The 281,771-nt window shown below is 45.8% G+C and overlaps 13 protein-coding genes, 1 long non-coding RNA gene, 1 other non-coding gene and 3 pseudogenes across 31 annotated transcripts; 11 read left to right on the top strand and 7 right to left on the bottom strand.

Moving 5' to 3' along the window:
- The first annotated feature begins 12,700 nt into the window (after positions 1–12,700).
- LOC143658364 (interferon lambda-3-like) lies at positions 12,701–13,991 on the top strand. The gene is made up of 6 exons (XM_077130473.1): positions 12,701–12,710; positions 12,814–12,995; positions 13,257–13,334; positions 13,495–13,638; positions 13,724–13,807; positions 13,893–13,991. The coding sequence occupies exons 1-6, from the start codon at positions 12,701–12,703 to the stop codon at positions 13,989–13,991; spliced, it is 597 nt and encodes a 198-aa protein (XP_076986588.1).
- A 51,447-nt stretch (positions 13,992–65,438) lies between these two features.
- On the top strand, positions 65,439–67,620 carry LOC143658363 (homeobox protein NANOG-like; annotated as a pseudogene).
- A 21,445-nt stretch (positions 67,621–89,065) lies between these two features.
- Positions 89,066–90,917, top strand: IFNL1 (interferon lambda 1). The gene is made up of 5 exons (XM_077133617.1): positions 89,066–89,236; positions 89,376–89,453; positions 90,422–90,565; positions 90,651–90,734; positions 90,819–90,917. Exons 1-5 carry the CDS (start codon positions 89,066–89,068, stop codon positions 90,915–90,917), a joined length of 576 nt encoding a protein of 191 aa, XP_076989732.1.
- A 6,280-nt stretch (positions 90,918–97,197) lies between these two features.
- Positions 97,198–109,102, bottom strand: LRFN1 (leucine rich repeat and fibronectin type III domain containing 1). Its single transcript, XM_077133616.1, has 5 exons — positions 109,047–109,102; positions 106,602–106,634; positions 104,593–104,647; positions 102,810–104,252; positions 97,198–99,101 (listed from the first exon to the last, which is right to left on the bottom strand). The coding sequence occupies exons 4-5, from the start codon at positions 104,213–104,215 to the stop codon at positions 98,195–98,197; spliced, it is 2,313 nt and encodes a 770-aa protein (XP_076989731.1). The 5' UTR covers positions 104,216–104,252; positions 104,593–104,647; positions 106,602–106,634; positions 109,047–109,102; the 3' UTR covers positions 97,198–98,194.
- Positions 109,103–114,508: 5,406 nt separating this feature from the next.
- Positions 114,509–120,415, bottom strand: GMFG (glia maturation factor gamma). 2 transcript variants are annotated; one of them, XM_077131909.1, is made up of 8 exons: positions 119,981–120,415; positions 118,622–118,689; positions 118,062–118,158; positions 117,896–117,945; positions 117,057–117,106; positions 115,597–115,679; positions 114,860–114,933; positions 114,509–114,674 (listed from the first exon to the last, which is right to left on the bottom strand). In XM_077131909.1, exons 2-8 carry the CDS (start codon positions 118,622–118,624, stop codon positions 114,603–114,605), a joined length of 429 nt encoding a protein of 142 aa, XP_076988024.1. In that variant the 5' UTR covers positions 118,625–118,689; positions 119,981–120,415; the 3' UTR covers positions 114,509–114,602. The 2 variants fall into 2 exon arrangements, with proteins under 2 accessions (XP_076988024.1, XP_076988022.1); XM_077131907.1 differs by lacking the exon at positions 119,981–120,415 and having other exon boundaries at positions 118,622–118,760.
- Positions 120,416–123,012: 2,597 nt separating this feature from the next.
- On the top strand, positions 123,013–165,078 carry SAMD4B (sterile alpha motif domain containing 4B). 4 transcript variants are annotated; one of them, XM_077131900.1, is made up of 13 exons: positions 123,016–123,164; positions 134,947–135,349; positions 145,143–145,610; positions 156,747–156,986; positions 157,492–157,601; positions 157,762–157,848; positions 158,562–158,901; positions 159,755–159,840; positions 160,295–160,413; positions 160,994–161,192; positions 161,419–161,542; positions 163,438–163,521; positions 163,729–165,078. In XM_077131900.1, exons 2-13 carry the CDS (start codon positions 135,154–135,156, stop codon positions 163,755–163,757), a joined length of 2,082 nt encoding a protein of 693 aa, XP_076988015.1. In that variant the 5' UTR covers positions 123,016–123,164; positions 134,947–135,153; the 3' UTR covers positions 163,758–165,078. The 4 variants fall into 4 exon arrangements, with proteins under 4 accessions (XP_076988017.1, XP_076988015.1, XP_076988018.1 ...); XM_077131903.1 differs by having other exon boundaries at positions 123,017–123,164; positions 134,947–135,171; XM_077131901.1 differs by lacking the exon at positions 123,016–123,164 and adding an exon at positions 127,230–127,260.
- LOC143659202 (UPF0711 protein C18orf21 homolog pseudogene) lies at positions 148,956–149,581 on the bottom strand (annotated as a pseudogene).
- Positions 165,079–166,099: 1,021 nt separating the features above from the next.
- Positions 166,100–170,455, bottom strand: PAF1 (PAF1 component of Paf1/RNA polymerase II complex). Its single transcript, XM_077131904.1, has 14 exons — positions 170,099–170,455; positions 169,473–169,502; positions 169,283–169,375; positions 168,850–168,971; positions 168,690–168,756; positions 168,493–168,594; positions 168,306–168,411; positions 168,142–168,210; positions 167,940–168,043; positions 167,738–167,854; positions 167,518–167,646; positions 166,924–167,029; positions 166,724–166,811; positions 166,100–166,641 (listed from the first exon to the last, which is right to left on the bottom strand). Exons 1-14 carry the CDS (start codon positions 170,143–170,145, stop codon positions 166,238–166,240), a joined length of 1,584 nt encoding a protein of 527 aa, XP_076988019.1. The 5' UTR covers positions 170,146–170,455; the 3' UTR covers positions 166,100–166,237.
- Positions 170,322–174,095, top strand: MED29 (mediator complex subunit 29). Of its 2 annotated transcripts, none has more exons than XM_077131906.1 (4): positions 170,322–170,923; positions 171,427–171,485; positions 171,713–171,797; positions 173,850–174,095. In XM_077131906.1, exons 1-4 carry the CDS (start codon positions 170,705–170,707, stop codon positions 174,075–174,077), a joined length of 591 nt encoding a protein of 196 aa, XP_076988021.1. In that variant the 5' UTR covers positions 170,322–170,704; the 3' UTR covers positions 174,078–174,095. The 2 variants fall into 2 exon arrangements, with proteins under 2 accessions (XP_076988021.1, XP_076988020.1); XM_077131905.1 differs by having other exon boundaries at positions 170,661–170,923; positions 173,780–174,095.
- Positions 174,096–180,273: 6,178 nt separating this feature from the next.
- On the top strand, positions 180,274–182,815 carry ZFP36 (ZFP36 ring finger protein). Its single transcript, XM_077131897.1, has 2 exons — positions 180,274–180,377; positions 181,159–182,815. The coding sequence occupies exons 1-2, from the start codon at positions 180,354–180,356 to the stop codon at positions 182,113–182,115; spliced, it is 981 nt and encodes a 326-aa protein (XP_076988012.1). The 5' UTR covers positions 180,274–180,353; the 3' UTR covers positions 182,116–182,815.
- A 1,236-nt stretch (positions 182,816–184,051) lies between these two features.
- Positions 184,052–197,664, top strand: PLEKHG2 (pleckstrin homology and RhoGEF domain containing G2). Of its 7 annotated transcripts, none has more exons than XM_077131893.1 (19): positions 184,052–185,862; positions 187,444–187,576; positions 188,300–188,571; positions 188,644–188,744; positions 189,485–189,551; positions 189,682–189,728; positions 189,970–190,120; positions 190,487–190,624; positions 190,835–191,035; positions 191,439–191,531; positions 191,614–191,700; positions 192,052–192,085; positions 192,190–192,291; positions 192,399–192,446; positions 192,563–192,601; positions 192,766–192,782; positions 193,023–193,199; positions 193,306–194,233; positions 194,316–197,664. In XM_077131893.1, the coding sequence occupies exons 2-19, from the start codon at positions 187,468–187,470 to the stop codon at positions 195,758–195,760; spliced, it is 4,056 nt and encodes a 1,351-aa protein (XP_076988008.1). In that variant the 5' UTR covers positions 184,052–185,862; positions 187,444–187,467; the 3' UTR covers positions 195,761–197,664. The 7 variants fall into 7 exon arrangements, with proteins under 7 accessions (XP_076988008.1, XP_076988006.1, XP_076988009.1 ...); XM_077131891.1 differs by lacking the exon at positions 184,052–185,862 and adding an exon at positions 185,886–186,772; XM_077131894.1 differs by lacking the exon at positions 184,052–185,862 and adding an exon at positions 186,845–186,897.
- On the bottom strand, positions 185,533–185,625 carry TRNAI-UAU (transfer RNA isoleucine (anticodon UAU)). Its single transcript is given in 2 exon segments — positions 185,533–185,568; positions 185,588–185,625. It is a non-coding gene; the product is annotated as a tRNA-Ile (tRNA).
- Positions 197,665–199,577: 1,913 nt separating the features above from the next.
- On the bottom strand, positions 199,578–201,968 carry RPS16 (ribosomal protein S16). Its single transcript, XM_077131899.1, has 5 exons — positions 201,834–201,968; positions 201,601–201,702; positions 200,079–200,175; positions 199,920–199,967; positions 199,578–199,783 (listed from the first exon to the last, which is right to left on the bottom strand). Exons 1-5 carry the CDS (start codon positions 201,879–201,881, stop codon positions 199,638–199,640), a joined length of 441 nt encoding a protein of 146 aa, XP_076988014.1. The 5' UTR covers positions 201,882–201,968; the 3' UTR covers positions 199,578–199,637.
- A 1,018-nt stretch (positions 201,969–202,986) lies between these two features.
- LOC143659199 (F-box only protein 6-like) lies at positions 202,987–204,465 on the top strand (annotated as a pseudogene). Its single transcript, XR_013163477.1, has 3 exons — positions 202,987–203,127; positions 203,302–203,685; positions 203,723–204,465. The product of XR_013163477.1 is annotated as an F-box only protein 6-like (transcript).
- A 6,214-nt stretch (positions 204,466–210,679) lies between these two features.
- SUPT5H (SPT5 homolog, DSIF elongation factor subunit) lies at positions 210,680–242,177 on the top strand. Of its 2 annotated transcripts, XM_077131883.1 has the most exons (30): positions 210,680–210,844; positions 211,018–211,100; positions 216,141–216,306; positions 223,481–223,546; positions 224,111–224,122; positions 224,622–224,691; positions 224,827–224,895; positions 225,010–225,075; positions 225,362–225,392; positions 225,703–225,771; positions 228,699–228,950; positions 230,264–230,353; positions 230,464–230,534; positions 232,083–232,188; positions 232,419–232,512; positions 232,602–232,738; positions 233,698–233,853; positions 233,945–234,091; positions 234,912–235,058; positions 235,151–235,276; positions 236,704–236,788; positions 237,158–237,277; positions 237,360–237,462; positions 237,548–237,675; positions 237,771–237,876; positions 238,280–238,438; positions 238,555–238,723; positions 238,855–239,058; positions 241,611–241,706; positions 241,783–242,177. In XM_077131883.1, exons 1-30 carry the CDS (start codon positions 210,682–210,684, stop codon positions 241,924–241,926), a joined length of 3,435 nt encoding a protein of 1,144 aa, XP_076987998.1. In that variant the 5' UTR covers positions 210,680–210,681; the 3' UTR covers positions 241,927–242,177. The 2 variants fall into 2 exon arrangements, with proteins under 2 accessions (XP_076987998.1, XP_076988000.1); XM_077131885.1 differs by lacking the exon at positions 224,111–224,122.
- On the bottom strand, positions 239,121–243,607 carry LOC143659193 (uncharacterized). Its single transcript, XR_013163476.1, has 3 exons — positions 243,309–243,607; positions 242,405–242,557; positions 239,121–240,324 (listed from the first exon to the last, which is right to left on the bottom strand). It is a non-coding gene; the product is annotated as an uncharacterized LOC143659193 (long non-coding RNA).
- TIMM50 (translocase of inner mitochondrial membrane 50) lies at positions 243,574–251,506 on the top strand. 4 transcript variants are annotated; one of them, XM_077131886.1, is made up of 11 exons: positions 243,574–243,712; positions 244,626–244,776; positions 245,300–245,331; positions 245,546–245,567; positions 246,570–246,628; positions 246,721–246,840; positions 247,264–247,368; positions 247,461–247,559; positions 249,555–249,711; positions 250,046–250,152; positions 251,291–251,506. In XM_077131886.1, exons 1-11 carry the CDS (start codon positions 243,605–243,607, stop codon positions 251,390–251,392), a joined length of 1,062 nt encoding a protein of 353 aa, XP_076988001.1. In that variant the 5' UTR covers positions 243,574–243,604; the 3' UTR covers positions 251,393–251,506. The 4 variants fall into 4 exon arrangements, with proteins under 4 accessions (XP_076988001.1, XP_076988004.1, XP_076988003.1 ...); XM_077131889.1 differs by lacking the exon at positions 243,574–243,712 and adding an exon at positions 243,806–243,969; XM_077131888.1 differs by lacking the exons at positions 243,574–243,712; positions 246,570–246,628 and adding exons at positions 243,806–243,969; positions 244,106–244,167.
- A 3,580-nt stretch (positions 251,507–255,086) lies between these two features.
- DLL3 (delta like canonical Notch ligand 3) lies at positions 255,087–263,590 on the top strand. Its single transcript, XM_077131882.1, has 8 exons — positions 255,087–255,816; positions 255,942–256,223; positions 257,063–257,120; positions 258,197–258,439; positions 259,383–259,600; positions 260,512–260,734; positions 262,185–262,776; positions 263,026–263,590. The coding sequence occupies exons 1-8, from the start codon at positions 255,748–255,750 to the stop codon at positions 263,153–263,155; spliced, it is 1,815 nt and encodes a 604-aa protein (XP_076987997.1). The 5' UTR covers positions 255,087–255,747; the 3' UTR covers positions 263,156–263,590.
- The last annotated feature ends 18,181 nt before the right edge of the window (positions 263,591–281,771 follow it).

Genomic DNA, 281,771 nt, shown 5'->3' with positions numbered 1-281,771 from the left:
GAATAAAGTAATATTGAGTAAAACTGCCTTATTAAGACGGGTATTTTTCGTCATACAGGATGGGAAGTTGTGCTGGTTTCAATCTGTGGTGGACCCCAGAAAAGCCATGTCCTTTAATCCTCATTCATAATGCTGGCTGGGAGCTGTTGGATTGTTCCCATGGAGATGTGACCCACCCAATTGTGGGTATTAACTTTTTTTTTTAATTTTTTATTAATTAAAAAAAATTACAAGAAACAAACATTCCCAACACATACACTCAGCAATTCACAATATCATCACATAGTTGCATATTCATCATCATGATCATTTCCCAGAACATTAGCATCAATTCAGAAAAAGAAATAAAAAGACAACAGAAAAATATAACAAACAGAAAAAAAAATTTTACAGGCCATACCCCTTACTGATCCCTTTCACTGATCACTAGCATTTCAAACTAAATTTATTTTAGCATTTGTTTCCCCTATTATTTATTTTTATTCCATATGTTCTACTCCTTTGTTGACAAGGTAGATAAAAGGAGCATCAGACACAAGGTTTTCACACTCACACAGTCACATTGTGAAAGCTATATCATTATACAATCATCTTCAAGAAACATGGCTACTGGAACCCAGCTCTACATTTTCAGGCAGTTCCCTCCAGCCTCTCCATTACATCTTGGATAACAAGGTGATATCTACTTAATGCATAAGAATAACCTCCAGGATAACCTCTCGACTCTGTTTGGAATCTCTCAGCCATTGACACTTTGTCTCAATTCACTCTTCTCCCTTTGGGTCGAGAAGGTTTTTTCAATCCCTTGATGCTGGGTCTCAGCTCATTCTAGCGTTTTTCTCAATCTCTTGATGCTGAATCTCAGCTCATTCTGGGATTTCTGTCCCACGCTGCCAGGAAGATCCACACCCCTGGTAGTCATGTCCCACGTAGATGGGGGAGGGTGGTGAGTCTGCTTGCTATGTTGGCTGGAGAGAGAGGCCACATCTGAGCAACAAAAGAGGTTCTCTTGGTGTAACTCTAAGGCTTAATTTTAAGTAGGCTTGACCTATCCCCTGTGGGGTTAAGTTTCATATGAACAAACCCCAAGACTCGGGGCACAGCCTATAGCTTTGGTTGTCCACACTGCTTGTGAGAATATCAAGAATTCAACTTGGGGAAGTTGAATTTTCCCCCGTTCTCACCATTGGTCTCTGTTACCAAGGAAATATTCCAAGTTTATTCACTAATGTCAGTTCATATCAGTGAAACCATACAGTATTTGTCCTTTTGTTTCTGGCTAATCACACTCAGCCTAATGTCCTTAAGGTCCATTCATGTTGTTACATACTTCATAACTTTATTCTGTCTTACAGCTGCATAATATTCCATTGTATGTAAATGTCACAGTTTGTTCAGCCAACTGTCTGTTGATGGACATTTTGGCTGTTTCCATCTCTTGGTAATTGTTAATAATGCTGCTATAAACATTGGTGTATAAATGTCCATTTGTGTCCTTGGCCTCGTGACCTTTGAGTAGAGACAGCATATAGATGGGTCCTATTTTTTAATCCATTCTGCCAGACTATGTCTTTTGATTGGAGAGTTTAATCCATTAACATTCAGAGTTATTACTGCATGGGTACTACTTTCTTCTACTATTTTGCCTTCTGGATTTTATATGTCATATCTAATTTTCCTTCTTTTTACCTTTACTCATAATCTTCCTTTCTACACTCTTCTCCACACCACTCTCTTCTGTCTTCGTATCTGTCTCTAGTGTTTCCTTTAGTATTTCTTGCAGAGCTGGTCTCTTGGTCACAAATTGTCTCAGTGATTTTTTGTCTGAAAATGTTTTAATTTCTCCCTCATTTTTGAAGGACAATTTTGCTGGATATAGAATTCTTGGTTGGCAGTTTTTCCTCTTTTAATAATTAGATATATCATCCCACTGTCTTCTCGCCTCCATGGTTTCTGCTGAGAGATCTGCGCATAGTCTGATTGGGCTTCCCTTGTATGTGATGGATTACTTTTCTCTTGCTGCTTTCAAGATCCTCTCTTTCTCTTTGACCTCTGACATTCTGATTATTAAATGTCTTGGAGTATGTCTATTTGGATCTATTCTCTTTGGGGTACACTGCACTTCTTGGATCTGTAATTTTAAGTCTTTCATAAGAGTTGGGAAATTTTCAGTGATAATTTCCTCCATTAGTTTTTCTCCTCCTTTTCCCTTCTCTTCTGTGGGTATTAACTTTTGATTAGAGGGAGATGGGATTCCTCCCATTCCGTGTCGGTCTTGATTAGTTTACTGAAATCCTTTATGAGAGGAAACATTTTGGAGAGAGCAACCAATCAGACACCTTTTGAGATGAAGAAGGAAAACACCCCTGGGGGATCTTCATGAATCAAGAAGCCCGGAGAGAAAGCTAGCAGAGATTGCCATGTTCACCAGGCAACTTTCCGCTTGTGAGAGAAACCCTGAACGTCACTGGCCTATTTTGAGCGAAGGTAACCTCTTCTTGGTGCCTTAATTTGGACATTTTATAGACTTGCTTTAATTGGGACATTTCCATTGCCTTCGAACTGTAAACTTGCAACTTAATAAAATTCCCCTTTTTTTTTTTTTTTTTTAAAGGAAAGACAGAGAGAAGGAAGGAAGGATAGAAGGAAGGAAGGAAGGAAGAAAGGGAAACATCTCCAAACATTTTCTTGCTTTATTGTATTTTGTTTTTCCGTTTTTGTTACATGGGCTGGGGCCGGGAATCGAACCGAGGTCCTCCGGCATAGCAGGCAAGCACTTTGCCCGCTGAGCCACCGCGGCCCTAAAATTCCCCTTTTTAAAAGCTGTTCTGTTTCTGGTACATTGCGTTCTGGCAGCTAGCAAACTAGAACAGAAGTCTAGAGGCAAAACATGGTGGAATCCATTTGAAGCCACCCTGCCCGGGATGGTAGCCACGGGCCACGTGTAGCTGTTAAGAAAGCGAGATGTGGCTTTCACAAAATAAAGCTGGGCTGTGAATATAAAATACACTATGAATTTTGAAGCTTTGCTGTGAAAAGCAAAATTAAAATAACTCGAATAATTTCTATATTGATCACATTGAAATGATAATATTTTTAGTATATTAGGTTAAGTAAAATATATAAATTAGTATTATGTGTTTCTTTTTACTTCTTTTTTTTTTTTTTTTTCTTTTTTTTTTTTTTAATTAATTAAAAAAAGAATTAACAAAACAATTAGACATCATTTCAATGTACATGTACAATCAGTAATTCTTAATAACATCACATAGTTGCATATTCATCATTTCTTAGTACATTTGCATCGATTTAGAAAAAGAAATAAAAAGACAACAGAATAAGAATTAAAACAATAATAGAAAGAAAAAAACAAAAACAAAAAACCTATACCTCACATGCAGCTTCATTCAGTGTTTTAACATAATTGCATTACAATTGGGTAGTATTGTGCTGTCCATTTCTGAGTTTTTATATCCAGTCCCGTTGTACAGTCTGTATCCCTTCATCTCCAATTATCCCTTCTCTTTTTTTTTTTTTTAATTAACAGAAAAAAAGAAATTAACCCAACATTTAGAGATCATACCATTCTACACATGCAATCATTAATTCTTAACATCATCACATAGCTGCATGATCATCATTTCTTAGTACATTTGCATTGGTTTAGAAGAACTAGCAACATAACCGAAAAAGATATAGAATGTTAATATAGAGAAAAAAATAAAAGTAATAATAGTAAAATCAAAACAAAACAACACAAAACAAAACAAAAACCTATAGCTCAGATGCAGCTTCATTCAGTGTTTTAACATGATTACTTTACAATTAGGTATTATTGTGCTGTCCATTTTTGAGTTTTTGTATCTAGTCCTGTTGCACAGTCTGTATCCCTTCAGCTTCAATTACCCGTTGTCTTACCCTGTTTCTAACTCCTGCTGAACTCTGTTACCAATGACATATTTCAAGTTTATTCTCGAATGTCCGTTCACATCAGTGGGACCATACAGTATTTGTCCTTTAGTTTTTGACTGGACTCACTCAGGATAATATTCTCTAGGTCCATCCATGTTATTACATGCTTCATAAATTTATCTTGTCTTAAAGCTGCATAATATTCCATCGTATGTATATACCACAGTTTGTTTAGCCATTCTTCTGTTGATGGACATTTTGGCTGTTTCCATCTCTTTGCAATTGTAAATAACGCTGCTATAAACATTGGTGTGCAAATGTCCGTTTGTGTCTTTGCCCTTAAGTCCTTTGAGTAGATACCTAGCAATGGTATTGCTGGGTCATATGGTAATTCTATATTCAGCTTTTTGAGGAACCGCCAAACTGTCTTCCACAGTGGTTGCACCATTTGACATTCCCACCAACAGTGGATAAGTGTGCCTCTTTCTCCGCATCCTCTCCAGCACTTGTCATTTTCTGTTTTGTTGATAATGGCCATTCTGGTGGGTGTGAGATGATATCTCATTGTGGTTTTGATTTGCATTTCTCTAATGGCCAGGGACATTGAGCATCTCTTCATGTGCCTCTTGGCCATCCGTATTTCCTCTTCTGGTAGGTGTCTGTTCAAGTCTTTTTCCCATTTTGTAATTAGGTTGGCTGTCTTTTTGTTGTTGAGTTGAACAATCTCTTTATAAATTCTGGATACTAGACCTTTATCTGATATGTCATTTCCAAATATTATCTCCCATTGTGTAGGCTGTCTTTCTACTTTCTTGATGAAGTTCTTTGAAGCACAAAAGTGTTTAATTTTGAGGAGCTCCCATTTATTTATTTCTTTCTTCAGTGCTCTTGCTTTAGGTTTAAGGTCCATAAAACCGCCTCCAGTTGTAAGATCCATAAGATATCTCCCTACATTTTCCTCTAACTGTTTTATGGTCTTAGACCTAATGTTTAGACCTTTGATCCATTTTGAGTTAACTTTTGTATAAGGTGTGAGATACGGGTCTTCTTTCATTCTTTTACATATGGATAGCCAGTTCTCTAGGCACCATTTATTGAAGAGACTGTTCTGTCCCAGGTGAGTTGGCTTGACTGCCTTATCAAAGATCAAATGTCCATAGATGAGAGGGTCTATATCTGAGCACTCTATTCGATTCCATTGGTCGATATATCTATCTTTATGCCAATACCATGCTGTTTTGACCACTGTGGCTTCATAATATGCCTTAAAGTCCGGCATCGCGAGACCTCCAGCTTCGTTTTTTTTCCTCAAGATGTTTTTAGCAATTCGGGGCAACCTGCCCTTCCAGATAAATTTGCTTATTGATTTTCTAATTCTGAAAAATAATTTGTTGGGATTTTGATTGGTATTGCATTGAATCTGTAGATCAGTTTAGGTAGGATTGACATCTTAATTATATTTAGTCTTCCAATCCATGAACACGGTATGCCCTTCCATCTATTTAGGTCTTCTGTGATTTCTTTTAGCAGTTTTTTGTAGTTTTCTTTATATAGGTTTTTTGTCTCTTTGGTTAAATTTATTCCTAGGTATTTTATTCTTTGAGTTGCGATTGTAAACGGGATTCGTTTCTTGATTTCCCCCTCAGCTTGTTCATTACTAGTGTATAGAAAAGCTACAGATTTTTGAATGTTGATCTTGTAGCCTGCTACTTTGCTGTACTCATTTATTAGCTCTAGTAATTTTGTTGTGGATTTTTCTGGGTTTTCTACGTATAGTATCATATCGTCTGCAAACAGTGATAGTTTTACTTCTTCCTTTCCAATTTTGATGCCTTGTATTTCTTTTTCTTGTCTAATTGCTTTGGCTAGAACTTCCAACACAATGTTGAATAATAGTGGTGATAGTGGACATCCTTGTCTTGTTCCTGATCTTAGGGGGAAAGTTTTCAATTTTTCCCCATTGAGGATGATATTAGCTGTGGGTTTTTCATATATTCCCTCTATCATTTTAAGGAAGTTCCCTTGTATTCCTATCTTTTGAAGTATTTTCAACAGGAAAGGATGTTGAATCTTGTCAAATGCCTTCTCTGCATCAATTGAGATGATCATGTGATTTTTCTGCCTTGATTTGTTGAGGTGGTGTATTACATTAATTGATTTTCTTATGTTGAACCATCCTTGCATACCTGGGATGAATCCTACTGGGTCATGACGTATAATTCTTTTAATGTGTTGCTGGATTTGATTTGCTAGAATTTTGTTGAGGATTTTTGCATCTGTATTCATTAGAGAGATTGGTCTGTAGTTTTCTTTTTTTGTAATATCTTTGCCTGGTTTTGGTATGAGGGTGATGTTGGCTTCATAGAATGAATTAGGTAGTTTTCCCTCCACTTCGATTATTTTGAAGAGTTTGAGGAGAGTTGGTACGAATTCTTTCTGGAATGTTTGATAGAATTCACATGTGAAGCCGTCTGGTCCTGGACTTTTCTTTTTAGGGAGCTTTTGAATGACTAATTCAATCTCTTTACTTGTGATTGGTTTGTTGAGGTCATCTATTTCTTCTTGAGTCAAAGTTGGTTGTTCATGTCTTTCCAGGAACCCATCCATTTCATCTAAATTGTTGTATTTATTAGCGTAAAGTTGTTCATAGTATCCTGTTATTACCTCCTTTATTTCTGTGAGGTCAGTAGTTATGTCTCCTCTTCCATTTCTGATCTTATTTATTTGCATCCTCTCTCTTCTTCTTTGTGTCAATCTTGCTAAGGGCCTCTATTATGAACATTTTGTACTAGCATACTACATTTGTTACAACTGATGAACCAGTATTGTTGTAATTCTATCATTAACCGAAACCCATAGTCTACATTAGAGCTCACACTTTGTGTTGTGTTGTTCTATTGGTGTTTCAGTTTTAACCATTTTTTTCATGTGGTAACATATAAAACATAACATTTTCCATTTTAAACACTTCCATGCATATAACTCAGCAGTGTTAGAAAGTTAGTCAGAAAGTTGTTAGTCAGAAAGTTGTGCTGCCATCACCAGCATCCATTACCAAAAATTTTCCATCACCCCAAACAGAAACTTTGTCCGCATTAAGCATTAGCTCCCCAATCCCCCCAGACCCTGCCCCTGGTAAATTTAATCTACTTTCTGTCTCTATGAATTTGCAAACTCTAATTACTACCCACAACTGGAATCATACAATGTTTGTCCTTTTGTGTCTGGCTTTTTTCACTCAACATGATGTTTTCAAATTTCATCCATGTGTTCGCATGTATCAGAACTTCATTCCTATGGCTGAATAAGATTCCATTGTATGTACATTAGTTTGTTTATCCATTCATCTACTGATGGGCATTTTGGGTTGCTTCCACCTTTTGGCTACTGTGAATAATGCTGCTCTGAATATTGATGTAAAAAAACTGTCCATTCACAATGTGACTGTGTGATTGTGTAAACCTTGTGTCTGATGCTCCTTTTATCTACCTTGTCAACAGATGAGTAGAACATATGGAAGAAAAATAAATCACTGGGAGAACAAATGTTAAAATAAATTTAGTTTGAAATGCTAGTGATCAATGAAAGGGAGGGGCAAGGGGTATGGTATGTATAATCTCTTTTTTTCAATGTTTTCATTTTGTTTCTTTTTCTGATGTCTTTTTATTTCTTTTTCTGAATTGATGCAAATGTTCTAAGAAATGATCATGATAATGAATATGTAACTATGTGATGATATTATGAATTACTGATTATATATGTAGAACGGAATGATCATATGTTAAGAGTGCTTTTGTTCGTTTATTGTTAAAATTTTTGTTTGTTTGTTTGTTCTGTTTTTTTATATATATTTTTTGTATTTTGTATTTTTATTTTTTCTCTATATTATCATTTTATTTCTTTTTCTGTTGTCTTGCGATTTCTTTTTCTAAATCGATGCAAAGGTACTAAGAAATGATGATCATACATCTATGTGATGATATTAAGAATTACTGATTGCATATGTAGAATGTTAAAATTTTTTAAATTTAATAAATAAATAAATAAATAATTGTCCAAGTGGGATTTCTGGGTTATATAATAATTTTACACTTAACTTTCTTAGGAACAGCCAAACTTTTCCACACAAATGACACCATTTTTCATTCTCACTAATAATTCATGAGGGTTCCTACTTCTCTGCATCCTTATCATTAAAAAATAACAGCCAGTGTAGTGGGTGTGAACTGGTAATCTTACTGTGGGGTTTTGATTTGTATTTCCCTAATGCCTAGAGTTTTGGGGCTTCTTTCAATGTGCTTATTGGCCATTTGTATATGTTCTTTGAAGAAATGTCTATTTAAGTTCTTTGCTCATTTAAAAAAAACTTTTTATTTTGAAATAACTTCAAACTTACAGGAAAGTTGTTAAAATAATACAAAAACAATACATTGATTTCCAATTTACTCCTCACCCAGCTGCCCAGATTTACCAACTTTTAGCATTTCGTGGCATTTATTATATCAGTCTTGCTGTCTATCTATCTGTCCGTTGTTTATCCATTCATCTGTTTAATCTAAACATTTGAGAGTAGGTTGCATCTATCATGCTTTACTGACACTTAACACTCTGATACATTTCCTAAGAACAAGAACACTTACTATATAACCACCTTAAGTACAGCTATCAAGTTCAAGAAAATTAACATACAGACCATTTTCCAATTTTTTCAGTTGTCCCAATAATAGCCTATTTTTCTGGGCTGGAAAATATTTTTTTCTTAATTCTTATTTTAGTAACATATATGTAACCTAAAATTTCCCTCGTTCACCACATTCTGATATATAATTCAGTGGTATTAATTAATTCACGGTGTTGTGCTACCAACACCACCATCCATGACCACATCTTTTCCATCACCCATAACAGCAATTCTGTACCAATTAAGCTTTAACTTCCTATTCCCTAGCCCTGACCAGCCCCTAGTAATCTGTATTCTATTATCTGACTCTATGAATTTGCTTATTCTAAGTATTTCATAACAGTGAGATCAAATATTTGTTTTTCTGTGCCTGGCTTATTTCACTCAATGTGATGTCTTTGAAGTTCATCCATGTTGTCATATGAATCAGAACTTCACTACTGTTCACAGTTGCATAATATTCCACTGTATGTATATGCCACATACAATGCTTATCTATCCATCTGTTGATAGATTCATGGATTTCTTCCACATTTTGGCAATTGTTACTAAGGCCACTGTATTAGTTAGGGTTCTCTAGAGAAACAGAATCAACAGGGAACACTTGCAAATATAAAATTTATGAAAGTGTCTCACATGACCGTAGGAATGCAGAGTCCAGAATCCACAGGGCAGGCTGCGAAGCTGATGACTCCAATGGATGGCCTGGATGAACTCCACAGGAGAGGCTCACCAGCCAAAGCAGGAATGCAACCTGTCTCCTCTGAGTCCTCCTTAAAAGGCTTCCCATGATTGGATTTAGCATCACTAATTGCAGAAGATACTCCCCTTTGGCTGATTACAAATGGAATCAGCTGTGGATGTAGCTGACGTGATCATGACCCAATCCTATGAAATGTCCTCATTGCAACAGACAGGCCAGCGCTTGCCCAATCAGATGAACAGGTACCACAACTTGGCCAAGTTGACACCTGTCCCTAACCAAGACAGCCACTATGAACATCGGTGTTGAGACTGGGTCCCTGCTTTCAAATATTTTGAGCATATTCCCAGAAGTGGGTATGCCAGGGTTTATGGTAATTCTATACTTAACTTTCTGAGGAACCACCAAACTATTTTCCATTTTGGCTGCATCATTTTACATTCCCATCAACAATGAATAAGGGTTCCTATTTCTTCACATCCTTTCCAACACTTGTTATTTTTATTTTTATTAGTTGCCATTCTTGTGGGTGTGAAGTAGCATCTCACTGTAGTTTTGACTTACATTTCTATAGTGCCTAATGATGTTGAGCATCTTTTCATGTGATTATTAGCCATTTGTATATCTTTTTTGGAGAAATGTCTATTCAAGTATTTTACCCATTTTTTGATTGGGTTGTCTTTTTGTTATTGAGATGTAGGATTTATTGATAGATTCTGGATATTAAACCCTTATCAGATATATGATTTTCAAATATTTCCCCCATTCTGTAAGTTCTTTTTTTACTTTCTAGATAATGCCCTTTGATGCATAACAGTTTTTAATTTTAATAAAGTCTAATTTATCTATCTTTCATTTGTTGCTCATGGTTTTGGTATAAAGTCTAAGAACTCATTGTCCAATATAAGATCCTGAAGATGTACCTGCGTTTTCTTCTAGGAGTTTTATAGTTCATGTTTAGGTCTTTGATCCTTTGAGTTAATTTTTGTATATGGTGTCAGGTAGAGGTCTATGTTTATTATTTTACACGTGGATATCCAGTTTTTCCAGCACAACGTTGTTGAAGAGACTATTCTTCCCCATTGAGTGGACAGTACCCCTGTCATATCAATTGGTTGCTGGATGCATGTTTTTTTCCTGAACTCCCAATTCTATTCCATTGCTTTATATGTCTGGCCTTATGCCAGTAACATGCTGTTTTGATTACTGCAGCTTTGTAAGAAGTTTTGAAATCAGTAAGTGTGAGACCTCCAACCTTATTCTTCTTTTCCAGATGATTTTGGCTATTTGAAGCTCCTTACCCTTCCTTATCAATTGATTATTGGCTTTTCCATTTCTGTGATGGAAGCTGTTGGAATTTCATTGGATTGGGTAGTATTTATATCTTAATAATATTCAGTCTTCTAATCCATGAACATGGAATGTTTTCCATTTATTTGAGTCTCCTTTAATTTCTTTTGTGTCAATTGAGATGATTATGTGTTTATTTTCCCTGCCTTCTATCAATGTGGTGTATTTACATAATTGATTTTCTTAGGTTGAACTGCCATTGCATTGCTGGGGTAAATACCACTTGATCACGGTATTTAACTCTTTTAATGTGCTGTTGTCTTCAGTGTGCTAATATTTTGTTGAAGATTTTTGCGTGTAAATTTGTGAGAGATCTTTTGGTCTGTAATTTTCTTTCCCTGTGATATCTTTATTTGGTTTTGGTACTAGGGTGATGCTGGCCTCATAGAATGAGTTAAGACATCTTCCCTCCTCTTCAACTTTTTGCAAGAGTTTGAGTAGGATTAGACTTAATTCTCTGAATGTTTGGTAAAATTTGCCAGTGAAGCTATCTGCTCCTGCTTTGTTGAGAGGTTTCTGATACTGATTCTATCTTTTTACTTGTTGTTGGTCTGTTCATAGGTCAGTTTAAGTAATTTGTGTATAACTGGGAATCTGTGCTTAGGTTTATGCCATAGAAAAAGAAGAAAAAACATTTGGATTATCCAGAGCTTCTTAGTCTTTATTTCTTGAAATCCAGTAGTGGATGGTTGTCATTGTCTTCTTATTGCAACTACAAATAAAATCATTGCTCACAATTAAATTCTTTCTGATTCCCTCCTGCCCGCCAAATTAAAAATCCTGCCCTCAACAGTACTTTGCTGTGTAACCTTGGGCAGGTCTCTTAACCTCTCCGAACCACATGGAGCAGTTTCCAACTTATTTAAAAGGTAACTGAGCTGAGGTATGCCTTAGGTATCACTTGTGAGGATTCATCACGGAAAAGTCTCCAGGACAAGACCAGACACAATCAAGTCCTGAACAAAATGGGGGTGTCTTTGTTTTCATTTTGTACTGGCTGGTCCCTTTGCCTGAAAGGCTCTTTCTTCAGATCTTAACAGCTTCCACCCTCAATTCATGCTGGTGCTCAAATGTCGTTTTCTCAGACCACTTCATTTAATGCAAATTCCCCCCAGCACTCTGTTCTTTTCCCTACTTTATTTTTCTCTGCAACTTGACATAATACATAGGACATGTTTAACTTTCCCTCTGTATTGTCTCTTTCTCCTCTCTAGTCTATAAGTTATTAACTTATGTGAAAGATTATTTTCTGCTTTTTTTTTTCTTCATGCCTATGTCCTTGCACCTTGTATAGTGCCTGGTATAATATATAGGGTCTGAATAAATACATGTTGAATGAATGAATGCAGTTGTCATAAACTGATCTGTTCCTGTTAATTTCTTGGCCATGCCCCAATTCCGTAGCAGAGCCTACAGTTCCCGGATCCTTCTATGCCTGAGCAATTTAAGATTTTTGGCAAACTCACTTCTCTTTTACTCTCACCGTACCAGGTACGGTAAGGTAGGGGTGAGCTGCTCTCCTCTCTTAATTCATGAATGTCTCAGCCTTTCTGATTCTCTCTGCCACCTGTAGCATCCCTCTCCCTAGATCTTCTCCCATACCCTAAACATCCCCTTCCTGCTCAGGCCATAGCTGCCCTGGCCCCGGGTCTGTCCTGCTCAGGAACTCACCTACACGTGGCAAACACCAAGTCCCTGTTAGTTTCTCTTTCCATCCAGCGGCTCACCTGGCTCACCTGGCCCCGCCCTGCTCCGGGCTTCCCCTGTCTGGGACCTCTCCTGATAGCAGGTGTCAATTTCAGAGTTTGTTTTTGGTTTTTCACTTTTCCTACATCAGCTGGGACTGCCCACATTTTCAGGCTAAAAGCTGCACCATGGAACTGGCATTGCATCCCAGACGGAGCTGGAAATTCAGAGACACAGCCAGAGACCAAGGAGCCGGCTGAGGCCAGAGGAAGAGACTCCAAAGAAGCCTGAGCGAGAAGCCCCGGGTGACAGAGCCTAAGCGGGGACACGTGGATCCCCCTCCTGCTGACAGAGACCGGAGACCAGGAATGAAGTTGGGTGAGTCCCCCCACATCCTCGTCCTTGACCCTCCTCCCCCCCAGCCCCCACCCTCAGTCCCCAGTGTTCTCCATCCCCTCGTCTTTCTCTCCTTCCGTAACAGACGTGGCTGCGGGCTGCGTGCTGGTGCTGATGCTGGGAGCTGTGGGGCTGCCCTGGACAGAAGCAGTTCCCGTCCCTGAGCCCCCCAGGGCTCTCCCAGATGCAAGGGGCTGCCACATCGCCCAGTTCAAGTATCTGTCCCCACAGGAGCTGCAGGCCTTCAAGAAAGTCAAGGATGCCTTTGTGAGTCTCTCCATCGACCCTCCTGCTATGCCTTAGCCTCCACCCCTCCCTCTATGAGTTAGCCCTGCCATACGCCCCAGAAAGCGGGCCTGCAGCCTGCCCTCCCAGGTTATCTGCTGCTCTTAGCGCACTGGGCTAACTCAGGTCCTCCTGCATCAGAGAGCGTCCCTCCTTCTCTTGTTAGCCATCTTCCAATGCTGCTGGGGTGGTTGAACCTTTCATCCCTCTTGCTGTGAGCTCACCTCTGGCCTTGCTCTCTAGGAGGAGTCACTCTTGCTGAAGGACTGGAGGTGCAACTCCCACCTCTTCCCCAGGACTTGGGGCCTCGGGGAGCTGCAGGTGAGCTGGGAGTCAGGGCCACACTTGCCCCCACCCGCACCCCTCATCTGGCTCACCAAGCCCCTCACCTGACCACGTGAGCTATGCCTCTCACCTGTTGCCCCCTCACCTGTTCTCTCTCACCTGCTTCCCTCACCTGTCCCCCGTCTCCTCTGCTCAGGTGTGGGAGCGCCCCGTGGCCTTGGAAGCTGAGCTGGCCCTGACGCGGAAGGTCCTGGAGGCCTCGGCAGACTCGGCCCTGGGGGACGTCCTGGACCAGCCCCTCCGCACGCTGCGCCACATCCACTCCGAGCTCCAGGCCTGCGTGAGTCCGCGGGGCGCCCCGGCCGTGGCCGTGGGCTCGGACACCCCCAGACCCGGCCTCACGCATGACCCTCCTCTGCCCACAGATCCCGGCTCAGCCCACAGCAGGGCCCAGGCCCCGGGGCCGCCTCCGCCACTGGCTGCACCGGCTCCAGGAGGCCCGGAAGAAGGTGAGTGGGCGGGCGGGGTCGGCTGCCGGGGCCTGGGGCGGGGAGAGGCTGAGGCCGATGGGAACCCCGTCCGTCTCTCCCGCAGGAGTCCCAGAGCTGCCTGGAAGCCTCGGTCACCTTCAACCTCTTCCGCCTCCTCGTGCGCGACCTGAAGTGCGTCGCCAGCGGAGACCTGTGCGTCTGACCCCACAGACCCCCACTCTTGCCGTCCTAACCCTTAGATGTTATATGCTCATCCATCACTTTCCTTAAGTTATTGCATCCAGATCCCTATTTATGTTTTCTTTTTGTGGAGTCTCAAACTCAGACTCAGTAAGATGTTTATTTTAATACTTTTTATAAAAATTGTGCCAATAAATTGTTTTTTTCAGACTGCGTATGTATTTATGTGCATAAGTTTTCTATTGCTGCCGTAAGAAATTATCAACTTGGTGGATTAAGCTGTCTCCTGGTTCTCTAGGTCAGAAGGGTTAGCTTGACTGGTTTCTCTGATTCTGGTCTCACAAGGCCAGAAAATGAAGATGTCACCTGGCTGGGCTCTTACCGGGAGCCTCTGGAAGGAATCTACTTCCAGACTCATTCAGGTTCTCAGCAGAATTTAGTTCCTTGCAGGTATAGGACTGAGGTCCCCAATTCCTGGCTGACATCAGGGTGGGTGGGAGAAATCCTTCCTGACCGCCTAGAGGCCTCTCTCTGGTTCTTGCATGTGGGTCTCAGTATCTCAGAGCCAGCCACGGGGCATCACATTCCTCTGATGCTTAGAATCTCACATTCCTCTTTTGCCTCCAAGCTGGAGAAAATTCTCTGCTTTCAACAGCTTATGTGATTAGATGGGACCCACCTGGGTAATCCAGGACCATCCTCCCGTTTTGAAGTTTGTGTACTTTAATCACATCTGCGAAGTCTGCAAAGTCCCTTTGCCATGTAATGTAGGATATTCACGGGGTCCAGGGATTAGGGTTTGGGCATCTTTGGGGAGCCTACTCTGTTGTGTGAGTGGTTGTGAATGTGATTGTATGTTTCTGTGTGTGACACCCCTGTGGGTGTGTCAGTAGATTACTTAGAATGCATTCTGTTACGAATAAAGTAATATTGAGTAAAACTGCCTTATTAAGACGGGTATTTTTCGTCATACAGGATGGGAAGTTGTGCTGGTTTCAATCTGTGGTGGACCCCAGAAAAGCCATGTCCTTTAATCCTCATTCATAATGCTGGCTGGGAGCTGTTGGATTGTTCCCATGGAGATGTGACCCACCCAATTGTGGGTATTAACTTTTTTTTTTAATTTTTTATTAATTAAAAAAAATTACAAGAAACAAACATTCCCAACACATACACTCAGCAATTCACAATATCATCACATAGTTGCATATTCATCATCATGATCATTTCCCAGAACATTAGCATCAATTCAGAAAAAGAAATAAAAAGACAACAGAAAAATATAACAAACAGAAAAAAAAATTTTACAGGCCATACCCCTTACTGATCCCTTTCACTGATCACTAGCATTTCAAACTAAATTTATTTTAGCATTTGTTTCCCCTATTATTTATTTTTATTCCATATGTTCTACTCCTTTGTTGACAAGGTAGATAAAAGGAGCATCAGACACAAGGTTTTCACACTCACACAGTCACATTGTGAAAGCTATATCATTATACAATCATCTTCAAGAAACATGGCTACTGGAACCCAGCTCTACATTTTCAGGCAGTTCCCTCCAGCCTCTCCATTACATCTTGGATAACAAGGTGATATCTACTTAATGCATAAGAATAACCTCCAGGATAACCTCTCGACTCTGTTTGGAATCTCTCAGCCATTGACACTTTGTCTCAATTCACTCTTCTCCCTTTGGGTCGAGAAGGTTTTTTCAATCCCTTGATGCTGGGTCTCAGCTCATTCTAGCGTTTTTCTCAATCTCTTGATGCTGAATCTCAGCTCATTCTGGGATTTCTGTCCCACGCTGCCAGGAAGATCCACACCCCTGGTAGTCATGTCCCACGTAGATGGGGGAGGGTGGTGAGTCTGCTTGCTATGTTGGCTGGAGAGAGAGGCCACATCTGAGCAACAAAAGAGGTTCTCTTGGTGTAACTCTAAGGCTTAATTTTAAGTAGGCTTGACCTATCCCCTGTGGGGTTAAGTTTCATATGAACAAACCCCAAGACTCGGGGCACAGCCTATAGCTTTGGTTGTCCACACTGCTTGTGAGAATATCAAGAATTCAACTTGGGGAAGTTGAATTTTCCCCCGTTCTCACCATTGGTCTCTGTTACCAAGGAAATATTCCAAGTTTATTCACTAATGTCAGTTCATATCAGTGAAACCATACAGTATTTGTCCTTTTGTTTCTGGCTAATCACACTCAGCCTAATGTCCTTAAGGTCCATTCATGTTGTTACATACTTCATAACTTTATTCTGTCTTACAGCTGCATAATATTCCATTGTATGTAAATGTCACAGTTTGTTCAGCCAACTGTCTGTTGATGGACATTTTGGCTGTTTCCATCTCTTGGTAATTGTTAATAATGCTGCTATAAACATTGGTGTATAAATGTCCATTTGTGTCCTTGGCCTCGTGACCTTTGAGTAGAGACAGCATATAGATGGGTCCTATTTTTTAATCCATTCTGCCAGACTATGTCTTTTGATTGGAGAGTTTAATCCATTAACATTCAGAGTTATTACTGCATGGGTACTACTTTCTTCTACTATTTTGCCTTCTGGATTTTATATGTCATATCTAATTTTCCTTCTTTTTACCTTTACTCATAATCTTCCTTTCTACACTCTTCTCCACACCACTCTCTTCTGTCTTCGTATCTGTCTCTAGTGTTTCCTTTAGTATTTCTTGCAGAGCTGGTCTCTTGGTCACAAATTGTCTCAGTGATTTTTTGTCTGAAAATGTTTTAATTTCTCCCTCATTTTTGAAGGACAATTTTGCTGGATATAGAATTCTTGGTTGGCAGTTTTTCCTCTTTTAATAATTAGATATATCATCCCACTGTCTTCTCGCCTCCATGGTTTCTGCTGAGAGATCTGCGCATAGTCTGATTGGGCTTCCCTTGTATGTGATGGATTACTTTTCTCTTGCTGCTTTCAAGATCCTCTCTTTCTCTTTGACCTCTGACATTCTGATTATTAAATGTCTTGGAGTATGTCTATTTGGATCTATTCTCTTTGGGGTACACTGCACTTCTTGGATCTGTAATTTTAAGTCTTTCATAAGAGTTGGGAAATTTTCAGTGATAATTTCCTCCATTAGTTTTTCTCCTCCTTTTCCCTTCTCTTCTGTGGGTATTAACTTTTGATTAGAGGGAGATGGGATTCCTCCCATTCCGTGTCGGTCTTGATTAGTTTACTGAAATCCTTTATGAGAGGAAACATTTTGGAGAGAGCAACCAATCAGACACCTTTTGAGATGAAGAAGGAAAACACCCCTGGGGGATCTTCATGAATCAAGAAGCCCGGAGAGAAAGCTAGCAGAGATTGCCATGTTCACCAGGCAACTTTCCGCTTGTGAGAGAAACCCTGAACGTCACTGGCCTATTTTGAGCGAAGGTAACCTCTTCTTGGTGCCTTAATTTGGACATTTTATAGACTTGCTTTAATTGGGACATTTCCATTGCCTTCGAACTGTAAACTTGCAACTTAATAAAATTCCCCTTTTTTTTTTTTTTTTTTTTTTAAAGGAAAGACAGAGAGAAGGAAGGAAGGATAGAAGGAAGGAAGGAAGGAAGAAAGGGAAACATCTCCAAACATTTTCTTGCTTTATTGTATTTTGTTTTTCCGTTTTTGTTACATGGGCTGGGGCCGGGAATCGAACCGAGGTCCTCCGGCATAGCAGGCAAGCACTTTGCCCGCTGAGCCACCGCGGCCCTAAAATTCCCCTTTTTAAAAGCTGTTCTGTTTCTGGTACATTGCGTTCTGGCAGCTAGCAAACTAGAACAGAAGTCTAGAGGCAAAACATGGTGGAATCCATTTGAAGCCACCCTGCCCGGGATGGTAGCCACGGGCCACGTGTAGCTGTTAAGAAAGCGAGATGTGGCTTTCACAAAATAAAGCTGGGCTGTGAATATAAAATACACTATGAATTTTGAAGCTTTGCTGTGAAAAGCAAAATTAAAATAACTCGAATAATTTCTATATTGATCACATTGAAATGATAATATTTTTAGTATATTAGGTTAAGTAAAATATATAAATTAGTATTATGTGTTTCTTTTTACTTCTTAAGCATACCTGCCAGAAAATTAAAAAAAATTTTTTTTAAAACATAACACCATACAAACACAAACATTCTTACCATATGATCATTCCATTCTTGGTAAATAATCAATAACTCACAATATCATCACATAGTTGTATGTTCATCACCATGATCATTTCTTAGAATATTTGCATCAATTCAGAAAAAGAAATAAAAAGAAAAAAACTCATAAATATACCATACCCCTTGCCCCTCCCTCTCATTGGCTGCTAGTATTTCCATCTACTCAATATATTTTAGCCTTTGTTTCCCCTATTTTTTTCTGTACCCCTCACCCCTCCCTTTCATTGATCACTAGCATTTCAATCTACTAAATTTATTTTAACGTTTGTTCCCCCTATTATTTATTTATTTTTAATCCATATGCTTTACTCATTTGTCCATACTTAGATAAAAAGAGCATCAGACACAATCCCAGTCACATTGTGAAAGCTACATCATTATACAATCATCTTCAAGAAACATGGCTACTGGAGCACAGCTCTACATTCTCAGGCACTTCCCTCCAGCCTCTCCAATATACTTTAACTAAAAAGGTGATAGCTATGTAATGCATAAGAATAACTTCCAGGATAACCTCCCGACCCTGAAATCTCTCAGCCATTGACACTTTGTCTCATTTCTCTCTTCCCTCTTTTGGTCTAGAAAGTTTTCTAAATCCCTTCATGCTGAGTCCCAGCTCATTCTGGGAGTTCTGTCCCACGTTGCCAAGATGGTTTACACCCCTGAGAGTCATGTCCCACGTAGGACGGCCAGAAAAATTTTAATGACGTCTATGGCTTACATTTGGAGTTGACATAATATTTATCTTGGACACTGTTGGTTTAGAGGACATAGTGTTACAGTTGACCTAGATTCTGTCCAACAGGTTGTACCTCCATCCTCAGTGGACAGTCTTCTCTCCCTTTCATGACAAACATGTGGCTGCTGCAGCTCCAGCCAGTACGTAATCACATAGTTGTCTCGAAAGTAGGAAGAGCCCGCGGTGGAGACTCCTGTTAGCAATCTTCCATATTCACTTTCCCCTCTTCCTTGACTTGCAGAACCCCTGAGTAGTAAGTGGGCTTATGGATGCTTTATTAAAAACTACGTTTTCAGCCTCCCTTGTACCTAAGGGTGACTATGAGACTAAGTTATGACCAAATGCATATGAATGGAAGTAACCTGACTACCTTGTAAGTTGTTTACTAAAGTCTATGGAAATGTCCCCCCTCTTTCTCCTTTCTTCTGGATGGCAGAAATGAAGACAGTCACCTTATTTATTTATTGTTATTTCTTCAATATTTTTATTGCAAAATCTTCACGTGCGTTCAGTCCAGACCTAGTAAACAATCAATGGCTCACAATATCATCACATGGTTGCAGTCACCTTATTTTTCTTCAATTTTCTATGATCTTTTCTGGTGGATGTAGATTTCAGTGTTAACAGTTTTATTTTTTCTTTTAATACATTAAAGATTCAAGGGAAATTTTTTACACCACATTTTGTTTATCCATTTGTCTGTTGGACACTTGGGTTGCTTCCACCTCTTGGCTTTTGTGAACAATGCTGAGATGAACATGGGTGTACAAATATCATCCTTTGGTATATACCTATGAAATTGCTGGGTCATACAATAATTCTATGTTTACATATGGACTCTAATTTTAAAAAAAGGAAACATTAAATATTTGTCAGTTTGAAAATGGGGAGAAATGATCACTGAGCAACTTGATTTTCTCCAAATGAAACAGGGACGCTGCAATAGACAGATGACACCTCCCAGGTGACTGGGACACCTCCTATTTCTGGTTCTTCAACACTATTGCACACCAGAGCTCTGTTGTGTCTCCCAACCCCGGAACACTGGAATTATGAATGAGGGTTGAAGGGAGCAGGAGTGAGAGTCAATGGAGTGGAAGAGAGAAGAGGCCGTATGAAAACAGGAAGATACTTTAGTTTTAAATAACTTTTCAAAAGTAACTACATGTCCATAACTATTCTTTGTTTTCCCTTGCTCTCTTGATGAAGACTTAGCAGTGTTTACACTGTGGCAAAATAGGCAAATCCATCCCTTTTATATTCAACTTACATTGTTCATGCACTAATGATAGTGTTAGCATTTTTTCTGTAGAGTTCTTCTGCTTTGTAATGGTTGTGGTTTAACAGGGAGGGGGCCGTGAGCTTACTCCATCAATAAGTTCCTGACATTTTATCACTTCCACTCCAATCACTTCCAGGCTGGTGATAATGGGGAAGAGAGAAAGAAGGCAAGTTCTAGAGAGAGGAAAGATAAGGAGAGAACACAGTGAGGTGAGCTAGATTTCCCATAAAGCCAACATGTTAATCACAGATCTCGCTCCCTGGAAACAGATTATGAGATGGCAACTCCTAAGCAGAAGGTTTAATGGGAAGGGTTCTTAGGAGATAGACCTACAAGGAACTGTGGAAGACGGTAACAGGTAGAAGGAGAAGTTTACTCACAACACAGTTGGACACAAGTCTCAGCTGATCCTAGGGGGAGCTTAGGAGCTGAGAAGTTCCTTCAGAATTCTTCCAAACTGATACAAGCAGATCAGGCCTTTGTATCTCCACATCAGTCCATTATGATTATGGGCTTACCTGTGGGTTTGGGACATAACCCTGGGCAGAGCAATTTCCTGAGGATGAGGAAAATTCCCATGGAGGGACATGACTGTGTGTCCTCAGCAGCTGTGTGCTGATTGCCCAGGACCCACTATAGCCCGCCCCTTGCACCAGTCTGCTTTCATTGCTTCTTATACTTGGCTTGTTGCATCTGAGAACAGGTTTTCCAGGATTCTGGTTGGCTATTTCCAGGGAGAACTTATAAGAGAATGGGTTAGTAGGACCATCCACACTCCCACTTCAATAGTGGTCACAAAACTGTAACTAATATTCATCGCCCCCTCCTCTACCACACATTCTAGGATCCTTTCACCCTCAACCAGCACCTACTGGTCCAGGTGGCTTACCTGAAAGGTGATCCAGATCCTTACTGCTGAGTGGTCTGAGGCCTTTGTTACCATGACCTTAAGCTGTGCTATTTATTCCTTCTTTTGTTAAAACCAGTCAAGAGGGGAGTGCAAGGGTAGCTCAGTGGTGGAATTCTTGCCTGCCATGCCAGAGATGTGATTTTGATTCTTGGCCCAAGTACTTCCCAAAACAAACATAAGCAAACAAATAAAATTCAACAAGTAGTGCTGCAATAACAGGATACCCACATGGAAAAAGAATGAAATGTGACCATGGCCATAGAGCATGCAAAAAAATAAATTGAAAGTAAACAGTGAAACATTTAATCATACTGCAATAGTATACATTTAAAAAAAAAATTCAAGAGGGTCACTAGAAATGCCCTAGTGGGTCACCTGAGTGCCGTACATAACCCACCTCTCCCCACTGTGTAACAGAAGCCCTACCTTCTCCTTTTGACCAGGGTCAACTGCCCCACCCACTGTTGACCACTGTCTTTATCTGCTGGTCTCTTGACTAAAAGGCACAAAGTGACTGGGAGGCAACCACAAATTAAGGTTAAAATTCAATGGTATTCTTGCTGCATCCCTGGATAGAAAGATCTCCTCTGGGAACCAGGACCTCCGAGTCTGCAGAACTTCTGAGGACAGGAAGCACCAACTCTTAAGGTGGGCCAGTGGGAATGATGGCAAATCACGCCATTTCCACTCCACCCTTTGACTGCCATACTCCTTTTTCAAGCTCCTGGGATCCAAACCCACAGAGCAATGGTTGATTTAAGGTGTTAATGTGTATCATGTGTACAGGTGATGCTGCTCCATCCTCACAGTTTGAATTCCATGCTGTGGCCTCAATGCATCTATAAGAGTCTATTCAGTGCTCTATTGGGCCAGCAGCTTCTGGGTCGTGGGGTTTGTAACAGGAACATGGGATCCCACTCCTGCACTTCCTTTGTTGTAAAGTGTGTCCCTGGGTCCACTGGATCCTTTGTTGGTGGGTCGTATCCCTCAGATGGCAATTTTGGCCAAAGCCTGCCTTGTGATTAAGAAGGGCAAACCATGGCTGGAATATGGCAGTCAAGATGAATCTCTGACCCTTCCAGGGTGAAAGGGTTGCAACACAGTCAACTCACTACCAAGTAGCAGATTGATCTTCTCAGGGGATGGCACCTGTGGCTGACGGGTTTGACACTCAGCAATGGCATTACTAGGTCAGCCTTGGTGTGTGGGAGCTCAAGCTGTGGGTGACATGGCATGGGCTCCATCCTCCCCCCTCATGTCCATTGCACCAGGCCTGTGGTGGCCAATGACAGAGGCTAGCTGAGTCACTGACCTGGAAATTATTCTCCTTGGTTGATTAAGGCCACTTCTGTAACAGATACTCTCCAGCAGTTATTAACATGCAAAGAAATCTTCATACTTTGTGTATGTTCTTTCTCACATGTCCATCCATGTATCTCTTTCCCAAATGTCCTCACCAGGATTATCTATTCTTTTACCTTCCAGGCTGCTGATTGAGGATCAAGGCCATTTACCACCACTCATAAACTCACATATAGTCACCTTGAGATATTTCTCTTTCTACATAAAGTGGGTGGTCAGCTCTACCACCTGGGGCTCTGCCTCCCTAACATCTTTCAGGACCATCACGAAATTAGGATGTAGTGAAACAAAAGTCCATTATCTTCCTCTTTCATATGTATCTCATCCCTGTTCACCACAGGTAAAGGTTTTAACTATTGCACCCCTAGAGAGTGGCGCCATACTTTACCTGCCATCAGGGATGGGGTCCCCACTTCCAGCCAGCCAGCTGGTGGTGGTCCTGCTTCAAAGACCCATTTCAAAGTCTGCAGGATAGGACTACATCAGAAAAAAATGACCTTAGACTGGGTTTCCTGGAAACAGACCGGGAGACACAGCACTGCACCAGAAGTTTTACTGCGGAGGCCTCTAAGGAGGTCTCTGTAAGACAGTGAGGAAGCAGAGGGAATAGGTGAGCTCCAATGTGGTTGCAATGGATATGTGAGCCCATGATTTCTGGGTCTGAGATGGCCCTTCAGAGTTGTCCCAAAGTACAGCAGGGATCCAAGCCTTGGTATCTCTTGGCCAGCCAATTATTGGCCATAGGAAATCCTTTGGGAGGGGGAGAATTTTGAGGCCAGGCTGTACCCCGTGGCTCATGGCACTTCCTAACAAGGGGTGTAGCCATGAGCATGAAGGGCTGGGAGAGGAGTATGCAGGTTCTGAAGAGGGGACTGGGCAGAGGGTTGCTGTTCTGGTTTGCTAGCTGTTGGAATTTATTTAGGGGATAAATAAATTAAGGGATTTATTTAATTGATGTATAGTTCTTCAGAGGAAAGGCAACTAACTTTCAACTGACGTTCTTTCTTACGTGGGAAGGCACAGGATGGTCTCTGCTGGCCTTCTCTCCAGGCCTCTGGATTCCAACAACTTTCCCCGGGGTGATTCCTTTCTGCATCTCCAAAGGCCTGGGCTGAGCTGCAATTGCTAAGATGAGGCATGCTGAGCTGCTTGCTGTTCTACATTGAGTCTCTCATTTAAGCACCAGCCAATTAAATCAAACATCATTTATTGCAGCAGGCACACCTCCTAGCTGACTGCAGATGTGATCAACAACAGATGAGTTTCACGTACCATTGGCTCATGTCCACAGCAATAGAACTAAGCACCTTTACCTGGCAAGTTGCCACCTGAATCTGACTACCACAGTTGCCATGTCCACTACATAGCTAAAGCTTTAGAGCCTCTCCTCTGTACCAGCTCTGGAGAATGGCCATATCAATATGCTCACATCATTGCACATTAGTGTAAAATTAGCAACATAAAATTTCCATTCTGTTTCCTAAAATGAATCCCTAAATCATGTAAGTTTCAGGCCGCACTGACCTGAATCTGTCCCCACAAGTGAGGACAACTCACATCAGTCAATCCATGATGAGTACAGTTGTGTATAAAGACTGAGCTGCTGTAACAAGTAGACCCACAAATACGGTGGATTTAAAAATGTAGAAATGACGGAGGGTTCAGGGGTACTGTATGTATGATTGTTTTCTTTTTATTTCTTTTGCAGCAACGCAAATGTTCTAAAAAGTGATCATGGTGATGAATACACAACTATGTGATGCTATTATGAGCCACTGATTGTACACCATCTATGGAATTTGTATGTCAAGAATGTGTTAAATGTTAAAATAAATTTAGTAGATTGAAATACTAGTGATCAATGAAAGGGAGGGGTAAGGGTAGGGTATGTATGAATTTTTTTTTGTTTTCTTTTTACTTCTCTTTTCTGAATTGCTGCAAATGTTCTAAGAAATGACCATGATGATGAACATACAACTATGTGATGCTATTGTGAGCTACTGATTATATATCAAGAATGGAATGATCCCATGGTAAGAATGTTTGTATGTTTAATAAATAAAAATTAAAAAATGTGTGTGTGTGTTGTTTTATGAATAAAATAAATAAATAAACAAATAAATAAATAGAAGTGCAATAATCCATCATCTCATAGTACCAGGGTGTTATAGTTTGCTAGCTGCCCGAATGCAACACATCAGGGACAGATTGGCTTTTTATAAAAGGGGATTTATTTGTTAATTCTTCAGAGGAAAGGCAGCCAACTTTCCACTGAATTTCTTTCTTATGTGGGAAGGCACAGGGCGATATCTGCTGGTCTTCTCTCCAGGCCTCTGGGTTCCAACAACTTTCCCCGGGGTGACTTCTTTCTGCATCTCCAAAGGCCTGGGGGGCGCAGTCTAACCAATTTCCCGCCTGCTGCACTCACTGCTCTGCCTGTCTGCGGTGCCTCCTGGGAACCAGGATGCGCCCGGAAAAGGACACAATTCCGTCCTTGCTGGACGCGGAGAGGACAGGAGCGGCGTTTGGACAGTTTCTGCAGTGAGCGGGGCCGAGTCTGCACTCCGCAGGTGGGCGGAGCCGGGCGCGGGTCCCGGAGAGACCAGGCTGGAGCTGGAGGGGCCGCGCCCTAGCCCGCCTCCCCCGCCGGGTCCCGCGCTTCACCGCCCGCCGGGCAGGCAGCCTCCTTGGGCGGAAGGAACAGTCCCGCGGCCTCCAGCTCAGCGTCTCCTTCTCCTGCGGGCCGGGGGCCGGGGTGAGGCTGGACGCGCTGGCACGGCTGGGGTCCCGGACAGGCGACGGGCCCGGCCGCGGACGGCTGTGCTGGTTGGGCACTGAGCCGGGGGGCGCTCCGAAGGCGCGAGTGGGGGCTGGAAGGCACCCCGCGCTCCCCTGGCCAAGCCCAGCGCCCTGGCGCGAAGCGGAGACCGCCCTTATTGGGTCTGGCACAAAGCCTGGGTCTTTGCTTTGGGGGTGTGCGTGTGGCGGGGCTGCGTGTGAGGACGGTTCGCGGGAAGATCTCCTGGTCGGACACTGGAGCCGGAGTTACGAGATGCGCCCGCTGGGCGCTCCGACCCGACGGTCCCTCCCGACCCGGACGTTCGACTCCAAACCCCGCGGGCCAGGGTCGGGGGGAGCGGAGGGGCTCGGCCCTCACGCACAGAGCGGTCCCGCAGCTCCTTGGCCTCAGCCAGCTCCTTTACCGGACTCCGGGCCCTAGCCAGGGATGGCCTTGTCCAAACCTCTGGTCTGAGCCAAATGCCTGTGTTTGTCTTCTGGAGGTCTGTTTGTCTTGCTCTGCCTTTTTCAACTACAAGAATTCTGAAAAGTCGTGATGGAAATTGAACTGAGACATCAAGAGACCCCAAAACATGTCTACAGGGCAGACATCGTGGTTACTTTCAAAGTTTCTATTACCTCTCCCCACTTGCCTTCCCAGCACCCCCATTTCAGTTGGGAATACAAATGGTTCTGGGAAGGTGACATTGTCCGAGTCTCTGGAATCCAGTATGTGAAGAGGCTGCAGCCCTTTACCTCACTTTCTCTTCCCAAGTACAGTGATTGGGTTCTGGGAGAGCATGTGACCTTCCAGTCCAGTCAGAATGACTCAGTCCTGGGCATCCTGGGGAAGGATCCTCTCTCCTTCCTGTTGGGGAAGAATGAGACATGAAGCCTGTGGAGATGCTGCCAGCATCCATCTTGGAATTACAAGGGTAAGCTGTGCCTTCACCAGTGGAATGGAGATCTGAGAGATGAAAAGAAAGTGGTTCACATGTCTTAAACCACTGGATTAAAATTTACCTGAGGCCTCACCTCTGTAACTCTGGATTTTCAATTCTGTAAGCGAATCACTTCTCTGTTGTTCAACTCAGCTTGAGTTGGTTTTTTGGTTGGTTGTAACTGTTCTAGTTTCCCTGGCTGCTCAAGTAAATAGCATGACAAGGGTTGGCTTAAACAATGGGAATTCATTTGCTCGCAGTTTTGAGGCTAGGAAAACGTCCAAATCAGGGCACCATCATGGGATGCTTTCTTTCCAAAGACTGGCTTTCTGGAGCTGGCTGCCAGGGACACTTGTCCATGCGGCAGTCTCTCCTGACCTCTGCCTTTTCTTCAGGGTTTCGCTGATCTTCAGCTTCTTGCTTCTTGTGACTTTCTATCTATCTGAATCTCATTCTGCTTATAAAGGACTCCAGTACTAAGATTGAGATCCATGCAGATTGGTTTGAACCACTTCTTTTCTTTAAATTTTTATTAATAAAACCAATCCACATACAATATGAACATTCTTTTTTTATTGCATAATTGTACATTCACCATCATGATCATTTCTTAGAACATTTGCATCAATTCAGAGAAAGAAATAAAAAGAAAACAGAAAAAATTCGTACACACTTTACCCCTTACCCCTCCCTTTCATTGATCACTAGCATTTCAATCTATGAAATCTATGTTAACATTAGTTCCCCTATTATTTATTTACTTTTAATCCCTATGTTTTACTCATCTGTCCATAAGGTAGATAAAAGAAGCTTCAGACACAAGGTTTTCACAATCACACAGTCATACTGCAAAAGCTATGTCATTATACAATCACCTTCAAGAAACATGGCTATTGGAACACAGCTCTACATTTTCAGGCAGTTCCCTCCAGCTTCTCTGTAATGCCTCAACTAAAAAGGTGATATCTATTTAATGCGTTAAGAATAACCTCCAGGATAACCTCTTGACTCTCCTTGAATCTTTCAGCCATTGACACTTTATATTGTCTCATTTCGCTCTTCCTCCTTTTGGTCGAAAAGGTTTTCTCAGTCCCTTGGTGCTGAGTCTCAGCTCATTCCAGGATGGTGGACGTCCAACGTGTGGACGTTGCCAGGAAGGTCCACACCCCTGGGAGTCATGTCCCATGTAGAAAGGGGGAGGGTAGTGAGTTTGCTTGTAGTGTTGGCTGAGAGTGAGAGGCCACATCTGAGCATAAAAGAGGTTCTCTTAGGGCTGACTCTTAGGCCTAATTTTAAGTAGGCTTAGCCTATCCTTTGCGGGGTTAAGTTTCATATGAACAAACCCAAAGATTGGGGGCTCAGCCTATTGCTTTGGTTGTACCCTCTGCTTGTGAGAATATCAAGAATTCTCCACTTGAGGAAGTTTAATTTTCCCCCTTTCTCTCCATTCCCCCAATTGGACTTTGCAAATACATTTTTATTTACTGTTCAAATACTTCTGGCATCACTATGGACAAACCTACAAAATCTCATGCTCTACTCAAGGTTCCATGTACTTATGATGGTTGAACCACTTCTTAACTCAAGTAACCTCATTAGAAAGTCTTTTACTTACAATGGGTTCACACCCACAGGAGGATTAGGTTAAGAACATGTCTTTCTGCGGTGCATTCAGTGCCAAGCCAACACCAAACTGAAAGTGTCCTAAGTGATTTGCACCATGGAACTATAATGAAATTATGCATCTTCAAAGAGTGAAGAACTAGATGCAAAACTCATCATGGCAGGAAGAGTAGAGTGCTGTGGGATTGGTAGCAGAAAAACACCAGATGTAAATTACTGACAGTGATTCAACTCTGAGTACCACGATGCAGGTTATTGAGTTAAGTGCTACATACAGTAAATTTCAAAATGGTTAAATGGCAAATTTTGCTATATATATTAGTACAATAATTTTTGTAATGTGTATATAATAAAAATTACATTAAATACCAATAGAAAGGTTTCTTGCCACCCACTGTTGGTGATCCTTTCTGACTCATTGTTTGCGATCCCTTATCTAGTCCAAAACTTCTGTAAGGAATTTAAGAAACATCAATATATCATATATTACTGGTGGGAATTGTACAACCATTCTGAACAACAGTTTGGCAGTTTCTTATTGCTCTAGTTTGCTAGCTGCTGGAATGTAACACACCAGAGATGGATTGGCTTTCAATAAAAGGGGATTTATTTAGTTAACATGTAGTTCTTCAGAAGAAAGACAGCTAACTTTCAACTGAGGTTCTTTCTTACATGGGAAGGCACAGGGCAATCTCTGCTGGCCTTCTTTCCAGGCCTCTGGGTTCCAACAGCTTTCCCCAGCGTGATTCCTTTCTGCATCTCCAGAGGTCTGGGCTGAGCTGCAAGTGCTGAGATGAGGTACGCTGAGCTGCTTGGGCTGTGCTACCTTAAGCTCTATCATTTAACCATCCAGTCAATTATATCAGACATCATTCATTGCAGCAGACATGCTTCCTATACGACTGCAGATGTAATCGACGACAGATGAGGTTCACATGTCATTGGCTCACGTCCACAGCAATAGAACTAGGCACCGTCACCTGGCCAAGTTGACACCTGAATCTAACTACCACACTTATAAAAGTTAAACATGCGACTCCTATTCAAACCAGTGACTGTACTGTTGGACATTTATTCCAGAGAAACGAAAGCTTGAACCACGCAAATGTCTATACACAAATATTCATAACCGCTTTGGTCGTAATAGCCAAAAGCTCGATGCAGGTCATATGTCCTTCACAGGATGATTGGTTGCAGAGTGTTGAATAGTGTCCCCCCAAAATTCATGTCCACCCAGAACCTCAGTATGTTTCTTTATTTGGAAATGGGTCTCTGCAGGTGTAATTAAGGTAAGGATCAAGATGAGGTCCTAATGGATGAGAGAATGTCGTATGAGAGGCAGAAAAGGACGCATGGATACAAAGAAAATGGCAATGTGAAGATGGAGGCAGAGACTGCAGTGATGTGAATACAAGCCAAGGGACATCTAGGGTTGCTGACAACCTCCAGAAGCTAGGAGAGAGACATGGAACAGATCTTCTCCTAGAGATTTTGCATGGAGTATGGCCTGCCAACACCTTGATTTCAGATTTCTGGCCCCATAACTGGGACAAAATAAATTCCTGTTGTTTTAAAGCCACAGTTTTGTGGTAGCTTGTAGTAGCAGCCCTGGGAAGCAGAGGCTATGGCAAGTCATCTTTGGTATATATGGGATCAACTCTGGATAACATTTATCTTGGATGAATCTCCAGGGAATTAGACCAAGGAGAAAAAGTCAACCCTAAAAGGTTACAAACGATATGGTTCCATTTATATAATATTTTTGAACTGACAAAACTGTAGCCTGGCAGGACTGTGGGCAGTGGGGAGCAAGGTCAGGGTATTTACTCCATGCTACTCTCCTGCACAGCCCGTGATGCCTGTTTCTTGCCCTAACTCCCCGATTCTCCACCCCAGGTATGCTAAGCCCTCCCTCCGAATTTCCCTTCCTTTATGCCTAGGGGTGCTCCCCCCATTGCCCCCCATGCTGGCCTCAGGGCCTTGCACCAGCCCTTTCTCTTCACTCTTTGGTCCCTTTGCAAATACTTCTGATATAAAACCCACTTCAAATTATCCCAAATTGATTGGGCCATCTGTTTCCTGCTGGGGCCCCAACTATTACAGTATAATTAAACATGTGGGGAAATGCTAGTGAGAGATGATGGTAAAACATAAAAAGCAGGCTACTAAACTGTATACAGGATGGTTCCAATTTGGGTGAAATTGCACATAGAAAAGAGGAGAGAAAAACAAATAGGAGGAAAGGCTACTGACTATTCAGAGGATTGCCTCCAGGAGATGGAATTCAAGACTTTACTACTCTAAACTGTATTTTTTAAAAAAATACAGTTTTTTTTAATTGACTGAATTTTTACAAGGCATAAGTGTTACATCGGTATCCAGAAAACATAGGCACAAATAAGTATCGGTTTAATTTCTATGCATTGGTGGGAAAATGTTTCCAGAGGAGGGGAGATGGATGAGAGGTGGATGAAGTTATAGGTATTTTTTTTTTATCTTTCTTATACTTTTCTGGAATTTTCAAGGCTTTTCCAATAAACATGCATTATTTATATTATCATGGCAAAAAAAGAGTACATTTTACTTATAAACAAGACATTAAGAAATAGAAAGACACTGACCTGGATGTCTGCTGGAGAAAGGAAAGAGGAGAGAGAGACTCAGAGGCGGACAAGAGATGAGAGAAAGAGAAAGAGTAAAAAGAGAGGCACGTGCCATGAGGAGTGAGGGGGGAGCCACCACAGGTGGAATCGGGTCCCCGGGTCCACCCCGCCTAGCCCCTGCAGGCGCTCCCCGCCACCGCGCTGAGCCACGGTCCCCCTGTGAGTCTCAGCAGAACGAGGGGCTTGGAATCGCTGGCCCTTCTCCTCGGCCTCCCTGAGCCCCTCGTTTTCTCCTACAGGAGCCGAGACGCGGCCGAGGGGCGGAGCCGCGGTGGGCGTGGCGCAGTGGGTCCAGGTGACGGTGGGCGTGGCAGGGGACCCGCCTGGCTGCGCCCGGGCGCTGCCTCCTATCGCACCATCGCTGCACCGGGCCCGAGTGCGCTGGCCGCGGCCAAGGAGCTGCGGGACCGCTCTGTGCGTGAGGGCCGAGCCCCTCCGCTCCCCCCCGACCCTGGCCCGCGGGGTTTGGAGTCGAACGTCCGGGTCGGGAGGGACCGTCGGGTCGGAGCGCCCAGCGGGCGCATCTCGTAACTCCGGCTCCAGTGTCCGACCAGGAGATCTTCCCGCGAACCGTCCTCACACGCAGCCCCGCCACACGCACACCCCCAAAGCAAAGACCCAGGCTTTGTGCCAGATCCAATAAGGGCGGTCTCCGCTTCGCGCCAGGGCGCTGGGCTTGGCCAGGGGAGCGCGGGGTGCCTTCCAGCCCCCACTCGCGCCTTCGGAGCGCCCCCCGGCTCAGTGCCCAACCAGCACAGCCGTCCGCGGCCGGGCCCGTCGCCTGTCCGGGACCCCAGCCGTGCCAGCGCGTCCAGCCTCACCCCGGCCCCCGGCCCGCAGGAGAAGGAGACGCTGAGCTGGAGGCCGCGGGACTGTTCCTTCCGCCCAAGGAGGCTGCCTGCCCGGCGGGCGGTGAAGCGCGGGACCCGGCGGGGGAGGCGGGCTGGGGCGCGGCCCCTCCAGCTCCAGCCTGGTCTCTCCGGGACCCGCGCCCGGCTCCGCCCACCTGCGGAGTGCAGACTCGGCCCCGCTCAGTGCAGAAACTGTCCAAACGCCGCTCCTGTCCTCTCCGCGTCCAGCAAGGACGGAATTTTGCCCTTGGCGGGGAGCGTCCTGGTTCCCAGGCACTTGAGTGGGGCCGTTTTTCCTTGACCTCCTCTTCCAGCTCCAGTTGGGGCCCATCCCGCCAGGCTCTTCAAGGAAGTCCCTGCAGTCAGTCACCCAGGAGGCGCCACAGACACGCAGAGCAGCGAGTGCAGTGGGCCGGAGAGTGGTTAGACTGCAGGGAGGACGGCGCGAGGTGAAGCGGGACGAGAGACCAGGGGCAGCTGAGGAACTGGGGGGACGGGGGGGGGGGCGGTTTCTAAATAGGGAAAATCCCGACTCAGCCCCACTCCACCTCTTCCCGGGTCCGGGACTGGCCTCGGTGTCGCGAAGCCGCCGTCACCTTCCACCTCCTGCGCCTGCTCACGCGGGACCTCAGGTGGGGTTTGCAGGCCTCGTCTCTTATCGGGTCCCTGCTCCGCCTGGGGTTGGCAACTCTCCACACTTTTGACTGCCGGCTCAGCCCTGGCCTCCCCATTGACCAGGCCGGTACAAGAGGGGTCCTCAGAATGCTTGTACTTTCCCCACAAAGAGCACAGGTCCCTGGGAAACTGGGAAGCCTTGCCTGGAGCTCTTCCCCAGGCGGGACCTGGCAGGAAAAGACTCCTTGTATCCTTGGCTGCTGACCCCCCACATGACCACGGACCACACTTTACTTCTATGGAAACCTGGATCCTCCTGACTATAAGGGGTCGGGACCCCTGAATGAACCCTCACTATCCACATCAAGATTCCAGGAATCTGACTTTAAGATCTTCTCCCCTGAGGAGGCCTCAATTCCTGTGGGATTTGGGCATCGCATGTGCCAAAGTTCCTAGTTATTGTGACTTTTTGAATCCTCTTACTTGTATCTCTTAGTGTTTGTAAGCTTTTTGTACCTGCGCTGCTGTTCTCTTTCTCCTGATGTTATTTTCAGTTATTAGATGGTGTCACACCTGCTAGTGCAAATTTCCCAGGTGATTATGTTGAGGTAGTAGGAAGTGGAGGGACCTGTTTGTAACTTGGGCCTGAATTTGGTACTCGGATGGGACACTTACCTGCCAAGCGACCTTTGGGAATGTCCTTGCTTCTTCTGGCCTTTAATTTTCTTCTCCTGAAAATGACTCAGTGATATCTTCCTGAGCCAAAAAAGGGACGTCTGAATAAACCAGAGATTTAAATGGAGTGGATCAGCTACCACCCCTAGGATTGAAGGAACAAAAGGGGAGAGATGGTGTTCCCAGAACCCAGGATCTCAGAGGTGGGGCCCCATGTGGTGGGTTCTCAGACCACCCAGAGCTGGTACTGGAACTTCCAAAGAGGCACCACCGCAGCCCACCCTCTAAAGGGAGTTCCCTGCAGCGGGTGCTCAGCCTCTGAGGGAGAACTGAGCAGTGTGTTCTCTAACCACCAAGGATAGGTTCCTTTCAGCTGGTTCTTTGATCATCCAGAGTACATGGCATGTTGGCTCCTGGTGTATCTTCAAAGGTACAGAGAAGACAGTACCGGGAAAGCTGAATTCACTGGAGCTACAACTATCCATTATGTGGTGAATGCCATGATATGTCACCCAGATCCCCCTTTTGGGAGTGAAAATTTTGTTTCTCCAGGTGTTGGTAATGATGCTGGAATATGGAACATTAGTGGTCCATTCTCTTTGGGCATTGCCTAAATCCAGGGTAGCCTGCTTCCAATGCCTGTTAAACATGTGGACATAAAGACCTAGAGCCTTCACCCCCAACTCGAGACACACCCAGGGTCAGATGATGCTTTTATGGTGAACAGTTCAATTTCTCCCCTGCCCAGTTTGTTTTTCCTGCCACGGAGGTTGAGCCCAACAGCCCTTCTCAATAAATGTTCTACCCCCTAAATCTTCATCTCAGAGTCTGCTTTCCAGGAACCCCATCTGTGACATGCAGCTGCTGTTAGGGTGCTGATTTGAGCTGAAAACAGAAAGAGTCCCTGCTCACTTCTTTCATTGGCAGAACTTAATCAGAAACTGGCAAAGGAGTCTGGGAAAATGTAGCTTATGGGCTATTAACCCTATAATCAGAAGGCAGAGCATAGACGGTTGCGTTTGGGGCAGAAACTATAGGTAAAGAATCAGTCCAAGATTCCTTCTTTTTACTGGAGCTAATGTGATCATGATATTTTCCTCATCCAATTCCTCCTCAAACATATTCTTTTTCTCTTAAACCCAAGGGCAAAGAAACTCCATTTCAGCCCTAATGTAATAATGTTCTCTACAATGATGTTTTGATTCCAGTAGTGTATCAAAAAGATACACTTTGAGAAAAGGAGATAGCGGGGGCCAAGAAGGCAGCTTAGCAATGTGCGCGTTTTAGTTTGTCCTCCAGAACAACTAGTAAATAACCAGAAACAGTACCGAACAGCTTCCGGAGCCACGTCAGTGACCGGACACACAGCGTACCCCAGTCTGGACCAGCTGGACCGGCTGCGAGTCTCCCCAAAACCATGAGTTCCCCAAGCTGCGGCGGCCGGTGGCCGGCACCCCTCCCCCACATGTGGCTTCCCAGAGGGAAAGGAAAGAGACTATAAACCTGGTCAAGGTGGAGGTCGCTCATTGGGCTCACGGAAAAAGAGGAAAGGGGAGGAAACGGAGGTTTTAGTGGCTGTGTTTCTATGGAGACTTGGCAGCCTCTGGATTCAGTGGTGGGATTTCTCGGGCTGCAACTGCCCCAGGCATAGGCAGAAACAGGCTGCTTTCAGGGCTGTCTCACACCTGTGCCTTCCCCAGGGGAGGGGTGAAGCCCAACTCAGGTGGAATCCCTCCCTTAGGGTATTCAGACACCAGGGCTTGGCAATTTGAAGCCTTTAAAACCAGCCTACAACCTCTCCTCTGTCTCCACCACGCCCCCAGCAGGGAGAGTCTTCCAAAGTTAAAAGTGCCGCAACATCTTTTGCTGGTGCGACCTGCAGGCAGACACGCCACATACTGGGCAGGATAAGAAAAACAGAGCCCAGAGACTTCACAGGAAAGTCTTTTAACCTGCTGGGTCTCACCCTCAGGGAAAACTGACGCAGGTGACTCCTTCCCCCTGATAGGAGGCCAGCTTAGTCCAGGAAAACCTGGCTGGAGTCTATAATACCTACGTAGACCCTCCTAAGGGTGGGGAGGGAAAAGGCACCGTACAAGCAGGGCAAGAAACAAGAAAACAAGAACTGAAAAATTATCCTCTGTTAAACAAAACCTAAGCTAGAAGTCCGGAAAAAGCTGAACTGAAGGTCAAAGAACAGAGAGACAACAAATTCATCTAGCAAGAAAACCCTAGGTAAGAGAAGTGAAAGCAATCTCCAGAATAAACTAATTAAGGTAATTAAATGTCTAGACACCAGCAAAAAATAACAAATCACACCAGGAAAATTGAAGATATGGCCCAGTCAAAGGAACAAACCAATAGTTCAAATGAGATACAAGAGCTGAAACAACTAATTGAGAATGTACGAACAGACATGGAAAACCTCATCAAAAACCAAATCAATGAATTGAGGGAGGATATGAAGAAGGCAAGGAATGAACAAAAAGAAGAAATGGAAAGTCTGAAAAAACAAATCACGGAACTTATGGGGATGAAAGGTACAGTAGAAGAGATGAAAAAAAACAATGGAAACCTACAATGGTAGATTTCAAGAGACAGAGGTTAGGATTAGTGAACTGGAGGACGGAGCATCTCAAGTCCAACAAGATACAGAAACTATAGGGAAAAAAATGGAAAAATATGAGCAGGGACTCAGGGAACTGAATGATAATATGAAGTGCACAAATATACATGTTGTGGGTGTCCCGGAAGGAGAAGAGAAGGGGAAAGGAGGAGAAAAACTAATGGAAGAAATTATCACTGAAAATTTCCCAACTCTTGTGAAAGACCTAAAATTACAGATCCAATAAGTGCAGCACACCCCAAAGAGAATAGATCCAAATAGATGTTCTCCAAGACACTTACTAGTCAGAATGTCAGAGGTCAAAGAGAAAGAGAGGATCTTGAAAGCAGCAAGAGAAAAGCAATCCATCACATACAAGGGAAACCCAATAAGATTATGTGTAGATTTCTCAGCAGAAACCATGGAGGCGAGAAGACAGTGGGATGATATATTTAAATTACTAAAAGAGAAAAACTGCCAACCAAGAATTCTATACCCAGCAAAATTGTCCTTCAAAAATGAGGGAGAAATTAAAACATTTTCAGACAAAAAGTCACTGAGAGATTTGTGACCAAGAGACCAGCTCTGCAAGAAATACTAAAGGGAGCACTAGCGACAGATACGAAAAAACAGAAGAGAGAGGTGTGGAGAAGAGTGTAGAAAGAAGGAAAATTAGATGTGACATATAAAATACAAAATGCAAAATGGTAGTGTTATTACCCAAACAGTAATAACACTAAATGTTAATGGATTGAACTCTCCAATCAAAAGACATAGACTGGCAGAATGGATTAAAAAACAGGATCCTTCTATATGCTATCTACAGGAAACACATCTTAGACCCAAAGATAAACACAGGTTGAAAGTGAAAGGTTGGGAAAAGATATTTCATGCAAATAACAACCAGAAAAGACAGCTAAAAGAGACAAAGAAGGATACTATGTACTAATAAAAGGAACAATTCAACATGAAGACATAACAATCATAAATATTTATGAACCGAACCAGAATGCCCCAAAATACATGAGGCAAACACTGAAAAGGGAAATGGACACATCTACCATAATAGTTGGAGACTTCAATTCCCCACTCTCATCAATGGACAGAACATCCAGACAGAGGATCAATAAAGAAACAGAGAATTTGAATATTACAATAAATGAGCTAGACTTAACAGACATTTATAGGACATTACACCCAACAACAGCAGGATACACCTTTTTCTCAAGTGCTCATGGATCATTCTCAAAGATAGACCATATGCTGGGTCACAAAGCAAGTCTCAAAAAATTTAAAAAGATTGAAATCATACAAAACACTTTCTCAGATCATAAGGGAATGAAGTTGGAAATCAATAATAGGCAAAGTGCCAGAAAATTCACAAATATGTGGAGGCTCAACAACACACTCTTAAACAACCAGTGGGTCAAGGAAGAAATTACAAGAGAAATCAGTAAATATCTCGAGGCAAATGAAAATGAAAACACAACATATCAAAACTTATGGGACACAGCAAAGGCAGTGCTAAGAGGGAAATTTATTGCCCTAAATGCCTATATCAAAAAAGAAGAAAGGGCAAAAATACAGGAATTAACTGTCCACTTGGAAGAACTGGAGAAAGAACAGCAAACTAACCCCAAAGCAAGCAAAAGGAAAGAAATAACAAAGATTAGAGCAGAAATAAATGAAATTGAGAACATGAAAACAATTGAGAAAATCAATAAAACCAGAAATTGGTTCTATGAGAAAATCGATAAGATTGATGGGCCCTTAGCAAGATTGACAAAAAGAAGAAGAGAGAAGATGCAAATAAACAAGATCAGAAATGGAAGAGGAGACATAACGACTGACCTCACAGAAATAAAGGAGGTAATAACAGGATACTATGAACAATTTTATGCTAATAAATACAACAATGTAGATGAAATGGACAACTTCCTAAAAAGGCATGAACAACCAACTTTGACTCAAGAAGAAATAGATGACCTCAACAAACCAATCACAAGTAAAGAAATTGAATCAGTCATTAAAAAGCTTCCCAAAAATAAAAGTCCAGGACCAGACGACTTCACATGTGAATTCTACCAAACATTCCAGAAAGAATTAGTACCAATCCTGCTCAAACTCTTCAAAAAAATTGAAGTAGAGGGAAAGCTACCTAATTCATTGTATGAAGCCAACATCACCCTCATACCAAAACCAGGCAAAGATATTACAAAAAAAGAAAACTACAGACCAATCTCTCTAATGAATATAGATGCAAAAATCCTCAACAAAATTCTAGCAAATCAAATCCAGCAACACATTAAAAGAATTATACATCATGACCCAGTAGGATTCATCCCAGGTATGCAAGGATGGTTCAACATAAGAAAATTAATTAATGTAATACACCACCTCAACAAATCAAAGCAGAAAAATCACATGATCATCTCAATTGATGCAGAGATGGCATTTGACAAAATTCAACATCCTTTCCTGTTAAAAACACTTCAAAGGATAGGAATACAAGGGAATTTCCTTAAAATGATAAAGGGAATATATGAAAACCCACAGCTAATATCGTTCTCAATGCAGAAAAACTGAAAACTTTCCCCCTAAGATCAGGAACAAGACAAGGATGTTCACTATCGCCACTGTTATTCAACATCGTGTTGGAAGTTCTAGCCAGAGCAATTAGACAAGAAAAAGAAATACAAGGCATCAAAATTGGAAAGGAAGAAGTAAAACTATCACTGTTTGCAGATGATATGATACTATATGTCGAAAACCCTGAAAAATCCACAGCAAAATTACTAGAGCTAATAAATGAGTACAGCAAAGTGGCAGGTTACAAGATTAACATTCAAAAATCTGTAGTGTTTCTATACACTAGTAATGAACAATCTGAGGGGGAAATCAAGAAACGAATTCCATTTACAATTGCAGCTAAAAGAATAAAATACTTAGGAATAAATTTAACTAAAGAGACAAAAGACCTATACAAAGAAAACTACAAGAAACTGTTAAAAGAAATCACAGAAGACCTAAATAGATGGAAGGGCATACCGTGTTCATGGATTGGAAGACTAAATATAGTTAAGATGTCAATTCTACTTAAATTGATTTACAGATTTGATGCAATACCAGTCAAAATCCCAACAACTTACTTTTCAGAAATAGAAAAACCAATAAGCAAATTTATCTGGAAGGGCAGGGTGCCCCAAATTGCTAAAAGTATCTTGAGGAAAAAAAAACGAAGCTGGAGGTCTCACGCTGCCTGACTTTAAGACATATTATGAAGCCACAGTGGTCAAAACAGCCTGGTACTGGCATAAAGATAGATATATTGACCAATGGAATTGAATAGAGTGCTCAGATATAGACCCTCTCATCTATGGACATTTGATCTTTGATAAGGCAGTCAAGCCAACTCACCTGGGACAGCACAGTCTTTTCAATAAATGGCGCCTAGAGAACTGGATATCCATATGCAAAAGAATGAAAGAGGACCCGTATCTCACACCCTATACAAAAGTTAACTCAAAATGGATCAAAGATCTAAACATCAGGTCTAAGACCATAAAACAGTTAGAGGAAAATGTAGGGAAATGTCTTATAAATCTTATAATTGGAGGCAGTTTTATAGACCTTACACCTAAAGCAAGAGCACTGAAGAAAAATAAATAAATGGGAACTCTTCAAAATTAAACACTTTCGTGCATCAAAGACCTTCATCAAGAAAGTAAAAAGACAGCCCACACAATGGGAGACAATATTTGGAAACGACATATCAGATAACGGTCTAGTATCCAGAATTCATAAAGAGATTGTTCAACTCAACAACAAAAAGACAGCCAATCCAATTACAAAATGGGAAAAAGACTTGAACAGACACTTCTCAGAAAAGGAAATACAAATGGCCAAAAGGCACATGAAGAGATGCTCAACGTCCCTAGCAATTAGAGAAATGCAAATCAAAACCACAAAATGAGATATCACCTCACACCCACCAGAATGGCCATTATCAACAAAACAGAAAATGACAAGTGCATGTGGAGAAAGAGGCTCACTTATTCACTGTTGGTGGGAATGTCAAATGGTGCAACCACTGTGGAAGGCAGTTTGGCGGTTCCTCAAAAAGCTGAATATAGAATTGCCATACGACCCAGCAATACCATTGCTAGGTATCTACTCAAAGGACTTAAGGGCAAAGACACAAACGGACATTTGCACACCAATGTTTATAGCAGCATTATTTACAATTGCAAAGAGATGGAAACAGCCAAAATGTCCATCCACAGACGAGTGGCTGAACAATCTGTGGTATATACATACGATGGAATATTATGCAACGTTAAGACAGAATAAACTTATGAAGTATGTAACAACATGGATGGACCTTGAGAACATTATGCTGAGTGAGACTAGCCAAAAACTAAAGGACAAATACTGTATGGTCTCATTGATATGAACTGACATTAGTGAATAAACTTGGAATATTTTGTTGGTAACAGAGACCATCAGGAGATAGAAATAGGGTAAGATATTGGGTAATTGGGGCTGAAGGGATACAGACTGTGCAACAGGACTGGATACAAAAACTCAGAAATGGACAGCACAATACTACCTAACTGTAATATAATTATGTTAAAACATTGAATGAAGCTGCATGTGAGAATGATAGAGGGAGGAGGGCTGGGGACATAAATGAAATCAGAAAGAAAGATAGATGTTAAAGATTGAGATGGTATAATCTAGGAATGCCTAGAGTGTATAATAATAGTGAAATGTACAAGGTACAATTTTAAAAATGTTTTTGCATGAGGAAGAACAAAGGAATGTCATTATTGCAGGGTACTGAAAATAGATGGTAATTAATATTTTAAAATGTCACCTTATGTGTGAGACTAAAGCAAAAAAAAATTTGTTTGTTACAAAATTTATATTTTGACTAGTGCATTTCCTAATATAACTAATGTAGATAATTTGATTGAACGCCATAAGTACTTGGAATCTCAGGTAGGACATGAGATTTTGCTGGTTTGTCCAGAGTGATGCCCCGATGAATCCCAGAGTGATTCGATCAGTGAGTGGAAACGTATCTGCAAAGCCCCCTTCGGGGAGTGGTGAGAATGGGGAGAAATTCAATTTCCCCAAGTTGAATTCTTGATACTCTCACAAGCAGTGTGGACAACCAAAGCTATAGGCAGAGGCCCCAGTCTTGAGATTTGTTCATGTGAAACTTAACCCTGCAAAGGATAGGTCAAGTCTACTTAAAATTTAGGCCTAAGAGTAACCCCCAAGAGAACCTCTTTTGTTGCTCAGATGTGGCCTCTCTCTCCAGCCAACACAACGAGCAGTCTCACCACCCTACCCCTTTCTACATGGGACATGACTCCCAGGGGTGTCGACCTTCCTGGCAACGTGGGACAGAGATCTTGGAATGAACGGAAACTCAGCATCAAGGGATTGAGAAAACCTTCTCGACCAAAAGGGGGAAGAGTGAAATGAGGCTAAGCATCAATGGCTGAGAGATTCCAAACAGAGTAGAGAGGTTATCCTGGAGGTTATTCTTATGCATCAAGTAGATATCATCTTGTTATTCCAGATGTAATGGAGAGGCTGGAAGGAACTACCTGAAAATGTAGAGCTGTGTTCCAGTAGCCATGTTTCTTGAGGATGATTGAATAATGATACAGCAGATACAATGTGACTGTGTGATTGTGAAAACCTTGTGTCTGATGCTCCTTTTATCTACCTTGTCAACAGATGAGTAGAACATATGGAATAAAAATAAATAATAGGGGGAACAAAAGCTAAAATAAATTTAGTTTGAAATGCTAGTGATCAATGAAAGCAAGGGGTAAGGGGTATGGTAGGTATAATCTTTTTTTTTTTCTTTCCTGTGTTCATTTTATTTCTTTTTCTGAATTAATGCAAATGTTCTAAGAAATGATGAATATGCAACTAAGTGATGATATTGTGAATTACTGATTATGTATGTTGTTTTATTTTGTTTCTTTATTTTTTTAATTAATAAATAAATTAAAAAAAAAATCAGTCCAAGAGATTTTCCCCTGAATTCAGTGGTCTCTCAATGACCTTCTGAATTCCTGGCCTCCTGGTTGGGACAGACCAGCAACTCCCCTGGGGGACAAGTTCTGCAGCAATGTCCTGAGAGTCCTTTCTGGGAGCCAAGCCTAAAGCTTTCTCCTCTGAGCTCTTTCAATGATATTTAAACTGCCTAATTCTCTCTATTAAATTCCTTTCTGTTTAAGATAGAGTGGTTTGTTTTGCCCACAAATGAACCCTAACTGATACAAATCTTGGTATTTTTACAAAATATATGTCAGTTGCTTCAAAATTTTTCTCTTTGCAAAAGCTGAAGGGAATGAGACAGAGAAGCTGGGTGAGACCCCTGAGTTCCTGTTTCCAGATTTACTACTTACTGTGTATGTGGCTGTTCTAGTTTGCTAGCTGCTGCAATGCAATATAACAGAAACAGAAAGACTTTTTAAAAAGGGGAATTTAATAAGTTGCTAGTTTACAGTTCTAAGGCCATGAAAATGTCCCAATTAAAGTAAGTCTATAGAAATGTCCAATCTAAGGCATCCAGGAAAGATACCTAGGTTCAAGAAGGCCGATGACATTCAGGGTTTCTCTCTCATCTGGAAAGGCACATGGCTAACATGGCGTCATCTGTTAGCTTTCTCTCCTGGCTTCCTGTTTCATAAAGCTCCCCAGGAGGCATTTTCCTTCTTCATCTCCAAAGGTCACTGGCTGGCGGACTCTCTGCTTCTCGTGGCTATGTCGTTTAGCTCTCTCTGACCCTGGCTTTCTCTCGTTCTCTTTTATAGGAGTCCAGTAAACTAATTAAGACCCACCTGGAATGGGTGGAGACACGTGTCCACCTAATTCAGTTTAACAACCACTCTTGGTGGAGTCACATTTCCAGAGAAATAATCAAAGTTTCAAACATAAAGTACTGAATAGGGATTAGAAGAAACAGCTTCCTTTACAAAATGGGATTAGGATTAAAACAAGACTTTTCTAGGGTACATACATCCTTTCAAACTGGCATAAGTGGTTTATGTAAGAGAATGTCCTTGTTCTTAGAAGAAACACATGAAGTAGATGGGTGTGAAGTATTGTGATGTCTGCAATTTGCTTTCACGTGGAAGAGAGAGATAAAGGGAAGAAATGTGGGAAAATGTTAACTATGGGTGTATCTAGGTGAGAGTATATAGGTGTTCATTATACTACTACTATGCCTTTTCCATGGGGGTGAACATTTTCAAAATTAAAAAATGGAGGAAAAGGAACAAGTTGCTCATTATTTTAAAACCTCTATCATGCTCCAAACAATTACACGTTTTCTACCCTTTGGAATGCCAGTTGGAGGCACATTCATTCAACAAACTCTTATTGAGAGCCTATTGTGTACTAGGCATTGTTCCAGGTACTAGTAAGCAGAGTGAATAAAACATACAAAAATCCTTGTCTTATATAACTGATATTCTAGTGAAAAGTGTTTCTCAACATGACATTTCTTTTATTCTCCACCTGCACCCTCATTACCTGGCTACAGAGATGTAGCAGAAACCGCTAGCTGCCTGTGCTATATTCATTCTCCACTTCCTCTTTAATAACAGAGCCCTGAATTAATTACACACAAGTGGCAATGTGTCCAGCTAAAATATTTTTGCCAGCCTCCCTTGCAGCTAGGATAGCCAAGGCTGCCCCCCTCCACTGCAAAAAAAAAAAATTGAAAAATTGAAAAATTAAGTCATTGGGTGGGCATTCCAGGAAGGTTACTTAAAGGGAATAAGCAGATGACAAGTACACTTTATGCACTCTATTTCTCATAATGTCTGCTTTGAATAGAGATGTGATGGTTGGAGCTCCAGTAGCCACAGCAAACCAAGAACTGATATTGAAAATGAAATCCAGGTGCTGAGATTGGCAGAGCAGAAAGCTAAAAGGAGCCTGGGCTCTGATGACGCTGTGGAGCTGCAACACTAGCTTACATCTAGACATTTTTGTGTGTGTGGGAGAGAAATAAACTTGCATCTGGTAGCCAATCTGTATTCTAGCAGTCAAATATAATTCCAACTGATACAAGAGTACCCAGGAATACCAACAAACCAGCCAGAGATGATGAGGGATAAAGATAATGATGGCTTTTATTTATCAAATGCTATCTACAAATCAGGCATTGACTTAAATATTTGGCCTGCATTAACTCATCCAATTCTCGCAACAACGCTATGAGATATTATTACAGATATTATTACCCTTTTTACAGATGAGAACACTGAGGCATAGAGCAGTTGAGCTACTTGGCCAAGCTAAAGAGTCCATCTGGCTCCAGAGTCCATTCTCTTAACCACTAAACTACAAGGACTTGCAAACGAGGGGGAGCCCTGGGACAGTACAGTGAATTTACATGGGTGGCCTTGCTGAGCCCCAAATGCCTGGATTCAAGCCCTTTGTGGCCCCTCCCACACTGACTGTGGCTTGGGGTGATGGGCTTTGGCCAGTGGGACATTAACACAGAGGCCTGATAAGTGCTTGTGTATTGGAGCATGTCCTCTTGGAGATGTACTTGCATCATGCAAGGAAGCCCAGCCTGGGCTAGGATGAAAACCCATATGAAAAGAGAGGCCAGGCTGTACCATCGTCCCGGCTGAACCCAATGCCCAGCTAGCTGACCAGCTGACCACAGTCTCTGAGTGAGCACAGGTGAGATCCATAGAAGAACCACCCAGTCAACCCTTAGAATCTTGGGAAATAATAAAGCACAGTTGTTTTAATCCACCAAGTTTTGGGGTCATCTGTCATACATCAATAGAAACAGAAACAGGAAGACAGAGATGTAAGAAATGACCAGAGGAAATACACAGAATCGAGACTATTTATTGAAGTCCCTAGTTTTATAAAGTCCCTAGGGATGCTGGGGAGGGGGGTGGGGAATGAAATCAGAATACTCAAGGGACCAGACAGGCCCTGTCCTTGAAGAGTTGACATTCTGTGGTTCCAGAAGAGTCCCTCACGGTGGAGATGATAGGGATCTGTTAATTGACTCAGAAGCCTGCCAGATGTGGTTTTGAATCTTAGCACTATCCTTTCCTGGTGGGATGACCTTGGGCAGGTTATTTCACTTCCCTGTGCATCATTCATTCATCCAAAACACCTATTAGAAAATCCTGAAAATGCAAATTAATCTATAATAACAGAGAGCAGCTCCTTTATTGCCTGGGGGGAGTGGAGGTGATGGAAATGTTCCACATTATGGTTGTAGTGAGGGTTTCACAGGCATATACAGATGTCAAAACTCATCAGTGGTACATTTTATCCTGAACAATTCATTGTATGTAAATTATACCTCAATGTGATGGTTAATTTTATGTTTCAATTTGGCAAGGGTATAGTTCCCAGATATTTAATTAAACACTAATCTAGGTGTTGTTGTGAAGACATTTTGAAGATGTGGTTCACATCCTCAGTTGACTTAAGAAGAGATTATCCTAAATACTCTAGGGGAGTCTCATCCAGTCATTTGGAAGGCCTTAAGAGCAAGACTGAGGTTTCTCCCAGGGGAGGAAATGCCACCTGCAACTGCAGCACCAGCTTCAGCTCCTACGTAAGCCAATTCCTTGCACTATATCTCATATGCGTGTGTATGTGTGTGTATATGTAAAGCGTGTGTGTGTTTAGCCTACTTGTTCTGTTTCTCTGACCATTACACTCGATAAAGTTGTAAAAACACTGTTTTAAAAATCGACATAGGAGTAGGAAAATAGCTATTAGTTTCTGTTGGAGTACCATTGTAAATTATGGATAAAAATATTTATTAAACAAATATGATGTGCCAGGCATGGTTCTAGGTTCTGAGAAGTCGACATAGACCAAGGCTGACAGAGTCCCTGTCCTCATGGCATTTGCATAATATAATGCCATATGGTGAATAGTGCTACACGGAAAATAAAGTAGAGCTGGGTCAAAGGACAGAGAACAGTGGAAGCTCTAACTTAGGGCGACATTTGTGCAGAGGATGACGTGAGGAAGCAAGTTATGCAAACATCTGGGGGTAGGAGCAGTACAGGTAACAGAGACCACAAGTGCAAAGGCCCTGAGGTGGGGGAGAGGACAAGCCATCTGTATCTGCTCATCATGTATTGATGGCTGTATCAGTCTGGGTCCAAATAGGAGAGGGATACCACAGTAATTTTTTTTTCTATTAACTATAACCACACACAAACACAAGCATTCTTACCGTATGATCATTCCATTCTTGATATATAATCAATAACTCACAATATCTTCACATAGTTGTATATTCATCATCATGATCATTTCTTAGAACATTTGCAACAATTCAGAAAAAGAAATGAAAAGAAAAAATTCATACCCCTTACCCCTTCCTTTCATTGATCACTAGCATTTCAATCTACTAAATTTATTTTAACATTTGTTCCATTATTTATTTATTTTAAATCCATATGTTTTACTTTTCTGTCGATAAGGTAGATGAAAGGAGCATCAGACACAAGGTTTTCACAGTCACACAGTCACATTGCGAAAGCTGTATCATTATACAATCATCTTCAAGAAACATGGCTACTGGAACACAGCTCTACATTTTCGGGCAGCTCCCTCCAGCCTCTCCGTTACACCTTAACTAAAAAGGTGATGTCTATTTAATGCATAAGAATAACCTCCAGGATAACATCTCGACTCTGTTTGAAATCTCTCAGCCATTGACACTTTCTTTTGTCTCATTTCTCTCTTCCCCCTTTTGATCGAGAAGATTTTCTCAATCCCTTGATGCTGAGTCTCAGCTCATTCTAGGATTTCTGTCCCACGTTGCCAGGAAGGTCCACACCCCTGGGAGTCATGTCCCATGTAAGGAGGGGGAGAGCAGTGAGTTTGCTTTTCATACCACACAGTAATTTAAACAGGAGAAATTTAATGTAAAGAATTTTTAAGCAATGATAGGAGAACCAATGTAAAGACGTACAGAAAACACTAAAGAGAAGCCCAGGGCTGAGGAAGAGTACCCGAAGGTGATGGTTAATTCCCCATGTCAACCTGGCTATGCTATGATGTCCAGTTGTTTGGTCAAACACTAGCCTACTTGTTGCTGTAAAGCTGTCATTGCCGTTTTAAAGCAGTTTTATTGAGATCTATTCACACATCATACAAATCATGCAAAGTGTACACATGGCTCACTGTATATTCACAGGGGTGTATTCTTCACCACAATCAATTTTAGAACATTTTCATTACTCCAAAAAAAAAAAAAAACCCCATACTCCTTATATACTCTTATTATTGACACGTAGTATTGGTGTGCTGCGAAGGTTTTTCAGAAACGAGATTAGCATCTACAATCAGTTAGCTTTATGTAAAGGAGGGTACCCTCCACGGGTCTCATCCAATCAGTTGGAAGTCTTAAGAGCAAGGACTGAGAGTTCCAGAGAGAGGAAGGAATTTTCCCTTACTGAGTTTCCAGCCTAAAAAATTCGGACTAAAGACTTTAGCATCACTCCAATCAGAATTTGCATCACGGAAGTGTGCCTTAGAAGGGGGCTTCAGACCTGCACTACCGGATGTTGAAGAAGTTCTCTGGTTTGCCGGGTCCACAGCTAGTTAACGATTGGGTGCAGGCAAGCCAAGAGTGGTGGGTGGATGCCCAGAGGGAGCTGGGGTGCTGCTAAGTGTGCTAAGGGTGCTGCCAGAACTGGGAGCTAAGGAGACCATCTTGTGCAGGAGTCTAGCACACTATTGTGTGCCTTGGACAAAGGCAGCTCCAAGCCAGTTTTATGGGAGGAAGATTGGACCATCAGCTCCCTAAGCCCCGTGGAACCCACAGTGTGCTTGTTCCTGGGGCTGAGAGGCTGTGAAAGCATCCACACACAATGCCTGAGGCTCCAGCCACCCAAGACAAGAACTGGAGAAAGCACACAGTGGCCAAATGCTAGAGGAAGCTGCCTTGTGGTTACGTAGCCCCAGGGAAACCACCTGGGACCAAGTGGTGGAGTGAAATGCACACTCACTATTAGCAAAGGAGCCACACTGGACCCAGGAAATAAAGCCCCTTTTCCCTCCATTGTCCCTCCAGCACCCTCTACTGACCAGGCTTAGCAACTTTTGGCTGACAAAGAAATATGCACAAGGCCTACCTCCATTACCACAGAGCAGGCAAAACCAATGAATTTGGAGTCAAGAGGCAATAAATCGAAACCCTGCACAAATATCCTCCCACATTTTGGTAATTTGCTGCATTATGAGGCCTGTCCTTCCTCAGGTAGGAGACTCCTCAGGTAGCAGACTCACACTCCCAGACACCCTGGCACCCAGGAAGTATTTCTGGAGACATAGGAACTAGGACAGACATCTGACCTGGGTTCCATCAATCACATGCATCCACATGAGCTGAATTCAAAAGTGAGTAGCAACACCCAAAAACATTGAAAACACATATCCATGCCAAAACTTGTATATGAATATTCATAGCAGTATCATTCATAATAGCTCAGAAGTGGAAGCAACCCAAATGTCCACCAGCTGACGACTGGGTTAACAAAATGTGGTAACCACACAATGGAATGTTATTTAGCACTAAAACAGAATGAAGTATTGACTCACACGACAACACGGATGAACTTTGAAATCATGATGCTAAGTGAAAGAAGCCACTTTGTCCAAAATAGGCAAATCTGTAGAGACAGAAAGTAGATTAATGATTGCAGCAGGCTGGGAGAAAAGGGGTTGGGAGAAAATGGAGGCTGACTGCTAAAGGGTATGGAGTTTCTTTTTGGGGTGATAAAAATGTTCCAAACTTGGTTATGGTGATGAGTTCATCACTTTGAATATACTAAAAACCATGGAAAATTGTACACTCTAATGGTTGAATTGTGTGGTGTGGGAATTATATCTCAGTACAGTTGCTTTAGAAACATGTAATAGGGAGGTGTGACGGTGGCTCCATGGCTCAGTGGCAGAATTCTCGCCTGCCATGCCAAAGACCTGGGTTTGATTCCCGGTGTCTGCCCATGCCAAAACAAAAACAAACCAAAAAAAAACAAAAAACAAAAAAACAAAAACCATGTAATATCATGTAGGGTAGAGATAATGAGTATGAAATCCAGAAAACAGACTTGAATATGAAGCCTGGCTTTGTAACTTACAAATTGTTTGACCTTGAGTGGATGTTTCACCTTGCTGGTGCTCAGTTTCCTCATCTATAAAGTGGGAATAATAATGGTACCTACTTCAGTTGGGTGATTGTGAGAATTAAAAGGAGTAAATTACTTCCCAGTATCTGGGAAGTAATAACGGTATCTGGTCAGTAAATGTTGTGTTTTATAAGCCACGAGAGGAGGTGGACACAAAAGCAGGGAGCAGGCAGCTGGTGACCAGCACAGTGGAAGCCCCGAATTCTTTGGGGGTGGCTAGAGTCCTGACCTCCTGTCTTGACCATCAGAGGTTTCAGAGAAGAAGCACAGGTTTTTAACCCAGAGAGGCCCTCGTGGTGGGATTGGTGATTACTCCAGGTTGTTAACTTCATGACCTGCCTTTCTGCCCTCCCTGATAATGCGTGAGCTTCCAATGTCCTTGACTGAATTCCCTTTCTGCTCTAACTAGCCAGTTTGGATTTCATTGTTTGCAACTAAGAGCTCTGGCTGATGCAGTTAGAAAGGGCTCATCATTCAAGGAGCAGCAGTGAGGATACTGTGGCAGAGAAGGAGGGATGAAGAGGAAGATGAGAAGGCCCAGGTCAGATCACAAAAAGCTTCATGAGGTAAGAAAAACTGGTAGAACCCCAACCTCACACCATACACAAAATGAACTCTGAATGGATCAAGGACTGAAACATAAGAGCTAATGCCATAAAACTCTTAGAAAAGTACATAGGGGGCAGGCCACAGTGGCTCAGCAGGCAGGGTTCTTGCCTGCCATGCCAGAGACCCGGGTTCGATTCCCAGTGCCTGCCCATACCAAAAAAAGAAGAAAAGAAAATGTACATAGGGAAAAATGCCATAAGTTTGGATTTGGTAGTAATTTCTTAGATATGTTACCAAAGCATGAGTAACAGAAGAAAAATAGATAAATGGATGTCATCAAAATTAAAAGCTGTCGTACGTCAAAGGGTACTATCAAGAAAGTGAAAAGAGGGGCGGCCCGCGGTGGCTCAGCGGGCAAAGTGCTTGCCTGCTATGCCGGAGGACCTCGGTTCGATTCCCGGCCCCAGCCCATGTAACAAAAACGGAAAAACAAAATACAATAAAGCAAGAAAATGTTTCCCTTTCTTCCTTCCTTCCTTCCTTCTATCCTTCCTTCCTTCTCTCTGTCTTTAAAAAAAAAAAAAAAAAAAAAAAGAAAGTGAAAAGACAACCTATAGAATGGGAGAAAATATTTATGATCATAAATCTGTAAGAGTTTAAAATCCAGAATATATAAAGAACTCCTACAATGCAACAACAAAAAGACAAACAACCCAGTTTAAAAATAGTCAAAGGATTTGATTAGACATTTTTCCAAAGAAGATATACGAATTGTCAATAAGCACATGAAAAGATGCTCAATATCATTCATCATCAGGTAAATGCAAATCAAAGCCACAATGAGACACTATTTCACACCCACTGGGATGGCTATTATTAAAAAAAAAAAGGAAGAAGAAGTATTAGTGAGGATGTGGAGAAATAGGAACCCTTATACATTGTTGGTGTGATTGTAAAATGGTGCAGTTACCATGGAAATCAGTTTGGCAGTTTCTCAGGAATTTGAACATAAAATTACCTTATGACCTGGCAATCCCACTTTTGAGTATATGCCCAGAAGACCTGAAAGCAAGAACCTGAGCAGAGATTTGAACACCCATGTTTAAAGCAGCATTATTCACAATAGCCAAAAGGTCAAAGCAACCCAAGTGTTCATCAACAATAAATGGATAAACAAAATGCGGCCTTTATATACAATGAAATATGATTCAGCTGTTGAAAGGAATGAAGTTCTGATACATGCTACAACATGAAGGAAACTTGAAGACAATTGATGTTGAATTATATAAGCCAGACACAAAAAGGCAAATATTGCATAATCTCACTTATGTGAAATATGTAGAATAAATGAATTTAATAGAGACAGATGGTAGGTTGCAGGTCACCAGGGGCTGGGAGTGGGAAGGAATGGCAAGGGGAGTTATTGCTTAATGCGTGCAGAGTTTCTGTTTAGGAAGATGAAAAGGGTGGGGTAATAGATGTTGTGATGGTGATACAATATTGTGAAATGTAATTAATTCCATTGAGTTGTACACTTGAAAGTGGTTAAAATGGGAAATTTGGAATTGTGCGTATGTTGCTATAGTAAAAAGCTTAACAAATGTTAAATCAAGAGCTAAAATCCTTAAAGCCTCTAAGAACTACCTTTAAGCATTATATTAGTTTTCATAGTCATTTCAATGTTCTTTTAACGTACCTTTAGAAACTATTAAACTTAAAAGGAGGGGTGCATAGGTGGGTCAGTGGTAGAATGCTCACCTTCCATCCAGGAGACCCCGGCTCGATTCCCGGACTAGGCACTCCCCTGAAAAAAAAAACTTAAAAGCAGATCTACTTTAAAACGCAGCAAAAAAGAGAGAGGGGACAAATGACAGCTTAGTGAGGTGTGGAATTTAGTACATCCTCCAGAGCAGCTATTAAATAGCCAGGAATAGTACAGAACACTGCTGGGGCCACATCAGTGACTGGACCCACAGCGCACACCAGTCCAGACAAGCTGGACGGGCTGAGACCCCACAGAAATCTGTAAGTCCCCCAAGTCTTGGAGGCCAGTGCCCCTTCCCCATGGGTGCAGCAGGCTGGTTTCCTGAGGGGAAAGGAAAGAGCCTTTAGTGGCAGCAAGGGCTTAGCTTAACAAAGCTCTAATTACGGAATTAATTAACAAATTCTGACTACTGAAAGTGGGGCTGATGAAAAATAAACAAACAAAAAAAATCCCCCGGCTTTTTGAGTTAGATAGCACAAAATACTTGAAAAGGGCTGGATCCTAAAAAAAGGTTAGGCACATAGAGCCTAGAGATACATAGAGCCACACACCAACTTAAGCTCTTGATTGACAAAACTGACGTGGGGGGGGGGGATGGGGAGGACCTGCTCTGAAAAGGACTTTTTTTTTTTTTTAACTTTGTTTCTATCACTTAACAACTCATTAGATAGGACTGCAAGGCTTCTCTTCTTCAGCACTGCTCCAGGCAAGAGCAAAATTAAGCTTGTATGAGAGACAAAGTAACTAGTCAATGAAAGGAGTTAAGTCCCTAAAGGCTGTACCTTCCCCCAAGAGAAAGGTGGAGCCCAGCTCAACTAGAATCCCACCTTCAAGGAATTCAGGCCCCAGGGACTGGAAAACTGAAGCAGTCAAGGCCAACCTACAACCTCCCCTCTGTCTCAACCATGCCCCCTGGAGAGAGTCTGCTCAAGTTAAAAGCACCACATCACTTTACATTGATGGGAAACCACAGGCAGACAAGCACCACATACTGAGCAGGAAAGGAAAAACACAAAGTCTAGAGGCTTCATAAGAAAGTCTGTCCAGCTGCTGAGTCTCACCCTCAAGGAAAACTGATGCGGGCAACTCTTTCTGCCTGAGAGGAGGCCACTCCAGCCTGGGAAAATCTGACTGGGGTCTATGATATCTGAGAGACCCTCCTCAAAACAAAACAAAAAAAGGCTCCCCATAGGCAGGGCAAGAAACAGAAAAACAAAAAGAACTGAAAAATTTTGATCAGTTAAAGAGAACCTATTCAAGAGGTCTTGAATAAGTTGAACTGAATGCCAAAGAACAGAGAACAAAGCCATACAGCAAGAAAATCCTAGGTAAATGGATGAAAAAACCTCCAGAATAAACTAATTAAGGAAATTAAATGCCTAGATGACAGCAAAAAAATAATATTAGTCATACTAGGCAATCAAAGATATGGCCTAGTCAAAGGAAAAAACAAACGCTTCAGATGAGATACAGGAGTTGAAACAACTAATTCAGGATGTTCGAACAGACATGGAAAATCTCATCAAAAATCAAATCAATGAGATGAGAGAATATGTAAAGATGGCATTGGGTGAAGAAATTGAAAGTTTGAAAAATCAAATCACAGAGCATATGGGAATGAAAGGCACAGTAAAAGAAATTTAAAAAAAACAACAACAATAGAACCCTACAATGATAGATTTGAAGAGGCAGAAGAAAGTATTAGTGAACTAGAGGACTGGAATCTAAAATCCAAGACACAAAAGAAAATATAGGGAGAAGAATAGAAAAATATGAGCAGAATCTTAGGGAATCGAATGACAACATGAAGCTATGTTGTGGGTGTCCTAGAAGGAGAGGAGAATGGAAAAGGAAGAGAAAGACTACTAGAGGAAATTATCACTGAAAATTTCCCATTTTTTATGAAAGACATAAAATTACAGATCCAAGAAGTGCAGCATACCCCAAACAGAATACATCCAAATAGACATACTCCAAGACACTCACTAATCAGACTGTCAGATATCAAAGAGAAAGACAGAATTCTGAAAGCAGCGAGAGAAAAGCAATCCATCACACACAAGGGAAGTCCAATAAGACTATGTGTGGATTTCTCAGCAGAAACCATGGAAGCTAGAAGACAGTGGGATGATATATTTAAATTACTAAAAGAGAAAACCTGCCAACCAAGAACTCTATGTGCAGCAAAATTGTCCTTCAAAAATGAGGAGCGATTAAAACATTTTCAGACAATCACTAAGATAATTTGTGACCAAGAGACCAGCTCTGCAAGAAATACTGAAGGGAGCACTACAGGCAGATAGGAAAAGTCAGAAGAGAGAAGTCTGGAGAAGAGTGTAGAAATGAAGACTATCAGTAAAGGTAAAAAGAGAAAAAAATGAATTGGGACATATAAAATAAAAAGAGCAAGACTAGCTGAACTAATACCTGACAAATTAGACTTCAAATGTAAAACAATTAAAAGAGACAAAGAAGGACACTACATACTAATAAAAGGAACAATTCAACAAGAAGACATAACAATCATAAATATTTATTCACTCAGCCTGAGTCCCCCAAAATACATGAGGCAAACACTGAAACCATTGAAGGGAGAAATAGACTCCTCTCTCATAATAGTTGGAGACTTCAATTCCCCACTCTCATCAATGATAGAACATCTAGACAGAGGACCAATAAAGAAACAGAGAATTTGAAAAAAAAAATAAATGAACTAGACTTAACAGACATTTACAGAACATTACACCCCACAACAGAAGATACATATTTTTCTCAAGTACTCACGGATCATTCTCAAAGATAGACCATATCCTGGGTCACAAAGCAAGTCTCAATAAAGGTTTAAAAGGTTAAAATCATACAAAATACTTTCTCAGATCATAAAGAAATGCAGTTGGAAATCAATAACGGGCAGAGGGCCAGAAAATTCACAAATGTATGGCAGCTAAGCAACACACCCTTAAACAACCAGTGGGTCAAGGAAGAAATTACAAGAGAAATCAGTAAATATCTCAAGGCAAATGAAAATGAAAACACAACATATCAAAATTTATGGGATGCAGCATAGGCAATGCTAAGAGGGAAAATTATTGTCTTAAAGGTCTATATCAAAAAAGATGAGCAAAAATAGAGGAATTAACTGTTCATTTGGAAGAACTAGAGAAAGAACAGCAAACTAACCCCAAAGCAAACAAAAGGAAAGAAATAATGAGGCTTAGAGCAGAAATAAATGAAATTGAGAGCATGAAAACAACTGAAAAAATAAACAAAACCAGAAGTTCATTCTTTTTTTTTTTTACATGGGCAGGCATCAGGAATCGAACCCAGGTCCTCTGGCATCACAGGCAAGCATTCCTGCCTGCGGAGCCACCGTTGCCTGCCCAGAAGTTCGTTCTTTGAGAAAATCAATAAAATCAATGGACCCTTAGCTAGGTTGATAAAAAGAAAAAGAGAGAGGATAGAAATAAATAAAATCAGAAATGGAAGAGGAGATATAACCACTGACCCCACAGAAATAAAGGAGATAATGAGAAGATACCATGAGCAACTTTATGCTAATAAACTAGAAAATATAGATGAAATGGACAACTTCCTAGAAAGGCATGAACAACCAACATTGACTCAAGAAGAAATAGACAACCTCAACAAACCAATCACAAGTAAAGAGATTGACTCAGTCATCAAGAAGCTCCCCAAAAAGAAAAGTCCAGGACCACATGGCTTCACATGTGAAGTCTACCAAACATTCCAGAAAGAATTAGTACCAATCCTGTTCAAATTCTTCCAAAAAATTGAAGAGGAGGGAAAGTTACCTAATTCATTCCATGAAGCCAACATCACCCTCATAGCAAAGCCAAAGATACTATAAGAAAAGAAAATTACAGACCAACCTTTGTAATGAATATAGATGTAAAATCCTCAAGAAAATTCTTGCAAATCGAATCCAGCAGCATATTAAAAGAATTTATACACCATGACCAGGGGGGTTTATTCCAGGTATGCACAAGTGGTTCATAAGAAAATAACATAAGAAAAAAAATAAGAAAATCAATTAATGTATACACCATATCAACAAATCAAAGCAGGAAAACCACATGATCATCTCAATTGATGCAGAAAAGGTACTTCACAAAATTCAACATCCTTTCTCGATGAAAACATTTCAAAGGATAGGAGTAGAGGGGGATTTCTTCAACATGTTAAGGGGAAAATATGAAAAACCCACAGCTAATATCATCCTCAATGGGGAAAGACTGAAAACATTCCACCTAAGATCAGGAACAAGAAAAGGATGTCCACTATCCCCATTGTTATTCAACGTTGTGCTGGAAGTTCTCGCTAGAGCAATTAGACAAGAAATGGAAATAAAAGGCATCAAAATAGGAAAGAAAGAAGTAAAACTCTCACTATTTGCAGATGATATGGTACTATGTGCAAAAAATCCACAGCAAAGTTATTAGAGCTAATAAATGAGTACAGCAAAGTGGCAGGGTACAAAATCAACACCAAAAACTCAGAAGTGTTTCTATAAACTAGTAATGAGCAATCTGAGGAGAAAAAAATCAAGGGAAAAAATCCCATTTACAATTTCAACCAAAAGAATAAAATATTTATGAATAAATTTAACTAAGGATACAAAAGACGTATACACCAAAAACTACAAGAAATTGCTAAAAGAAATCGTGGAAGACTTAAATAAATGAAAAGGCATACTATGTTCGTGGATTGGAAGACTAAATATAGTTAAGATGTCAATTCTACCCACATTGATTTATAGATTCAATGCAATACTTACTTTGCAGAAATAGAAAAACAAATAACCAAATTTATTTGAAAGAGCAGGGTGCTCAAAATGACCAAAAATATCTTGAAAAAGAAAAATGAAGTGGGAGGTTTCACACAACCTGACTTTAAAGCATAATACAAAGCTACATTGACCAAAACAGCATGATACTGGCATAAAGATAGATATACTGACCAACGGAATCAAACAGAGTGTTCAGATAAAGACCCTCTCATCTACAGACAATGGATCTTTGATAAGGCAGTCAAGCCAACTCTGCTGGGACAGAGCAGCCTCTTCGATAAATGGTGTTTGGAGAACAGTATATCCACATGCAAAAGAACGAAAGAGCATCCATATCTCTCACATTATGCAAAAATTAACTCATAATGGATCAAGGACCTAAACATTAGAGCTCAGACCATAGAACTTTTAGAAGAAAATGTAGGGAAATATCTTATAAACCTTGTAATAGGAAGCCATTTCCTAGATCTTACACCCAAAGCATGAGCACTAAAGAAAGAAAGAGATAAATGGGAACTCCTCAAAAGTAAACACTTTTGTCAAGAAAGTAAAAAGGAAGCCTATGCACTGGGAGATGTGCTGGCTTTAATCTGTGGTGGGCCCCAAAAAAGCCATGTCCTGTAATCCTTATTCAATATTACTGGCTGGGAACTTTTTTGATTATCCATGGAGATGTGACCCATCCAATTGTGGTTGATAACTTTTGATTAGATTATTTCCACGGAGGTGTGTCTCCACCCATTCAAGGTGAGGTTGCTTACTGGAGCCCTTTAAGAGGGATCCATTTTGTAAAGAGCTACAGAGCCCACGGAGCCAGAGACCTTTGGAGATGAAGAAGGAAAATGCCCCTGAGGGAGCTTCATGAAACAAGAAGCTGGGAGAGAAAGCTGGCAGATGTCTCCATGTTCACCATGTACCTTTTCAGTTGAGAGAGAAACCCAGAACATCATCAGCCTTCTTGAACAGAGGTACCTTTCCCTAGATGACATAGATTGGACATTTCTATAGCCTTGCTTTAGTTAGGACACTTTTATTGCCTTAAAACTGTGGACTTGTAACTTAATAAACTTCCCCTTTTAAAAGCTGTTCTATTTCTGGTGTATCACATTCCAGCAGTTAACAAATTAGAACACATTTTGGTACCAGAGAAGCAGGGTGCTGATGTGGTTTGCAAATACCAAACATGTTGGAATGGCTTTTTAAATGGATAAGAGGAAGATTTTGGAAGAGTTTTGAGGAGCTTGATAGGGAAGGCCTAGAATGCTTGTAAGAGACTGTTGGTAGAAACGTGTACTCTAAAGATACCTCTGACAAGGCTCTAGACAGAAATGAGGCATGTGTTATTGCAAACTGTACAGAAAGTGATTCTTGTTTTAAAATGGTAGGTAATCTGGGAAAATTGACTGGTGGCTTTGGCTGGAAGGCAGATTTTTAAATCCATGAACTTAGATATTTAGTACAATAGATTTCCAAGTTAAATGTAGAAGGGACAGCCTTGTTTTTCTTTGCAGTTTATAGCAAAATATGACAGGAAAGAAATAAGCTAAGAACTGAACTCTTGGGTACAATGAAACCAGAAGTTGATGTTTTGGAAAAGTCTAGGCTTCCAGGAAGGGGGATCCCACAAAATAGTGCCCCATGTGAGGATTTAAACAAATATGGATCCAGTCAGCCATTTCAGAAAATTCCAGGATTGGAGATGGAGTTATCAAGGAAGTATTTGTGGAAACTCCTTCCATCTGATGAGCATGACCCTTACCAGCTACATAGAAAGCCAACAAGAGTGTTGTGGGACCCGTATAAATGGAACCGTTGCCAATCTCGACTGGGAGGCTCAAAAAAGAGAAAAAGTGAAGGTAAAATATCTTCAGAGGCAGAACCATGGAGGGTGGAGTCTGAAGTCCAGAAACCTAGGGCCAGGAGAGCAGACCCACCCAAGCACACAGACAGGGTGAGTTTTCCCTGAAGGCAGAGGGTGGGCCTTCGATCTCATTGCAGTGGAAGAGTTATGCGGCCTCAGGCCTTGGAGAGGGTGGAGCACACTCCTTGGGGATTGGGGATTGCCTGGCTGCTACCACATGGAGGGGTTTAATGTTTAGTGCCCTGGAGATATCAGAGAGCTCAAGTGTGCTCCAATGCTTGAAAAGGGTGGAGCTTCTTGGACAAAAGGGGTAAGAGAAAAATGAGACAAAATAAAGTGTCAGTGGCTGAGAGATTTCAAACAGAGTCGAAAGGTTATCCTGAAGGTTATTCTTATGCATTACATAGATATTCCCTTTTTAGTTTATGGTGTATTGGAGTGGCTGGAGGGAAGTACCTGAAACCGTAAAGCTACGTTCCAGTAGCCTTGTTTCTTGAAAATGACTGTATAATAATGTAGCTTTTACAGTGTGACTGTGTGATTGTGAAAACCTTGCGTCTGATGCTCCTTTTATCTAGGGTATGGACAGGTGAGTAAAAAATATGGATAAAAAATAAACAAATAACAAGGGGAACAAAGGTTAAAATAAATTGAGTAGATGGAAATACTAGTGGTCAATGAGATGCAATGGTAAGCGGTATGGTATATATGAGTTTTTTCTTTTTTCTTTTTTATTTCTTTTTCTGGAGTGATGCAAATGTTTTTAAAAAATGATCACATTGATGAATGTATAACTATGTGATGATAGTGTGAGCCATTGATTATATACTGTGTATGGAATGCTTTGTGTTATGAATGTTTGTATATTTGTATATTAAGTTTTATTATTAAAAATATATTTTTAAAAGAAAGAAAAGATAAATGGAACTCCTCAAAATTAAATGCTTTTTTGCTTCAAAAGACTTGGTCAAAAAGGCGAAGAAGCAGCCAACTCCATGGGAGAAAGTATTTGGAAATCACATATCAGACAAAGGTTTGATATCCTGTATACATAAAGGAATCATACAACTCAACAACAAAAGAACAAACAAGCCAATTATAAAATGGGCTAAAGATATGCATAGACATTTTCCTGAAGAGCAAATACAGATGACTCAAAAGCACATGAAGAGATGCCCATTCTCATTAGCTATAAAGGAAATGCAGGTGAAGACGACAATGAGATACCACCTCACACCTATAAGAATGTCTACTATTAAACAAACAGGAAACTACAAATGTTGGAGAGGATGTGGAGAAATTGGGACACTATGCACTGCTGGTGGGAATGTACAATGGTACAGCTGCTATGGAAGACAATTCGGTGGTTCCTTAGGAAACTAAATATTATGTTGACCTATGAACTGGCAATAGCACTACTTGGTATATACCCAGAGAGCTGAAACAGTGACACAAACAGACATTTTCACACCGATGTTCACAGCGGCATGAGTCACAATTGCCAAAAGATAGAAGCAATCCAAATGTCCATCAACAGACAAGTGGATTAACAAAATGTGGTATATACAGACAATGGAATACTGTGTGCACCAGCAAGATGAAATGATGTCCTGAAGCACATGACAAGATGGATGAGCCTTGAGGACATAATGCTGAGTGAAGTTAGCCAAACACAAGCAGATAGATACTGTATGACTCCACTTTTATGATTATGGTAAAGGTAAAATCAGAGGCTTATAATACAGTATATAGGGAACTTAGATATACATAGAAGCTAGAGATGGGTGAATGGTTAGATAATGAGGTTGAACTCAAATGTAAGGGAATAAATAGAAGTGAAGGCAGTTCACTATGGGTCTGTAAGTAATATTACCATATTGAAGGTGAACATGATTGAAAGGGTTTGTATAGACCGATGTGTCCCATTGATTAACACTACAAATATAAATACGTTCTTGCATGAACTACTTCAAAGGTATGATTCTTTTACAAAGGGTGTTTAAGTTCAGAGAATAAGGGGAAAAGTGCTATTGCATGCTATGGGCTATGTTTAACAGGAAAACAGCAGCAATACCACAGCAACACCAGGGGCAAATAATGGGAGGACAAGTGTTAAGGTGAGGTTTAGAGTTCCTATTTGGTGAGGGTGTGTTTATTGGTTATCTTTCTCTTGGGAACAATGAAATTATCTAAAATTGAGAGTGTTGATGGACGTGGACTTTGGGCCCTCTGCATGATGCCTGATGAATGCAGGTGGCTGAAGGATGCGCTGACGGAGAAGTAGATTGGCAAATGACGCTGTATACACATACTGTGCTGCTATAAAAAGGAACGAACTTGTGAGGCGTGCAACATTGCAAATGAACCTGCGAGACATTCGGTGAGGCAAAATAAGTCAGAAACAAAAGAGCAACTACTGTATGGTCTCCTTTAGAAATAAATTGCTTATAAGAAAACAAGGGCCTAGATTGTAAACTCTTATAGCAGTCACATTTAGTCCGAAGCGGTAAGGATTAACTCTGGATTTTGAAAGACTGTTTTATATATGTATAACCTGGTATTTAGAGATAAGAACAAAGCAGATCAGGTTGTGAGTAAGGTAATTCGGAACACAGGGGTAAGGAAGACATTGTCTATATTTTAGAACTGCACCTACTCTTTGAGACCAAAGGAAGAAAAGTTTATTTTGTCTAGTATCTAAATTTTCTGTAGCACATAATCTAACTCAACCTGTCTGGATAGCTCATTTGAACAATTGAAACACAGAAGAATGAGGGCCTTTAATCCTGTATACCTTAATGTAATGCCTGGGTATATCCTAGAATATAGTAAACAGATGATCAAAAAGTATTGGCAAAGTCTCTTGAAGGATAGGAGAAAAAATATGAAACTATTAAACTTTACCATCATAGAACTCCTGATACTGTGTCAAATAGGTCAGGCCCTTGATCTTGAGGCTTACTCTTGTGAAGCTTATATATGTAACGGAGAAGCTTTGCCTACCTACACATACACCTGAGAGTTACTTCTGGAGGACCTCTTTTATTGCTCAGACCTCACTCTAAGCCCAACTCTGTAAGTGAAATCATTGCCTTCCCCCTTATGTGGGACATGATATCCAAGGGTGAAAGTCTCCCTGGCAGCATGAAAGATGACTCCTAGGGATGAGTCTGGCCCTGGCACCGTGGGATCGACAATTCTATCCTGACCAAAAGGGAGAAAAGAAGTGTAACTAATAAAGTATCAGTGGCTGAGAGAGTTCAGAGTCGAGATGCTACTCTGGAGGTCACTCTTATGCAAGCTTTAGTTAGACATTGCTACACATCATAACTTGCTAACCCCCAACCAAAACCATTCCAGCCAATCCTAAAGAACACCTAGGGCAGTTTATAATATTCTACAAAGGGTCCATGCACTAGGGTAACTTTTCAGAAACCTACAACCTCCAGATGGGTCCCTGGACCAGAAAAGTCCTGAAACCTAGAGGGCCCAGCCTCTCCAGAGCATCAGCTAGTTCCATCTCCCTACCCCATATTATTGACAGCCCCTTCCAACATGAAAAAGTTAGAATGGCCATAGCCCAAATACCCCTAAAGAGTGGGCTAGAAAGACCAGAGGTCACGGTGGAGTTATACAGAGAAGGTAGGGTTTAAGAAACGAATATGATTGCTGAATCATTAAATTGATGTTTCTTTTAGTCTCCAGTATCTTAGAGCAGCCAGAAGTAGAAACTGAAAATTGTGGAATTGCAACCCATACCAAACTCTGAAATCTGTTCTATAACCAGTTGTTGTGCTGTTTTGAAATTAATTACTTTTTTTTATGTTATTTTTCACACACAAAAAAAGTCAATTGTGATGTTAAAAAAATTTATTCCTTTTAGCCTCCTATATTCTGGAGCAGCTAGAAGGAAAAATCTGAGATGACAGTGTGGTAGCCCATGACAAACTCTGGGACCTGTCCTGTAACTATTTGTTGAAGAGTGCTTTGAAAATTATTGCTTTTTTCTTTCTTTGCTTTGTATATATGTTATATTATACAATAAAAAAGTTTAAAAAAAAGAATCATTAATACTGATATTTTTTTTAGCCTCCAGTACCTTAGAGCAGATAGAAATAAAAACCTAAAACTGTGGATGTGTAACCCATACCAAACTTTGAAATCTGTTCTACAACTAATTGTTCAGCTATTCTTTGAAATTTATTGCTTTCATGTATAAATGTTATTTAAAGAGGAGGAGTATAGCAGAGAAGATAGGATTTAACAAATGAGTATGACTGCTGAATCATTATATTGATATTTCTGTTGGTCTCCAGTGTCTTGGAGCAGCTAGAACTAAAAATGAAAAATTATAGAACTATAACCCATACCAAACTTTAAAATCTGTTCTATAATTACTTGTTAAAACGCACTTGGAGATCTGCCTGAAAATGTAGAGCCGTGTTCCAGTAGCCATGCTTCTTGAGGATGATTGAATAATGATATAACTTTCACAATGTGACTGTGTGATTGTGAAAACCTTGTGTCTGATGCTCCTTTTATCTACCTTGTCAACAGATGAGTAGAACATATGGAATAAAAATAAATAATAGGAGGAACAAATGTTAAAATAGATTTAGTTTGAAATGCTAGTGATCAATGAAAGGGATCAGTAAGAGGTACGGCATATAAAATTTTTTTTCTTTGTTTGTTATATTTTTCTGTTGTCTTTTTATTTCTTTTTCTGAATTGATGCTAATGTTCTTGGAAATGATCATGATGATGAATATGCAACTATGTGATGATATTGTGAATTGCTGAGTGTATGTGTTGGGAATGTTTGTGTTTCTTGTAATATTTTTTAACTAATAAAAAATTAAAAAAATAAATAAACAGCACACAATATAAAAAAATAAATAAATAATAGGGGGAACAAACGTTAAAATAAATTTAGTTTGAAATGCTAGTGATCAATGAAAGCAAGGGGTAAGGGGTATGGTATATATAATCTTTTTTTTCTGTTTTTGTTTTATTTCTTTTTCTGTGGTCTTTTTATTTCTTTTTCTGAATTGATGCAAATGTTCTAAGAAATGATGAATATGCAATTAAGTGATGATATTGCGAATTGCTGATTATATATGTTAATGTTTTAGTTTGTTTGTTAAATTTTTTAATTAATAAATTTTTAAAAAAATTTTTAAAAATGCACTTGGAAATTTGTTGCTTTTTTGTATATATGTTATATTTTACAATTTAAAAAAACATTAAAAATCCACTGTGATTAAATAATATACTCAATAAGAACTAAAAATAATAATAATTACAAGTGTACCACAATAATGAAAGGTGTTAATAATCAGAGAAACTGTAAAGTGGGAAAAGAAGGGTATTATAGGAATTCTCTGTACTTCCAATCCAATTCTTCTGTAAATGTAAGACTGTTCAAAAAGCAAAATTTATTCAAAATTAAGGATAAAAAAGCAGATCTACTTTGCAAAACATAAAATTATAAAAATATTGTTTTAAAAAGTCAAAATATTAAATTCATTTTGAGCAATACAGTAATTGACGAAGGACTAGAGACTACTCTACAACCAACTTACATGTGTCTCTAATGCACCTACAACAATCATTGTCATTTAAAATTATATTTAGCAACAAGAAAACAAAGCAGTCAGCAATAATAGGATATAAATGTATACATTCTGTGATTTAAAAACTCGAATTCTTTTAAAAGTATTTTTGATTTTATAACTTTTTTTCATCGTGCATATTCACAATCAGCGATAACTGTTATCATATGGCACCAAGTTTTTTCTTTTATGTCAATAAAGGATCACCCTAACAATATGGGAGTTTTTTTTGTATTGTACTGATATTCCATCTTTTACAATTTCTTGTTTGCTAGCATATGATAAAATAAAAGTTATCGCAATGGCATATTAATAAATGGGAGCCACGAGAAAGTTCTGAGTAGAGGAGGGGCATGATCTGTGATCGTGTATGGGAGAGAGACAGGGCAGGGGGCAGGGAGCCAGGGAGGCCGCTGTGATAGTCCAGGCAAGAGGTGACCATGTTGGATAATAGCAGGGTGGAGGCTGTGAAGGCCGGGGGAAGTGAATGACTTTGGAAACACTTTGCAAGTACAGCCAGCAGGCTGTAATTGATGAATTGAAAACGGGGTGTGTGTGTGTGTGTGCGCACACGCATTTGACAGAACAAGGGGGAGAATCAAGTAGTATGATGGATCAATAAGGCCTCAATGTTTTCATCTGGAAAAAGGAAACAGTAATGCTTGCACTGTGTTGAATTGTGCCCCCCGCCACCACCACCACCATTTAGGATATATTTCTTTCCTCATTACTGGTACCTGTGAATGTGACCCTATTTGGAAGGAAGATCTTAGGATGAAATCATACTGGATTTAAGGTGGGCCCTAAATGCAATGACTGATCTCCTAATAAGAAGAGAAGACACAGAGTGAGACACATACACACAGAGGGAAAATGGCCACGTGAAGATTGGAGCAGAAATTAGAGGGATGCAGCCATCACCCAAGGAACCACAGGGTTGGCCAGCAACCCACCAGAAGCTGGAAAAGGCAAGAAAGGAGGCTTTTCCCTAGAGCACTCCGGGGGAACACGGTCCTGCCAATGGCTTGATTTTGGATTCCTAGGCCCCAGAACTGTAAAAGAATAAATTTCTGTTGTTTTTAGGCACCCAGTTAGTGGTCATCTTGTCACGGCAGGCCTAGGAAACTAAAACAATATCCTTATTGCCCAGGCTTGTCAAGAGTTTATATGATCGTAGCATAAAGCTCTTGGCACATCCCATGAAACAGAGTCCACACTTGTAAATGTCAATTGTCATCGTTATTTACTATGAGGTGTGTCTGAGACAAGCCAATCCCCCAAAACCCTTTAGGCACCCCCAAAAACCCTATATGTGCCCCCTAAGATTCAAAAAGGCCTCCACCATGTCCCAATTTCTTCAAAAGCATGTGCCCTCTTACTTTGCCCCCTTCACCATCCCTAGGAAATAGGAGTGATTCAGGTAACTTCCGCCCCTCCCATCCTTCCATGGGCTTCAAGAACACCAGTCCAGGAATGACTTTCCCGAGGAATCCCAGGCTGCCTGCTCTAGTCTCCTTTCTCTTTCCCTTTCAAATTCCCGTCTTCCATCTGTCACCTCCTGGCCACACCCACCTGGACTTCCCCAGCCCTGTCCCAAGCCTGGCAGCAGATACCAAGGTCAGGTAGTATATTTACCCGGACCGTCCCTCGGTCCATACCAGTGGCTCACTGCCCTGTCTCATTTTATAATCGCCCGGGGATCCAAAACTATCAATGCCTGGGCCGCAGCCCCAGAGATGTCATTGGTCTTAATCATTACATTCTACCGGTGCTTCTCAAACTTGAACGTGCATCAGAATCAGCCCGAGGTTTTGCTAAAACCTGCGCCCCATCCCCAGAATTTCCGATTCAGTAGGTCAGAGGTTGGGTCTGGAAATTGGCATTTCTGACAAGTGACGCTGTTGTTGCTGGTCCAGGGACCACGCTTTGAGCACCACGGCTCCAGGCCGGGCGGTAGCTAATGGTTCAAACTCTCGCTTCTCTAAGCATGAGTCACAGCCCAGCGCTGGGCGCTCGGTAGAGCCTTTTCACATTCCCAAGTGATCCGTACAGGATTAAAGAGAAGCCCTGCGTTAGTCCCGGTTCTCCTTTCATTTACCTTTGAATTCAGACGAAATTGTGCATCCACGAGGCTGTGCAACTCAGGGCCAGGAAGGGACGTGGGGGGTGGGGGTGGGGGGATCAGCAGGGCGTCCCAGACGGCGGGGTGGGGTGGGGGTGGGGGGCGCTTGGGAAAGGCAAACAGAAGTCCCCGCGGGGTGGGAATCCTGGTGTGCGCTCTGGGGGTTCTGCAGGGCACGCCAGGGGAGCCGCCCGCCTCCTCCAAACAGAAGCACCCGGTTCTGCCCATCTCCCACTTCTGCCCTTTGAGGACGTGTTCCCCGTATTTGCCCCTAGGACTCCTATTATAGTCCAGTGGCGGGTCCCGAGAGATGCACAGAGAGTCCAGGGTGGCCCGCCTGGCACCCTGGGAGGGTGTGGGAACAAGGGGCTGGCGGACCGGGGAGCTGAAGCCCCACTCGGGGTCCCCTGACCCAGCTGGGAGCCTATACCCGCCCGAAGCAGGGAGCGGAAGTTCAACGGTTTCCAGAGGTACTCGAAAGGAGAAAAGCAAGTTGCAGTAAAACGTAGAGGTTCCTTTTGTAAAAACTAATCACAACCAGAATATGCGCCTGCACCCGCACTTGATAGATGTGGAGAGAAAGCTGTGGGATTACAGTGGTTACCTAAGGGGGCTGCGGTGGGAAAAGGAAGGGTGGGAAGGAGGTCAGGACAAAATTTTTAAAAAGCATAGCTAAATAGACAAATATGCATGGCATATTTTTTTTCTTTTAGGACACTTTTATTCAACTTTAACGACGTATTCTGTTTATTTTAAAATGCTGAGTATGCAAAAAGTTACAGAAATGCTGCAGAGAGACCCAGAATACCCATGACTCAACTTCTCCCCCAAAATGACATGCTGGGTGCACCCGTGGGTCAGCGGTGGAATGCTCGCCTTCCATGTGGAAGGCCCAGGTTCGATTCCCGAACCAAGCACCACTGCCATCCTCCAAAAAAAAATTTTTTAAGTGACATCCTACATAGCTATTGTACATGATCAAAACCAAGAAAGTGATACTGGCACAATACAATTTAACTAGAGAGTATGGACTTCATTCAGATTTCAGCAGTTTTGACATGCGTTCATTTTGTTTGTATGTCATGGATAATTCTGTGACATTTTATGGAGTCGTAGACAAGCTACAGAAAAGCTCCCTTGCCACAAAGGAGCTTCTGAGCGCTGCTGATTTGCAGTCAGGCTCTCCTCTCAGTCCTTTACCCCTGACAACCACTAATCTGTTCTCCATCTCTATAATTTTGTCATTTCATGAATTTCATATAAATGGAAACATACAGCACTCAAACTTTTGAGACTGGCTTTTTTCACTCAGCATAATGCCCTTAAGATCCATCCAAGTTGTATGTATTGATATTTCATTATTTGTATTGCTGAGTAGTGTTCCATTGTACAGATGTACCAAACTTAATCATTCAATGTTGAAGGATATTTGGGTTGTTACCACTATTGGGTTATTACTGGTCATTCTTATTTTAAGCTTTTATTTTAAAATAATTTCAAACTTATGGGACAGTTTCAAAAATAATATAAAACCTATACAGAGAAGTCCTGCTCCATTGGGCTCTTTGACTATTGATCTAGCTTCTCCCCAAAGCCTTCCTTGCTCCGAAACAGATGATTCTAGCAAGTCTTCACCAATGCTTGAGATTTATGAGACTGAAGAGAATTATGCGTCCTTGCAAATGTCATCTGCTGAGGTGCACCAGTCAGTGAGAGTCTCTCCTCTTCCTTCCTCCGTGGATCTGCTTATTCAGGATAGACCCAACTCTTCCACCAGTCCTGAAGTCAAACTACCTGCTTCTGAGGAGAAGAGTCCAGGGAAGAAGGAAGATAAGGGCCAGATCAAGAAACAGAAGATCAGAACTGTGTTCTGTCAGGCCCAGCTGTGTGTACTCAGTGATTGATTTCAAAGACAGAAATACCTCAGCCTCCAGCAGATGCAAGAACTTTCCAACATTTTGTACCTCAGCTACTAACAGATTAAGACCAGGTTCCAGAACCAGAGAATGAAATGTAAAAGATGGTAGAAAAACACCAACTGGTCAAAGAATGGCAACAGTTTGGCCCAGAAGGGCTCAGCACCTACAGAACACCCGGGACTCTACTCTTCCTATCCCCAGGGGTGCTTGGCGAACACTTTGGGTAACTTTCCAATGAGGAGCAACCCGACCTGGATCAACCCGACCTGGAGCAGCCATTCCTGGAACAGCCAGTCCTGGAGCAACCATTCCTGGAACAGCCAGACATGGTATGCCCAAGCCTGGAATAATAACCAGGCCTGGGACAATCCGTTTCAGAAGAGTAGAGAGGAATCCCTGTAGTCCCAGATCCAATTCCAGCAAAATTCTCCCACCAGTGACTTGGAGGCCACTTTGGGAAGTGCTGGGGAAAGCCACAATGCAATACAGCAAACTGTTAAACAGTTCAGTACCCCACACAACATGGATTTGTTCCCAAATTACTCCATGACTGCCCAGCCTGAAGATGTATGAAGATAAGGGTGAAGATGGGTATATGATACAGTCTCAATCTGGACCCAGGCTGTATTACATCCTTCCTTCCAGAATTGACTTGAAAGCTGCGTATCTGAATTTATCCTGGTTTTCACTGGGTAATTATGGATGCTTGTAGGAATTATGAGTCTAATCAGAGGTTTCAAAAACTCTTGCCTAGGGACAACATCAAAGATGAGTTAGCTGACTAGAGAACTAGAATATAATAGTTTGGATATCTTTAGGATTTAGCCTCAAGAATAGGAAGAAAGGACTTCCAGGCCAAGACTGAGGCTTAACAATGTGCGCATTTTAGTTAGTCCTCCAGAACAACTACTAAATAACCAGAAGCAGTATGGAACAGCTCCTGGAGCCACGTCCGTGACCAGACACACAGCGTACCCCAGTCTGGAATAGCTGTACCGGCTGCGAGTCCCCCCAGAACCGTGAGTTTCCCAAACCACAGCAGCCAGCGCCCCTCTCCCACAGGCTGCTTCCCAGAGGGGAAAGGAAAGAGGCTTTACCAGCAGCAGGGCCTGAGCCCAACCAAACGCCAATTGTGGCATTAATTAACAAATTCTGACTACTAAAAACAGGCCCCCAACTCAGGTGAACCTGGTCAAAGCAGAGGTCGCTCATTTTTGCCCCAGCACCAAGGGGGCAGGGCTGATGGAAAAAGAAAAAAAAAAAAGAAGGGAACAGAGGATTTTGTGGTTGTGTTTCTACAAAGGCTTGACTGCCTTTGGATACAGCAGCAGGACTTCTCAGGCTGCAACTTCCCCATGCATAGGCAGAAACAAGCTCATTTGAGAGCTTGTCTGGAGCCTGTGCCTTCCCCAGGGGAGGGGTGAAGCCCACCTCAGGTGGAATCCCTCCATCAAGAAATTCAGACACCAGGGCTTGATAATTTGAAGCCATTAAAACCAGTCTACAACCTCTCCTGTGTCCACCACGCCCCCAGCAGGGAGAGTCTGCCAAAGTTAAAGGTACTACATCATCTTATGCTGGTGGGACCTGCAGGCAGACAAGCACCACATACTGGGTAGGATAAGAAAAACTGAACCCAGAGACTTCAAGGAAAGTCTTTCAACCTGCTGTGTCTCACCCTCAGGAAAAACCGATGCAGGTGACTCTTTCCTCCTGATAGGTGGCCAGTTTGGTCTGGGAAAATCCGGCTGGGGTCTATAATACCTAAGTAGACCCTCCTAAGGGTTGGGGTGGGGGGAAGGCACCATATAAGCAGGGCAAGAAACAAGAAAACAAGAACTGAAAAATTCTCCTCTGTTAAACAAAACTTAAGTTAGAGGTCCAGATAAAGCTGAATGAATGTCAAAGAACTTTTAGACAGACAACAAATTCATCCAGCAAGAAAACCCTGGGTAAAAGAAGTGAAAGCAATCTCCAGAATAAACTAATTAAGGTAGTTAAATGCCTAGACACCAGCAAAAAAAAAACAAATCACACTAGGAAAATTGAAGATATTCCAGTCAAAGGAACAAACCAACAATTCAAATGAGATATAGGAGCTGAAACAATTAATTCAGAATATACGAACAGACATGGAAAACCTCATCAAAAACTAAATCAGAAACTTAAACCCACAAAAGATAGGTCAAGTCTACTTAAAATTTAGGCCTAAGAGTCTCTCCCAAGAGAGCCTCTTTTGTTGCTCAGATGTGGCCTCTCTCTCCAGCCAATATGACAAGCAGTCTCACCACCTCCCCCTCTCTGCATGGGACATGACTCCCAGGGGTGTGGACCTTCCTGGCAACGTGGGACAAAGATCCTGGAATGAGCTGAAACTCAGCATCAAGGGATTGAGAAAAACCCTAGAATGAGCTGAGAATTAACATCAAGAGACTGAGAGAACCTTCTCGACCAAAAGGGGGAAGAGTAAAATGAGGCAAAGTGTCAATGGCTGAGAGATTCCAAACGGAGTCGATAGGTTATCCTGGAGGTTATTCTTACGCATTAAGTAGATATCACCTTGTTGTTCAAGATGTAGTGGAGAGGCTGGAGGGAATTGCCTGAAAATGTAGTGCTGTGTTCCAGTAGCCATGTTTCTTGATGATGATTGAACAATGATATAGCTTTCACAATGAGACTCTGTGAATGTGAAAACCTTATGTCTGATGCTCCTTTTAGCTACTATATCAACAGAAGAGTAGAACATATGGAATAAAAATAAATAATAGGGGGAACAGATGTTAAAATAAATTCAGTTTGAAATAGGGGTAGGTGAAGGCGAGGGGTAAGGGGTATGGTACGTATAGTTTTTTTTTTCTCTCTCTATTATCGTTTTATTTCTTTTTCTGCTGTCTTTTTATTTCTTTTTCTAAATCGATGCAAATGTACTAAGAAATGATGAATATGCAACTATGTGATGATATTGTGAATTACTGATTATATATGTAGAATGGAATAATCATGTTTTTATTTTTTATTTAATAAATAAATAAAATTTTTAAAAAAGAAATTGCACTTCCCAAAATATAAATTTTGCACCAAATAAATATCTCTCCCTTTAATCTCATACAGAAGTTGAAATTTTAAAATATAGATAATATCACCTTTTACCCAGTCTTCTGATATACCCATACTGTCCAGATCAGTTTCATTCACACCTCTACTTGATATCTGATCACTTTTCAACTTTTTAAACAGTTCCTGTATGGGGTACTGTTGACTTTCATAGCTTCAGAGCTCTAACTGTTGTCTCAGGTGTCACATAAATATCCAAAGTTTCTGGGAAAGAATGTGTTATATATAAACAGCTCAGTATCTCAGAATTTAGAATGAACAGTTACACCTCCTGAATATAGGTGACTGCTGTGGGAGCTTACAATCTAGGACGTTTACAATAAGCTGCAACTTGATAACCTATGCTCTCGAATTTAGTTCACTAAATTTTTATATTATAGTTAGTCCATATGAATGAGGCATAATAATATTTGTCTTTTTATTCCTGATATTTCATTCAACATGCAGCTCTTAAATTTCATTCCTCTGGTTGCAGGCCTCACTTCATTCTTTCTTGCGGTTGCTCAGTAGTCCATTGTAGGTATACACCTTAGTTCCCCCTCTCATTCCTCTGTCATTGTACCCTTAGGCCACCTCCATTCATTGTGGATTACCAACACTGCCAACAGAAATAACCAGTGTGCAAATGTCCATTTGTGTTCCCACACTCAGTTCTTCCAGCTATACACTGAGCAATGGGGTTTCCGGATCACATGGCAAACCCACTCCTAGCTTCCTGTGGAACCACCACACTGCCCTCCAAGGGGCTGCACCTCTCATTTCCCTACCAACAGTGAATAGGTACATCCTTTTCTCCACATTTTCTCTAGCACTTGTTTCTCTCTGTACATTTTTATTTCGTGGGCAGGCACTGGGAATCGAACCTGGGTCTCCGGTATGGCAGGTGAGAACCCTGCCTGCTGAGCCACCGTGGCCCACCCTTTCTGTACATACAATCCAGCCTGAGTGTATAGACATGGCTTTGCCACCACACTCTATGTGAAGACATTTCCTTTTCTTCCACAAAGAATCCATACCCTGCCCCCATGCTCCCTGACTGTTGACATTTAGCTTGGGCATAATACCTTTGTTACATTCAGTAGAAACATATTACAATGTTACTGTTGAAAATAGACCGTAGTTTACATTGACTAAACTTTTTCCCATATAATATCTATTTTCTACACCCTGCAATACCGACATTCCTTTGTTCTTCCTCATGCAACAGTATTTTTTAATTTGTACATTTAATCACCATCATTGTACACTCTAGGCATCCCTTTATTATACCATGTCAGTCTTTATCATCTATCTTTCCTTCTGATTTCATACATGCCCCCAGCCCCTTCTCCCTCTATCATATTCACACCTAGCTTCATTCAGTGTACTTATATTATTGTGCTACAATCAGGTAGTATTGTGCTATCCATTTCTGAATTTTTGCAATCAGTCCTGTTGCACAGTCTGCATTCCTTCAACACCAATTGCCCAGTCCCAACCATATTTCTATCTCCTGATAACCTGTGTTCTTAACTTCAATTCTCCAAGTTCACTCATTAATGTTAGTTCATATTAATGAGCCCATACAGTATTTGTCCTTTTGTTTCTGGCTAATTTCACTCAGCGTAATGTCCTCAAGGTCCATACACACTGTTACATGCTTCATGACTATTCTGTCTCACAGCTGCATAATATTCCATCATATGTAAATACTACAGTGTTCTAGTTTGCTAACTGCCGGTATGCAATATACCAAAACATAATGGCTTTTAAAAGGGGGAGTTTATTAAGTTGCAAGTTATAGTTCTAAGGCTGTGAAAATGCCCCAATTAAAGCAAGTCTATAAAAATGTCCAAATTAAGGCACCAACAAGAGGCTACCTTTACTCAAGAAAGGCCCATGAAGTTCAGGGTTTCTCTCAACTGAAAAGGCACATGGCGAACATGGCAACATCTGCTAGTGTTCTCTCCAGGCTTCTCGTTTCATGAAGCTCCTCAAGGGGCATATTCCTTCTTCATCTCCAAAGGTCTCTGGCTACATGGGCTCTCATGATTCTCATGGTTTCCCATGGCTCTTTCTGAAATATTTCCTCTTTTAAAGGAGTCCAGTAAACTAATCAAGACCCACCTGGAATACATGGAGTCACATCTCCCTCTAATAGAAGGTTAATACACACATTTTGACGAGTTACATCTCTGCGGAGATAATCTAATCAAGTTTGCAACCTACAGTATTGAATAGGGATTAAAAGAAACAGCTGTCTCCATATGATGGGTTAGGATTAAAATGTGGCTTTCCTAGGGTACATGATCTTTTCAAACCAGCGCATTCACCCTCTAGACCCTAAAAAAGACATGTTTTCCCCATATACAAAATACATTCATTCCATCACAATATCATACAAGCCTTACACCATTTCAATAAAATACAAATATAGTACAAGTTTAAAACCAGTACAAATGCTCATCAAAGTCAGGTACAGGTATGGTGTGTTCTAAGGCAAAATCTCCTCTGGCTCTAGACCTATAAAACTGAGAACAAGTTATCTGCTGTCAACATACAAAGGAGGGACAGTCATAGGATAAACACCCCCATTTCCATAGGGAGAAATTGGATGGACCACAGGGGTCATTGGACATAAGTAGTTCCAAAAATTGGCAGGTCAAAGTCCATTAGATTTCAAAGTCTAATTTATCTTCGGGGCTTTAGAAAGCAGCAGTCCCACTCTTTCCAACGGCCTAGGCAGCAGCCTGCCTCTCTCTGAATGCAACCTTGGGGAACATTGGGGAGACCACCTTTTTCTCAGCTTCACCCTCTCCAAGCATGGGGGCACACTTGAGCTCTCTGCCATCTCCAAGAGCACACACTAAACCCCTCCATGTGGAGGCAGCCAGGCTCTCCACAATTCCCAAGGAATGTGCTCCACCCTCCTCAAGGCCTGAGGTGGCATAACTCTTCTACTGCAATGAGGTGGAAGGCCCATCCTCTGCCTTTGGGGCAAGCTCAACCTTTCCACATGCTTGGGTGTGTCCACCCTCCTGGCCTGAGATTTCTGGACTTCAGACTTCAGCCTCCACGGTTCTGTCTAGACATTTCACCTTCACTTTTTCCTCTTTTGAGCCCCCCAGTCAAGATTGGCAGTGGTTCCATTTACACAGGCCCCACTGTACCCTTGCTGGCTTTCTATGTAGTAGGCAAGGGTCATGCCCATCAGATAGAAGGAGTTTCCACAAATCCTTCCTGGATAACTCCATCTCCAATCCTGGCTTTTTGTGAAATGGCCAACTAGTTCTACATTTGGTTAAATCCTGACACGAGGCACTATTCTCTGGGGTCTCCCTTTCTGGAAACCCAGAATTTTTCAGAACATCACTTTCTGGTTTCTTTATACCCAAGAGTTCAGTTCTTAGCTAATCTCATTCCTGTCATATTTCACTATAAGCTGTGAGGAGGAACCAGGGTGCACCTCCCACATTTAATTTGGAGATCTCTTCTGCTAAAGCCATACAAGTTCACAGCTTTTAAAATCTGCCTTCCCACCAAAGCTATTAGTCAATTTTGCCAGATTACCTGCCATTTTAAAACAAAGATCATCTTCCTTCCAGTTTGCAATAACAAAAGCCTCATTTTGTCTAGAACCTTGACAGAGGTATCTTCAGAGTCCAATTTCTACCAACAGTCTCTGCAAAGCATTCTAGGCATTCTCGATCAAACTTGCTCTAGTTTGCTAGCTGCCAGAATGCAATATACCAGAAACGGAATGACTTTTAAAAAGGGGAATTTAATAAGTTGTTAGTTTACAGTTCTAAGGCTGAGAAAATGTCCCAATTAAAGCAAGTCTATAGAAATGTCCAATCTAAGGTATTCAGGGAAAGATACCTGGGTTCAAGAAGGCCTATGAAGTTCAGGATTTCTCTCTCAAGTGAGAAGGCACATGGCGAACAGGGTCAGGGTTTCTCTCTCGGCTGAAAGGGCACATGGCGAACATGGTGTCATCTGCTAGCTTTCTCTCCTGGCTTTCTTTTTTTCATGAAGCTCCCCGGAAGGTGTTTTCCTTCTTCATCTCCAAAGGTGGCTGGCTGGTAGACTCGCTGCTTCTCATGGCTATGTCATTCTCTGCTCTTTCAGAAATCTCCCATTCTCCAAAATGTTTCCTCTTTTATAGGACTTCAGAAACTAATCAAGACCCACCCAAATGGGTGGAGACATGCCTCTACCTAATCCAGCTTAACAACCACTCTTGATTAAATCATATCTCCGGGGAGATGATCTAATTACAGTTTCAAACATACAGTACTGAATAGGGATTAGAAGAAATGGCTGCCTTTACAAAATGGGATTAGGATTAAAACATAGCTTTTCTAGGGTACATACATCATTTCAAGATAGCACAAAACTCCTTACAACTCTTCCAGAATCTTCCCCTTATTCATTTAAAAAACTGTTCCAACATGTTTGGTATTTTCAAACAGCAGCAGCACCCCACTTCTCCAAACCCCAAATCTGTTCTAGTTTGCTAGCTGCCAGAATGCAATATACCAGAAACAGAATGACTTTTTAAAAAGGGGAATTTAATAAGTTGTTAGTTTACAGTTCTAAGGCTGAGAAAATGTCCCAATTAGAGCAAGTCTATAGAAATGTCCAATCTAAAGTACCCAGGGAAAGATATCTGGGTTCAAGAAAGGCCCATGAAGTTCAGGATTTCTCTCTGAACTGGAAAGGCACATGGCAAATGTGGTGACATCTGCTGGCTTTCTCTCCAGGCTTCTTATTTCATGATGCTTCCCCAGGGAAGCATTCCTTCTTCATCTCCAAAGGTCTCTGGCTACGTGGGCTCACATGGTTCTCGTCACCCTCTCATATTTTCCAAAATGTTTCCTCTTTTAAAGGAGTCCAGCAAACGAATAAAAGACCCACCTGGAATGGATGGCATCATATCTCCCTCCAATCAAAGGTTAATACATACAATTGGACACGTCAGTTCGCTGTGGAGATGATCTAATCAAGTTTCAAGCTACAGTATTGAATACGGATTTTAAAAATGGCTGCTTTCATAAAATGGATTAGGATTTAAGCATAGCTTCTCTAGGGTACATAATCCTTTCAAACCAGCACAGTGCCTAACTAGTTTGTACAGTGGCTGTACCATTTTACAGTCCCACCAGGCAATGTATGAGAGTCCAAGTTTTCTGCATCTTCACTGACTTTTCTCATATCAGTATTACTATAGTTACTATTGTTAGCCATTGTAGTTGGTGTGTAATGGTTTCTCACCATCATTTTCCTAATAGCTGGAATTGATATTGAACATCTTTTTTGGGGGGGCGGGGGTCTCCCGCATGGAAGGCAAAGCATTCTACCACTGAACCACCAAGCACCCAATATTGAACATCTTTTCATGTGTTTATTTTCCATCTCTATATCTTTTAGTGAAGTGTTTGTTCAAGCCTTTTGCCTGTTGTCTGATCAGATCCTTTGTTTCCCCAATGTTGAGTTTTATAGTGTTCTTTATATTTTCTAGATGAGTTCTGTTTTGTTTTATCAGATATATGATTTGCAAATATATTTCTCCCAGTCAGTGACTTTTTTAAATCCTCTTCACAAGGTCTTTTACAGAACAAAGGTTTTAAATTTTGATGAAGTATAATCTATCCTTTTAAAATGGATTTTGCTTTTGGCGTAATTTCTAAGAACTCTTTGCCTAGCCTAGTTCATAAAGAATTTCTTCTATGTTTTATTTGAAAAAGTTTTATAGTTTTACATTTTACATTGAAATATATGATCCATTTTGAGTAACTTTTTGACTAAGATGTGAGATTTAGGTCAAGGTTTATATTTTTGGCTGTTGATGTCCATTTGTACCAACACCACTTGATGAAAGACTATCTTTCCATTATTGAATTGCTTTTGCACCTTTGTCAAAATTCGTTTGGGCAGACTTATGTGAATCTATTTTGGATTCTCTATTTTATTCCATTGACCTATGTGTCTATTTCTCTGTTAATGCCATACTGTCTTTATTACGTTGCCTGTTCAGTAAGTCTCAAAATCAGGTAGTACGATTCCTCCAACATTATTCTTTTTAAACATTGTCTTAACTTCTAATTTTTTTTCCATTACATATAAAATTTAAGATAAGTTTGTCAATATATACAAAAATCTTATTGGGATTTTTATAGAAATTGAATTGAACTATAGGTCAGTTTGGGGATAACTGACATCTTCACTCTGTTGAACATTCCAATCCATGAGCATGGTATGTTTCTCCTTTTTTAGATTTCCTTCATCAGGGTTTTGTAGTTTTTAGCATACAGATCCTATTCATGTTTAGTTAAATTTATAACCTAGTATACCTTTTTTTTTTTTTAACTGACTATAAATGGCATTGCATTTTAAATTTTGGTTTCCAATCATCTATTGCTAGTACAACTGATTTTTGTGTGTTGACCTTGTACTTTCTGATCTTGCTTATAAATTTTTTTGTACATTTTTGGGTTTTCTACATAAACAGCTATGTCATCTACAAATAGCGAGAGTTTGCTTCTTCTTTTCTGATCTCTATGCCATTTATTTATTTAATATTTTCCTTACTGCTCTGGCTAGGATTTCCAGTACTATGTTAAGTAAGTGTTGAGAGTGGGCATTTTTGTCTTGTTCCTGATTTTAGGGGAGAAAGCATTTATATTTTACTGTTAAGTAAGATGTTAGCTAAATGCTTTTCATAGCTTATCTTTATTAGAAAGTGCCCTTCTATTCCTAACTTGCTGAGAGTTCTTAGTATAAATGGATGGTGGATTTAGTCAAATGCTTTTTCTGCATTAACTTTTCTGCATATGATTTTTCTTCTTATCCTGTTAAATATGGTGGGTTACACTGATATATATTTCAAATATTGTATTCCTAGAGTAAATTCCACTTGGTCATGGTGTATAATTTTCTATTTTATATATTATATATATATTTTACATATATATGTATATACACATTGCTAAATACATTCTAATATTTCTTTAGATTTATTTTTCACCCATATTCATGAGGGATCCTGATCTGCAGTTTCCTTTCCTTTTTTCCTTTTCGTTTCTCTTTTCTCTCTCTCTCTCTCTATATATATTTATTTATTTATTTATATAAAGTACCCGACTATGACTATGCATTTGTCTATTTCTCCTTTCAGTTCTGTGGTTTTCTTGAAACGCTGATATGTGGTACATACATCTAGGGTTATGTCTTCTTGGTGAATTGACCCTTTTAATCATTATTTAGTAATAATTATTACTGTCAATCTCTGCCTCTGGTAATTTCCTTTAATAATGTCCTAAAGTGTACTTTTAAAAATATTTGTATCCCCACTTTTGAAGCAATGGGTTTGCTTAAACAATAAGCCTTCATTGGCTCAGGATTCTGAGGCCAGGAGAAGACCAGGGTCGACGCGTCAGCAAGGTGATGCTTTCTTCCTGAAGACGCGGCGTCCTGGGCCCGGCTGCCTGTGGCCCTCGGTCCTTGGAGTTTCTGTTTCATGACAAGGAACATGACAGCCTCTCCTGACTTCTCTTTCCCTCTGACTTTCGCTCTGCCTATAAAGGATTTCAGTCGTCCAGAGTAAAGGCCAACCTGATGCAGCGGGGCCACATCTTAACTGAAATAATACCTGAAGAGATCTTATTTACAGGGGTCCTACATTCACCAGAATCTAGAACAAGACCAAGACCGTATCCAAACTGGGGGATACAATTCAATCCAGCACACAACCCCAGATTTACTTTGATAGTTATACCATTTTTCATCCATTTACATTTGGGGGGGGGTGCATAGTCCAGGAATCAAATGCAGATCTCCTGCATTTCATATACTTACTTGTTTTTTTAACATTTTTATTGTATAGTATGACATACAATTAAAAAAATAAATAAAAAAGAACTAGTTTTCAAAGCATTCTTCAATGAGTAGTTACAGGACAGATCCCAGAGTTTGTCATGGGCTACCATACGATCCTCTCAGATTTTTCCTTCTAGCTGCTTCAGAATATAGGAGAATAGAGGGCTTACATACTTTTTTATCACCACAATAGACTTTTTTCCTTCTTCTTTTGTGAAAAATAACATATACAAAAAAAGCTATACATTTCAAAGCACTGCTACACAATAGTTGTAGAACATATTTCAGAGTTTGACATGGGTTACAATCCCACAATTTTAGGTTTTTACTTCTAGCTGCTCTAAAATATTGGAGACTAATAGAGATAGCAATTAAATGATGCAGCATTCATTTTCTTTTGTTAAATCCTATCTTCTCTGTATAACTCCACCATCACCTTTAATCTTTCCATCCCTCTCCTTAGGGGTGTTTGGGCTGTGGCCATTCTACATTTTTCATATTGGAAGGGTCTGTCTCTAATATGGGGTAGGAGATGGAACTATCTGATGTTCTGGAGAGGCTGGGCTAGGTTTCAGGACCTATCTGGATCAGGGACCCATCTGGAGATTGTAGGTTTCTGGAAAGTTACTCTAGTGCATAGAACACTTGTGGAATCTTATATATTGCCCCTGGTGTTCTTTAGGATTGGCTGGAATGGTCCTGGTCGGGAGTTGGGAGGTTATGATAGGTAGCAAGGTCTAACTGAAGCTTGTTTAAGAGTAACCTGCAGAGTAGCCTCTCGACTCTATTTGAACTCTCTCTGTCACTGATACTTTATTATTTACACTTTTTGCCCCTTTTGGTCAGGATGGAATTGTTGAACCCACGGTGCCAGGTGGGATCCCTGGGAGTCATCTCCCACTTTTCCAGGGAGAATTTCACCCCTGATGTCATGTCCCACGAAGGGGGGACATGACAATGATTTCACTTGCAGAGTTGGGCTTAGAGAGACTGAGGCCACATCTGAGCAATAAAAGAGGTCCTCCAAAGGTAACTCTTAGGCATGCCTGTAGGTAGTCTAAGCTTCTCCGCTACCTACGTAAGCTTCACGAGAGTAAGTTTCATGATCGAGGGCATGGCCTATTGATTTGGGTGTCCCCAAAGTTTGACACAGTATCAGGGGATTTCCTGATGTTAAGGTTTAATAGTTCCATATTCTTTCTCCCATCCCTCAGGGGATTTTGTCAATACTTTTTAATTATTTACCTAATATACTTAAGATGTATTCAGGCATTACCATAATCTATACAGGATTAAAGGGCCTCGTTCTTATTCTGGGCCCCCTGTGTTTCAGTTGTTCAAAATAGCTATACATATAGATTGAATTAGATTATGCACTACAGAAAATTTCAGTTCCAGACCAAATAAACCTTTCTTCCATTGGCCTCAAAGAGTATGTGTGGTTCTAAAATATAGACACTGTCTTCCTTACTGCTATGTTCTGAATTACTTTAACTCCAACCTGATCAGCTTTGTTCTTATCTCTAAATATCAGGTCATATATAATAAACAGCCTCTCAAAATCCAGAAAAAAATAATCACCACTCTGGATTTAATGTGTCTGCTCTAAAAACTTACGATCTAGGCCCCTGTTTTCTTATAAGCATTTTCTAAAGGTAACCATAGCATTCTTGTTCTTTTGTTACTGGCTAATTTTGTCTTACCAAATTTCCCACATGCTCATTCACATCATCGCATGCCTCACAACGTTTGTTTCTTTGTGTAGCAGCACAACCTTCGTTCATAAGTATACACCATTGTTCACCAATCTACTTCTATGTCAGTGCATCTTCATCCATTTACTTTTAACCCCTGTTATTATACTTGAAATGAATTTCCTATAGACAGCATATAGGCTTTTTAAAAACTTTATTCTGCCAATTTCTGTTTTGTTTGTTTTATGTACACTATTTATATTTAATGTAATTATTGATAACTAGGACTTAATTCTGCCATTTTATTTTTTCTGTTTCCATTGTGTTTCATCCTTCTCTTTTCCTTTCTAACCAACCTACTTGAACATTTTCCAGTGTTCTGTCTTGCTCTATCTATAGTTTTGTGGAGTATAGCTCTCTATAACAGTATTTTTAGAGACTGCTCTAGGAATTACAATGTAGATAAAACTTATCATAGTCTGCTAGCATTGACATTTTACCATTTCAAATGAAATGTAGGAAATTTTTTACTATTAGGCTCCTTTACTGCTCTGTTTCATAAATATATAAATATCTTTTTTATATTCATTAAGAATAATGTTAAATAATATTATATATATTTTCAAACATCTAACATTATTTTTTAAACTGAAGAAGAGGATGGTCTATTATATTTACCTATGTATTTATTCATTCCATAGGTCTTTCTTCATTCTTGATGTTCCAAATTCCCTTTGGCGGCATTTCCTTTCTGTTTAAAGAACAGCCTTCAGCAATTCTTTTAAGGCAGGTCTACTAGTAAAAAGTTCTTTTAGATTTCTGCATCTAAGAATGTCTTTATTTCACCTTCATTCCTAAAGGATATTTTCCCCACTTTAAGCAGTCTGAATTGAGTTCATTTTTTTTAGCACTTAAAATGTGCCTTTTTCAACTGATCTCCCTAAAAGGGAGAGAAATCTGATGTCAGTCCAATAATTTTTCCCCTATAAAAGGTAATGTGGCATTCATGATTCACAATGAATGGAGGTGGCCTAAGGGTACAACGACTGAGGAATAGAAGGGAGAACTGTGATGTATACATACAATGGACTACTGAGTGGCCACGAGAAGGAATGAAGTTGTGAGGCATGCCAACAGGTGAATGAAACTTAAGGACTGTAAATTGAATGAAATTTCAGAAACTAAAAGGCAAATACCATCATGCCTCACTCATATGGACAAACTATAATATAAAAACTTGGTGAACTTCCCCCTAAGATCAGGAACAAGACAAGGATGTCCATTATCACCACTATTATTCAACATTATCACCACTATTATTCAACACGATGTTGAATAATAGGTTCTAGCCAGAGCAATTAGACAAGAAAAAGAAATACAAGGCATCAAAATTGGAAAGGAAGAAGTAAAACTATCACTGTTTGCAGATGATATGATACTATACGTCGAAAACCCAGAAAAATCCACAACAAAACTACTAGAGCTAATAAATGAGTACAGCAAAGTAGCAGGTTACAAGATCAACATTCAAAAATCTGTAGCATTTCTATACACTAGTAATGAACAAGCTGAGGGGGAAATCAAGAAACGAATCCCATTTACAATTGCAACTAAAAGAATAAAATACCTAGGAATAAATTTAACTAAAGAGACAAAAAACCTACACAAAGAAAACTACAAAAAACTGTTAAAAGAAATCACAGAAGACCTAAATAGATGGAAGGGCATACTGTGTTCACGGATTGGAAGACTAAATATAGTTAAGATGTCAATCCTACCTAAATTGATTTACAGATTCAATGCAATACCAATCAAAATCCCAACAACTTATTTTTCAGAAATAGAAAAAACAATAAGCAAATTTATCTGGAAGGGCAGGGTGCCCCGAATTGCTAAAAGTATCTTGAGGAAAAAAAACGAAGCTGGAGGTCTCATGCTGCCGGACTTTAAGGCATATTATGAAGCCACAGTGGTCAAAACAGCATGGTATTGACATAAAGATAGATATATCGACCAATGGAATCGAATAGAGTGCTCAGATATAGACCCTCTCATCTATGGACATTTGATCTTTGATAAGGCAGTCAAGCCAACTCACCTGGGACAGAACAGTCTCTTCAATAAATGGTGCCTAGAGAACTGGATATCCATATGCAAAAGAATGAAAGAAGACCCATATCTCACACCCTATACAAAAGTTAACTCAAAATGGATCAAAGATCTAAACATTAGGTCTAAGACCATAAAACAGTTAGAGGAAAATGTAGGGAGATATCTTATGAAACTTACAATTGGAGGCGGTTTTATGGACCTTAAACCTAAAGCAAGAGCACTGAAGAAAGAAAGAAATAAATGGGAGCTCCTCAAAATTAAACACTTTTGTGCATCAAAGAACTTCATCAAGAAAGTAGAAAGACAGCCTACACAATGGGAGACAATATTTGGAAACGACATATCAGATAAAGGTCTAGTATCCAGAATTTATAAAGAGATTGTCCAACTCAACAACAAAAAGAAAAAAAAAAAACTTGGTGAACTGAAGTCAAGAGAATGGGTTTTCAGGTTGCAGCCTACTGTAAAGAGTCTGAGATTGTAAGCTCTTATAGCAGTCACATATATTCAGGAGTTATAACTGAGTTATACCTAAATTCTGAGATACTGAGCTGTTTATAAATCTGGTCATTCCCAGAAACTCTGGTATTTATGTGACACCTGAGACTCAGAGTTAGTACTCTGAAACTGTGAAAGTCAGCACTACCTCATACAGGAACTATTTGGAAAGTTGAAAGCGGGATCAGACTTCAACTAGAGGTATGAATGAAACTGATTTGGATAGGACTGGGATAGATCAGAATAAAGGGTAAAGGATGATATCGTCCATATTTAGAACTTCAACTTTTGTGTGAGACCAAAGAGAGAGATGTTTATTTGGTGCAAAATTTATGTTTTGGGTAGTGCAGTACCTAATGTAATTTGTATAGTCAGTTTAGTTGAACTCCACAAATACATGGAATCTTGAATAGGGCATGAGCTCTTGTTGGTTTGTTCTGGTTAGTGTGATGCCTGATATATCACAGAGAAATGTGGGCAGTGAATAAAAAAGAATTTGCAAAGTTCCCTTGGGTGACTGGAGAAAAAGGAAGAAATATCCAACTTTCCTATTTGGAGAATTTCTGATATTCTCTCAAGTACTGGGGACAACTTCAATTTTAGGATTTGCTCCTGGGAAACTTATTCCTGCAAAGCGTAGACTAAGCATATTTATAAATATACCAAAGAGTCACCCCAGGAGAACCTCTTTTGTTGCTCAGCTGTAGCCTCTCTCTCTAAACCAACTGGCAGGTGAACTCACTGCCCTCCCCCCATACTCCCAGGGGTGTAAATCCCCCTGGCAATGTAGAACAGAACTCCTGGGATGAGCTGGGACCCAGCATCATGGGATTGAGAAAGACTTCTTGACCAAAAGGGGGAAGAGAGAAATGAGACAAAATAAAGTTTCAGTGGCTGAGAGATTTCAGAGTTGAGAGGTTATCCTGGAGGGTATTCTTATGCATTACATAGATATTCCTTTTTAGTTTATGGTGTATTGGGGTGGCTGGAGGGAAGTACCTGAAACTGCTGAACTGTGTTCCAGCAGCCTCGATTCTTGAAGACGACTGTAAAAACAATACAGTTTTTACAATGTGACTGTGTGATTGTGAAAACTCTGTGTCTGATGCTCCTTCTATCCAGGATATGGACAGATGAATAAAAAATATGGATAAAAATTTTTTTAAAAAGTGGTAATGTGGTGTGGAGCTGTGTTCCAGTGGCCATGTTTCTTGAAGTGATTGTATAGTGACATGGCTTTCACAATGTGACTGTGTGATTATGAAGGCCTTGTGTCTGATGCTCCTTCTATCTACCTTATCAACAGATAAAACATATGGAATAAAGATGAATAATAGGGGGAACAAATGTTAAAATAAATTTAGAGTGAAATGCTGGTGATCAGTGAGGGTGAGGGGTGAGGGGTATGGTGTGTGTGAAATTTTCTGTTTTCTTTTTATTTCTTTTTCTGAATGGATGCAAATGTTCCAAGAAATGATCATGAGATGAATATGCAACTATGCGATGATATTGTGGATTGCTGATTATAAGTGTAGAATGGAATGATCAAAAGTTACTAATGTTTGTATTTGTTTGATGTTTTTTGGTATTTAAAAAAATTTTTTTAATTATTAAAAAAAAAAAAAAGAGGTAATGTGGCCCTCCCCCTGTCTACGTGGGACATGACTCCCAGGGATGTGGACCTTCCTGGCAGTGTGGGACAGAAATCCTAGAATGAGCTGGGACTCAGCATCAAGTGATTGAGAAAAACTTCTGGACCGAAAGGGGGAAGAGCGAAATCAGGCAAAATAAAGTGTCCCTGGCTGAGAGATTCCAAACAGAGTCGAGAGATTATTCTGGAGGTTATTCTTACGCATTAAACAGATATCACCTTGTTGGTCAAGAAGTAATAGAGAGGCTGGAGGGAACTGTCTGAAAATGTAGAGCTGCGTTCCAGTAGCTGTGTTTCTTGAAGATCATTGTATAATGATATAGCTTTCAAAACGCAACTGCGTGATTGTGAAAACCTTGTGTCTGATGCTCCTTTTATCTACCTCATCAACAGATGAGTAGAACATATGGAATAAAATTAAATAATAGAGGGAACAAATGGTAAAATAAACTTAGTAGATTGAAATGCTAGTGATCAATGAAAAGGAGGGGTAAGGGTATGGTATGTATGAATTTTTTTCTGTTGTCTTTTTCTTTTTCTGAATTGATGTAAATGTTCTAAGAAATGACCATGATGTTGAATATGCAACTATGTGATGATATTGCAAATTATTGATTATATGTAGATCATATGTTAAGATCATATGTTAAGAATTTTGTGTTTGTTTGTTGTTATATTTTTTTAAAAATTTTAAAAAGTAATTTTAAAACAAGAGGTGATGTGTCATTTCTTTCTGGTTCTTTTCAAATTTCTTTCATTTTTTTTGTCCTTAGTTTTCAGAATTTTCATTAAGCTGTTCCTGGATATGGATTGCTTTGTGTTTACACTTTGTTTGGTGTCACTCAGTTTTTGACTCTGTAGGTTTATATATTTCACCAAATTTGGAACATTTTCAGCTACTATTTTTTCAAATGCTTTTTCAGACCCACCTTCCTTTTGTTCTTCTGGAATTCCAATGACATAAATGTTCAGTCTTTGTTGTTGTTACAAAGGTTCCTGTGGCACTTCACATTTTTAAAAATCTACCTTCTTTTGTTTAGACTTCAATCTATTTTTTCTGTTTTCAGAATGCATTATTTCTATTGATCTATCTTCAAGTTCACTAATTCTTTCATTTGTCTTCTCCATGCTTCTATTTAGCCCTTCCAGTGACTTTTATTTCAGTTATTGCATTTTTTAGCTCTAAAATTTCCATTCAGTTCTCTTTGTTTTCTATTTCTTTGCTCAGCCTTTCTTTCTTTCTTTTTAAATTTAGTTTGGGCCTTGTTGAAGCATTTTTACAGTAGTTACTTCAAAATCCTTATCAGACAATGCCTATATCTGTGTCATCTCAATGTTGGCATCTGTCAATGGACTTTTCCCATTCTAACTGATATGTTTCTGGTTCTTGAGATAATAATGAGCTATTTTCTCTTGTATCCTTGACATTTGGGGCACTATATTATGATACTTTTGTTCCTATTTAAATCTCATTATTGCCAGGGCTGGATGGTGGTCAGAGCTCTGATTGTGCCTTGAGTCAGGTGCCATGTACAATGAGTAAATTACAAGTTTTGGTGTTTGGGGTAAATTGTTACACTACAATTATAACCAGATACTCACCCCTCCATCTAATAAGCCCATTTGTGTATAAAAGGGAGTGTGGTAGATTGGATTATGCACTCCACCATATAAACGTGTCCTTAATCTTAATCCACATTCCTGTGGGTGTGAGACTGTTATAAAGTAGGACCTCCTGAAGATGTCACTTTTAGTTAAACTGCGGTCCTGCTGAATGAGGGAAGGTCTTAATCCTTATCCCTGGAAGCTTTAAAAAGAGAAGACACCAGAAACCAGAGGTTGGAGAAAACCACACAGAAAGAAGCCAGAAGTCAAAGGAAACTGGAAGAGCAGACACAAGTAGAGAAAAATTACCACGTGATCCAAAGCAGAGATGCAAATTAAGGAACCTCAAGGATTGTGCAAAGAAGCACCAGAATGCCACAGACTGGGGAGAAAAGCATGGCCTTGCTGACGCCTGTATTTTGGACTTTGGCCTTCCAAAACATGAGCCAGTAAATTCCTGTTGTTAAACAAACCCAGTATATGGTATTTATCATAGCAGCCTGGTAAACCAAGACAGGGAGATTGTAACTGTATGCATGTATGTGTACATATATAATTCTTTTATTTTGCTTTCTAGGTCTCAGAGGGCATGGGAACAATAGAGTGAAAATTGCTATGTAGGGTCCTAGATGGTATGGTGATTGGAGATGTTGGAGACCTCACCAGGGTTTGGGGGGCCTGGGAGAGAGACGGGGCATTCAAAACAGCTCATTTTTATGTTTGGCGATTGGTGCTGAGTGAGGGTCAGAGCGTGGTGATCTCCAGGTGGTCAGAATTCTCGCACATCAACTTGCTTTCCCCAAAGTGAGAGTCTCAAGAGAACCAGGCAGAAGCTGCCTGCCTTTTGTCACTTAGCCTTGGAAGTCAAAGAGCAGCTCTGGGTACACATGAGCCACCAAGATTAGACCAGATTTGAGGGAAGGGGCTGACATACTTCTTGGTGGGAAGAGTGTTAAAGAATTTGAAGACATGTTTTAAAACTGCCATAGTCTGCCCTTCGGCCACAAATTACTTACATTTCTTCCATGTGCAAAATACACTCATCGGCTCCCACAACCTTGAAAGTTTCATCTATTATGCATCAGGTTCAGACTCAAGGTCTAGTATCTCATCATCTAAATAAGACCCAGATATTGAGGAGGTCATGCTGTTATGGAGCTAGAGAAACCCTTGGCCACTTCCAAAGGGAGGGAAGCAGGTGCAGCCATTTGGAAGAGCAGTATGCGAATACTTTGAACTGCACTGTCCATTATGCTAGCCACTAGCCGCATGTGCCTATTTAAATTTAAATGAATTTAAATCAAATTAAATTAAAATTCAGTTCTTCTGTTGCACTAGCCAAATGGTAAGTGTTCAACACAGGGCTAGGGGCTATGGTGCTGAAGAGGGCAGATACAAAACATTTTTGTCGGCACAAAAAGTTCAGTAAGAGTGGCGCTGATCAGACAGTATAGGCATGGATGCCCCCTTTGACTCAGCAATCCTACACCTGAGTGTATGTTTTAGTTTGGGTTGTCTCAAAAGTAGACCCTGAGCCAAGGATACAGTTGGTTTATTTGAAAAAGAGGCATGAGTGAGTGGGGAAAGTAAGACCAGAAGAGAAAAAATCCAATAAATTAGCAGAACCTAGGGTGAAGCAATTGAGGCACTTAGGGTGCAAAATCTGAGGAGGTGCTTGCTCCCAGGATCTGCACTTGCCCCAACATGAGAGTAGGCACATCCTTAAATTTTGTACCCCAGGCACCTGACTTGCCTCTTCCCAGCTCCGGCACTGAAAGGGTTACCGCTTTGAGCAAGAAGAGCTCAGTCACACTGGGGACCCTTGGGAGTGATCAGCAATGGAGGATTTGTTTGGAACGCACCTCCAAGTTGACCCACTGAGGGAAAGAGAAGCCAAAGTATTTTTCACTGACTTCCTACCCTCACTGGTTGAGGATTGCCCAGGTGGGGCAGGAATTGCATCCTAGCACTTTCAGTCTATTCTGCATGCAGACAGAAGAAAAACCTCAGGAGGAGAAGCAGGAAGATACAGGACCTGAGGTGGGAAGCTGCTGGCGTGCACAGGAACTGCCCACCTCGTTGGCAGGTGACCACAGAAGAGGGCCAAGGGGATATGATGGGGGAAGAGGGACACTGACAGGTATGCTATAGCACATGTCCTAGAACCACGCCCGCGCCCCAGAGAGGACATGTGAGAGCTTTGTGATGATGGAGAGCTAGAGGCCACCTAAGTCTATCACGGGGGAAGAGATAAGTAGGAGAGCTGCGTGCTCACCATGGGATTCAGTGCAGAAGAAACAGCAAGATGGATGCACACAGCTGCTTGGAGCCACTGCAGAAATACAGTGTTGAGTTAAAAAAAAGAAAAAAAAGAAAAGGAAGAAGTAGATGTGATTTATGTAAATTAGAAACACGAATACACACATAAAATCACAACTTATAAAGATTCATCTCTGAAGCTATCTGTCAAGTGATTCAAGTGGGTGCCTGGGAGGGAAACGAGTTGAAGTGGGGTTTGGTGCTTGCAGGCAAAACTTTTGAGGGTCTTTCATGGATTAATTGTGTGACTGGGTTGTGATCTGAGGAGTATGATAAACAACTTTCTCCATCTAAGGGCCAAGAAAAAAATAAAGTAATGAAAAATATGAAGTGTTTGCTCATCGGAGCCCTTTCCTCCCTGCTACACAATTATTATTACTGCAGGGGAGTGAGGCTAGTAAACCAACAAACTCGCCACCTGCCTTCTGGCAGCCTCCTCTCTGCCTTCTCCCTAGGCAACCCCTCTAGTCCCTAGTAAATGTTCTCACCCCAGTGAATAAAAAGCTCTCTACCCCTTTGGTGCTACCCAGAAAGAAAGGTAAGAGAGCCTAAGACACCAGAGATTTCCACCTTATACCTTGGCACATATAGAATAGGGGTAAGCTCATGGGGCTGTTCAAACCCCATTTGTGTCATTAACTAGCCGTGGGACCTGTAACTCAGATACTTCACCTATAAAATGGGGATGATTATAAAACAGATACATCCTCTTGGAGCTGTTAGGAGGAGGAAATGAACAGGCTTAAAGCAACCGAAGGAAGCCATCATTCTGCCACTCAGACAGCCAGATCCACGCAACCCCAAGTCCCCACCCCACTGTGAGCGTCCTCCAGCGAGCATCCAATCCCGCTACCTGCCACAGATGCTCCCTGAAGTCAACTAGCTGCAAGCTTTCCCAGGGGTCCTACACCGAAGATTCTCCAGGCACGGAGACTTCTCAGAAACAAGGCTCCTTCCTGGGACTGAATTTCAGTTTCCCTTCCGTTCTCAGCAGCGCTGGACTGGGCTCAACCGGCCCCGCCCACACCTGCACACTCACATGGTTTAAGTCCGGAGGAGATTCCGATTTCCATGTGCCTTTTCACTTTACACACATCAGCGGGGATTGCTCATGCAGCCTGGTTAAAAAGCAGAACCATGCAGCCAGGGAACCACTTGCGATTTGGCAATGGCTGCAACTTGTGTTCTGATGCTGGCAGCTGCGATGCTGGGCTTGGCCAGAGCAGACCCTGGTCCCATCTCCAAACCCACCACAGCCAGGAGGGGCTGCCACATTGGCAGGTTCAGATCTCTGTCGCCGCGAGAAGTGGAAGCCTTCAAGAGGGGCAAGGATGCCTTGGTGAGTCCTGCTACTGGGGACTAGCCTCTACCCCTCCCACAGTGACCAACCTGCTGCTGGGGGCTGACCTCTATCCCTCCTTCTATGGGCCAGCCTCCAGCCTTCGTGCAGTGGGCTCACCTCTGCTCTTGGTCTCTAGGAAGAGTCACTCTTGCTGAAGGACTGCAGGTGCAACTCTTCCCTCTTCCCCAAGACCTGGGACCTGAGGCAGTTGCAGGTGAGTTAGAAGTCAGGGTGCCCCCTGCCCTCACCTGGCCCCTCTCCCTTGTCTCCTTAGGTGGCCTCTTCACCTGCTTTAGCTCATCTGTCCTTCCCTCTCCCTGATCTCCCCTTACCTGTCCTGTGTACCTGTCATTCCTCCACCTCTCCCTCCACCTTTGTGTCCCTATTCTCAGTTCCCACTTCCCTATCTCCCAGTCCTGGCCGTCTCACAGCAATTCTTAAACTGCTCCTTCTCATCTCTCTCTTCTTTCCTCTTTCATGTGTCCCCAGTCTACCCAATGCCTGTGCCCCTTGCCTTGTTCAGCTTTCCCCTGCCTGCCCTGGGCACTGATCCCCCCTTCCCTTCTCACCTGCCTTCCTCTCTGCTGACTCTCAGCCATGTCCTTCACCGTCTTTCTTTTGCTGATTTTTCAACATCAGCCCATCTCTCCTATGTACCCCACTGTCCCTTTCCCACCTCTGTCTCTAATCTGTTCTCTTCTCACCCATCTGTATCCCCTGTCCCTCCAACTTCTGTGACCCCCATGAGTCTCCCTTTTACATGTCTTCCATGTCCCCTCACCTGTCTCCCTCTTTACCTTTCTTCCCGACGAGTATTCTCGTCATCTGCATCCTTCCTCATGTGTGCCCTCTCCTGTCTCCCTCTCACCGGACTCATCATCTGTCCCTGTCTCCTCTCCCCCCCATCATATACCCCATCCTGTGCCCCATATCACTCTCCCTCCTCCCCTGTTCTCCCTACCTGGTCCCCACTTACCCCTGCCTTTTTTTTTTTTTTTTTTTAAACATGGGCAGGCACCAGGACTCGAACCCAGGTCCTCTGGCATGGCAGGCAAGCATTCTTGCCTGCTGAGCCACCGTGGCCTGCCCAACCCCTGCCTTCTTGCCAATCCTTCCTGACTTTTCCCCCTCACCTACACCTGCACCTGCTTCCCTCACCTGTCCCCCGTCTCCTCTGCTCAGGTGTGGGAGCGCCCCGTGGCCTTGGAAGCTGAGCTGGCCCTGACGCGGAAGGTCCTGGAAGCCTTGGCCAACTCGGCCCTGGGGGACGTCCTGGACCAGCCCCTCCTCACGCTGCGCCACATCCACTCCGAGCTCCAGGCCTGCGTGAGTCCGCGGGGCGCCCAGGCCGTGGCCGTGGGCTCGGACACCCCCAGACCCGGCCTCACGCATGACCCTCCTCTGCCCACAGATCCCGGCTCAGCCCACAGCAGGGCCCAGGCCCCGGGGCCGCCTCCGCCGCTGGCTGCACCGGCTCCAGGAGGCCCCGAAGAGGGTGAGTGGGCGGGGCGGGGGTCGGCTGCCGGGGCCTGGGGCGGGGAGAGGCTGAGGCCGATGGGAACCCCCGTCTCTCCCGCAGGAGTCCCAGAGCTGCCTGGAAGCCTCGGTCACCTTCAACCTCTTCCGCCTCCTCGTTCGCGACCTGAAGTGCGTCGCCAGCGGAGACCTGTGCGTCTGAGAATCTGGGCCCACCCCACGCCCATCTGCCACCCCATACCATATTTATGCCTTAAATTATTTCACCTCACTCAGTATTTATGGGGCCACAGCCCTGACTTAAACCCATAAGAAATGTCTATTTTTCTACTTTTATACAATATGTACAAATAAACTGAAGAGTTGGAACCTTCTGTGATAGGTGAATCCATCTGTGTGATTGTGGGTCTGTGACCAAGTGTGGATGTCTGTGTGGTGCACCTTATGCTCGTGACTGGTTGTGTACATTTGTGCGTGTCTGAAGTTCTATGACAGTACGTGTGCATCTAAGTGTCTGCCCAATACCTGAGTCTAACTGAAATAACTATGCACTCACATGTACACAAACATCCATGTGTGTGTGAGTGTGTGTGCAATTTTATGCTTGGGTTTATGTCTGTCCAAGGAGTCTATTTCAGTCAGGATGCTTTAGGCTGCAAGTAATCAGAAACCCCAATTTAAATCACTAAAACAACAATGGGTTTATTATCACACACAACAAAATGTCAGTTCCAAGGCTGGTTAACTCACTCAGTCATGGCAACCTCACGGTCCCAAGATGGCCACCATGCTCCAGCTGTCTCAGACAGCAACCTCCAAGCCATAACAAACCACCCTCAACTGAGGGGAGTGAAACAACAACCATATTTTTATGCTCTGCAGGTCGCAAACATGGACAAGGCACGGTGTGGGTAGCTTACAGCTTCTTCACAACATCTGGGACCTTGATTCCCCTCCCCCACCCCCATCCCCAAAGTTTCTAAGAGCAAAGAGAACCTTTCCCAGAAACTCCCTACTGGATGTACATGTACTTGCTAGAATCTAGGCAAATACATAAGGCTAAACCAGTCACTGGCAAGGAAGCTGGAATTCCAAAGATCGTCTCAGATCATCCAAAATTCACCCTGGGAGCATGCCCAAGGAAGGTGAGCACCCGAACAAAATTAGAGCTCTGCCAGCCAGAAAGAGGGTGGGAAATGGGCCTGGGGTAGGTAGTCTAAAACAGCACCCAGAGGTTCCAAGGAAGGTCATGAATTTGGGGCAGTACTGACCCAGAGGATTGCCAATGGTAGCACTGCTTCTGTTGTTAAAATTTTGAAATAGTAGCATACCAGTTGGTAAACAGCCATTTCTTAAGATCCCCCTGAGCGACTCTCCTCCCACATACTCCGTCCCTCCCTTGGGACACCCAGATCTCCCCATAATTCAGAAACCCAAGAATTAGTGCCTGCAACATTGTGAATATAATTAGCATCTCTGAATTGTATACTTGAAAGTGGTCAAAATGGAAAATGCTATAACGTATTTATGTTACCACAATTAAAAAAAAAAAAAAGAGAGTGACTGGTGTAGTTATGGGGAAGGGGGTGTGGGGAGGGGGAAGGATGTCCCAAGATCTGTCCCTGTGTGTGGCCATCATGCATTCTGATCGATCAGACCAGTTAAGTAGTTTGCATACCATCTTCCAGCTCATGGACAGTGCTTGTCGTGATTTTTGTTTAAAGTGCTCACGAATTCTTTGACATTCCTGCCACCAAGGAGTGGGGTCAATGTCCCCTCATTGAATCTGGACTTGTGACTTCAGCTACAACCAAGAGGATGCAGTGGAAGTGAGGCTGTGTGACTTCCAACCCTAAATCATAAAAGACCATTCAGCATCCAACCTAATTCTCTTTTGACACTCCCTCTCAAGTTGCTCCTTCTTAGAACCCAATCACCATGGCTGTGAAAAGCCAGCCCAAACAACTTGTTGAGGCCATTTGTAGATTCTCCAGGAATCAGTCTCAGCTAATCCCACCTTTCCAATCATCCCAGCTCAGATACCAGACATGAGTGAAGAAGCCCCAGCTGATTCCAGCCTCCAGCTACCGAGGAGCAGAGACATCCTCACCAGGCCCCGATCAAGTTCCTGACCCATAGACACTGTGAACATAATTGAGTTTCATTTTATGCCACTCAGTTTGGTTACTTATGCAGCAATGCACATTTGTAACAGCCTCCATCCCATCACAATCCATTGTGATGTTTGTCATAAGAAATTTATTACCAAGAGTAGTAACCCACTGAAGTTTCTGAATGGCTGACTTTTTCTCACATGACAGGAGCTTCAGAACTATACCCACAATCCCATAACTCTCACTCCTTGGCATTCTTGAGTATTTTCTTAATTAGGACCCTGTGGGTTGTAGGTATAGCTAAACACTAGGAATAACATGGCCCCCACAGCCACTCCACTACATGATAAGGTCTGTGAATGACAGATTTTGTGGGTTGCCCACAAAATAGCCATTCTCCCTTTCTCTCTTGTTAACAGAACCCCAGTTTGGATGGGGATGGGAGGACCAGCAAAGTGCCCTGATTAGGGCATGAATTTCTTTCCACTTTGTCTGACATCTGTTTTCCCAGACTCCCTTGCAGCTTGGGGCGGCCATGTAACCAAAGAGCTTCTTAAATATATTAATTTATATAAAGAATTTAAGACAGTCCTTGGCACAATGTAAGTCCCATATATGTGTTGGTTGCTGCCACTCTTATTATTTGATTTTTTTCTTCCATGATACAAAGAAACCCCTTTTCCACTTGTGCCTTTCCTTCCTCCGCAGTTCGTCGGTATGGATTTGCAGCAGCCATCGTGACCAGGAGGCAACAAGCCTAGGATATGAAGCCATCATTCTAAGGAAAGTGGAACAAAAGTGTAGGAGCCTGGAGCCTTGGTGATATCAATAAGACATTTCACCAAACCCCAGAATCCCCTAACTCCAGCCTTCTTAGATAACTGAATGTCTTTAATGATGAAGCCATATATTAATTGGGTTTTCTGTTTCTTGCAGCCAAATTCATTCTCACAAATCCATCTCTCGTATGCCCAATGCTGAACTCAGAGAAAGTGTCAATTTTTATCTAAGGATAAAATTCAAATCATATAGGACATGTCTGATTTCAAGCATATTATGTCCTTCATCAGTTATGAGTGTGGTGATGGAAATGAAGTTACCAATCTCTGCTTTGAGACGTGAACTTTAGAGGAGGGATTTTGAACTGTATATATTTTTGCTTTTGCTGCCCAGCATCCAGTTCTCCTGGTAAAAAATGCCTCCATTTTCCTTTGGCGAATGACCCCCTTTCCCACGCCCTCATTTGATTGAAGACGTGACTCAGGCTTGACCAATCAGAGCATTCCGTCTCCAGACAACGTGATAAGCCTTCCCTCGTCCTTCCTCATAAAGGCCTTAGCATAAGATGTTTCCTCAGCTTGTGGGTTCCCTACTACTCTCTCACCACCGCAATCAGGGCTTTTATATGCCCAACAAACTTTACTATTCTTTTTCTATGTAGGTTGAACCATACTAAATCACCAATATTCTAGCATTTCTGACCAACAAAACTGGCAAGTTCATAAGGTTCAACTCAATGTTTAGCAAAAAGCCCCCTCCCTCAAGGCCACACCACCTGGACATGTGACTCCTGCTTGGTCATTCACAGCATCCCATTCTTTTAGATGCCACAATCAGTGCAAAGGTGGCCATGTGAGCCCAGTCAGGCCAATCCAAGCCCTGCCCTAATTTTTTCATTTAGAACTGGAGGAGAAGCCATTTTGGCTTTGGGCTATGGTGTCTAAATAAATCAGCATGCATTTTCCCCACTACGTGTAGTTGCTGGGAATGAAATGAGCTGGGACAAGCAGAAAGGTGAGGTGAGTTAGTCTTGGTGAGGTTGAGCTGGGTTCTAGTTCCTGAGGCTCTTAATTCTGTTTCCTTCCTAGCTAGGCGAGCCAATAAATGCCTTTTCTATGCCTAATCCAGTCAAGCTGAGTTTCTATCACTTGCCACCAAAAGATCCTGACTAATAAATTTCACTGATCCTCTATCCTGATCAGGCAGCTCCTCTGGACTCCCACTGTTTCCCGTGTTGCCCCCATCCCAGCCCTGATCACTGCAGCCAGGGCCTCCCCCACCCCCTCGCCTGTCTCTCTGAGTTCCGGGAGGGCAGGGACTGGGTCTGTCTTATCACCTCTGTGTCTCCAGTGCCCAGCACAGGGCCAAGGACAGAACAGATGCATTCCTCTTGGATGATACTAGGCCCTCTTCCACCTAGTACCTGTTCCTTAGGTTGGAAGCTGTCAATTTTGAAAAGCAACAGCTTGTCATTGACAAATGGTTAGCTATTAGATGAAGGCATGGGATTACAGGTAAAGTGAAAGGGGAGTCATCCAAAGGGCTGGATCAGGGGCCATGTGGACCCTGAATATGCCAATGGGTGGATGGCAGTTCTTGTTTTTGTTTTTAAGGTAGGCATGCCCCACCCAAAGCCAGGTCTGTATGGAAATCAGACCACATACCTCTGCAAAACCCTCCATTGGCTTCCCACTGCTGAGAAAATGATCTTGACTTCACCACAGCCTACAAGACTCTTCCAAATTTGCTCCCTGCTTGCCTCTCCCACTTCCTCACCTTCCACTCTGTCTCACTCCACACCACCCCCAACACACCAAGTACACTCCTGCCTCAGGGCCTTTGCACACACTGTTTCCTTTAGCCTGAAATGCTTTTCCCTGGATCTTCCCACAGTGGATTTCTTCAGCTACATTATCCTCTCTGACATGCCCACCTAAAGACTTCCTAGTCATGCCCTGTCCTATCACTCCATTTCCATTCTTTATATGGCACTTATTTACCATCACACTCTTCATTATTTATTTGCTCATTTGTTTACTGTTCCCCCACCCCCACGCCGCTTCTAGAATATAAGCCCCACGGGACAGGGTTTTCTTGTTTTATTTGTCTGCTTTGTTTACTACTGTATCCCCTGCACGGGGTCAGGTAAACAGGACATACTCAAATCTCTATCAAGTGAGTAAGAGAAAAAATAGTCTGAGTGGTAGGTGTGCAGGCTTTGGAGGCAGCTTTCTATTCACGGCTCTGCCGTTACTGGTTGTGTAATCTTGGGCAAGCTCCTTAACTTCTCTGAGCTTGTTTCCTCATCTGCAAAATCAGGTCCACACACTACACATGTCTGTTGCAGGATTTAAAATGCAATCATGTTGGGCGGGCCACGGTGGCTCAGTGGCAGAGTTCTCGCCTGCCATGCGGGAAACCCAGGTTGGGTTCCTAGTGCCTACGCATGCTAAAAAACAAATAATGCAATCATGCTTAACCAAGTAATTCCATTTCATGAATGCCAGGCACTGGATTGCGAGCTCTTTATCCATGTATCAGAGTGGGTTTGTGAGCAGGGCTGGGTATGCTGGAAGCCCTCAGTACCTGGGAGGGAGTCGTGATGTCTGAGAGGAGTAAGTGTGGCTGGGCCTTCAGGTGAGGGAGCTTCCTGGCCTATGATTCTCTGATGCCTCGGTCCTTGCTGCCTCCCACCCTGTCTGCCCAGATCCATCTCCCTCTCTCCTGCTCTGTTTCTATTTCTGTCTTACTCTCCTCCTCCCCAGGCCTCAGGGAGGCCCACGGCTGGCAAGAAGCCTCTCTTCTTCCTTCCCAGGATGCAGAAGCTCTCACTGCAGGGACCCCCACAAGAGATAGGGTGCCCCCCTCCAACCAGCTCCTTCCCCTGCCACAACTCCCCAACCTCACCTAAGAAACTCCCCTTCCCATACCATCCTCTGTGCCCCCAGTAGTCCCCTTCTTCCCCTAGGGTACCTTGGATTCCAAAGCCTGGAGCATCCAATAAGCTCTCCCTCCCCCACCCCCATGCAATCAGGCTCGCTTTGGGTAACCACACTCAGCTAAGGTCATTAGGGCCATTCCCCAGCCTCTAGACACAGATCCTTGAACAACATACTGTAATGGTAAGGAATGGAGATTGAGGCCCAACTGCTGGGTCCACTACCTACTTACTGAGGAACCTTGGGCAAATGATTTCACCTCTCTCTGAGTCAGATTCCTGTCAATAAAATGGCACCAAAGATATCTACTTCACACAGCTTTTGGATTCAGTGAAGGACTTGTGCTTAGCACCATGCCAGCATGTGGAACGTATGTCCAATAACTGTTTCACAGTGGAGTGATGTGATTAAGAGCAGATTCAGAAGCCAGGCTGCCTGCCTTTAAATCCCAATTTGGTCAGCTTCTGGCTGTGCGACCTTAGGCAAATTACTTAACTCTTCTGGGCCTCATTTTTTCCTCACCTGTAAAAATGGTGTCACAGTACCAACCTCCTAGTTGAATGAGGATTCATTGACTTAAGACATGAAAAGTGCTTCAAACAGTGCTTGCACATAGTAAGCACTCACGTGTTAGCTATTATCATTTTATTTTTATTATCACCCACCTCTAAGTCTCAGAGGATAGGAGTCTATCTGCCAGTCTCCTTGGCCCCAGTCAGCCACCCTTCCTGTAGTCTCACTTATAGAAATTATGCTGCAATCTAGGACACCCTCCTGTTCAAAACACACACGGACACACATAGAGGTCACGCAGAGCGGCCTCAGACACAGAAAAAAGTTTAATTCTGCTGCGGCGGAGGGTCCCGGCTCTGGTAAGGGCAGGGGATTTGGTTTTGGATTTTGTTAACGTGGGGATTTATTTGGGAAACCAGGAAGAATCGGGGAAAGTTGGTCCTTCCAATGGGACCTGCCCGGGAAAATGTGTAGTGGGGCCAGGAAATCAGGAGAGACAGGAGACTGGACCAAATAAGAGGGAAAAGAGACAAGGGGACAGAGAAAGGAGAGGCAAATTGGGAAGGACAGAGAAGAGGTAGACAACAAGGGGGTGGGATGGAGATAAACGAGGGGGGACAGAGAAAGGGGGACCCCAAGCCAGGCCTGACGGGACTAGGGAGGTGAAGGGAGTAGGGTGGGGGCTTTGGAGGCCGCCGCGGGACAGAATAGGATCTAGTCCAGCCAGATACAAGAAATGGGCCCCTCGCTCCTGCCCCGGTCCCGGGCGGGGGGAGGGGACTCGTGTCTCAGTGCTGCAGTGTGGGGGGGCCCTGCCCCTCCCCGCGCTTCGCTGTGTAAGGCACCGGCTCCAGCGAGGTCCGCGAGCGTGCGGGGGGAGGGGCAGGAGGGGGATGAGAGCGCATCGGGGAGGGGAGCTGGGTGGCCACCCCCATCACCCCTGGGCGCTAGACCTTGGCCTTGAGACCTTGGCAGCCTAAGGCCACCCCGCCCCCTCCAGGGAAGAGAAGAGCTTGTCCCCCCTCCAGTCCGATGTCTAGGGCGCTGCCTTTCTCCCCGTGTCCTGCCCAGAGCGTCCCAGCGGCTGGCATCTGTCCAGGACACCGAGGCATCCGGGCACGCCTGCTCGCCGCTCACACGGTACTCTCCAGCATCCACTCGGTGCTAGTAAAAGCCAGGCGTGCCCTGGCGGAGCCCAGCCCCAGGTCTCCGTCCTCCCCGGCCGCGCCCCCTCCAGCCCCGTCCAGGTGCGGCGTGGACCGGTGGCGCTTTGTCCGCCGGGCGCGGCGCGGGTAACTGTGGCTCTGGAAAAGCGCCCCGTAGTCCCCGTCAAATGAATAGCGCTGCTGTGGCCTCGGCCGGGCCGGGGCCCCCCCAGGAACCAGAGCCAAAGTGGGGGGCGCCGAAGCCGGTGGCCCCAGGGCCCCAGAACGGCTCCTCCGAGGGCCCATGGCGGCCCGAGGCTCCTCCATGGTGGTTTCCTCCGACGGCAGCAGACACAGCGACGTGGCTGAGCCACCCAAAGAGCGTCCAAGGACCGCTTCGGACTCTGCGGAAACTGCCTCCGCTGCTGCAGCCTTCGCCTCGATGGCCACCGCGGCCGCGGCTGAGGAAGCCACCTCGTGCAGCGCCTCGTAGCGGTCCTGCGCGGGCGGCAGAGGGGCCTGTGGTGCGCTTGCGCCGTTGGTCTGCGAGCACACGTGGCTGACCCGCGGCGGCGACCGGGAGGTACCTTTAACTCGGCGGCCGTCTCCGTCACCGTAGACCTTGTAGCGGATCATAAGCAGGACGATGAAGACCAGGACCGAGGCGACGATGACGCCCCCGATGGCGATGATCATGGTGCCGCCCAGGAAATGGGCCCGGAGCGGGCGGCAGGGCGCCGGGTCCCCAGCCGTGGTGAACTGCACGCAGCCCACCACGCGCGTGGCGGGCAGCGCTGTGGCCCCGTCGTCGTAGACCGCCAGCACGCACAGGTCATAGGCGCGGCCCGCCGCCAGGTCATTCACCAAGAATGTCTGGCTGGTGGACGGGATCATCCTGCAGGAAGAGGCGGGGTTAGGGCATGAGCAGCCCCATCCTGGACCAGGTCCCTTCATTTGCAAGCACCACTGGCAGCGGACAGTAGACACCAAACCACAAGCCCCTACAGGAGTCTCACCCCCTCCTGAGACAAACACAGCCTTTCAAGAACTCTCATGAAATATTCCCACTCTTTCAGTACCATTGACACAGTCCACGCCCCCAGGTGGACACACCTCCTGGCTGTGTCTCAGCACCTTCTGGGGCAATAGCTGCCATTCGTGTTCCCTCCTCTACAAATTCAGGCTCCTGTAAGGGACCCCCTAGGGCTGTCTCATTCCCAACTGGGACATCTGCCATTCAAGCTCATCTACATATTTCCATCCTTCAGGGACCAGTACACTCCCCTTTATCTGTATGCTCCACCTGCAGGTGCATGCAGTCTTACTCCCACAGGGACAATAGATGCCCTTCTTGTTCATTTCTACCTTTCCTGTCCTTTAAGGGAACCATGATGCAGACCACTCCCCCTCATCTTCACCCCCACCTTTGGGTAAACACATCCCTTAGCTGTGTCCATCCGCTACACTGACAGTTTTTCAGGTCACTCATCTATATATCCCTATCCATTAAGGGGCCAATGACACAAGTCACACCCCTCTAAGCTACAGCACTGTGGCCACTGGGAAATGCTCCCCTACTGTGCCCAGGACCACGTTCACCCTTTGCATGCCCTTCTCCTTATCCTATCTCCTCCACCTCCCTCATGTGCATGCCCCACCCTGTACAGGCACGAGTCACCAAGCCACGCTCCCAGGTAAGTTTCATTTATACTAGGGTCAAGCATTGCCAAGCTATATGTAGGCCATGCCCTCAAGTGAGGAGCAGTGTAGAGAAGTGGTTAAGCTGATAAAGTCTGGAACCAGACTGCCTGGTTTTGAATCTCTCCTTGGCTACTTGCTAGCTCTGTGACCTTAGGCAAGTTTCTTAACTTCTCTGTACCTGTTCCTCCCAGTGGGTATAATAAAAGTCCCTATATCATAGATGTGGTGTCTGGCACTTGGCAATAATACTATCATTATTAGAGAGCATCCCAGCCCCTGTTGGCCAGTAACCCTTGCTGTCTCACACACTACTGCCAGTTGTATCTCCCCATCAATCAGACGCCTCCCCTCTGGAAGACCAGTACCACTAGGCCCCTCTTCTGGTGGGCATGTCCCTTCCACACATCCAAGTAGCCACACCCAGCCTTGTCTAAACCAGACATCCAGGGCCACGTTGACTTGCATGCCCAGCACTCCACCTTTCAGGCTCTCCTTTCCTGTAAAGACACACTGCTTTTAGTGGGTCTCCAAGGACAAAGCCCACCCACTCCATCTGCAGTTGGGATCTGGCAGAGCAAATGCCACCTCCTCCCAAAGCCACTCCCCTACCTCCCCAGGCTTCCTTACCTTCCCCTCCAGCAGGGCTACCTTCTGGTTCTGAGACCCCCACCTCAGCTACCTCACCTCCAGGGAGCTTCCCCATCACCAGGGGTCACCCTCCTACCAAGGACTTTAAGTCATGGCCCAACCCCTTCCTAAAAGGCCCACCCACTTTGGCTGCCTGGGCCTGCCATTTCACAGACCACTGCCCTCCCACCCCAACCATTCCCTAGTCCCCCTGGCTTCCAGTCTTCTTCTCCCTCATCTCCCCTTTCAGGTTCTCTTGGATTCCTCTTTCTCCTTCTCCCAAAATAACCAGTTGCTAGGGGCTCCCCCTTTCAAGGACAGACGCTGGCTCCTTAAGAACGATGGAGCCCATGTGTATCTAATTGGCCGGAAGGCCCAGGCAAGCAGCTGAGCAGGCTTCTGGTTGGATGTCACCTCCACCCATGGCAGCAGTGAGGAAGTTAACCCCTGCAGCACCAGAGCACAAGCACCTGCAATAAGGAATGGAGGACTGAAACCATGGCCCCAAGGGGAAGAAAAGAGTCCCAAGGTCTGTTACCCAGCTGGGGATGAGGGTCCCCAACATCTGCATACTTGCAAGGGTCTGGAGATTGTGAACAGTCCCCCTCCCCACACTGTTCCCTATGTATGGTGGTCAGGGGTCAGAGGGAGGAGAAAAGAGAGAAGCAGACAGGTAAAGAGTTATTTACAGAAATGTCTTATTCATCTCCCTACAACCTTGCCTGGCAAACAGTAGGTGCTCAATAAATGTGCATTCAGTATAAAAAAGAGCAGGATTAAGAGTTAGGAAGTAAGGGTTAGAATCTTGGCTCTGCTACTTTCTATGTAACCTTGGCCAAATGACATCACCTTTGGGCTTCAGTTGGTCTGTATGTAAAATGGGGATGGGGTGGGAGTAGGGGAAACATCACTGCTTCAGAGGACAGTTGGGACAATGGAATGAGGTAGCATCCCTGGAATTACTAATAAAGGTTTTAGGTTTGTTCGTTTGTTTGCCCTGAAGTTCGTATGACCAGGCAGGTGTCTAATCGATCTTGCAGCCCAGGACCCACAGTAGTCATCTACTCAGTGTTTGCATTTACTCAATGTTTGATGCCCAGGATCAAAGAGAGGGAAGAGGAGGAACACAGAGACAAGGGAAAGAGAAACACCTATTCATCCAACCAACACTAGGAAAGCTATCATGCCAGGCATGTGCCTGGGAGAGCACCAGGGAAAACGGAGATGGAGACTGAGAGACAGATGTCCCTATGAAGGTCTGAGCACCCCCAGGAGCTGGAAGGTGGGGACCGCCTCTGGCCTCTCTGGTACCCCCAAGTGGTGTCAAGCACAGGGCTAGGCACTCAGCAGGCATGCTTCAATGTGCACAAGGGAGGCAGAGACAGGAAGGAGAGACATCTATGTAGCCAACAACACTTATAAAGTGCCCACTGTACCAGCACTGTGGCTAAGAGTAATATTTCAAAATATGCCAAGGTGGAGAGAAACAGCAAGGCCAAGGCAGTATGCACTCGTGTCATCTGTGTCTCATCCCCCTAGGTTGTCAGCAACCTAAGGGCAGGGACCATGTCTCTTGGTCTCCCTGTTTCCTCAGTGCCCCACACAGGGCCTGGCACAGAACAGGGCTTCAGTGACTAATGAGAGCAGGGGGGAGAGATGGTCACAGATGAAGACGAGAGAAAGAGACTAATGGCAATGATGGGAGAAAGTAACTGTTTAATGTCCATCTATACCACTCAGGTCTGTCCACATAAGGGCAATGGCCTCTAACCCATTATGGAGGGTCAAAACCACTTATATTTGTATTTTTCTCATATTTGTTTCTATCATGTACCCTATGCATTGTTACAGTAGCACTGGCGTATGATTTATAAATATAAATGTAACTGTAACTATAAATATACATGGATCTATATTTTGTGCTCCAAAATGTTTAACTAACAGGGTGTATAATCAAACACCTTTGGCAAGCAGTAATGTAGACCACGTGCCTGTGAGAGCAGGGTGGTAAAAGCCCAGGAGCTCACTGTTAGAAGTACAGTGCCCAGCTTTGGTCTGGCTCATGTAGGTACTCAGTGAAGATTTGCTGAATGAATGAGAAACAGAAAGAGGAGGGATGGAAACAGAGAGAGAAGGAGATGGGGCAAATCAGGGCCCCAGGCAACTCTGCATGGGCTACCAAAATCCCGGGCTGAGAGCAAGACTTGGGGAGTGGGTGGATGGGAGGGAGGGCTACTGGAGATCAGGGAAGAGGACCTGGGATGGCACCACCCACCTGTAGACAAGAGAGTCATCGGCGGAGCTGTTGTACTGGACCTGGTACATGCGGATGCCGGGAATGGGCCTCTGGGCAGGCCAGCGGATGAGCACGGAGTTTGAGGTGAGCTCGGCGGCCACCAGCCGGCGCTCAGCGGCGGAATCGTTGGCACCAGGTCGGCCGGGCGTGGCGATGTCCGAGGAGCCAGGCTCGGTGAGAGGGGGTGGGGCAGCTGGCGGGGGCGCCATCAGGGGCAAAGGCACCACACACACCTCCACAGGTGCTGTAGCCTCCCCGGCGGCATTGGAGGCAATGCAGGTGAAGGTGCCGCTGTCCCGCAGGGTGGTGATGGTGACATCCAGCGTCCCGTCCCCCCGGACCCGGGTCCGGCTCGAGTTCCCCAGCAGCCGCCCATCGGGCGCCACCCAGTGCACCACTGGCTCAGGGTCACCAACGGCCCGGCACCGCAGGCTGACCGCCTGGCCCTCGACCACCAAGGCGCGGCCTCCCGCCTGCCGCGTGATTAGCGGGGGTTCGCACAGAAACTCCTCCTCCGGGATCGACCAAAAGTAGCGATCAGTGAGATGCTCAGGAGTGGCGCACGTCTCCAGGTCGTCCTCCCTCGTCAGTCGCCGCAGCCAGAGCAGCTCGCAGTTGCAGTGCAGGGGGTTGCCACCGAAGCTGACCGTCAGCGGCGTGGGTGGCTTCGGCCCGGTGCCTTGGGACCTCAGGAAGAGCCCATCGGGTGGGAGTTTATGGAGGCGGTTGGAGGTCATGTCCAGGCGAACCAGTTTGTGTAGCTGCACGAAGGTGCCTTCGGCAATGTGGTCGATGAGATTGTGGTCCAGCGTTAGGGTGTTCAGGTTCACCATCTGGCCCACCGCCTCCCATGGCAGGGCCTCCAGGTTGTTGTAGGACAGATCCAGGTCCTCCACGGTGGACAGGAAGGCGTCAAAGGCAGCCGACTCCACCCGGCGGATCTGGTTGTTGCCGAGGATCAGGTGGCGGAGGTTGCCCAGGCCGCGGAGCTGGTCACCGCGCACCTCCGCCAGGCGGTTGCTGTCGAGGTGCAGGGCACGGAGGGCGCGGAGGTCGGCGAAGGCGCCGGCGGCCACCTGGCCGATGGTGTTGCGGGAGAGGGTGAGGTGCACCAGGCTGCTCATGTTGGCGAAGTCGCGGCGGCGGACGGCCGCGATGAAGTTGTCGGTGAGCCGCAGCTCCACCACGCGCCGGTCAATGGCGGGAGGCACAAAGAGCAAGCCGGTCTTGGCGCATAGCATGGTCAGCGTGGGTGCCACGTTCTGGCAGATGCAGCGGCCGGGGCAGGGCTGGCCACGAGATGCCCCGGCCCAAAGCAGCAGCAGGAAGGGCAGGGCGGCAGGCGGTGGCGAGGGGAGCGCCGAGGAGAAGGGGCCTGGGGCCATGGTGCCCGGGGCAGGCAGGACGTGTGGAAGGGGAAATCTGCAAGGGAAGGAGACGGCCCTGGGCTGTCCTGCTAGGGGTCTGACCTGGATCCCTCCTCCCGAAGACTGGGTCACATAGGACTGATGTGACCAGCATGCACTAGTTGTTAATAGATTAAAATATTTCCATGACCGTTGGTAAACTGCCTGTGTCCCACCTCTGCCCCTCCTCCAAGAGACCCAAGACCTCCCTTGCTCTCCCAGCTGGAGGGGTGACACCTGGCCCAGCCTGGGTCCTCTAGCACCCGTTAAATATTTTTAATCACTGCTGACTAGGGTTTAAGGCCATGGATTTCAAAGCCATACTCCTGGGTTCAAATCCCAGCTCTGACACTTACTAGCTATGTGACCTCGGGTAAGTGTCTGAACCTCTCTGAATCTTGGTTTCTTCATCTGTAAAATGGAGATAAAACAGTGAGTGCATGCAGGGGCACCACGGAGCACAGGGCCTAGCACACAGTAGGCACTCATTAAACGTTAGGGGTTCCATCCTTTGGCAGTGGCAGAGAGTTTGAAGGGGAGTTGGGGGGAGTCCGAGAAAAACACATCATAGTCTCCTTGCTCAGCCTTGGGAGATCTTCTGTGCACCTGCTTTTATCCTGGGCACTGCTGAGCTCCTAAATAGGGGGCAGACTTTTGCACTCACACCAGTAGGCACACGCAAGGCCCCCACATGCCTATATACGACCACATGTGCCTACACACGCACACATGCACACACACTCCCACTATGCCTCTGCTCCAGGCAAAACCTTCCGGCGGGGATTCCCCCTGCGGCGGCTGCAGCCCACGATGTGTCAGCTCCCATCACAACACGGGGTGGGTGGGGGGTGAAGAGGAAAGGATGGAAAGGGGGCGTCCCTAGAACTGTTTTCACCCCACCCCACCCTGTACCCTGGCCCCTGCCTGCCTGCCTCCCGGGAATCTGTAGCTCAGGATTGTGGCCTAGTGTGCCCCTAATCCTTCTGCCCTTGGAGAGGAGGGCTATAGACACAGAAAGGGGAGACCAAGGAAGTGGGAAAAAGAAGTAAAGAGAGGTGGGGAGGGGCAAGATGGAGGGAGGGAGAGCTGGACTGGCAGAAAGAGGCAGAGAAAGAGACAGATTCAGAGGGAGAAGCAGAGAAATAAGAGAGCGTAAAAGAAAGGGGAAGACAGGATGAGACTGAAGTGAAGAGAGAAAAACTGAGACTGAAGAAAAGGCAACATAAGGAGAAGAGAGACTGAGACATAGAGTTGCAGAGAGATGAAGACAGGGAGAGAGAAAGATAGTGTTCCCTAGAAAGAGACAAAAGAGACAGAGAAGAAATAGACACAGACAGAAGGAGACAGCACCTCAGCACTTGAGCTAAGAAAGAGAAGGGTCAGAGATAGGACACCTCACCACCCCACCAGCCCTTAACTAGTCTTTCACTTCCTCTAGGACACTACTCTGTATTGGACAGAAAACTCTGGTCTGGAAGGCCAGACTCCTGAGTTAGGAGCCCCATTCTGCACCTGCTAGGCTGTGAAGTCTCTAGGGCTTAGAACCCTGATCTAGAAAATGGATACAGAGCCTGCCTCCCGCAACTGGGGTGGGACTCACATTGAAGGAATAAAATAGCTGACATTCATTGGGAGGCAGGATAGCATCACAGGACAGAATCACACCTGACTGCCTGGGTTCACCCCCAACTCCCTGCTGTGTTCTTTAGGCAAGTGACTTCACCTCTCTGTGCCTCAGTGTGCTCATCTGGAAAATGGTGATGATAGCATCTACCTCACTCGGTTGTTAAGAGGATGAAATGAGTTAAGACATTATAACATGCTTAGAATAGTTCCTGACATACTACATAAATGTTAGCTGCCATGATGATGACACCAATGATGATGATGATGATTTATTTTCCCTGGCTCTTTCTTAGCCACAGCAGGTCACACTATCAGGAGAGCTTCCCACAGGCATGCACACACACACACACACACACACACACACACACACACACAGAGTATTAGACTATGTCCATTCAACTCTCCAATGCAGGTGTCATTCCATGTCATGAAACTCTCTTGCACCCTTCACTGATATCACAAGGAAATCTCCCTTTCCAGACTGCCTTACCCATCCTGAAAGGGGAAGCCTCCCGGCCTGAGACTGCCATGTGCTCCCCAGAGCTTCTTGGTCACCATGCCAAGCATAATGCTCCTGGCCTCGTTACCATCCCCCAGCCTAAGGATACACCTGTCCCCTAGGAACATGCCAATACCTTGCACTGAAATCCCTACTAGGCCAGTGCTCCAGGCCTCCAGCTGGCTGAGAACAAGCCCAGTCACCCCACATCTCTCTCCCCAGCATAAGAACCCCACTCACCTCTCTTCAGGGAATCAGGGCCTGGGCCAGTACCTACAAAGGAACAAAACGATCTTGTTAACATCCCTTCTAGCTCCTCTTGGGACATCAGGTTCTGCCTCAGAGGCCATTTTGGCCAAGGAAGTCCCTGGTGTGATTGCTCCCTCAGCCTCCCTGCTGCAGGCTCTGCCCAGTCTCATGGGCACCCAGGGAGTCATGTTTGGAAACCTTAGGACTGGTGGCCCCCCAAAACAGAGGAGCCCAGGACTTCAACCCTTTGTCCTCTGAGGTCTAAGGAGGCCAGGGACCAGCCCCACCTCCCTTAAAACCCTGACATATGGGACTCCAGTTCCCTCATCCCTGAGTCCCCTGCTCCTTCATATCCAGGATTCCTTCATATCCTTTAGAACCCAAGATATCAGGTCCCCTAGCCCTTCAATTTCAAAGATCTGAGCAGTAAGGATAGCTGAGGAAGGGCCAGAGGGTCCCAACATACAATCACCCACCCCAACACACATGTACATGCCAAACCCACACGCCTACAACCCAGGTCTCCACATCTGGATTTCTGTGGATACACCAGTGGGGTCTGGGCTCCCCACCCTCCATGGGCCTTGGGCCTGGGTGTCTCACAGTCCCCAAGCTGGACCCCAGCACCCATAACACAGGCCTTGCCACATGGCCTCAGAAGCACCATGGGCACAGAAGCAGGGGCAGCCTTGTGCCAGGGACATAGGCACCTATGTGCATATCATTCTACACATATCTGTTTGAACAGACACAGCCCCATTACACAGAGAAAACTGAAGTACATATGGACTCGCAACACAGACACTTATCTTCAAGATTGACACACCTGCACACAACTACCCAGTACACTTTCCCTTGCATGTTTACACAACAGAGAAACTTGCATGCCCCCTTGCAGACAAACAACTACATGCACCTATAACAGATACACTCTTGCACACTCACCAACACACAGGAGCATATACATAACAGAAACACACTTGTACAACCAAAGATACACACTCTTAAATATCTTAACACACTCATACAACTTCACATACCCCCCTGATGACCCTTTGCAAAGCTAATACATTCCTACACCAACAGATATACCCTATGTACACACTAGCTGATACACACCTCACACACATACATAGAACACAGGAGGACACAGACACTCATAAGGCTCGAACAAACCCACAGATACAAAAAAGACCCACCTTTGCACAGACTCTCCGAGATGTTCGCTCATAATAGACCCAAGCTCACACAATGCCCAGACCCCTGTTGGGTGGGATTTACACACTTACAAATGCACACAAAATTTTTATCCACAGTAGCAGTCAACAGACAGGCACTGACACATAGACATACATCAAGGCACTCCTGCCCCACCTACCTCCCAGGCCAAAGAAATCCTAACACCCTTTCCAGCACACCTCACGCACCCACCCCCAAAACCAGGACACAAGTCAGGGCCAGAGGTCAGAGTTCAGCAGGTCGAATCTCAAAGGATGGGGGGGGGGCTGAGTCCCAGAGTATCATTCCAAGGCACTGGTTTCCCCCATCAGCAGCCCAAGAGTCCCCCAGCCTGGCCATCTGGATGCAGGCAACTCTGGCCCTATCTGGGGAGATCTGGCTGGTGGGGGGATAGGGGTGAGGTGGGTGGGGAAGGGCCGGGTCTGCGCCCACCCCACCCCCCAGGGCCCATCTGTCCATCCCTCAGCCTCTCATCCTCCATCTGTCCACTTCAGCCGCCCATTTCCCACCCCTCCCCCAACCACCGGGAAGGGGAAGACATGGCCGTCTCCCCCAGGACCGCTGAGGACCCCCCCAGCTGACATGGACCGAGGGAGCAGCGAACTCCCCTCCCCCAACCTACACAGAGGCCTGGACCCACAACGTGCTGAGCCCCAGCCCCTAGCCCGGAACCTGACGTGGACGCACAGACACACACCCTCGGAGACATACAACCCACAGACACACACACACAAATGGACACCCGAGCGGCACACCCGGCTACACAGATCCTCGGATGCTGGTACCCTAGGATCCAGCCCAGGCACAAATACCCAACGCAGCTAGCCGCGCACATACTAGCTGGGGGTGGGGAAGACCCACACCTGGGCACACAACCCACGCACACACACCTGCACACAGCCCCTCCGATGCGCGCCCGACAGCCCCCCAGACCCACAGGCGGAGGGGCAGCCACTCGGGTGGACACACGCGCACGGCCGGTCACACAACCTCGGCTCGACAGCCAGCACACACCCGGATGGCCACACAGGCAGGGCGCCGCACACGCCGGCGCCGGGCACACACAGGGCCGCGCGAGCGCACGCCGGGCCCGCCGCAGCGCCGCGGACACACACTCACACGCTCGCACGCTCACACCCGCGCTCATCACCGGCGCCCCCGCCCGCCGCCTCCCGAGCCGCTGCGGGCCGCGCTCACCCAGCCCGGGGGGGCCCCGGGCCCGGCCCCGCCGCCGCCGCCTCGCTCCGCGCCATGGTAGGGGGAGGGCCGGGGGAGGGGGCGCGGTGCCGCGGGGCCGCCTCCCTCCCGCCTCCCGCCCTCCCTCCAGAGCCGCCGCCGAGCTCCGCCCTCCGCGCCGCCCGCCGCCCGAGTCCCGCCGCCACCACCGCCGCAAAGGGGGAGGGGGCGCCGACCGGAGCGGGCGGGCTGGGCGGCCGCAGCCACCAGACCCTGGCCCTGGGACCGGCCGCAGACCCCCTTCCACTGCGGAACCGCTGGCCCGCCCCCGCCCCACCCCCAGGCCCGTCGGCCTCTCCAGAGACCCCCGAGACCACGCCCCGACTGGCCTGGGAACCCCAGATCTCCCAACCAACCTCCTGGACCATGTCTCAATGCCCAAGGGGCCCTCAGACCACACCTTATCTCTTTTGGGGACCCAGACTATGCTCTACAGCTACCCAGGACCACAAACCCATGTCCTACTCTCCTTGGTGACCCCAGACTTTACAGACTATCCCTCTTACCCCATCAGTGACCCTGGACCATGACCCAACATCCAGGGGTGCTGAAGATCATATCTCAGCATCCAAGGGGATCCAGACTACCCCACCAGGGTCTCTAAACCATACCTCAACATTTAGGAGGAGCCCAGACGAAGCCCTATCCCCTCAGGGACCTCAGGTCATACCCCAGTATCCAGGAGGATGCAGGCCATATATCAATGTCAGGGAGGACCCAGATCATGCCTTGCCTCTTTTGGGGACCCAGACCAGGCTCTCCAGCCATCCAGGACCACAAACCATACCCATTCCTTCTTGTGGATCCCCACCAAGTCCTTTCACCCTCAAAAACGTCAAACCATTTCTTGATCCCCAGGTAGGGACTCTAGACCATGTCCCAATTTCTAAGGGACCTCAAAATTCCTCTTTTCCCCATGAGGACCCCAAACTTTCCCCATTCCCCCAACCGACCCTAGCCCACCCACCAACCCCCTTGAGAACCTTTGACCTTTCTCTCCCTACCTCCTAAGACACCCTTGGTTTCCAGCCCCCTGATTTGCCCCAGATTTTCCCATCCCCTCTACCAGTCCTACCCCCTTGAGAGCCCTGACTCCTCCCTGTTCCCATTCTCTGTCATGCAGAGAGAGAAGGCCATGCACACCCTTCCCCCTTCCCTGTGACTTCCATGGAACCCAAAACTCCTTGGGCCTTTCTTGCTTGCTCCCCCTTTGCCCAACCCCCTTCTCATAGTGAACCCCCTAAGCCCCTCCCTCAAGCTTCACTGAGTATCTCAGGCCACTCTCCATCTCTTTCTGAGATCCTCATGGGTCCCTCAAACCCAGCCAGGCCTCCCCTCAGAATCTGTCTTATGGCAGTCCCCCAGATCTCTGGAGTCCCCAGTGCTCCCCCATCTTGAAATCCACTGCATCAAGGTCCTCCTCCCCCACACCTCTTCCCTAAACTTCCTAATCTCCTCAGCACTGGAAGGCTGCCCTGTCCACCAGACCAGGCTTATCTCTGCAGACTCTCCCTTTAGTGAACCCTGACCCCACTCACAATGATTAACTGCCCCTGGGTACATTCATAATGCCCCCTAGCCTCCAGACCCCCCACTGTCACCACCATCATCCCCACTTCCCACCAGGGTGCTCTCCAACGGCTTTGGCCATGCAGGGCTAGGAGGAGGGCGTAGGGTAAGGAATATAACAACAGCAATGACAATAAAAGCAAACAGATATTTAGTACTATTATTGTCAGAAGTGGATCTAGGGGCTTCACATATATTACTTCATTCATTCTTCACAATAGCCAGATGAGGAGGTCCCATTATCTCCACTATGTAGGTGAGGAAAATTGAGGTATGGAGAGGTTAAGTCACCTGCTCAAGGTCGCAGAGCCATGGGGAGGTGAAGGAGTGAGAGGGTGGGGACAGGCCTGGGCTGAACAGGAGTGGAACAGGGAACGGCAAGAAAAGATAATAACGGAAGAGACAAAGATGCCCGAAGATGGAGAGATGAGAGCCTGAGGCTCCCTGAACCCTCATCCCTGCCAACCTTCTGATCTCACCCCGAAACATGCTCCCTGAATCACAGATGACTTTTCTATTACTCCAAGGCACCCAACACATTCCAGCCCCTGGGCCTTTGAGCTCCGTCCTCTGCCATGGTTGGTTCCTTCTTTTCATTTTAGGTCTCAAATATAATCTCTTCAGAGCAGCCTTCCCTTCTGTCCTCAATTAGCCCCACCCCCCACAATGAAGTGTCTTGATGTCTGCAAGTTACCCTTTTTTTTTGCATGGCAGGCACTGGGAATCGAACCCAGGTCTCCAGTATGGCAGGTGAGAACTCTGCCTGCTGAACCATCCTGGCCCGCCCTGCAAATTACTTTGAAATACAGAAAAAAATTAAAATTAAAAATTGATGGATGCTTGGCTGCATGTTTGAAACTGCTTATAATAAATGTTGAAATAAAAAACAACAAAAGGGCAGGCCACGGTGGCTCAGTGGCAGAGTTTTTGCCTGCTATGCCCGAGACCCGGGTTCATTTCCCCCTGCCTACCCACGTTAAAAAAAAAAAAAATTTAAAAAACAACAGAAAGCAGGAGCACTCATCAAGAAACTAAAGAGATTAAAAAAAAACAACTCCCAAATGTCCTACCATTTCCAGCTATCACATCACCTTGTTTTTATTTCCCTCAAAACACAACATTCTCTGAAATGATCTCATTTGTTTGTTTACCTAGTCATGTGTATGTGTTTGTTTTGTTGCTTATGATCAAGTTACTGAAATGTAAGCCTCTTGAAGGGAGTGGCACAGATACCAATTTTCTCCAGCGCCCAGAACAGCTATGGGCACGCAGTAGGCACTTGTAACCCTGTGTTCTGGAACACCTTCTTGGGAGAGACCTCACTTCAGAGCCCACACTCAGGAGTAAATGACCCTCCCAGCCCAGGGTCATCGAAAGGGAAGGGTGTACCACAGCGGCTGGGGAAGGCCCATACGGTCAGGGGATGGGAGTCGGCCTGAAAAATAAGGCAGAGGAGGTAGCAGATAATGTGCTTATTTTCCTGGGCCCCTACCTTCTTGCCCCAAACTTTGTACCACAAATCTGAGACCAATACCATTCTTCTACAAGGTAGGCTCCGCCCCCAAAACTGGGCCCACCCTCCGCCTCTTAGGCCCCACCCCAAAGCAAAAACCCAGCCCCATCTGGACTAAGCAACACCCCTCAAGTCTAAGTCCCACCCCTTGGCCCAAGCCGCTCCCTTCCACCTAAGACACCATCCCAAACTACGTAATATTCAGCCTTGCTCAGTCTAGACCCCGCCCTCAAGCCCAAGCCCCACCCCCTCACCTGAAGCTCCGCCTCAAGTCGAGGCTGAGTCCTCCACTCGAAGTTCTGATCTGAAATCCAGTTTCCACTTCTCCAACATGAGCCCTGCTCACATTCAAGGTTAGCAGGGAGAAGTGGCACAGGGGAAAACTGCGGCCTGATGTAAAAAATTAGGGGGCATGATGTGTGGGAGCCTAGAGGGAATTTTGGTAGGAAGGAGGTGGTCCCCAGTTTGTACCGCCCCTCTGAGGATCCTCCTTAAACCCAAAAACACACCCCATGGTACTCGTCCTTCGATGGATAGCACGCGTTCTCATTGGTCCTTCCACAATCCCTCTTAGCCATACCCACTCTGCATTGGAGTGCCCCTCTGAATCACACTCTCTGATTGGTCCCTACCCTCCAAACTCCTTGCTCGTGATTGGGCAAGTCCTTGTACGTGCTTCATTCTGATTGGGTTATTTGCGATCATAAGCATGGGTGTAGACAGAAGTTCAGCTTTGGGGGCACAGAGGGGCGGGGAGGATAAGATGTTTCTTTGGAATCCTCTTTCCTAAGAGAAAAGACCACTGGCCACAGCTATCCCTAGGTCCCACTTCTAACTGTACAGACGACCAGCTTTGTGGCCTTGGGCAAGCATTTTTGGCTTCTGTGTTTCATTTTCCTCATCTGTAAAATGGGGATAATAATGGTACTTTCTTCCCAGGGTAGTACAAAGATTAAATGAGTTTAATATCTGTGAAGTGCTTATAAGACCTGGAACATAGGAAACCGTCAATAGGAGGGTTAACTAGTATTATTCATTTGATGCTGTAAGTACGTGACCTTTGCTTCTCTGATGTCTGGAGACCCGTGTCCTTGACCTATTGAGTGAATGACCTCTCATATCCTCAGTCCTCCTCTTTCGTCTCCAGCCATCCCAGACTGGGGCTATGATCAAAAAGATGGTGGGGAGCAGGGCTGCAGCTAGGATGGGCCTCCGAGAAGAGAGGAGCTCAACCCCACGGAAAATTGGGAGCAGGAGATATTTCTCTACAGCTCAGTTTAGAGAATTCGAATCCTTCATAGAGAAGGCTTGTCCTGATGGGGGAACAAGGGACAGGGTAGGGCAGGGCAGTGAGGGGATCCGGTAATTATGGCTGGGAGGGAAGGAGGGGGGTGGGAGCTGGACTTACTGTCCCACCCATGGCTGGGAGAGGGACAGCCCAGGCCCAAGGTCACTGTGTCCCTGTTACCATGGTAACTGTCACCTCTCTACCGGGAACCTGGAAAAGGAGTGGAGGGAGGGTTTATCAGGGGAGTTCTCGGGGCGGTGGAGAGAGGAACAGAGACATGGAACACAGAGAAAGAAACAGAGTGTGTGGTTAATCTCTGGGAAGACCAGGCCACCTTATAATTCTCAAACCTGGACACTGTGGGTGCTCAATAAATGTCCCTCAGAGACATAGAGTCTGAAAGTGGGAAAGAGTCAAATTCTCAGAGATGGAGGAGAAAAGAGAGGAATCTCCAGAGGGGAGTGGAGTGCCCCTTCCCATTCCTCTCTGTCTCCTCAATCACACAGCCCTCCAGGAATCTACTGGGGATCCTGGATCCTCTTCAACTTCTTCAGCCCTGGGTCTTCAAGCCTACCCAACCAAACAAACCACCCATACCCAGCAACTCCTGAGCCCCTGAAGCAATTATGTTTGATCCTTCAACAACTCTTCCGCCTTTAAATTTTTCTGCCTGGGGACTTAGCTGAGAAAAGTAGCATTCCTTGCCAGCTACTGCCTGCTGGCTTCTTCAGAGGACAAGAGGAGAGAGGAAGGGAACCAGGCACTCTGCTTCCTTTATTCTCAGGAGACAGGTATTTCCCTTGGGAACGACTCCTCCATGTATTCAGAGGATATTCTAATTCCTTCAGGAGACCCAGGCCGCCCCACATTCCCAAGAAACCCTACATGCCCACCCACCCCCATCTTTCCTCTCAGAGGTGTAGGTATCCTCCAGGGACCCAGCTCAAAGTTCCGCTTGGTCTGCCTGCCCTCTTCCGGCAGAAGGGTGGTACTGCAGGGACTGCCGGTTAGAGCCCAAAGTGATGGGGAGAAACCCAGCCAGATTTAAGGATCTCTTGAGTTCTTGCATTTTTAATTTCTTTAGGGTCTTGGACGTGTAGATCCTAGGGGACTCAGACATCAGGAATTCATGTCCCCATCCCAGAGGTCAACGGAAAAAAGACAATTTCTCTTGGAGCCAGGCCTCGGTGAGGTCTTCCGTGGTACGGATTTCAAACACCTGGGCAGGGAGAGGTCTCAGCATTATGATCCACTCCGGAATGGAGACGCTGAGAACTCCAGCTGCTTCATTCCCCAGGACCAAGGAGTCCCGGTCCCCACCTCCCTCCTCCCCTAGGTCCCAGGAATCCAGGATCCCAGCCCCTTCCTCCCCAAGACCCTGGAGCCTCCGCACAGGCTCTGGACCTTTGTCAGCTCTGCTGTCTGCACCAGCCTGTTTTTACTCCCTGCATACATCATCTGTTGTTCGGGCTTGCAACCTGCATGGAAATAAGGAAAAGGGAGCATAACTGGGGGGCCTTGGGCTGTTCTTTAGGACTCTAGGAATATCCTGCAGGCCCTGGAGTATTCTAAGGATCCTGATTGCCATTTGAATTAGGTAGCTGGAGGAGGCTATTCTCAATTTCTAGGGTTGTTTGCAGGTCTTGAAGCTATTATGGGATTTCCTGGAGATGATTTGGGGCAGAGAGGAATTTCTAGATAAAAGGCTGATTTAGGCCTGGCTTATGCCTCAGAACTGAGGAAGATGGGTGGGCTCTGTGATGGATCGGAGCCCCTACCCCACCCCACTACCCTCCCAGCACTCACACACTCCACACATGCACACTAACACTCGTGCACATACTGATACATTCACACATGCCACACATTCACATACTCACCCAGTCACATACACACTCACACATATTCACATTCTACTACATTCACACGATCACATACCCCCTCTCTCACCCAGGCCCGCAGGTGCCTACATACAATCACCCCCTCATATATAGCTGCACACACTCATAACTCTAACACAAGCACCTACATACATTCACACACAATCACACATACACACACATACTAACATACACATGTTTACACACCCCATAGATGGAGTCTAAGCCCCTCTCCTTGGGAGGGATAGAGCTATGTCTCACCGACGGGGCTGGAGAAGATGAAACACAGAGGGTAGGACACTCGGCCATCTGCATGCACGTACTTGTAGCTGTAAACCACGAATCTACACCAGTGAATGAAAATACTAAATCAGGACGGCCTGAAGCGCAGGCTCATGAGTAAGGCTGAGAACCTAAAGTTAGCACCTAGGACCTGCAGTACTGGCCTCAAACTCAACAAATTATTAATTAAAAAATATATATTAAGTGCTTATTTGACTTTCCCAACAACCCTATGAAGTAGGTGCTGTTGTTATCCTACATACTATAGATAGGAAAGCTAAGTCCCAGATAGGTGAAGCCGCTTTCTCAAGGTGCTGTGGATAGAAGAGAGACTTGAACCTAGGAAATTCCAGTGCCATAGCAAAGTGCTCAACCAGTAGGCAATACTATCCAGTTCTCTAAAGCCGGAGCTGAGACCAGACCCGGCTCCTAATTGTTGGACCCCGTGCAAAATAAAAATGCGGGCTCTTTGTTCAAAAATGAGGGGAAAAAATCTTCCGTTTCTTCTGTAGTCTCTCTCTAGGCCGATCAATCATGGTGTTTTTTATTTGCTATTTAATGTTGAGTTCTCTTGGGCATGGGGATTCTTGCAGCAGGATTGCAGATCATCACGGGCGCCTGTAGAGGGCGCCCTAGACCCCCAGTCGTGCCAGACGCATGCGCCTAACCCTGCCCCGCCCGGTACCTGCATTTAAGGTCCCCTCCCCTGGACCCGGCAGGGAACCGGCAGTGGTAAGTGGAGACTCCCAGTTCGTGCTCCATCGTCTCATTTTGTAGATTTTCATTTACAAAACACAGACGCAAAGATAAAATGATTAAAGAGTTCCCAGACGGCAGCCTCAAAGCCTTATACCCCAAGCGCGCGAGGGCAGGTGGGGGTGGCACTGTGCGACTGCACTTTGTCCTTGGCAGCTGGATCTGGCTGAGACGTAGAGCCTGAGATTGAGGCTCAAAATCCTGGGGTACCCCAAATTGACCCCAGTCAAGATGGAAAATCTAAACAAACCATTTTCCACAAAAGATAGAAAGTGGTCAAAGAACTCCGCTACCAAAAAAAAAAAGTACCCGGCTCATGTGGTTTCACAGAAAATTCTACCTCATCCTTAAAGATTAAAGAATTATTTTGCTACTGAAAGTATTACAGATAATTGAAAAAGAAGAAAAACTTCCTTAAAAAAAAATGAAGCAAATATAATTTGGAGAACAAAACCTGACCAAGTCTGCACAAAAAAGGAAACTCAAAACCAACACCAGGTATGAATATCAGCATAAATATCTGCAATAAAATATTAGCAAACTAAAAGTCCTAGGCTGGGAACACTTGGTCTCAAACACAGAGGCCATGAATAAGACTGGAATGCAATCCATCCTTGAGTCTGTCCCCTCACCATGGCCTCTCTTCCCATAGACTGACTCCCCTCTTCCCCCCCCCAGCGTACCTGGGCTGTCTCTCTGGCAGCTGCTTTTTCAGTTCCTCTGGAGAAATGTCCTGGGGCAAGAAAGCAGGAGAGAAGAAAAGTAACGGCTGCCTTCAAATAAGCACTGACTATATGTGTTAAGGCACCATTCTAAGAAACATGCGTGGATTAACTCATGGAACTCACCCAGAGGCCTTTTATTATCTACATGTTACAGATGAGGAAACTGAGGCCTGAGATGGCACAAATAGTAAGGGGTGGGGTTCAGATTTAATTCTGGGTGCAAACTGTAACCACTTCATTACACTTCTTCTCAGAGGGCCTGAGGGAGTTCGGCTCCTAGCCAATCCCCATCCCGGCTCAAACCGTTGCAGTCTACAGGGCCCCCTGATAACACTTGACTGAATAATGATGGCAACACTAGGAGGTAAGCCTTATTATCATCTCCAGCTGACAGATAAAGACATTGAGGCCTAGAGAGAGTTAGGTCCACCCTTTGATAAAGATTTCAGCCAGCTTTTTGTTACCTTATGTGGGAACTCCTTCATTTAAGTGCCAAATCACTACTACTACTATTATTAATCACTTTGAGTATATACAATGTGCCAGAACTTGTTTAAACCCATTATAAGGAATAACTTGTTGAATCCCCAAACAACCTTTTGAGGTAGGGGTTCTTGATTATCCCCATTTCACAGACAAGGGAACAGAGGCCCAGACAGGTGAAGTCTGAGCTGGGACTTGCCCACCAGGTTTTTCTGGCCTCAGACACCAAGCTTTTAGGATCCGTTCCAGCGCTTTGGGTCTCCCAGTCCCACCTGGACATCTTGGCGGACCCCACATCCACCCCTGCCCCTCACCTGGAATTCTTCCTCCAGTACCACCATCTGCCGAACTTTGTCCACCTTCACTGGGGAGGGATGGTACACAGGGATTAGATACCTCTCCCATGGGGGACGCTGGCCCAGCCCTCTTTGCTTGTCCCCAACCCCCTTCCCAACCTTGTGGGGGAGGGTTGTCACTCACTTATTATGGCTGCGTTGTCTGTTTCTTTTCGGAAGCGGAATTTCCTCAGCTTTTCCTTTAGCTCTGGGTCCACCTCACATACCACCAGGGAGTCAGACTGCCAGAGAGGCCCAGTAGGAGCTGAGCTGACCTGACCTCAGCCCCTGACCCTTTCCCTAAACCTCAGTTTCTCGATCCGATCCACTAATAAAGAGAAGGGTCACACTCGCCCCTATGATGCTTTTGTACAAATTAGGAAATGGCGCCCTTTCCTTGGAGCAGATGCTGCCACTCTTTGGCCAGGGCACACAGCTTGGGGAGCAGAGCAGAGGCTGGATTACAGCACCACCACCATGGTGGCCCCCTCAGCAGGTTACCTCGAGGAGACTCAGGGATCCGCTTGCCTGGGTCTAAACCAAGAATCGCCATCCCTATTTCCCTAGCCATGTCCACTGCACAGGGCAAGACCCCTTCTCAGCTCCTGACCTCCTGTCCCAGAGCTTACCCTCCACTCACACAGGTGCCCTCCCAGCCCCAGCCTCAGCCCCCCAGCACTTCCCATACCACCCCAGCCTCCTGACCATGGCTTTTCCGTCCGAGGGCCTCTTCTTTTCTCAGTTCCGCTGTCTTCTAGGGGTGGGGATCAGAGCTGTGGGGGGTGGAGTAGGGGGTAGGGGGAAGGTTTCATCCAACACCACATCCTGTTTATGCCCGTTCTGGGACAACTGTCACAAAGGGCTCCTCCCCTCCTTCCTTCCCCTCCTCTGCCAGGACCTCCCAGGTTTTGCAATCACTTAGACCAGGGTTCGAATGCTGTCTTAATGTATGAACCTTGCTAGTAGCTTCAAGTAGCTTCTTGGATTGTTGTGAAGATAAAATAGCTTCACACATCTCCCAGCATGGTGGACAGACTCGAGAATAGATATTAATAATGAGCACTTTTGCTCCTCTTCTCCTCTAAGAAACCTTCCTGGACTTCCCCATCTGGAATATTTGAATTCCAGAATTGGAAAAGGGAGCTAAGAGATTTTTGCTGGTCAACCATTGCCTTGCCTTGATGGAGAAATGGAGACCAGAGAGGAAAGTCTGCATACCTGGGTAATGGCGAATTTTTTCCTGCAGTTATTCAACCTCATGAGCCTTACAATAGCCTATAAGACCCCACAACAATGGTGTTTGATCCTGTGAGACCAGTATTGCCTCTTTTCCTCTGAATATTTTGTATTCTTTTTCTTTTTTTGCCACCTTTTCCATCCTGAAATGAAATTCCTAGATAATGTAACCTACTTACATACATAAATTCAAAAAAAAATCAATATAATGTCCTAACTGCCATGTCAAGGAGAGGTAAAAGGGAAGTAATTTATAAGAAAACCATATAGTTTTCACTGAGAAAATAAAAGTAATCAGAAGAGAATTTTCAGAGGTTCCTCTCCCCACATTGACTCACCCAGTGCCCTGACTTACCTTCATACTAATGGACAAATGTTCTGGGCATTCCCCTCCCACCTGGGGTCTCAGCCTCCTCATCTGCTCAAAGGCATCACTACAGCTATTGCCCCTCTCTCCCCTGCATCATCAGTGTTCCCATCTTGCTGGATCTTTCTTCATCCTGTATACGGTGTTATTTCTCCTTTCTTAAAAATGAAAAACCCTATTTCCCATCCAGATACTGCCATTCATTTCTTGTCCTTTTCAGCAGAACTTCTTGTAAGAATCGTCTACATTTGCTGCTTCCAATTTCTATCCCAGTTTTCTCTTAAACCCTCTCCAATCAGACTTTCCTCTGACCCCTCAAGTCACCCTTGTCGAGGTTGCCAATGACCCCCAAGGTGTAAACCTAATCTCATCTTACCATGTCAGAGGCATCTGCACCATCAATCACTCCTTCTGTTCCTTGAGACACTTTCTTCCCTTGACTTTCAGGACATCACATTTACCTGGTTTTCCTCCTATTCCTGTGGCTGTTCTGTTTGGTCTCTCTTGCGATTCCTTCTTTTAACATTGGAGTGTCCCCAGGGCTCAGTCCGTGGTTGTCTTCTCTTTTCCATTTGACTCTTACTGATCTTATTCAGTTTTGGCTCTCATGGAGGATGCTCAAATCATTTCTCCATCCTGTACCTCTCCCTGAACGCCAGACCTCTTACATCTAACAGCCAAATTGACATCACCACCTGGATGACACAGACTCATCCTTGACCCTTCTTTTTTCTCTCGCAACTACACAGAACTTGTCATCAGTGCTGAACTTCAAAATATAACCAGAAATTGCCCACTTCTCCCCTCCAGTGCCTGCCCTGGTCTTGACCAGCTTCATCTCCAGGCTGAATTATCACTGCAGTAGTTGATCCTCACTGTCTCCTGCTCTATTTTCCCTGCCCGCCACCCACTCACCAGTCTACTGTTCACATGACTGCCAGAGGGATCATAATAAAGCCCTAGTCAGGTGACATCCCTCTTCTGGTTAAAAGCCTTATGGCTCATTCCAGTAAAATCAAAGCCCTTGCAATGGACGTTTAAAACTTTAAATTAGCTACCCCCTCTCTAGTTAAGTCTTGGACCTTGTCTTCCATTACTCTCCTTCCTGCTCACTCCACTCCAACCATACTCCTCTTTGTGGTTCTGTGAATGATCCTGCCACAGGGTCTTTGCATTTGCTGTTCCCTCTTTCTGGGACCCTCTTTCTCTAATATCCTCATGGTTCACCCCTTCATTCCTTCAGATTTCTGTTCAAATCTCATCTCAAAAATCCTTGCCTCTTCCAAAATAATACTTATCCTGATCACTCCATCCCCTTTCCTTGCTTTATTTTCCTTCATGGTATTTATAACCAAGTTACATTGTACATATTTATTGCGTTCCCCAATCTTTATGAAAGCAGGGATTTTAAAAAATTAATTTATTAATTAAAAAAATTTAACAACAAACGAACTAAAACATTAACATATGAGCATTCCGTTCTACATATATAATCAGTAATTCACAATATCACAGTAGTGGTGGATTCATTTCTTAGAACATTTGCATGAATTCAGAAAAGAAATAAAAAGACAACAGAAAAAGAAATAAAACGAAAAAAAAAAAAGATTAAAATACCATACCCTTCCCCTCGCTTTCATGAGCACTAGCATTTCAAACTAAATTTATTTTAACATTCGTTCCCTATTATTTATTTTCATTCCATATGTTCTACTCGTGTGTTGACAAGGTAGATAAAAGGAGCATCAGAACAAGGTTTTCACAATACACAGTCACTGTGAAAGCTATATCATTATTCAGTCATCATCAAGAAACATGGCTACTGGAGAAGGCAGGGATTTTTGTTTGCCTCTTTCACTGCTGTATTTCCAATACCTTGAGTGTGCCTAACCCATATTAGGTACTCAAAAAAATACTGAATGATTAAGTTGGCATCCCTCAAGCACAACCATTCTATGTGTTGTGAAAGTTGTTATTAAATGTAGGGGTGGGATTTGTGATATCCTCCTACCCTTGGCTTGTTATGGCTTCTCCTCACAGCATATGTGATGCCATGCTTCCTGGATTCACCTACACCCTCTGGCTCTTCTGTCTCAATTTCTATGTAGAGTATCAATTCCTCTGTCCAAACCTTAAATGCTCCTTTTCTAGAAGCTCTGTCGGGTCCTTCTTATCCCCTCTGACACCCTCTGGGCTCACTAACTCCCACAGCTTCAATTCCATTTTGGTGATCTCATTGGCATCCAGTTCCAATTTCTCTCTTAAGCCCCAAACCCAGAAATTCTGCAGCTCCTGGATACCTTTGTGGGTGTCCATAGTATGCTCAGCCTCTCCTGCCAACTGCTTCTTCTCCAGGAGGCCCCAGGGACCCCTAATCTCCCAGCCAGAAGGCCTCATCCTGGACATCTCTCCCCCTATACAGCCAGCCAGCTCCCAGGCCTCTTTACTCAGCCTACCGGACATCTCATTCTCCCCTTTCCAAAGTCCAGCCCTGGTGCAAAACTCCCCAGATGCTTCTCTGGCCTCCCAGCTCCAAGCCACACTCCCTCCAATCCCATCCTCCAAATAGAAGCATCCTTCCAAAATCTCCAACAGAACATGACTCTCTCCTGTTTGAACACTTTCATGGCTCCTCAGTGCTTCAGGACAAGTCCAAACTCCCTCAAGTGGCCAAACATGGGGTCTCCACTCATTTCTCACCAGGCCCTGCCTGGAAGCCTACATTCCAACTTGATACATTTATTTTAATTCCTCTATTAAGTCATGTTCGTCACACAGAACCTTCTAAATAGTTCACCCTGATCCAGGAAAATTTGCGAATAAATAAATTAGAATAATAATAGACAACTCCTTTATTGACCGCCTCCTTTGTGCGAAGAGTTTTGTATGCATTCCGTCTTTCAACCCAAAAGTGTAGATATTTCTATTTCCATCTGAAAGATACAGCAACAGGCTCAAAGGGCGGTGCAGTTGGGGCAAAAAAGCTGAGACTTCAGAATCCTGAGTCCAAACTCTAACCTTACAGTCAGGGCACAGTTGGGCAAAGGCTTTAGATGGGCACACCAGAGCAGCGACGAACGGAGGCTTTGAACGTCAGAATAAGGAATTGTGACTTTGCTCCCAGCGGCTGAGGTAGTCGGGCATGTGACTGCCCTCTGCGGGGCGGGAGGCCCACTGCCCAGCTCCGCCAGGCCCGTTGCCCTTGGCAACACGGCCGCGCTCCTCAACCCTTCCCCGCTGCCTCCTCGGATTGCCCTCAGCCTGGCCGATGCCCATCACCTCCAAGTACGGCCAATCCTAGGGCGGAGGGGGCGGGCCTCTCGGGCATCGTTCAACCCCGTCGCTCCAATCTTCACCGAGCCCGCCTTTCTCCTCGCACTCCTCCGCCCTTCGAGCTACCCAGGTCGTCCGTTGGCTGGCGCGCCGTTCGTCACCTCGGCGTCAGCTAATGGCGGCGCGCGGCGGCTCCGTCAGGGGGGGACAGGGTGGTGACGCACGGCGCGGTGAGCAGCGCGACGGCGGCGGTGGCGGCGGCGGTGGTCGTGCGGGAGGAAGGAGGGGAACTCAAGGGCCAGAGAGGGGGCGACGGCGGTGGCGGTGGCTGAGGAGGCTCGGGCGGCAGCGGCGGCGGCGGCGGCCGAGGCGGTGAGTCTTGGGGTAGGCCGGGCAGTCTCGGGGCGGCCGCGGTCGGGGCGCGCGGGGATCACCTAGGGCGACCAGGCCGCGGGGCGGCCCCGCCCCCTAGGGACCGGGCGGGGGCCGCGGAGGGCGCGGAACGCGGGCCTCTGGGTCAGGGGCGTCTCGGAGAAATCTGCACCCCTTCGAACGCCTGTCGCAGGCCCCTTCAGAAGCTTCCCTCCAGTTTCTTCTCAGATTCCAGATCATTTAGGTGTCCGGTGGGGGGGGCGGGGAGGGGGGTGCCGCTTTCGATCCCCCCGCCCCCAGATCTACACCAGACATTTCTTGGAGGTCATCCCACAGATTCCCAATTACCTCGGAGATCCTCTGAAAACCTCCGCATACCTCGTACGGTCCAAAAGTTTCCTGAAAGATTCCACTTGCATTTAAAGTTTTTCAGAGATTTCATGTGTCTCAAAATCTTCCTCAAAGGCTCCTCCCCAAAATCTTCTCTCCTCCTGCATCCAGAAATATTCCCGGAGTCTCCCTCGCAAACCCTAAGAATCTTCTTCGGAGAGTCACTGAAATCTCGTATATCCCACCCTCATTCCAAAACTTTCCAGAGATCTGCGCATCTCAGCAGTCTTCGTTCAGGCCTGTGAATTCCCCAGGTTTCTTTCATATATCCTAAAAATTGCTCCTATTCCAGAAGTCCCTTTGGAGATTTTCTCTCATATTCCCAAGTCTCAGAACCCCTCCCGTTCAGAATATCTAGATGTACTGGAAATCTTCCTGCAGATTTCCTTCACATATGGGACTCTGAAATGCCCAGACCAAAAATCGCTTGGAGGTGCCACCCCTAGTACTATATTGCCTTCAACTCTATGCTGAATCAACCTATACATATCAGAAGTATCTCTGGGTTCTTACACAGATCCCAGAATCTTTCCAGAACCTTCATGTCCCCAAAACGTCCACCTGAAATGTCCTAGAGATGAACATCGTATACTGATAGTCTTCCACAAGACTTCTCATTTATCTCAAAAATCTCCTCAGAGATCTAAAGTCTCAGAGAACTTTTCTCTATATTCCAAAAGCTTTCTAGAATCCCTTTTATCTCAATCTCCAACAACACTATTGTTTCAAAATTGCTTGTTATCCCCAGATTTCCTTGTAGTTCTCTGATATTCCTTAAAACTCTTATGACAACCTTTCAAATGTCTCCTTTAGAACTATTTAATTGAACTTCTAAATCCTTCTTAACTGCTTGAAAGAATAAAGATCTTTTTCATGACCTTCTGAGATGCAGAGTTTTTCGGACTTCAAGGTATCTTTCAGAGACGCAGACCTCTGAATCTTCACAGCAACCGTCGTTCCTGAGATATGCTTGAAATCCCTCTGACAATCTAGAATCCCTAAATACACCAGTGACCCTTGTTACTAAGAGATTTTCTTGGAGAGTCCCTCAAGGTCCCCCAAATCCTTCGAATCAATCCCTGTAGAAGACACCCAAATTCATTAAATGACTTGAGCTTTGGTGGAGACTCTATAAATTCCTTTGTGAAACCCTCCAGTCTTTCCACACATCGTTTGGAGGGTTTAATTTCTTTCTTCTGAGATGTCTGCGGGTTTTTCTGAAAGTACTGTCATACCATCTTAGTACAGTAATACCTCTCTCAGAAAACCATTCCTAACTTTAGAGAATTTTCTCCAAAATTGCTAGCAAACCCCCAGTGTTCCAAGAATCCTCAAAATCTGCTTTGTTTTCCTTTGACATCCCTAAGAAATTTTTCAGGACCTCATCAGATTTGTTCCCTTTAGAGTCCTTACTGCACTTATTCCCAGTCTCTTTCCTCTATTTCACTCTGAGACCTTCTTAGATAGTCTTGAGCCTTTTGGAGGACTGCTGTTACCTCAGAGGACCCAGCATCTCAGAATACAATCGAAGAGCTATATTCTCTCAAAGGTCCTCTGCGAGATTCCTCTTGAAATCTTAACCTGAGTCCTTTTTTCATAGGCCTCATCCTATAGACTTTCCTTCTTTCAGAAACCAAGAGACTTTAATACCTCCTTAGAGATTTGAGGGTCCTTCTCCTTTTTCCTTCAGAAGCCCTTCCTTTTCCTTTGAGGGCTCCTCACTCAAGGATCCTTCACCTGTGGCTGGTTCTCAAATATGCTTTCGGACCTGCAACATACCTTCTGGGTATTGTTAGAGATGCAAATTTCAGGCCCCATTCAAGTCTCCTTCCTTGCTTCATGCATGGCCTTCACCAGACTTCTCTTAGAGCACCTCTACTTCTCCTTGAAGTTGTATGTATACTTCATCATCCTCACTGGAGTGGGAGCTCAGAAGTATGGGACATGTCTTATTCCTCTAAATCTCAAGGTGTAAGTATTGGAAATCACTGGAGAATGAGAGTTCTTCTTTACATTTGGCCAGAATCTCCAAGTTTAGATCTCATTCTAGGTTCAGCAACTTTCCCCACCTCCTCTGTCCTTCACTCCTTTCTTTCTTGTCAGCCCATTGGATTTCTAGGGGAGGTGTCGTCCCTACCTGTTCTGATCTGATTCTGTGCTAACTAGTCTTCTTCTGGAGACCTGCCTCACCCATCCTGGTTGGTTTCTAAGCCCCCAAACTTTGTAAGTTAGGGTGAGGGCTTTCAGCTTTTCAAGGGACTTGTTTCTCTTAGGGCTGAGAAAAGGAGACTAGGATTAATACTGGGTTGCCATAGGTTCTCCGGTTGTAGAAGGGGTGGGCAGGTATATGGGGCAGAACATGAGGTAAGATTATATGTGCGGAAGTTCGCAGTGGAGAGGGAGTCTTTAATTGAAAAATTAATAGAAAAGGTGGTATGGGGTGGGTGTGTTACAGGAGTTGGACAGGATGAACTTCTAAGCAGAGGAAACAGTTTGAGAATGGTCAGAGACAGGAAAGTCTCTTAATGCACCTTAGCATCTCTTCTCATCACTAATGGAGCTATGAAGGCAATTCCTTCCATCTACATAATATCTGTCAGCCTCTTTGGTGACCAATAAAGTAATGATATTAGGATGCTACTATTTCTTGAATGTCACTATGGTTGAGGAATGTTTAGTGCTTTACATGTATTATTTCATATAATAGTCATAGGAACCTTTGAGGTAGGTAAATAATTATTCTTATTTAACAAATGATGAAATTGAGGAGATTATCTCAAGGTGTGCTTCTTGGGTCAGAGAGTGGGTTTCTGTTCAGTTGGGTTGGGAATATTGGGCATCATAAAATAATGGTTAAATATGCAGATCTAGGGCCAGATAGTAGAATTTGTTCATATTGTCATTCACCAATTTTGAGATAGGACAAATTACTTACTTTTTTGATCTTGTTTCTAAGCTAAAAAATGAAGGTAATAATGAATCTACTTTAGAATTATTAAAAGAATGAATGAGTTAATATTGTAAGTACTTGAACGTTGCTTTGCATAAGTGTTGTGTTAGCAAAAAAATAGTGTATCAGCCAGGACACTAAAATATTAAGTAACAGAATCTTAATCAAGTGATTTAATCAGAAAAGGGAATTAATTGGTCAAAGTTCAGCACTAGGATGGCTTCAGGCCAGCTGCATCAGAAGTTTAAACAGTATTTTCAGGACCTTTCCATTTTCATGAGTTAGTGTCATCCTCGAAGGCTTATCTTTGTGGTGACATAGATGGTGTTGGCAACCTGTTTAAGTTTACCTCTTTGCAGCCTCCATGGAAAAAGTACTTTTACATCAAAGCTACGCTTTCATGAATAAATGTGAGAGGATGACAGAAATTTAGAGACATGTTTTGGGTTGTACTCTAGAACTCAGTCTTGCTTTCTGAGCACAGGACTGTCATTCCATCCTGTGACTTTCAGAGTATTTGTGATAGTTTCCATACTGTCCCCTAACCAGTCATTCTTGCTGTGATTGTTTGGGTCCAGGCAAGTTTACGGCTGGTCTGACAACCAGACTTTCTTTGGGACCTCTCTAGGAAAGCAGGAATGAGGTGAAGTGTTGGTTGGTGATGTCATCAGGGATTGGAATCCAAGAGTGTTTCGTCCCTTATGTCAGCTTTGAGTTCGAGGGCTAGAACTTTGGAAGAGGGTTAAGTAGGTTACAGTAAGTGGAGCTTTTTTTTTTTTTTAATATAAACTTGTTTAGTAGAGGCTGGTTGAGAACAAGTCAGAATAGCAGTGTACAGAGTATGCAAATCTCAATGTCTCAACTGCATTCATTTATTGAACAATTTATTAAATGCTTACTATTTGTGCTTGTGTCTGAGTATAGAAGTATAGCAGTGAATAAAATAGTAAGGTCTAGAACTCATGAAACTTATGTTCTGATGGGAGAGTATCCAATCAAAAAAAGAAATGAGGTAGTGTAGGTGTATGGAGGAAATGAAAGAGTAATGTGATAGAGAGTATCAGGGTGGTCTGAAGTGGCTCTTTGAGGAGGTGGCATTTGAGCCTGATACTGAAAGATGAGAAAGTACCAGTTGTGGGAAGATCTGGAGTGGAGCATTCTAACTAAAGATTGTAACATGTGGGAAAAGGATGCTTCAGGTGGGGAAATTTCTCCCAGATATTTATTGAGGGTCTGTTATGCGCCACATACTGTGCTAGAACTTGTGCTTGGAGATGTAGTGGTGAATATACAGCACAGTCCTCCCTTACTTAGATCTTATTTGGAGAGAGTGAGCCTTTGAAGAAATACTCCTGAGGATGATAATCAGACAAAGAGTCCTACTAGGGAGAAAGGAAGATTGGGGACATGTTGAGTGTTGATTGATGAGGAAGAAACAGCCATGTATTCATCTGGGGGGAAGAGCATTTTGGGTAGAGAGATCAGCAGGTGCAGAGGCCTGAGATGAAAGGAAGGAAAACAGTGTGGCTAAAGTGAGAAAGAGGGGACAAGGGGTTGAAAAGAATGACGAGGCCAATCATATGGGGCTTTGTGGGCCATGGAAGGAATTTAAATTTGAATTTAGGGAATTGGAAAGCTATAATAGTTTTTTTTCTTTTAATTTTTTATTAATTAAAAAAAATTACAAGAAAGAAACACAAACATTCCCTATAATATGGTTTTTAAAACAGGGCAGTGACATGATTGATTTACTTTTTAGAAAGTTCACTTTGGTTTTGAGGGAAAGCAGGCAGCATGGAAACAGGAAGGCAAGTTAGGAGGCAACCTGTTGACCTAATGAGAAAGGATGAGGACTTGAATCATGATGGTGGTAGTATAAAGATGGAGAAATTGCATATATTTTGGCATGGAAAAATACAGGCTCGATGAAGGGGTGTGAGAGAGGGAAGAATCCAGATTGATGATAATAGCTAAGTATTTATTCCTTACAACTCTATGAGAATAGGAATTATTATTAAACCCTTTTTACAAATGAGAAAACAGACTACAACAAGGTGAAATAATTTGCCCCAAACTCCACTATAGTAAATGATAGGAATTTATTTCAACCAGGCATTTTGGTCCCAGAGCACTTAGGATTTGAGAAATAAAAAGAAGGATATGGTTAGCTGATATTAAGAAGAATAATCAAACTTGATTACTGGATCTAAAGAAAAGAAAGTAGTCATAGATGACTGAAAACTTGTGAGGTGATAGTTGAACATACAGAAATGAATTACATTCCTAAGTCAGAGGATGCAAATATGAAAAAGGGAAAAGAGCTGAGGGTAGATTTTTAAAACATTTTTTGTATGTAAAGTATAACATATATACAAAGCAAAGAAATAAAAAGCAGTACTTTTCAAAGCACTCTTCAACAAGTAGTTACAGGACAGATCAGAGTTTAGATAGATTTTTTTTTTTATTAGGCAGTTGTTGGTTTGTAGAAAATAGAGTTTCATATACCCCCATACACACACAGATTCCCTTATTATAATACTTTGATTAGTGTGGTATCTTTGTTAAACTGATGAAAGAATATTATTATAATTATACTAGTAACTACAGTCCATTGTTTTCATTAGGCTTCACTGTTTTGTACAATCCTGTTTTGTTTTTAAATTTTATTCTACTAACTATATACACCTAAATTCTCCCTTTTTTACCACATTCAAATATGTAACTGTGGTGTTAATTATATTCACTATGTTGTGTACCCATCACCACCACCACTAAACTTTTCTGTCACTTCAAACAGAAACTGTACCAATTAAGCATTGTCCATTCCTATCCCACCTGACCCTGATAACCTGTATTCTAATTTCTGATTCTATGACTTTGCTTATTCTAATTCTTTCACATCAGTAAAATCATACAATATTTATTTTTTTGTGTCTGATTATTTGCTCAACACTGTGTGTTCAAGGTTCATCCATGTTGTTGCATGTATTTGTGAGGATAGACTTGAGGGATGGGGTCATCACATTGGGGATGGAGATGGGGGGGAGGAAGACAGAGTGATACATGGGAATGGGAGAGTAATACCAGCTTCTTATCCACTGCAGGGTTTCACTCTGCTTCTCTTCCCCAGGACCATTCATACAAAGTCTCGTTCTTTGCTGAGGCAATAGTATACGTATTTTGTGTACTATTTCTGGAGTTTCTGAAAATAGTAGTTCTTAAAAGAGAGGAGTTGGACTTTGGGCTTCTGACACTTTTCTGGTTTTCTCAGGTCAAGATAATGAGCTAGCTTAGGTAAATACCCTATTACCTTGTTCATGAGGTATGATTCCTCAGAGGCCTAGGTGGGTGCTATAAGAGGACTAGGAATGGATAAGGAGGCTAATAGGACCCCCTTATTTTACCAGATGTTGGCATTAAGGGATTATGCATGCTTAACTCAATTTTCTTTAGGCTTTAGTATTATTAGGAGAAAGAGAACTCTGAAATCAGTCCTCCTGGCCTTAAAAATTTCAGCTCCACCGTTTTCCAGTGTGTCTTGGGCATACGATTAGTCTCTGTACCTCAGTTTCCTTGTCTGTAAAATGAGGAATATGTATCTCCAGAGTTTTAGGATCAAATGAGCTCACATCAGTCTGGCACTTGGCACTTAATAAATGATTATAAAGACATGCTAAGCATCATGCTAGATGTTTTTATATACATTGTTTCATTTAATTTTATAACAAGCTTTACTGAGGAAGAAACTGAGTTGCTTGCTAAAGGTCCACACAGCAAGTAAGTAGCAGCAGGAGAGCCAGGATTTAAGCCAGATCTATTCCATTAGAACATATAGCTTCTAAATGATGAGAGCTGATCTGCAGAGGTGCCACTTGTATGAGGGCCCTGTCTCACTTTTTGGGGCCAGGAAAAGAGCCAGAGGCAAAAACTTTTCTTGTGGCCTCTTAGCCCATTCGCATTATGTAATCTGAGTAACCCTTACAGAGAACTAATTTTCCCCAGTAGTTCAGCAGAAGTCTCATGGAGGGGACTTTCCTTCATCAGGCCTTACCCTGTCTCTACCCTGGAAACAGGAATTAGTTCTCCAAAGAGAATTCAGGTGCTGAAAGACAGGAATGGAAGTTTGGCAGGTAAATCTACCACTGTGGGATGCTACCAAAATGAGAGGCTTGGAATAGCCAGAGCTGATGCCTTTTCCCCAACTGGTCTCTCCAAGCCACATGTTCCTTTCTCACAGCTGCCAAGCTCCAGGATAGGAGGTAGTTGGGGGCCTCTGGCCCTTATTCAGACAGAATAAGGCCATCTAGTACTTTCTCAGTCGTCGTCTAAACCAAACCCAGCATCCTTCTGTCAGAAGATGCAGGAACTCATGTTTTAGGGGTGATTTTTTTTAACAATCATTAAACTTCTAATCTAAAGCCCTCCAGTATTTACTGAGGACTGTCAGGGCCATCTCAGCCACTTAGATCCTCTTCTCCATGATCATGTTCCATGAACAGTGGGATAACTTGAAGGTGTAATCCAGAGTGGCCTGAGAGAGGGGCAGTTACCAGATTTCTGGCCTTTCCCAATATGTATTTGTGTTCCAAGGACAAGGCCACAGGTTTTGTTTGTTCTGCATAGTAGTTTGTTATTGCTGAAATTGTTTCCAACATTTAAAAATACAGGGATTTTTTTTTTTTTTTTAGCTCTATAGATTTCCAGCTTCTTTAAGAAAATTCTAAGACCTACTAATACTGGGCCACATTCCCACATGGCAACAGTTGATTAGAGCTGAATAGTGACTTCTCCTTTAGACAGGGTGTGGACTTTGCAACTTATCGTATTCCCCACTGGTCTACTTCATTCAAAGCCTGGCCTTGTAAGCATTTAAGTTTGAGACTCTTTCTGTCCCAAGGCTTTCCTTCTAACATTTGAGGGAGGAAGCTGGGTTCATGTTTAGTCAGTAACTTATCTGGGGGTCACGGTGCTTTACAAAGGAAAAGTAACAACCCAGTAAATAATTTACGGGGAGAATGTGCCCAACTTTGTATTGTCTGTGGATTTGGTCATCTTTTTTGCCGTAAATGTTGTTGGCATATCAACCTCTGTCACAAATATTCCCTCTGAAATAGTAATGTCCTTCTGTCTATGAGTTGCCACCAGTGGAGGAATCCTCCATCCCAAGGGATGTTCATCCATCTTTTGACCACTTCCAGCAGCCAGGGAGCTGATTACCTTCTCACATGGTAGCCAGTTCCATTTTGGACAGATAATTATTTTGAAATTCTTCCTTACATTGAGGCAGCTGCTGCCTCCTTGGGACTGAAAGCCATAAAATGCAGGAGTTGGGAGGGAAACTGATTTTTTTCAGGCATAGGGCCACTCCTCATCCATCTGCACCTAGGGGGCAAACATTGATTATCAGTCACAGTGCTTTCTCACTGAGCCAGAAAGTGAATGCAGACTTAAATTTTTTTTTTTTTTTTTTTTTTTAACATGGTCAGGCTCAGGGAATCAAGCCAGGTCTCCAGTACAGCAGGTGAGAATTCTGTCACTGAGCCACCAGTGCACCACCCAACATTTTTTTTTTAACCTTTTTTTTATTGTATAGTGTAACCTATATACAAAGCAAAGAAATAAAAAGCAATAGTTTTCAAAGATTCTTCAAAAAGTGGTTAGAGGAAAGACCCCATAGTTTGTCATGGGCTGCCATACAATCCTCTCATATTTTTCCTTCTAGCTGCTCCAGAATATACCGCCCAACATTTTTTAAAAGTTAAATTCCTCTTTAAAAAATAAAAAACTGTGTTCACTTGCAACTAGTGAAATAGTACAAAATTATAAAGATAATGGTAATTATTCCTCCTTATCCCCCAGGTAACCAATAGGAATTATCCTTCCACAAATTTTATATGCATATAATCATAGGAATTCATTATAAGCTGTGTGATAGTTTTTGTATGTGGCTTTCTTTTTTAAACAGAAATGGCATATTGTGTAAATGGCATCATATTGTGTATATTATTGTGCAGCTTATGGATATCCCTCCAAGTTGATAGTTACAGATCAAATACTATATATAGGTATAGATACAGGATTTTTGGTCCTGCTGTCAGAATTGAATATGTTTTTAACAGCTACATAATAGCCCATGGTGTGGGGTGTGCCCCAATTTATTTTTATTTATCATTCTGCCATTGATGGGTATTCATGTTGCTTCATTTCTTCAGAATCTGTTCACTGCAGTGCTCCAAACAGCTACTACTAATTGATTGGAGTTAGCTTGTGAGGTAAACTGTTTGTTAAATCTGATCCAGTCCAACTCCCTTATCTCATACATTCAAGAGAGGGAAGCAGATAAGTTCAGAGAGCAAAGTGAATCAGTGGTGGGGCTGGACCAAAACTGAATTTTCTTGACCTTCAACATTTCACCTATCCCATGTTACTCCTCACAGACAGCCGTCTGCTCTGGTCTTGTCTGTGGAATAAAAGAATAAATCTGATTCCTCTTCTGTATGACTCCCTTCAGATGTTTGAAGTCATTTATGCCTTTCCCCCTTGGTCTTCTCTTCCCTAGGGGAGTTCTCCTCTGTGCCTTCAAATTTTTCCCTTAGGACAAGGTTTCCAAATCCTTTTATCATCTTGTGAACACATTCCTTGTATTTTTTTCCCCTGGAACTGTGAAAATCCCAAATTTGGTTTCCACGCACACCTCCCTCTTTATTCATTCATTGAACAAATTATATTGAGCACTTTCTATGTACCAGGCCTTCTTCTAGACAGACTTACCTAAATGGACTATAGCTTGCATTTGGAGGAAAGAGAGAAACAACAAACATAAATAAGATAATATCTGAGGGTGCCAACTTAAGTCAAGGAAATGAAATAGAGTTAATATAATAATGTGACTCAGGGAGAGGACTCTGTAATTGGGTGGTCAGGGGATACCTCTGAGGAAGTGCCATTGAGCTGAGACTGAGTGGAGCCAAGTGGGAGTTAGCCATAAGTAGATCTGGGGGAAGAGGATTTAAGTGCCATGGGGAGTCATTGAAGGATTTTAAGTTAGGGAGGTGATATCTGATTTCTGTTTTTTAAAAAAATCTTTTAAAGATTCCTGAGAGATATGTTTAACTTGGAGCAAGGTTGTGTTTTCCCCCATGACTTCCCCTGTTTTCTTGTATCCAAAGAGATTGACAGCCAAACCAGTTCCCTCTATTCAGAAGATTCCACGGGGAGCTAGGCAAGTCACAGCTATTGTCAGATGCCTCTCACAGCTCTTCTTAGCAAGGGCATGGAAGTTTCCGGAGTTGGGAGTAACTTCCTAAGACCTGAGCCCAGCAGGTTCAATGGGCTTTTATATGGAATTCTTAGTCCTGGGAGCCTTCAGTCCTTTTGGCAGCCAGAGGGGACTGGAGCTGAATGTGGTTTGGGGATGGAGCCAAGGGACTGGTCACAAGAGACAGGGAAATGTGAGTTGAGACGAGGACCTTGAGACACTGAGTCAAAGTCTTCAGAGTAGTGTCCAGAAACCAGTCAACTGAAGAATAGTCTGTTGTTTGCCTATTTGAAACAGCTCCCATGTAGTTCCACCTTAGGGAAGAATTTGGAAACTTTCTCCCTCGGGAGTTTTTTATTTTTCATCTGTCCCCTTCCTCTCAAGTTGGCATTCTTTGGGCTCCCAGGATTCTGTATGACAGACTGGTGTCTCTAGAAGCCAAGGGGACTTCCCAACCCACAGGGCTAGGTTCTGGAGCCACCTTGAAGAGAATGAGGAAGAAAGCTGGGAGAAATTTACCTCAGAGTAGAGATAGGTAGTATCTTTGGGAACAGAACTGCATCTTTTCCCAAACGAAGTAGGTTGTTAAGAGTGGGATCCATTAAGCCTATTGATCCTTGAAAAGACCCCTGTCTATACTCATGACTAAGGGCTGACAGATACCAATCCTGTTCCTGATCATATAGCTATCCATACCCAAGGTCTTCACTGCGGTTGCCACCACCCATCCCTGTCTTAGCACTGTAGTTTTTAGCTTGAAGTAATATAAAGAGCCCAGAGGGTCCTTTCAGCAGATGAGATGACCAAAGACCAATTTCAGGAGATGTGTTTGTAATCACATGCCTGCTTAGTGGTGGGCTTAGGGCCAGGTCTCCATTAATTCAGATCTTTCCGCACAGTGCTCAGTGTCTCCTATGTCCTATTTCTGGAAAATATTGCCAACTTACTCTCTGCTTTAATCCACATCCTTCAGCCCTTTGGCAGCCTGGCCTGAAGTGCAGCATCTTTTCCTTAGTTTCTAGGATGGATCTGTCTTTTTCCTCTGGATCTGGAGATTGGAGGGAAAGTTTAGTGTCTGGTGTTGGTTTTATCTTCCTCTCTGGAGCTCATTGCCCCTCTCACCCCATACTCAGCCACTCCATCCCCTTCATTTTATCTGACACCCCCCCCCCTTCCTTTTCCAGGACCCTGGAGAAGTGTGGCTGGACCAAGACCTCCCCTGATGTGAGCAGGCTTCCTCCTCTCCCCACCTCCCGTTGCCACCACGCCAGGGAACGTCCTTAAGCCCTGGCCATCAGGGAAGAGGTGACAGGAGCCCAGAGCTGAGACCATGTGACGGCGCTGGCCCTCGCCACCGCCGTCTTCCCCACCCTGGCCCCAGGCCTGGCACCATGATGTTCCGAGACCAGGTGGGCATCCTTGCTGGCTGGTTCAAGGGCTGGAATGAATGTGAGCAGACGGTGGCCCTGCTGTCGCTTCTGAAGCGGGTCACCCGCACCCAAGCTCGCTTCCTGCAGCTCTGCCTGGAGCACTCACTGGCAGACTGCAATGACATCCACCTGCTGGAGTCGGAGGCCAACAGTGCTGGTGAGTCTCTGCTCCCAGAGAAGGGAACATAGCAGGAGAGAGACCTAGAATAGGAACAATTGTCAGGCTGAGGAGGCCAGTTCAATGATGATGCTAAGAAGTGTGGGTTCTAGGTTTGGGGAGAGAATCCCTGACTTCCCAAGTTATCACCATGGGTTTCCTGGGCTGTGTTGCCAGATATCCTCAGTCAAGAAATGGGGAACTTCTAGGGGAGGGTAACACAATCTGAAAATTACCCAGAGCAGAGGAAGGATCATGTACGGTCGCTTCTTTGTCTCAGGTGATAACAGAGTGACTTGTCTGGGAGGCTAAACAAAAAGATTAAAGTCATTACCTATGAAAGGGAAATGGAAGGTGAGCAGTAATTCATTCTCAAGCTCCAGGACATCAGAACTAGGAGGGAATTCTATTTTTTTATAAAATACTGAAAAATATCAAACAAACACAAACATTCGTAACTTTTGATCATTCTGTTCTACATATATAATTCAGTAATTCACAGTATCATCACATAGTTGCATATTCATCGTCATGATCATTTCTTGGAACATTTGCATCTATTCAGAAAAAGAAATAAAAAGACAACAGAAAAAAATTCATACATACCATACTCCCACCCCTCCCCCTCACCGATCACCAGCATTTCACTCTAAATTTATTTTAACATTTGTTCCCCCTATTATTCATCTTTATTCCATATGTTTTACTCATTTGTTGATAAGGTAGATAAAAGAAGCATCAGACACAAGGTTTTCACAATCACACAGTCACACCGTGAAAACTATATCATTATACAATCATCTTCAAGAAACATGGCTACTGGAACACAGCACTAGGAGGGGATTTTAGAACTCTTTGAAAATTCATGAGTCATTCTACACTAAAGAAACTATCCAAGGATAGATTAGACTTAAGGCATAAACAACATCCAGAGAGTTTTGAATTTAGATACACTCCTCCACATCAGTTCCCTAAGCAGTCAGTAGAGGAGCTCTCTGTGTCCCATGAGGTTGACAGCAGGGAGCGTGGGACAGTCTTCTCTAGAAACTATCTCTAGGACCCTAGTCATAGACAGGAGGTAGGCCAGAGAACCATCTCAAAGGACATTGCTGAAGGCATACATTGCTGAAGGCATTCTGGCCTTCTGGCCCTCAGGCAAACCTCCACTGGACTAAATGCAGAGTCATTGACCCCAATGATGGATGGGAGCAATAGAGACCAGAAAAGAGGGAGGGTTCCTAAAAGCTAGCTGGGAAGATGACACAAACTCCATGCAAAGTTTGTCCAAATTATCCACTCTAAACCTTCCCACCCTGTTCCCCATAATAATAGTTCACATTGAACCCTTAAAACATACAAGAGATGGCTTTACTTGTATGTTAACTTTAAAAGCAGTGTTCTTTAGTGGCTCTAGAGTTAGACTATCTGGGTTTAAATCACAGTTCTTTCACTTGCTAGCTGTATAACCAAGTAACTTAAACACTGCTTAGTTTCCTCATCCTTAAAATTGAGGTGATAATTGTGCCTTCCTTCTAGGGTAGTTACGAGGAATCAGTAAGTTAACATATGTGTAGGTCTTAGAACAGAGGCTGGCATGTAGTACACCCTCAGTAAATGTTTTTAGTGTCAGTAACTCATTTAGTCCTTACAGCAACCCCATAAGATAGGTATTATTCCCATTTTACAGGTGAGAAAGTCATCATAGACTGCTAGGATTGGGATTTGGGGAGCCACAGAGCTGCCAGACTTCCTCATCTCCTCCCCACACCTACCTGCCTTAGCAGTTTAGTCACGTTTATTTTACCAAGTCCTTATGTAGAAGTCACAGAGGCACTATAGTTCTGGGGAAGGGTGGTCATTCAGACCAGGAGCCACCCAAGTTTAATTCCCAATCTAGCAGAGAATGAGCAGTAAAAACCCAGCTCAGCTGTAGCAGGCTCAGCTCAGCCATCTCACACACTTCCCCACCCTTCCCAAGTAGGGAAGGCTTCCTTCTATTCTAGCATGAGGGTGCCAATTCTGGGTTTGCTGTATGGATCTGCCCCCGAACAGAAGCTCCTTTGGAGCAGGCCAGTGTCTTATGCAACTTGTCACACATCCCCACAGCCACATCCCAAGCAGCAGTTGGATGACCACTGGGTTCCAACCTTGTTTGTATGTCAGAATCACTGGTGGTACTTACTGCAATTTATTTATTATAGCATTTTTAGTTTTTGCTTTTTTTTTCTTTCAAAATTTGTAGTAAAGTCAGACCAGACAAAAGGTGAAAAGTGATGTCTCCCTTCCAGACTTGCACCTTCCCAGCTTGTGTGTGAGGTATTCTGTTCTCTGCATATATGAGCACATGTATGCTCCTCACAACTATGGTGCCTAAACTGCTAAGTTAGGTGGGTAGGCCTTTCAGCTTCTTCATTGTATTAATTGTTTTAACACATATGGCCGGACACTGCATATTAACCATTTGGCTTTTTTTACTTAATATAACCTGAAGATCCTTCCATATTCAGCACATACATATATGTGGTGAACAATCTCATGGTTGTTTACTCATTTAACCCTCACAACATCTCTGTAAGGTAGGTCCTGTTACTCTCCCATTTTACAGATGAAGAGACCGAGGTCTAGAGAAGTTAAGTGACTTGCCCTAGTCATATGGCTGGTCAAGGATGGAGCTGAAATTTGACTTTAGAGTTCTCATTCTTGACCAGAAGGCTCTACCACATGGTACTACAGTCCTCTTTTTGGTGGAGATTTAGGCTTTTCTCAGTCTTGTTCTTATAAACAGTGCTGTCAGGAGTATCCTTAAGCACCTCTAGGATAAATCCCTAGAATTCTGTAGAATTGCTAGCTTGAAGGCATGTACGTTAAAGCATTTAAAGTATTCTCACCTCATTGCTCTTGAAAGACATAAATTTACAAAATAGAATCTAAGGCCCATTCTAGACCATTGAATTAAGATATTGGGAATAATATCTAGCACAGGTTGAGAACTGATGTAGAATTAATTGAATGATGAATGAATGAATGAATGTCTGAATCAAGATCATTATCCATGGCCTTATGTCAGTAATGAGAATATAACAATCTTCTAAGACAGGGTCCCAACCTTTCTGGAGCTCACTGTCTAGTTGTGGGAATAGAGTAACTTTGATTGGTGGGTCATTTGATTACTCACTCAGGGTTTGATGGAGGGCTGGGTGACAGGGAAGGCTTCCTAGTAGAGGTGTGGACCAAGTTGGTACTTAGATGGGTGGAGAGGTAGAAAAACCTCAGAATGAAGAAAGAAAGAATGCTATGTTGTGTTCTAGAATCAGCAGAAAACCTCTTAGGACTGGAGCCAACCATGATTTGAGAGAGAAGTGATCATAGGGGTAAATTCTGGAGCATTATGAATGCCTGGCCTTGACTGCCTCTTTTCTAGTGAAGATAGTGTTTCTCAGACTGAGGAGGCCCAGTTGTCTTGTCTCACTCCCACCCCTAAGTAGAGCAGCCTCTCTCTGTCTTGTTTGAGAAAGAAAGACCTGCTTCCTGGGGCTGAGGCCTGCGTCCTGGAGGAGCTGTAATTCCTCTCACTGTTTCTTCTCCTGTATTCATTGTGACCTTCCTGTTCCCATGTGTTTCCCAAACTTGGGAATCACTTGGTGGTGACTGTTAAAATCCAGATTCCTGGGCCCCCAGCCATACCTACTAAATCAGTGCTAAGAGTGTAAGCCTGGGAATGAGTTCCTAGGTTATTCTGATGACCAGGCAGTTTTGAGAGATGAAGCCTTGCTGGATTTGTTATAGGACATGAGGATAGGAGTTGGCACCCATGAGAGTTCTAGATCTGTTTCTCTGCCATGAGCGCTTCTTGTATTATGGGCCAGTCCTGCCCCTCTTGGACCTGAGGATCCCCATCTGGATACTGAGGGGGTTGTTCTAGGTGCTTTTCAGTTTTATCTTGGGCTCTGAAATGCTATGCCAGCAGACAGCAGAGCCACAGCTAAGCATAATGCTTTCTTTGTTTGGGGCTCAGCACATTCTTGTGAAGCAGCAATTCTTAATATTGTTGGAGATGAACCCCTCATAGAATCTGCCTAGCTGTTCCTTCTCGTCCCTCCAAGAAAAGATACACACTTACCTCACACACCAAATCTTGATTTTATTTGGTCCACCAATCCCTGTTATGGGGACTGAAGTAGTTCAGATTTTTTAATCCTTTTAAGCCAGAAAGACTGAATAATGAGGTAAATCACCTACCTTTTTTGTATCTCCATGCCCACCCATCCAACCCTGCTCCTTCCTCCACATCTCCCAGGGAGACCCTAATTACAAGTTGGATTTGGGTCAGAGCTGTGTACCTTCCTGTCTCCTGTTCAGAAAAGGTAGGGAACACCAAGGGATTGACCTAGGCAAGTGTTTCCCAACCCTGGCATTTTGTCAGAATCTTTCTGGGACCTCATAAAAAAAATCTTGAGTCCTAGATTCTGTCCCCAGAGATCTGATACTTTTGAAGCTACCCATTTGACCCTTGTGTGTACCTGGGATGTTGAACCATTTGTCTGGATGATGCTAATTCTGGGTGGGTGGACTCAGGAAGGTGATGAGGGGGTATCATGTCACCTGTTGGGAGTGAAGAGGTGAAGATATACAGCTGTGGAAAGAGACTCTGCCTTGGGCCATCTCTTCCTCTCAAGAAGCTGGGAGGGTAAAGAAGTCCCCCAGCCTAGATAGCCAGCATTGGTTTCATGGAGGCAGAAACTGAGACAGCACCTTGGAACAGAACAGCAATATCCCAAGGGTCTCAGGAACTGGAAAGGAGAGAGGCTCCATATTTCTCCTTATCCTCATCCCTATTACTTCTTCCAAAGTCTTCTTCCCTGCCTAGTTGAAGCTATAACTGATTCTGACCCTCTCTTTCTTCCCAGTGCTGACTAGGATCAGAAGGCCCATGGACAGGAAGGGAGGAGGTTGGGGACAGGGGAGACTAAATCTCCTTCCTTCCCTGGTCCTCCAGCTTCTTGGGCCACATTCCCAGCATTCTTTCCTTCTCCTGTCCAAGAGTCCCTGTACTCAGAAAGTTTAAGCCCCTCCTTCTCTGGCTCACTGAATCTGGGTGGGAAAACTAAGGTCAGCAGGAGGCCATGGCTGAGTGAGTCACCAGAGCTCAGCCCTGGTGTTTCTATCCTCCCCTTTCAGGCTCCACTGGCACAGTTCATCAAACAAAAATGTCAGTCCTCTAGCCTTCTCCTATGTCTGTAAGAAGAAGTCAGAGAAGGGCACGTTTGAAGCCAAACCCCATTCCCTCTGACTGCCACCTCAGGCTGCCACGATTGCTGCAACAGTCCAGCACATAAAAATGAGTTTGTTTTTATGGCAGTCTCAGAGATATATTTGACTTCTGAAATTTGCCAGGACGCAGGGTTATGACCCACTTAACTCTGGTGACCTGGCCACCTCTGTTCTTGTTTCCACGGTGGTCAAGGAGGGCACTTATATACACAGCCTTCTCCTCATGCCTCTGGGTTCAGGTCTGCAGCTTGGTGAGAAGCAGCTGTTGGCATCACAGCATTCCCTAACTGTTTCCCCTATCCCCCCACCTTCAGAATTTCATCATTGCTTGTTGTGCCGCCATCTCAGAGGAACCGGAGATGTGTTTGTTTTTGGTAAATAACTGTGAAATTCCCTACCCCTGTTTGGAATCTTAAGGGGTAGCCTCCATGTGCTCTCCTCTATGAACTGCTGAAACAACCCTGAAACAGCACGGACTTAGATCCTCAACCAGGAATAACAACAATAATAGTAGTTAAGATGTGCTGAGCGCTTCTCACCTCCCAGGTGCTTTGCATGATTATCTCATTTAATCTTTACAGAATCTTCTGATGTAGAGGCTTTGATAGCCCTACTGTACAGAAGAGGAAACTGAGGGTAAGAGAGGTTAAAGGACTGGCCAACAATTAGGTCATGGTGGTGGGGCTAGATTTCAAATCCAGGTGATTTTGCCTGTTGAATTTTACTTTTAATAAAAAGTAAAATTTTTGCTAGGATACCACACAAGGTGACTTGAGGTTGGGGAATCCTAGAGAGGGCACATTATATACACATAGACACTACTATTTTCCAGGGGGCCATCTGGGTCCCACTGTCCAGGTATTCATTGGGTCCCTGTTGTGCCTCAACTCTGGACCATACTTTTCTGATCTGGGCAGGGAAGTAGAAGCTCCATCCCCACCCATCATCTGCATCCCCAGCTGGGCTTACCCCAAGGAGCTTGAGGCTGTGTAAGTTCCTTGGAAAAGTTCCTGTGCTCACTGATGCTTCCCAGTCTTTGAAGGCCCACCATCACCACCACCACACATACACATGAGTACACATTTCTCCGTGGTCAGTCCCCCATTTGTCGAAAACCACTCATTTCCTTTCTCTGCGGTAGAACAAGGTCCTTCATTGAGGCCAACCCTTGGGGCTGTTCTGTCACACCCCCTGGCAGTACCAGAGGAGAAGCTGTGTCCTTAGCCCTGGGGTCCTGGCAGTACTCTAGGGTAGGGGTGCGGGGGGGAGGACTAAACAAGGCTTCTTTCTGTCCCAGATGTCTCTGGCTACCCTACAAGGCCTAAGCCACAGTGATTAAGAACACCACGGTAAGGATGAAGGGGCATGCAGACTCTACTGGAAGAGATGGCAGGAAAGCACCAATCACTGAGCCACATACTGAGTGTTTACTATGGGTTGACTCTGTCAGATGCCTTACATGCATTATGTCCCTCAGTCCCTCAGCAGCCCTATAATCCCTGTTTTACAGAGGAGGAAGCATATTGCCCAAGCAACTACATGACACAGCTAGGGGGTGGTGAAAGTCCTTGACTTTATGTTCCTAATCTTAATCACTGTATTTCATCTCCCTTCTTATAAAACTGCAAGGGCTAAGTCAGGGCAAGGGGCTACTACGGAGGTCTTTCCCACATTATCCTGGGCCAGATGGAGGTAGGGGTACAGAAGGGGCCAAAGCTCCCTCACTTCATGAAGGCCTTTCCTACCTTGAGAAGATCTTTAGATATGGAGTTGGCCTAAGGGTCAGCTTCATGGACATGGGGAACTTTGTGGAAGTGAAGACAGATGGAGGGGATCAGGTTTCCTAGCATTGAATTGGTAGATACTGACAGGGGTCTGGAATGCCACTGACTGGGTGAAGAAGAGAAATTTGGCATTGGAGAGAGAATAGAGTATGGTGGTTAAAAGTTCCTCCCAGTTCTAGAGGCATACAGAGCTCGGTTCAGATCTCTGCTATACCACTTAGTGGAAGTTCTTCCCAAATCTATTTCCTCATTTGTAAGACAAAGATGCAAGCTCTGCGGTAAGGATGAAAAGCAATCATGTCCTTAGCATAGTGTCGGGCACTCTCACTGGTGTGGTGGTGGAGGTAATAGTGATAGTGGTAATGGTAGTGGTGGTGGTAATGTTACTGTTACAGTTCTGTTATTGATTTTGGCCAATGTTGTACACATAGTAGCATGAGATGATGACTGAATAAATGGATGAATTTCTGGACACTTCAACAGGAGTTTTCTAGGACACTTGGAGCAGAGAGGCCCAAGAAAACATTCAGTTTACAGGGCCAGGAATTAGGAGCTATATTCAGTTTACAAGGAAGAGGATATCAGGGGTCCCTGGAATCCTGAGCCCTAAAGAAGTTGGGTTGAGGAACCCTCAGATGCAGAGGGATCCAGGTTGGGGGCTGGTGGGGAGCTCCCTAGAAGGCCTGAATGCCTAGATTTATGAGACTCTTGTTATATATCCTTATTTCCAGCCTCTCTGTTTCCCACACTGGGAGGTTGGCTTGTGTTTTCAGAATCTCTGTATTTGAAAGGAAGGAGCCAAAGTAAGGTAATAATCATACTGATAGTAATAGCAGGTAATTACCTGTTTCCTTAAGGCTTACTTTGTGCCCTACTTTGTGTTCATGGTCTCAGTTCATAGCAACCTTCCCAGGAAGGAATGATTATGAGCCTCATTTTATAGATATAGAAAGTAGAGCTCAGAAGTGACCTCATCTGCCCAAAGTTACAAATGGTGGAGCAGCGACATAAGCTACATCTCTGCCTGTTCCTTTTCATCACCCTCCCCTTTGGAATCTTAACTCTGTTTAGTTATGGTGGCTCCTATGCCTCTTTTCCAGGAACTCACCAGTAGCACCTCTCTCACAACTCCTTGTGTGAGGTGTTTGTGAATTGTCACCTTAGCTGTAAGCATTAGCTCAGTTGCCCAAGTGTCAGGGCACAGTCCTTGACCATGGCTTGTTTTCCCAAGTATTGGTATTCTTTGTCCCTCTCCTCTGCCTGTCATCATTATTCCCATCCTCTCCACTCCTCTTAGGTAGTCACAGAAGTGGTAACAAGGTTTTCAAGAAGGACAGTCAGATCTGTTACATTTCCTTCCCAAGTCCTCCTTCATATGGCCAGCCTGGGGACTTATTTTGGGGAGCTCCTTTCTGGGTTGAGAAGGGAACTGGGAGCTCATCTCCACAGAACAGACTCAGGCTGTCAGACTATGGGATAGGAAAGAGAAGTCATCAGATCACCTAGGCATTGAGTAGCCAGGGAAGGCTTCCTGGAGCAAGACAGGTTTAAGCAATCCCTAGAAGACGTAGAATTTATATAGGAGGTAGGAGACTGCTCTAGGCTAAAGCCTTGACACTCAGCCTGAGTGTAGAAGCTGGGGTGAATGTGGCGGATAGAGAGTCCCAGGGAAGATAGGATATCCTGAGCTGAATATTTATCTAGAAGAATGGGGGGTGGGGTGGGAGGTGGGGCGTTTAGTACCCTAGAAATGAAGGTGATCTTGGGCTAAGAGGGTTTGGATTTGATTTTATTTATGTTGAGTTTCCATTGTAAACTCCTGGTCAGGAACATGTCAACCTGGTGTGATCCAGTCAGATAAATCCATATGGGTATTTGGGACAGATTGGAGGGGAAGGATTTAGAGGCAGAGTCCATTTTAAAAACAAAAGCAAGCCTCTATTAGGTATGCCAGGATACTTTCCATTCTTTATTAGCTCATCGAATCTCAAAACAACACTGAATCTCAAAACAACACCTCTGAGCTGTTGTGAGTGATACAGCTGTGAACACTGGTGAACAGATATCTGTCCGAGTTCCTGCTTTCAGTTCTTTAGGGTATATACCTAGGTGTGAAATTGCCAGATCATATGGCTCTATATTTAATTTCCTGAGGTACAATAAGCCTTTTGAATAAAGTTTTTCCTTACTAAAAAACAAACAAACAGCTGTGAATTGAATACTGTAGTTATCTCCAAAATTTTGCAGTGTGAAAATCAGTATTTCATGAGGTGTGACATAACTTGCCCAAGGTCCAGCTGGTAAGTTGGGGAATGCAAACTATCTGACTCCAGAGTCCAAGCTTGAAACCACTATATTCCACTGTCTTCCCCAGTCAGGATGAAGTTTGTTTTGAGTAGTCAGCAGAAAGGGGTTAGAGGCCATGAAGATAAAGAGGAAGGGTACAGCTAGAGGAGTAGGCCCAGAGGCAGCAGGAGAAGCTCAGATTCCAGGATAACAAGTTTGACAGCAGGTTTCTGAGAATTGGAGTGATATACCCAGGAAAAATTACTCTGAAGACAGGGTGAATGTGTTTGATTTTAAGGTGTAGGAAGTGATTTGAGGGATAAAATTGAGGGTCATGACAGGATAAGGGAGAGGAGGTAGAAGCAGAGGGAACAGGCCATAGGCAGCCCTACTAGTTTTATGGGAGTGCTCCACCACTGCTCTCTTGACATTCCCTCTCATCCCTTCCACAGCCATCGTCAGCCAGTGGCAGCAGGAGTCCAAAGAGAAGGTGGTGTCCCTTCTGCTGTCCCACCTTCCTCTGCTTCAGCCACGCAACACGGAGGTCAAGTCAGAGTACATGAGGCTACTGCAGAAAGTTCTAGCCTACTCGATCGAGAGCAATGCCTTCGTTGAAGAGAGTCGCCAGCTCCTCTCCTATGCCCTCATTCACCCAGCCACCACACTGGAGGACCGCAACGCACTAGCTCTCTGGCTGAGTCACCTGGAAGAGCGGCTGGCTAGTGGCTTCCGCACCCGGCCTGAGCCTCCCTACCACTCGCGCCAGGGTTCAGATGAGTGGGGAGGCACTGCAGAGCTGGGCCCTGGGGAGGCAGGGCCAGGCTGGCAGGAGAAGCCACCCCGGGAAAATGGACATGTGCCCTTCCACCCCAGCTCAGTGCAGCCAGCCATCAACAGTATTGGGAGCAACGCAAATGCAGGTGAGGAAGAAGTGGTCCTGGGAGGCCATGTATGCTTGAAAAATGATCAGGCTGGGCTACCTTCTCTTGCTCTGTGGCCTTGGACAAGTCCATTAACCCTTCTAGGCTTTAGTTTTGTGAGACAATTCAGAGGTGGTAAACTTGAACTTCAGAGCTAATCTAACCTACAGACCATTTTCATTGAGCCCACACATGTCTTCTTTTAATAAATTTGGTGTTATCAGAAATCAATAACCAGATTTTCAGCTTCTCTTAAAAAATCAAAAGATCTGACAATTCAAGGCCTATATTCCAGTGGCAGCAATAAGATGAAGCTAAATATCGAGCACCCTCTTTACGTTCCCCATGTGTCTCAATATACCTCTGTCCCACTTGGCCCTCTTTGGTCATTTCTGATACCTGCGTGGCCCACTCAGGACAATTTGAGTTTATGACCCAGAGGAAAGAGTGGGTTCCCTTCCATTTGAGGTCCCTTCCAGCTCAGATTTTCTGCATTTTTGTATCTGGCCTCAGCTTACAACCTTGTTTCTGAGAAGTCTGTTTATATAAAATGTAATTCATGATTACATTAGTACTAGTAGGTAACATTTTTGAGTGTTGACTGGGCTAAGTGCTTTTTGTAAGCAGTTTTCAGATATCTTATTTAATCATCATCACAGCCATATCAATAATGCCCCATTTTACAGATGAGGACACTCAGACTTAAAGAGATGAAGTCATTGGTTTAATGTCACCATAGAACAGGTGGTGGTATGGACAAAGATTGAGACCCAGGAAGTCTGACACCAAAGCCTGCATTCTTTTTTAACTTAATTTTGAAGCATATTCAAATTTAAGAACAGTTAGAAAAATTGTATAAACCCCATACAGAGAACTCCAACGTACTCCTACTGCCCCTCCCCAACCTGATACAGATCTACCAATTTTATCTTTTTGTCACATTTACCCTATCATTCTATTATCTACTTATTCATCTCTCCTTCTCTTCCTCTTTCTTTTTGTTCATCAGTCCATTTGCTAACACTTGACTGTATGTTATATACATCATGCTCCTATGCATTTCTTAAGAACAAGGATATTCACTTATGAAACCAGCTTAAGAACAGTTATCAAGTTCAAGCAATTTAACACTGTTATAAAACTCGGAGTCTATGTTCCAATTTTTCCATATACCCCAGTAATGCCCCTTTTAGCTTTTTCTCCTCTGTTCATAGATTCCATCCAGGATTAGTATTGCAGTTAATTATCATCTCTTCAGTTGCTTGCTCTTTTTTCTTTTTAATTGTGTAAACATATCTATACTATAAACTTCTATATCTCAACTACTCCCAAGCATACTATTCAGTGGGATTAACCACACTCACAATGTTACGGTACCCTCACCATTTTCCATTGCTAGAATTTACCCATCTCCCATATAGAAACTAAACCCATTGTGATTAACTCCTTGTTTCTTCTTTCTATACTCTGCTTCCCACCCCTGGCAACTTGTATGCTGATTTCTGTGTCTGTGAACTTGCATCTTCTCCAACATTTACTTTGTAGTTACCATGCCTGGGGCTTGAACTTAACATCCTATATAACAAATCATGTTTGCTTTGCTACCAATTTAACTTCAGTAGCATATACAAACTATGTTCTTTTGCCCCTCTGTCCACTCACTTTTATGTAGTTCTTGTAACAACATTTTTTTTTTACATTATGAGACTAAAACTATGGATTTATCTTTATTTTTTGTGCATTTGCCTTTTTGATCCTGTAGGAAGTAAAAAGTGGAGTTACAGACCAAAAATAAAATAGTATTGCCATGTCATTACCCTCACTGGAGATCTTTGTGTTTCTTCTTGGGACTTTGATCTACTATCTATTGTCCTTTCCCCTCAACCTACAGAACTCTCTTTAACATTTCTTATAGGGCTGGGCTAATGGTGATGAATTCCCTCAGCTTTTGTTTATCTGAGAATGTCTTAATATCTCATTTTTGAAAGACAGTTTTGACAGCTGTAGAATTCTTGGGTGACAGATTTTTGCTTTCCGGACTGTAAATATGTCATCCCACTGCTTTCTTGCCTCCATGGTTTCCCATGAGAAACCTGTACTTAATCTCATTGGAGTGTCATTGTACGGGACCATGTTGCTTCTCTCTCGTGGCTTTCAAAATTCTCTATGACATTTTATGGTCTGATTATAATATATCACGGTGTGGGTCTATATAGATTTCCTATTTGGAGTTTTTTGAGGATCTTGGATGTGCATATTCGTGTCTTTCGTTTGCCATTATGTGTTTGAATATTCTGTCTGTCCCTTTCTCTGTCTTCTCCTTCTGGGACTCCTGCAATGTGAATATCATTATGCTTGGTAGTGTCCCACAGGTTCTCAGGCTCTGTTCAGTTTTCTTCATTCTTTCTTCTTCTCCTTAGACTGGATGATTTCAGTTGTCATATTTTCACATTCACTGATTCTTTTTTTTTTTCTTTTTTAAGTATCTACATTATTTATTTAAAAAAGTTTTTTAAAAGAACAGCTTGAATACAATCCTAGCTTATCATTAAAATATATATAAATATGTATATGTATTTATGTCCCAGAAAATATATAAGATAGTTAAATTGTTGCTTGCTATGTTATGTTCTGATGTAATTTTTAGACCTACAAATAAATCTTTACTAGAGCAAATTAAAATATCACTAAAGTGAAATATTATCATAGAAGCTATACAAAGTGGTAAAAATGAAAATTTCAGTAAACTTTTGAATCATCTGTAATTCAAGACTGCCCCAGATATTTACTTTTGCATCAAAATAGGAATAATATCAAATTTTACTAATATACAATTATATAGCTGTTGAAGGAAAACAAGAACACACGTAATTGTTACTTATTTTGAGTTAGCAGTAAAGCTATGGACACGTGGAAGAAATCTTCATTAGTGAAGAGATTTTCTCATAAGTTCAGGTCTCAATTTTCTTATGAAAGAAAAATAAATGATAAGAACTGCTAATTAAAGTAGGGGGAAATAATAGTACTTAGTATCTGTATATTTATATACTGATTACACTGCTAATTAAAGTAGGGGGAAATAATAGTACTTAATATCTGTATATTTATATACTAATTACAAGGACCTTTCACATACTTTTTTGATCCTTACAACCACCCTTTGCGGGACAAATTTCATTTATTCATTCCAATGAGGTATTATTTCCATAAACACTAAAGGATGCCAAGAAAAGTATGCTTTTGGATCTAGTTTTCATGTATTCTAAGAATTAGTGAAAAATATTCTTTTTCTAACTTTACTTTCAAAAATTACATTAGATATTTCTTATTTTCAAAATCCATCCTTCATAGAGAAGATAAGAAATTTCTGAAGTCCACCTTTGAATTGTTTGGGGATTCTTTCTAAGTAACATTTTTAATTGAGAGAAGTGTTTTTTTGCTTTGCTTCCATTCTTTGAAGAGGAAATGGGTGTCGACTGCCCAGGTGTAGGTGTTCCGCAGAGCAGTGCTGGACTCTTGCCTTTGGAACCAACCACATCGTGATTTACATTTGCAGAACATTGAGTCTTTCTCCCTGGTGTCTTCAGGTTGAGTTTCTTTGTAGGAGTGGTAGGATTGTTCTTCAGTGCTGATAGAAAGCTTCTACTTTTACCAGGATGTTTAACTGTTCTTTTGCATGTTTTACAAGTAATCAACAATATACTTTTGAAGTCCTTGTAGTTTTTCACAATTTTTGCTTCTTTAAAACTGAGTGTATAAGTTTTTGCTTCTCAGTGAAGAAGCTTCTGTATTTTGGGTGTCAGTTTGGACTTGGGTTTCAGACACACTCAAGAGTTATCCAGCACCAGCAACTGGAAATTGTATGGACATGTTTCCTCAAAGTGCTTTTATCATAGGAGATAGCTGACCTGGCCTGGACAGCTAGCTTGTAGTTTCTATGCCGCAGCCTCAAGGTAGTACTTCTGCCTCATCCCAGCATCTGCTGCTGCTTCCACGCCATGGATCCAGGTTCATTGATTCTTAATTCTGCCAGCTCTAGTCTGCTGTTGAATCCCTCCAGAGAATTTTTAATTTCTATTACTGCGATCTTCATCCTGTTTGGTTCCTTTACATAATTTCCATTTCTCTATTATGTCTATTTGTGTTCATCCTTGGTAATCCTAATTTCCTTTAGTTCTTTTTTGTCCATATTTTCCTTTAGCTCCTTGAACATATTTAGAGCTGTTCTGTTTTTGTTTTTTGAAGTCTTTATCTGATATGTCCTAGATCTAGTCCTCCACATTAATGGTTAACAATGCTTTAATCTTCCTTTCCTGGGGTGTCACTTCCTGGTTTTTGTTGTATGTTTTGAAATCATTTGTTGAAACCTGGACATTCTGGTATTTTAATGTGTTATCACTGAAATTTAGACTCTACTATGCCTGTTCTTTAAGCTTGTATTCATCTAGTGTTACAACCAAGTTTTCTTTAAATGCCAGGAGATAAAAGAAAAAGATAAAACCTTTCCCATCACAGATTGATCTATGCATGTGTTTTCCTTCAGGGTTTATCTATACAGTGGTTTATATGACAACAGCTCCAGGTCAAATTGAAGGGGCATTCCTAATCCTTTCCATGAATCCCTATTGTCTGGGCATGAATGTGTCCAAGGAACTTTTATTGCTCGGTAACAAGTGTTCCCTCTTCCCTAGGAAGCAGTTTCCTTATGGACCCAAGCACTGCACTATATGTCCTATAGCCAGCAATCCCTTGCCTTAGACAGCAGGATTTGATTTCTCTCCCACAGCATCCTATGGGAGAGTTTTCTGGACTCCCTTCTACATGCAGGGCAAGTTTTGGGATGGTGAGTCCCCCAGGCCACCACGAGACAGATTGAGCCAGACATACATTTTCCCAGTATGTACATGAGAATTATCCTGCCTCTCCTGGACCTGGAACCAGGTATCTGCACTGTGAGCACAAGCTCAGGTGAGGGGTAGGAGTTGCTGGTCAGGGTACCACAAGATTCTACTGCCTTTTTTCATTCTTTTTTTTTTTAGTTAAAGGGGTATACAGAGAAGCTAATGAGGATACAGAGTATTTGGCTGTGTATTCTAAAGAGTACAGTGGAAATGTTCAGGAGATGGGAAGTGGGAAAATATAGGGTCCGGAAAAGGGGATGTTCAGAAAATTTGTTGAGGTGAAAGTCTGCGTGGTAAAGCTTAACTGGTTTTTTCTTGATTTTTTTTCTTGATTTGGAAGTTGCCTTGCCACTGCAGTACTTTTAACTGTTTTATAGATCCCTCAGAAAGATGTTTCTGCCAGTTCTTGCTGTTTGTTCAAAGCTTCTGTGGTGGGACACAGCCCTGAATTTATCTCACTCTGCCATCTTGATCAGGGCATGGCCAAAGCTGCATTCTTTTTTTTTTTTTCTTTTCATATCTCTCTCTCTCTCTGTATTTTTTTTCTCACAAATATAAAATTTATGAAAGTGTCTCACGTGACCGCAGGAACGCAGAGTCCGAAATCTGCAGGGCAGGCTGTGAAGCCAACGATTCCGATGGAGGGTCTGGATGAATTCCACAGGAGAGGCTCACCAGCTGAGGCAAGAAGAGCCTGTCTCTTCTGAATCCTCCTTAAAAGGCTTCCAGTGATCAGATTAAGCATTACTCATTGCAGACAACACTCCCCTTTGGCTAATTACAAATGTAATCAGCTGTGGATGTAGCTGACATTCATCTATATATTTTTAAAAATATTTTTACTGAGGACTCTTCACAATATACAGTCCATACATGATGTATAATCAGTGGCTCACAATATCATCTCATAGTTGTGTATTCATCACCATGATCATTTTTAGGACATTTGCAGCACTCCAGAAAAAGAAAAAAACTTAAACATCCCATCCCACTCTCTTTCATTGACCAGTGGTATTTCACTCTACCCAATTTTTTACCCTTTGTCCCTGCCCCCATTATTTTTTTATCCTTATGTTTTTTTACTCATCTATCCATACCCTGGATAAAAGGATCATTAGACACAGGGTTTTCACAGTCACACACTCACATTATAAAAGCTATATATCATTATACAATGTCTTCCAAGAATCAAGGCTACTGGAACACAGCTCAACAGTTTAAAGTATTTCCCTCCAGCCACTCTAATACACCATAAAGTAAAAAGGAAAATCTGTTTAATGCATAAGAATAACCTCCAGGATAACTTCTTGACTCTGAAATCTCCCAGCCACTGAAACTTTATTTTGTCTTGGTTCTCTCTTCCCCCTTTTGGTCAAGAAGACTTTCCCATTCCCATGATACCAGGTCCTGGCTCAAGCCGGAAGTTCTGTCCCATGTTGCCAAGGAGATTTATACCTCTGGGAGTCATGCCCCATATAAGGGGAAGGGCAGTGAGTTCACCTGCCGAGTTGACTTAGAGAGGCCACATCTGAGCAACTAAAGAGGCTCTCTAGGGGCGACTCAGGCATAATTATAAGTAGGCTTAGCTTCTTCTTTGTAGAAATAAGTTTCATAGGGGTGAACCCCAATATCGAGGGCTCAGCCTGTTGATTTGGTTGTCCTACTATTTGCGAGAATATCAGGAATTCCCCAGATGGGGAAGTTGAATATTTCTTCCTTCCTTTCCAGTATGCCAAAGGGACTTTGCAGATACTTTTTTTTTTTTATGCATGGGCAGGCACCAGGAATTGAACCTGGATCTCCATCATGGCAGGCGAAAACTCTGTCTGCTGAGCCACCATGGTGCACCCTGCAAATACTTTTTTATTCACTGCCCAAATTACTCTGGGATATATCGGGGCATCACACCTGTACAAACCAACAAAGATTGCACACCCTATTCGAGATTCCATGTACTTAGGGTGTTCAGCTAAACTGACCATACAGGTTAAATTAGGTAATGTACCACCCAAAATATAAATTTTCAAAGCCACATTCTTAACCATTCCACCATCCTGCCAACTAAATTGCTTTGAGATCCTCTCAAAAGTAAGAGCTTCATAGGTTGGGGTGAGCAAGAGGAGTTGGTATTCTAGTGAGTTTTAAAAATACTTGTTGAAATGAAAAGGATAAGGGAAGGTGGCTTTCCAAGAGGTGTAAGGTGACATGACCTGACCCAAGGTGATGTCTCCAAGACATAACTCAGGTGGTCAGTCCTCTTCACCAGGCACTGATTAAAGTAGGCAGGAAAGAGTGGCAGTGAAATGGCATATAGGCCTGCTGATGCTGGTATCCAGCTATATCCAAACTGTGTGGCCCCTCCTGAGCCTGTTTCTTTCCCATATATGGATGTCCTTGTCCACCTTTCTCCCTCCCAGATGGTGGGAATAATCAGGGAGACAGAAGGATTAGGAGGGCATTTCTGGGCACTCTAGCAATTCAAGCTATCTTGGAATTTGTTTTCTAGTCTCAGAGCTTTATGGTTCCTGGGTCCAGGTTGGGAGGATATATTAATAATAATAATTCTAGCTGGAGTATATTAAGCTCTTATTCTGCCAGAAGCTGTTTTAAGAATTGTATACATATAAATTCATTGACTGAGGTACAAAAAAGTCACTTGCTGTACCTCAAGTGGTGAATATTTTGGCTACGTGGGGTAGCCAAAACCTAAATCCAGGAAGTCTGACTTCAGAATTTTAACCACTGTGTTCCATTACTTCCATCTGAAAGTAACTTTCCCAAAGATGCTGGAACCTCATCCCTGAGAGGAATCACCCATGCAGAGTGCCCATAAATATTTTCCTCCCCATACTTTTAGGCCTCCCATGGTGAGGACAGCAGCTATTAAAGAACCAACTGAAACAATGTTGGGTAGGAAGTTTGGACTAGAAGAAAGAAAATAATTATGCATTCTAAGTTAAAGCTACAGCATGATTTGAAGCCACAAGGTTATCAGATTGGAGGGGACAGTATGCAGATAGGTCAGGCTGGGATGGAGAGTGATAGGAGGGTTTACATGAGCAATAGCAATAGTAATAGTAAGCCTTCATGTTTACCGTATGCTTGTCCCTTTCCCAAGGACTTCACATGGAAATGGAGGCAGAGAAACAAATGAATGACTTGCCCAAGATTGTACAGTTAATAGGTGACAAAGAGTCAGTATTTGAACTCAGATCTGTCTTGTCTTCTAGACCCCAGTGAGTTAGGACCACTTTTTGGAGGGCCTTGAAGGACAGGGTGAAGCTTTTGGATTTCAGGCAGTTGGAAGAAACAGGAAAATGTATTTGACTGAGGAGGAAGGATTGGACTGTGAGGGCGGACAAGGTGGGTTTGGGGTGCTGCCAAGGACAGACCAGGGTTTCTTGGAGAGCGTGAGGTACTGGATCTTCAGCCGGCATTCCTGTTTTTATAATTCTTATGCTGTGGCCAGCCCTCACCCCAGTGCAGGGCCAAACAGGGCTCCTCAGGAACTGCACGATCATTCCAATCAGGATAATTTCCTGTCCTCTCAGCCTCGCCTGCCCACTTCTTGGCTCATAAGGGAGGAAGGAAAAGCCAGAGGCACCAAGACAGGCAAAAGGCCTTATTCAGGATTCCCCATCCCTGTGTGGTCCAAGAGTGTGTCATATTTTCAAGTGTTCTTGAGTGGGGATGGACGCTAAGGCTGAGGGAGTTCAGCGGCTCAGGATGAGTCCTAAGCATAGGTGGAGGCTGGCTTTAAGGAAACAGGTCAGTACACAGCTCTTTCCCACAAGTGACTCCCTGGCTAGAAGCATAAAATGTCACAAATGAGAGAAAGTGCTTAGGGGCTTGTACTAGGCTGGTCCTCTTTCCTGGTATGGGCATCAGTGGAGCCTGGTAGAATTGCAGCCTTCCATCAGTAGCAAGGCTGGATCTTCCATCTCTGCTTCCCAGCTCCCTGTGGAAACTGAAACCCTTTGCTTCAATTTCTTGGCCTTGATTTTCTCACCTTCCTAGGGTAAGGTGTTGTAGTTTTGATTCATTTTATTTTTCTCTAGGCTGATTTGAGAGTTTTTCTGGATTCTGTGTTGAGATCAGAAGCCCTCTTATCACCCCTACAGTGATGGGTGCCCTCCATTTTTCCCTTTTATGAAGTGTTATTTAAGGGCTCCTGTCTATTGTGCCCTGTACCTGATCCTGGGATTGAGAAATGATTAGGTGGGGTTGCCCTCCTTCATGAACCCACAGTGCAGTGGAAGAGGCCAGCTAATGAAGAAGGCAGTAATTGCAGGCCTTGTGGACATGTGGAAGAGTTTGGATTTTTTTTTTTTTAAATAGTTTCAAACTTACAGGACAGTTGCAAAAATAATACAAAACTGATAAAAAGAACTCCAATATATCCCCTACTCAGATACCCAGATTTACCAACTTTTTTTAAAAAATTATTTTTTAAACATAACAACATACAAACACGAACATTCTTACCATATAATCATTCCATTGTTGATATATAATCAGTAACTCACAATATCATCACATAGTTGTATATTCATCATCATGATCATTTCTTAGAACATTTGCATCAATTCAGAAAAAGAAATAAAAAGAAAAAAAAATTCATACATACCATACCCCTTAACCCTACTTTTCATTGATCACTAGCATTTCAATCTACTACTGCTAAATTTATTTTAACATTTGTTCCCCCTATTATTTATTTATTTTTAATCTGTATGTTTTACTCATCTGTCCATAAGGAGATTTACCAACTTTAACATTTTACTACATTTGTTTTATTTGTCTATTTCTCTATCTATCTGTTTTATCTATTTCTAAATATTTGAGTGCAGGTTGCCTCCATCATGCTCCTTGCACTTAATGCTTCCATGTATATTTCCTAAGAACAATTATATTCACTATGTAATCTCATTAAGTATAGTAATTTAGTAATCAAGTTCAAGAAATTTAACGTTCTTATAAAACCCAAGAAATTTAACATTGATATAAAGCTTATATTCCATTTTTTCCAGTTGTCCTAATAATATCCTTTTGGGCGTTTTCTCCATTATTAGCTCCAGTCCAGGATCATGTATTGCATTTAATTGTCATTGTTATTTTAGACTCTCTTTTTGTAATTGTGGAAACATATATACAACACAGAATTTCCCATCTCAACCGCTGCCAAGTATACATATCAGTGGGAATAATCATATTCACAGTGTTATGCAACCATTACCAAAACTTTTCCATCATCCAAAACAAAAATCTTGTATGCATTAGTTCCCCATTCCTCTTCCCCCCTTGCCCCTGATAACCTGTACTCCACTTTCTGGCTCTATGTATTACATAGTCTAGTTTTTCATATAACTGGAATTATACAAAATCTGTCCAAACTTATTTCACTCAACGTGCTTCAAGTTTCATACATGTTATAGTACTTAATTATTTTTTATGACTGAATGACATTCCATTGTATGGCTATTGTATGTATCCATTAGCATCTGTTGATGAATACTTGGATTGTGCACCTATAGATATTGGTGTACAAATATGTTTGAGAGTCTCTACTTTAAGTTATTTGGTTCATATACTCAGAAATAGATTGCTGGGTCATGTAGTAATTCTATACTTAACTTTCTGAGGAACTGTTTTCCACAGTGGCTACAACAGTTTACATTCCCCCAACAGTGTATGAGGCTGCATATTTCTCCACATCCTTATCACAACTTATAATTTTCAATTTTTTTAATAGTAGCTATTCTGTTGTGTGTAAAATGAGTTTGGATTTTATTCTCAGCATGAAGGGAAGTCACAGGTGGGATTTAAGCAGGGAACTGACTTGATCAGATCTGCATTTTTAGAAACATCAGTGTAGCTGCTGTGAAGTGAGTGAACTTATAGGAGGCAAGAATAGAGGTGAAGAAACCAGGGAAGAGCATGTGGTAATAATCCTAATGAGAGTTGCCAAGAGTTTGAATCAGGATACTAGCAGAGGAAGTGGAGAGATTCTAAGAAGAGGCTGGCAGAACTTGATGGCTTGGATGTTGAGGGGTGAGGGAATGAGCAGTATGTGGTAGGTGGTTCCTCTCAGATCCCAGGGTCTCTTTCCCTCGGAGCATTTTGGAGCTGAGCCCAGTCCATGGCACTGACTGGGAGGAAGAGAAAGTGGGGCATGGTCTCCTGTGGTCAGATCCCCAAGCCTGACCTTCCTCTTGACTCTCTCCCCCTCTGCCAGGTCTCCCCTGCCAAATCCACCCCAGCCCGCTGAAGCGCTCCATGTCACTCATCCCTACGAGCCCACAGGCCCCTGGTGAGTGGCCCAGTCCGGAGGAGCTCGGGGCCCGGGCTGCTTTCACCACATCCGACCACGCGCCCCTCTCACCTCAGAGCAGTGTGGCCTCTTCTGGCAGTGAGCAGACAGAGGAGCAGGGCTCCAGCCGGAACACTTTCCAGGAGGATGGCAGTGGCATGAAAGGTACAGTGGGCTTCTGCAGAGCTCAGAGGACAAAAGGGAGCCAATGGCCACCCCTCTGCCTGCTCCCACTGATGCCAGAGCCCTTGGTCTAAGGGGAGAAGACATTCCCTGCCCTTAGGATTCAAAACCAAGCAGAGAGACCCCAAGTCTGCCTTCACAGTCCCTAGTCTGATGAGGAATCCAGGACACAGAAATGACTGATAAGTTTCCAGGAACACTTAAAGAAATATAAGAGGTCTTCTAGAATACATCCAACCAACCACCTCAGACGGGAGATATGGCCAAAGGACATGGGATGTCCTTATCATGTAAAGCTACCTGGATGTGTCTGGCTGGGCAGACATAGAAGTAGCTTATGGGCCCTTGGTTTCCCCCCACCCCCTTCTGGTTTTCTGCAGTTTTTAAAGATACCTGTGATTTATGCCTGGCTCCTCCCTACAACCTTCCCTCTGCTTTGTCACCAGGATCAAACTCCTGACCTTTTGCCTTCTTTCCTTTTCCTCAGATGTGCCCACATGGCTCAAGAGTCTTCGCTTGCACAAATATGCAGCCCTCTTCTCACAGATGAGCTACGAGGAGATGATGACACTGACTGAGCAGCACTTGGAGTCTCAGGTGACACCAGGGGAACCATCAAGGAGGTGATGGGGGCAGAACCTTTCAGGCACTACTCTTGCAACCCAAGCCTCTTCCCTGTCTTGGGGCCCTGTTGGTGTACGCCTAGTTACCTCAGCTTCCTGTTTCCAGCTTCCTGTCCCCTCTTCCCCTACCACAGAATGTCACCAAAGGTGCCCGCCACAAGATAGCCCTGAGCATCCAGAAGCTGCGTGAGAGACAGAGTGTCCTGAAATCTCTGGAGAAGGTAAGGATGTGGTATCCCCATCTCCAAGGCCAACCAGCTGTCTTGGGGTACTAGTAGAACAAAGACTCCAGGTGGGCCTTGCTGCCAGCTGCTCACGTGATCTCCTCTGTGGGCCTCCCTGTCACACAGGTCTAACCTCTACTGGTCTCTAGTCCCAGGGTGCAAGTTGGCATCAAAGTGGCTATAGTTCCCTTCCTGTCTGCCCTGGTCTGTGTCTCCAGAATCACACTCTGTTTTTTGACTCAGCCCTTTCTCTCCTCTTTTTATCTCCTACTAATCTTTCTGGTAAAATTAAGTGTCTCCCTGTGTCTGTGATCTCTTTCCATTTGGTTATTTTTGATTCATTCTCCTTCTATATCTACCTCCGTTTGCATTACATTTCCCCTCTCCCTGCTGCTAGTCTCCTGTTTTGTTTTTTTCCCCTCAGTCTGGATCTCTGGCTCTGAATATGATTCTGCTCTTGATGGGACCTAATGATTCAGCATTAGACCACATTTTCCTGAGTTCCCCAGGACTCCACCTTGAGGGAAAGAGGGAATGTGTGTGTACAAGTGTGTACATATATGTGGTCTTGGGTGCCTTTATTTGTCTTCTCTATATGCTGGAATGTGAGGCCCATTAGTTTTCTTGAAGCCCTGTCTGGCCCCTCGTAATTAGGGATTCTCTATGCCTAGCTGTTTGAACGTGACCTTGGCCCATGTCCCCCAACACAGGATGTACTGGAAGGTGGGAATCTGCGAAATGCTCTTCAGGAGCTGCAACAGATCATCATAACCCCCATCAAGGCCTACAGTGTACTCCAGGCTACCGTGGCTGCTGCTGCCGCCACCGCTACTGCTAAGGATGGGGGTCGGGGGGAGGCATTGCTGCCAGGAGCTGAGCCTCCCCTGACCCACCTTGGCACAAACAAGGGCCCTGAGGCCAAGGACCCTCCATCTGCAGAGAGCTACCCCCCTCCACCAGCTCCAGCTTCCAATGATGGCAGTGAGCCAGCCCCAGCTCCCGTTGCCGATGGAGACATCCCTAGCCAGTTTACACGGGTGATGGGCAAAGGTGAGACCACCCGGGATCCAACAGGAAGTCCTAGGATAGGGATCCGAGTGAACCCAGGGCTCAAGCATCAAATAGAAGGTGATGGGATTGGGCGCGCGGGTGGCTCAATGGTAGGATGCTTGCCTGCCATGCAGGAGACCTGGATTCAATCCCCAGCCCATGTACTTCCCCCCTGCCCTGCACCCCCCCCCCCCAAAAAAAGATGATGGAAGCAGGTCTTTTTTTAAAGTACCCCTTAGACTACACTGCAGAGTACCTGAGACTGAGGTAGCAAAAACACTTCAGAGAGTAACCAGGTAATAGAGAGCCCTTACCCTCAGAGCATCTCAGCCTGAGCAGAAAATAAGACAGTGTGTAAGTGGAAACGGCATACAGTAAATGATGAAGAGATTAAGGTAAAGCTGTTGATTCTCTCAGAGGCAACCAAAGTCCATGGGATAGGTATGGTAAAGCTCTAATGGCCTCAGCCTTAACTAAGGCAGTATGGTGGGGCAGACTCACACCTGAGCCCAGATCCTATTAGCTGTATGACCTGGGGTAAGTGATTTAACCTCTTTGAACCTTAGGTTCCTCAGACAAAAAATACCCTTGGTGTCAGGGTTGTTGCAAGAGTTAAAATGGGAGGACTATTTACTGGGGGGCTTCATATCTATCCATACTAGGCACTGTGGTAGGTGCTTCACATCTTGCGTCCTCATGATAACCCAGATACAGTGCCTAGCAAATAGTTGGTGCTTATCCAGCCTGAGTTTCCTTTCCTTCCTTCTGAACCACCCAGCTGGGGCCAGGGAGGCTGAAGCATAACAGAAAGCAGACCATAGGCTAACCTCCTACCCTTTCCCATCACTTCTAGTGTGCACCCAGCTGCTGGTATCCCGACCAGATGAGGAAAACATCACAAGTTACCTCCAGCTCATTGAAAAGTGCCTGACTCATGAGGTGAGTGCTTCTCTGGGGTTCTAGGGCTGGAGAGAAGGGAAAGGATGCCCACTGCTTTCAGGGCCAAAATTCCTTACTTAGCCAACAGGGTCCTGCCTGCCTGGCATCCACTTACCTTTCCAGCTTTTCATCTCACCAGTGTTGGGATTCAATGAATGTCCTAGCCTCTTTTCTTCTCAGGGCCTTTATATATGTTCCTGTGTATCCACTGACTTTATATACTAGTTCAGGTGTCTTCCTGTACTTTTCCCTCTCAGTTTATCACAGTTAGAGTTATAAGTGTGTATCTTCCCCCCCACTACCCTGTAAGCTCTGTGAGCACAGCTCACCTCTGCATCCCAGCATTATGGGACATGGGACACAGAGCAGGCAATCAGTATTCGAGGAAATGAAAATGGAAAGCAGATCTGAAAGAAGGACCCTCCCTCCTTCCCTCCTTCCCTCTCCATTCTAGGCTTTCACGGAGACGCAGAAGAAACGACTGCTGTCCTGGAAACAGCAAGTGCTGAAGCTCCTCCGCACATTCCCTCGCAAAGCCGCACTAGAGATGCAGAACTACCGGCAGCAGAAAAGGTAGCTGGGTGGTCAGGGCAGAAGGATCCCTTTGTCTCTCGGCCCTTGCCTCTTGACAGATGAGTGGATGAGAGGTGACTGCATGCTAGGCTGGGAACCTGGTTGTATTCATTCAGTCATTGCGTCATCATCTTACACAAGTCACCCAGTGAAGATAGGGTGCTTTTCAAGAAAATCAGTGTGCTCTTACCATTAGGATAAGATGCTTGGCTGGCAAAAAAAACCCCTCCTCAATAGCAGGTCCTTGCCTGAACCTTGTTCTCTTCTCTTGTTTTCAGGGGGCTCTAAAGTCCATTCTCACCCCAAACAAATAACACAAAGAACACACTTGAGAGTTGAAGTTAGGAAAACTGCTTTAAGTAGACAGGAAACCTTTGTACTCTCCATCTCCAACCTGGGAATATCCGTGAGGCAGGAGGAGACAAGAGATGTACTGTAGGGCTTGGTCAGGGAGTAAGGAGTCTTTGCTCAGAGGAAGTATGTTTTGTCCTACCCACTTGGGTTGTGGCGGGAGTGAGGAAGGGTGAACAGATGGACCCCATCCACCTAAACTGATACCCTGCCTTCTACTCTCTCACAGCTGGGCGTTCGGCTCCAACTCGCTCCCCATAGCTGGCTCTGTGGGGATGGGGGTGGCCCGGAGGACCCAGCGGCAGTTCCCAATGCCTCCCCGGGTCCTTCCACCTGGCAGGATGGGTCTCTTGAGCCCATCGAGCATTGGTGGCGTCTCCCCCCGACATGCCCTCACCAGCCCCAGCCTTGGGGGCCAGGGCCGACAGGTGAGCTGGCAGGAAGCAGAGGACCTGGTACTTCTAGGGTTGGGGTGTCGGTACCTGGAATTGTGTGTCTGTCTCTGTCTAGGTCTGCCTTGTGGGGGTGAGCAAGACCTAATGTTGCTTTCTGTAGAAACAGGGGTAGAGGACTGTTTTGCCAGCACCACCGTTTCTGGGCCCGGGCCTCTTCCCCAATCACCTGCTGTTTTCTTTCTTCGCACACCCTATGCAGAACCTGTGGTTTGCCAACCCTGGGGGCAGCAACAGCATGCCCAGCCAGAGCCGCAGCTCTGTGCAGCGCACCCACTCGCTCCCGGTTCACTCATCGCCCCAGGCCATTCTCATGTTTCCTCCAGGTGAGGTGCCACACCCTTGGCTAGCCTTTCTCTTCTCCTCTGGGTCTCAGTACACACTATCCCTCTCAACTGCTTGAGCACTTACTTCCATACCTTACACCACTTCTCACTCATATTCCGCCATTGCTGGCTTTCTCATATTCTTTTTTTCTTTTTACTGCTCTGCTTCAGTTTCTTCTCTCAGGTCCTGTCTACTCTCTGTCCCCCTCTGATTCTTTTTCTCTCACTCCTTCCACATCTCCACCTCTCTCCTCTCCCTCTTTTTCACAGTCTTAGTTTCTGTGTTGGTTTACATCACTGTCTCTTCACAAGGTTGCTAGATCCTGTGGTTGAGGGGCTGAAACAGTTAAAGCACCGAGGTTCCTGTGGAGCAGAATCCTGCCTGATCGTTCCACCAGCCTTCTTTTAAGACAGTTGATTAGGCAAGAACCAGGAGGCTTTAGCTCTTAGATCAGATTTTACATAATTAGTTGTTTGAGATGGGAGAGCTGTTTCACCTTTGTTCACAGACCAACCTAGAGGTAGGAAATCAGAACTGAGGCATATGTGGACAATAGATTAGAAAAGCACAAACCGTAGATCCTTGCCATTTCAGCAAGTTGGGGTAAGTTATGCGCCCTATGCTGGACCTGTTGTTGGACACTGGGGTTGCAAATACATACAGTGCTGGTCTGGAATAGGCTCCCTCTGGAGAGATCTTTAGATCTGCAGGTGATCTAAGCTCTTCATGTCACAAACTGCCAAATCAGTTGGGATTCCAAATTCATGAGATAAGGTGGATGGCAGCTGTAGAGGACAGAGACCCTTCTCTGTCATGTTCTTACTCTAGGCTTAGCACACAGTAGGCATCTGTAAATAATTATTAAATGAAGTGCTGGAGGAATTGCAGGAGGGATGAGAACAGCTCCTTTTGCTGGTTTACTGCATGAAGGCACCATGTCAGGCAGCTTTTCTGCACTGTCATGTCAAATCCTCCCAACTGCACATGCGATGGCTGGTATTAGTCCCATCTTACCAGTCAAAAATCTGAGGTTCAGAAAGGGGACTTAACCAAGTTAAAAGAATTTTTTTTTCTTTCTTTTAAGCAGGAGAGACAATTAAGTGCTCTGACATGGCCCAAGCTCAGGGTTAAAATAGAACAGTGATAAGTGGTGAAGATGTGAGGAGGGTCTCTTAACCCAGAGAAGAAACTCATACTCTCTCTGGGTGGCAGTGAGGAGCCCAGGGAAGATTTTAAGCACTATGAGAAGGATTAGCTCTGCCCAGGGATATGAGCTATTTCCCAGATGCCTGAACAGGAAGGCTTTTTGAGAGGCAGTTTGAAGACAAGTCCTATGGCTCATGTTGTAATCTGCTCCACCTGCTGTGCTTGTGGGGATTCCAGCCTACTCAGAGGAGCAAGTCCCAGAGGGAACAGGAAGAGTCTTAATTAAGCTTGTGTACCAAATACAGAGCAGGTCAGCAGTCAGGGAGCTTGGGGCTATGCAATATCTCAGGGAGATGTCCAGACTGTTCCCAAGGAAATGTGAAGTGTTTGTCCACAATGGGCACAGCCTGTGTATGAGCTCCAGGAAGTCCCTTCTAGGCTTTCCATCACTTCCTTTGTCTGCGATACAGGCTTTTTCTGCATTGCCAAGCCTCTGCCTTTGCCATGGTCTCCTCTGCCTGCTTTCTGACACATGCAGCCTAGGCCTTATCTCTCTGTCCTTCTCTTCTGCCCAGTCATCTCTTCCATCTGCACACATGCTAGAGTACACGTCTTGCTTGTTCTCTTTCTCTGTCTTGTCTTTTCCTCCTTTTCCCCCAGGAATTGTCTCTCTCCCATACACATTTCCTCTCTCAGCTGCTTCCCCCACCCTTTCCTTACAATCTCCATTTTCCTCTCTCCCATCCAGACTGCCCGGTCCCTGGGCCTGACCTGGAGATCAATCCCACTCTGGAGTCTCTGTGTCTGAGCATGACAGAACACGCCTTGGGTGGTGAGCATTTCCTCTTCCCCTGACCCAGCTCCCGCCTACCCAGCGTCTCCACTTCTGAACTGAGCAACTCACAATCATCCTGAGGGATCCCTAGGGGAGGCCAGACTCCAGGGAGGGCCTGACTGGGATGACAGACAACCTGAGCGCCTTTTCTTGAGCCTCCTGCTGGCTCCTGATCTTCCTCCCTTCCTCCCTTTCTCACCACAGATGGGACAGACAAAACCTCCACCATCTGACAGGACCCACAGCCCAGCGCACCCATAGGCTCCCTGGGCGGCGGGCGGGGACCAACCCCCATCGGGATTCTCTGCGACAGCGAGAGGGTGGGCTGGCTCAGCTATACATTCTAATATTTTTCTACTCTCTCATCCTTTTAACTTTTAACATTGGCACATGCCTTGCTCACTCCCAGGCCTGTTGAGAGATCTTTGCTAAGGCTGGGGGAGAGAGTTAGGCAGCCAGGATAGGATAAGGGGAGGCAGGGACTGGCCAGACTGCCTACTCCTCTCTTTCCCATCCTTGACCCTCACCTGGCCCAGTCCCATCCCTGCCTCCTGCAGACCACTGACCAACTGCCCCTCCCCAAGGGAGCAAACAGCCCTAGAGGCAAACTGACCACTCCCATGTGGAGCCAGCTCAGAAACATTTGACAACTTGGGGATAAATAAGCAGGGTAAATAACCTGCTCCCTGGCATATTATTTGAGAAGAGCTGGGGAGAAGAGGGGGGTTGAGGAGAGGAACCCCTCTCTCTCCTTTTCAACTTTTCCCCTTCCCATTCCTGAGGACAGGAGCTACCTTCCTCTTTCACCTTCTTTCACCCTGTTTATCAGAGGTTCTCTACAATTAATTTCTTAGGCCTATTTAAGACACATATTTATATAGTTCTTAACGGTTTTTCTCTCTCTGATCTTCCCTCTCATTTTTACAATCCCCAGGCCTCTCTCTGAGCCAAGACAGTGGCAGGGGGAACCTGAATTTTATGAGGGGAGAGGGCAGAGCCTCCTCCCCCAGATCCCTCGAGCCCATCCCCCTCACCCCCATTTCCCTATAGCCCTGGCTCCTCTAGATGAAGAGGTTGAAGGTGGGGAGCCAGGGCAGCCAGTGAGGTCAGGAAGTCTGTTGCCTTAACGTCCCCCTCTCCCACCCACACACATCCCTCTCCACTCCCAGGTTTGGCTGGTGAGAGACTTGGGGGTAAGGAATAAGGGAAAGGGTATTGTTTTGTTTTTGGTTTCTTCTACCACCACCCACCCCCCTCCATGATGTCATGACCTCACTTAAGTGGAACACTATATCATAGCCCAGAGATTTGTCCCAGCCCTGGTATCATACAGACCCTCTGGTCCCTGTTCCTACTGAATGGTTGTGCTGGGGACCAGGTGGAGGGGAATGGATTTGGGGGTCCAAACTGTGGGGAAGCCAGGGTCCCCCTTTTCCAGCCCCCTTTTCCTCTTCAACTCACCCCACGTCACTGGGACATTCTCAAGCTTTTCACACCGAAAAGGAAAAAAAATGTTATTTTTAGATACATTTTATGAATAACTTTTGTTATGAATATGGCTGGTAACCATTGTGTATGTTATTAAAGATACAAAATGTTGGGAAAAAACAAAAAACCAAAAAAAAAAAAAATTTTAAAACCACCACCCTCCCTGCACTCTCACCCATCCCCAGACCTTCTTGCCTCTGTCCTCCTGGTCTGTGGACCTCCCTCAGCTCTGAGCCCAGGGAGTGGGAGGAAGCCAGGGGGTTGGGGGTGGCCCCGGGGACCTGCCTCCAGGTCCCCACCTCCTCTCCCAGTGCCGGGCTGGGTGGGGTGTCAGGTTTATTTATGTACCTCTTGCACACTCATCAACCTATGCAAGTCCCCCACCCCGGCCCCTCCATGTTTCTGTGCCTTTGCTCATTCTCCTCAAACTCCCAGGGCTTCTCCAGTCCCCTCCCGCAAGCCTCGGGAAGTGGGATGGACAGGGGCCACCTCATTTGGAATCAGCAGGTTGTCCCTCTTATGGGACCATCACCTCCTCCCCCCCTTCCCCAGCGAGTCCCATTCTGTCACTACCCATTAGGATGAGCTGGCTCTGCCTGGCACTGGGAGATGGTGAGGGACATCCCCTCCCCAACAAAGGGAGGCAAGAGCTGGCCCACCCACAACCCCCACCTGACAGCAGAGTGTGCAGGACGCAGGCGGCCCCACTCTGATGGGCAGGACCTTGACCCTTCCCTGCTCCAGCCTCCTCCCTAAACCCTGCTCCCCACCATGATGTCATCCTTCCCCGTCTATCCCCATCCCCACTGGCAGAATCAGCTTTGAGTAACTGTACAGTTTTTCTCGCTGTTGGAGAAGACTTATTTGTTGGAGTTTCACTTGTTTAATGGTCTGGGCTTCTTTGGAACAAAAAAAAAAAAGAAACAAACAAAAACAAAACAGGATTCTGACCTTTGTTATGCTACATTTAACAGAAAGCCCAGGGGTCCTGCCTCTTGGCCTTCCACTTTCTATGCTTTAACCTGAACTTGAACACCTGGGATGTGGAACTTGGGTGGAATGAAACCATAGGAGCTGGGAGGGGAAGTAAAGAGAAGTTGGCTTTATTAACAGCAAAGGTTTGGAGAAAAAAGAATGAATGAACAAAGTGAAGGGCTCACAGGCCAGTAGAAAAGTACCTTCCTCCTCATAATGGTATCTGCACCAGCCCCAAAGGCCTTGGGACTCAGTCACTGTCACTGTCAGCTTCACTGGAATCCGAAGTTGCTGCTTCACTGCCATCTTCCTGGGCTGAGTGCTCACTGCCGCTGGGGAAGGGACTGGCACTGCGGCTCCTGCTCCGCTGGCCACCTCCTTCACTACCACTGTCCGAATCATTGTCACTGCCACGAGCCTGTCCTCTGTCCTCATCGTCGGAGTCAGCATCATCCTCTGAATCTGCATCACTGCCAAAGATCTCCTCTTTGTCCCGAGCAGCCCGGGCTTCATCCTCACTGCTTTCATCCTCACCACTGCCACTCTTGTCACTCGCTTCGTCCCTGTCACCCTCCTCTTGTTCACTCTCGCTGCCTGAACGCTCGTCCTCACTGCCTTCCTTCTCACTGCTGCTGCCCTTTTCCCGCTCCTCATCTGTAAAAGCAAGCAGAGGTGAGACCCAGTTTCCTTGCCTTCTACCCTCCCAGCATCCAGGGACTGGCCTATTCAGCTTTACCTGAGCCCCCAGCTTCTTTCTCTGTCTCCATTTCCTCTTCTTCTTCTTCCTCGGGTTCATGGTTCTCTAGCTGGGCTTTCCGTGCCTCCTGGAAGCAGAAGGATTGAGACAGGGAAGGGTCACTGTCAGGTCACTGTCCCCCTCCTTACCCTCTGCTACCCTCCCCCATTGGTGGTTTGGGGCAGAGTGGTGCTTATTACCTGAGCTTCTAATTCCTTCTCATTCATGTCCCGGTGTTTGACCACAAGAAGAGCATTGGTACCTGACTGAACCCCAGCCTTGGCCCGGCGCTTACTGAGGCGGACCCTGCAAATGGAGATTGGGGGGTGGGGGAATGCTGAGGATGCGGTTAAAGTACACACACACATACACACACACCCTCCTCAGTGAGGGAACTGGTCTGACCTGGTTCTTTACCATCCTATCAGCGTTTGGGTCAGAGTAAACACAGATTGAATAAGACTGAAAGGGATACAACTCAGGGTTTGGGGACAGAGAAGGGGAAGGATGGTAGCTCCCAAGGTACCAGTTTGGTTTCCCTACACCCTTAATATAAGGGGAACCTTGGTTGTCTACTCGCGCACAAAGGTTTTAAACATTTCCAGCATTACATACAGATTTTCTTTCTGGTCTTGTGTTACAAACACGACTAGCCCAGGTGGATGAACAGGTTTCTGCTGATCTCAGTGAGACAACTCCTTAGGTACAAATGACCTTCAAGATGGCCCTCACACGCCCCAGGGTCTTGAGAAGTACAGACCTAGGCTAATCTGAGATGGGAGTGTGCTGGGTACCTGGTCTCCAGTTCGTTGTAGTAAACTCCATCACCCTCTCGGAAGATGAAGAAGTAATTTTCCTCATAGCCCTTGCTAGCCTTGTTCTTTACATTCCAGTTGTACTCCCGAGCAATCTTGTAATCATACCTGAGGATAAAGGTACAGGGTCAGCCCCACTGCTTCCCTATGAGGAAGGAAAGAAGACATATTTCTCATCCCCTAAACCTAACCCACGTACACATCATCTGGCGCATAGTCCATCTCCTCTTCTTGGTCCCGCTTTCGTTTCTTCAGTGTCTCTTCCACAGGCAGAAAGTAGGCCACAAACTGGTTCCCTTCCTCATCCATCATGCCCCTGGTCGAGGGAAGAAGAGAAGTAGTAAGAGTAAGAACAAAGGGCAACTGAGGAACTGGCCAAGGTTGCCAGCAAGGTCACTTACCTGATCATGGCTTGAGACATCATCTCCAGTGCAGCTGCACCACTTGTGTCCTTGGGGGCTGGGTCAGAGTCAAATATTACCTGAGCACATGGGTTGATCCACATCTGGGAGATGGAGGACACAGGTTAGACTGGAACAGGCCAATTTAACTGTCACACACCTCCTGTGGCTATCCCTCTGCCTCCCACACCCTGGATCTGACCTTGAAGTCTGGGAAGACAGGCATGACTTCCACTGGTGTCACTCGGGGCTTGCTATAATGCTGGGAGATCTGACAGAGACCAAAAACAGGAAAAGGAGGAGGAAAAAGACTTCTAGAGTCATATTTTTTTCTGCCTCCCCTTAGGCCAGTCCCTTCTCAGTTACCGATTTCTGGGCATCCTCAAAAGTCTTCTCAATGGCTGTGATCTGGCTGTCCCTGTCTTTATATATTTCCTCCTCAGTGAACTGCTGCTTTACAGAAACCCCAATCCTGTGGATGAAGAGAGTGGCCTTTAGGGACCACTAGATATACCTGAAATGTATACACCCTCCCTACTCAGCTGCAACTTACTTGACCTCAGGCTTCTCGTTGGAAATACCGTAACGGTTGAATTCAGTGGAAATATATTCTGTCTTCCTCATCCATGGCACCACCTTTGCATGCTGCTGGGATCTGGGTGGTGGATCAGGTACATCAGGCTCCTTCTGTTTTCCTGCTTGGAGATCCCATCTCAGCCAGCCCCCAACAGCCCCTCAGCACCTCCTTACCTCTTAGAACTAGTGGGGGCCTGAATCTCCTCTTCTAAAAGCTTCTCATCAGCTGGATCTAGGAGAACTAGAGGAGAAAATGAGGGCAAGAGAACCATAATGGAAGTACAGACGTGGCTTTTTCTCACCTAGAGCAGGCCCTCCCTCCCTCCCCACACACCATTGGGATCGATGCGGTAGGTGTCAGGGTTGATGAGGTCAATGGTGACCCCTAGGTCTGGCTCAGTCAGTAAGTCATGTTTGTGCTGTTTCTCCAATGAAGTTGCTTTGTACTGGACGAACCTGGGTGGGGAGACATGTCCATTATGATTTTCTGATTTCACCTTTACCCCTCACATCCCCCGGTTCCTAAAGGCTAAGCTCCAGTGAGGAATTCAGAAGGAAGGAGCCCACATGTTGGAGCCCAGAGTGGCTCCCCAGTGGAAAGACTCAGGCACTGTTCCATTCATTAACAAATATTTATTAAGCATCTACTACTGTGTGCTAGGTACTGTTCTAGGCCCTGAGGGAACATTAGTTAACAACACAGGCAGACCCCTTCTGAGGATCTCATTCTAGAGAACTGTTCCCAAACCTCTACTCTCCAGTCTCACCTGTTCTGATCGAAGGGATAAGTGATGAACTTGGGATCGAAGGGAATGTCAGGAAGGCTATTGCAGTACTTGACCCGGCAGACCACTCCAGACCTAAGAACACAGAGACTCAAAACTGAGTCTATGCTGCCCCACTTCTATTCCCAACTCCCACTGGCCCACCCCTCCTGGGAAGCACAATGGGGCTCACCTCTCAGGCAGAGTCCGGTGGGAATTGGGCCTGGTGGGGTAGAGAGAGACATTGAGAGAAGAAAAATGGAGAAGATGGGATGGACAGGAGAGTGAAAGGGGCTTCTCCAAGCTTTTAAAAGGGAAGAGAAGGGTTGGTGTCAAATGCTTAATGCCTTTTGAAAAGGACATCTCCACGTACTTTAATGGAAGAAGCCAGGAATTAAATGTCTTGGAATAACTGTCCCCAAGTGCCTCAGTGAGCAAGACCAAGTGTCCAATCCCCTTTGGAGGGATGCCTAAGTGCTTTAATAAAAAGGACCAGGTACTCTATTTTTGGAAGAAAGCTTTCCAAACGCTTAATTGAAAGGATCTAAGCGCAGTACCTCTCGGAGAGTCTCCAAGCGCTTAATCCCCGAGTTCGATGACAAGGGGCAGCTCCCCATTCAAGAAGACCTCACCCGCATCCTCAAAGGTGAGTGCCCCCTGACGTCACGGAGTTCACGTCGAGGGACTGATGCCACGGGCAGACCTGGGCGCTGGTGACGTAGGCAAAAAGTGGCGCCCGACCCCACCCCACCCCCTGCCTCACTGAAACCTGGAGAGATCCTAGAGGAAAGCGGAACCGCAAAGCGGTGTGACTCCTACCTATGGCCATCCTCCCGCTGGGCCTGGGTCTGGATAGTGGGCGCCATAGCGACGAGGTGACGGCGACCCGAACGGGGTCCTTCCTGCGAAAGGAGACGCGAAGGGGCGTGCCGGCTTCCGCGGACGCCTGATCCGAGGCCGGGCCCGCGCAGACGCCGCTCCCGCAGAGAATGGGTCGGGGGGGGAGGTGGACTGACGAGTAGAGTTCTGGGCGAGAAGCAGAAAAATGTGCAGGCAGCGTGGAGGACGGACTCGCAGTTCCGGCTCTGCCAACTGCCGCCAGGACGTTGAGGACCCGACAGGTCGCCCCAAGCCGCGAAGCTTTCGGGGAAATGGAGTACGGATCGGACCTACGACCGGATTGGCGAGCGGCTGGACAGGGGGTGGAGCGAGGGAGAAAGAGCTCTCTCTGATTGGTGAAAATGTATCTCAGTCTGTTTGTCGTGATTGAGATTCTAAGTGTAGAGGGTGGGACTTGGCTGAATGGCCTGAATTGTGTGGGAGGCGGAGCTAACTAGCAACCAGGTCCTAGGGAATGTTACAGACACTTAAAGAAACTGGAAGAGACGCGCATGTGACGCACTTCCGGCGCGCTAAGCGAGGAAGATGGCTGCGCCCCAGCAGCAGGCTTCAGCAGGTTCTGCGGCTGGTGTGTCGGGTCCCGGTTCGGCTGGCGGGCCGGCGCCCCAGCAGCAGCCGCAGCCGCAGCCGCCGGCACAGCTGGTGGGTCCTGCCCAGAGTGGGCTCCTTCAGCAACAGCAACAGGACTTTGATCCTGTTCAACGCTATAAGATGCTCATCCCGCAGCTGAAGGAGAGTCTACAGGTGATTGGCCGGGAGTTTCGAGGAGCACGCGGTATTCGGCCCACGAGCAGGGTGGGCCGCTGAGCTGTTTGGTCAGAAAGAGAACTGGGCAGAATCCAATCTGCTGCCAATCCGCAGATTGACAGCGTGAGGTGGGATCAGTGCAGATGCTGAGCCTGGAATTGGCCGGAACTCGAATGGTAGGGAGTTTAAAGGAGAGCCCGGGCTCCGGTCGTTGAAGCCTGAGGGGAGGACTGGTCTGTACAGAGATTTTGACTGGTGGGTCAGGGAGGCCGAGTGAGCCTGGGAGGTTGGTGGTGAGACCGTCAGGTGAAGGCGGGCCTCTTGGAAAATACGGATGCTAACTGCTACAGGAATGAAAGCGGGATTTACGCTGGAGCGTCAGGAGTGGAGGTGGCATGTGTAGAGGAGGTCTGAGATTGGGTGGATCCTAAGAAGACGTGTAGGTCTACCAAAGGTTACACCTTCTGTTTCTTCATCTTTTATTTATTCTTTTTAATTAGACCTTGATGAAGGTTGCTGCTCAGAACTTGATTCAGAACACAAACATTGACAACGGACAGTGAGTGCAGTCCCCATTCTCTGGAATGTCCTATTTCCACCCCATTCTTAGTAACTCATACCCCAGTGCCTAGACTTCCTTCTCTCTTTAAGCCCCACTTCCTTGGGCCCTGCCTTGGGTCTTCTAGGTCTGTACCTGATTTCTTGATGGATACTTGGTTGTGTAGACGGTGGTGTCCCAGAGATTGGAAAGCCATTCTCCAGTCACCCTTTTCTCCTGGGCTGTAGAAAGAGCAGCGATGGACCCATTCAGCGCTTTGACAAGTGCCTGGAGGAGTTCTATGCGCTCTGTGACCAGCTGGAGCTCTGCCTGGTAAGAGGCTTCCCATACATTGGGTGACCACAACCCTGCCTCATTCTCCAAGGGACCCCAGGAACCTTCATTCGGTTAATCAACACATAATTACTGGGTATCTTTTCTGGCCCAGTTATACTTGGGACACAGTGTTGCCTTTTTTTCTTGCCTTCACAGAGGTTTCAGTCCAATGAAGTGACAAATCTATCCCAACTAGTGATACTCCAGAGTGGTTAAGGGTGTGCTGGGGAGAGCACAGGGAAGGGGGGTCAGGAACAGGACAGGGGAGGCACAGGCAAAGGGGTCAAAGCTGGGATGGGGGGAGGCACGGCCACATGGGTCATGGTTAAAATGAGGAACACTCAGAGGGCATGTCGAAGACCAAAGAAGGCTCCTGATCCTGCCTAGGGAAGAGAGAGGGGAAGAGGCTCAGGGAAAGATCCTAGGGGAGAGCACAGCTGAGCTGAGGCTGGAAGAGTGAAGAGGGGTAAGTGTTAAGAAGTACAAGTGGCTAAGAGTACAGCTTCTAGAATCATACTGACTGTGTTTGACTCCCCAGTTCATCAGTTACCATCTCTGACCCTTAGTTCTTCCTTTGGAAAGTCCTTGGGAAAGACTCAGCATGATCATGCATGTAACATACTTAACACATATTTTAAGTATTTTTAAATACTTGACTGGATTGGCGAGCAGCTGGACAGGGGGTGAGTGAGGGAGAAAAAGCTTTCTTTGATTGGTGGAAATGTATCTGTTTGGAAGGTGGGACTTGGCTGAATAGCCTGAATTGTGTGGGAGGTGGAGCTAACTAGCAAACGGGTCCTAGAGAATGTTACAGACATTTAAAGAAACTGGGAGAGAAGCATGTGGTAAATGTTACTTATGGTATCATCATCATTATTTTGCACTGAGTTTTGAAGGAAAAGTCACTGTTTGAGAGGATTGGTAGTAGTGGAAGCATTTTCCAAAACGTGGGAACAGCTTGTGCTTTAAGCCCCCTTTTGGAACTTAAAGAATTTCAGTTTGGCTGTGGTGTGGTAGCCATGGGGCTTGCTGGAGTTTGAACATAGCCCTGAGGGCACTGGGGAATCATGGAGGATTCCAAACAGAAAAGAACATTATGGACCCATTTACTTTCTTAAAATATCCCTCTAGCTGCCAAATGGTGGGTGGGTAAGAAAGACTGAGACTGGAAGATGGAAACCCTCATGGCAGCCATGGCAGGATCCAGGTGGGCTAGGACTGAGTCAACCAGGGCAGGACCACGAAGAAGGGAGGAAGGGCAGGTGGGAAAGATAATCAGGAGGCCTTGAGTACAGGTTATGGAGCTGACAGGCTGTCAGGGGAGAAGAAGTCTCCAGGATGAGGTCCAGGAATGGCATGACTGTCCCTGAATCGAAGACCGAGGAGGAAGAGCAGTTGTAGGGAAGGGTATGAGGGATCCCAGGAATGATCCCAGGAGGAGGCCAGAGCCTGGGACACGTATGGCATCATCAGTGCAGAGATGACCTTGGGAGAGTATGAGGAGTGAGAGGAAATGGACCCAGGAATTGCTGCGTTTAAGGTAAAGTAAGAAGCACTTAGAAGAAGCAGCCAGAGAAGGAGGAGGAAAACCGGGAGCAGGTGCTTTCCCCAGAGAAGCCACTACAGATTTCAAGCTTGGCATGACAACTCAATCATAAGAGTAGTAATAATAGTAGTTAACATTCGTGAATTAGCACTTAAACACTGTGCTGGGGTCTGTATCCCATATCTCAGACTGTTTTCACCTTATGAAGTAGGCAGAAATGGTTGTTAAGCCCATTTTCCAAAGGAGGTTTCCAAGGAAGAAACAGGGTTCAGAGAGGAATCATTACTTGCCCAAGGTCACCCAACAAGTGATTAGTAGGGCCAGGGGTTGCCTCCAAGACCTTGGGATTACCCAGGCCCCCAGTTAGCCTACAGGCTGGGTCGGGAATATTGGGAATAAGGCTCATGCCACACCCTTTCCTGCCCGCCCACAGCGCCTGGCACACGAGTGCCTGTCGCAAAGTTGCGACAGCGCCAAGCACTCTCCGACGCTGGTGCCCACAGCCACCAAGCCCGATGCGGTACAGCCTGATAGCCTGCCTTACCCACAGTACCTGGCAGTCATCAAAGCCCAGATTGCCTGTGCCAAGGACATTCACACCTCCCTACTGGACTGTGCCAACAAGGTCACGGGCAAGATACCAGCTCCACCTCCAGGCCCTGGAGGCACCCTGTAAGCTGACCCGGTGGGGCATGAGGCAGGCTGGGGGGTCAAAGAGGCTTGGGGAATGAAGAGTGGCCTAAACAAAAGCAATTTTGTCTCTGACTGTTCTTCCCATTTGGGCCAGCAGGGGGCAGCAGAGGCCAGTATGTAGAGGGCAGGGCTGGGCCTCCAGTCGCAGCCTGGGCCCCCTCTCCCCTCCCCTGCCAGGGATGGACTTTGGATTCTGAGTGGTGAAGATGACCTCTGTCCTGGGACCTCCCCACCTGGTCCTAGTATAAATTCCTAGCTGGGCCATTGCCCCTCGATCCTTCCTTGGGGGTTGGGGGTTAGGAAGAGACTGTGCTCCTTTTTCTAGCTGTTCTTCTGTCTCTACTGCATGTGTCTGTCTGGCTCTCAGGCTGTCTATATTTGACCCTGTCTCTCCTCTCTGCTGCTATTTCTTTGTCTCTGCCCCTTGTAGTTCTGTCTCCCTGTCTCTCTCTCCCAGTCTCCCTTTGCTTCTGTTCCGACCTCCTAAATGGAATTCCATCTCTTTGAAAGAGGCCGGATTCTGGGAGCCAGAACTCCTGGGTGTCTTGCATCCACAGGAAAGAGCTTCATTTCCAGGCCACAGCCAAGTACAGACTCCCCCAGTACCCCCCAAGTGAGCCCAACCCCTAGTGTCCCTGGCCCAAGAAAGGGGAAGCAGTGGGGATCTAGGCCCTGACCTCAGCATGCCTAGTTGGGGAGCAACTCAAGCCCCCAAGCCCCACCCGTACCCAGGGCCTGCGTCAGCAGCATTTGAACAAAGCCATTGTGCAATCTGTGGTAAGGCCTGGCCCAGCTGGATGCCTGGGTCCCTGTATTTTTAGCCCCAAAGGAGAAGTGAAAAGGCCCCAGCAAGGGTGAATCATTTGTCCTGAGGAAGGACCCAGGCGCCTGGGCCCCAGCTCCAGGAAGCAGGACTTGGGGAGGGGGCTTTGAGAAGGTAGTACCCCACCAAGCTCCCTAATTTGTGGAGAACTTTCAGGAACTCAGCCATGGCCTTCAGGCCTGGACAAGTACAGGGTGGGGCTACCAGCCCAGGTCCAGCTGTTGGGATGTGAAAGGCCCAAATGACTCAGCTTGGTTGGTGGGACTGTCTCACCCAAACATCTTCTGTGCCCTAGTTCCCATGTCCCCACCCATCAGGACTGGTTGGCCTCCTGTCCTGGACCCCACATCTACAAGGAAACCGCAGACCATGGAGACCTCTTTGATTCACCCGAGCCCACGTCCCCACAGAGAAGTTCTGAAAAATGGCCAGGCCTTGTGGAGTGTATCCATGTGTGTATATGTTCAGCCCAGGAAATTCCTCCCCCTTCTCTCCATCCTGCTTTGAAGTGTGAGGGTGCACAGGGTAGGCCTTTGGAAGGGAACTCTCCGGCACAAGCTACCATCCACCAGTGGAATTTCAAGGAAGCCGCAGCTCTCCTCCCCATTGTCTAGAGTAATTTCTCTTAAAGTCAACTAGTCGTGGGCTTTCACGATGTCTACAAAATACCTTCATAGCAACACCAAGATTAGCATGTAATTGAATAACTGGGGAATATAGTCTAGCCAAGTTCACATAAAACAGATCATCATATGCCACCCCTTTTCAGCTTGACACCTATATATGTCTCCTTAAACCATAGTAACTCTCCAAATAAAGTCACATTTCCACCTAACATTGGATCACCTAACCCTGCGTGCAACAAAATGCACTGCCCTGGGGGCACACACTGGAGGCAGGTGGAGATGTGTAGGCCTACACACACAGCAACTGCGCACGCAGGTGGAGGTGAGGAGACAGCCAGGACACACAGTAGAGGGAGTGTGTTCATCAACTGCATACGTGATGGGAGATCTGCACCAGGAGGCTCTGTTCATTCAGCAAATATTGAGCATCTAGTATGGCTGAGACCCTGTGTGATGTAGACAAAACAAAGATCCCTGCACTCCTGAAGCTGATGTTCTAGGGAGAGAAAATAAACATGGTAAAGTAAAACATAGTACATCAAAAAGAAGTTTAAAGGAGAGAAATAGAACAGAGAAGTGAGATCAGAAGTGGAAATTTGTAACAGCAAAAATGTTGGTACTTGGGAATAAATCTAGCAAGAAATAACGAGACTTGGATATGGAAAACTGCCTACTGAAAAAGTTTGAGATGAGGTTGGGTATCTATTATCATGGTCTATAAATAGATGCCACATATATTTTCTTGGTATTATGTTTTAAATAGATAAGGACATTTTAAATATTTTTTTAAAATCCTCGATGGAGGTCAAGAAAAGCTTCTGTAAGGTGATGTCAGAACAAAGATTTGAAAAAGAAGAGAAAATAAGTCGTGAACATCAGACAAGAGCATTGGGGGGGAGCGGGGGAAATTAAGTGCTAAGGCCTGGAGGCAGGAAAGTAGGGATGTGCTGGTATGTTTATGGAACATTGAATCGTGGACTTCAGTGAGGGGACTGGAAAAGGAGAGGAGAGAAAGTCAAGGCAGATCACAGAGGCCTTTGGTGAGGACTTGGTGCTTACTAAGCCATTGGACTCGGAGACTGTTGCAGCTTGATGAGAAACCATGCACTCTGAGGAGGGAGTGTACATCAGATGTATAACCACACTGCAGGAAAGAACAGACAGTAGGGATACCCAAGGCCCCCCACTCCTCCGCAGAAGACAACCATGTGACTGGGCCACAGAGGAACTGCATCCAATGCTCCCAGGGACCCTGACCCAGTGGCATTCCCACAAACAAACTCTCCAGTGGAACAACCCAAACGCATAAACACACAAATAACCCTCTAACCACCACTTAACCCGCTATCTCTCGCCCCATCTCAACTTTGCCCATCATGGCATGACTCAGTCCTGCCCTCAGAACAACACTATCAAATGCAGAGTCATAGGGGACAGATAAGGCCAAGCACAGATCTGGCCTCTGGCTTCTCAGGTGTGGGTGTGATATCTGCTCTGCCCACAGAGGCGGACAGGAACAGGAGTATAGAGGGGGGCATGACCAGCCATCCTCCCAGTCACGCATGTTGTGGACGTCAGGAAACAAAGTTCATCAGTTTCACACTGCCTTGTGACTGGGCCACAGAGGAACTGCATCCAGAATGCAGACGCTGTGCTACCATGTTATGCATGCACAATCACAGACACCTATAGAGAAGGGAACAGATGCAAGCGGCCACTATTCACACACCTGATTATCACACACACTGAGCTATGGGGGCTTGCTCACACAGATACTTAGACATTGAATTTCAAAGTTGTTTTTATTCAGACCTTCAGTCATACCCTCACACAGCCCAGATCCCCAAATGGCGTACACACACAGTTGTACACATAGTTATACAAGGTTCAGGGCACCCTCAAATGCACGAGAGGGCACATACAGTCATACTCTCATCCAGGCACCTTCAAGGAGTTACACACACAATCACTTCAGACTCCAGAGTGGTACAGAGCTACACAGATGTGATGGTTAAAAAAACACATGGCCTAGTCAATCACACAGACACAGGCAGTTTTACACATCCATTCACACACAGTCATGTCATGCAGGACTGGATACATGCAGCCCTCACACATAAAACTAGACAGTCATGTTGCACACCTACTTCCCCAACTGTATACCCAAACACACCAGAACTCTCACCCAGTCATGCCAGGGAACACACCCTGCACCTGCAGTGCACCCACTACTCACACAACTTCCTACATGTTCACAGGTTGTCCCACACCTGCCCACGCAATCGCACACAGCCAGCCCCACCCTCGGTCACACCCGGCTCCCACGCAGTCACGCCAGGCACACGCACGGGCCAGACACAAGCGCTGCAAGTACACAGCCCCCAGCACGCTTGCCCCAGCTCTCACACCCCCGCGTTTCCCGTCCCCGCTTGTTTTTCTGGAAACTGCTCTCCGCTCCCCACCCCCTAGCCGGAAGTGCTCGCAGTATTTTTAGCCTCTCTGGTTTCCGCCCTTTGCCCCCTCCCCCTCTCACCCAGGACCTGTCGCTACCCCACCCCCGCACCCTGGCGGGGGACCCCGGCCATCCCCTTCCCCAACATCATTCCTGAGGGGATTCCCGGCCGCTGCTAGGGCCGCGGATTTTCCCGCTGGCTACGTGGGGAGCCGGGAGGAGTCCTCCCTTGAACTTCCTCCCGGGCCCGGACGCCCCAGGCCGTAGGGGCGGGGGTTGGGGTGGGGGATGGGAGCCCATCCTCTAGGTCTGCGGGAGGAGGGAATTGAGGACTTGAAATTTTCGGTCTGACAGAGGGGTCTGGGGGTCCTCTTAGACTAGGGTCCGATAGAAGTCTGGGAGTTCGGATTCTCGGGTCTGAGTGAGGAGGTGGCTTGAGGACCCGGACCCCTGGATTTGAGCCAGGAGGGACTGAGGGCCGGACTCCTGGGGCCTGCACTTCAGTGTTTTGGGCGGTCGGTCCAAGTCCGGACCAGGGGCCCCCTCCAACCTCTTCATGCGTGGCCATATCCCGGGCGTCCTGGCCTTCAGGCCGATGACTCAGCAGGTGGGGGAGGGGTGGGGGGGGTCAACCTGACTCAGGGGTGGGAAATGCGCCCTGTCTCCCGGGAATCGAAACTGGAATCCTTCCTCCAGGATCGCAGCCAGAGCCGATCCGGGCTCCGGGGACGCCAGGACCCACTTTTCCCGCATTAGCCCTGCCAGCGGCAGCGGGATTTGGAGCCGGGCCTGAAAGCGAGTCCCAGGCACCCCCGTCCCCCCCTTTCCCGGCGTCCTAGACGCTCTGTTTACAGGGTACAAGATCCCTGGTTACAGGAGCAGAACCCCGGCGTCCGGGCCGGGCCTCCCCGTCACGGCTTCCAGGAAGCCCCCTCTCCCCCGCCCCCTGCTAGTGAGTCACCGACGAGCGGGAGGCCGCAACCGTGCCAGGGCCGCCTGTGGCCGCCCAGCTCACGAGACCGGCCCGGGAAGGCCCCGCGGCCCCGCGCAGAAAGCGCCGCTCAGGGATTCCCCCGCTGCTCGCGGGAGGAGAGTCTGCGTGGAGCCTGGCCGCATGTCTCCCACCTTGCCACACGCCTGCACCCGCAGCTTGCAAGACTGAACTTTCCATCATTACAGGTGGTGCTCGGTGACAAGGATTTCATCCCCCATATTTTCGCTCAGAGCAGTCGTATCCCCAAAAACCCTTTAAAGGTTTTCTTCCCAAATCTTAAGATTGGGTTTTCACTCAGGCACGCACAGAACAGTCCCAACCAACCCTCAGTTGGGGAATGACCCATTTCTTCCAACTCCACCAAAATGAAAGATCTTACCCTTTCCAGCCTTAAGCGTTTTCTCAAGAGGGCAAATTTCTTCACATAATTTAAGGCCCTAGTATGAGGCACTGCTATTTACTAGCTAGGGAACTAGGTGAGTAATTGAACTTCTCTAGGCCCAGTTTCCTCATGTGTAAACCGGCATAATACCTCTCGAGTGGCGATAATGATTGAGTATGTAAAGCGCTTTGGACAGTGCCCAGTCCAAAGGCAGGCATCCAAAAAGGCCACTGTCGGCTTAAGGCGAGGGGTTACAGGGACCCTGAGAACTGGGAAAGGAGGCCCTGGCCAGCCAGCCGCACCAGGTATCCTGGGCCCACCCCACAGCCGGGGGTCGAGAGGGCCGTCCCGGACTTCGGATCTCGGCCACTTGGGTTTCTTCTCCAGACCTGTTTTGATCCTCCATGTTTCTGTCCCTCTGTGGGTGTCTGTTCCTCTGTTTGTTTCCCCCCCCCCCCCTTTTTCTTTGACCCTTCCGTCCCGCTTCTGGCTCTGAATTTGTGAATTTGTCAGTCTGAGATTGTCTCTGTCACCTGTCCTCTTTACCCAGTCTCTCCCTCTCTAGGTATGCCTCTTCCTGTGTGTCCCTCCTTCTGTGTCTCCCCGTAACTCTGTCTCTTTCCCTCTCCGTGTGTCTCCCGGCCCGTGTCTGTCCGTCCTTTCTCTCGCGCGCGGCCTCCCGGCCTCTGCCCATGCCTCCGCCTCCACGCCCCCCACCCGGCCTTCCCCGCGCCTCAAACCCCAGCCCTGAAACCTGGACAGACAATCCCCATGGCCCGCGACTGCGCGTTCAGACGCGCGTGGTAGCTGGGGGCCGGGGGGAAGGGGACCGGTCCAGGGTCGGCCGGGGAGCGCGGGGGGTGCTAGTCCGGGAAGCGCCCCTGTGGTTCCGCCCCCACAGCCCCGCCCTGCGCCCCGCCCCCGCTGGCCCCGCCCCCATTTCTTTAAGAAGCCGGCTCTCGGGCCGGGCTGCAGCCTGCGACTCCAGCGCTGCCAATTCCGGCCGACTCCGCAGCCGACAGGCCGCCCGCGCCGCCATGGATCTCGCCGCCATCTACGAGGTGAGCCCCGGCTAGCCGGCACCCCCGGGTTCCGCACGCTCGGTTCGCTGGCGCCGCAAACTTCGAGTCTCTGGCCGCCCTCTCAAACTGGGGCTTCTTAGCGCCGCACAACCCGGCCCGGGGCCCCCGCCTCTCTCTTTACACCAGTGTGATTCTCTGGAGGCGAAAACGGAACCCACGACTCCGGGTCTCGGTCCAAACAAGGGTGGCGATGGAACGTTGGGAGACTTTTGTCAGGCTAGGGCTGTCTAGGGGCGGAAGTGACTCCCACACCTGGCGTACACCTAGTAGTTGCTGAGGGTGCGGTTTGCGGGGAGGCATTGCAAGGGCTGAAGTCTCGGAGGGTGGGGGGAAGCGGCTTATGTTCCCTCACTCCCTGACCCGTCAGAGAACTCCCAAATCAAAGAGATCCGGGCTCCGGAGTTAACTTTGCCCAAATATTCCAGTTGTGAAACTGAAGAACCCGGATGCGTGGGCCAGATCGGGGGGCAGTGGTGTGCCCCAACTTTGGAACCCCATCTCTATCCAGCCGGGCTCTAGCCTGGATCGGAGAGTCGGGACCCCTAAGTTCCTCGGGTAGGCTTCAGCCATGGCTAAACATTAAACCTCCAAATCGGTTTCCCTGATTTGGTTATGGAACTGAAGGGTTTCTGCTGGTCGATCGTGCTCAGGCCGGGAGCCCACAAACCGGGCTGGCAAGCTCTTGAAATGCCCTGCGGCGGGGCCAGGGCGTCACCCTACATTTTCGGTGTCTTAACCCCCTCCTCCCCTTTCCGGGCAGAGCATCCTGTCGCTGAGCCCTGACCTGACATCTACCCGCGGAGGCACGGAGTCCAGCCTGGGCTGGGCCACTTCAGGACCCTGGAGCCTGAGCTCATCGGATTCTAGCCCAGCCGAGGTCGCCCCTCGCCTGCCCAGCCGCTCCACCAGCCTGGTGGAGGGCCGCGCTTTCAGCTGGGTGCCCCCACCCCCAGGCTTTGCACCTTTGGCTCCCCGCCCAGGCCCTGAACTGTCGCCTTCACCCACCTCACCTACTGCAACCCCGGCCACTTCGTCCCGCTACAAGACTGAGCTGTGTCGGACCTTCTCTGAGAGCGGGCGCTGCCGATATGGGGCTAAGTGCCAGTTTGCCCATGGCCTGGGTGAGCTGCGCCAGGCCAGTCGCCACCCCAAGTACAAGACGGAACTCTGCCACAAGTTCTACCTCCAGGGCCGCTGCCCCTATGGTTCCCGCTGCCACTTCATCCACAACCCCAATGAGGACCTGGCCACCCCTGGCCAGCCGCACATGCTACGCCAGAGCATCAGCTTCTCAGGCCTGCCTTCTGGCCGCAGGGCCTCACCACCACCAACAGGCCTGCCGGGCCCATCTCTGTCCTCATGCTCCTTCTCGCCTTCCAGTTCCCCGCCACCACCCCCTGGGGACCTTCCCCTCTCACCCTCTGCCTTCTCTGCCGCCCCTGGGACCCCCATGCCCCGGAAGGACCCCACCCCAGCCTGTTGCCCCTCCTGCCGGAGGGCCACTCCCAGCAACAGCCTCTGGGGGCCCTTGGGTGGCCTGGCTCGGAGCCCCTCTGCACACTCCCTGGGCTCGGACCCTGATGAATATGCCAGCAGCGGTAGCAGCCTGGGGGGCTCTGACTCACCTGTCTTCGAGGCAGGGGTTTTTGGACCACCCCAACCACCTGCGGTCCCCCGCCGACTCCCCATCTTCAATCGCATCTCTGTTTCTGAGTGACAAATGTTTTCCGAGTACAGATCAGCTGGATCTTAAAGGGGGGCCATCTCCTCCATACTGTGGGCTCCACATGGGCCCAGGGGCTGTGGGGACCTGGGGGGCCCTTAATTTAATCAAGCAGCCCTCCTCCCACCTTCCAAAATGCATTAACCCACTTCCCTGACCCCACACTAGGGCAGGTCCCCAGTGTGCAAGCTCTGACAGTGTTCCTGGTGTTGGGGGTGGAGGGTTTTTTTGGGGTCCTTTAAAACAAGATGTAGCAAACCTTTTCCCTGCCCACATCTCGCCTCCTGGAATCATGTGCTGTGACTAATAGACCCCCACTACCCACTCCCAATTTTTCCTAGACTCTGAGGTTCCAGCAGCTGGTGATGACTGGAGCCTCCCCTGAGGGGGAATCCTGGTGCTCAAATTTCCCTCCAAAAGCAAGTAGCCAGAGCTGTTGCCAAACCCACCCACCCCCAAGCCAATGGGCCCTTTATTTATGACGACTTTATTTATTCTAATAGATTTTATAGTATTTATATATATTGGGTCGTCTGCTTCCCATGTATTTTTTCTTCTTTTTCTAATATTGGAAACGATGGAATAATTATTGTTATAAAAATGCTATATTAAGTAATATATATATATATTGTTACCTAAAAAGTCTATTTTTGTGCCTTTTGGAATTTTTAAATAAAAGGAATGGGCGTGTAAACTGGAACCCTGGCTTTTCCGCCGTCTAAACTGGTTTAAGAGAAGTGGGAAGGACAGTGTAACCCTTTTTTGAAGCGGGGTAGAGTCAACTGATAGCTCCAAACCTTCCCGGAGCTGAGAGCCCCGAGGCGCTTACCTGGCAGGAAATGATGTCACCGGGCTCGGCCGCTCACCTGAGAGGGCGGGGCCAGGTGAGATCACACGGGTAGAACCCGGAAAGCCTGTTCCCTGGGCGTGGGCTGGCGCTACCGGCCTGTCAGGCTCTCGACCCAACTTGCGGGAGGGGACGGGATGTTTCAGTCCCCGGGGACCGAGGGGTGAAGGAGGGGCGGAGTGGGGAGGACGGAATGTACCGGAGCGCGAGCCCAGGGCGGGGGCGGGCGAGCGCAGTGGGGGTTACGGGGCCATCCCGGAAACGCGGGGCCCGGGCGTCCCGGGGTCTCGCGACAGCGGGGAGTTTCTGGATTTGAGGATCTGGGGAATTTAGACTTTTTCGGAATCGTGGGGGGAGCGGCTTTCAAGTCTCAGGATTCTAGAATCTCAACATTTTGGAACTTCAGAATTAAATCTCTTGGCGATTTTCGAATTCCAGGCTTTCCGAATGCTAGAGCCTCGGGCATCTCGGGAAGTTAAGAAACGCATCGTTCCAGAACTCTGGCATTCCGAGATCCTAGAATCTCCAAAGCACAGAACCTTAGGCCGTTAGAATTCCTAAGTTCAGAATTTCGGGATCTTGGCATTTCCGAACCAAGATTTTTCCATTTCCGCGAGTCTCGGGCTGCCGGGGCTCGGACCGCAGCGGCGAACGACGACGCGCCTGGCACCCGTGGGGCGGTCTGTCCAGGGCGGGCGGGGCCTCCGGGCCGGCCGCGGCCTCGGACCATACAAGGCAAGAGGCTGGGGGACCACCCCCGGGGCGGGGCAGCCCCGCGCCCGGAAACCGCCCAGCGTCAGAGCCCGCGCCTCGCCCCCTTCCGCTCCCTTCTCTCCTCTCCGCCCTGCCCTCCCTCCTCCTCTTCCCTCTAGGTTCCTCCTTTCCTCCCTCTTCTGCCTCTTCTTCCCTCATCCTCTCCAACCCTTCGTTTCCCTCTCCCTTTTTCTACCTTTCCCTCCCGACCTTCTCACCCTCCCTTTCCCTACCCCGCTCCTCTCCCTTTCCCCCCTCCTTCCTTCCCTCTTCTCCCCTTCCCCGCCCTCCCCTAACCCGCGCCCTCCTCCCACTTAATCTCCTTCTTCCCCTCCAGCCTGTTTCTCCTCTCCTTTGTTTCCCCTCCACTCTGACCCTCGCCTTTTGCCCACCGGCAAACCCTACCCCTTGGTCTGCTCTTCAAGGAAACTGCTCTGTGATGGCAAAGGGCTCAGCCCTGATAATGCCCGGAAGGAAGAGAAACCCAGAAGACCCAAAGATATTGGGGAGGCAGAAAGCAAGAGCAAGAGATGTAGAAACAGTTTCAGAAAAAGACTCCTGACACTCAAAGAACCAGGGGCAGACATCCCTGGTCCTTCTCTTCCCCCGAAGCCTTTCCACAAAAAAGACTCAATATCGAAGAAAATCGCACATACCACCAGCTACCATGCACGGGCTGATCACCTGGGAGTTCCCTGGTCTCCTCTCTTTCAAACCCACACCCATCTGACAGCAATCCTGGTCCACCTTCAAAATAGATCCACAACCCTCACCTTCCACCCCCTCAGTACAATCTTTCCCTCCTCCATACTCCCGTATCCCCCACCACCCTGGTCCTGCCAGCATCTTCTCCCATGTCTCCCGTCTGAACCTTCCCTGGTCTTCTTTCCTGCCCCTGCCCTCAGTCTTTTCCCCAGGCCCCCACTCGGCCCCCAAAGGGAATCTGTTGACACCCGAGTCAGATCACATAAAGACCAAAGTCCTAAGTCCTCACCACAGTGCACACACCTCGCCCTTGGCCGCCCTCACCCCCTGACCTCATCTCCTACCCTCCCTCTTGGTCACCCTGCTGTAGTTACTCTAGATTCTTAGCTGCTCCACAGACACCTCCAGCAGCCACTGGGTCATTGCACAAGCTGGTTCTTCTTGTCTGGAACACTTTTCCCCAGATATCCCCATAGATCGCTCCCCTCCCTTAGATCTTTGTTAAATGTCACCTTCTCAGCTACCTTGGCTATGTGTTTAATATTGCAACCCATGCTCCACCTCCGAATTCCGTATCCCCCTTACCCTGCTCTAAATTATCCATGACATTTATCACCACCTAACGTACCAAAATTAAATGTTATGTTCGTTAGTGCCTGCCTACCCCGCTAGAATATCAAGTTCTCAGGAGCAGGCTCTTTGTCTTGTTCATTGCTGTATTCCCCTCTCCTAGAACAGAACCAGGCACGTAGTAGGTGCTCAGTACTTGTTGAATAAAACGAATTGATTCAGAAACGGAGAGGGAAAGACACTGCATACAGTTTGCGGAGGACCCACAGCGCATAGGTGTCTTTAACGAGATTCTCAAGCCGGATTAGATGCCCACGGTATCTAATAAGAGGCGATATCACTCCCTGGCGGCTAGAATCGAAACAGCACCTTCCCACCCTACAGATAACTTTTCTCTCCCCAACCGATCGTCACTAGTATCCCAGTGGTCTTTCGATTCTGAAAATTCTAAAGATCGAAGAGTTACTTAGAAGGTAACGTAGATGTTCTGGCCGATGGCAAAATTGTATTAAGCATTAGAAAATTTAAGATAAAACTGCTCCAGGTGAGGATCGAACTCACAACCTCGGCATCGCTCCGCTCGCACTGCCTTATAAGTACCGCGCGCTAACCGATTGCGCCACTGGAGCTGCGGCCGCACCCTTCTCACGCGGGGTCCTTCAGTTGTTTATGACCACGTGACTTCGCTCCACCCTAAACTCTATATGCAAATAGAATGCCATTGGTTGACCAATAAGAGAAAGTGTGTGACCAGTTCCAGATTCTCACGCCTCGCTGGCACTTGCTGTAAAAGGGAAAAGTCCGCTTAGACACCTGGAATGTGGGGGAGTAGCCTGCTGGGAACCCTCCTCCTCATGAATATTCAGGTTCGAGGGAGGGCTCTTAACCCTTCGCTGGCCGGCTCGCCGGAAGGCGGGCCCTCCCCCACGCGGGCGGGAACAGGATATGGGCCCCGGCGACAGGGGGGAGGGGAAGCCCCGGGCGACTGCTCCCCGCCCCACAGCTGGAGCGGGACTCTCCCGCTCCAGATGTGGTGTCGCTGCTGCCTCAAGAGACCCGGCCCACCCACCACGGTCTCTTAGGGGCCCAGAATCGCGGTCTCCGGCGTCCGGAATCTCTGTACCGCTCCCTGAGAGACCCCAAAGTCCTGGCCCCCGCGCCCAGAGTAGAGAACCGCAGATATCCAGGCTCTTAGCGCCCCCTTCTGGAGGCCTGGGGCCTGGGACATCAGCCCCGCGGGACCCTGGAGGCCGAGCCTCCCGTACCCCTGGTCGAAGAACTCAGGATCCAAGACCTCAGATTCCTCCAAGGAGTTCCCAGAAATCCGGGCCCAAGACCCCCAGTTTGGGAGAACTCGGGATCTGGACCGCTAGCGCTGCAGCCAGTTTCGGACTGCCGCACCATTTACTTCAAGGGATCCAGGAATTTGGGACTCCCCTGCGTTCCTTCCTGGAGGGCCTTTCATCCCCCGCCACTATAGTCAGGCAAACTCAGGAATCCGGGTCCTACCTCAGGAATTTGGGTCCCCACCGCCCCCATCTGAGACTCAGGAGTGGAGGCTCTCAGCATCCCCCACTTTAGAGGACCAAGAAATTCGGACCACCGGATCCCACTCTCCGAGAGACCCGGGATTACGGTTCCTGGAGCCTCAGGGCCCGAAGTTCACGCCCCTGGATCGCAGAGCCGGGTGTCCCGGCTCCACGTCCACGCGGGGCCGGCGTTGGGGCTGAATAGGAACCCGCCTGCCTCTGTCGGGAGCTGGCGGCTCCCGGGGAGGTGAGGGGGGGAGGCGAGAGGCCCCGACGGGCTGGGGGAGGGGGCGGCGCCGCTGCCGCTGAACAATGAGGGGGCGTGCCGGCGGGGGGCGAGCGGAGGCGCCGGCGGAGCTTGGGGGCTGGAGGGTACGGGAAGGCGTTGGGGCGGCGGCGGCGGCGGCAGCGGTGGTAGGGATGGGGACTGGATCGCGGGGGGACCGACCGGTGCGGGGGTTCGAGGGCTCACGGCCAGCGCCCCAGCGCGCGGCCCCGGGCGGGGGAGGGAGCCGTCTGCAGGACCCTGGCATCCGGTCCCCCAGCCTCCTCCGCCCTCCCCTGGGACCCCGCGGCCTCCCGCCCACGGCTTTTCCCAGCCCTGCCCCTCGCCCTCCGCTCCAGCCACAGTCTAATGTTCCCAGGGCCCCTGGGCCTCCCGCCGCTCTGCCTGGGGCCGCCGCGGGACTCCGAGCTTCTGCGACTCTTGCGCTCTTTCACTCTTTGTCTCAGCCTTTCCATCTTTTTCTCAATCTTCTCTCTCCCCGTCCCCCGCTCTGTCACTCTGTCTGTCTTCCTCATTAGTTACTCCCAGGACCCCTCTCTGGGTTTAGACCACACTCCTAATCCCCGGCCCTCAATCGGTTTGAGTTGAGCAGCGAGGAGATCGCCAACTCCAAGAAGGGGGTCTTTCTGCAGGACACCCCCTGAGCGCACTCAGCCATGCCTGAGGGAGCCCGTGGACTGAGCCTGTCCAAACCCAGCCCCAGCCTTGGGTGTGGCCGCGGAGGTGAAGTGTTTGACTGTTCAGCTTTGTGTGAGACTCGCACAGGTCAGTGGGCAAGAGGTGGGCAGAGCCCCGCCGGCATTCAGTCCCTCATTCAAGACCCTGAGCTCCCCTCTGTGGCCCAGTACGGGTGACAGAGAAAGCCCCAGCCCTGCGGCACAAGTCTGATGGGGGAGACAGGGAGAATCCAGAGAGGCAAGCCCAGGGCAGTGTGGTCGGAGCTGTGAGGGGGAATTGAGAATCCAAAGGGAAGAGCTGGGCAAAAGCAAGGAAGGGTATTCCACGCAGACGGAAGTGCATGTACAAAGGCCCAGAGGCGAGAGAAGTCTGCAGCTTTAAGTAACTGAAGGAGTTGCGTGAGACTGGAGTCTGGAATGTATGAGGCAGAGTGGCCAGGGGAGGGGGGCAGTCTGGAGAGCGCTGGGGAGTTTGAACTTTATCTTCAGGGCATGAAAGGGTTTTACTCATGGGAGTGACAGGGTCAGGTGAGCAAATTAATAAAGATCTCCTTGGCTGGGGCATGGAGAACTAGAGGGTAGAGTAGAGGTGGGAAACCCTGGAAGGTTATGGGCAGGAACCTTTGTGAGAGAGGAGAGTGACGAGATGATGATGATGGGTGATGGGACTGGACAAAGGCAGGGGAAAGGAGGGTGAATCACTGGGTGAGAAGCTCACCGGGTGTGGATGAGTGTGGGGACTGAGTGAGTGCCTGCGGGGCTGTGGGAGGTGAGCATTGGGGAAGCCCCCTGACCTGTTCCCCTTTCCCAGTCACCCCTGCAGCCTCCTCTATGGCCTCTCCCCGAGGTTCTGGAAGCTCCACATCGCTGAGCACGGTTGGTTCTGAGGGGGACCCGGCCCCTGGGCCCACCCCAGCCTGCTCAGCCTCCAGGCCCGAGCCCCTGCCAGGGCCCCCCATCCGCCTGCATCTGTCACCTGTGGGGACTGCGGGGTCAGCAAAACCCTCACGGCTGGAGCGTGTGGCCCGGGAGATTGTGGAGACAGAGCGGGCCTATGTCCGGGACCTCCGCAGCATCGTGGAGGTGAGGTGCATCACCCAAGGACAGGGAGACCCGGGCCAGCGCTTGGCCCCTGTGACCCCGGTCCTCCCACAGGACTATCTGGGCCCTCTGCTGGACGGCGGGGCCCTGGGACTGACCGTGGAGCAGGTGGGCACACTCTTCGCCAACATCGAGGACATCTATGAGTTCAGCAGGTCAGGGATGCTGGACGGCTGGGAGAGGGCTATGTCTCATTGACTGGTGCTTGGGGTGGCATGACAGCCAGCAGAGGTCATGGTGGGGAGTGAGGACCCAGGAAAATGGATGAGAGTGTCCGCGCAGCCAGATGAGGTCTAAATATTGACACAGAGTTCAGGCATCAGGATGGAGGCTCAGGTGGGTGACATGTCTGGGGTCGTGACCAATCTAAGAATCACGTGGGACCTGAAGAGCGCCTGGTGTGAGCAAGCGGCTGACCAACTCATCCTGGTTTGCCTGGGACTTTCCTGCTTTTGATGCTGAGAGAGTCTCATCCCACAAAACCACTCAGCCCCAGCAAACCCAGATGGTGGGTCACCTGCTGAGGAAGAGGATGGGGTCCAAGGGCTGTGAAACCCTCAGCATCTTTGACAAGGTCTTAAGATGATGGCAGTTCGGGGAGATCGGATGAGATCTCAGAATTCTCAGCTCATCAGGGCTCCCAGGGTCTTGGCACCCCCAGGCTCGTGTCAGCTGGGTTGCAGGGCCAAGGAATGTGAAGTTGTCCAAAGACAGAATCTGGGCAGATGGCATTTTCCCTTCTAGGGATGAGAAGCCCCTCCCTCTGGATGTGAAACCCCTATGTTTCCTGGCAGCAATTAAGTCCCCAGGCCCAGCCAACTGTTGGGATCTCTGCCTCCTGGAGTCCACCCACAGAGGAGGGCACCCCTCACTTCTCCCCCCATTCCCCCCACAGCGAGCTCCTGGAGGACCTAGAAGGTAGCAGCAGTGCAGGGGGCATTGCTGAGTGCTTCGTGCAGAGGGTGAGTTGAAGGTGAAGGGTCTCTCAATCTGGGCTGGGTCTGGGAGCAGGGGGAGCAGGCCTGGGCTAGGCTAGGGGGGGCTCGTGGGAAGCGGGGCCTGGGGTCTCCCTGACTCCCATGTCACCCGCAGAGCGAGGATTTTGACATCTACACGCTGTACTGCATGAACTACCCAAGGTGAGGGGCAAGGAGCCCCTGTTGGGCTCCCAGACCATGCTCATGAGCTCTTATGCCAGCCACCCTCTCCCACCCCAACCCATCCAGCTCCAATCCTGACTTTGACAGTGCCTGATCTCTCCCTAACTTGCCACTGAACCCCTGCCAGCCCCTGCCTGCTCTTGAACCTTGGCCACTCCCGGCCTCTCCCAACCCGCCCACCCCAGCTGCCAGTCACCCTTGACCTGTGCTGTGCCCGCAGCTCCCTGGCCCTGCTGCGGGAGCTGGCCCTGTCTCCGCCGGCGGCCCTGTGGCTACAGGAGCGCCAGGCCCAGCTTCACCACTCACTGCCCCTGCAGAGCTTCCTGCTGAAACCTGTTCAGCGCATCCTCAAGTACCACTTGCTGCTGCAGGTCAGCTGCAGCCCCTGGGGGTTGGAGGAGGGACAAGCCAAATCCGCGGGGTCACAGGATGGTACACCAGATGGAGGGCAAGCCCTGGGAGGATGGCCTGGGAAGCAGCCCCTGACGTTCTGCATCTGCCTGTGCAACTGGAGGACAGCTGGTTCCTAGAAACTGGGCCAGTGCTTGGCAGGGTCCTGCTGCCAGCAGGGACTGGTACCAGCTGATTTTACTGTCACTGCCTCTGTTTGTCTCTCTACCTCTCTGCATCTCTCTCCATCTCTGCTCCTACCTCTATATTTCTCTACTTCCCATTCCCTCTCATCCTCTCTTCCTTCTCTCTGTTCCTCTCCTGTGTACCTGGCGGCTGCCTGGCAGGAGCTAGGCAAGCACTGGGTGGAAGGCCCAGGTGCAGGGAGCCGTGAGATGGTGGAGGAGGCTATTGTGTCCATGACTGCGGTGGCCTGGTACATCAATGACATGAAGCGCAAGCAGGAGCATGCCACGCGCCTCCAGGTGGCCCCAGGGTGGTCTGGAGCCAGCTTGGGGGGTGGGGTGGGGGCAGGGGCCGGGGGAGAGGACAAGAAGGCTTAGGGTGGGGGTAGGGGTTTGGTGTTTCAGAGACTACCTTGATGGGTGGGCTGTCGCTAACCCCCATCTTGGCATGTGTATTCGCTGCCCACCCTGCGTGTTCCTGTGCCTGGTGCACCTGCGGGGTCCCGGCAGGAAGTACAGAGGCGCCTGAGCGGCTGGACTGGCCCAGAGCTCAGCGCTTTTGGGGAGCTGGTGCTGGAGGGTGCATTCCGAGGCGGCGGAGGTGGCGGCCCCCGGCTGCGTGGGGGTGAGCGGCTACTCTTCCTGTTCTCACGGATGCTGCTTGTGGCCAAGTGCCGGGGGCCAGAATACACCTACAAGGGGCACATCTTCGTGAGTTTGGGAATGGGGTTGGGGCTAGAATAGACTCACAAGGGGTAGGCTGGGGGTGGGGATTGCGTGGACAAACAACCCAGCTTAAAAGGGCCACATTTGCTTCAGTCTGGGAATGGGGGGAAGGCTTATTAGGGAGGGGCGAGGTCGACAGGATGCAGAGAGGGTAAGAGGGTAAGGCCGGAGGGAGCTGGATTTCCCTACTGTAAGCATCTTCATAGGGCAGGGGGAGAAGCCTCCTCTCCCCCCTCCCCATACAGCTACAAGAAGCACTTCTTTCTGGTCCAAATGGAGGGGGGTAAGGGGGCATCTTTCTAATGGGATAGGGTCTGGATCCACCTAGGAGGGGTACATTGCTGAGTCCAAGAGATCTGAGCATGCCCCTCTCTGCCCCCATGTCCAGTGCTGCAACCTGAGTGTGAGTGAGAGTCCTCGTGACCCTCTAGGGTTCAAGGTGTCCGATTTGACCATTCCCAAGCACAGGCACCTGTTCCAGGTGAGTGTAGGGTGGGGCTGGGAGGACAGGTCTTCCCCAGACCCCTGCACCTCACACCTGTCTGCCTGACTCCACCCCTCAGGCCAAGAACCAAGAAGAGAAGAGGCTGTGGATTCACTGTCTCCAGCGCCTCTTCTTTGAGAACCACCCTGCCTCCATCCCCGCCAAGGTATGGCTCCTGCCACAACTGGGGTCCCTCTCCCTGCTACTGAGAAACCTTTTAGAAGACCCTCTGAGTGCAGGTATGTGAGAGCTCCTCCGCAGATGGGGTGTTAGGCTGCCTGGGTTTGACTCCCAGCCCCATTGTATCCCGCTTTGTGATCTTGGTCAAGTAACTTAAACTCCCTGGCCTCAGCTTCCTCACCTGGGGAAATAACCGATAATAGCACCTACTTCATAGGGTTGTGGTGAGGTCTACATGGAGGCATACAGACAGCACCCACGGATGGGACTGCTAGGCCTTTGTGATGCCCAGAGAAGAGACCTGGGTCTTTTTCAGCCCCTTTCCCATCTCTTTCAGGCCAAACAAGTTCTCCTTGAAAACAGCCTGCACTGTGAGTTAGGGGTAGGGGTGGGGGGCTCAGTGGGAGAAGATGTGGATGTAAAGGAATTACTCCCAGGAAGGAGTGGGCTCTTAGCCCTGAAACTCTCCCCACAGGTACTCCCAAAAATAAGCCCATCCCAGAGCCCCTGACACCCCCACTTGGATCTCCCCGACTTCGAGATGCTAGAAATTTCACCCATGGACGATGGAATACAGGTAAATGAGACAAGCCCTGATTCCCAGGCCCCCCAGACTCAAGATTGTATCCCCATCCCCCTCGAGCTGGGTTCCAAACAGGAATCTGACCCCATCTTTGCCCACAGCTCCATCTCCAGGACTCTCCATGACCCGCCGTGGACGCAGACAGTCTGGTGAGTATCCATCCCCTCAAAAGTAAACCAGGAAACATGAAAAGAAAAAAAAAATAAGCGAACTAGGGATTGGAATGGCGGGATCTGGGCCCCTGACATCCGTGTCCTCCCTGCAGAGCCGGTGAAGGACCCTTATGTCATGTTCCCACAGAATGGTCAGTGACTGCACCAGCCCAGCCTGGGCCATCCCTGTCTGTCTCTCTAACCTGCCTGGGGTGACGGGGATAGGGGGTGATTGGGGCAATCATCAGTCATAAGGAATAACCCTTGTTCCTATATCTCATTAACTCTTTTCTCCTTCTCATCTCTGCATTCCCAGCTAAGCCTAGACTCAAGGTAAGAAATACCCCAAGCCAGGACATGGGGGCCTGGACTCCTGGGTTTGAGGGAAGAAGCAGCTAAGGGCCCAGAGGCTCATGTCTGATGGAGGAGGAAGCTTGAGTTCCAAAATTCTGGGTCTGAGTAAGAAGGGGGCTGGGAGCTTGGATTCTTCCATTTGAGAGAGGAGGGAGCTGAGGGGCATAGGGAGTTTGTTCCTCTTGGCTCTTGCCCTCCATCCCCCTTCCCTCCCCATAGCATACTGGCAGTGATGGGGAGCTGTACCCCTCTTCAGAGTCTCAGCCACCAGTTTCAGCTTCTGTACCCTCTGAGGACCTGGAGGATACTGGACCCCCTACCCTGGACCCCTCTGGGACCTCAATCACTGAAGAAATCCTGGAACTACTCAATCAAAGAGGCCTCCAGGATCCAGGGGTGAGCTGGGGTCTCATCAATGAGTTCTGGGAACTCAAGGCTTGGGCAGGCACAGGCCAGGAACCAAGTGGGCCAACCCACCCTGAAACCTTGGCCTCTTCCCCAGTGCCCGCTGCGGCCACCCCCCCATGACATTCCTGAGTACTCCGGAGACTCCCAGATGCCAGTGGACAATGACATCCTGTTCCAAGCCCTGCCCTGCCGGGACTCTTCAGATGAGGAGGAGGGGGAGGAGGAAGAGCTGGAGATGGATGAACGAGGGCCTTCTCCACTCCATGTCCTGGAAGGGCTTGAAAGTTCCAATGTGGCTGAAATTCCTGACATTCCCAGCCTTGCCAAAATTCCTGATGTGCCCAGCCTCCCTGAAATGCCCAGCCTTTCTGAAATTCCTGAAACTCCCTGCCTTCCCAGTCTCGCTGACATTTCCAGTGTTTTTGAAATGCCCTGCCTTCCAGCCATACCTAGTGTCCCCGACATTGGCAGTCTTTCCAGCACTCCTGACCTTCCCTGCGACTCTTGGCTCCAGGGACCCCTACAGAAACTGGACGAGGCTCTAGCCACCAGAACTGAACTGTTTCCTGGAAGCAGTCCCGGAAAGCTGAGAGACCCTCCCTCAGGAAGTAGGCCAAGACAGGAAGATGAAGAAGGGGTATCATTCCCAGATTTCCAGCCCCAGGATGCCATCCGCGATGAGGGATTCCCAGATGAGATGGAATTCCCCTCTTGTTCAGAAATCCGGAGCGCCTGGCAGGCACTGGAGCAGGGGCAGCTGGCCCGGCCAGGTTTCCCAGAGCCACTGCTGATCCTGGAAGATTCAGATCTGGTTGGAGGCAGTGGGAATGGGAAGGCAGGAGCCCCGAGGTCAGAGAGGGCAGCTTCGCGGGTACGAGAGTTGGCCCGGCTTTACAGTGAGCGGATCCAGCAGATGCAGCGAGCTGAGACACGGGCATGTGCCAATGCCCCCCGCCGCCGGCCACGGGTTCTAGCCCAACCCCAGCTGTCCCCTTTCCTGCTCCACGAGCAGGCCGAGCCAGGTGAGGTCCAGATATGTGGCCAGCAGAGGTAGCCCAAGCTGGGGTATCGGTTCTGACTCAGTCCTCCTTTCTTTCTATACAGGGCCCCTGCCTGCCTTTGGACATGTGTTGGTGTGCGAGCTGGCCTTCCCACTGACCTGTGCCCAGGAATCTGTTTCCCTGGGTCCTGCTGCCCGGGTTCAAGCTGCCATACCATTGTTTAAGCAGGGAGACTACCTCGATGGCCAGGGTCCAAATGTTTCAGGTTTGCCTCAGCAAAACCATCTGTGCATCCAGGTTCCAGCTTCTACCCCTGTGCCCGAGCAAAGTGGCCTCCGAAATGCCCAGATTCTAGCCACACCTTTGCCCAAGCAGGAAGGACCCCCAGACATCCAGGTTTCAGCTATAACTTTGCCTGATCAAGAAGACCACCTGGAAATCCAAGTTCCAGCTACAACTCCTTGGCTTGAGCAAAGTGACCACCTGGACATACAGGCTTCATCCACTAATTCTTTTCCTGAGCAAGGATGCGACACAGACATCCAAGTTCCACCCACCTCAGCTTTGCCTACGCAGAGAAGTTGTTCTGATGTAATGGTTACAGCCACCATTCCTGCGCCCCAGCAAGGAGGTCACCTAGACAGCCAGAGCCCAAGCAACACCCTATTAACTAAGCAAAGAGGTTCCAGGGAGGTTCAGGTCCCAGCTACTGCCTGGGTCCAAGCCGTCAATCCTTTGCTTATGCCTGGAGGCCACCTGGACCATCAGATTTCAGCCAGCACCCCACTGCCCTTGCCACCTGGCCTCTCAAACACACACGCACCAGCTGCTGCACCTTTGCCTGCATGTGAAAGCTCCCCGGACCACCAGATCCCAGCCAGTGCTCCACTTTCTTTGCCGCAAGACCTTCCAGACACTCAAGTGCCCCAGCCACAAGGCCTCACAGACATCCAGGTCCCAAAACTCACACCCTTGTTGGAGCAGAGAAGCCTCATGGATGTCCATGTTCCAGCTGCCACACCTCTGCCTGAACAAGGAAACTCTCAGGACATTTTGGGCCTGTCACCCCCCCTGGTTCAGGCCACCGTGGTTCTGTCCAAGCCAGGAGGCCACTTGGTGTCTCACACTACCAGGCCAGAGTCTCTGGAACTGACTCCACCTCAGAGCCCCCCGCTCCCCACCCGTCAGCTCCTGGGCCCCAATGCAGCTGCCCTCTCAAGATACCTGGCAGCTTCGTACATCAGCCAGAGCCTGGCACGGAGGCAGGGGCCTGGGGGAGAGGGCCCCTCAGCCTCCCAGGGGCCCTGGTCCTCCTCTGCCCCCACATCACGGGCACCTTCACCGCCACCCCAGCCCCAGCTCCCTCCGCCTCCAGCCAGGCGGTTGAGCTATGCCACCACAGTCAGCATCCATGTGGGAGGTGGTGGACGACTGCGGCCAGCCAAGGCCCAGGTCAGGTTGAACCACCCTGCCCTCTTTGCACCCACCCAGGAATCGGTGGGCCCTCACAGAGCCCAGGGCACTCCTGATACCCCTTTCCACACATGAGCCAGGATGTTGGGCTTCCTGAAAAGGACTCCAACCATATGCCACAGACCCCCAGAACTTCAACTGGAAGTACAGACACTGAATGCAGGTCTAAAAATTGCTGCAGTTTTCCAACTCCAGGGATCTGCTCTGGTAAATGGCCTTTTTTACTTAACCTTGACATTCAGTGGGGATGAAGAAGGGGATGTCAGTTATTTTGTTAATATTATAAAATTATAATTTGCCATTCTGGAGCGGGTGACAGAACACTTAATGGGAAAGTTTAACAGAAAATTTGGCAAATCTCAAACCCCTTTGAAAATGGAAACTTGATCCACTACAAGTTGGCATATGATTTCAGGGAATTTATGAACCTCAGTGCCCATCCAGAACCCCTACTTTAAAAAACCTTGCTCCAAGTAGACTCCCTAGGAATTCAGTTCCTTAGCTATTACCCAGTTCATGTGTCCAACCATACATCCAGCTTCTCTACATCTACATTCAACTTTTTTTTATTATTATTAATTAAAAAAATTAACTAACACAACATTTAGAAATCATTCCATTCTACATATACAATCTACATTCAACTTCCTTGACATCTGGCCGTTCTCTCCACCTATCTGTCTATCTTCCAGTCCATCATCCCACTCATTTACCTTGTTTATCCAACCGTCTCTATCCTGTGCATCCTCCTACCCTCCTCCCAATTTAGCATCCATTCCTCCATCAATCCATTTATCTAATATCCCACCCATCCAACCCTCTCCATCCATCCCTTTATATTAACCTTTGTCCATTCATCCATCCTTATCTACCCAGCCATCCTCAATCTTGCAACTTTCCTATCCATTCAATTATTTTAACAACTCTTCAACTATCCCTCCTTAATTGGGTTCAAAACTTAAGACAGTTCCTTGCTGATAGGAGGGCAGATCAGGTGTGGGATCTGGGGAGTCTGTCCCACATCTGGTTTCCCTTGGCAAGAACTCCCACCTTCACAAATACCCCGCAGATGTCTGATCTCCTAGTTCTCTCCAGTTTGGGACCATCCACAGTGCCTCAACATGCTCTTCCCAACCCCCAAAGAAAAGTCAAGTCACAGAGACAAAGGGCTTTGACTTAGCATCCTCCCCCCTCCCAGTAGGGAGAAGCCTGACAAGTAGTTTCTTTGGAAGTAGTATTGGTTTCCTTCATTTAACACTTAAACCACTGTGCTTTAGAACATTCTCATTTAATCTTCCCTGGAATTCTGTGAGGCATTACAGCATCCTGGCTAAAAGGGTATATACCAGTTGAGTTTGAGTACTGGCCTTTTCCACTTACTTGTGGCCCCACCTCTGAGCCTCGATTTTCTCATGTAAAATGTACTTGGCTCATGGGATTACTGACTGGAACAACAGTACTTTGCCTCATGGATTACCGGGAACATTCAGACTCCCAAATAGAGTCTTTAAAATCAGATCCCTACAATCTAGCCTGACCCTGTTAAATCAAAACCTTCAGGACAAAGACCTAGGAATCTGAATTAAACAATCAATGAAAAATGGCCAAAATGCTAAGATTTATTGAGTACTAACTGTATGCTACAGGCTTTAGTTCACTTTACATGAACTAATTCACTTTTAATCCTCACGACATGAAGTGAGGATGGATTTTAATCCCTAGTTCAGGGATCAGGAAACAGAAGCGCAGAGTAGTCCAGTTTACTAAAAACTGTCAGAGCAGGGACTTGAACCCAGTCTAGCTCCAGAACCTGTGCTTGGTTTGTTGAGTGCTTTCCTGGGCCAGGTGCTGTTCTTGTACTAGGGGCACAGCAGAGTATGCATCCTGCCTGCATGTGGTTTACAGCCTTGTGCTCCAAGGGCCCCAGGATACTGTTAATTAGCTGAATAAAGTAGCCAGCACAAGACCTGGCTCAGTGTTAGCTGCGGTTTCATTTATTTATTGAATGCCTGTGGTTCAGGTCTGGGGGGCCCCCACAGTGACTGTGGCTAACTCTTCTGCCTGGAGTAATGGAAGACTCCACTGCTGCCTCCCAAAGGTCAGAGCTCCGGCTGGCCCTCCCCTCCTCTGCCCCCAGCTGCACATTCCCAGCCGCCCTCAGCTGATGGAAAGTTCCCAGCCTGGCCTGGCCTCCCAGCAGTGCCGGAATTCTCGGTATTTGAAGAGGCGGCAAGGAAGGAGAAAGGGCCTATCTACTCTAAAGCCTGGACTGGGGGGCAATGAGAGGGGCACTCCTTTGGCCTCTCCTGATGTATCCCAGCTGTGCTGAGAAGCCGGGAGCTTCAATAAAGGGTCTCTGAATCCCTTGGGAAAACTATCAGGACTGCCTGAGCCCCCCTGTCTCCTGATCTGCCCTTGAATTTCATTCCCCCCACCGGTCAGACTCCTACCTCTGTTTCAAGGCCCAGTTCTGATGCCTCCTCCGAAATCTGCACCTTTGGCTACTAAGGGTTGCCTGTTACAAACCCAGCCTTTTTGAGCTGCAGCTCAGTCAGGGCCAGAAGGGTGAGGGTTTGCTGGACATCAAGACCGTGCCCAATCAACCCCACCACCTATCTACAGATAATTAATCTTACAAGACTAATTTTTAGGTATTCCCTATAGACACTAATGCTGTCCAATATATTCTGTTATCTGTTAAGGCCTAGATACTACATCTGTGCCACTGAGCCTTTCTGGAATGTGCCTACTCTATTGGACAGGGCAGACTGTATATACAAAGTTAAACTGGGCAGGCTTGGTGTAACTTAAAACTCAAGTTCATTCTTTTATAAAGCACACTTGTGAAATATCCCCCCTCAACATTCAAGTGATGACATCATGTTCTCCCCCTTATGCTCAGCAGAGAGTAGTGTGGAACCCCACTTGGAGCAGATAAGTGCAAAGGCTGCCACAAGAAACAGATGCCTCCCACCCCTGACCCCTCACCAGCTCCTTTCAACTCATTCTCCAATTTGCTCTTCTCCACTATCACCAACACTGACTCATTTCATATAGCAAGGCAGTGAGCCAGCAAATGTTTACTTCCTGGTGCTCTTTCTTGCTCTATAAAATGGGGGGAAAAAAACTAAAAGGCAGTTTAACCCACAAGCAACACTCAGGAAAACTGACTGCTCTGAGCTCAATACAGGTGGACAAGTCCTTAGACCCTGAAGAGTACTACAATGAACATAACCAGGACCTGCTTTGAGGCCAGAAAGGGTCTGTTCCCAAGAGGTACTGGTGACACCCAAAGGATGAAGCCAGTCAAAAGGAATGAGAATTGTGTTACAGGCCATAATGCCACATACCAAGAACCAAAGGTGGGAAAGAACAGAAAAGGAGGCTGACATGGTCTAGATAAAATTTATCAAAACTAGAGAGTAGAAAGAAGCTGGTGGGAGCTAGATCTCAGTACTGGCCACACTACAGTTCTGCATAAGGATGAAATCCTTTCCCAGCCCAGGTCAGGCTAGGGGGCACCCCTCAGTCACTGACTTTGCAAATACCACCTAGGCAATCCCTTCCCCACCTTCTTTGTAATCACTCTTCATATTATTAAAGATAGCAGATTTTTCACTGACAGGCCTTTAAAAGGACAAAGGGATTGAAAAAGACAAATCTACATGGATACCCCACCCACTGACCTTTGCGGCCACCAATGGTCCAGAACCACCCCACTTCAAGTGTGCACACACATGAATGGAGGTGGCAGGAAAACTTGAGACCAGGTCTGGTGCTTCCACAAGCCTTCCATCCATACCAGCAACGGGGATGGTGGTGGTGTTTCCTATATCCTGTCTAGTCAAAGTCCCACCCTGACATTACCACAGATGACCACAGCAGTCCTTGAGACCTTAAAATCCCACGACCTTGTTTATTATAAATGTGCACCCTGCTCCTCACAGTAGGATTATCTGTATGATTTCTGGTACCGAGCCCGGGCACCAGGGCCACCGAACTTCTTGGATTCGCAGCGACGGGGGTCAGCTACCAGCAGGGTCCGGTCGTACTGGATGAGGATGTCTTTGATCTCCTTCTTAGAAGCCTCATCCACGTCTGGAGTTAGAAAGGAAGAGGGAGAGAGGATTTAGATAATCACAACTGCCCTCTATCTACTCTCTTGGGTTCAGGGCCTGAGCTGGTCCTTGACTTTCTTCACCTACCCATGTAAGGGAAAGACTGATTCACTTACATTTCTGGTAATAGGCTACCAGGGCTTTGGAGATGGACTGGCGGATTGCTGTGGGGAAGAGGGACACAAAAAAGGCATGTGAGCTTTGCGAAGGCCCATGACTAGGGCATTTCTCCCAAGCCACTTACCACCCCAGAGTGCCCAGTTCTTGGAACTCACCATAGATCTGGGCCACGTGACCACCACCCTTCACACGGACACGTATGTCCACACCAGCAAACCGTTCTTTGCCCAGAAGCAGAACAGGTTCCAGGAGCTGGAGGAATAGAGGGCATAGAATAGGGTTTTTTTTTTTTTTAGGTCACCACCTGGATTACATCCATCCTTGTTGCTCTTCATATAGCTTTTGCCACCAGCCTCAATGTACTAGTGGAAGGGAGATGGACTGCCACCCTGGACCCCCTATATAAAGCAAAGAAAGCAGAGGGGATATTGAAAGCTGCCAGATGAAATTGTTGCAGTGGGAGGAAACCTAACCCAGGCAAAGGCAACCCTGTTTTTGGTCCCTGTTTGGGCCTCTGATTCCCCATATCTAAGACAAGTTTTCTTAGAAAACTTTAACTCAACAGTAAGGAAAACCTTTACAACCATCAAAGATGACAACAGTAGAATGCCACCCTTGAACTGTCAGGTGTTTTTCCTAGGTTGCCTGTCCCAGATTGTTGCACTCCCTTTGAGCCTCACACTGATTTCCAGAGAAAACAGATTACATACAAACTTCCCTTTCCCAGTTTCAGTTCTTTTACATGTATTCTGTTTTAACCCTTTGTGCTTCACCTGCTTTAGGTCTCAGCTCACAGATCTCTTCCCCTAGGAAGCCTACCCTGACCCTTCCACCCTGGTTAAATCAGAAGCCTCCCATCACCACACTGCTGGGTCAGTTTCTTGTAACGGGGTCCAGTCTGTCTCCCCCACTGAACTGGGAGTACCACAAAGGCAAGATGATGTCATTCTTCTCATTTAAAACATAATAAATTTTAAGAAAAGAACGAATACATTTCCATATATACCAAGTAGTTTACGTAGAGAAATCTAATTTGTTCTCCCAGCTGTTCTTCAAGGTAGAAATTACTGTTTTACAGTTGAACTCAAAGCAGAAAAGACAAGTGACTTGCCTTAAGTAACATGGCTTAAAGAGGCAGAAACCAGTCTTTGATTTTTTTCTATTATGAATCCAAGAAACTGAAGCCCAGACAGGAAAGGCAAAAACCCTTTTCACAAGGTAAGTGTTTAAACACATCCAGATTCTATCCGTGTCTTTTTGACATTATTGATCATCTACAATGTCCAGAACCTATTTTAAGCACTTAAGGCAAACGCTCGATCCCTGTCCTCAGAGCTTACACTCCAGAAATGAAACAAACCACCGTAAATACAATAATAGGTGGGCCACACTGTAAGAAACCAGACCGGGTAAGTGCTGGTATTTCCTTTGCCATCGGGTCCCCCGGTTGGGTGGGTTTACAAACACCTCAGTTGTCAAAGAACCCCCTTAATCTTCAACTTTAATATTTGCACTATCTCAAGTCGGCGTTTACCTTACCTTCTTAACCCTACCTATATCGCAAGTAACACAATCCCTCAGCTTCTAAGACCCACTAATTCCAGAACCCAAGAGTTTTAACATCTCCGTCTCCATAGCCCTACACTTAACCCAACCCCCCTTCCTCTATCCCATTACCTTGTACTGCAGCGTGCGCGGCTCGATCATCTCCAGGGGCCGCCCGTTCACCTTGATGAGGCCGTTGCCCCGTTTGCAGTGCGCCACGGCTGTAGCCGTCTTCTGTGGAAAGCGAAGAGAGCCGGGCCGCGTGAACTCCAGACCACAGTTCCCAGCTTGGCCCCAGACCCCTACCAACCAATCTATTCTAGATTCTTGCTTTCCCGGCCCCTCCCGGCGGGTGCCCGGCGTACCTTGCGTCCGAAGACCTGCACTGACTGCAACGGACCCTTGGACGGCATGGTTGCGGGAGTAGACTAGACCTTACCGCGCGGCGCCGTAACCGGAAAAGGAAAGCTCGGGGCTACCCAAGCCGCTTTTCAGGGTCTGCGCAGGCGCCGTAAGTGCTGCGTCGCGACAGGAGTAAGCTTTACGACTCGTGGTCGTTAGGAGGCGGAGCCTGTATTAGCCCGGGAAGGTGGATCCTGGGAGCTAAGGACCGTGGAGGTGGGAAGGAGGGGACCTGAGTGGCGCGTGCAGGAGAAGCATTTCATATCCTCGGCCCTCATTGGTCACCATCGGTATTCCTTTGCATTCCGGCTTTGCCCTCTTTAATAATCTCCTCTATTATCACTTCTTACTCTCCCCTAAAACGGACCTCCTCGTCCCTCCGTAATCTTCCTACCCCCTGGACCCCCGCTCCCAGAATCCCACTCCGCCAGAATCCTCTCCAAATCCACCTTTCCCAGAATCCTATCCTGGGTAACCCCTGTCTCAGAGTTCCTCTCTCCTAGAATCCTTTTCCTCTCAAAGCTCCCTCCCATAGAATCTTACCTTGCCCCAGAATTACCTTCCCTTCAGAGCACCCTCTTCCCAGAGTCCTCTCAGAGAGCCACCCCCAAATCTCCCTCACCCTAGAATTCCTCTTTCCCTGAATCCCCCTCCACTCGGAATCCTCTCCCTCAAATTACGCGTCCTAGAATCTTCCTCTTCTCAGGACCCACTACCCCCAATCCCCCACCTTCAGAATCTCTCCCCCCGCCCCCGCCCCGAACTTCATCCCCCTTCCCCTCCCTCAAAATACCTTTGAAGGGAATGTCCTTCCCTTCAGGGCTTCCTCTCCCCAGCATTTTCCTCCCTGGCTCCCCTGGAATTTTCCTTCCCTAGAATTCACCTCTCCTCTGAAGCCACACACCCCAGAATCTCCCTCTTCAGGGTCTTTACTCTAGACTTCTATCTCCAGAAGCCCCCAGATCATCTCTTCATTCTCTCTTTACAGCATTTTCCATTCCCAGCCCCCCAACTCCATCTTGGGAACTCCAGAATTGGTTGCCTTCTGCCTTCCCACAGACGCCCCCCACTCAGAATGTTCCTTTTCAGCTGATAAGCTCCTCTCGGAGTTTGGGGAATCCCAGAGTTTTCTCAGTTTTCTCTGGCAGCAGTGGGTCTGGGTCTAAGGTTCAAAAGAGTGTGGCTTGGGAAGGAGAAAATATACCAGGTCTGGGGCCAAAGGGAGTATCTTCCAGGCCAGAGTCCAGCTCCAAAAAGGTGAGAAGAAGAGAAGCAAGTGGGGCAAAGGAAGGGAACACACAGAGGCAGACCTGGACGGACAGATGGGCACACATTAAGAAGGGGAGACCCCTGCCTATCCACCTCTGTCCTCCCTTAAGCCTCCCTGGGTGAAGGCTCACAACCATGTCTCCCCCATAACCCCCGCCCAAGGTCTGCCCCAGCCATGGCCCTAGTGAACATCAACCAGCTGCCCGAGAACATCCTGCTGGAGCTGTTCACGCACGTGCCCGCCCGCCAGCTGGTACTGCACTGCCGCCTGGTCTGCAGCCTCTGGCACGACCTCATTGACCTCATGACCCTGTGGAAGCGCAAGTACCTGCACGAGGGCTTCATCACCCAGGACTGGGACCAGACCGTGGGCGACTGGAAGGTGTTCTACTTCCTACGCAGCCTCTGCAGGAACCTCCTGCGCAACCTGTGTGCCGAAGAGGACATGGGATCCTGGCAGGTCGTGTCCAATGGGGGAGACCACTGGAAGATGGAGAGTCTCCCTGGAGATAATGGGATGGATTTTCCTGACCCTAATGTCAAGAAGTACTTTGTCAAAAATAAAAAAATAAAAAATAATAAGAAAAAAATACTTTGTCACATCATACGAGATGTGCCTCAAGTCCCAACTGGTGGATCTCAAGGCCGAGGGCTACTGGAAGGAGCTGCTGGACACATTCTGGCCTGACATCGTGGTCAAGGACTGGTTCGCCCCCAGATCGGACTGTAGCTGTGCCTACCACATCTGCGTCCAGCTGACTTCAGCTGACCTATATCGTCCTGGCCTCCTTTGAGCCCCCACCTGTGATCGTCCACCAGTGGAATGATGCCAAGTGGACAGAGGTCTCCCACACCTTCTCAGACTACCCTCCAGGCGTCCGCCACATCCTCTTCCAGCGCGAAGGCCAGGATACCCAGTTCTGGGCAGGCTGGTATGGGCCCCACATCACCAACAGCAGCAGCATCATCAGCCATGAGACGACCAGGAGCCCGGCACCAGCCGACAGCTCGGCCTGAAGACAGCGCAGTGGGAGGAGGCCACCTGCCTGCCGTCCTGACCTGCGTCTCCATGGGCCCTTCTCACGGTCCATCAGCCAACCGGCTGTCTGTCCAGCCTTGCTCCAGGCCAGCCAAGTGCCCTTTGTCCCCTCCAGGCAAGAGCTGGGCCTTTGGTGGGCACGGAAGCCCCTGCCCCAGTAGCTCCTGCCCCAGTTCCAACCTCGGGCAGACCCATGGGTTTGAGTAAGTGACTGTCACATGGCTTTGTGTTTTGTCGTAATAAATGTTTTCAGTAAAAAAAAAAAAAAAAAAAAAGAAGGGGAGAAAGATGAAGAAGGGGCTAACAAAGGAGGAGAGAAGAAAGAAGAGAGACAGTGGATTAGTCAGAGATGCCAATACTAGAGAAAGAAAGAGGCAGATATAGACAGGCACAAGGATTCCAAGAGACTTGAAACAGAAATAAGAGCAGATATGCACCTGCAGACATAGAGAAGCCTCACACAAATGTTTTCCCATGAGAACACACAGCCCAGAAAAACAGACCACAGGAAGCACACACACACTTTCTAAGCACCCGAGGGCCTGGTGTGGGGGAGGGTCCCATGCCCTCCAGTCGCCCTCTCAACTTTGCTAATTCTTTTTTTTTATTCATAATTATTTAATTCATAGAACTCTTATCATTAAAGAACTCTACCCCCAAATAAGAAGCAGGCATGCTGTGAGTTACATTCTTGTAGGAAAAGCAAAAAAAAAAGCTTCAATAAAAGAAACTACATAACTGCATTATACATTCTTTATACAAACATCTCATTCTGTAACAGGAGAATTAAATGCAGATCAAATGCCTTTAAAAGTTTATATGCCTAGATGGCTATTACAATCCGCACAGCACTAAAAAGAAAAGGACTAATAATATAGGACACAGTATTTTTAACAATTATAACACATTTAACACCTTCAGCTATCCACTGAGTTCTCAGATCAGATTGGCAACTGAAATTTCACATCTACCTGGGCCTATTTGGCTAAGGTCAGAGAGCTTTACAACCATTTTAGCAGCTTCATCTAAGTCATCACAAGCAAGAATTTTAATTTCACTGTCTATAAGCAGGGTCTTAGAATCATCAACTCACGTACCTTGTAGTCACACAACAATAGGTATTTTAATTTCCAGGTCCTTTACTGCCATGACTATGTCCTGCTCTTGCTAATTCTTGTGTCTCCCCTGAGCCTGAAGTCAAGGAGCCCTCTGACCCAGGCCCTCCCCATCCTGGGGTGGTCATCTCTCCCAGCCTCTAGAGACATGTTCTGTGAATAGCTATGGTTTGAGCACAGCTGGCAGGGGAGGGAGCAGTTACTCCCACCCACTCCAGTCTTCCAATGGGCTCCCTCTACGTGTACTACTTTCTCCAGGACCCTAGGTCAGGGATCAAAGGCAGCCTGGGGGAGGCACTGTGCTCATGTGGCCTCTCTGGACCATCCTGCTGCTAGTGTGGGCCTTGGGGGGAACTAGGGTCACCCCTCTGCTCATGGGAGCCTTTCTATTCCTGGTTGCCATCAAGAAGATGCTGGTTACAACAACCATTAAAGAAATTGAAAGAGAGATCAGGCTTCAATTAGCGAAGAATGAAGCTGCTTGGGTCGGGACTAAAGTAAATCAGAATACAGGGATAAGGAGGACATTGTCTGTATTTTAGAACGTCACTTACAGTATGAGACCAAAGGAAGAGAGGTTTATTTTGTTCAAAACCTAAATTTTCTGTAGCACATAATTTAACTCAACTTGTCTGGATGGATCAACCAAATACAACCCAAACACCATGGAGCCCAGAATGGGAATGAGCGCTTGTAATTTTGTATAGCTCACTGTAATGCCTGGATACATCCCCGAGTATATTGAACAGATAATAAAAAAGTATTGGCAAAATCCCTTGAGGGATGGGAGAGAAAATATGGAACTATTAAACTTTATAAGCGGGGAAACCCTGATACTATCTCAAACATTAAGGAAGCCCAGGTTAATAGGCCAAACCCTTGATCTTGAGGCTTGCTCTTGTGAGGCTTATTTATGTAGTGGAGAAGCTAAGCCTACCTGGAGTTATGCCTAAGAGTTACCTCCAGAGGACCTCTTTTGTTGCTCAGTGGACTCTCTCTCTCTCTCTAAGCCTAACTCTGCAAGTAAAATCATCACCCTTCCCGCTACATGGAACATGACATCCAGGGATGAAAGTCTCCCTGGCACTGTGGGATCAACAATGCCTTCCTAACCAAAAAGGAGAAAAGAATGGTGACAAAATAAAGTATCAGTGGCTGAGAGAGTTCAAATAGAGTTGAGAGGCTATTCTGAAGGCTACTCTTACTCAAGCTTCAGGTAGATATTTCTGTTTACCATGGTTTACCATACCCCAACCAAAACCATTCCCACCAACCCTAAAGAACACCTAGAATTCTATCTGAGATGCTACAAAGGTTCCATGCACTATGATTACTTTCCAGAAACCTACAACCTCCAGATGGGTTCGTAGGTCAGATAAATCCTGAAACCCAGAGGGGCCAGCCTCTCCAGAGCATCAACTAGTTCCATCCCTCCATCTCTTATTATCGACAGCCCTTTCCAATGTGAAAAATTTAGAATGGGCATAGTCCAAATATCCCTAAAGATTTGGGAAAAAATCAAAGGAGGAGGTGGAGTTATAACAGAGATAGGATAGGATTTAAGAAATGAGTATGACTACTGAATCATTATATTGATGTTTATTTTAGTCTCCAGTGGCTTGGAGCAGCTAGAAGGTAAAACCTAAAATTGTGAAATAGTAACCCATACCAAACTCTGAAACCTGTTCTATGACTAATTATTGTGGTGTGCTTTGAAATGTATTGCTTTTTGTACATATGTGGGTTTTTTTCACAATAAAAAATAAGAAAAGAAAAAAGAAGATGCTGGTGAGAAAGTGGGGGAAGGATGGGAGGGGAGAGCCAGAGGGCAGAGACAGGCTAGTTAAGGGGGTGGGGCAGGGTGTGCTTGAGAAAGGGTCAGGCGCTCCCCCACCAAAATCTTATTCTTCCTGTCCCCAAATTGTTGGCGAACAGAAATGATGGTGCTATTTACACCCCAGATGTTCCCTCTTTATTTCATTAGCTCCTCACTTGAAGTTGGCAGTTCAGGGAGAACTCACTAGACTCTGCACACATGTGCATGGATGTGTGTGTGGGGGGGGGGTGTGCATGCGTGCACGCGCAAATGTGTGTGTTGGGGGAGGAGGCAGTGGGGCTGGTGTTATGGCTCTCCAGCTCCTGACCCAGCCCCCAGTCTCTGGCACCTAGAATAGCACCTGGTATATAATAACAGCAGTGAAGAAGATGATGATGATTACACTTAGGTACTGCTTACTCTGTATCAGGTACCTATCTAAACACTTGAAGTACATTCACATCAATCCTATGAGGGAGACAGAACTACCACATATGGGTAAAGAGGTTGTACATGAAACAAGGATCAGTCATTGTGCTGGTTTGAAATGATGTATGTCCCCTAGAAAAGCCATGTTTTAATCAAAATCCCATTTTGTAAAGGCAGTATAATCCCTATTCAATACTGTATTTTGAGATTGCAATCAGATCATCTCCCTGGAGATGTGATTTAATCAAGAGTGGCTGTTAAAACTGGATTAGGTGACAGCATATCTCCACCCATTTGGGTGGGTCTTGGTAAGTTTCTGGAGTCCTATAAAAGAGGAAACATTTTGGAGAATAAAGGAGATTCAGAGAGAGAAGAGAATGCTGCAGCATCGTGAAGCAGAGAGTCCATCAGCCAGCGCTTTGGAGATGAAGAAGGAAAAAGCCTCCCAGGGAGCTTCATGAAACAGGAAGCCAGGGGAAGAAGCTAGCACATGACACCATGTTCGCCATGTGCCCTTCCAGAAGAGAGAGGAACCCTGACTGTGTTCACCATGTGCCCTTCCAGCCAAGAGAAAAACTGTGACTGTGTTCGCCATGTGCCTTCTCATTAGAGAGAAACCCTGAATTTCATCAGCCTTCTTGAACTAAGGTATCTTTCTCTGGATGCTTTAGATTGGACATTTCTACAGACTTGCTTTAATGGGGACATTTTCTTGGCCTTAGAACTGTAAACTAGCAACTTATTAAACTTCCCTTTTTAAAGGTCATTCCATTTCTGGTATATTGATTCCAGTAGCTAGCAAACTAGAACACTCATCTACAAGTATGCTTCCTATTCATATCCTAGGCAGTGTATTTAGCATATTTGTTACATGTCAGTAGATGGTAGGATCTTGTTCTAACAAAACCATTATGACAAGTTTTCCAAGAAGAGTCTTAAGGGAGGAATGCCTTTCTCTAACTTGCACAAAGATACCATATGGGTGAGCATCGACCCTGAAGATAGGGATGATTCTGAACCCCGTTTCACAAGTGAAGCAACTGAGGCCAAGAGGCTTGTCCCAGGTCCCAAGTAAGAAACTTTGTGGTGGGGGTTTGGGATGAGGCTGTTATTCAGAAACTCTGGGCTAATCAGTCCCCACAGATGAGTGCTACTGACACTTCAAGCTGTGTCAGGCTAGTGCTGTCTGTGATTTGGTTTGACGAGAGCCTATCTGTGGAACTGCTGTGCTCTGACTGCAGCACCTGCTAGATGCTGTGGGGTCCCAGCTGTAAGTGGCCCACCATGAAGGAATTGTCCCCCTCTCCTTGGTCAAACTGTTGGAGTTACCACTGGGGTCTAATGCTGGGCATCTGCCAGCAGCTTGAGCCTTGGAGGACGCAATCTCCCAGGTATCCCAGGAGAGGGTGGGTGTGGAGGAGGGAGGAGACTAACTCCATGTCTTCTTTTACTAGGCCAGAGGATCCACCTGGCGCAACAGAAGACAGAGAGAAAAGGAGGAAAATAAAGTGAGATCCAAAGACCAAAATTTCTGACCTATTGGGTCAAGGGGGTATAAAAATTGTCTGCATCTGCCCCCATTCTCCTTCTTTTTCAGATTCTCCCTCCTCTCCTCTAATCTAATCCCCATCCCTTGAGGAAGGCAAGTTTACTGTGGCTGGCATCCCTGGCTGCACCCGGAGGGCTTTCAAGTAATGCTGATGTCCGGGACCCAACCCAGAGAATTTGATAATTGGTCTCTTCTGGAGCCTGAGCATCTACATTTTATGTCAATTTTATTGAGATATAATTCACATACAGTAAAATGCACCCATTTTAAGTGTACATTTCAGTGAGTCCTGACAAATGTATACCTGCATTGCTATCAAGAAAGGGCATTTTCATCATCCCAAAACATTTCTTCATCCCTCTTCCCAGTTAATTTCCACCCCTGGCCTGCAAAACTCCACTTTCTGTCTGTCAAGATAGGTTTTGTCTATCCTAGAGTTTCATATGGATGGAATCATACTGTACCTGTCTTTTGTCTGGCTTCTTTTGCTTGGAATAATGTTTCTGATATTCATTCATGAAGTGTGTCAGTACTTTGCTCCTTCCTATCGCTGAATATTATTTCATTGTATAAGTGTATCACAATTTGATTATCCATTTTCCTCATGATGGGCATTTGGGTTGTTTTCAGTTTGGGGCTATTATGAATTAATCTCTCTCCTCTATCTTCCTAAATTTTAAACTTCCCAAATATTCTGACATATTGTCAGGGTTCAGTGTTGAAAACCATAACAGAGCAAGAATTTTCCTTGGGTGTTAAATGACTGTGCCGCCCTCTCTCTTTCCCGGAGTAAATACCTTTCTGCAGCAGTTTCAGTAGACATTTTAAAGAGCTGCTGTTTAAAGGAACCAAGATTACGGTGGTGGGGAAGGGGGCTCCCCTTATAAAATGCCCAGACTCCCCCCTCCCCCCGCAATCTATCTTGGGTTAATTTGAGATTTTTGAATTGGGAGTGTGTGTTTGTTAACTATGTGCATATTAAATTTCCGGAAATTAAATCCAGCTGATTAATGGCTTATGTGAAAAATATTAGCACTGTATTATAAAAGCCTGATTTGTTAATTCTTCCAACAGGCTAAATTTTCATGTTCCTCTCTCAAATCTGCCCTCTTTGCCACCTCTCTGTCAAATCATTACTGATGCATGAATTCACATTTAAATGCACCCAGACTTGGAGTGGAGTCTGTGTTTGCCCTTCTCAGCTAGCTTATTTTTCTGAGCTTCAATTTTCTCTTCTGCAAAATGGAGGTTACTACTTACCAGAGACGTTTTAGAGTCTATAAGATCCAGCACGTAAAGTCTCATATATCATGGTTACTATTTGCTAATTCTCTGCTTCCTCACGGCCTGACTTGTCACACCGTGTGTCCGAACTAATTAGTGGTCTGAATTGGCAAATAAACCGATCACTAAATTCAAGCACGAATTCCACCCAGTCTGGAACGCCCGAGGGGGACTTTCCCACTCTGACCCTTCCAAGATGTCAGCACGACACTCTGCTGTAGTATGATCCTGCCACTCTCGAGATGGTGTCTCGGAAGTGCGTCAGCCGGAGCGAGCCCTGGAAATCTCGCGTTGGGCGAGGCCAACAGGCATGTTATCGCGAGAGGATCCGTCTGCCCCAGCCAGGCGTCGTGTGAACAGCAGCTGGTACCGAAGACCGAGGTGGAACCGGAGCGGTGAGGGAGGGGACCGAAGTGGTCGGAGTGCTGCCGAGGACCGGGGAGGTGTGGAGACCGGATTCGAGGACTCAGGAGGTATACCAGTGGCATGGGGGTGTCCTCATTCGGGTTCGTAATTGCCAGAACTGGGCTGCCGGAAGTGCGCCAAGTAAGGGTTTTTCTTTTCTTAGGGAACCAGTGGGGAGACTGAGGCTCAGGGCGGGACTACGGATTGGGAGACTCACTCAGGCAGCTGTCTGTCCCTGTAGGAAAGAAGATGTCGGACAGCGAGGACAGCAATTTCTCTGAAGAGGAGGATAGTGAGCGCAGCAGTGACGGCGAAGAGGCCGAGGTCTGTGGCTGGGAGAGGCGTTGCGTCTGGGGACAGGACCAGGATGGCAGGGCCCCTGTGGGAGTCCAGGAGGGTAGCGGGCTCTGGCCTATGGGAGTTTCCAGGTTGTCCGAAGAGATAGAAAGGTAGGTAAATTGAAGTCAAGCAAGAGACAGGGGCTCGAGGCCAGGGATGCACCAGATACGGTGGAATAACCAGTAGAGAACTAGTGTATAGTAAGCACACTCACTACTAGTTTTTACTTTTGGGTATGCTCAGTAATTCCAAAACATTTTAAGTACCTCCTACGTGTTAGGTACAATTTTTGCCTTTGGTCTACACCAGTGAAAAAATAGATTTTAAAAATCTGTGCTTACTAGGTGACTGACTGATCTACTCCGCGATGAAAGCTGCCGTATCAGGGTTTAACATTAGTGAGATGACGTCCATGTTGAAAAACATGTGCATAGCTTTATTCTTGCCACCATGGTCATTTTGTACATGGTCCATTTAGCACTGATGGCTGGAATAAAAACTGAATGACATTGACAAAATGTGTCATTTCTTCCTACCTGTTTTAAGGAGAGCCTTCCCTGCACTGGATGCCTGCCTGTTGACAAGCATCCACATGTGTTGCAGATATCTTCGTGTTCAGTCTCCATTCTGAAAAATCCGTCCATATACCTCTTCTCCACACCTCCTTGTCACTGTTGTCCCAATACTGGTCTTTCCAAGTCCCCGATCATTCTGTGAAATCACTAGCAACTGCTCACGAACCGTTGTAGATCCGTACCTTTTGCCATGTCTCAATCCAGCCAGAATAGACAGCCAAAGGTACTGCTTGAAGTTCTGACCACTAGGAGAGTTTCCTTTCACCATTATATTTCAGGGCCACCCCTGGTGGTAGCTATTATGCTACAGCGATCCATTTCATGTTGGTGTCAGCATATTTTGCAGAACCATCTGCAAACTAGGACTTTATAAAAAAACAAAAACAAAAAATTATCTGTTTTCATGGAATATAGGTTCTAAAAGAAATAGCCATAACCAATGAAATTATATAGTAAGCCAGAAGGTGATGTGTACTCTGGAGAGAATTGAATAGGTGGTCCTGGTTGCATTTTAGGGTAATCAGAGAGAGCCTGGGATGGAAACATTATAGCAAAGACTTGGAGGTGAGGGAGTGACTCATGTAGATATCTGGAAGAAGAGTGTTCCAGTAAAGGGAAACAGCAAGTACAAAGTTGGAAGTGTCTTCTGTGTTCAAGGAGTCCATTTTGGCTGTATTGGAGTGAGTATGACAGATGGGTAACAGGGACCAGAATATTGGATTTTGAGGGTTGGAGTGAGGAATTTGGCTTTTACTGAGTGAGTGAGATGGAGCCTTGAGAAGGTTTTGATCAAAGGACGAATTTGATGTGATGTTTTGAAAGGATCTTTCTGAATGCCGCTGTTTCTGGAACCAAACCAAATAAATATTTCCTGGGATTTTTCCTTTTTTTTTTGCATGGGCAGGCACCAGGAATTGAATCTGGGTCTCCGGCATGGCAGGCGAGAACTCTGCCTGCTGAGCCAGCATGGCCCACCCCCTGGGATGTTTTTAATTTCAAATATTAGAAACTGTTATTCTGCTTTTTTACTTATTTCTGATTTATTCATTTGTTGAACACATAAATTGTTAAGCATCTTTCACAGTGTTTTGAGATACTTGTCATGTGTCAGAGAGTAGAGCAAGCCATATATATCTTCGCTCTTGTGGAGTTCACATTTAGTAGGCAATGTCCAAAAATCAATAAACAAAGAGATGACAGGCTAATATAGCTACCTTGCTTGACACATAGGAACTTAAATTTATTTTTGAAGTTGGTTGCCAACACATTAGGAAAGATTTCACGTAAAAATAGGGATTTCCTGAATTTGAAGGAAGTGGAAGGAACCAGTAACCTAGAACCAGGATTTTTCTGTATAGCACCTCTTTGCTAGAAAATGGCTGTTCTCTTTAGAAATAGGAATTTTTCTCCAGTTCCGCAGATATGCATCAACTTGCCCCCAACATTAGGATTGTTTCCATTTATTTTCACACCTTCCTTGGATCAGAGTTAAGAAAAGGAAAGAGTTCACATATCTGTGTCCTGGAAAATAACAGATAGATAAAGGGTGCTATGGATTTCCTTTGACCTTCTCCACCTTATTGATGTTGTCAGCTTGCCCCCAGTAGGCATTTGATTATCAACCCCTGCTGTATCCTTTGGGGCATACAGAGTTGGAGGAATTGGGACATGGTGGGTGTGGGGCAAGGGTGAAGATGCTCCAAGCTGTCATTCTGGGTACTTGATCTCTGACTCATGGCCTTAGTGTACTTTGCTTGGTGGTTTGAGCCTGGTGGTAATGAGAACAGGATCCCTGCTTCCTTTTCCTGCTGAAATAATCTGGTTTGTACCTTACGAGGCTCACTTTCTCAACACCACTACAGGCTTTTGACTTACCTGCTGGCTTCCCTGCTGTCACCAGTAGAGGCAGAGGCTGTGTGAGGCCTGCTGTTATTGCCAGAAATAAGACTGGGTTGATTTTTCCGGGAGCCAAATGTGGTATGATTTTTGGAGTATTGCATTCTGTGTATAGACAAGCAGGAATGAAAGTTGATGGGCCAGCATTATGGCATCAGTTGCTTCTATTCACAGCCCCAGTAACCTGTTTATTCATTCAGCACGGGTTCATTGTGTGCCTGTCATGCTGGGATCACAGCCTCCCTCACACATTTCTCAGTCCTAAGATGGAGATGGTATTATAAATAAATGGTTACTTCAGGAATACTGAGGGCAGTGTAAGAGCACTTTCCAACCCTGAGGAAGCACAAAAGTAGTATTGGGGACTTTTTTCCTAGGGAGGGGGGAGCCAGGTTTGGAAAGAAGGCTTTGCTGGGACCTCGCTAACAGGGATGATAACAAGGTTTCTAGAAATCAGGCTGTGGTGCTGTTATAGATTAGGTCATTAAAATGTGGGGTATTGTGGGCTATCAGTATTGTGTAAGTCTTCCATTCCAGACTCTGGGCTGGTTGATGTTGGGGATGCCCAACCTTCCTGTTAGGAAGCTCACAGTCCAGTGGAGGAGATAGAGCTGTCACTGGAGAGTAACTGCTCAGATCGGTTAGGGCTGGGTTGGGGGAAGCCCAGAGAGTTGTGAGAACCTAGAGGACTTGTCTGACTTTTCCTGTGGAGGAGCAGGGAGGATTTCTTGGAGGAGGGCGTGTTTAGACTGAAGTATGAATGGGGGAAAAAAAGAGGAAGGATGTTGTTTTATGCAGAGGAACAGCTTAGATGGTGGACAGCACTGAGAACCTGGTGCCCGTAGTTCAATGACTGGGACCTCCTATTTTGAAGGAAAAGCCCTGAAAGGCAAGGTAAGAGGGAGAAGGCAGTAGGCAGAATGTGCATTTCCAATCTAGGCTGGTTAAGGAACTCAGTCTTTATCTCAGGGAGCCCCCAAGTTTTAAACAGGGGACCAATGTGGTCTGATTCATGTTTTAGATTAGAGTTTCCCAGGACTATAGGAGCCATTTTGGGTGGAGGGTTGGGCAAGAGGTGCTTATGCTTTTAGGTGGAATGGCAAAACAGCTTTAGGTACGTTGAATCATTTAGTGAGAAAGTTGGGTTTTTTGGCTATATGTTCTGTCTTTGGGTCAAGGAGAAAGTTTCACTTTGGTCCTAATGTATCTTAAATACCTCTCTCAAGTTTTTATATTTATCAAGGAGAACAGGCTTTATGCTTACAGAAGGCAAAACAATATCTTGCTGGAATTTAAAAACATTGTTTTGCTTTTTTCTTTGTGGTTATTTATTTATGACAAGCGAACCTTTTAAAAAAGTTTTTGACTGTGACATTCAAACCATAGAAAAGTTTCTCTTTTAGATTAAGTAAAAATGAGTGGATTTAAAGAAAATATCAGGTGAACAGGTGGTGCTGATGTGGCTATGGCAAGAAATGAAATTAATGAGAAAAAGATTGAAGTTGGCAAATACACTTTTGTACAGATAACTTCCATTTGTGGCTGGTACAGATCAAGGGATTAGAGATCAAGAGACCAGGAGGAGGCTGGGACAAAGATCCATGTTCAGAGGGCAGTGTCCTGGCCTGAACTAGGGCTTGTGTGGGGGTGGGGAGGAGGCTATCCATTGGAAGCTTTTCAAAAGGAGATCAGACAGAACCTGGTATTTGGTGGAAACTGGAGGAGGCCAGCATACTTGTAGCCACAGGGAAGTCACTGACATCATTTTTAGAATATGGTTTGTATGAGGGGCTTGGGTGACTCTAGGGAAGGCATCCAGGAGGCTGCTGGCACGTGGGTTCTCAGGAGAGAGGTGGAAATCGAAGACAAATCAGGTGTTATCTGTTGAGGCAGGAACTGAGGCCATGGAAGGGAAAATGGCCCAGGGAGATGGTGTGTGGTGGGAGAAGCAAAATGGGTCCTGGACTGAGCCATGAGGACTGAAGCCAGCATTTAAGGATGAGCAGGAATAAGAGGAGCCTGATAGGTAGAAGAAAAACCAGTACCACATGATGGGGCAGAAGCCAAGGGAAGAACTTTCCATAGAGAGGGAGTGGTCAGCAGAGGCAGTACTCCCACACTGGCTTGTAAGTCAAGGCTAAAAAATGTCCTCATGATTAGTAATAAGTGATATTCAGTGTCCCTAGTGAGCACCATGGGCTGGAAACAGAAATGAGAGTTATTGTCTTAGAGATGACCATCAGAGCCATGAGAATGGATGTGATTGCCAGGGGGAGCTTAGAGTAGAAGAAAATGAGGGCCAAATACTAAACCTTGTGGATCTATAAGAACTCTAGTGGGTGGGGCACTCTGTATCAGGTCCTGGGTACTGGGTAGGTGGGGATGCTGTCACTGAAACAGAATGGTTACCAAAGAAGTCTGGCCAGAGTGGCAGGATGTGTGTGTAGAATAGAGGGACTATAACCTTGCAGCCCTGAGTCAGCTTTGGGGGTAATGAGTTTGGTTTTCAGATATGGGGATAGGAGCACGCCCCAACCCTGCCTGGTCCCTGCAGGTAGAGGAGGAACGACGGAGTGCAGCGGGCAGTGAGAAGGAGGAAGAGCCTGAGGAAGAAGAGGAGGAGGAAGAGGAGGAAGAATATGATGAGGAAGAAGAGGAAGAAGATGATGACCGCCCCCCCAAGAAACCCCGCCATGGCGGCTTCATTCTGGATGAGGCTGGTACGTCCCGGGGCCAGAAGAGAGCTGAGCAGGGGCTAGGCTTCACTTTCACTGTCAGTTCCAGTTCTCTAATGTACTTTTTTTTTATTTTTTATTTTGATAAGTTTCAAATACATAAAATACTAGAATGTTATATTGAAACCCCCACCCTGTACCATCTCTTAGCTTCAGCAGTTTTAATGACTCAGTGCCAAACTTGATTTTCTCATTCCTCTTCATTCCCCATCTACCGTTGGATGATTTTGAAGCAACCACATAGGCAACTGTACCCAAATATTTCTATATGTATTACTAAAAAAGAGACCCTTTTAAAACACGTAATCATAATACCTTTATTACTCTTAAAAAATGACAAGTTGTGCTTCCCATGAAAAACTCAAATGATGAGGAGTAAGGAACAGGATAGGGTATTGGAGACCAGTAGATCGCGGTCTTTTTTATTCTGGCTGTGGTATTTTCTCCCTGTGTGGCCCTAAGCGAGCTACTCTGTATCTCTCTGAGTCTCTTTCCTCCTCTGTACAAGGTGGTTATACAGGGATAGTATGAGGATTCAGGGGGACCGTGCATATGAAGCATATAAAAAATTGGTGGCAACCCGAAGTCTAATGCCAGCTACTGAATGAGACCTGTCAAACAGGGGTTATTGTTGTAGTTATTATAGGCCTACCATATATTTACTATTCTGTCAACTGCTTTGTCCATTTAACAGTTGTGGACATGGATATGACATTACTTAGGTTAAATGACTTAAGTCCTATAAAAAAAGTTTTCTGAACAACTTTTGGCACCTAAGTGCTCAATAAATATTAGCAGCTGTTTTCGTCGTCATCATCATTTTCCAATAGCTGCAATAATATTTCATTCTATAATATTTAATTGGTCTCTTGTTGGATACTGAAGCTGTTTAATTTTCCAGTATTACAAGCAGCACTACATCTTCAAACATATTCAGACACACATATGCAAGTTATTTCTAGATCGGGTTTTTAACCCTTTCTGTACTGTGACCACTTTTGCGTGTTATGAAGACTGTGGATCCATGGACCCCTACTCAGAGTCATGTTCTTAAAAGTATAAAATAAAATGCATAGTTTTCCAAAGAAAACAATTATAAATATAGTTATCAAAAAAGAATGTGGGTGGATTGTGGGAAGAGGCACATCAGTTCCTCTGCCAAAACAACTATTGAACTGGCAGGAACTGTCCAAATGAACTGTTCTGAATCTCTGGGGTCTACTATAAGTAACACTGTACAGCATCCAAGGAAAAGACTGGTAAATTGTGGTAAATGTTGGTGAATTTCACCCTCTTTGCAGTGGCTACCATCTCCTGACCATGTTGCAGGTAGCAATGAGGACTATAACCTGAATTCCTGATACAGCTTGCTGATGCCAGGGTGGTCTATTATAAGGCCCTAGACCTCCAAAATTGGGTGTGTGGTTTGATTGCTGATCACTGCTTTTGATCAGCTACCTTTGATGGCTAAGGGGCCAGCTCTGAAGATGGCCATGTTCCAGCTTCCCTCTGGCAAAAGCAGCAGAAGAGTCTTAAAGAGTCAGTATATTTTTTCACTCTCTCTTCTCTTCCCATTTACCTTTTGGAAACAAAATTTGTTTATAAAAGTAAAAAATGGACAGCTCCAGCTCTCAGTAGCACCAAAAACCTAGCCATCCCAGAGGAGTGGAAAAATTCACCAAATCTGATGAAAGAAATGAGTATACACATACAGGAATCTCAACAACACCAAGCAGGATAGACTTCAAGAGATCTAGACTAAGACACATTATAGTGAAATTGTCCAATTCCAAAGACAAAGAATTTTGAAAGAAGAAAGAAAAATGATTTGTCACATACAAAGGACCTTCAATAAGATTAATAACAGGTTTTTCATCAGATACCATAGAGACCAGAGGGAAGTGGGGTGACATTTTACTTAAAGAAAAACTACCAATAATTTTTTTTAATGCAGTCTTCCTGAGATATATTCACGCACCATACAAGCCATCTGAAGAAACCAAGAATTTTATGTCTGGCAAAATTATCCTGTGGCCATTTATTTTTATTTTTATTTTTATTGAGAAATCTTCATATGCATACATTCCATACATGCTGTATAATCAGTGGCTCACAATATCATCACATAGTTGTATATTCATCACCAGGATCATTTTTAGGACTCCAAAAAAAGAAATAAGATCATTTGTATCACTCCAGAAAAAGAAATAAAAAAGAAAACCCTCACACATACCATACACCTTACCCTTCCTCTCATTGACCACTAGTATTTCCATCTACCCAATTTATTTTACTCTCTGTCCCCCTTATTATTTATTTTTTTAATCCATATTTTTTTTACTCATCTGTCCAAACCCTGGATAAAAGGAGCGCCAGACACAAAGTTCTCAAAATCACACAGTTGCATTGTAAAGGTTATATCTTTATACAATCATCTTCAAGAATCAAGGCTACTGGAACACACCTCAGTAGTTTGAGATGCTTTCCTCCAGCCACTCCAATACACCATAAACTAAAAATGGATATCTATATAATGCATAAGAATAGCCTCCAGGATAACCTCTTGACTCTGTTTGAAATCTCTCAACCATTAAAGCTTTATTTTGTCTCATTTCTCTCTTCTCTCTTTTGGTCAAGAAGGTTTTCTCAATCCCTTGGTGCCGGGTCCTGGCTCATCCCAGCTCCCAGTTGCCAGGGAGATTTACACCTCTGGCAGTTTATGTCCCACGTAGGAGGTAGGAATGTGAGTTCACCTTCCGAGTTGACTTAAAGAGAGAGCTGTGGCCATTGATTTTTGATGGGGTTACCAGGTCAACTCAATGGAGAAAGTCTCTTCAACACGTGATGCTCAGAAAACTTGATGTCAGCATGCAAAAGAATGAAAGTGGATCCCAGCCTCATACCATATGCAAAAATTAGCTCAGGATGAATGAAAGACTTAAATGTAAGAACTAAAGCTATAGGGCCATGGTGGCTCAGCAGGCAAGAATGCTTGCCTGCCATGCCAGAGGACCCGGGTTCGATTCCCGGTGCCTGCCCATGTAAAAAAAGAAAAGAACTGAAGCTATAAAACTCTAAGGAGAAAACACAGTAAAGTATCTTTGGGAACTTTTATTATCTCTTGACAAGAAACTGGCCATGGAGTTTGTCTATAGGAAGGGAGAGTGAGATCCTGGGGGTTAGAAATAGGAGAGAGACTTACTTATATCTTTGAATTTTTTTTTTTTTTGTTACAAAACCTTTTTATTGTTCTCTCCCAATCTACACGTGGATTTCATTTCTGTAAAATTCTTTTAGAATCCTTTAAATCGCTGTGTATTTTAACTGTGACAGAAATGGAAGCAAACTCAGAAGACTCACCTGGTATAAATCTATTGAATAAGTTAATCAATACATACATCGAATTTAAATTTTAAAGCTGTCTTGCTGTTTTTGTCTCACACATTAGTTGAAATTCTAAAATATTAAGTACCATCTATTTTCAGCACACTGCAGTAATGACATTCTTTTGTTCTTCCTCACGCAAAAACATTTTTTAAATTTGTACATTTAGTCACTATCATTATACACTCTAGGCATTCCTAGATTACACCATCTCAATCTTTATCGTCTTTCTTTGTGATTTCATTTATGCCCCAGCCCTCCTCCCTCTATCATTCTCATATGCAGCTTCACTCAGTGTTTTAACATAATTGTATTACAGTTAGGTAATATTGTGCTGTCCATTTCTGAGTTTTTATATTCAGTCCTGTTGCACAATCTGTATCCCTTCAGCTCCAATTACCCAATATCTTACCCTGTTTCTATCTCCTAATATAGAGAGATAGAAGGAAATCTCTGTTACCAAGGAAATATTCCAAGTTTATTCACTAATGTCAGTTCACATCAGTGAGACCATACAGTATTTGTCCTTTTGTTTCTGGCTAATCACACTCAGCATAATGTCCTTAAGGTCCATTCATGTTGTTACATACTTCATAACTTTATTCTGTCTTACAGCTGCATAATATTCCATCTTATGTAAATGTCACACTTTGTTTAGCCAACTGTCTGTTGATGGGCATTTTGGCTGTTTCCATCCCTTGGTAATTGTTAATAACGCTGCTATAAACATTGGTGTGTAAATGTCCATTTGTGTCCTTGGCCTTGTGTCCTTTGAGTAGAGACAGCATGTAGATGGGTCCTGTTTTTTAATCCATTCTGCCAGACTATGTCTTTTGATTGAAGAGTTTAATCCATTAACATTCAGTGTTAGTACTGCACAGGTAGTACTTTCTTCTACTGTTTTGCCTTCTGGATTTTATCTGTCATATCTAATTTTCCTTCTTTTTACCTTTACTTACAGTCTTCCTTTCTACACTCTTCTCCACACCTCTCTCTTCTGTCTTCGTATCTGTCTCTAGTGTTCCCTTTAGTATTTCTTGCAGAGCTAGTCTCTTGGTCACAAATTCTCTCAGTGATTTTTCGTCTGAAAATGTTTTAATTTCTCCCTTATTTTTGAAGGACAATTTTGCTGGATATAGAATTCTTGGTTGGTAGTTTTTCTCTTTTAATAATTTAAATATATTATCCTACTGTCTTCTTGCCTCCATGGTTTCTGCTGAGAGATCTGCTCATAGTCTTATTGGGCTTCCCTTGTATGTGATGGATTGCTTTTCTCTTGCTGCTTTCAAGATCCTCTCTTTCTCTTTGACCTCTGACATTCTGATTATTAAATGTCTTGGAGTATGTCTATTTGGATCTGTTCTCTTTGGGGTACGCTGCACTTCTTGGATCTGTAATTTTAAGTCTTTCATAAGAGTTGGGAAATTTTCAGTGATAATTTCCTCCATTAGTTTTTCTCCTCCTTTTCCCTTCTCTTCTCCTTCTGGGACACCCACAACACGTATATTCATGTGCTTCATATTGTCTTTCAATTCCCTGAGTCCCTGCTCATATTTTTCCATTTTTTTCCCTATAGTTTCTGTTTCTTGTCAGATTTCAGATGTTCTGTCCTCCAGTTCAGAAATCCTATGCTCTGTCTCTTGAAGTCTACCATTGTAGGTTTTCATTGTTTTTTTCATCTCTTCTACTGTGTCTTTCATTCCCATAAGTTCTGTGATTTGTTTTATCAGACTTTCAGTTTCTTCTTTTTGTTCTTTCCTTGCCTTCTTTATATCCTCCCTCAATTCATTGATTTGGTTTTTGATGAGGTTTTCCTTGTCTGTTCGTACATTCTGCATTAATTGTTTCAGCTCCTGTATGTCATTTGAATTGTTGGTTTGTTCCTTTGACTGGGCCATATCTTCAATTTTCCTAGTGTGATTTGTTATTTTTTGCTGGCATCTAGGCATTTAATTACCTTAATTAGTTTATTCTGGAGATTGCTTTCACTTCTTTTACTTAAGGTTTTCTTGCTGGATGAATTTGTTGTCTGTCTGTTCTTTGACATTCCATCCAGCTTTATCTGGATCTTTAGCTTAAGTTTTGTTTAACAGAGGAGAATTTTTCAGTTCTTGTTTTCTTGTTTCTTGCCCTGCTTGTGTGGTGCCTTTCCCCCACACACACTTAGGAGGGTCTACTTAGATATTATATACCCCAGCCAGATTTTCCCAGACCAAACTAGCCTCCTATCAGGAGGAAAGAGTCACCTGCGTCGGTTTTCCCTGAGGGTGAGACCCAGCAGGTTGAAAGACTTTCCTGTGAAGTCTCTGGGCTCTGTTTTTCTTATCCTGCCCAGTATGTGGCTCTTGTCTGACTGCAGGTCCCACCAGCGTAAGGTGATGCGGTACCTTTAACTTTGGCAGACTCTCCCTGCTGGGGGCATGGTGGAGACAGAGGAGAGGTTGTAGGCTGGTTTTAATGGCTTCAAATTACCAAGCCCTGGTGTCTGGGACAGGGCTTGATGGAGGGAGTCCACCTGGGTGGGGCTTCACCCCTCCCCTGGGGAAGGCACAGGCTCCAGATAAGCCCCCAAAAGAGCTCACTTTTGCCTATGCCTGGGACTATTGCAGCCTGAAAAGTCCTGCCGCTGTATCCAGAGGCAGTCAAGCCTTTGTAGATACACAGCCACAAAAACCTGATTCCTTCTTTTTTTTTTCCCCCTTTTTCTGTCAGTCCTGCCCCCTTGGTGCCGGAGCAAAAATGAGCAACCTCCGCTTTGATCAGGTTCACCTAAGCTGGGGGCCTATTTTTAGTAGTTAGAATTTGTTAATTAGTTCCACGATTGGCATTTGATTGTGCCCAGTCCCTGCTGCTGATATAGTCCTTTCCTTTTCCCTCTGGGAAGCAGCCTGTGGGGGAGGGGTGCTGGCCACCACAGCTTTGGGAACTGATGGTTCTGGGGGGGTGCTCGCAGCCGGTCCACCTGGTCCAGACTGGGGTATGCTGTGTGTCTGGTCACTATCGTGGCTCCGGGAGCTGTTCTGTACTGTTTCTGGTTATTTAGTTGTTGTTCCGGAGGACGAACTAAAATGTGCACATTGTTAAGCCGCCATCTTGACCCGGAAGATCTTTGAATTTTTTTATCATGTGAATTTATCACTTGTAAGGGTAGGATTTGATACATTTAAACAGTCATTCTAACACAAGTAAAGAGGTTAAGTGCCTGGACTTGAGCCACTCTGCCTCTCAGCTACCAGCTGAGAGGTTTTGGGCAAGTTACTTAATCTCTTTGGGTGCCAGAGGGCTACCTCTAACATAGGGACAATGATGGTACCTTCCTCAGACCTGCTGGGAGGATTCAATGAGAAACCCATGTCAACTACTCAGAACAGGGCAGAGCACATGGTAAGCTGTATTAGCTGTTGTAGATGTAAGAGGATGATAATAAAACCAACCAACTGTATTACCTTTTAACTTATGGACACCAATCTTCCCTTAATAGTTGGGTGGGAACTTTTTTGTCTGCCTACTTCAATCTCATTTTTTAAAGAGGCCATATGTGGTGATTAGGGGAGGGAGTGACTTTTAGAACCAGGTGGCTCTGCATGCAAGACCTGACTGCTGCTTCCACCGGGTCTGTGACCTTAGGTGAGTGTCTCACCTAGCTGAGCCTCAGTATTCAGGTCTGTAAAGTGGGAGTTTGACATGCCCACATCTCAGATGAGGTGCTTCATTTTCTGGGAGCTGTTGTCAAGAAGATCTCCTTTGCCCTGACTGCTTGGCCTTCCATTTTCAGATGTGGACGATGAGTATGAGGACGAGGACCAGTGGGAGGATGGAGCAGAGGATATCCTAGAGAAAGGTGAGTGTGGGCCCTGTCTCTGAAAGACCATGAGGGGTGTGGCTGAGAGGGTCTTGAGAGCCCATTCTCCCCACTCCCATGCCCTGCACCACCCCAACCCCACCCGCCTCACTTTGCTTCTTTCTGTTGTTGCCGGAGAGACCAGCTCCCCACCCTTTTCCTTTTAGGCCCATGAGTTGGGGGGTTGGGGAGGAGGGACGGGACTGTGGGGTGGTGGGTGTTACGGGGAAAGGACTCTGGGATCCCAGGGCCCCAGTGAGTCCCTTCTTGGGGTTAAAGGGTGGGCAGGCTCTGTCCCAAGATCCCCCCCACTTCCTGGGCCAGCGCCCTACCCTTCCCTGTTTTTCGTTCTGTGCACCTCATACATTTCGGCTTCTCCCCCAATCACCTGGTGCCTGGCCTTTACTTTTGATTTTCAACCTTCCTGTGTCCCACCCTTTCCCTTCCCCCCACCCATTGGTTGATTTTGCTGCTATAATTTGGCTCATACTTTGTCTGCCCTTGCCCACCACCACCACCACCACCACCACCACCACCACCACCACCTCCTCTTCCTCCAAGTAGAAGAGATTGAAGGTAAGAATCTGAAATATGTGATTCCCCGACTCTTCCCATATCCTGACATTTCCTCTTTCCTGTGGTACCCTGCCTATACTCCCCTGGTCCCTGTCTGGTCCTGGGGCTCTAACTCATATAGAGTCCAAAATCTGGGAGTTCTAGGGCCAGGACTCTAGCAGTTGTTGATCTGGAAAAGTTGTATGTGTGTTTATATATATGTATGAGTATATGTGGTTGGCAGGGATGTGTGGGTGGGCTGGAGTTCAGGGTGGGTTTAAGTAGTGGCTGTGAGAGGGGAACAGCCAGATCCCCCCCCCCGCCACTGTTGGGCCCCCTCCCCAAATCCTTTTCATGAGAAGCAGAATGCTGAGCAGGAAAGAGCAGGAGGGTGGAGGGTTGGGGGTTGCCTTGGTGAGGTGTCTTCCTGTTTGTAGGTCAAACTCTTAGCCCCGCTACTTTCTCCAGGCCTCTGCTTTCCACCTTCCCTTATCCACCGTATCTGCCTGTTTTTTTTCAGCCTCCAATATCGATAATGTTGTCCTGGATGAAGACCGTTCTGGGGCTCGCCGCCTACAAAACCTCTGGAGGTGAGCAAGGAGGGGAAAGGTGGTGGAATTGGGTCCTCAAAGTGTCAGCTTCTGTGAGGAGATTTTGGGACAGGAAAGCCCTCCCCCCTTCTCCTCAACCCTCAATTCATGTTTGCTTTCCTTCTTTGACCCCAGAGACCAACGAGAGGAAGAACTGGGCGAGTATTACATGAAGAAATATGCCAAGTCATCTGTGGGAGAGACGTAAGGGCCTGGTGTGGGCATATGGAGTAAGGGGAGCAGGTGGTCCCATCTGGGGGAGGGTCAGGTCTGACCAAGATTTGCTCCTTTCTTCCTGACTGCCCCTCTTTCCTCCAGAGTGTATGGAGGATCTGATGAGCTATCAGATGACATCACCCAGCAGCAGCTGCTCCCTGGAGTCAAGTAAGGGGTGGCTAGATGGGCTGAGGGGGGATTTTTGTTTTGAACTGACATGCCCCTGAAATAAATTCGGCCCCAGGACTCTGTGACTCATGGAGACAGAATTGTGGATTAGGGGTGGGGCAAATTGGTGCTTTTCTTCTGCTTATGGGTGGAAGAGTGGTGAAGGGGTCAGTGTCGGAAACCCTGGGATGTGGAGAGAGAGGGAGAAGAATAAGTGTAGTTGATCATGTTTCACGCTGAGGAGGCAGTTTGACTAAAGAGATTCCTTTTTCTCTCCTGGCTAAAGGGATCCCAATCTGTGGACCGTCAAATGTAAGGTGTGTGCTCTGACCTCAGGGCTTGGGGGAGACAGGACAGTGGAGAGCTGTCCAATGGCCTGTGCTTGGTCTCCTTGACCTGTCAGTCCCTTCTTCTTGGTCCCCTGTCTCTACCTTTCCATTTTCTTTTTTCCTCCCCCAATTGCATTTGCTTACTGGCTCCCACCTCTGTCTCCATTTCACTCTGCATCTCTCCATCCCTATTGTTTCTGTGTCCTACCATATTCTGTCTCACCTGCTGTTTTCCCCTGCCCCTTTTCCTATGTGTTTCCCTCCACCTCATATCTCAAGTCTGTTTTTCTTCCTCCAGATTGGGGAGGAACGGGCCACAGCTATTTCCTTGATGCGCAAGTTCATTGCCTACCAGTTCACAGACACGGTAAGCTGGGGAGCAGGCACCTTGGGAGTGAGAGACAGGGAAGGATAGGCTTCAGGTGTCTCTTGTGCTGAAGAGAGCTGGCTATTGATTAAGATGTGTCAGCTAGAAAAGGACCAGCCCCCAATTGAAGGGTCCATCTGTGCCCTGACATTCATAAAGCATTCATTGAGCTCTTCCTTTGTACCAGTCTCTGCATCAGGAGATTCTGCTACAGCAGCAACCATACCAGCACTGGTCTCTGCCCCTTGAGGGCTCAGATCCCCCCATCTATTGGGCCCCCTCCCCAAATCCTTTTCATGAGAAGCAGGATGCTGAGCAGAAGAGAACAGGATAATGAAACATGCAGTGATGCTGTCCACCTGTAAAGGCAGCAAATGCAGAATTAAAGGCACAGGTCTTTCTTTGGACTGCAGGGTTCAAGTCCTGGCCCTGTCACTTCCTGGGATTGATTAAACTGCACCCCTCTCTGGGCCCCTTGCTTGCCTCTCAGCATCATTAGTATTAAATGACTTCAGTCATGGCTTCAGTCATATCCAGCTTTCAGCTGGAACCAAGCCTTCAGGTTGTGCTCAGTAGTTGTTGTCAAAGGCCCAATTGACAATATTGGAACCAGGGCAAACCATTGCAGCATGTCCTCAAAAAATCACCTATAAAAATCTGTGACTCATGGGGCTGCTATTAACTGTGGTAGCTAAGTAACTTTCTAAGCTGAGGTATTTTGTGTTAGGCTGAATTAGTTGCCTCAACCTGTGGAAGCAGTTGGTGTGTGCCTGGGGGTGGGTGAGTGGGGCATCAAGTAGACAATTGCAGAATTCACAGATCATGATTTTAAATGTTAACTTTGGTGTCGTGTCCTGGGACAAAATTCTAGTGACCTCATTCAGTTAGTTTTGATAGTTTTTTTTTCTTTAGAATTTTATGTATATGATAGATAATTGTCTGCAAGCAGAGAACGTTTTATTACTTCCTTAGATGTAGTAAACCTGGATGTCTTTTCTTTCTTTTTCTTACCTAATTGCCCTGGGTAGAACCTCCTATATGGTATTGAATAAAAGTGGCAATTCTTCTCTTGTTCTTGATCTTAGGAAAAGCTTTTAGTTTTTTTCCATAAAGTGTAATTTTAGTTGTGGGGTTTTTCTAGATGCCCATATTCAGATTGAGGAAGTTCCCTTCTATTCCTAGTTTGTTGAGTGTTTTATCACACATAGATGTTGAATTTTGTCAAATGTTTCTTCTACATCTTTTGAGAGCATATGTAATTTTCCTTTTATTGATATGGTATATTGATATGGTGTACATTGATTGCTTATATTGAACCACCCTTATATTCTTTGAATAAATCTCTCTTGGTCATGGTGTATAATCCTTTTAATAGGCTGTTGGATTTGATTTGCTGGTATATTGTTGAGGATTTTTGCATCTGTATTCATAAGGGATATTGATCAGTGAAGCCATCTGGTCTTGGGGTTTTTTTGTGGAAAATTGATTACTACTTCAATTTCTATTTCTAGGTCTATTGAGATTTTTCTATTTCTTCTTGAGTCGGCTTTGGTAGTTTATGTGTTTCTAGAAATAACCAACTTTTGATTTTTCAATATTTCTATTCTCTATTTCATTTACTTCTACTCTATATAATTCCCTCCTTCTGCTTGCTTTGAGTTTAGTTTGTTCTTTTTTTCTCCTAGTTTCTTATGGCAGAGAGGTAGTTTGTTCGAGATCTTTTTTTTAATATAGCCATAAATTTCCCTTTTAAAGGGCACTGTTTTTGCTGCAACCCATAAGTTTCAGTTGTTGTTTTTTTTTGTCTTCATCCCAAAGTTTGTTAAATTTTCTTTGTGATTTCTTCTTTGATCCATTGATTATTTAGGAGTGTGTAGTTTAATTTACACATATTTGTGAATTTCCTAAGTTTCTTTCTATTGCAATTTCTCATTTTGTTTTATTGTGTTTAGAGAACATACTTTGTATGATTTCAGTATTTTTAAATTTGAGACTTGCTTTACAGGCTAACATATGAGCTATCTTTAAGAATGCTCTGTTGTGCTTGAGAAGAATGTGAATTCGGCTATTGATGGGTGTAACGTTTCATAGATACCTGTTAGGTCTAATAGTTTATAGTTTTATTGTTCAGATCTTCTGTTTCCTTGTTGATATTCTGTCCAGCAATTTTTCTTTTAATGTGTGGTGAAGGTTACATTTAATTATTTTCCATGTGAATAGCCTGTTCTCACAGCATCATTTATTGAAGGTTTTTTTTTATTTGGTTTTTGTTTTTGTGTTTTGAGTGCATGGGTCAGGAATCAAACTTGGGTCTCCCACATGGCAGGCAAAAATTCTGCCACTGAACTACCCATACACCTCTTCATCGAGTACTTTTATCTGTTATTAAAAGTAGTGTATTAAAGTCTCCAACTATTATTGTTGAGTTATTTGTCCCTTCAGTTTTGTCTGTTTCTGCCAGATGTGTTTTGGGGCTGTTAGGTACATATATGTTTATAATTGTTATTCTTGATGAATTGACCCTTTTCTCTTTATAACGTCTTTGTTTCTAGTAACAATTTTTGTTTTAAAGTCTCTTATCTGATATTAGTATAGGCACTCCAGTTCTGTTTGGTTCTAGTGCTTTTTATGCGTAGCATATGTTGGCTATCTTTTGGTGTCACTGTATGTAGGTTTATCTCATTGTTTAACTGCTATTTTATATTTCATGTTGTGGTTGAGCCATAATTTAGCCAGCCCTTCTTGTTGGGCATCTTTTCCTTCCAGTTCAGTTTGCTAAAATAAATAACTCTGGAGTGTTAATCCTTGTGTTCATGTTATTGTGCCAGCACTTTTCTTTGGGCTGCACTGGTGGGTTGGGACTGGGGCATAGCAGTCATTACGTTATTACTATTGCTAGCAGTGTGTCTTATTGGCTTCCCCTGCAGCCCCTGCAGATTAAATCAGTAGTGGCCCCTGAGCATGCCAAGGGCTATATCTACGTGGAGGCCTACAAGCAGACCCACGTGAAGCAGGCCATTGAAGGCGTCGGCAACCTGCGGCTTGGCTACTGGAATCAGCAGATGGTGCCCATCAAGGAGATGACAGATGTGCTCAAGGTGGTGAAGGAGGTGGCTAATCTGAAACCCAAGTCCTGGGTCCGTCTGAAGCGGGGCATCTATAAAGACGACATTGCTCAGGTGACTGGAGTTAGGGCAGTTGAGTAAGGTTGGGGTTCACGTCTGCACTTTTCTTCCTCTGTTTAGTCCTCCCCTCTTTTTCATTTGTTCTTCCCTTCCCCCTTCTTAGTGCAGGGAACATAACCCCACTCAGATTAGGTGAAGTAGAGCCTGAGGAAACAGGATGGCATAGGAGAGACTACAGGAGAGAACAGTAGCAGGTCTAGGAGGAAGGAAATAGAGCAGAGAGCAGTGGACATTTTGAAAATATTTAGGCATAGAATCATTAGAGCCCAGTGACTGACAGGAGTAAGAGGTGAGAGAGAAGAATCATATATTACTTGGAGTTTCTGGCCTGGGAGGCTGGGGAAGGAGGAGCAAGTTTGAGGACGGTGATTGCTGTGGTCTGTGTGTATTCATAGATATGTCGAGTAAAGGTCTGAAGGAGGGAAGGGAGCCTTGTGGAATTCTTGGGGAAGCATGTTGTAGGCAGGAGGGCCACTATTCCTTGGGTGAAGCATACTGAGTTTGGGAGTCAGAGGAGATAACCTCACAGAGGTCACATGGCCTTGGGGCCTATTGTCAGAGCTTTGGCTTTTCCTTGAGTGTGATGGGAGGGGTCTGAGCTGATTCAGTTTTAATAGGATTAATTTGATGACTGTTGAGACTCAACCCAGGGGACATTGGCAGTGTCTGTAGACATTTTTGGTTGCCATGAGTCTAGTAGGTAGAATCCAGAGGAACTGCTTTCATTTCTCTACAATGCACAGGACATCTCCCACAGTAAAGAATCCCCTGGGCCAAAGGTCAGTATTGCTGAGGCTGAGAAACCCTGAAGTAGACCTTTAGGGGCCACAGACAGAAGCAAGGAGATCCGTGAGGAGGAGGCTGCAGCCACAGCCCAGGTGGCAAGTGATGGGGGTAGAAACAGGTACATAGTATTCGAAGTGAGGGAAGAGGTCAGATTCTGGATAGGTTTTGAAGGTAGATCTGATAGAATTTACTGGCCAATTAGATAGGGGTGTGAGAAAAAAATCCATTCAGGAATGAATGGGCGGGACAGAAACTTGGGGAAGTGAGAGATCAGTTCCAAATGTACCAAGTTTGAGGTACCTTTTAGATTTCCAAGGGGAGATAGCAAGCAGGCATAGGATATTCAGTTCTGAAGTTGAAGGGAGTAGCTCAGGCTGGGGAGAGAATTTTGGGAGCTCCTGGCTGTCCAGGGGATTTTTCCCTATCACCTCTGATAATGGAGACTCCTGTGTCCAGATCAGGGGGAGGTAGGTAGTAGCTGGTCCCTGAGCCATGCTTTTCTGACCACCCACTCTGTACAGGTGGATTATGTGGAACCCAGTCAAAACACCATCTCCCTGAAGATGATTCCCCGCATTGACTACGACCGCATCAAGGCCCGCATGAGCTTGGTACTGTGGGGACATACTGCCAGTGGTGAGGTTAGGGGGGCACATCCCATCCCTGCTGGTAGGCAGACCCTCCTCACTCACCCTTGCCACCATTCCCCTTTCCTCCACAGAAAGATTGGTTTGCCAAAAGAAAGAAGTTTAAGCGACCACCACAGAGGCTGTTTGATGCTGAGAAGATCAGGTGAGAGTGCCCTGGAGTCCCCAGAGCCTATAGTACTGCATGTGCCTTGGTTTGCTCCCCCACAATATGTGCACCCACAGGGTTAGTTTGTGAGTGGTTACTTTAGCAGTGTATCCTCAGGCAAGTTACCTAACATCCCCGTGCCTCAGTTTTCTCTTATAAAGATTGATGATGAAAACTCTACTTCCTAGGATTATGGTGCAAATTAAGTGAGTTAATATGCACATCTGCCCAGAACAATGTTCAGCATATAATAAGTGCTAAATTAATGGTGTTGCATGTTTAAAGGGTATTTATAATCATGTTAGGCTTTATAAAGTGTCTTTCCCTGATGTCTCTATTACTTGGGCTGAGATGGGGTTACAGAGCCTCTGTCCTCAGCATGTCCCCCCTCCTTGGTGGAAGAGGGAATTGGAGTAGTCCAGGATGGCCTGGGGGTTCCAGCGAGGAAGAGATGGAGACAGAAGAGCTGTCAGGGGTGCTCTTCCCTCTGGTCCTGTTCTGGAACCAGGTGTGAATCAGCCAAACAGACCTGAAAACCACGCTTTTCTGAAAAAAACTGGGTTGTAGAACACCCAAGTTCCTTGCTAATTCTTCACATACCTGAATTGAACCCATTTACACCACTGGTCACTGACTCAACTGGACTTCCCCTTAATGTATGGCAGAGAGCAAACCAGAGTTGGGCCTCTTCCAACCTCCTAGCAGACAGTGCTGATAGAATGTGCCATGCATGCCTGGCAGGCCGTACCATTCCTTCCCCCAGATGCACCAAATGGGGAAGATGATTTTGTGAGCAGCAAGAAGAGCTGGATCTAATCCTCCCATTTGAATCTCTTTTGGGGCAGGTGGCACCTTTCCCTTCCCACTCTGAAAGCTTGGAGCAGGAATGTCATGTCCCCATCCCCACCCCACATGCAGGTTGAGGGCTTTCCATCTGCGGATAGATCTGGGCCATATGGTTAAGGTCATGGGCTTCTGACCCACTTGGGTTTGAATCCTGACTCCCAAACTTGCTGGCTTGGCAACCTGGGGTGTGACCTCTGGGCCTGTATTCCCTTGTCTATAAAAGGAAGGTTATATTATTGATATCACCAGGTTTGGAGAGGAGTCAGTGAGGTTATATATGTACAGGCCAGGCATAGGGTGAGTGCTCCTTGAACATTAACTGTTATTATATCCCAGACTTTGTGCAACTAATAGTTACTCAGTGTCCATAGGGGAAATAGCTGCAAATGCCAGATGTTAAATCTCTGCCTTTGTGGAGCTGACATTCTAGATAGGGAGACAGGTAACAAACAATAGCTCATCAGATGGTGAGAAGTGCTGTAGTGAAAAATAAGTGGGAAGGTGCAGCAGAGTGCATGGAGGTGGGGGATATGCCTCTCCATTGAGACAGCACCTTTGAGGTCTGAGTGCCAAGAGGTTGTGTGTTGGGCTAGGGTAGGTCAGTTGCTCTCCACTTTGCCAGCAGAGGAGAATGGGGAACAGCAAGATTTTCTCTTTGACCTCCCTTCTTTTAATCTTCTCTTCCCTTCCAAATCCCAGGTCCCTGGGGGGCGATGTGGCTTCTGATGGCGACTTCCTCATCTTTGAGGGGAACCGTTACAGCCGGAAAGGATTTCTGTTCAAGAGCTTTGCCATGTCTGCTGTGGTGAGGGTCCCAGAGTGGGCTATGCTGGTGGCAGTGGGAGATGGCAGGGAGGACCCTTCTTCAGTTCAGGCCCCAGACCCGTGGTTTTCACTGGGCCTTTCTTGGATAATCCTCGATTTAGGAGTGTCCTTAGGGGACTAGTTCTTACTGACTTTCTAACCCACCAGCTGGGCTGTGATATACCAGTCTTTGATCACTTTCTCCTCCTCCCCTCTCCTCTTGGAACTCAGATCACAGAGGGTGTGAAACCCACACTCTCGGAGCTAGAGAAGTTTGAGGACCAGCCAGAGGGTATCGACCTGGAGGTGGTGACTGAGAGCACAGGTATTTGGTCCCTGTCCCCACCCAGGCCAAGGAGGAGGAAGCAGCCCATTGGGGCAGCTCCCAAGTCAACCCCATCTCTGCTCCCACAGGAAAGGAGCGGGAGCACAACTTCCAGCCTGGGGATAACGTGGAGGTCTGCGAGGGTGAGCTTATCAACCTGCAGGGCAAGATCCTCAGCGTGGATGGCAACAAGATCACCATCATGCCCAAGCACGAGGACCTCAAGGTGGGCGCCTCTCCTGCCCCCGGGATGGGCTCACATGTGCACCTGTGGGACTTTTTCCAGATCTGAGAGGGAGGGGATCTGAGTATTTGGGGGAGGTGTTTGCTTATATATGTGTCCAGGGAGTCGTGTACCTGCTTATATCTCTTTATAAGGAGGGACTACCTAGGCCTTTCTGGTGTTTTCAGGGGTATAGTATTCACAGGTGCCTGGGAAAGTATGTCTGATAAAGTAATCACATGTGTCTCTATTTAGGGTGGGGTATGTGGAAGTATTTGGGGGGAAAGATTTTTGGTTACAGTTCTGGGGGCCTGGTGTGTGGTTCTTCTCTTCCCCTAGGAGACTCCTGGGGACACATGTCTTTGGGAGACTGGGCTTGTGTATATATGGGGTGTGTGCTCATATTTCTGACCCAGATGCAAGGGACGATAGTGTATGTCATCCCTTGCATATGTTAGTTGCTCATATGTTTAAGGGCAGAAGAAACATGTATCTAGGGGCTGTATTTTAGCATGTGACTGTATCACTGAAGGGGTTGCTTAGTTTTGTCTGTCACTGGAGAATGCCTTGGCCTATTTTTTTTGTTTCTGGAAAGCAAGGTATCTTGGTGTTTATTGGGTTGAGGTTGTGGTGTTCCCATGGAGTCATCTCAGGTGGGTGCCTGGTTCTGTTGCTTGGATGTGTGTGTCTCCAAGGAGTTACTGAATTTGGTGGAGTGTCTGGGGCAGCTTCTCTGGGCGTGTCTGAAGGGTTGTCCAGGCTGATGTCCTGTATTGGGCTGGCCATTTGAGGGGTTGTCACATTGTCATATTGGCTTTAGATAGTCTGTGTGGGAGTGTAAGTCTGAAATGGGCTCTGGCAAGGACTTTTTCTGAGAACACAAGTGAATTCAGAAGACAGGAGGGGTTGGGTTGTGATGACCTCCCCTCACCTATTCCTTGTCTCTGTCCCTCATCCCCCAGGACATGTTGGAGTTTCCAGCCCAGGAACTTCGGAAATACTTCAAGATGGGGGACCATGTGAAGGTGATTGCTGGCCGATTCGAGGGCGACACAGGCCTCATTGTGCGGGTGGAGGAGAACTTTGTCATCCTCTTCTCCGACCTCACCATGCATGAAGTAAGTGGTTGGGGGTGCGGGGTGGGAGCGTGAATGCCAAGAGGGGAGACCCAGGCTGGCTAGCCTGATCCCTTTCTCTGTCTCTTGGCAGCTGAAGGTGCTCCCCCGGGACCTGCAGCTCTGCTCAGAGACAGCATCAGGTGTGGATGTCGGGGGTCAGCATGAGTGGGGTGAGCTTGTACAGCTGGACCACCAGACCATGGGCGTCATCGTGAGACTGGAGCGGGAGACCTTCCAGGTGACTGTGTTGGGCTCAGCGGTCAGTGCTCACTTTGAGGGGCTTCCTCTCTCTCGAGCCCATCATCCTAGAAGTTGGCAAAACATGGTGACTAAGAATAGGCAGGTCTGAGTTGCAGACCTGGCTGTCTCTCACAGCTGTGTGATGCTGGGCAGGTGGAAAGTCATTTGTCCTCTCTCAACCTTAGTTTCACAAACTGTAAAATGGAGCCAATAGTAGCATCTATTTTATTGGTTGTGAATGATTCTCTGAGATTAGTTTGCTGAGATTTGGGGTGTTGTGGGTATCCTTTCCCCCTTCAACCCTTCCTCATAGACCCATGAGCCACAGAGCATGGTGCTTAGCACCCTGGACACTAGATTCTCATTTTGGCTGTATTGCTTCCCTGTTGTGTGACCTGGGGCTAGTGACTTGCCCTCTCTGGAGCCCAGACTCCCTGTCTGTAAGATGGGTATTGTGATAGTACCCACCTCAAAGAGACGTTGGGAGGCCTCAGTAGAATGTTCTGTGTAAAGAGCTTGGCATGGGGCCTGGCACAGAGGGAGTGGCAGGTAGGGTTAGCTATTATTTCACTATCTCCCCCACTCCTAATCCCCATCTCAAGTCCCTGAGGGTATTTTGGAATGAGTGGGAACATTTTTGTTTGACCCAGTGCCTAGGGAGTGCCTCTCCTGACCTTGCCTGCCCCAGGCAGGATTCTGTATGTCTTGTAGAACTTGGGACAGCCTTCCCCCAGGAAGAATTGTTCCTCCTTAGGGAAGCCTGCTCCATGTTACCCCATTCCTCCCTCTCCCCCCATCACTCGCACCTCCCTCTGCAGGTGCTGAACATGTATGGGAAGGTGGTGACTGTCAGGCACCAAGCTGTGACCCGGAAAAAGGACAATCGCTTTGCCGTGGCCTTGGACTCAGAACAGAACAACATCCACGTGAAAGACATTGTCAAGGTCATTGATGGCCCCCACTCGGTGAGTGCAAGCTCCTGCCTTTCAGCTGGGTCTGAAATAGTGGGAGTGGAATAGGGCATGGCCAGGAGAGTACCCTTCGTCTTCCACTCTAGGGCCGGGAGGGCGAGATTCGCCACCTCTTCCGCAGCTTTGCCTTCTTGCACTGCAAGAAACTGGTGGAGAACGGGGGCATGTTCGTCTGCAAGACCCGCCACCTGGTGCTGGCTGGGGGCTCAAAGGTGAGGTGGGCTTACTGGGACCCTATCCATAGGTACCTCAGTTGACTTTCTGGGCTTCCCCAGGAGTGACGTGATTGTGCTTGTGGAGAGTTAGGAGGGCAGAGGTCATTGTCTAGTAACGTTTTGCAGAAATGTGGTTTATTAGGCTTCTGAGCTGGTCATCAAATCGTTCACTCATTCGTGGGTTTTTTTCTTCTTTTTTTCATTTTAAACTTATTTTGAAACACTTTCAAACTTAAAGGACAGTTACAAAAATCATAAAAGCCCTATATAATGAATTCCACCATACCCCTAGCCCTGTAGATACCCAAATCCACAATTTTAACCTTTTGCATATTTGTGTGTCATTCCATCTCTCATTCCGTCAATCCATCCGTCTGCCCATTTATCTATTTATCAATCCATTTCCTGAACATTCGAGTGTAGGTTCTATGTTTTGCTCTTTCAAAACTGAATACTGCCATGTCCATCTCCCAAGAACAGGGATATTCACTTATGTATCCACTTGGAGTGTGGTTATCCAGTTCAAGAAATTTAACATTGATACAGATGCTTGCAGTCTACATTATAGTTTTTATATGTCCCAGTAATGTCCTTTTGAGCTTTCTCTCCTCCCTTGTTAGATTCCATTCAGGATCATGTATTGCCTTTAATTGTCACTGTTTCCATTCATTTTTTGTGTATTATTTTTTTAGTTTTTTTTTTCTGCTTTCTCTCTTTGTTTGTTTTTTTTTTATCTTCATTCATTTGTTTCTATTGCATACCTATTTAGTGCTAGACAGTGGAGATACAGCAGCAAACAGGACAGAAATTTGTCCTTTTGGAGCTGATACTCCAGAGGTGAAGAGATAAATAAATAACAATCTAATATAAGATGATGGCAAGAACTGTGAGGAAAAATAAAACCGGTTAAGGAGATAGAGAGTGATGGGGCTGCTGCTTTAGGTAGAATAGGGTAAAGAAAGGCCTCTCCTTGAGGTGACACTTGAGATATCTGAATGAAGGTATCTCTTGGGGAAGTATATTCCAGGCAGAGAGAGCAGCAAGTACAAAGGTCCTAAGATGGGACTTACAGGAAAGTCTGTTAGAACCAGGTCTCAGAAAGGAAATTGGTCTGAGGGTCCTGCCAATGTGATGAAGAATCCCCATGGCTTGTCCTTATGTCACTAGAGATTTAAATTCCTGCCTGGCCAAGTTTCAGTCCTACTCCTTGGCTAGGGAAACCAGGGCCTCTTAGATTGATAGGCCTCTGAAGGCAGAGGTGTGGCAGTTCCCCCAAAGGAAAATCAAGGTGTGGCCACCAGGAGAGAAGCATGGCTGCTGGGCATGTTTCCAAATGGAGGCAGGTAGTGTGGTCAAGGGCCTGGAGCCTGTCACCTAAGCCCTTACACCCAACCACACCAGTTCACTTCCTGTACCTCCCCCAGCCTCGTGATGTGACCAACTTCACTGTGGGTGGCTTTGCCCCCATGAGTCCCCGGATCAGCAGCCCTATGCACCCTAGCACTGGAGGTGAGAGGGAATCAGGTGGGGGATGTGTTGGGGGAGAGGAGGAAACTGGAGGAGAACACCAGTTTTTTGGCCCACATTCACTGACCACACCTGCCCTGTACAAGGTCCTGGGCAGGTGTTGCTGGGGCCAAGCAGTGACTGAGATAACCCTGGGCCCTGCCATCATGGGGCTCATAGCCCAGGGAGGGACAGATCCAAGCCCACAGTGATAGCCCAGTGTTGTCAGGGCTGGAACGGGAAATCTGGTCTGGCAGAACCCAGAGGAAGTAACTGATCAGCCTGGGGGTAGAGGGCATCAGGCTGCACAGAGAGGAGTTTGAAGGTTCTTTGGCCCCTTGGCAGAATGTAATGATCTTCTCTGTTCCCCAGGTCAGCGCGGTGGCTTTGGCAGCCCAGGTGGTGGTGGTGGTGGCATGAGCCGGGGCCGGGGGCGGAGAGATGATGAGCTCATTGGCCAGACTGTGCGCATCTCCCAAGGGCCCTACAAAGGTGACCTGCTTGGCCAGGTGGGGGTTTGCGGGATGGACATGGTGAGAAGAGCCCCTGACCTGACCTCCCACTTCCCCACCAGGCTACATTGGGGTGGTGAAGGATGCCACCGAGTCCACAGCCCGCGTGGAGCTGCACTCCACTTGCCAGACCATCTCTGTGGACCGTCAGCGGCTCACCACAGTGTACACCTGGGCTAGGGAAGGGCCGGGATGTGGGTTGTTTGGCAGTGAGAGGGCTCTGTTCACCCCACTTGCTATCTGTCCACAGGGGCTCACGGCGCCCAGGTGGCATGACCTCGACTTATGGGCGGACACCCATGTATGGCTCCCAGACACCCATGTACGGCTCTGGCTCCCGCACACCCATGTATGGCTCACAGACTCCTCTCCAAGATGGTGTGTGCTCTCTGAGAGACAGGGAAGAGGGACGATACAGGGGCAAACTGGAAACAGGACAGAACCAATGGTCACAAGCCTCTCCTCCATTCCAGGCAGCCGCACCCCACATTATGGCTCGCAGACGCCCCTGCATGATGGCAGCCGTACTCCTGCGCAGAGCGGGGCCTGGGACCCCAACAACCCTAACACACCATCCCGGTGAGGTTCAGGAGCTGGTGCAAGGTGGAGTCTGTGCTGGAGTGTGTGAGGGGCTGTGCTGGACTGTCTGGAAGTTCATGGTGGATAGCAGGGGTCTGCTGCATCTCACCCAGAGTTCTCTGCTCCCAGTCTCTGGCTGGGTTATGTGAATGAGAATACATGGCTTGGGGGTGGGTTCCACTTCAACCCCAGTGACAGTAGTGGGTTGTGGTTAAGACTTGGCTTGGAGACAGCTGCCTGGGCTGTGTGACCTTGGGCATGCAGCCTTTATCTCTGTGTCACCATCTTCTCAGCTGTGAAAGGAGATCACATCAGCAAAGTCTCTGGTTGGTCTGCTGTGGAGATGTAAGCATTTGCTGCGTTATCACCACAGTCATCCTCAACCAACTTCTTTCCCCAACAGGGCCGAGGAAGAGTACGAGTATGCCTTTGATGATGAGCCCACACCATCTCCACAGGCCTATGGTGGAACCCCCAATCCCCAAACACCTGGCTACCCAGACCCCTCATCCCCACAGGTCAACCCACAGTACAATCCACAGACACCAGGGACGCCGGCCATGTGAGTCCACAGGGGTGAGCCCCAATCTACCCCTGCCAGCCCTTCCCCCCACTGCCACCACTTCCTCCACTCCACTCTACTCCCAACAAGTACCCCTTTTCTCCTTGTTCTTGCAGGTACAACACAGACCAGTTCTCACCCTATGCTGCCCCCTCCCCCCAAGGCTCCTACCAGCCCAGCCCAAGCCCCCAGAGCTACCACCAGGTGGCGCCAAGCCCAGCGGGTTACCAGAACACCCACTCTCCAGCCAGCTACCACCCTACACCCTCACCCATGGCTTACCAGGTACCAATCAGCCCGTAGGCCTACAGGGTAGGGGCTCTGGGGCCAGGGAGTGGGGCGGGGGCTCTTTGGCCTATAGGGATAGCCAGGCCGGATGATCTCTTCCCAGCCACCCTGTTCCCTTTTCCTTGCAGGCCAGCCCCAGCCCGAGCCCTGTTGGCTACAGTCCGATGACACCTGGAGCCCCTTCCCCTGGTGGGTACAATCCCCACACACCAGGCTCAGGCATTGAGCAGAACTCCAGCGACTGGGTGACCACTGACATCCAGGTGAAGGTGCGGGACACCTACCTGGATACGCAGGTGGTGGGACAGACAGGTGTCATCCGCAGCGTCACGGTATGTGGGGCCCAGGTTGGTGGGTAGGCAAACAGCTTCTCCCAAAGTGTCTCAATCTCTGTGGTTACTCTTTTTTTTTTTCCAGAATTTTTATTTTGTTAATTTTTTTTATTATTATTAAAAGAAACAAGCAGTACACTTAGAACAATCAACAGTGGGTATCTTAGTTAGCTTAACTGTAGGCATATTTAAATAAAGTATCCGTATAATCATTGTAAAGCCTTTGTTTGCACGTTAAGTTTCATAAAGCAATTTAAAATTAAGGCAACAGGAAAAAAATCTACATAGTCAGATAGCAGTTCTTAAATTCTTAGTAAACACTAACTTAGATACCATTTGATTAGCTGTCAAAACTGTGAATGTTCTCAAAATATCAAGTAGAAAGTTCTTACAAATATCTGTATTGCTATAGTAATGATCTGTTAATAAATATTTTCCAGATTTCAGGAAAATATGGAAGATACAAATATTTTTACAGTTAACATATGGAAATCTTAACCACCTAAAATGGATATCTAAGTTAGCTTATCCATAGGCATATTAAAAAAATATTTAAGTAATCATCATAAAGCCTCTTTATACACTATGTTTCATAAACCAATTTAAAATTAAGCAAGGAAGGAAAAAAATCTGTAAATACAGATATCAGTTACTTGAATTCTGAATATAAAACAGCATCTTAACTACCACTTGATTAACAAAACTGTGTGCATTCTCAAAATATCAAGTAAAAAGTTATTACAAATACCAACTTTGCCATAGTAGTGCATTATGTTACTAAGTATTTTTAAATTTTTGACTTCAGGAATTTATTTTACCTAATATTACTATAACGGCCTGTAGGTGTTTTTTTTTTTTTTAACCTTTTTTAGTTGTAAAATATAACATATATATGTATACACACACAAAGAAAGGAAAGGAAAAAAGCAATACTTTTTAAAGCACACTTCAGCAAGCAGCAATAGAACAGTTCCCAGAGTTTGCGTGGGCTACCATGCCCTCAACTCAGATTTTCCCTTCTAGCTGCTCTAAAACACTGGCAGCTTTATCAGAATCACAATAATGGAGTCATACAGCCATGGTTACTTTTTGACATATTCCTTTGAGAGATCAATTCAGTGACACCGACCACGTGCCTCCTTTGTACCAGGGTTGGGCATCTACATCCCCAGGCTCTTCCTGTTCCAGCCTTGGGGCCTTTGCACAGTCTCTTCTCTGTGTAGACCCCTCTTTCTTCCATTCTTTGCCTAGTTAACTCCTACTCACCTGTTAGGGAAGTACATCATAGGCTGTGTCAGGTTTGCTTCTTACAGGCTCTCATAAGGCCACATAGTTCATGTTGTCTGCCACATGTAGACAAAGTGTATGCTTGGCGTGGTTCTTTGATTAGTAAACCTGTATTTTATTCCTAAGTAGATACCCCCAGTTCCTAGATAAAGGCCTGGCACCTCATTGGGTTTCCAGTTAATATTAATTGAATTAATAGCAGAGCCCACAGCCTCAGGCCCTGCCCTTACTGATTTTAACAGTTCAGTGAGGGAGACACATGTCACTAGATAATGACAACCCAGAGTGGTCAAAGCTGGGATGGGGAAGCCCAGGGACAAGGAGAATTGTTGGAAACCCAGAGAAGGCAAGTCACCCTGCTTTGGTGGGAATGTAGGAAGGCTTCCTGAAGGAGGCGACATCTGACCTGAGGCCTAAATACTGAGTGAGTAAGCCAGGAAGTAAGGCTGGGGAAAGAGATTAAATATGTTCCAGGTAGAGAGATACACATGTGTCAAAGCCTGGAAGTGAAGGGAAGCCAAGCACATTTGGGGAGCTCTAGTATGATCACTGTGGCTGGAACATAAAGAGCCAAGGGAGATGGTAAGAGAGGCCAGATCAGTGGCTAGGGCCAGGTCATATGTCAGCTTAGGGAGCCTGGACTCTGTCCTGAGGTCACTGGGAAATTATTGGGGGAATTTAATTAGGGAAGTGGTATTATCAGAGCTGTGGTTTGGAATGAATCCTCTATGTTGTGTTGGGATGGATTGGGAGTAATAAGGATGGGGGCTAGGAGCACCATGCAGGCCATGGGATGGGGAGGGACCCTCAGGAAGCTGACTGGATAGGCCTCAGAACTTAAGACTTTTTGGTTACTTTTTAGGGAAGTGACCAAGATGAGGTCCAGCCTCTGACTGGGGACTGTGGGGTTGTCCCTGAGACTGAGCCCAGGAAGAGAAGCGGTTGGGGTGGGGTGGGAAATGCTGAGGCCAGTGTGAGATATGAAAGGTCAAGTGCCTGGGAAGCAGTTTCTTTGATTCTAACTGGCTTTACCATGGTCCTTCCCTTCCTGATCCAGTTACCCCTCCCCACCTCATTGCCATATACCACTGGTCTCAGGCCTGGAATAAGGCCCAGCCTTGCCCTTTCCTGCTGTTTGTCACCTTGGGAAAGTGATTTGACTTCTCAGCATGAGAAGCTTGTCTCTCCTGGAGTGTGGGTGTCAGCCCTGTGCACGACCCTGTGTTGGGAGCATTCCAGGCTGACCAGGTGGTTCCCACCCCCAGGGAGGCATGTGCTCTGTGTACCTGAAGGACAGTGAGAAGGTCGTTAGCATCTCTAGTGAGCACCTGGAGCCCATCACACCCACCAAGAACAACAAGGTAAGGGCATTGGGTGGGGAAAGAGGAACTGGAGGGCTGCAGATATGGGACCCTGACCCTATGCCCCCATCCCCAGGTGAAGGTGATCCTGGGTGAAGATCGGGAAGCCACAGGTGTCCTGCTGAGCATCGATGGTGAGGATGGTATTGTCCGCATGGACCTTGATGAGCAGCTGAAGATCCTCAACCTCCGCTTCCTGGGGAAGCTCCTGGAGGCCTAAGGCAGGCAGAGTCGTGGTTGTTGGCAGATACCTGGCAGGTGAAGAGTGTCCCTCCTTTCCTGGCCCTAGGCCTGGAGCAGGGCTAGACTGGTCATTCTAGATTTCCTTTATTTTCTCATGTCCTTCCTTTCTGGTGTTAAGTGGGAATCAGAGTAGAGTCTGGCAGAGGGTCCCCACCTTCCTTTATCTCCCTCACTGTCAGCTTGCTTTTTGTGTTATGTCTTTCAATAAAAAGAGCTGTTTGGTCAAAAGTCCTGTGTTTGTGTGTCTGGTTTGTAAGTGTGGTCATTTGCAACTCCACTCTTACTTCCTTGCTGTGTGGTCTTAGACAAATGATTTTGGGGCCTTCCTAAGCCTCAGTTTCCCCATCTGGAAAACGTTAGTGTCTACCCCAGAAGGCTGTTAGAAGGATGTATGAGAAAACATCCAGAAAGGGATTGTTAGATTCTGCCACATGATTGATGAAATTACATCTTACTCAGGCATGGGTTATCACAATATGCAAAAATCGCAGTCAGTATCCCCAGGAAACTTCCTTATTCCTCCAGTGCTGCAGGCTACAGCATATGATGATCCTTTCTCTCTTCAGCTCTGATAGCAGGAACACCAGATTGCTGTAGCTTGTTGATGACTGGGGGTGGAGTAGAGAGGCAGTATAGAAAATGGGGTTTAGTACCCTGAAACTCCTTCAGTTTCCTTATTTGATGTTCACATGTCTTTTAAAAAATGTATTACAGAACATTTCAGATGTTCATAAAGATACGTGAACACCCATGTCCCACCACCCAGTTTAAGAAACAATATGTGCCAGATAGGACTCTTTAGCAGTAACCCCAATCCATTCTCCTCCCCTCCAGAGGTGATCACAGTTTGGAGTTCCACCTATCTTTCTTTTGTCTCACTTACACATTTGCTACTTTATTTTATACCCTTAAATGTTCTATGGTAACTTTATAAAGTTTGGTATCAAACCTTTTTTTTACTCAATAATTTGAGGAAGATTCGTGTGGGGCTACTGTAGCCTGTTTCACTGATGATTCCAACTTCTCTCAATAACCCTGACCCAGCCACACAGATCACTGCTCCTGTGGCTGAGCCCCAGATGAAATAAATGGATGGCTCTGAAAATTTCAGACACGTTACAAGAAACTCACGGCAGTAAGGCAAGAGGGGCCCTGCGAACAATAGAGGATAAGATTCCTGTCTCCCAGTTCCATGTGAGGGAAGGAGTCTGAAACACTGGCTGCTTATCCCACTTTCTAGTCCTTAGTTTTCTATTTCTGACTATCGGGAGGTGAAGGCAAATCACAAATGGCGAGATGAACAACGAGACTCGGATATGGATAACCTTGGCCGATGGCTTCTTACGGCATCAACTTTACCTGTGAGTAATAGGTGTGTTCCCTGTCCCCGCCAGGTCCTTTTGCTGGGGCGGCGGAATGCCCTACCGCCCGAGGGGGACTCAGCGCCCGGGTGACCTTGTATCTTAGTTGGCGCGCCCGGGTGCAGCCACCAAAATGCCCAGAGGTGAGTCGCCTCCGGCAGTTCGCCCGCAACCCTTTGGCTCTCTCGGGCTCCCGTCCACCTGCCCCTCCCCTGCGCACTCATTGGCCACGATCCCGACACGGGGCGGGTGGAAAGGGAGTGAGTGGGTGGGACCGCGTGACGTCAGCGCAAGATGGCGGCCTCGACGGCCCTGTTCTCTCGTTCGTGGAGCTGTCTCCGGCAAGGCGCGCGGGGTCTGTGCACGAGGCTGGCGACGCCGCCTCCCAGGGCCCCGGACCAGGTGAGTGGGATGAGGGTGGCGCCCCGCGTGCGGGCGCCCTTCTCCGGGACTCCGGACGGAATGCCGCTGCCCGGGGCTTCTGGAATGCTGCCGTTGCCGCTGGCATTCTGGAGCGCTTCCCTACCTCCCGGGGAGGACAGCGCTTGTTCTCTCGGTCGGGATGTTGGGGCCCTAGTGCGTCGTCAGGACCCCCACCTCCCACCCACGTGAGCGCCGGAGGAGGGGGTCGGCTGTTCCCCATCTCTGAGTGCGTTCAGGTAACGCTTGAGGGGAAGGGACCCGTGACGCTAGGGTCTCAGGCCGGCTTTGGGGGTGATTATTTTCTCCCCGTTGGTGTTGGAGAGGGGCGATAGCAGTTCGGGCTCCCGATTCGACTTGCTTCTATATCGACAGAGAGCCGGCCATTCTGACCTCCAGGCCTGTAACTTCTGTGCCCTACTACTTCTAAGCCCGAGGCAAGCGGATTGCCCTGTTTCTAATCTTTTATCCATATCTTCCCTGTCTCCCATCCCATCTCCTCTATGTCCTGGTACCACAAGCACCAGGCTTCCCAAAGTCATACTTGCTGTCACATTCCCTGTGTGCCCTCCATCCCATTTTTCCAGCTCCCTGATGTGTTTTCTTCCGTGCTCCGGATTTTGGTGGTCTACATCCTCCAGTGCTGTCGTCTCCAGGACCCTGTGTACCGGGCCTGCCCTCTCTTGAACTCCTGGGATCCAGACTCCTGACAGCCTAGTTCTTGATCCTCCTGGCCCCTCCCAACTGCTTCTCAAGCAATAGGCTGCTCAGGGGCTATGAAGCATGTGTCTGCTTCCTGGCTCCCCACCCTGATTCTTTTCAGGGACATGGGTGCCCCAACCACCCCGGCCTTATTCCTCTTCTCTCATCATCTTTCTGCTCCCTCTCACTGCAGGTCGTGGAGATTGGCAGTCGTGGGAATACCCAGGCTCAGGGGCCACAGCAGCAGCAAGGCTCAGAGGGTCCCAGCTATGCCAAGAAAGTCGCTCTCTGGCTTGCTGGACTTCTTGGAGCTGGTGGGACTGTGAGCGTGGTCTATATTTTCGGTGAGAGACACACCTGTGTCCCCCAGTTTTGTCTTGTTGGCTTCCCATTCCACCTCCTAATTGCCCCCCTTACCCCTCAAGAGTTTCACTGTCTTTCATTGGCTCCTTCTTCAGTAAGACAGGCAACTAGGATACCTACCTTGAAATGAAGAAGTCTCCTTCTTTCTAACTCCTGTACTCAAGTTTCTACTTCTAGTTGGTTTCTTCAGCAAGTTGTAGGGTACCAGTCAGAAGAGGGGAAGATAGGGAAGGATAGATATTGACCAGCCTACTAAGCCTCTTCCCTCAGGACTAGCCCTTCCCTTTGCTCCTTCTTCCTCAGAGAGCCAGGAATCCAGGTTCCCAGCCCCCTCCTCTCATGAACCCAGGAGATTATGCTTCTTGTCCTCTTCCCTCAGACCCAGGAGTCCAAGCTCCCAGTCCTCTTCTCAAAACCCAGAAATCCAGGCCCCCTTCCCACTCCTCCCTCAGGACCTAGGAGTCCAGGCCCCAATTCCTCTCATTCGCCCTGTTTGCCTTGCAGGAAACAACTCCGTGGATGAAACTGGTGCCAAGGTGAGGGGGGAAGAGTCACAGATGTCCTACCTGGAGCCCCTTAGGTGTGAGGGTGGTCCTCTTTGGTCTGGTCAGGTTCATTTCTTATTTGGGGTAAGCCTTTTCTCCCCAGAGACTTTTGCCTATTCCTCTCAGAGGCCTGGAGGTTTCTTTCCTGGGTGTGATGTTGTGTCTTCGCCATTCCAACCTCCGCATTTTTCTTTCTACCTTCCAGATTCCCGATGAATTTGACAATGGTGAGGAAACAAGACTCTGGGGTCCCCTGACCCTCCCAACTCTGTTGTTTGCTGTGATGTAACCCTCCATGTGGTGCCCCCCACCAGCCCCTCCTCCTTTCATTAGGGGTGGGGGAGTCAGCAGCTGGATGGTTTGTGGGGAGGGGCATTACAAAGCCCTTGTCCCCTGACCTGGCCCCTTAGTCCAGGAGCAGATGGTGAGGGACAGAGGGGGAGGGGATGTGGGGGGTTCAGGGCAGCCAGACACATGGTTTCCTGTGCCTTAGCTGAGCATCTGCAGTCCCTAGCCAGCTCCTCTTTTAGGATAGCCTCTTCTTTTTCTTGCAGTCCCCTACCCTTCGGCTCCTCATTTCCAAAATAGTACCTCCTTCCTCCTTCCCCTTCTGGTTAACCAGTTTTTGGTGGGAATTTCTGACAGAGAAACTGGATAGTAGAGAGTAGTTGTCAATTCCTATTACACCTGGTCCTTCCTAGAAGAAGAATAAAATTGGTAGGTCCAGAAAGCTGCCTGTGTGTGCTGGGGATGTTTGTAAACTGACATGTTGATATATTGATTGTTTTTAGAGTGGGCAGGGGGTAAATATACAAAATTGCTTCTGGTTGAGAATGGGTTTAAAGTATGTAGATCTGTGTATATGTTCATTCTGGTTTAACTAGTTGTGGTATATTGGCTTAAAGTTGCTAGATCTGGGAGCATGGTGGTTCAGAATGGACAGGTATATGTATATTGGTCTTAAGTGAGCAAATACGCATTCTGTTTTATACTTGGGATAGCATGTGGTGTAAATAATCAGGTTAAAATTGGGCAAGTGAATAAATATAATTCTACCTGGCAGTCATGTCATTGTATTGCCATCTGCCTTTGGACCTAGAAACGGGCTGTTTCAAACCAGGTAGGCAGATAGACAGGTTTGTATCTGGTAGATAAATAAACCCCTCATTTGTCCGGGAGATTAAACAGGGCTCATCTCAGAATTCCTTTGCGCCCTGGTGTTCTCCTAGATCCAGTCCTGGTACAGCAGTTGCGCCGGACTTATAAATATTTCAAAGATTATAGACAGGTGAGTGGGAGCCCTCTCTCCGTCTCTTTCCCCTCTATCCTTAGCCCCCTCAGCTCCCTATCTGAGTGCCCCCATCTGTTCCTCTCCCACAGATGATCATCGAGCCTACGAGTCCCTGCCTTCTCCCAGACCCTCTGCGAGAGCCATACTACCAGCCACCCTATACACTGGTCTTGGAACTCACTGGTGTCCTCTTGCACCCTGAGTGGTCGGTGTGTCCTGGGGAAGGCAATGGGTTGGGGCCCTGAATAGAACTGGGGGGCTGGAGCTTGATGATTCAGTTCAGTGCATCGTCTCTGGAGTCAGACTAGGGTCCAATCCCAGCTCTGCCATGTGATCCTGGGCCTCACTCTCTGCAGCTGTGGAACGGAAATAATGGCGGTACCACTGGGTAGGGTTGTTGTATGAGTTTTTAGCACCGGTACATGCCACAAAGGAGTCAGCTATTATTTTGGAACCCAGGTCCTCTTGAGTCACAGAGCTTTAATCAATGCCCAGGTATCCCTGAAGTCCCCCAGAGCCACCAGGACAGAATGAGAGAACTCTGGTTTTGGGAAATCCCCAGGCTGGGTCTTTGTCTTCTGGGGGCTCTGAGCTCTGATCTTGGTGTCTCACTGTTTCCATGGCATCCCCAGCTGGCCACGGGCTGGAGGTTTAAGAAGCGCCCAGGCATCGAGACCTTATTCCAACAGCTTGCACCTTTGTATGAAATCGTCATCTTTACATCGGAAACTGGCATGGTGAGGGTACAGGGCAGGGGAGGGATGGTCAATGTGGCAGGATGTCTGGTGTCCAGGTCTCAGTCTTATCTTGTTCTTCCTGCTCCACCCAGACTGCATTTCCACTCATTGACAGTGTGGACCCCCACGGCTTCATCTCCTATCGCCTATTCCGGGACGCCACACGATATATGGAAGGACACCATGTTAAGGTGCCATGGTGGGGGTTATGGGTGGGCCTTTGGGATCTGGAGGGTTTACTGGGCTGGCAGTCCTGAGGAAAGGAGGGAAAGAGGGCCCAGCTCTGACCCCAGTCTCTCAGTCCTGGTTGTGGTTCTGCCTTGACTCTACTTCCTGTTGGGTATCAGTAGGCCCTTCTTTCTTCCTTATTTTCTGGGGAAATGGGATCTCATTAAAGAAGATGATTGGGGCATGAAGGGTAGGAGGGACATGGGGTGTTTGGAAACTGTTTTGTCTCTGTGTATCTGGAACTGTATTTCTGGGACTATGTGTAATTCTAGTAGCTCATATGACACTGTGTTTGGGGTTTGTTGGACCTGCAGTCTCCCTGTGGGTTCCAGGAGTCTGAGTCTGGGTCTAGGTTTCTGTTGGGTTTCTGACTGCATCTTGATGGATCTGGTGGTCTGTTTTCCTTAGGAGTTCAGAAGTACATGAGTTGTTTCCACAACTATTAGATATCATTTCACTGACACTTGTCCCTGAAGTGCCAGTTAAAAAGATTTTAAGATTAAGTCTGACAGAAGCCACCCACTCTACCAAAAATAGCAACAGGAATTGGAAGTGATAGATAACGAGAGCTCATCATGTCGTGTGTAGCTGCGTGTTCCGTACCTTAGTGATGGGAAGAATAAATACGATATCACAGAAGAAGATTAAGATGAGGTGAAAAATAGAGAACAGAAAATGAAGAGAAAATTTTCATTTTCTTGACTGCATCATTAGTAATATGAAATATGATACATTAGAAGATATGGAATGTAAAATCACTTCTAAATCCAGTGGAACTCAGAGTTTTGTGAGAGTCATTAGTGGCGAACATTAAGTAAATGTTAATACTCTATTTGGGTTCATTCTTAACTAAAGTTTTCACATTTTATATGAAACTCAGGAGTTATATGACGTTTTAAAGACAAAGTCAGTGTGATCTTGTTCTTATAGAGGGTGCTTCTTAAACTATAAATTGAGTCATAGCTGTTTTAACTTTTACCTGTGTATGTGTTACTGAAACCAACAATCACTATAGGTCAGTCCCAACCACCTTATTTAGCCTGTTACAAAGCCAAAAATAATTTGTCTAATAATGTTATTGTATGGAACCTGTACTGGCAATTAACTTAACTTCTTTTCTAGCTAGTGTTTTGGATACAGTGGTCACAGTGATAGTGGATAAACTGTTGATAGATCATTTTTGTTTCCTTGGGAACAGAAGAATCCCTGTTTCTGCTGTTTATTATTCCCTAAGAATTCAAGTCTGGAAGCCAAACTTAAGACCATTTTTAAGGAAAGAAAAACCCTCAGGGAGAACCCTCCTAAACCCACGCTAAAATGACTGTCATCTGTAACATCTGGATATCATTAGTATCCGAAGCAGAAACATACTTAGTCTGCATTCAGTTTCTTGTTTGAAGCAGGGTGGGGGCTTGAGTATTTCATAAACCCTCCCGGCACATTTGACCCATTTCAGTGCCTACAATAAATGAAGTTCCTATTCTACATTCTTAAAAAAAAAAGAAAACATAGTACATGGGTTAAGATTGAGGCATGGATTGTATAAGGTGTGTGTCTTGGTGTCTCTGTGTAAGTCCTTCTGTGTTGCTGTAGATTTGTTCACACCTCTGTCTGGGTAAGAGGTTTCCAAACCTCAATATACCACAGTGTGAGATGTTAGTTAAATGTGCAAGAGCCTCGTTCCCTCCCCAGACCTCCTGAGTTAATCTGTTTCTGTGTTACCTAGGTGGGAATTCTGGGAATCTGTGCGATTAGCTCCCAAGCTCCCTGGGGAGTTTAATGCCATTCATACAAGCCTGGTCTTTGGGAGGCCTCAGTCATGGTGATTTCGTGTGTGTGTGTGTGTGTGTGTGTGTGTGTGCGCGTGTGTGTGTGCGTGCGTCCATCCATCTGTCTGTGGGCCCGTGGTGGGGAAAGGAGGGGCTCAGGCTTTGACCTTGTCTGTCATCCACTTTCAGGACATCTCGTGTCTGAATCGGGACCCAGCCCGTGTGGTGGTTGTGGACTGCAAAAAGGAAGCCTTCCGCTTACAACCCTACAATGGTGTCGCCCTACGGCCCTGGGATGGCAATTCTGATGACCGGGTCTTGTTGGATCTGTCTGCCTTCCTTAAGAGTGAGGCTGACCCCTGACCTCTTGGCCTCTGATCCCAGAATCCTTGACCCTCAGGAGGAATGATAAGCATATGATTCTGGCTTGTCTTTCATGAAACTGGGCAGTTGAGATGCAGGAAGCTCAGAAGCATCTTAGTCTTTAGAACCTTCTTAGGATGTTTGGGGTACCCCTCTGGAATGTTTTGGGTGCACTTGGGAATGTTCAAGGAGCCCTTTCAGTGTCAAGGAATGTCCCAGGTAGCATCAGGTAGCACCAGCCCCTCCTGTCTGACCTTTGTTGGCCCTGCCTTCCTCTGGCCCTCTGCCCAACTGACCCCCACCTGTTGTGCCCACAGCCATTGCATTGAATGGTGTGGAGGATGTCCGGACAGTGCTGGAGCACTACGCACTGGAGGATGACCCACTTGAGGCTTTCAAACAGCGGCAAAGCCGGTTAGAGCAGGTGGGTGCTACAGATCCTGAGGCCAGCAGGACAGTACATCAGTTCCTGAAGCTTCCTGAAGGAGGTGTCCTGAGTCAGCCTGTCTCCTGCTTCCATGGTTGGCTGAGTGACCTTGGGCAAATGCCTTGTGTTTGCCTTGTCTATAAACTGGGGAATATGACACTACCTGTCTTAAGAGTTGTAAGGAGTGTGGAGAGGGACGGCGGGGGGGTGGGGGGCTGGGGCGGGATTGATTCTGCAGCCTGCTCTCAGAACAGAAGGAGGAAACACCAAGCATTTGAGCTAGGTCTGGGAGAGGGGTTTTCCTTGATGGTCTTGAGCAGGTCTGGGGGTCCTGATTATTTTTGGAAGTAGACTGTGGGTTTGGGTCAGATCTGGAAGAGGGTCCTGGGGATATGGGGGTAAGGCCCAAGGATAAGAATTCCAGAGGGAAGTGGATAAGGGTGAGAATTCCGGAGAGAAGTAGTTCTGATAGTCTTGATGGGTCCCTGGTAATGTGGAACTGGGGTAGAAAATATGGATTGAGTCTTGGGAAGAGATTCCTAGGGGTCTAGACTGAGCTTGACCAGATTCTGGGTTAGGTTCCTGGGGGTAGGACTGGAGCCCCTGATTGCCCAGAGAAGGGATCCCCCAACATCCAGGCAGGGATCATAGGGCTTAGAGCTGAGGACCTGAGACCAAGGGTGCAGGAATGTGCGGTCAAGGAAGAGGGCCCTGGAATTTGGGCCTGGGGTCTCCAGCATACAGACTGGGGTTGTAGGGTTTGTGTTATGTTCCCAGAGTTCATGGGGCTACCCTGGGATCTGAGGAAGGGAATCATGAGATTTGAGAGCCTGAGAAGCTTCTGAGACTCAGGGCTAGAGACCCTGAGTACGTGAGATTTTGGTCTGGCATGTCCCAAACATCTGAGCCTGGATTGCTGAGACTTAGAGCTGGTTCTTGCCAGTGTTTGGGCTGGGTCTCAGGACCTCCTGTGTATGGGCTGATGTTCCAGGAGTTCAGGACAAAGGGTCTCAGCTGGATAGAGGTCTAAAAGAAGGGTGGCCTGTGGGCTGGGGGCTGGGAACCTGGGAGTCTGGGTGGAGGCTCTCCCCACCCCACTGACCTTTTCATTCATCTGTCTTCCTGCCTGCCCCAGGAAGAGCAGCAGCGCCTGGCAGAGCTGTCCAAGTCCAGCAAGCAGAACCTCTTCTTCGGCTCTCTCACCAGTCGCTTGTGGCCTCGCTCCAAACAGCCCTGATCCCCGGGCCTCCTCAAACTCAGTGCCTGGATCCAGGGCCCCAGGCCTCTTTGCTCCCAGATCCGTGGCTTGGGCAGCTGCATGTCCAATAAAGTCCATCTCAAGATGCCACAACTCCTGTGTCCAGAGTCTCCAGATGAGGGCATTGGGGTGAGGTCAGGGACTCTTGCGTCATTGTTATCCTGTCCCAGTGGCTGATTAGCTGCTAAGGACAGAGTGGGTACTTGTTTTTTTGTTTTTTTTTTCAACTTTTTAAATTATATAATAGAAATATATACAAAGCAAAGAAAGAAAAAAGCAATAGTTTTCAAAGCACTCTTCAATAAGTAGTTACAGGAGAGATCCCAGAGTTAGTCATGGGCTACCATACCATCATCTCAGATTTTTCCTTCTAGCTGCTCCAGAATATAGGAGGCTAGAAGGAATAAATAATTTTATTATCAAAATTGACTTTTTTGGTGTGTGTGTAAAAAATAACATATATACAATAAAGCAATAAATTTCAAAGCGCAGCACAACAATTAGTTGTAGAACAGATTTTGGAGTTTGGTATCGGTTACAGTTCCACAATTTTAGATTTTTACTTCTAGCTGCTCTAAGATACTGGAGACTAAAAGAAACATCAATTTAATGACTCAGCAATCATATTCGTTTGTTATTTGTTGGTTTTTAACTCTGGCCTGAGAACCTAGGTCCTAGTTCTGCCTGTCTTCCTTTGTGGTGTGTGATCTACAAAAAGTGCGTTTCCCTCTCTGGTCCCAGATTTCCCATCTGTGGAAAAGAAAAGAGAGGACAGCAACAAGGGTTTGAAGGACAGTTAGCCACCAGGCTGCTCTGTGAATATGTGAAGTGTGGGCTTACTGGGACTCTGGCAGACCAGAGATCTTCCCACCTGATAGAGGGTAAGTGTTGCTCAGTTCCAACCAACTGTGGCCCTGTGGGAAGTGCACCTGGAGTGCCTTGATCTTCTGATTTTTCAGTAGAGGCCAGAAATTGAGATTTGTATATTAAATCTAATTTTTAAATGTCGACTGCTAACTAAACAGGCAGATTGTGTAGCTAGCCATGCTTACCCAATAGAAACTTTCTACAGTGAATTCATCCCATGTTTTCTGTGCTGTTTAGTACAGTAGCCAGTTGCCCTATATGACTGTTGAGCATTTGAAATGTCGTTAGTATGGTTGGGGGACTAAATTTTTTATTTTGATTAATTTTATTTAATTTTAACAGCCACGTGTGACTCCTGGTGCCCATGTTGGATAGCATAGCTGTGTATTTAAGAATTTGGGTTCCAGACTGTCTGGGTTTAAATCCAAGCTCTGCCACTTCTTGGCTGTGTGAACTTGAACAATTTACTTCAACTTTCAGTACCTCCGTTTCCAGCCTAATAGATAATAATAGTACCTACCTTGAGGCTTGAGGGTTAATTGAGGCACTAAGATGGTAGCTGTGTGCACCTCAGGCAGGGCACTGACCTCTGCCTCATTTTCCTCCGCCCTGAAATGAGGGTAAAGACAATACTATTGAGCAGAGTAGTTCTGAGGAGTAAAGGGGGTGATCCATATCCATTAGCATGGGGCTTGCAGTTATGTTACTGGGTGTACTGGTTATTCACAGATTGAAATATCCTGTACCAGTTTGACTTGAGCCATCTCCCACCTGAGCCCTGGCTGTCCCACCCTTTCTACTCCAGCCAGTATCTAATGCTGCTAGTACTAGCTAAATATTTTTAAATACCTTCCTTGGTGTTTGCTATGACAAAACTCTGGGCCAGAACAAACCTCTGAACTCTAAAGTTGCTAAAGGCTCACAGGTGTCTTCAAAGAATTAAAATTTGCACCAACCCAGGGTTGTCTGTAATTCAGGAGGCAGCTTCCTGATGGGGTCAGTCATGCGGGGCTAATGGGCCACGATGGGGACTTTGCTTTTAACCAGGAATGAGATGGAGCCATGAGAGAGATCTGAGTAGAGAAGAGATGTTTCCATGTGTGCAGGACAGGAGCTGGGAGACAGTGAGGAGCCTGCTGCACTAGTCTAGGCAGGAGATGATGGACTAGGGTGGAACCCATGGAGCGGGGAGAAGACCCATCTCAGAGGACAGCTGTAATTATTGAGTCCCTAACTGTATAAAGTACTTAGCATAGTGGCTGGTACCTGAAACAGTCAAGTCTCATATTTCAGGGACGTTTGGATTCTAAAGTCAGCATATAAGGAAAAGTCCTGTAAAGCCTTAAAATACACTTCACATGCAGAAATGAGATACTCCGTGTGAAACACCATCATGCTTGGCACAAACCTTCAGTAAAGGTTGGCCATTTTTACTCTCTTCAAAATTTGGGGGATATCTCAGAACAGGAGTCATTTAACCTCTGAAATGATCATCTGAAGTACATCTTCCCACAGGTGTATCTAATAACTGCCCAGTTCGCTCTCACTATCTGCTGTGGTGGGGAGTTCACTCTCCCACCTATCCCAGTTTGGGGCCCTATTTGCCTCCCAATAACTTCATATGGCTCAACCCTTTGGGACTACAGAACCTGTCTGAGCATGGGTAATATAGAGGGAGGTCCTCAAGTATCACCTTAGAAGCCTTAGATTTTGAGGGCACTGGGGAGCCATGGAAGAGTCTAGTAGTGTGCAGGGTGGGGCATCGTCCAATGTGTGTTTTAGATCCTATTGGCTAGAAGGATCAGGGCCGGGATAGGAGATACAGGCAGAGTGATCAGGACTGTAGGAGCACAGAGGAGGTGCCTGATTCCTTTGTCGCCGGTAGGAGGGCAGGGGGGAGGGTTGTGTGGATGAGGAGGAGGACTTCCTAGAGAAGGTGAAGTCTGAATGGTGAAAACGAAGGAATTAAAGCAGGGAGTAGAAAGAGTATAATATGCAAAGGGAACCCGAGGTGTTCTGCACATGCCCTTCCCTGCTCAAAACCTGATCCCTCCAGTGTCCTCAGGATTAAGAGACACCCTTTAGATTGGCACTAGTTATTTCATTCATTCAAAATTTACTTAGCATCTATTGTATTCCTGGTTATAGTCAGTGATGCTTAATTGATCACCCTGTCTTACTCCTGGAAAAGAAAAATATGTCTATTAATGGAACCTGTACTTTTTCCTGTAATCATTAGCCTGTGGTGTTTTTGTTGTTTTTGTTTTAATTCTGGAAGAAAAGGAAACCCACACATTTACTCAGTGAGTGATTATGACCAGAGGGATAGGACATCTGCTCTGGACTTGAATTCCTTGCCTTGGTCCTGTATACGAAGGGCTTCTGGAAGGCCCAGGGGTGTCCTGCTTTCATCTTAGGATGGGGGAGGCGGTGCCTGGTGTATGAAGACAGAATTTCCTGCCCATTTGCTCCTCACACCTTCCGGAGGCCAAACGGGCAGCCCAGCTGCGGCCCAAGGGGGCGGGGCGCATCCCCTGGCAGATGGTGGCATTTACATACAGCTGGGAGACCCCTCTGAGGCGAGGGGTGGGGGTGGGGGGAGCCTTTGCTCTGGCGTCTAATATGGCATTCTGGGTGGAGAAGGTGGCTTTGTCTTGGGATAGGGAACACACATGAGCGCGCGCGCACACACACACACACACACACACACACACACACACACACGGGTCCACAAAAAAACCCAGATCATCATAACCACACAGGCTACACTCATGAGCCTCCCACCAGGCCCCCCAAATAAATACACACCCAGGCTTGGTCACACATACCCCTCAGCCATTCATGACCTCACACGACACACAAACACACACAGTCACCTAGAGAAACCACCTGCACAGACCACAGTCACAGGTTCAAACAACTACATTCAGTGGACCAGGATCTCACAAAAAAACACACTAAGAAGCATCCACTCAGCCACACAACCTCAAAAGTCACACAATCATGAAGTCCCCCAGTTTCCCATGTGTGCACACACACATACACACAGATTCTTAGAATTATTTACAACCTCACAGACAGGCTTAACCATACCCAGTTACACAGACACACAACCACAAAGTCATATACATCTCAGTTAACTCTCTTCCCCATCACGCATGGACGCACACACGGAATCTTCAAATCATTTAGAACCTCACCCGCTGGTTTAATCCTCCCCCCATCCTCTGCCACATACAAGGTGGCACCACAACTAACCACACTCTCTCCCAAGATCATACACTCAGGACATCGCGGGTGCCCACGACCACGGAGAATCTCAGGTTGCTCCTGCACGCTCCCCTTCTCCTGCGACCCCCTCCCTTCGTGCCCCTTGGAGACGGCGGCTGCCTCAAGGGGCGGGGCCGCCCCCTTGGCTATAAGACTCCGGAGCCAGCAGCTGCGACTCCTGAAGCCCCCGAAAGACCATGGTCGCCCCGCGGATGCCGTGGCCCCTGTTGCAGGCAGTGCTCCTGGTGGTCCTTTTCCTCTCCCAGGTCAGAGACCCTCGGGAGATGGAGTGGGAAAGGGGGTTGAGGGGGGCGAGCCCTGCGGAGGGGACTGGTTGCCGACGAGGCGCCTGGGATACAGCCCCCTCACCCTGGGACCCTTTCCGCCTCAGGCACAGCCTGCGGGCGTCTTTGAGCTGCAGATCCATTCTTTGGGGCCAGGACCGGGTCCGGGGGTCCCGCGGTCACCATGCAGTTCCCCGGGCTCCTGCCGACTCTTCTTCCGCGTCTGCCTGAAGCCGGGGGTCTCCGAGGAGGCCGCCGAGTTCCCGTGCGCCCTGGACGCTGCGCTGAGCGCGCGAGGACCGGTCTACACCGAACAGCCCCGAGTGCCCGCGCCTGAGCTGCCGCTGCCAGACCGCCTCGTGAGCGTGCCGTTCCATGACGCTTGGCCGGTGAGACCTGGCCCGGGGCATCCCGGCGCTGGAGGCCTTAGCCTGACACCCTTCTGCCCTCTAACTTCCAAGACTCAACTCTGCTCCCGGGGGGGGGGGCCCAAATTCCCAGATTGTACCATCTGGAACCCCATGTTTCCAGATGCCTAAACCCTACGCACTCACTGAGAATCTCATATTTTCTGATCACCTCAAAAGCTCTGGCCCCACCAGAGCACATGGTGGACCCCAAATTCCCAGAACCCCAAACCCACCCTCTGAAAACCCTAAATTCTCTGCTCCTTGGGGATCCCTAAATGCTGGGATCTTCATCTTTATACCAAAAGCCCCTTGCACCTAGCCACCCCCCACCCCGTATTTGGACACTCGCAGTCTCCTCTCTCCTTATCCCTTCCCTTCTCAGTTCTTCCAGTTGGGATCCCCATTCACCACTCCTCATCTCCAGAATCCTGTTCTCCCACCCTCAAAACCCCAAAAGCAGAGGTGAACAGACCTGATTTTAAATTCTAGACTCTTGTCCTTTTGGGTGGGTGATTCCCTTTCCCAGTCTCAGTTTCCCCATCTGTAGAGTGTGATCATCATTTAACCTTAAAGGGTTTCATGTGAGGAATTCAACCAGGTATCTTCAATAAAGGGTTTAGCACATATTAAGTACTCAATAAAGAAAACCAAACATGTCATTCCTTCCTTGCACCAGACCCTGTGAGAATTGTCCTTTGCTTGCCCAGTATCCAGAGTTGGCTATCATGCTTCACCCCTGAACTCTGACCATCACCTTTTATTCTTTCCTCTGTCCCTTCCCCAACGCCACCCGCCCCCCCCCCCCCCCCCCCCCCCAGGGCACCTTCTCTCTTATCATTGAAACCTGGAGAGAGGAGTTAGGAGAGCAGACTGGAGGTAAGTGTCTTTAGTCTTGGGACTGAGGTATGGGATGTGGGAGCTCCTGGGAGTTGGAGCCTGATGTGGGTTTCAGGATGGTAGCATGGGACGCCTATGGCCCTGAGGCATATAGTGTGAGGCATTCTGGAGATCGCTGGACCTATGGTGTTGTCACAGCTGACAACTGTGACATGTGACAACTGGACCTCTGGTGCTGAGGCTGAGGCTGATAGCTCCAGGGCTCTTGGCATCTCAGTGGTACGGGGTGAGGTGGGGGAAGCTCATTTAATATCTTGGAATCACAGCCACCAGAATAGGATTTACCATTTCACAGCTCAGCTCTGGTGTCTTGTATCATCATTGTGATTTTGAGAACCCAAGTTCAATATTGAGTGACTTCTGGTTTTTCTATGGGAGGCTCTGTCACACATCCATGTAGAGGTCTCAAAGCACCCTATGGGAACTTGCAGCTTTACCAGGAAGAACAGTGAGAAAAGGTTTCAGGTAAAGATATGGGGTGTGCTTAGCCTTACTTGGGGGAACTGCTCTGGCACTATGTAAAGCCTGGCCATAGGGGGTCCTGTCACCATTCGAAATAGAACACGCCTACAATCCAGTGCTAGGGTGCAACAGCCTTGCTGTGGAGAAACTGTCACTCTGCTGATATCCCAATATTGGGAATTTATGACCTAGAAACTGGAGTCTCTGTCATCATCTGATAAAGGAAGATCCTTAAGTACAATATGAGGTGTTGTTACCTCATGTCAGGAGATCCGCTGTTGCACCTTGGCCATATTGAAATATCAAATCCCACAGGGTGTTTATAGGGGTAATTTATCTACCAATTAGGGGTATCATCACCACTTAATGTACAAAGTTTCTGGGGTGAAATGGGGGCATTATGACTTTTATTATGACATCTGTCACAGTGGTTACAGTGCACTAACTGTGGTCACGAAGTCAAAGGACTCCAGGGCTCCATAAGGGATATTTGGGCCTCGCCAAGGGTAGGGGGTGGAGGAGAGCGCAAGCCTGAGTGCACCCTCCTTATTCGGGTCGCTTTCGGTTCCAGCGCCCTTCTCTCAATCCCGCAGGGCCCGGCTGGAGCCTGCTGGCGCGTGTGGCCAGCTGGCGGCGCCTGGAGGCCGGGGGCCCGTGGGCCCGGGACGTGCAGCGTGCAGGCGCCTGGGAGCTGCGCTTCTCTTACCGGGCGCGCTGCGATCCACCCGCGGTCGGGGCAGCGTGCACAAGTCTCTGCAGCTCGCGCAGTGCCCCCACGCCGTGCGGCCCGGGACTGCGTCCCTGCCCGCCGGTCAAGGATGAGTGTGCTGCACCACGTGAGTCCTCCTGTTCAACCCCATGTCATCCCACCTGGGAACCCTGGCCCCTCCTCAACTCCACTTACGGCCCCCAATCCCCTCTCACAACCCAACTTTCTTCTATTCACAGGCCTCAGCCCCATCCCCCCATCCAGCGACCACCATTAGGGAAATTGAGGGCCCCAGACCTCTCCCCAGACTTTTCTTCTTCCCAGCACTCTCAACAGCCCAAAATAAGTACCCCACACCCATTTCGCATGCTGGTAGCCCCCAGTTCCTCCCAAACCCACGCCCCTTTCCAGATGCCCCCTACAGTTCTCCAAATTCTGGATCCCTTCCCACTCCACTCAGGAGTAGGTTTAGAAATGCCTTCCTGACCCCCCCCCCCCCAAGAGATCCTCCATCTTCCCTCCCTTCTATTGATGGTCAGATCCTATTGCTTTTTTTTTTCCCTATTGCTTTTTAATGTCTGCAGTTCCCTAACCTATACCCTGGGTCCCATCAGACCCCTCCCTAAGTTTTGGAGCCCGGCTAAGGCCCCTAGGAATCCCAGACTAATCCACATCCTCCCAGATTCACAACTAACCCAAGACCATCCCATCTCCCCGGAAAGGCCTGGATCTCTCCCTGGTCACACAGATCCCCTCCCCTCATTTTCTCCACTTGAAGTTCAGACCTGGAGCCCCATCCCTATCCTTCTTCCAAGAAAACAACTCAGGCCCTATGGCCCAGGTTCAAATCCTTGCTCTCTACTTCTCAGCTGGGTGAGTCATCTTGAGTCTCAGCTCCCCGTCTGTAAACTGGGGATCACAATACAATCTGGCCCAGAGGGTTGTCACAGGCTGAAACTAGGTGGTGTACAGAAAGTGCTCAGAAACCTCTCCATGATGCTCATATTCTTGACCCTGGCCTTCCCCCGCACCGCTAAGTCCTCTTTCCTCTGCCTCTTGGTCCCCTACAGCGACATGTCGAGCAGGCTGCAGCCCAGAGCACGGCTTCTGTGAGCAGCCCGATGAGTGTCGATGCTTGGAGGGCTGGGCTGGGCCCCTCTGCACAGTCCCAGTCTCCACCAACAGCTGCCTCAACTCCGGGGACTCATCCTCTGCCATTGCTGGGTGCCTCGTACCTGGGCCTGGGCCCTGTGATGGGAACCCCTGTGCCAATGGAGGCAGCTGTAGTGTCAGTATCACTCCAACCCCTCCCCGCCCTGATTCCTACTTTATCCTGGGAGTTCCCCCTCTCTGGGGTCCCATGAGATATCAGCCTGGGGAGGAGGATCGGGGGTTGCCATCAGGGAAGGCAGTTTGCATCTGGGGCCTCAAAGGAAGATTGGGTGATGTGGATGGGGTTGAGGAGGACAGACCTAGTGGGCAGCTTGTAAAGGTGTGGAGCTGGGAATGAGGAGGAAGAACCATGTGGGGCTCAAACTGCCCACTGTAGGCCAGAGAACAACCAAGGGAGGAGATGGAGGGCCCGGGGTGATAGGGATCTGGGGGAGGTGAAGACATCAGAGAAGGCTTTCTGGAGGAGGTGGGCCCAAGACAGTGCTTCTGAATTATGATTTGGCTGAGGGTGGTGACTGGAGGGGGTAGGCCAGGTGGGTGACATGGGGTGAGCAGGTGTGGAGTGAGAATAAACCAGTTGTGTAAGGGGATAAAGTAGAGTCCAGTGTGACCTGGACATTGTCACCATGGGACAGTGAGAACACTCAGGGTTCAAGCTGAGGGGGTGACACTGGGAGGGAAGATCAAGAGAAGGCTTTCTGGAGGAGGCAGGCTTAGAACTAGGACCTCGGAGTAAATTTGATTCTAAAGGTGAAATCTGGGAGGGCAGATCTGGCAGGCAGCATGGAGGCAAAGGTGCAGAGCTGGTAATCAGTGCCTCTGGACCTCCTCCCTGTGGGTCAGTTAAATGGGCACAGAAACGTGGAGGAAGGGAGGGATTGTCTGGAGACAGCTTCCCAGTGGTGCCCCTGCATACTGGGAGGTGGCCCTGGACAAAGAGCAGACTCCAGTGGTCAAAACTCTGAGGTGGGGGCTTGGAGTTTACTCCAGGGACACCCTGTCCGAAGCCTTCTTGCCTCTGCCCAGGAGACACTGGGGTCCTTCGAATGCACCTGCCCCCGTGGGTTCTATGGGATCCGATGTGAGGTGAGCGGGGTAACATGCGCAGATGGACCTTGCTTCAATGGAGGCTTGTGTGTGGGAGGTGCAGACCCCAACTCTGCCTACGTCTGCCACTGCCCATCCGGCTTCCAGGGCTCCAACTGTGAGAAGAGGGTGGACCGGTGCAGCCTGCAGCCATGTCAAAATGGTGAGGTGGGGAGGCCAGAACAGGGAGGGGCAGGATGGGGGTGGCGCTGTGGGCAGGAGCAGGGCTTGGCTTGGACAGTCCTAAGTGGGAATCTTAGCTTGCCTCCTCTGGCCTGTGGGCTGGGGAAGTGACACACACTGCCCCCACCCCCAAGCCCAGCCTCAATTTGCTCTTCTGTAAAACGGGCAAGGTGATATTCCCTAACTGATATTGAGTACCTACTGTATGCCAGGCCCTGTTCTAGGCACTGGGAATACAGCAGGGATTAAAACACACAAAAATCCCCATCCTTGTGAAGCTGAAGGGGAGATAAAAGACAAACAAGATAAATCAGTAAGTTATATGGAAGATGATGATAAACCCCATGAAAAAACATAAAGCTGGAAGAGGGATGAGGAGTGTGTATGGGTGGTAGGTTCGCATTTTAGCTACAGTGGTTATAGAAGACCTTGTGGAGGATGTTAAGGAGGGAACCATGTAGGGCTCAAGGAGAAAAGTATGTTCCAGGTAGAAGAACAGCAAATGCTAAGACCCTGAAGTAGGAATGTGTCTGGTATGTTTGAGGATCATCAGTCTGTGCCATTGGAGCTGAGTGAGCTGGGGGTGAGTAGTGAGAGATGAGTTCAGGGAAGTGGTGATGGCAGATCATGCAGGCACTCTTGGGCCCCGGGGAGGACTCTGGCATTTACTCTGAGGGAGATGGAGCCATGGAGTGTTCTGAGGAGGGCAAAGTCCTGATCTGAGTTAGGTCTCAAAAGATGAAATGAGATCATGAATATAAAGGGCTCCACACATTCTTGGGAGTGGATATAATAGTCATTCTCTCCCTGCCCCAAAACAACCTCACAAGAGTTTACTCTGGGCTGGGAAGTAGTCGATACACAACACTCACCATGGGGTACCAGCCCAGCAGAGACAGACCTGTCCTCCAACACTGACGGCCCAGTGGTGAGGCCTGGGATGGGGGTCAGGACTGTGTTAGGAAAAGCACAAAGCATTGTGATCAGGGCTGGGGATGGAGGCAGCCCAGAGTGTCTGACCCAGCCTCAGAGAATCAGAAAGGCTTCTTGGAGGAGGGGACATCTGAGCCAAGACTTGTTGTAGGGTAAGCTAGAGAAGGAAAAAAGTGAAAAAGAATGGTAGGAAGGGAGAAAGTAAAAGGGAGAGGGGCATCCCAGGGAGAACGGTTTGGCCTGGTTCAAACAATAGTTTTGGGAACCGTTCACCACTTAAGGAAGCCCAGAGAAAAACAGACACAGCGCCAGAGTGGTGGGCCTGACTTAGGCCAAGCCTTCCCGGGACAGAAAGGGACAGTCAGCTTTCAAGGTAGAGGAGGAAACCCAGAGAAAAGGTGAGGGCAGGGATTACAGTCCTGAGGAACAGAAGAGCGTGGCGGGCTTGGGGGTCCTCCTGCCCCCAGGCCGCGACCCTGCCGCCTCTTTCCCCACAGGAGGGCTCTGCCTGGACCTGGGCCACGCCCTGCGTTGCCGCTGCCGCGCGGGTTTCGCGGGTCCTCGTTGCGAGCACGATCTGGACGACTGCGCCGGCCGCGCCTGCGCCAACGGCGGCACGTGCCTGGAGGGCGGAGGCGCGCGCCGCTGCTCCTGCGCTCTCGGCTTTGGCGGCCGCGACTGCCGTGAGCGCGCCGACCCGTGCGCCGCGCGCCCCTGCGCTCACGGCGGCAGCTGCTACGCCCACTTCTCCGGTCTCGTTTGCGCTTGCGCGCCCGGGTACATGGGCGCGCGATGCGAATTCGCGGTTCACCCGGATGGTACTGACGACGGCGCACGCGCATTGCCGGCGGCCCCGCAGGGCCCAAGGCAGGTGAATCCGCAGCACTTCCCTCTGCCTCCAGCTCTGGGACTGCTGGTGACCGCGGGTTTGGCCGGCGCTGTGTTCTTGTTGGTCCATGTGCGACGTCGTGGCTCCGGCAGGGATATTGGCTCTCGCCTGCTGGCGGGGACCCCGGAACCACCAACCCAAGTACTCCCTGACGCGCTCAACAACCTGCGGGCTCAGGAGGGCTCCCGGGATGGTCCGAGGTGAGGGGTTGAGCCGCAGGATATGCCTTGTCCCCGCTGGCTGCATGTTTCAATCTCTATAGTGTAATTGGCCTGATTCATTGATGGGCTTTCCTGATTGGTACATTCCTGTTATTCTCTAACTCTAGCTCTTTTCTAGTAGAGTCGCTCCGCAATTGCCCTGGCCCTAGTTGGCCTTGGGTTCCTCTTGATGGTGAGTGGGAAAAATAAGGTTGAGAATCTAAATGGTCTGAATCTTTCCTTCTGCAGTCTGACCGCTGATTGGAGTTGCCCTGAAGATGGAGACTCTCGAGCAATTTACGTTGTATCTGCTCCTGCGATCTATGCCCGGGAGGTAGCTACACCCCTTTACTCCCAATACCTTGAGCATTCAGGTTAAGCCTCTCCATCTGTAAAATAGTGAAGGGAGAGTTTCTGGAAGGTCCATAAACCCACTTTAACCTCTGATTTAATTTAAGTCTGTCCTGCATTTCTCTTGCTGTTGTTTTGAGCTACAGGCCATCTTTTCTTTTGGAAAACCTGTGGGCTTCTAGAGGTCAGAGTGGGGTGCCCCAGCCAGAACCCATCACTTGATTTCCACTGACTGTGGAGAGGGAGAGGGAGAAGAGGTGAAGACAACTCCTTCTAGATGCCTCCTATTCATTTTGTTTCTAGGCCTGATTTGTCCCTTCTCCACCACTGCCTGGAAACAGCCTGGACGTTTCTGTATTTACTTGGTGGTGCCCAGTCTGTACTCCAGACACATGGAAGTTCAAGCTGGAAGGGGTGGCTGGGAGGACTTTGCCTTTGAAAGTTGTACATATTGTTATTTATATCATATATTTTTCTCTCCCCATCTGTCCAGAGATGCATATAAAATCTCTTATTTTGATCTTATTTAAGCCAGCCTTGTTTTATTTCTTTTTATTTTGGTATTGAGGCTGAGAGGAGAGACTTGTGTCCTGAGGAGAACGATAGATAGGACTTTTTCTGTTGCAGGGAGAGGAAAGAAATACTGGTTGAAATAATAAAAAACAATGTATTCTTTCATAAAAAAGGAAAAACCTGTTTTAAGCATAACTTCAGGCATAACTGGATCCAAGGGCGCAGTGTCCTCTATCTGTCTTCAGTTGGCTGCTTTACCCTCGGATGCCGTCATTTGTAGGCAGATCCTCATTGGCCCTGGTTTGTCACATGGCTGTGTCTGAACCGGTCACCAGGGAAGCATGGCTTACTGTGATTGGCCAAGCTTGGTCATATACCCACTGGGTGTCAGGAAGTAGGGTCAGCCTACCCAGATCTCATGGAATGGGATGGGTGAGGAGGAGAAACCCCTCTCCCTAAAAAAATCAATACTGGGCAGGTAATCCCAACAAAATCAACTGGTAGGAGCAAAAGGAACCCATTTTACAGAGGACAGAGATGAGGATCAGAGAGTGAAGCAACAGGCAAGACAGGGCAAGTGAGCATGAAAGCTGGGTGGAATAATCTTATATAAAGAACTCACTGGGTTTTGTGGGGATGTATTGTACTTCATAGTTTCTAAAAAGCAAAATGGAACTGTGTTGGCTACCTTCAATATCTTGGTATTTTCAAGATGTGGCATAAAATTAAAAGCCTTGAGAGTCGTTTAGCTTAATTTCTAAAATGAAAAATACACAGTCCGCCCCACCCCAATCCAACAGTTGTGCTTCTGGGAATGTATCCTACACATAAGCTTTCACTTGTGGATGAAGGTGTCTATGTTGCAGCATTGTTTATGATAGCAAAAGACTGGAAACAATCTTTTCATATTTTATCAGTGTCTGATGATAGGAGACTGATTACAGTATAAATAGAATATTATGCACCTGATAAAATGATGAGGCAGATCTATATGTGTAAATGTGAAATGACCATCAAGATATTTTTTTCCCAAGGGAAAAAGGCAAGATCCAAAAGAAGGTATAGGTATACCTCGTTATACTGCACTTTGCTTTATTGTGCTTTGCAGATACTGTGTTTTTTATGAAACTGAAGATTTGTGGCAACCCTGCATTGAGCAAGTGTACTGGTGCTATTTTTCCAATAGCATGTGTTGGTTTCGTGTCTTTGTGTCACATTTTAATTAAGATATATACCTTTTTTTAGACATAATGCTAAACTGTTAAGCGATGCACACTTAATAGTAGTGTAAAACGTAACTTTTTTTTTTTTTTTTTTTTTTTTTTTTTTTGGTGCATGGTCCAGGAATCGGACCCAGGTCTCCTGCTTGGAAGACAAGCATTCTACCACTGAACCACTCATGCACCCTAAACATAATTTTTATATGTAATGGGAAACAAAAAAATCATTGCTTTATTGCAATGATTTTCTGGAACCAAACTCACAACATCTGTGAGGTATGCCTGTGTAGGAGAAAGAACAAAGTTGGAGGCTCATATCTCTCAATCTGAAAACTTAATGCAAGGATACAGTAATCAAAACAGTGAAGTACTGGTGCAAGGACAGAAATGAGGCCAGTGGAATAAGATTAAGAATTAAGGAATAGGGTGGTGCAATGGTGGTTCAGTGGCAGAATTTTCACCTGCCATGACCGAGACCCAGTTTCAATTCCTAGAGTATGCCCATGCAAAAAAAAAAAAAAAAAGGAATTAAGGAATAAACCCTCACATCTATGGCTACTGATTTTTACGAGGGTGCTAAGTCCACTCAATGGGAAAGAATAATCTTTTCTACAAATGATGCTGGGAGATTGGATATCTATATGTAAAAGAACAGTGGACCCTTGCCTCACACCATATACAAAATTTAACTCAAAATGAATGAAAGACGTAAAGCTAAGATTTAAAACTAAAAACTGCTAGAAGAAAATGGAAATATCTTTGGATGCTTGTATTAAGCATAGATTCCTAGATTTTACACCAAAAGCACAAACAATAAAAAAAAATAAAGAAGGATTTCATCAAAATTAAAAATGTGTGTGTCAAAGGAAATTATCAAGAAGGTGAAAAGACAACCTACAGAATGGGAGAAAATATTTAGCAACCATATAGTGGGTAAGGGTTACTATCCAAAAAATAAAAACCACTCCTACAACGCAACAACAAAAGGACAAATACCCCATTTGAAAATGGGCCAAGGACTTTGTGCCAGTTTGAAACTGTCATGTGCCCCAGAAAAGACATGTTCTTTAATCCTTACTTAATATTGCTGGGTGGGATCTTTTTTACTGTTTCTGTGGAGATGTGACCTTTTCATTAGTTGGTTTCCATGAAGCTGTGTCTCCACCCATTCAAGGTGGGGTCACTTACTGAACCCGTTAAAGAGTGAACCATGTTGGAAGAAGCTTCAGTGCTGATACAGCCCACACAGCAAGAGATCTTTGGAAATGCAGAAGGAAAACTCCCCTGGGGAAGACATGAAATGAGGAGAAAAACCTAGCAGACACTGCCATTTGCCTTCCCAGCTGAGAGAGATATTCTGGACCCATCTGCCTTTTTTTGAATCAAGGAATCTTTCCCTGGATACCTTAGTTTGGACATTTTTGTAGCCTTAGATTTGTAAACTTGCAACTTAAAATAAATTTTGCAACTTAAATGTTTGCTGAATTTCAGAGCTGGAGAACTAAATCTGAGTCTCAGTGTCATACAGATAGCTAAAGTTCCATGAAATTACTAGGTTATACGAAGAGCAAAGCACTTCAGAATTTAAAGATAAAGTTTACAATCTGAGCTTTAATTTTTATAATCATTTTTTTTTTTTTTTTTGCATGGGCAGGTACTGGGAATTGAACTCGGGTCTCTGGCATGGCAGGCGAGAACTCTGCCTGCTGAGCTTTATAGGCATGTTTAAATGAAGCTACTTTCAGGAATAAGCATATTAGACAGCTGCTTCATATCAGGAAACCATAGCAGAGATTTTAATCTGTTTCACTTTTATACCTTTACCAGAGTTATGTTAATTAACAAATAAAATGCAATATATATATTTGTCCTGCCTTTCTTTTAAAGTTTTTCCATGTCACAGATGGAGCTCTAATCTATAGCTGACCAAATACACTTTTAGGTAAGTATTAGAGCATAACAGTGCAACTGACAGTTTGGCTGTTTCTATGATCTGTAGCCTTTTAAGAAAAACTAAAACCATGACTAACAACACCATACCATTGCTTATCATCAGATTAGTATCAGCATATAACATGGACACTGAGAATATTGCCAAATTTTTAGGAATTTTATACAATCTCTAAATATATGAAAAATAAATTTTTGCCTTTTCCCCCCCTATTATTTATTTTTATTCCATATGTTTTACTCCGTCTGTTGATAAGGTAGATAAAAGGAGCATCAAACATAAGGTTTTCACAATCACACAGTCACATTGTGAAAGCTATATCATTATACAATCATCTTCAAGAAACATGGCTACTGGAACACAGCTCTACATTTTCAGGCAGTTCCCTCCAGCCTCTCCACTATGTCTTGAACAACAAGGTGATATCTACTTTATGCATAAGAATAACCTCCAGGATAACCTCTCCACTCTCTTTGGAATCTTTTAGCCATTGACACTTAGTCTCATTTCACTCTTCCCCCTTTTGGTTGAGAAGGTTCTCTCAATCCCTTGGTGTTAATTCTCAGTTCATTCTAGGGTTTTTCTCAATCCCTTGATGCCGAGTCTCAGCTCATTCTAGGATTTCTGTCCCACATTGCCAGGAAGGTCCACACCCCTGGGAGTCATGTCCCACATAGAGAGGAGAAGGGCAGTGAGTTTGCTTGTTGTGTTGGCTGGAGAGAGAGAGGCCATATCTGAGCAACAAAAGAGGTTCTCTTGAGGGTGACTCTTAGGCCTAATTTTAAGTAGGCTTGACCTATCCTTTGCAGGGTTAAGTTTCGTATGAGAAAACCCCAAGATTGGGGGCTCAGCCTATTGCTTTGGTTGTCCCCACTGCTTGTGAGAATATCAAGAATTCAACTTGGGGAAGTAAAAATTTCCCCATTTCTCACCATTCCCCAAAGGGAACTTTGCAAATACTTTTTTATTCGCTGTTCAAGTCACACTGGGATTTATCAGGGCATCACTCTGGACAAACTAACAAAATCTCATGCCCTACTCAAGGTTCCATGTATTTATGGTGTTCAATTAAGCTGTCTACATAGGTTATATTAGGAAATGCACTAGTCAAAATATAAATTTTGTACCAAATAAACATTTTTTGCTTTAGTCTCACACAAGTTAAAATTTTAAAATATTAATTCCCATCTATTTTCAACACCCTACAGTAATGACATTCCTTTGTTCTTCCTCATGCAAAACAGTTTTTAAATTTGTACATTTGGTCACTATCATTATATACTCTAGGTATTCCTAGATTATACCATCTCAGTCTTTATCATCTGTCTTTCTTTCTGATTTCATTTGTGCCCCCAGCCCTCCTCCCTCTATCATTCTCACATTCTGCTTCATATGAATAATATTTTACCTGTACAAATTTAACCAGCAACGGGATAGGAAATCCCTTTTAGCCACTGTAATACTTCCCGAACACCCCTATGCAAAAAGTTAAATATTTTAGCACCTTACTTACACAAGATGAAAGAATGAGTTATTTGTAACAGTTTTTCCCTTAACAGTGAGGAGACTTGTCTTCTGAAATAAAGAATGACAGTGCCAACATAAACATTAACAAGGATATTATTCAGATGTCCACATTATTTTTAACAGGGAGAAAACTAAACTTTAGTTTTGTATGAATACCTGCCTTGACATAAAAGCTTTCTTTTTTTAAAATATATGATGCACAAAGCTTTTGAACCTGCACGCTTCCTTCCAACAACAGTGTTCATGAAGGGGGAAAGAGACCGAGTTACTACAAAATAAAGGAAGAAGGAGGAAATTTATGCTTGGGTTTAGAACACAGCCAGGCATCTATATACTTTATACTCAGAACATACAAATAATTACTGTACAATATGCCTAAAATCTCTCAGTCCAATTCAGCACTACCTTCAGGAGTCAGAAAAGACCCACGTTTGAAATATAATCAGCTTTTTTTTGATACGTAAGGGATTTATATCCAGAAAAAACTCAAATTTTTCTCAACATTCTTCCCAACTGCATTATATTACCAGGAATGTGCTAGTTCACAAAAAAAAATCAAGTTTTGGCTTCTAAAAAACTAGTTCAGAGCTCTATTTATTTAAATACTACTTTCTTATTTAAAGGTCTTACAAGTTACCATCTCTTTCATTAGGACTTCTTAGGTAATTCTTTATCCATTTTCTTTTTAAATTCTTCCATCATTTTTAATTCCTTCATTATGACTGTCTTACACTATGCCTTCGTACAAGTATATCCTTAACTAGAATATAAACTCTTTGAAGCTAAGACTCATATCTTTTCTGTTCATGGCAGCATTTATTAACAATTTATTGATTGAAATTAACAAAGCCACTACAAATTCAAATTCTTCCACATACTGAGGTAACAAATGGCCAATTAATCAAAAACCAGATTCTTTGAAATCCAGGTAATCAAGTTTATTTAAAAATTCATTTATATTTCTTACTAAACTTAACTGATTTCTTAAATAGAATATGTTTGAAGCATTAGCATATTCTTATTTTATTATACTAGGTACATTGAACTTAACCTCTCTAGTTAGGCTATTTTAAGAGGAATATTGAGAATGTATTTATAATACTAGCTTAATTTATCAGTAAGATTATATAGATTTAGGGAGAACACACCAAAGTAGATTAAAATTGCATGTGTTCAATTCAAAATTTATAATAAAATTCCTTTTGTCAGAGGTTGAAAAAAATGTTTTTATAATATCTTAAAATGCAAACAATTTTAAAATCACATTGACTATCAAGTTCTAGAAAATACACTACAATTATTTAATTTGTCCCAAGCCTACATTCAGGAAAAACTTTCTCATATCTCTCACACATCTTTCATTTTACTTATTGAAATTTGATAATTAGATTTTATTCAGTTAGTCCTATCTCAAGGCTATTTATATTTTAATAATGATCTGATTGCTACAGTTACCATTGCAAAGGTATTATTGGGGGAAAAAAAACTATTAACAAACATAGCCTATTCTATAGCATTTTTTTTTTTTTTTTTAAAGAGAGAGGGAGGAAGGGAAGGAAAGACAGAGAAGGAAGGAAGGATGCAAGGAAGAAAGGGAAACATCTTTAAACATTTTCTTGTTTTATTATATTTTGTTTGTTTGTTTGTTTTTTTACATGGGCTGGGGCCGGGAATCGAACCGAGGTCCTCCGGCACGGCAGGCAAGCACTCTTGCCCGCTGAGCCACCGCGGCCCGCCTCTATAGCATTTTTATGCTTACCATTTCTAATCTCCAGACCCAGTAAAAAAGAATTCTAACCACACCTTGCCATATCTTTCCGTGTTTAGCCATCCCCCATGACTGCTTGAAGTGCTTGGACCTTAGGGCAGGGATAGGCTGAACAGAGAGAAAGATCTCAGGCTTGTTGGAATTGGAGTTTTTAGTTGAGGATCATGGAATTTTGAGAGTTCCTATGTCCTTCTTTAACTGTTTTCAATTAGATCTATTTTACCAAAAGCTATGACCAGGACAATTGGAAAAGGTCTTTGCAGCCCTTCAGCAGTTTTCTGCTACATTAAGAACATTTCAAGGGTGGTTTCTTTCTAATGTCCAGGTTTGTTTACAGTAATTACAAAACTAAGCCTTTTGAATCTTGCTACTCAGAGAGTTTTCCCTCCTTTTGCTCTTTTATTTCAGAAGTGTCAATTTATATTTATATCAGGCACCTAATTATTTCTAAGGAGTTCAGGTAGAGCTCTTTAAGAATTTTATTAATTTGCTATTACCATCTGGAGTATGAGAATATATGTTGAAAATGCAGACAGACACAAATAGAAAATTAGTTAGGCAGGAAACAGAAACAGAAATACTTTTAAGAGGGTCAAATAAAGGATTGAATATATTATCTCATACCATTTCTACCTTTTTGCAGAACAGTATCTTTAACTTTAATTATAATGGTAGTATTTTCATTTTAAATCATGTTGAGGCCAGATTATGTTACAGAAATAAAACTTTTTTTTAAAAAATAGACTCATGACCAAAAATCTTTTCAATTTTCAACACAGCCCAATGTTAGGTCTGGAGGACAGGATCCCTTCCCCCAGGATGTGACCTACCCCTGACAAATATTTCAGAAAGCCTCTCCCACCCCAACCCACCCCAGCCCACGTCTCCTTCACCCTCCAGCAGTTGTCCTCTAGCGATAAAACTCCCCTTACTCAACCTCCACCCTTGACAGTTACAACTCTGCATAACTAAGACATGTTTTATAATTTAAACTTCACCAATGGAAGGCTTCCAATACCCAAAAACACACCAATAAAAACCCGTCTAACCCCTGCCCCCAACTCCCTACTCCCAAGTCATAAAAACCTTACCCCCTGCCACCTCAAGGCTGCCTTTTCTCCCTCTTTTGAAATGCTGCCTGGGTGGCTCTGTTTCTTCCTGAAATAAAACTTCATTGGAACTTCTTCGCCTCATCTTTGGTGAGTTTGCCAAGTTTGCCTTTCACCCAAAGGTTCCCTTTTTAAAAGAATTTCCATAATCTGTTAGGATGATTTGACCAATACAAATGCAGGAGCATATCAATTAATAATTAGACTGAGCAGCTCATAAACAGACATTTAATGCTTAACACAAACATCAACTCTTACTAGAACCAGGTAACACATCAGCTAGCATTTAAACAGGCTTACTTAAACTTCATAAAGTACCAATTAATTATTGGATTACTCATCTTTTAGGGGTATAGTCAATAGACATATTTAGGCCAGAGGCTCAAACCCTGTACAGAACTCACACCAAACACATCAATTAACAAACAGACATAAAACACTTATCACATCAATATAACAATTAACCAAAATGTGGGTAACAAACCAGCTAACACTTAAACAGGCCTAATTAATTACATTAAACACAAGTTAATTGTTGGATTAGGTCAGGGCTTCAGACCCTGAACTGTATGGTACCCCAAAATCAGAAGGTGTCAGGGTCAGAGCAAAGGGGATTGTTCTTGAAGTGTGACCCAGACCTAGGTCAAGGGGACTCGAACCTCCTGTTTACTCCCCAATCCACTTTTACCCTGATGACCCACTCACCCAGTCAGATGTCTGAACATGGAACTGGAAGTGATTTCTCACTTTGAAACTTTTCAAGGCACCAAAAGTCTCTGGAGTGCCAGCAGAACAGAGAAACCCTGGTTGCTAAGTCTCTAGACTAAACTCAGTCCAATGGCCACAAAAGGCCGAGTTACCTGGCTCACCTCCTCTGCTGGGGCTCCAGAGATTTGGGCATTTGTCCCATCTGGGTTGCCAAATTGTTACCAGAAAAAGGCCATGGATTCTTTTGACCAACCAGCTCACTAACCAATTCCTGAGACACTGGAGTTCCAAACAGATAAAGAATTTATTACTAGGCATGTAGTAGGAGAGCAGATGGTTTAGGTGGCCCAAAATCTGCCTCCCCAAGTTTAAGGGGTTCAAGGTTTTTAAGGATTTTAGCTAGGGGAGATGAGGTCATTTTGGATAGTAAGTTCAAAGTAGAGAAGGAGACAGTGTTATCATTATCATTTCAGTAGGAGAACGTAAGTTGAAAGGAGGGGAGGCAGAGCTATCACTTCAATACTAAAGGTAAGCCCAAAGGAAAGGAAACAAGTTCTTTTTCAATAGCAGAGTCTAGCTGATATGATTTACAAATGTCTGGGACTGAAGCTAGTTAATGGCTGACTCCATATTCTTCAACAGCATTAAGGCCTTTGTCCTATAAGAAAATGACCAGATGGAGGGGTAACAGCTCTTACAGTCACACGAGCACAAGATAAGGGCTTTTACAAACATTTCAGATATCAGGGCAGCTGGATTACAATTTAGGTATTTCAGGTATTCCCCTCTGTCTACTCCAATATCCCAGAAAGCAAAAAGGAATATGATTCAGTAATCAAAAGTCATCCCTTAAATCCTAACTTCTCAGTTACAGTAGCTTAGACCTTAATCTACAAGTTACCTAGACCTCTTTCCACCATTTTCTTACACACATTCTGTGACTAAGCATGTAATCAGCCTTCGCATGCTCGATGATCAGATCACCTCTAATTATGTCATCTGGGGCTGCTGTGCTCATTATCCTAAACCCTGCCCATCTTTTCTCTAATTAAAAAACCTAAATTACTGCAATTTGGAGAGACAGATTTTGGGTCGATAGGCCACCTGCTCTCCTACTATGCGCCTAGTAATAAACTCTTTCTGTCTTTGAAACCCTGGTGTCTCAGGAATTGGCTATTGAGCAAGTCAGGCAAAGGAATCCATGACCTTTGTCCAGCTACAACATTGCTGGTGGGAATGTAAAATGGTGCAGCTGCTTTGAGAAAACAGTTTTGCGGTTTCTTAAGAAATGAAATGTGTCCACAACAAGCAAACTCACCATCTTCCCCCTGTCTACATGGGATATGACTCCCAAGGGTGTGGACCTTCCTGGCAACATGGGACAGAAATCCTAGAATGAGCTGAGACTCAGCATCAAGGGATTGAGAAAACCTTCTCGACCAAAAGGGGGAAGAGTGAAATGAGACAAAGTGGCAATGGCTGAGAGATTCCAAACAGAGTGGAGAGGTTATCCTGGAGGTTATTCTTATGCATTAAGTAGATATCACCTTGGTATTCAAGATGTAATGAAGAGGCTGGAGGGAACTGCCTGAAAATGTAGAGCTGTGTTCCAGTAGCCATGTTTCTTGATTATGACTGAATAATGATATAGCTTTCACAATGTTACTGTGTGATTGTGAAAACCTCGTGTTTGATGCTCCTTTTATCTACCTTGCCAACAGACGAGTAGAAATATGGAATAAAAATAAATAATGGGAGAAGAATGAAATGTGGAATTGCCATATGACTAGCAATTCCACTCTTAAATATCTACTCAAGAGAAATGAAAACATGTAACTGAGAAATCAGGATTTTGATTATTGAATCATTATATAGAGATTCCTTTTTGTTTTCTGGTATATTTGAGCAGACAGAGGGAAATTCCTGAAATCCCTAAACTATAATTCAGTTGCTCTGATATCTGAAGTGATTGTAGAAGCCTTTATCTTTTGTCTTCATGATGTAAGAGCTGTTACTCCCTTTATCCAGTCATTTTAATATCTTTTTTTGTTTGTTTGTTTGTTTTTTGTTTAAACATGGGCAGGTACTGGGAATTGAACCTGGGTCTCTGGCATGGCAGGCAAGAACACTGCCACTGAGTCACCATGGCCTGCCCTGGTCATTTTCTTAAAGTAGCTTGTAGGACGAAGGCCCTAATGCTAATGAAGAATTTGTAGATAGCCATTAAGTAGTTTTAGTCCCTTACATTTGTAAATCATACGGGCTAACATTGCTATTGAAAAGATAACTTGTCTCCCTTCCTCTCGGCTTACACCTTGAGTATTAAATTGATAATGATAACACTGTCTCTTTTTCTGCTTAGTACTTGCTATTTAAAATTGTAATGATCTTATCTCTCCTTGCTAAAATCTATAAAAATCTTGAATCCCCCTAAACTCAGGGAGACAGATTTGGGGCCATCTGCTCTCCTGCTATCACCTAGTAATATATTTTTTCTCTCTTTGATACCCTGATGTCTCAGAAATTGGTCATTAGAGCACATCAGGCAAAAGAATCTGTGGCCTTTGTCTGGTAATATATATACACACAAAGACGTGTATGCAAAAGTTCACAGCAGCATTATTCATAATAGCTCAAACATGGAAACAAACATCTGCCTCAGATGTTAGGGGTTGAATCAAATCCCCCCAGAAAGATATATGTTCTGATCCCTAGTAGTTCAGAATGTGGCCCTTTTTGGAAATAGGGTCATCACAAATAGAATTAGTTAAGATAAAGTCATAGTTGAGTAGGACGGGCCCTAACCCAGCATGACTGGTGTCCTTGAAGAAAGGGTGAAGAGATACAAGCACACCATGGTCAGGACCCCACGTGATAACTGAAGTGCTGCAAATGCAGCTGCCAAGGCTGCATGCGAAACTAGGAGGCGACCAGGAAGTGTCTCCCTGTGGGTTTCAGAGGGAGCTTGGCCCTGCTGACATCTTGATGTGGGACTTCTGGCCTCCAGAACTGTGAGAATATACTCTTTTTTGTTTGTTTTAAGCACCAAGTTTGTGGTGCTTTGTTGCCTCAGCCCTAGGAACTAATATAATCAGTGAAAGGATGAATAAAAAAGGAATAGCCATACAGTGTGTTAGAAAGAAAGCCATACCTGAAAGAGAACAAATGCTCATCTGATTGTTACCAGACAAATGCTGTGGACTCTTCTGCCTGAAGTGCTCAAAAACCAATTCCTGAGACACCAGGGTTTCAAAGAGTGAAAGAGTTTTTTACTAGGCATGTAGTAGGAGAGCAGATGGTCTAGTGGCCCAAAATCTGTCTCTCTGCACTGCAATAATTTGGGTAGTTTTATTAGAGAAAAGATGGGCAGGGTTTAGGATAATGAGCACAGTGGCCCCAGATGATGTAGAGGTGATTTGATTATTGAGCATGCACAGATTGATTATATGCTTAGTCACAGACTGTATGAAAGAAACTGGTGGAATGGGGTGTGATAGTTAGGTTCAGGTGTCAACTTGGCCAGGTGAACATGCCTAGTTTTGTTGTTGTGGACATGAGCCTATGGCATGTGAATCTCATCTGTTGCTGATTACATCTTCAGTTGGCTAGGAGGTGTGCCTGCTGCAACAAATGATGTTTGATTTAATTGGCTGGAAGCTTAAATGACAGAGCTCAATGTAGCACATCCCAAGCAGCTCATCATACCTCACTCAGCGCTCAGCCCTGGCCTTTGGAGATGCAGAAAGGAATCACTCAGGGAAAAGTTGTTGGAACCCAGAGGCCTGGAGAGAAGGCCAGCAGAGATCACCCTGTGCCTTCCTGTGTAAGAAAGAACCTCAGTTGAAGGTAGCTGCCTTTCCTCTGAAAAATCATTTGCTTTTAACTAAATAAATCCCCTTTTATTAAAAGCCAGTTCATCTCTGGTGTGTTGCATCCTGGCAGCTTTGGCAAACTAAAACATGGGGTATAGGAGACTTGTAGGCTAAAGTCTAAGCTACTGTCCATGTCACATGGGCCCGCTTAGGTTAAATCCAGTTTCATTCATGAAGATAATTTGGGACTTGGAGTGAGTTGGTTCTGGGCAGACTATTCATTAACAAACACTAGGGGCTGTCTTTAGCGATTATGAAACTCTAAAGTTGAAAAACTGGATACCTAGGTGCAGAGGAAGGTTAGTCACAAGGTTTCTACAATCATAGGGGCAGAAGATAAGGGCTACACAGTCATTATCAGAGATCAAGGCAGCTGGACTACAATGCAGAGATTTCAGGTATTTCCCTGTCTACTCCAATATTCCAGAAAGCAAAAAAATATTTATATAATGATTCACTACTCAAAAATCATCCCTTAAATCCTGATTTCTTGGCTACAATTCCTCCCTGTCCTTTGACCATTCCCCAATCTTGGGGGATATCTGGATGATGATTACTCTGGCTACTTCCTGCTGATGAAGGGGCATCAACCCTAAGGTTTTGGGGAGTGGAACTCTTTAGATTGCATTTGGATATATTTTTTAAATTCAGACTTTTTCTGGAGCATTAAGGCTTCTCCCATATTTTGGTTATGGCAGGGCTTGGATAAGAGACAGAGACATGTTTTAAAAATGAGTGTGCTTGTAATTATTATTACTAGTACCATTAGCCCTGCTTGTAATACTGAACAAAACCAGGATCTTATTCCTGAAGGAAGCCAGCTAAATAAATAGAATATGCCAAAGGAGGTGGAGCTACTGTCTTTGGCATTAATTTGATTTATCATATGTTTTAATAGTTTAGTTACATTTTCAAATTCATCAGGTATATGGGTATGTCATTCAGCTTTTATTATAGTACATGTCCCTCCCTGTGAAGCTAAGACATCTAAAGCCATTCAGTTTTGTAATACTGCTTTACACATTAGGGTCATTTCAGTGTTTAAAAGAGATAAACTGTTGAGGTTATCATATAAGACTTGCTGTGTAAAATTGTTCTGTGCCTCTATCTTAAGTATAACATCTTCAATACCTAATGAAGGCAGAAATATAGCAACTAGATGGTTATATCAATGAAATACTGACCAGGCCCATTGAGGTTTTAACAATGATAGATGTGTTTCTGAAGGTAGAATTTTATGAATGCTTCCCTGAACCCATGGTAGTCCCAGAGTGCATTTGCCCATCCAACCTGGGGGTAACCAGGGCCATATGTTGGTGCCACAAAACCATTGAGTTCTGTTCAGAGCTACCCACCAAACATTAGGTCTATTAGTCCAGTCCCAAAACAGTCACTCCTGTATTATTATGGTTTGGAGACACTGCTCTGGAGGCAGCCATCCCATTTTCCTTGCAATGAAAGGGTTATACTGTTGTGAATTGTTCTGTAGTTCCCAACAGAGAGGGGCTGTCTGGCTTAATTTACCATACCCAGGCGTTAGCCATACCATGCCATCCCAAAGTTGCAAATACTTCTCTTTTTCTTTAATAGTTAAATGCTCAGCTTTATTGTCTAAACGTTTTGCATATTGAATAGCCCTTTACGCTGTTCTGTCTTATGAAAAAGAAATTCGGTGCCCTGGGGTTTCTAAATTAACTGGCCACCTTTTTGGATCTGCATTGTTATATTCATGGTATTGAGAGTTCCCCTTGGTTCTTTCATCCTTTCAATTAATTTTCTTAGTTCCTTCCAGTCTGCTCCCTGGAGGGGTGATATCCACCAAGGCAACACAGGAACACTAGACATAGGTAACTGGCCACACACCCAGCAGTCAGATTGATTCATAGATGCTCCATAGGAATGTGCCCACTGTACGAAAACATTAATGCTTGATAATGTGTCTGGCCCTTGGGTTATACTGCAGCATAGATATAAAAGAGGGATATGCCAAAAATACATGTTAGGAGGAGTCTAATAATCTTATCTAGTAAGCTCTCTATTTGGCTGCCAATGAAGATGTTTTATTCTTTGGACAGCACATACATTTATAAAGTTTTGTATGTCCTTAAGGGTATTCAGATAAAAGAAATGCTCCAATATTTATTTCCTATTTGTTCTCCTGAAGATAAATTTTATGTCTTCTAGGGGTTCACAATGATATCTGCCTTTGGGAAATTGGTCAGTTTTCTCTCCTTTAGGATTCTCAGCTGTCTGTTTTCCAATACTGGTCCTGTGAAGGAGTCTAGGAGAGAAGAACTGGTTAGAGGGTGGTATTTTTATTCTACAATGGTGAACCCATGGTTTCACTCCCACCAACTTGACAGAGAAGTGAGCTGTTAATAAGATTTCATAGGGACATTCCCATTTTGGTTCCAAGTGGTCTGTTAGATGTTGGTATTTCCACCTTTTAAAAAGAACTCAGTACCCAGGTTTAAATTGATGTAAGGGAACATCCGTGGGAAAAGAGAGCCGACTTGAGGCATAGCAGTGAATTGCCTCTAACGTGGCCCCTAGTGACTGAACACATTACTTAGTTTCTAACTCTTGGACTTGTTTCACCCAGGTATACATGCCACTGTTTTAGGAATGGCCCCCCACATACCATTCCAAATGGAGCCTGCTTCTGGGTGCTACTCTTATCTGCATCAGAGCTACCAGTAATACCTTGTTCCATGAAAGATTGTTTCTTTGGCAAAATTTCATCATCGTCTTCTTGAGTATGATTAATCTTTTCTGTTTTCCCAGTAGATTGTGGTCTCCAAGACACATGTAATTTCCAACGTGTGTCCAGAGCTCATCATTGTTCCTGTGAAATTTTTGATGTGAAATCACTCCCATTATCACTTTCTATTGAAAATGGGAGTCCAAACGGTGGGATTATTTCCTTCAGGAGTGCCTTAGTTATTTCTGAAGCTCACTCTGTCCTGCATGGAAAGGCTTCTAACCCTCCTGTAAAGGCATCTACAGAAACCAAAAGGCACTGGTAATTTCCACATGTCCTTGGCTAACAGTGAAGTCTATTTGCTAGTCTTCACCTGGTATTGTGCCCTTGGTTTGCACTCTTTTTATAGGGGGTGGAACCCCAGGCTTTGGGTTGCTTATAGCATAAATCAAACAGTTTTGTATTATTTTCTGAATGGTTCTTTGCATCTTAGGTCCTCTAATATAGTTTTTCAACCATTGATACATGACATCTCTCCTGTAATGAGTGCTTTGATGTAAACAAGTAAGAACTCTTTCCATTAAGTGTTCAGGAATAAGAATTATTTTATCTTTATTATAAATCCATCCTTCCTCCATTTTCTTGTATGGAACGCTTGATTGAGAACTAGCATTTATTTCTTCCAAGTCAAAGCCCCGCTCTTTGGCTCTCAAAAAACCGTGGGCTGAATACTGAGGAGAAAAGTTTTTTAGTTTTTTATCTCATATTAGAGAAAATACTAATGACGAGGATAGAGATTTTAATTTGGCTGCTGCTGTTGCTTCTAGATCTGCTATTTGATTGCCTTTTACATAGTCCATTTCTCCTTCTCAATGACTGTAGCAGTGCATTATAGCCACTTCTTTAGGCAGCATCACTGCTTCTAATAATGCTAAGATCATGTCTGCATGTTTAATTTCCTTCTTTCCAGATGGCTCCATGAGCATGAACTATATAAAAGCATACTTAGGGTCTGTGTGTGTGTGTGTGTGTGTGTATATATGTGTGTGTGTGTGTGTGTGTGTGTGTATATATATATAATATATTAAATGTATATAATACATATATTCAATATATATAATATATATTATATATATTAAATATATATATTTACCTATTGTCCCTTTCCTAGAAATAGAGCTCTAGTGAGTGCAATAAGCTCTGTCCATTGTGCAGACATACCTGGGGAAAGTTGCCCCACTCTTTATTACCATTTGTAGACTTACCACTGCATAACCAGTTTTCTGAAGTCTTCTCTCCATGAAGTGGCTTCCATCAGTGGAAGGAAACCACTCAATGTCTGGTTGTTCTAAAGGTTGATCAACCAAATCCAGGTGGCTGGAATAGACTTCATCAATTATTTGTATACAGTCCTGCACAGGTTCTCCTGATCCCATTCAGAAGTAAGGTAGCTGGGTTTAAACTAGAAGAAGCTTTTAGAGTGATGTTAGGATTATCTAGTAGAATAGCTTGATGTTTACCTAACACCAGTGGTGAGCCAATATCCACCTTTCTGTTCTAACCACAGAACACATAGTGTGGTGTGTGCTCAGTGGTGGGTTGTCCTGAAGTAAATTTTTTAGCTTCTTTGAGAATGTCATAGGTGGCTGCCACAGCCCTTAGGCAAACTGGCCACCTTGGGTGGTATTGTGTAATTTTTAGAAGAACAGGCCACAGGATGTCTGGCATGTCCTAAGTTTTGAGTAAGCACTCCTGATCTGATCCCTTGTCTTTCATGTATGAAAAAGTCAAAGTGTTTTCTTGGGTCCGCGAGGCCTAGGGATGGGGCTATCAGAAGTTCTCTTTTTATTTTCTGGAAGGCATTCTTACATTCAGTTGTCCAATTTAGAGGCTCTTCTCAGATCCTGGTAAGGCTTTATATAAAGGTTTTGCTATGAGCTCAAAATTAGGTATCAAAAAAAAAAAAAAAAAAAGGTATCCAAATCCCATAGAATTCTGCCATCCCTAGGAATCCTCAAAGCTGCCTTTTTGTAAGTGGCTCTGCTATTCAGGCTAAAGCCTCTCTCTGATCTGGTAATAGATTTCTCTGTCCTTTTGATAGCTCAAAACCTAGCTATTTCACTGATTCTTGTGAACTTTGAGTGTTTTTCTTTGAGACTTTGTAATCTTGGTTTGCTAAGAAATTCTGAATTTGAATAGCGTTTTTATCTGATGCTTCTTTGGTACAGCTTGCTATTAATATATCTTCTACATATTGTAATAATACTCCTTCATGTAAGAGTAAATCCTTTAAATCTCTGGCTAATGCTTTTCCAAGTATTGTGGGAGCATTTTTTAAACTTTTTTTTTATTGTATAGTATAACATATATACAAAGCAAAGAAATAAATAAGCAATAGTTTTTTTATTAATTAAAGAAAAAAAGAAATTAACCCAACATTTAGAAATCATTCCATTCTACATATAAGCAATAGTTTTTAAAGCACTCTTCGATAAGTAGTTACAGCATAGATCCTAGAGTTTGTAATGGGCTACCATATGACCCTCTCAGATTTTTTCCCCTTCTTGCTGTGTTCTAGTTTGCTAGCTGCCAGAATGCAATATACCAGAAGTGGAATGGATTTTAAAAAGGGGAATTTAGTAAGTTGCTAGTTTACAGCTCTAAGACAGAAAAAATGTCCCTATTAAAAGAAGTGAATAGAAATGTCCAAATAAGACATCCATGGAAAAACACCTTGGTTTAAGAAGGCCGATGAAGTTCAGGGTTTCTCTCTCAAGTGAGAAGCACATGACAAACACAGTCAGGGTTTCTCTCTCAGCTGGAAGGGCACATGGTGAACACAGGGTCATTTGCTAGCTTTCTCTCCTGGCTTCCTGTTTCATGGAGCTCCCTGGGAGGTATTTCCTTCTTCGTCTCCAAAGGTTGCTGGCTGGTGAACTCTGTTTCTTGTGGCTATGTCATTCTTCTCTGCTGTCTCTGAATCTCTCTCGTTCTCCAAAATGTTTTCTCTTTTATAGGATTCCAGTAAACTAATCAAGACCCACCCAAATGAGTGGAGACACATCTCCACCTAATCCAGTTTAACAACCACTCTTGATTGAGTCACATCTCCAGGAAGATGATCTAATTACAGTTTCAAACATGCTCTACTGAATAGGGATCAGAAGAAATGGCTGCCTTTGCAAAATGGGATTAGGATTAAAACATGGCTTTTCTAGGGTACATACATCCTTTCAAACCAGCACAAGCTGCTCCAGGATATAGAGGCTAGAAGG

Source organism: Tamandua tetradactyla, chromosome 16 (genome assembly GCF_023851605.1).
Source record: "Tamandua tetradactyla isolate mTamTet1 chromosome 16, mTamTet1.pri, whole genome shotgun sequence".
Lineage (NCBI taxonomy): Eukaryota > Metazoa > Chordata > Mammalia > Pilosa > Myrmecophagidae > Tamandua > Tamandua tetradactyla.
Note: the sequence above shows the minus strand (reverse complement) of the source record. Positions and strands in the feature narration are given on the sequence as shown.

Bases quoted from the DNA above. Each gene is read 5' to 3' on its own strand.
- LOC143658364 (XM_077130473.1), top strand. The intron at 13,335-13,494 runs GTGAGCTGGGAG...TCCTCTGCTCAG, and splicing joins GGGGCCTCGGGGAGCTGCAG to GTGTGGGAGCGCCCCGTGGC. The intron at 13,639-13,723 runs GTGAGTCCGCGG...CTCTGCCCACAG, and splicing joins ACTCCGAGCTCCAGGCCTGC to ATCCCGGCTCAGCCCACAGC.
- IFNL1 (XM_077133617.1), top strand. From the start codon at position 89,066: ATGGCTGCAACTTGTGTTCTGATGCTGGCAGCTGCGATGCTGGGCTTG. The intron at 89,454-90,421 runs GTGAGTTAGAAG...TCCTCTGCTCAG, and splicing joins GGGACCTGAGGCAGTTGCAG to GTGTGGGAGCGCCCCGTGGC. The intron at 90,735-90,818 runs GTGAGTGGGCGG...TCTCTCCCGCAG, and splicing joins TCCAGGAGGCCCCGAAGAGG to GAGTCCCAGAGCTGCCTGGA.
- LRFN1 (XM_077133616.1), bottom strand. From the start codon at position 104,215: ATGGCCCCAGGCCCCTTCTCCTCGGCGCTCCCCTCGCCACCGCCTGCC. The intron at 99,102-102,809 runs GTGGGTGGTGCC...CTCTTCCTGCAG, and splicing joins GATGACTCTCTTGTCTACAG to GATGATCCCGTCCACCAGCC.
- GMFG (XM_077131909.1), bottom strand. The intron at 114,934-115,596 runs GTGAGACATAGC...ATTTCCATGCAG, and splicing joins CATCTTCTCCAGCCCCGTCG to GTTGCAAGCCCGAACAACAG. The intron at 114,675-114,859 runs GTCCAGAGCCTG...CTCCCTGCCCAG, and splicing joins AGACAGCAGAGCTGACAAAG to GTGTTTGAAATCCGTACCAC.
- SAMD4B (XM_077131900.1), top strand. From the start codon at position 135,154: ATGATGTTCCGAGACCAGGTGGGCATCCTTGCTGGCTGGTTCAAGGGC. The intron at 157,849-158,561 runs GTAAGGATGTGG...CCCCCAACACAG, and splicing joins TCCTGAAATCTCTGGAGAAG to GATGTACTGGAAGGTGGGAA. The intron at 161,193-161,418 runs GTGAGCTGGCAG...CACCCTATGCAG, and splicing joins TTGGGGGCCAGGGCCGACAG to AACCTGTGGTTTGCCAACCC.
- PAF1 (XM_077131904.1), bottom strand. From the start codon at position 170,145: ATGGCGCCCACTATCCAGACCCAGGCCCAGCGGGAGGATGGCCATAG. The intron at 168,595-168,689 runs GTAAGGAGGTGC...TCCACCACCCAG, and splicing joins GCCCCCACTAGTTCTAAGAG to ATCCCAGCAGCATGCAAAGG. The intron at 168,412-168,492 runs GTAAGTTGCAGC...CTTCATCCACAG, and splicing joins AACGAGAAGCCTGAGGTCAA to GATTGGGGTTTCTGTAAAGC.
- MED29 (XM_077131905.1), top strand. From the start codon at position 170,705: ATGGCTGCGCCCCAGCAGCAGGCTTCAGCAGGTTCTGCGGCTGGTGTG. The intron at 170,924-171,426 runs GTGATTGGCCGG...CTTTTTAATTAG, and splicing joins AGCTGAAGGAGAGTCTACAG to ACCTTGATGAAGGTTGCTGC. The intron at 171,798-173,779 runs GTAAGAGGCTTC...GCCCGCCCACAG, and splicing joins ACCAGCTGGAGCTCTGCCTG to CGCCTGGCACACGAGTGCCT.
- ZFP36 (XM_077131897.1), top strand. From the start codon at position 180,354: ATGGATCTCGCCGCCATCTACGAG. The intron at 180,378-181,158 runs GTGAGCCCCGGC...CTTTCCGGGCAG, and splicing joins ATCTCGCCGCCATCTACGAG to AGCATCCTGTCGCTGAGCCC.
- PLEKHG2 (XM_077131893.1), top strand. From the start codon at position 187,468: ATGCCTGAGGGAGCCCGTGGACTGAGCCTGTCCAAACCCAGCCCCAGC. The intron at 188,572-188,643 runs GTGAGGTGCATC...GTCCTCCCACAG, and splicing joins ACCTCCGCAGCATCGTGGAG to GACTATCTGGGCCCTCTGCT. The intron at 191,532-191,613 runs GTGAGTGTAGGG...TCCACCCCTCAG, and splicing joins AGCACAGGCACCTGTTCCAG to GCCAAGAACCAAGAAGAGAA.
- RPS16 (XM_077131899.1), bottom strand. From the start codon at position 201,881: ATGCCGTCCAAGGGTCCGTTGCAGTCAGTGCAGGTCTTCGGACGCAAG. The intron at 200,176-201,600 runs GTAATGGGATAG...CTATTCCTCCAG, and splicing joins CGCGCACGCTGCAGTACAAG to CTCCTGGAACCTGTTCTGCT. The intron at 199,968-200,078 runs GTGAGTTCCAAG...TCTTCCCCACAG, and splicing joins TCACGTGGCCCAGATCTATG to CAATCCGCCAGTCCATCTCC.
- SUPT5H (XM_077131883.1), top strand. From the start codon at position 210,682: ATGTTATCGCGAGAGGATCCGTCTGCCCCAGCCAGGCGTCGTGTGAAC. The intron at 224,692-224,826 runs GTGAGCAAGGAG...CTTTGACCCCAG, and splicing joins CGCCTACAAAACCTCTGGAG to AGACCAACGAGAGGAAGAAC. The intron at 233,854-233,944 runs GTAAGTGGTTGG...GTCTCTTGGCAG, and splicing joins CCGACCTCACCATGCATGAA to CTGAAGGTGCTCCCCCGGGA.
- TIMM50 (XM_077131886.1), top strand. From the start codon at position 243,605: ATGGCGGCCTCGACGGCCCTGTTCTCTCGTTCGTGGAGCTGTCTCCGG. The intron at 245,568-246,569 runs GTGAGGAAACAA...GTGTTCTCCTAG, and splicing joins TCCCGATGAATTTGACAATG to ATCCAGTCCTGGTACAGCAG. The intron at 247,369-247,460 runs GTGAGGGTACAG...TGCTCCACCCAG, and splicing joins TTACATCGGAAACTGGCATG to ACTGCATTTCCACTCATTGA.
- DLL3 (XM_077131882.1), top strand. From the start codon at position 255,748: ATGGTCGCCCCGCGGATGCCGTGGCCCCTGTTGCAGGCAGTGCTCCTG. The intron at 259,601-260,511 runs GTCAGTATCACT...GCCTCTGCCCAG, and splicing joins CCAATGGAGGCAGCTGTAGT to GAGACACTGGGGTCCTTCGA. The intron at 262,777-263,025 runs GTGAGGGGTTGA...TTCCTTCTGCAG, and splicing joins GGCTCCCGGGATGGTCCGAG to TCTGACCGCTGATTGGAGTT.